Source organism: Prorops nasuta, unplaced genomic scaffold, assembly GCF_024137725.1.
Source record: "Prorops nasuta isolate Cenicafe-Biocafe unplaced genomic scaffold, Cenicafe_Pnas_1.2 PNAS00013, whole genome shotgun sequence".
NCBI classification, from domain to species: domain Eukaryota; kingdom Metazoa; phylum Arthropoda; class Insecta; order Hymenoptera; family Bethylidae; genus Prorops; species Prorops nasuta.
Genome location: NW_027116810.1, coordinates 6,368,138 through 6,619,315, shown reverse-complemented (window position 1 = coordinate 6,619,315; position 251,178 = coordinate 6,368,138). Strand labels below are relative to the sequence as shown.

The following is a 251,178-nucleotide window of genomic DNA, read 5'->3' as shown; positions in this document are numbered from 1 at the left end:
CCTTCTTTTATCCTCTCGACCCTCGACCTTTCTACCGTACGACGAGCCAACTGTATATATATATATATATATAGTTTTTCCAACGAGTCCTCGCGTTTCTCGAGAAAAATTTTCTCCTTTTTCGACTGACAAATGAATTTGACGTGGCACGGTGAAGCTGGATGGGCTCGTAGCGTGGTTTATGTGTAACGCTTACTCTCGTGCGCACGACAGGTGTAGCGTGGGAGATTGGTAAGAAGGAGAGAAGGTGGAGGAGGAGGAGGGAGAGGGGGGAGGGGGGGGGGGAGAGAAAAAGAGACAAAGAGAAAATGGTAGCTGGGGAGAAGAAGGCGGAGGATGAAGAAAGAAGAAAATCAAAAGACAGAACGAGAAGGCGGTCTCCGGTTAGCTGTGGTTCGCCCATCGATTCCCCCTGCTAGTCCCAGTATTCTCGCTAGTCCACCTTATACCCCCACCCCCCAACCCCTTCCATCTCGTGGTCAGCTTCCTTCCAAGCCGCGATCGTGACAGTGAAACATGCTGCAGAATTCTCGCTACCTCCATGCTACCAACCAAAACCTAATGAAACATTCTCCATTATTTTTGCAATTTGCAATTATCACAATAAACTTTTTCCAAATAGTAATTCTGAAACCAATTCAATTGTCTTCATTGATTCAAAATTTTTTATTTTTAAATACCACGCGGAATCACTATAGAAAAAATGACTCTTAGTGAAATGTCTGATAACTTTTGCCAAAAGGTATTTTTGAGTATATATATACGCAGGTATAGATTAAAAGTATCACTTCTGGCACAAAGCTATAAAAGTTTGAGATTTTGGTTCACATATTTTTAAAGTTGCTCATTTTTTAAGTAGAGCTGCATATACTAGCTGGAGTCCAGTACTAAAATTTTATTTTGTTGGGTAAAGTTTTACGCACAAAGAAAATAGTGAGTGTAAACATTTTGTGCAGCTCAATAGACGAAAAGCTATGCGTTTAAAAATAATTAACCTTTACTTTTAATACTTTTAAAAATCTTTTCTATTGTATTGTGATTTTACTTAACGATTCGCGATGACGGTAATATTAAAGTTCCCTTGAGTTTTCCTTTATTGTAAATTCTTGTAGCTTATCTCAAGAGCTTTCCAAAGAATTATATTGATTTATCGTTGCTACGTGACAGTTGTTAAATATTTAAATGTATTAACTCGTGAAAAATCTACAGCCCCATACGTATGATATAATAATCTCAAATGTTTAGAGTTTCAAGTCAATTGACATTTCAATCTGCGTGATGCATGAATACTATGGTGATGGAACTAGTTTCTAATTAGTTAAGGACTTTCAAATTGCAGTCAATAGTAAGTCGAAATGTAAAACGAAGATACAAACCGGTTTTATTTTTATTTTCAGTGAAGGATCAACACACACACACACACACATGCAAACTGTTATATAACAATTGAAATAATAACTAAGATTAAATTTATAATTAAACAAAATCTTAATCAATTATAAGTTGTACTTTCCATAAAGTCTCTATACAGGGCTCTTTAAAAGTTAATCTCAAACAGTGTCAAACATACTATTGCATGACTAAAAATATTATCCTTGGATTTAAAAATTTTATTAGAGAATAGAAGACAGAAGACTCATTAAGTACCACGAAGAAGGTTCACACATGTACATGGATATAGCAGTACGTATTGCTGAACGAAGAGGCTCGATCAGACATCGTCGATGCGTCAGGCTCCCTAATCGAAGAATGATACGGGCTAATCGACGTGGCACGGGCAGACACCGGGCTCTAAACATACGCTATATAGAAACGTGGGCACTTGGCCGCTCAATCAGACAGAGCCAGAGGCGAGTTTCCATGTGGAACCATGAATATCGGGCTGCGATCTGATCGAGTTAGTAGATCGGGATCGGCCACGGTAATTTCGTGTCGTCGTGCACATGTCGTGTCCCATCCGGTCCGACCGAATTGGTTGGCGTCAAAACAACTCGATCTATATACTATATATACGGACGAACAGAAACCGGCTCTACGCGATTACTAAACACATGCACTACTACGCTACGTACTCCCCACCCCCCCCCCCTTTTTCTTCCTCATCATTCTATACGTAACTACGTATTACCAACACTATCTCACCGAGCAATCTTTCGATCGACCATCGCGTAAGTCGATCCCGCAACGCTACTACCAATTATCCCGTGACCGCCGTGCACTTAACACTTTCACCCGAATTCTCGATTCTACGCGAATCGGCATAGACGATAGCTACACTCGAAGCAGAAAATATCTATACAGACGCAAAACTGAGACATCTGCATAAATAGCGATAGATTTAACCGATCGATTTAATCGACAGCTTCCGACTTGTAATTTGGAAATAGCCGCGGCGAGGGGTCATTGAACTTTAGCAGTGATTGCAAGGAAATCTGTTGGGAGCGATCGATGGGTTCGACCGCAAAGCGGAAAAGGTGCAATCCCACGTCAGCTGGGAGGACTGAGTAATACACGCGATTCGTGCGACCATCTGGACGCGTCCCTCGACCAAATTGTCCTTTTCACCGAAAGACGCGCGACAATCGTGCGACGCGATTTCTTCACCGAACCGCGACACGCAACCGATTCACGTATACGTATATATATATATCTATATACTGCACTCGATCCTCTTTGTCCTCTCAGCTCGACTTCTTGCGGAGCCTCGATGTTCCGTTCGAAAATGACACGCAGATCCTGCGACTTTTTTCTTGTGTGTGTGCGTGTATTTTTTTTTTCCAGATGACAGTGAAACCGGGAAATGAAAAGTTTGTCGCTAATGCACGATGAGCGATTAAAATCGGTATGTCGGTCGATTTGCGAAACAGGTTTGGCGACCGAGTGTTTCCTCGCTCGCGAGTCGACTCAATTACGTTGTGTAATTATACGCGTTCGTGGGTTGACAGGATTTGTTGGTGAAGAGGGATAAATGGGGAAGTGGGGTGGGGGGGGAAGGTTTGAGTTTCGTGCGAGACAAGAAAATTTGGTCGATCGGCAGGAGCGATAGGGGACCGTTATCCGCGTGCGCGGCAGCAACAAATTGGGGTTCTTTAATCGCGCCGATGCATCAAGCGCGGTTCACTGCTGTGACGGTAAAATTGCAGCGAGTCCTTGCGCCAAACGCTACTACCGATCCTTATCTCGATGTACTTGAGTAGAGTCCACCGAACGAGACCGTCCTTTAAAGAGCCGAGGAGCCCACCCGTCACGCTTCTCGCGTGATTCCCCATTACACCGACCGCAGTCCCACCCCACCTCCACCCCGAACAAAAATAAATATTAACTTTAATCTTACAAAGTATACACGATTCTGCGCAGATAATTGGAAAAAACTGAGAGAATCGTCGCAATAATGCGTCGCAGATGGCCAACGTGCGGATGCATGTATATATAGGAAGTATCGGGACACGCGATATCAAGATTAAGGCTGACTGTGCAGGGCTTCCCGAGTCCTGCGTGTCGATCACCAATGGCCTGCAGGACTGTGAAAATCTTGCTTTCCTGGAGAATGATGGGTCTCGGCGGAATTTTCACGAAAAAGCTGCAAATGAAACGCGTATAACTGGGAGTACGTGGTCCTTTGTTGGTGTATATGGGATGAAGGGGGAGCGTCGAGTGGAAAGTAGAAAATGGAGAAGAAGGAGCGGAAGAGCGAAGAGAGTGCAAGGTGTATACCTAGAAGGTATACATATAGAGGGAAAATGGTAGGTAGCCAATGGCGTTGGGTCGGCGTCGTTGCTGCAGTATTGAACGTCTCCTACGCGGGGTCCAGATCTCAACGCGTCCCTCTTTCCCTCTTCCTCGTTTCCCCCTCCCATCGGCGTTACAAGCCCTCCAGCAGCCTCTCTACCACCCTCCGCCCTCCGCGTCGGTGTCTCTCGGTCTCGCTGTCCCTCCTTTCTCGCCCCCTTTCCTCCTGGTCGCCGACCTACTCGCCTATCCCTTCCTCCACCACCTGTACCATACCCTCTGTGCACTCTCCTCTTCCTCCCGCTATCACTACTACCACTATACTTGCACAGGACTCCTACTCGGTTCTCTCCTCTTTAATCCTCCACATCCAGAGTGGAGACTCCCTTTCATCTTTCTTTCTTTCTTTGCTTCCCTGCTCCTAACGCAAACTCTCCTCCTTCCCTCTTTGCAACCGCCCACCCCCACCGTCTCCCGCATCCACCTCCTCCATCCTTCTTTCCCTCTCGATTCAACTCTCCATCCAACCCCCTTTCCGCTTTAACCTCTCCCGTTCCTTTTGCTCCCTTTTCCTCTTTTTCTTCCTTCCTTCACTCTGCTTTTTCCCTCTTCTCCTTTCTTTGCCCACACCCTTCTCCACCCTCGTCTCCCATAGACTCGAGAGAGAGAGAGAGAGAGAGAGAGAGAGAGAGAGAGAGATAGATCGGGGGGAGGAGGGGAGCGAGGTTGTGGTATAACCTTTCTCCAAAGGACGACCCTGCCTCGAGTCTACCCGACATCCTCCTCCCATTAATATCGAAAGACACTGCCACTATCTCTCCCTCGCACAACCCTCGCATTAAACTGTGATGCAGCCCGCATTGGGCCATTCAACGGAACAACCCGTTCGTGGACTCTGTGCCAAAGTAGCGAGCAACTTTTCCTATAAATGCATAAGCTGCACCGTGCACGGGATCAATAATTGATGGAGCAGCGTAAAACATGAATATATAGGGAAGTAACGGATCTATCATTAATCGGATCTATATATATGATTTCAGCGTAAATATTACGACTATAGGGAGAGATTGAAATGAAGCAACTATATATACATATAGTACATATAGGAAGCTGTAAGCGATGATGCTTCAGACACAGGAATTATTATTTTAAACCAGATTAATAATTATAAATAATGCAGGCTATATCGTGACCTATGGATAGCATCCGAGTCTTTTGATTCGATGATGAATCGGGAAGAGACGAGTTAAACTGGTGGTGGTGGGGGGGATAAAAATGAAGAAGGACGTGAAGGGAGTCATAATTGAATACTCCTGGTAGGATTGATGCGCTGCGTCAGTAGCAGCGCAATCGGGCTCGTTCGAGCCTTATGGTTAATTATGCCGAGACTAAAACGTACGTGATGTATCTACTTGCTGCTGGATAACCATTGGCAGACTATACTTTACCACTACAACGCGATTAAGTAGTAATTCTTGCTCGTTCATGCCGCTGTTCTTGTTGCTGCTGCCGTTGTTGTTGTTGTTGTTGCGTAAGTCTAGGTTCGATACACGATACAATCGGCACGAACGTCTACAGCCATTTCCGAGATTGCAAACCTTTGCCGGATTCTCGTCTCTGTATACGCTATAACCACTTTCAACTTCCCTCCTTCATGCTCGCTACCTGTAAACGAGAGAAGCTCCGGTGTTTTTCCTATATATATATATACTTTAGGAAATATTCATTGAGGGACTCTGGAAATTCTTCCGAGCATTTATCGACGATTGATGCATGTTAAATTTCTTTGGATTGGCGAACAGGATGATGGTGTCGCAATATCGTGAGATAACGAAAGGGGATGGGGAGTGTTCTCTCTCTCTCTCTCTCTCTCTCTCTCTCTCTCTCTCTCTCCCTCTCTGATATTATGAAACGGAGGTAGGTGGGAGGATGGCACAGGAGTCTCCGCAGAGTCTGCAGCTGCTGAATCTTATGCTAATCCCACCCCCCCGAGGCTAACCCCGGTGTGCGAGCATCGCATGAAAAAGTTGCTCGTTACACGCTCGGCCATAAATCTCCTTCCTAAGCTTAATCTGTTCGCCGACGTTCCTCTTCTTGCCGCGGAAAATTCCAACGGGCGGCAGGTGTATCCTCCCTGTGCCGCGGATTTTCATAATTTTTTATCCTTCGGCAAAATTTAAATTCCTCCTTCCATTCCATCCGGCTCGCGTCTCATCCCACAAAACAAGTAGCTACCGACAGGAAACTTGTACTGCGAACTCATTAGGCGCTTTTCGATTCTCTAGCAATGTCGTGGGGCCACCAGGTGACTCTCTCTCCCTCCCTCTCCCCTCCCTCTCCCTCTCTTCTCGCTTTCCCCATCGAAAATTTACGCCAACTTCCGGCCAACTCCAGTCTGCTCCATAATGAGCGGCATGTATAATACCGCTTAACTAGTTTAAATTATACGGAATTTCTCGGAAACCTATCACCCTCACCCCCTCTTTCTCCTCAAATATTTCTCTTCCATAATATTATACGTATAGGTAATATTTTAGCTTTTAATTCGTTCTTTGAAAATGGACGAGAAGGCGCGCGGCCCCAGCAAAGAAGAAGCGCTCAGGTGGAAGAAGAAACGGGGAATTTGGAAATTGCGCGGGCCTCGCAGGTGCGAAACTGACGCTGGTAACGAGCGAACCGCAAAATATTTTCCTACGAGAATCTTCGTGCGGTCCCGAATCCAGGCCGAGTAGGAGTCGAAAAAGGAACAAGGCTGCTTGGCATTGTAGCGTGAGAACTCCCGGGAGCTCGGGACTCTCGCGTGAAATCCCAAATGTAGATATTACCGCGGCCTTCGCAAGGCGCACGATGGCCCAATGCCATTGGACGACCAACCGCGGGGTTGTTTTTGGTTCGCACGCCTCCAGCAGACGCACAACATTCTCCATCTTCTCTCACAGAAATGAGAAAGACACTTTCGAGAACCATGCAGCCAAAACCTGACACGACTCGTGTCTGTCGATTCCACTTCTTCTTCATCTTCTTCTTCTTCCTTCGGTTTTTCGGCTATATTCCCAGAAAGCCTCGCCTATCATTAAAAATTTCCAAAGCCTGGCAAAAACCGCATAAACACCCTCTTGGAAATAACTGATTATAATTACCGAGAGAAACAGAAATTCACCCGCATCAAACTTATACACTATACATATACATATATGTGTGTTCGACAGAAGCAATTTTCTTAATTGAACGTATTACAGCATATTATATATTATACATTAATATCGGTTGGAACGCTTTGTTATTAATGCGTATAAGTAAGTTTTTTTGTGCAAACGTCACGTTTAGGAGATGGTAGGGCGCGGTTTTTCGTCGCAGGAGGGGAGCAGGAGTAGATTTTCAGAGGTTAGGAGCTTCTAGAAGGACGCATACAAAACGTATAGAGCGTGCGAGAAGTCTGAGGGGCGTGGGGGCCATTATGGAGATGGATCTTCCTTCGAATAAAGCTCGGTGGTGTGGCGGGGGTGGTTTGAAGTGCCAGAGCACGGTGGATGCCGGATAGGCCAGGGATGGCTGATGGAGGAGGTGGAGGAGGGAGCGAAGGGTGGTGAGAGGAGGATACTAGAGAGAGAGAGAGAGTCGAGCGGTGGAGGAGGAGGATGGTTGGGGGTGGTTCGTGGTAATATATCACCCTCTTGTCGTCCGTGAGACGCGAGTAAGCCTGTCGGCCAGTACATCCCTCTCCTCCCTTCCCCCCACTGCCACCTCCTTCTTTTACCTTCCACCACACCTCCCTTGGCAGAGGTGCTCTCGGAGAATCGATACCATAGCACAGACACTGCCATCGACCTATCTATGTCCCCAACCTATCCTTTCCTATTCTCTCTCCGTGTGTACACTCTATACTCCTGCACAATAAGCACAGAGCCCACTCTACTCTCTCAGAAATCTCGAACTCGGGCAAAATATCAAGAATTCGAACGGCTCTCCGGAAAAGTCCTAGCGCCAAAGTTATTCCATTAAAATTCGAGAGAAATGAAACTTTCGCTGCATTGACCGAGGGACGAATATTGTATATTGGACAGGGCGTGCAGAGAGGAGAGGAGGGGAGAGAGGGAAGGACGTGCGGCGGCGGCGGCGGCGGCGGCGCGTTTGGTTAACGAATTTATTTGAGGGATCGTTGGAGTTTCGGAGAAAAAGATATTGGATTGGCGTCTCAGGTGCAGTCGTTTGTTCCGCACGGCCTCCCCCGCAAAGCCCCGAAGCGTCAGAGTGGCTGATACTTTTGCAGGCTGCAACGCCGCAGCAAACGCGGTTTAATCAAGGAAAGGAGACGCAAGGGTGGAGTATGTGTGGGTGGAAGGGAGGGAGGGGTCTCTGGGAGAGCAGAAGGAAGAGCGAGCGAGCAGGTGCTACTGTATTTGTATTTCACCTACGAGAATTCTTGCTCCTTCGTGTTTTCGGGTTTGTCTGTGTGCGTGTAGAAGAGAGCCCGGGGACGAAGCGTAGGTGGAGGAGAGGAGAGGAGAGGAGAGGAGAGGAGAGGAGTGGAGTGGAGTGGAGTAGAGAGTGGAGTGGAGTGGAGAAGAGTGGAAAGGGGGTAGAGGGGGGGGGGGGGGAGGTTGTAGAAGCGTGGATCGATGTGTCGTCGCGTGTCCAGCGGTCGCGAGCGCTTGCGCCCTATACCCATTCGACTAGTCCAACCTGAAGATGCCTCTGATTCGCCGGGTGCGGTGACAAACTCGGAGGACTGTCACTACGCGCACCACCCCCACCACGACTCCTCTGTCACTCGATCTGCCTCCTTCAACTGTCACAACTACGGGCCGCCCTTCGTGGGTGGGGCTCTGCTACGGCTCCTTTCAACTTTTATATGTATATACCGTATGCTACATCCCACCATCGGAAAAAATCACCTTTGAATATTCCCAGGTCGTAGCTAATCCAATCACAAATCTATTTTACACGAATTTCTCAATCCCAACATTCGCCTTTTTCCGCTATATGCATACCCGATTTTTCCAACTTTCAACCTGTATTGAATTTTCCCAGCGTAGGTGTGCTTTATCCTTTCACGGTGTGTTACATCGAGCAGTGACTGACAGCTAAATCTCACCTGGGAGTAGGAAATCTATAGCTAGATGCTAGCTTACTCTAGGCAGCTTAATTACGCCGGTACAGGCTTCACTCGCATTCGCAACCCCACAGCACGTATCGCGATATGCGAACCAGCCACGATTTGCACATATAGTATATGTTGCGTTAGAATCTTTGATTCAACGGATATTTCAAGAATATTATGACCACGCTACTCTTATTCCTGCGGAAAATTATCAGGGGGAGGGAATAGAGTGGTAAGCGGTTAGGGAAAGTTTTGGAATTTTCATTAGTTTTCCTGATACGTGGGATTTGAGCGGGTGGAGCCGGGCTTTTCGATTCTGGTAGGGAAAGAGGGACGGCATGAGTGTGTGTGTGTGTGTGTGTGTAGAGTGCCAGGAGTGTCTCCGCGCTGGATCCCCGCAGGACGACAACGACGACAGGCGCTATTGGTCGCTCAAGGGGACAGGGGCGTGGTTAACCTCCATCGCGTCTTTCCATAATTACACGCTCGTCTCTCCACTTTTCTCTTTTCTCTCTTTTAAAGCACCGTATACGATTCGAACCATCTCCTACCTTATCATTAAACCTCGCAACCAAAACACTTATCATCCACGAATCTACTTTGATAGGCATTCCAGACGAGCCTCTCCTTCCATACCTCCCTCGATAATTAATTTATACGATAGCTGTGAATATTGCAGTGCGCGCGATCTCGTGTCCAAACAGTTGAACGTGGATGAGAGCAAAAGGATTTTGCAGGATAATAGTGGGTCGGGGAGGGGGGGGGGGTTACTCGTTGTTGGGTATATTCGCGAGTCACGAGAGTTCTTGGACACGAAAAGTGGATAGGTGGAGTAAAGAGAGAAGAGTGGAAGGTAGAGAAATGAAATGTGGAAGGTGAGAGGGGGGGGGGGGCGTGTTGAAAATGCTCTCACGGCGAGGTCCTGCCGTGTCGCGGGATAATTGGGACACCCTGTATTATCGCGTGCGTGCTATACGCGTTGCTCGGTGTGTGATTGGATAGGCGGAGATGGGACGCTCAAGATAGCTGACCCTAACTAAGGTAGAAGCCGAGCTGGCTATATCTTAGAGGACCATCTTCTCCATCTGCGGCAGCATTGCCTATCCACGTCACGCTTGATGCATGGCGTGGGCGTTCCTTCGTCCGCGTGTACAGGGGTTCTCATTTAATTACCGTCGAACCCACGCCACGCGGTTTTTCGCTTCCCAGCTTAGAACAGCGAGGTGTCAGGTGGTCTTCAACCCTCTCGAAAAACTCTTCGTCCACCCTGCTACCATCTTATTCTTCCTATAGCCTATGAAATAAACGTCACTCTCTCTCTCTCTCTCTCTCTCTCTCTCTCTCTCTCTCTTCGTCTTATTAATAAAGCAAGCTTCAAGAACGGCGGCGATTGAGAAATTGCCTAAGCGAGATAATCGAAACCGCTGGAACAAAAGCGAAGGGGAGGACACGCTTGATTATAAATCACGATGTTTGGCGGAGCCTTTTGACGATTCTCCAGTCGTATATATGTATACATATATATATATAAATGTATAGATGTGTATTTTTGTATATGTATATAGTACGGCGCAGATACTGCGGAGCCCTTCGAGTACTACACAATCTGTCTCGCGCGCACATGCGACAGAGAGAGAGAGAGAGAGAGAGGGGAGGGACTCGAGAGTCCTCGTTAACTCATTATTAATAGCTCCAGCAGTTCATATTAATGACAGACGCATCTCCTTCTTATATATCTACCTGACTGCCATATCCCAGACACGCACCGAACACTTTGAATTCCTTGACTCTCCAAATATCGCCATTATGATTTTCTGTGCTTTTAAGAATACTAGACAAGGACCAGCTATTTAGAAAAATTTAAAAAAAAATCCGTGCACGACTTTAATGATTAATCGAGCCGCATCAGAGGCACATTCAGTAGCAGCTCTGATGGTCGCTCATGCTCCTCCAATTTGAACGTTATTCAGGGCGACACAAAGACGTCGCGTTTCAATCATATGTCATACACGTTTCTCTCTCTCTCTTCGATTACGTTTGCCAACACACTCTGTACCTTCGATAGAGAATCTCCTCAAACGAATACTAATTGATGTTGCTGCGAACCGTCACAGAGAACACAACGGTTCGTCCTGTGTGGTCCAGGAATTAACGTGGTTTCATGCATGTCGCTCATTGTCCATTCGTTAAGCAATTTTATCTATATTTTTTTTATACTATTATATATATATATATAGGTGCATGCATGCGTATACATACATATAAGTGCGTCGCGGCGTCAGGACGACTGGGCATCAGCGAGGAAGAATAACAGGGGCGCAGCTGTCTCGGGGGACGATCTCGTACCGGGAGCTATCCGAATCTATGCGCAGCGTGTTATTATTTTTTATGGCCGCCGAGGGAACCGCGTAATTTGACGTTTAGCGATTTAAACGTTTGTCTGTGATCGCCGCGACGCATCTATAATCTTCGAACAGTCTGAAAGTCCGAACATGCAACCACCAGAATGCAGCTGCTCTATACCAGCTTCTTCCATGTTTCTTCTTCTTATTCTTCTTGGCTTCTGATTCTTATTTTTCCTTCGCAAGGCAGAGTGACCTTTTTCTAAAAAATTTTACGCGTATCCCGACCACTCGACGACTCCCTCTAGAATCCCTTTATTTCGCCTTGAAAATCTCGCGAATTAGCATACTGGATGATCTATCGTCTCTCGCATATGATAATTATATGAAAATTGTATTGGCTCGTGTGCACCGCATTCGCGTCGATGATATAACGGAATTGGAAAGGTTCGTGATTAGTCCGCGCAGAAATATGGAAATTTAACGGAGAGTTAATGGCTGGTGGATCTGCAAAAAGCGTAATAATCGAGCCGGTAATCGCGATTCGAGTGATTCTCCATGATTTCCACTGGTGGGACGTTCTCACGGGGATGCGAAGGCCCTCTCTCGCGTTTCCACAAGAGTCATTAACCGGTTTCGGGCCGGTCGCCGATTTCGTGCGGTATGGCCAACAGTCTCCAGCCGGAGCGATACTCTCTTTCACGACCACCATGCACCTATAGCTCCCATGCTCCCTCCGTTGACGGTTCATCTGGTCTTTTCGCCTTTATCATAAATGGATTCTCTCACGCATACCAAATAATCCATACACCAAAGAAATTTCTGGCCGAACATTCGCCCATTGGATGAGTGCCGCGTGTCCTTTTCATCATGACAATTCGATAGATTTTCTTACGCGTGCCAAACAATCCATACATCCACCATGAAGAAATTTCCATAGCTTATCACGATAACATTCGTCGATTTGAAGTATATGCTATCCTCTTCACGAGGACCGGCCACTCCCTCCCTTCCTGCAACGCCAAATAATCGTTTCTCACGCGAAGCTTTTCTTATTTGCCCCGGCAAATCCACTTCGCTTTCGGTTCGAACAAGGTAAAATTATTCTGCTTTAAAAATTCGCGAACGTCGTATCGCAGAAAGACACACACGGGACGAGGATATGTGCAGGGGAAGCGAAGGGGGGGCTGATTGGCGCGCATTACGAGCGTGCACGAAACTACGAGGTCGTAGCTCGTCGTAAGTGCGCGAGTACTTTTTGCTCGAAAGGGATCCGTGATTGCTGGGAGCTGGCTGGCTCATGGCTGGCGATCGGCTGCGGCTGCGGCTGCGGCTGCGGCGCGGCGACGGCGGCAGTGTGGAGGAGCGGAGGTGGTGCCGCGAGATAGTTCACCGAAGGCTCGCACACACAGCCAGGCGAATAAACGTTGCGAGTGTATATGTGGTGGTGGTGGTGAATGAAGAGGAGGGGGAGTAATCTCGCGGGGGCCAAGGGGAGTCAGCGAAACGCATTGATACGGCAGGTCTCTCTCGAATGTTGTTGCAGGCAGAGAGAAAAGAGTGGGGAGGTTGAGCAGGAGCGATCCTCCGGTTTCCAGAAGGCCGAGGGAGGGGGAGCGTTGCGCGAGGGGCACAGGGGCCCACGAGAGAGCAGAGGTTACTTTTAATGTCTCGCGTCACGCAGCCCAAGGCACCATGAGCCTCGACTCGTCGTCCTTACTAATTTGGCGCCAATTTCCAGCCGGCCTCCGGAGCAAAAAGCTGGAGCATCGACGGAGGCCGGCCACTCCATGGTCCATTGGTCCGTACACAGGCCACAAGCCAGGGCGCGGGCCCTGATTAAATGCTAGCCGCCGTCGCTTTCCCACACTCTCTTCTCCTCATCTCCTCCTTCACTCCCATATATACACTCTGGAATCCTCCACCACGCGCACCATGGATCTTAACTACCCAACCGTCCCACGTGCGTGCCACGAGGAGACTCCCAGCTTTCAATCTCTTCCACAAAGATGCTTCTTCCTTTTCTACGTTATACCCCCCCTCCCCCTCCCCCCCCCCAACCCATATACAAGAATTGTCTCTCTTAAATCTATATAACAGGAGCATATACGACGTTGCTATATAGAGAACAAAGATTTTCATATTGCGATTTTGAGTCTAGTGTATATGTAGAAGGAATATGCTCTACGTGTATATATACATGTAGTATATACATATATGTATATTGATTCCATTGGATCGAAATAGGGAAGGAAAATGGTTATAGGGTTTCGTTGAGCGAGCCAGTCGATAAGATCGGTGCTTATGCAAATAGAAATCTCAGCGTGGCGTCAGTTTAATGACGCTGTGTGTCGGTCGGTGCGCGTACAAATGTAATACGTATAGAGAGGTTTTGCTTTTGCAGCGAGAGTCAGTCAGTCAGCTGGTCGTGCACGGTAGGCATCCGCGCGCAGTATATCAAGCAAGGAGGATAACTTTTTGATCGAACCTCGCTCGAATGACTCCCCGCTGTTTGACCTCATCACGCCACGCTATGGGGGTCTTTATAAAGCACTGGCCAACGCCGCACCGTCGGTATCCTAATCACCTTTTGTCTTAAGTCTTCTGCCTCGTGTGTGTGTTCTCCTACCCCCATTCCCTCTCTCTCCCTCTAGCCTCCATACTCACTTTAGTTCGCACAGCCAAATCGATATCCTCCTCCCTCTGCATCGAAATTTCCAAGATTCTCTCTCAGTCGCGCTTGACGAGGATGCGTATATATATATATATAGCAAAACTTTGTAACGATTGATCGACTTGATTTAATATGAGACATATATATGGGGTGTATCACTTAAATCGTATCAGCTATCGAAGGCAATAGAAATCCGGGATATGAAGGAATAAACATATTATATATAGATATAAGCATGCGTATACATTTTGTTAAGGATAAACCAAAAGGGAGGATGATGCACAAGTGAATCGCTCCATCTCTATGTGACACTCCTGTTGCATGACATTTAAAATCAACGAATGAAATCAGTTTATTATTTGTATTTTTAGCAATGTAGCAGCGACGGAGAACACCTCCCCATCTATTATATAATCATCCACCAATGTCGTGCTTATCGATGTGCTTCGCTCCTTTGGCTCGTCAAGTTTTTATTTTTAATCATTTCTGTATTTCTCCTACGTGCGCTGATATATCTAACACAGCTGTGTACTTGAAAAAAATGCCTCAGACCAGACGCTGCAATAATTTAATAGAGTCTTCGTGTTTGTACCTGTATAGTTATTTCCAAGGAGGCGTTACTATATATATATATATATATATACGTTCGAGAGCTCGTTCTCGCAGGGACAAAAAATGGTCGAGCTATCGACCGAAGATGTGCGTTGTATATCATTAATGCATGAGAACGTTCATACTATTTAGCGATTTTCAGTTGTTCGAGCGGGAGGATCGCGTGCCAATATTTTTTGTCTAGGTTAGACGAATTTCCGAAATCCGATTGAGTAACGGAAAGAGCGGGAAAGAGAGGGAGATATGATTAAAAGTAACTGGAAGCCATCCTGGATACGCGGAAGCAGGATCGACGAGATAATCTGGATCGGTAAGGACGTTCTTGCCTGGTGTTCCGGCTTGTGTATAATTTTTTACAAGATCGGTGAGAAGAGACAGGGATTGCTTTGGTGCCCAGACCAATCAACGGGCGAGGGAGCCTGTTGCCTGTCGGGTCATGCGACGGTACCGATCTTCGCGTTCTCCGAAAAGCGGACCAAACCGAGAATCCTCGTGCTGGCTTACCCATCGATGAAGAAAATCTCAGAGTGCTCGCGAGACAGTCCGAGCGGTTATTTGGCAACAGCCTTCACGGCGAACGATCATATCGTGGCTCTGGAGGCCCATCCTAGCTTCCGAATGATCATCTGGTCCTGGCGAACGGGCGAAAGGATCATAGAGGTGGAGACCGCAGTTCGCGATAGAGAGGGCCAAATCCTAAGGATCACGCAGTCGGGACCGACGTTCCTCGCGCAGCTGGGCAAAACCTCTGGCGAATTATTCACATGGGAGGTCGATATCCTAGAGAAACTGGCAATTTTGAGGGACCATCGAATCACTCTGCCAGAGAAGGCCGAGCCCTTCTCCATAGACTGGCGCCCAGGGCCCGAAGCCCTCATGGCGATCTCAGACAGAAACGGCCATATTTACCTCAGTAATTACAACGGTAGCAAAATCTTCCGGATTGTTTTCTCTCAGAGATGCGACCTCTGTCCGGAATACGAATTACCAGCTGTCCATTGGTTCAAAACTGGAATAGTATTGAGAACGACCTTCTGCCAAATTAGATACTACAAGCGAGATCCCAAGAGCGATCGGTGGTACAGGGCGTGGTACGTAAAATCCTCTATGAAGCCTTGTCTGCTCGTGGTTCATCCTCACAAGACTGATCGATTCTTTTATCACACGTTAGAAGGATTTCTAATGCAGATTGATTTCCCAGAAGAGCAGGATACACCGGTTCTCCAAAAACAGCTGTACTACGGTGGCTTTTACAAACAAGTCGATTTTGTTTATCCCTGGTGCCACCACGTCGTGGCCATTGATGATTTTAAGCAATTGACCATCATCGAACGCTACAGTGGCCTCGAGGTTTCCAGCTTTGTCGAGCCATATCTCAGGGGCCACCTGAATACTTTTCTTTCGCATCCAGAGCAACCGATATTTGCACTGATCACTTCGGCAGGTGAACTTCTTCTGGTATCACTCGCCGATCCTGAAGAACCGCGTGTGGCTGCTCGCGTTCAATTGCACAGGGCTCCCTTGGACTTCCTCAAGTTCTCTTATCGCGGAAAGTAATGAATTTATTCTTTAATCCCAGCAAATTGGCTTATTTTGCTAAATATATTTTTAACTGAACACGTTCCATTAACAGATATCTCTTGGTGGGAGAGAAGAGTACCGGTATATGCTTTTGCTTAAGCGTACTCGATGAAGATGCACTCAACGTTCTATGTAGGATAGAAACGAGAAGAAGGATCACGGATGCCACGTTACTGGAAAGTAGCTCGTCCGTTAAAGTCGTTATCTCGATCGATTCATCCAAGCAAGCTGGACATTATTTTCTGCTTTATGACATCACTGGAGAACAGAGTTTTATCAAAAATCCAACGAGCACTTTGAAGTCTAAATGGTTTTGCAAGAATATTTACCAGTTGCCTGACAGCTCGCAGGTTTTAATCGGTTCTCCGAGTATCAGCGGTAAATTCACCACGTTCAAATTGCAAGATTGGAAGAGTTTGGTGAATTTGGACACTTTTGCCAGTGGCCACAGCGTGCGTCGTGCATCCGTGTTTACAGATCAGAATTGGACGAGCACTGCTGCAATGGATGGGCTCGTTACTATCAGAGACAAAAACTTGAAAGAAGCGAAGAACGTCTTGATGACTCATCATCGTAAAGATTTGGGTGTCAGAAAGGCCATCGTTACACCTAGAAGAGATTGCGTTATTGCACTTGGATACAATGGATCCTTGGTAGCTATGATGAAGAATCATGGCAAGGTAGAAAATGCCACAATTAATATTATGTAGTTGTAAAATCTATTTTACATTACGAGTGCTAACATATATATGCATGTTTATTACAGGAAGATTCTGACGATATTCCTAAAATCCACCCAGTCGATCCCAATGTCTATAACATAGCAAAGGATGGCATATTAGCGGTTTACGAAAGTATGGAGGAGATTGTGAAAAATTTATTAATGACAGAGAATCCGGATCTGATCAGAGACAACGAGGAGGATGAGAAAACTTGGGTCGAGTGGAGGAATGACAAGACGCTGGCAGATTTGGATAGAGAATATTTTCAAAAGAAGAAGCTCATAAGGGACGATTTGTTCGCACTGAAATCGGAGCTGAAGAACCTCTTGGACATGAACGATGCTAGCCCAAAAATAGAGAAGCTGCCAATTTCAAATTTCGACTTGGATTTGGTTGCACGTGAGAATAAAATGATAAAAACGAGGGAAGAAGCTGAAGAGTTGAGACAGCAACTAGAAGAGCAATGCGTAAAAATGGGCCAAGTCTTCAATTGGATAAAATTGAAATTTTGGGACGAACAGATAATTTTAGGCCAGTCGATTTTCGAGCTGTTCGATAGAATGGAAGTGGATAATTATCCTATGGTAGCGGAGGATCGTAGATTGGACGATGAACTAAAGTGGGCACAATTTAGTCGAGAAGCGATGCGTAAAATTCTAGAAAATGGCACGTTAGAAGCGTGGGTACCTTGCTCCGAAAATGATCTTCGAGATCATCTTTGTCAACCCATCAGGATACATCAGGAAGATGAGAGGCAAAGAATGGACGAATTGCTGGAAGAAGAAGAGGAGGAAGAAATTTCAATGGAGGAGGTGGAAGAGGAACGAGCTTGCAGTGGTAAGCAATAACATTCCCACAAGTTATACATATAGCGTATATAAGAGAGAAAAGTTTGGCTGCAGGAAAAAGTGAATAAAAGGAGTGAATTATTACAGGAATGACTACTCATCGGTACGTCGAGCCCTGCCCGAACTACTATTCTCAATTGGAATCCAACGGATTTATCCACGTGTTGCACAATAATCATTTTCTCCTGAAGGATGGAAGGAAGCTTCGCAATCACTTTAACAGTCTCTTCGACGATATGGCGATACAGAAAAGGCGAGAAGTGGAAACGTTACACGGGATGAATAAAAAATTGACTCACATAAGTTCAGAGTTGAAGAAAATGTTTGGTAAGAAGATGCAGGGCCCTGTAGCGATCGATTACGAGTGGCGTCAGAAGGTAAGTGGGGGAGGCAATCGTGATAGAGGGAGAGAGAGAGAGAGAGAGAGAGAGAGAGATGATAAATACCTAATTCAGTGGTGGTGGTGGTGTAGGAGAGGCCGGAAAGTATCGTTCAAGTTTTGGACAATGAAGTGAAGGTAAAACCGTATATCACAGCCTCGCAACAAGAGATGTTAGACAAAGAAGCGTTGGAGGCCGAAAGGATCAGGCTATTATTATTGGCTGACGATTTTCGAGAGCGTGCTTTGATGGCGATGATGGATGGCGTGCTGGAGGTCCGATGGGAGGACATCATTAAACGAGACGTGCCCAAGCCGGAATGTATGTTGCGCAAAAAACCCGAGCAATACAACGCTGATGATATTGCGACGATGAAAAAGTATCGTAAGGACGTTGATTCGCTTAACGAAGAGCGCCTCAGATACAAAAGGATACTCGAAAACGATTACGCGAAAACTTGGGCGGCTCGCCAAGAGGTTATCGACAGATTCAATCTGAGGCTGCAGGAATTCCTCGTGGTAAGCAATCAAAGCACACTCTGTGGCTATAACGGCTAAGATTCCTCGCGCTTCAAAATTACAGGATTTTCGTTTGACAGGAAAAGCTGAAAATCGAGGCTTCGTTGCATCAGCTGAACCTTCGATACTCGCGAGGATGTTTGCGAAATGTTAGACGAGTCGCTGCCATAGAGAAGGATATGGAGATGAAGAGGACCATTGCTTTCAAGAAGAATTACGTCACGGTGATGGAGGCCCACCTCGAGGAACTCGATAATTTTTCTAAAACCGTCAATTCGAGATACGAAGGTCTTTGCAGTTTCGAGAGAGCTATGGGCAAAAGGCTGAAGCAGGAGTTTCAATCGTTTGGCAAACTTATCGTTGGTCATTTGGAAAATCTGTACAACCGGAGACCAAGAATGACCTTGAGACTGTCAGCCAGCGACTTGATCGATTTGGGCGAGCACGCTTGTTCCGGAAGTAAACCGATTCACTTACCGGCGTCCTGTGCAGAGTACTTGAGGCTCTTGGACAACTTGGACGTTCGTCCGACGAATCTTCCGGAAGCCATTGGCGCCAACCACTGGCAGAGCTTCTGTCAGCTTCGTAGACAAAAAATTGAGGTGGAATTGAGGATTCGGGCGCACTCGATGGAGCTGACGGAAGTCGAGCGAAAGATCAACATTTTTAATGGGAAAATAACAAAGTTGAAAGCAAGGCTAGGCGATCTTCGCGAGCAATTAATCATGAGCAAAAAGAAGCAGGACACCTTCGATCAGAATATCGAGATACAATTGGTCCTGAAGATGGGACAGATCGAGGTCTCGCTGAGAGGATGCTCGAACGATTGCGAAAGCTGCGCGTTCATCCCGTGCAGCGCCATCGACGGTGTGAACCAGTTGATCTCTGCAGCAGGTAATAGAAAGATTAACGCCATGAATCGCATCGTGCAATTTGGCCGAGGGATTCTTTTTAAAGAATGGAAGCACGAGATGCTGAAGCTCGAACTGGAGTTCCTGAAGGAAGAGCTGGAAGAGGTGAAGAGAATTAGGGTTACCATAGAAATTCGAAAACTCCTGAAGAGCAAGATCGCCAAGGATGGTAAAACGAAAAAGTCCGATGCCGAGAGGATGCTTCAGGAACACGAGAGAGCCATCCAGAAAGAGGAGAGGTCGCTCAAACGTTTCCACGAGGAGTTTCGCAAATCCCTGAACATTGAAGTTGCTAAGCTAGTCGGTATCGGTACGAAAATTGCGTCGATGAAGAAAAAGAACGCCCTGCTGGATAAACTTATTACCGAGTCGAACCTGAAGAGATGCGAGATGGAGGAGCAGCGTGATACAGCTGGAGAGGAGAGACAGCGAAGATTCAACGAAAGAAAAATGCAAATATTGCTGCAGCGATCCAGTCTAGTCAGAAAGCTTCAGGCTAATTACATCGAGCTTCTCTCTCTTCAGACCCAGCATAATCTTCTTCGATCTGGCAAATCTCCCGGATGCTTTCGACTACCTCGCTTCGCTGATAAATAGTCCGGATAATTTTTTCAGTATCATTTACCACTATTTCACAAAAGTATCAATATAAACCATCGTCGCAACTCTGCATGTATCATCCAGTTCTCGAATAAACGATATATATTTTACTTTTGCAACATCATTGTCCACTGTTTCAGAAATATTTATACAAAACTGTACACGTATATAGTCTTGACTCTATATATGTATAGCGCTCGTCGCTTCTCGAAGAAACGATATTTCATCGGTGTTCATTGTTCAGCAGTCCTAATCCGACGAAAAGTTTGAGGCTTGAAAAAAGGCACGGATTACCCTTTGCACTCGGTTAAATTACGAGCGAGGAAGAGCTTAATCGGATAAGTATTTGCTCCGTCTTATATTTAAAGGACAAGCGGCAATTTGCGCCGACGTATAAATCACTCAGAGGGACGTAGTAGTCCCGATACATAATAGTCACCGTGCGATCTATACACTTTTTAACCATAAATAACCGCTAATAGTAGAGCAACGCGAGAGATGAATGATTGCACGTTGCTCACGGTGGACAGTCGGAGCGACTAGAAACACTCGTGTACGATTCAATTTTATCTGAGAAACATCCAGGTGGCCTTTTCTTCGCTTTTCCGCCACGCAGAATCGCGCGCGTCTCTCAGCGGTGAAAATAAAAATGAGAAATCATCGCTCGACTATTAAACTTCCATCGTTTGGCTTGCGAGGCTGCACTCCACCACCCCTTCCCGTTACAAGTGTTTTCTGGCGAACGCGGTCATTGACCCCTGCTCACGCTCTACCTAAATATTACCCCGAAAAACTCTCATTCTTATTGATGGATCGTGTGGTTCGATAATTTTTTTCTTTCAAATTTCTCGCTCATGGGGAAGGTGGGGGGGGGGGAGGGGGGGAGGGGGAGAGGAGTGACGAAATCCGAGAGATATTCGCGACCGATTAATCATCGTTGGTGCGTGTGATCGCGACGTTGGAACATCTTTCCGAATGAACGGAGCAAAATTCGCTGCACCAAAGTGGAAAATCGAAATTGCTGCTTGGGAAAATAACGGGCTTGCTTTGGTGGGTGCGCAGGGGGGGGGGAGGTGTATGGCATGGCACACCGACCGGGGAAGCTTCGAGGGGACGGAGGAATTCCAGTAACACGGGAGGATATCCCCGTTATCGGAAAAGCCTGCACTCCAATCAATGCAAATCAAATCGAGAGCCGTGAATACGAAGCGTATATAGTCAAATCAACTGAATAAAAGCTTCATGAATGTAAAAGACTGGTGAATGCGGCGCGAGCCAATCTGGTAATGCTCCCTCCCCCGCCCCTCCACTGCCCCTGTCCCACCGCTCCCCCCCCCCCCCCCCGTTATCCCATGGAAAAACGCGAAAATATCCCATTCCACCAAACTTTCCGCGCTCGCGCGTGTAACGGACATTCGCGCCATATGTAAACACGTCCAACGCTCTTAAATCTGCCACTCGATTCCCATGAAAAAACCAACGGTTAGGGATATAATCCTCCTAGCTCTCTCTCTCTCTCTCTCTTATTCCGTTGGGTTAAACACCGAGTTTTCGGTCGTCCACGTATAATAATAATTGCAGCCTGAGAAACTTGTAAGTGAGAAGGGGGGGAGGGGGGGTGATGAAACGTTTAGAATAACGGGATAACGAGGATGGCGGTACGTGACTGTTTGGGCATACGGAATAAATGCTATATTTTTGGCGAGATTCTCCTTTGAGCAGCCAGCAGGACCATAGAAGGGGCGACTCGCTCGCTTCTGTGTGCGTGGAGCGTTGTTGTTGTTGTTGTTGTTGCAGGATTCCCTTCGTCGGCAATGGAGCAGCGTGCACTCCGCACCGGCTCTGCTTGGCGCAATAAAAATTTGACACCGTCCTCAGGATCGGCGAGGAAGAAAAACGGGCGTTGGGCATGGGAGGAGGCATGCTTTACGACTAGCGCTACGCGAAGGGCGAAGGGACGACAACGAAACTCGTTATTATCCGACCGTACTTCTTCGTGGCGTCCGAGAAGAAGAAGAGGAAGAAGAGGAGAGGGCCTGGCTCTGGCTCGCTGCACGGGCCACTTTCAGACCATAAAGAGACAAAGGAGCACCCCTCCCCCACCCCCCGTAAAAGCAGTAAACTCTCATTTTCGCGAAATAAAAACAGCAGCAGCCTGCCATGCCACGACGTTCTCCAGCTTCTCCTCCGCTCCACCGACAGATCCTGCAACTGCAACTTATTTGCGCCAAACTCCAACTCCAACAGGATATTCCTGCACCTAAGCCTGCAATGCGTTCGATCAAGGACACCTCGCTTCGAGGAACCGATTACGGCACCTTCCGATCGATTCTCCTCAACATCGAAATATCCTGCCAGAGCAGCGCTACTTTTACAACAGCCATATCCTCCATTGTGGCGAAACTGCGATGTATTTTTCCAGCAGACTAAAAACGATTATGCATTTATATACAGCGAAGATTGCCGAGGTTATGCAGAAGGACACAACGCGTGACTCTGCAGATAGTGTGTCCTCCGAAAGAATAACGCCAGTGCATTTTTCCCGAGAGTATTATCAAGAGTCGTTCTCCGTTTTGGTCTGTTTACGACGAAGATTAACGAACGGACTTGGATAATTATAGCTTTTATTTATTGGATAGGAAGGAAGGGATGCTCTCGATGGCTAGCGAAAGGTAATTTAGAGGGTTCCAGAGAAGAATGCATCTAGCGTTCTAACGCACCTTTGGATGTAGAACGCCAGGGCTCTCTCAGTTTGACACGCTCTTGAAATACGACTGGTCCTTATTACCGCCCTTATTTTACATTGAGACCAATGTTCCGCACGCACGCCCGGACTTTACGATTACGAGACTAATCTCGTTTTAATGACAGGGTCCCACGAAGTCGGCAAATAACGAAGTGTCAAATCGGCCTCGCAGTGGGCGTAGTTTTCCTCTCGCGCCGCGCCGCTCCGCGCCGCACCTCCCTAGCTAACCGTAATGTATTCCTCCAGCGTATTTTAATTAGCAGCGGGAGGATCCACTCGCTTACCACTGTATCATTAAATCCCCCCCCCCCCCCGCTATTCGCCCTGTCAATCTGGTCATTTTCAAAAGCGACCTGTCAGCTGCTCCACGGCCACACGACTTTTCGCAAAAACCTTCCGAGTTTTTCCGCGCGCGCGCGCGCACCGAGACCACCCGCAGCGAAGGAAAACACGATGCTGCACCTCTCGGTTATACTTATCCGCAGCGGATATTCTGCAATAAACTCGGCCGAGTCTCTCTCTCTCTCTCTCTCTCTCTCGTGACTGCGGGGAAAGAGTCCAATCGAGAAGAGAAATATCACTCAGTAATTTGACAAAGTATAATTGCGATACGAAGAGTCTTGCGCGAGATACAAGTTAATGGATTTACTCATTAGAAAAACATATTTGCCATTGGCTGCCAGTTTGCAGTGAAAGTTTTACGCGATATCTCGAAGCAAATTTCGCTTGCACGCGACCACCGTTTTCCGATGCACTTGCACGGTCAATAACGAATTCCACGCTGGCCCCCATTCATTGCACATTCGTAGGAGCGAGCAGCCTCTGTTCTATATCCTATATACGTATATATATTGTATGCACATACGTATACGTACACCCTCGCTCATAAACATAATTACCTGTATTTCTACGTTGGCAACCTGACTCTCCACCGATTGTTATTCGCTTCCGGCAGTTTTTCCTATTGGACGATTATCTTTCATTTGTTTTGCGCGCTGCTCGTGAAACGTTTATTTCTTATCGGCTATTTTGCATTAATGGCAAATCTAGAGTTGTTGCTGGGGAGTTGAAGATTCAAAGAGCGATCATCCATTCGCAAATGGAATGGATCGGCTCGTATCTTTCTTTTGCTCGCTAGTACAGCTGTATTTGTGTGTGTGTGTGTGTGTGTGCTTGTAGTTTCCACGCGAAATCTCAGAGGTCATTTATTCTGGACGGTGGCCGACAGGTTGGTCGAGTAGAACAGCCTATTACAGATATCGCTGAGCAACGAGCCGGGGCCCTGTCTCGCGACTCCTATCAAATAATTATTATTGTTGTTTGCTTTGCCAATCCTCTCTCGCAGCATCCCTCCCCCCTCCCGTGAACCGGCAAAGGTCGCCGGGGTGACCAGCAATTTGTAGCAAAATTTATTACCGATGATCGATACCGAAACCTTTCTCGCCGAGTTCTTGACCGCCGCTAGCTCTGCTCTCATCCGCACTCAGGCCTCTATCCACTCTGCCATTCTTCCTTCTCAGTCCTTTCTTACCCTTGACTTTATCCCACTGGATCTCCTAGTTCGTTGGACTAATAGACCAAATTTTATTAATATACCAAGTGTCCATATATACGATACTTGCAGAGCGGTTGAAAGAAAGCTGGGAGTTGGTGTGAGAAAATAAGGAGCTTTCTCGCTGTGAAAATGAAAGCAATAAGGAGCAAGTGTAAAGGGTGTGGTGCAAGGTATAGGGAGTAAGAAATAAAAAAGGGGATACTGCAGCGAGTAAAATAGGTGAAATAACACGTATCGAAGTAGGAGTAGAGAGGTGGGTTGGCAATGTTAAATACAGTGTACGGTGGGCATGTTTTTTCCGAAGCGCGTTTATTCGCTCGAAACGGACGCTAGAAGGATTTGGAGTTACAGGAGGATGATGGGGGGAGAGGAGGGGGCTGGGGCCAGTTTTCGGCGCCACGGAAGACACGGACCCCACGGAACGGTGGGAATATCGCCGTAACCATGCAAATTGCTAATCGTCGATGACGCTCGCACGCTCAACATAGTAACGGCGTGTTTACTACCGCTTCTTCTTCGTCGTCGTCGTCTTCTTCTTCTTCTTATACTATACCATGGAGGATATTAGGCTCTCACCATATTCCTTCCCCTCTGCGTAACCATCACGCGACTACCGTCCGCACCGCGTTACCGTTTCATGCCGACCAAGATGCTCTCTTCTTCTTCTTCTTCTTCTGCTTCTTCTGCTTCTTCAAGTTCTCCTCCCAGATTCTCGCTAACTATCGATCACGACTGCAAAAACACGTTCCCAATGAAATGGCTTTTAAATAATACCGCGCTATTCGACCAAGGGTTACGGATAATTGATGGAAAGATTTCCAAATGAAACCTTCTTTGAATATTCAATGAGATTACCTGAAGAGAGCTTTATTATCGACCGAAACTTGACTCTGCTGGTCCGGAATATTTCTCGGTATCGAGGATCCGTGGTAAAAGGGGATAAGATTCTGGTGGTGTAGAAGAAGAGTGATGTTTTAACATTTGAGCAATATAAGCAATCTCTCTTGTATATATATATATATATATACACGTAAGTGTACAAATTATAGGGGATGGGTCGTTGAAGTTTGGTCGCCAGTCGGGCATAAAACGTGGAAAGCACAAGTGGATACTGTTGTTATTGGAGTGGGGAGGGCCAGAGCGAGCGAGGCGAGGAGTGTCCTTGCTCGACAGACTTTTTCCCCGGGAGGCAAGGGGAAATGGTAGAGAGGCAGCCATTATATAGTAGTAAATATCGTAACGACTGAGCTCGCGCTCGCGGTCAGCCAGGGAGAAGCGCCAAGACTAACCACGAGTAATTATGTAATTGCTGGAGAATTACTTACCAGCCGCGGTCCGTCATTCAGTGACATTCCCGTCCTTTTTACGAGGCCCTGAATGCCAGGTCATTGTCTTCGCCACCACCATCCACCCCCCCCCCCCCTCTCCCTCTCTCTCTCTCTCTCTCTCTTTTACCCTTTCGCGTGATATCTCAACGTTCAACTTTTTCCTCCCCCCCCCCTATTCCTCCTACTCCTCCACTTCTTCTTCTTCTTCTTCTTCTTCTTCATCCTCCTCCTCGCTACACTTGGTCTCCTCGACCGTGGCAGCTGCTCGTTCGATCGTAACCTGTTCCTTTTACTCTTGCACCAGCACTTTTCTAATTTCGACCGGTCACTGCAAAGATGAAAATCACCAATAATCACACGGAGAGCCTCGCGCAATTAGCGTTTGTCATCCTTCTCGTATATATATATATATATATATATACGGGAATATAAGAGTACCAGCTTAAAACACGTTTCTCGTGCATGTACGAGGGTGTTACCGAAGAAAATGGCTGACTTCTCGGTCGATCGATCCTCGATAAAACCGCTGCGGGACGATTAAAGTTTTATTAAGCGGAAACAGAGGTTAATTTGTAGTTTCGTAGGTAGTCAGTCCTTTTTCGCGGCTCGGAAGAGGATCCAGAGCTTGAAAAGGGAGGAAGGAAGGAAAGAACGAGGGCAGATTAATTTTAGTGCCGAGAAAGTGGGAAAAAATGGAATCGCAACGGGTGAATCGGCATGGATGGCCGAGGAAGGAAGCTTCGAGTTTGGAATAGCGAGTCTCTCATCGACTCGTTCCATACAAGGCTGCGTCGTTGGCCAGGCTTAATTCATCCAAATTGCTGCCAGCCATCCCCAGCTGCCTGAAACATTGTCCGTATCCGCTTCTTCCACCGATCTCAGACGTTTTCAGTACGACTCGACTCCGCGTAACGATCCCTGCCTTCCCTTGGAAATTAACTGGTTTTCTGCGTAAGTGGACGAAAAAGACTCGGACCCAAAACACCGATCACCACCGAACCACCACTTGTATATATAACATAATATATACCGACACAGGGATAGCACTCTTATTCTCGATAATTATCGCTTGTTCATCACGCGCGCCTCCACCATTTTTTTTCACCTTTCTCAATCTTCTCTTCTCCTCCTTGACCGTTTCTTCAGCTTTCGTGCACAAACTCCTCTATATACTTTGTTCCAGTAGCCCGTTGCCAAAATCCAATAGCTTTGTTTCGCAAAACGACACCACTATATATGTATATACATATATACCTATATGTTCTCGTATTGGGGCTTAAAAGTAAAAAAAAAAGACATTCGTGTGTGCTCATTATTCATACTATTCTACTTGAGATGTCGATCTTGATGATGCTTCAGGTTTTAATTGGTATAAAACACTGATTGGCCGAGTCGCATCTAATCTACTTTCAAACTACTTCCCATGCGCTACTTCCGCCAGAGCTTGATCCTAATCAAAATGGTCTGAATCAGTTACGACTCGATCTACTCAGATATTTCTCCGTTTACGTTACGTTTGACTCGATAAAAAACGCTACTTAACAATAATCAACAATCTTTCAACATTTCTTCATTCATTTTTGCCTACAGTTATAAACTGCTTATTTACGAAGATGATACTAATTTTTCTCATCAGTTGTATAGTTTCCAAAATATTTTATCTTTAGCTGCCAAAATAGCTGTTATTGATTGTTTTCAGCGATCTATATTATCGACTGCATTGGTTATGTAGCCCCACTCTATATTTTGCGAAATAATATTGGATCAGAGGTATAAGAAAATATTTAGATTACAGCGATACCATTTATCTTCAGTGAGATGCACCAATTCCAGTTTTTAACGTTCGGATGCTACCAAAATGACGATGAAAGTGTAAATTTAAGAAAACAGGCCTACCTCCAGGTGGCATTTTCATGGTATCATCGTGTACTTTAACGCTCAAGGTTACAATAACTGCAAAGATCATTTGTAAGTCAGGTGTTTTGGAAAAATTAAAAAGCTCTGGAATTTTGGCTATTACATGGATGGGTTTCTGGGCTATATAAATTTTTTGAGAAAAGCCTGACTACCAGCTGATCTTTACAGCTGTGTTGACCTTGAATGTAAGGGTACACTACAAGATAAACAAAATGCAATTCGCAGGTGCAGTAGTTTTCTTAGCTAAATATTTTCACCGTCATTTTGGTAGTTCCTAAACGTAAAAAATGGAAATTGACGTATCTAGACAAAGACAAATGGTATCGCCGAAATCTAAAAATTTTCTAATACCTCTGATTTAATATTATTTCGAAAAAAAGAGTGGCGTTATATAACCAATGCTATACCGATAGCTTAGATCGTTGAAAACAGTCTAAAGCAGGTATTTTGGTATACTTAAACGTGGAAAAATCCTGGAGACTATATATAGAACTGATAGAGGAATTTTAGGATAGGATTAAAAGATTCAGCGAAAAATAATACATAACATATCAATATTGAGTCTCCAGAAAACTTCAAAAACTCTCCCTATGTGTTGACCTTTGTATAATCCCTGTGGACATTCCCTTTGAAACGCGCAACTGCATGTTACAAGTTTTTGGTTTAAACGAGACCAGTAAAAGAGTACGCTGCCGTTCTCCATGAGTGTCTTATGGCCCACTAGAAAGCGAAAGGAGCAAAGTTTTGATCTGATTTGATTGTTTGACCATCCAGCTGAAGGTTCCCGGGACGTGATTCGGTAATTGCCGCAATCTCAAAGGCGCCTCTCGTTATTTCAGCCATATGTTGCGCGCGAGCCCAAAACCCCCGAAGCTACAAAACTTCCTCTCGACTCATCTCGATTTTCATTCTGCCGACTGAAGAGCAATAACAAAACGGCTTATCTGACTTTTCAGACAACTAATTTTAATACTAAACTGTACCGAGGAAATAGGAATATTATGGGATAGGAGCTAGGCAATAAAATCTTGATAATTTAGATGTTTTTATTAAAAGAATGATATCGATTTGATTGGGTAAAAACTAGTGGAATGCTGAATAATACTGCGCTCGATCGGCGGAATCCTAGAAGAATTCCGTGAAGCGATTTATTTGCACCCGCGGCCGATAATTGCTCGACTTGAAGACCGGAAAGGATTCTTTACGATCCTGCTCCTTTACTTGAAGCCGATATGTGGCTGGCTGGCTGGATAATGAGTACTTGAAGGATGATGAGATCGTTCCCACGATAAGCGATACGTCATGGAAAAATGGAGATATCATTAACCCCGCTGGCCCATTCATAATTATGTAAAAATAGATATCCGTCGTATGTATACGACAATCTATGAGGCATTAACCATAAAGTGCCTGCACTGTGAAATGGGACAAGTTTCCATCTATACAGTTAAATACTCGATTATAGAAAACACCCCAACGCAATAAAAAACTAACGGTAAAAGCACATTATAGGTACATTGTTTCAACGCAAGTTTTGTAAATTTCCTAACAATTTCTTTTCTCTTCTTATAACATTCATTTTCTACCACGAACAACAAAATTATATGATAATCCAAAAGTCTTGGGTCTTTAACAAAAGTTAATTTCTCTTCCTTAAGTATGTTAGCGTAAATCAATATTCGAATAGTACAAGTCATTTAATCAATACTTGTTAAGGAATCTCTATAAAATATAATTTTATATTTATTAGTTACAATTATACTGTATTATAATTATCAAATATTATTAACATACACTTTTGAGAAAGCTTTCTCTTTCCAATATCTTCAATGATTATAATTTCTTTGTTCCTTGTGTCCTTTAATGTTAATTATCTAGAAAGATTATTGTTAAAAAAATAAATCGTTGGTAAAAATAGTTTAATCTGAAACCAGATTTACAAACTCCAAGAGGAGATCTGACGAATGTAATCAGTTTTCTTTCGCCTAATACATTCGACATCAATAACAATATTAAGTTTCAAATTTACAGAACTACGCATACCGACGCCATATAGGATTTAAAAAATTACAATATACAGGGTCTATCAGCGACATCGTATATCAACACTTTAAGAGGTTATTAGGTAAAGGGGGTGGAGGTGGAAGGTGGGGTTAACTTTAGGCAACTTTTGTTAATGAACAATGGGTCACACTGTGTCGTTAAAAATCTTTTATACAAATTTGTAAATTCTGCGGTTTTTTCAATGTGGCGTAGCACTTATCAGCAGTATACTCGCGTATGCACCTGCATCTCCAGAGCCAACGACATATTTAATCTTTCGTATAAATACGGTGCTAATTAAAGAGCAATCATTCCATAAAAGAAGAATTTAAAAAATTTTCTTTACAAATTTGTAATAGCCGTGCAACCAATTGTTCATCAAAAGAATCCTTAAAATTAGTCTCCTAAAACCCTTTTGTTTTGACATAAGTTGCTGATAAATCTTATTCATATTCTTACTACTTTATGATTATAATTCTAACATAGATGGTTATATTTTAATACCACTTATAAAATTATTATACGATTAACAAACCAGGTAAATTGTACGCGAGCTTTCGTTTGTATATGTATACTATGTTTTGAAGCAAAAAAAAAATATTAAATAAAACAGTAAAATATGCACATCTTGCTTTAGATAGATAATCGTTCCTTGATTATAATGCCAATGAGTGTACTGCCTGACTAAAATTAGTCCAAGGTTATTACATCTTCCTCTTCGACTGTACTTTTAATATCAGATTTAACAACCAATTTTTTTTTCAAGGTTTCGCTTTTAATCTTTTTTTTAATTGTGCCTTTTTTCTTTTGTGATTTTTTTACCAATGAAGGTCTATTAATAGGAGTTTTAATCTTTGTATTTCTATCAACGTCCATTGAAAGTTTGGAAGACTTGGGTGAGTCAATATTATCTACTACCTTTACATTATTTTTGTCATTATCCACCGAGGTACTTGAAACTCCAATGCAATCATCAATATCATCGTTTTCTGTAACAGATACTTCTTTTCTTGTCATCTCGCGATTCACAAATTTTTCCAATAAACTCTTTCTAGATGATTCATTAAACTCTTCACCCCGTGCGACCGAAATTAAAGTTGCCCTTTTAGGTACTCTTTGAATGGATGCTAATTGTGGAGTTTTTGAGACTGTGTCTTGTTTAGACGTTGTGTCCATTGCAAGTTTCGTAGCAGTTGGAGAAGATATTTTTGTAATTGCGACAGTAGGACTCGAATTCAATTGTGTTTTCATTTCCTCCTGTGTAATCTTCTTCGTAAACTGTGTAATTAAGGGAGCATATTTCTTTTCTTCCGGAGTTTTACTCTCTTCCTTATCTGATTTATCTATCTGGTCCAGGCAAACGGTAGGGCTCGAAATCAATTGTGTTTTCATTTCCTCTTGCGTAAGCTTTCTCGTGAACTGTGTAATTAAGGGAGCATATTTCTTTTCTTTTGGTTTTTCACTCTCTTCTTTATCTGATTTATCTAACTGGTCCAGGAAATCGCTTTTCCTGTTGGGTTTCAGTGTGTACGTCCAGCGATTTGGTGCACTGAGTCCTACATCGCCGAAATATTCCTTTCTATTATCTTCATAAACATACCAACATGCCCTTCCATGCATTGGACCTTCCTCCGGCCACGCCATCCATTTGGCAATATCTCGAATCTTTTGCGACAAGCTTGCTTTGTAAATTTTATTTTCCCCAAGGTTTTCCGATTTGTTATTCCAAAACGCAATAAACTCTTTCACGAGGAACACTCGTCCATGTGGATTTCCATGAACTAAACGAATTAGGTCGGGAATAGCTTCTTTTGGTACTTTGGTTTTCTTGGACCCAATAGAGGTTCGCGATACCAAAGCAGAAGACTCGGAACTTACTACGCTATCGGCATCCACTGCTGATGGAAGCACAACAGGTATTTGATGAACCCAAGCTTTCCGTTTTTGTAGAAACTCAACAGTTTTTGAAAACACTGCAAATAAAAACGTTCAAATCATATATCAATCGTGATTGCCATTTGACTTTAAAATTGTTACAAAAATTAATATACAACACCATTTTCAGGAAATGAGTTATCCAACCCTTGCCAAATACACCCTATTATCCGTGGTTTTAATTTTGAGATCTTTGAATTTCTTTCAGCATCGAACTCTTCTCCTAATAACTTCAACTTGAATTTTCGCATCTCTGGCGACTGCAATGGAAATCAATAAAACTATTATACAGCAGATCTTCGATAATACGACAAAAGTACTAAAACGCATACCATGTCTTCTTCTCCATCCTCGTCGCATTCTTTTGCTTCTTCACCGGATAAATACCTAAAACGTTTACAGTTCACAGCTTAGCATAGTTCATAATATATAACTACTGTAAGAAAAGTACATTTAAACCTACCCATGAGGAACCAAAAATTCATGATCCTCGTCGTATTCATTGTCGTCCTGATTCTCTTCTTCTCTTTCATCATCGGAGCCGCGCAAGGATTCACCGGGCTCTTCTTCCTCCCACTCTTCATCGGAATCGATTTCGTAATCAAACCATTTCTGCAAAATAAATATTGCGTTAGATTTTATTACAATACAAATATAGTCATTGTTCATTATTTCGAATACATGACAGAGATTGAAATGAAAGAATTTAGAGCTCTATTTTTAATGTAATCGTATTATCTGTGTGATGTTTTTTCCATTCTGTTTTCTCCAATTTAGATTACGACCATGAGCTTCAACTGGATCCTGCCATGAATAAGCAGGACGTCGGTATCTCTCCGACTTCCTTGAGGCACTATATCACACCCATATAAGCATCTACAAAACGTTCGTGATGGTGCATGTGTTTTCATTCTCTTAGTCACGAGGTAAATGCGGAGTAAACGAGAGTCTATCAATATGTAGAGCTTGTTCTCAGTTTTATAGTTCTCATTAAAAGAGTAAGTGCAGTAATTGTATAATGTTTTTTATAGTTGGTTGATTGCTTCAAATTACTAAGATTTAGCAGCACGCGGCTCTCATCGTCTGATCGTACTATTTGGTAGCTGTTAGAGTAGCTAATTTCATATTTAGTGATTCGAGTGATTCGCGAAAGGATAGCTGCGCATCGTAAGGCAAGTCCACTGAAAAGAAAAATGGATTTGAGGTGAGCTGACTCGAGACTAATAATTCTCAAATATTAATTAAACAAAAGGCAAACGAATCAGTGTACAGATTATGGTAACGTTTCATTGCCTAAAAGTCAATAAATTGTCTGTTTTTCTTCTTTTTCGCACGATGGAACGGGATCCTTTGTTCGATAAATCAACGTCGTTTTCAACCCTACGCGAGCATCAATTACAAGACGTTCTCGAGACATTAATTTATTATTGGAGAGAAGCGTAATCCTTCTTTGATCAATCGGTCCTAACGTCACTGAAACGTGATGAAAAAAGCAACAGTGACTTTTCAAGAAGAAAGAAAAACAATCGTCCAGCAGCTTTTGGCAGCCCTAGGAACTATCGAGGTACTTGATGGTACGGCTATTTCCTTCTTTTAGAAATCTATCCATATACTTTTCCCAAATCTGCTCGAGTTCCCGAAAAAGGAAATAAAGGGACTGCGTGGAAAAGAGCCAAGACTCCTGGATTCCTTTTTACACCATGACCTCTCCACTCTGTTTCTGCATAAGACCATTGCTGATCTCCTTAAGTATTTTTCAAGTACCGATAAATTTTATCTCTATGAATTATGCTCGTTTTGTGTCTACTATCCTCCCCGCATCCTGCACGAGGAATGAAATCCCAAAATGTTTTAAAACAGATGCACTCGATGCACAGAATTTTGTCATGATTCTGCGACATCTGATTAAAAAAACAAACGAGATAAATCATGAATTTGTTCGCTTTTACGCATATTACAATTAGAAAATATGTTGCTTTACAAACGGAGAAATAATTTAACGCCAAAATAGAGCGAAGGAAATATACAGGTTTTGAAGAATTCCAACCGAATGTCAAGTGGTCTCGATGACAGCTAATTAGTCACCAAGTCGAGGCGCGGGAAGGCGCCGATGCTGCTGCTGAAGTGTTGGGAAAAGCCACTTGTGATGTCGGCATGACAAACACACACACACACACACACACAGCGAGAGATGCTTGGTGAATACATTTTATATTTACAACGCGTTGTCACCCGGCGGGCCATCTGTAATGACTGTTTTATGCTCCATTAAGATAATGCCTTTGCTCCTTGTCCCACACGCCGGAGATTAAGGTCCAATCGAACTGATTTATTTCCAAATTTTTGGCCCGTGTCTCCTACACTTTATTCAAACTATGTGTGCCTATCTGAAACAACTGCATCCGGGAACTGTCAGGGAGATATCGTCAAATACAAAACATTCATTAGCCGTTATAAGATCTCCTCTCTTTTTTATTCCAAAAGTGCCTTCGGAACTGATAGGAGCGAGCCGTGAATACCTAGAAAACAAAATAACAATCAGCAAGGAGAAAACAAATTGCAGGTCGTCGCGATTTTCCACAAGGCAGTCGTTCAAGTAGAATTTTTCCACATGACAAAACTCACTTTACCGCTTTGGATAAGAATAGAAGAGTGTTTCTTTTCTTTCGCACGCGTTACGAGGCTAATAGCGGGCGAAACTTTCGGTTTGGCTCCACGTGAGGTACATTTGCACGGAGCAGGTGATTTTTACACAGGCACCATTAAGCTCAATGCGATAACGGCTCAATGCGGTACAACGTAATTAATATAAGTTTTTAGGGTTAGCTCTCGAGTGAACTTTCCTTGGCGCGCACATTACGGCTGTAACGAAGTTGGATACTAACAAGCCGAGGTTTTAACTTTCCAATTAAAGCACAACGCATCCGCAATAGCATTATAATGTGCATAACACGGTAAATCCTACAATGCGTCATTAGACAAATACGTGCGTTATCCTGAAGAGAAATGCAAAATATTAAAATTGAGCAGATGCAACGGTTCACTTATTTCGTAAAGGAGCTTAAAGCCGGCGGGGTGGTGGGAGGGATGAGCTTCAACGGTGTATAAATAAAAATCTGGTAATTGAAGATCGCGATGCTATCTCCACGAATTTATATTAGGAAAAAGAAGAGAAATGGCTATTTGTTGTAGCTCTCGCGCGCGTTATTAAGGGCGGAGCGGTAAAAGCGGATAATTACACGACGAGGAAAAATTCAAGAGGGATTATCCGCTAGAGTTCTCATAAGCGAGCTTTCCCGCAATTTCCACTGGGTCAAAAGAAAATAATCATTATCGGACGGATAAAATGTCGGCGAAAATTTACCACCGTGCACGCTTAATGATGCACGGGCGAGCAATTTTTTCCGAGCTTACATATTGATATGTTCGACTCTGCATGCTCTCTCTCTCTCTCTCTCTCTCTCTCTCTCTCTCTCTCTCTCTTTATTAATTGAAACGCGTCATCGCCGAGGCTTTTAAACGCGAGTATATATATACATGTATACATGTACGCGTATGCGTATACGCCGCTCGTTTCGATAAGGTTTCTTGCGCATCGACCGAGATCCTTCCCTGTCAACTTCCTATATATATATATATACACCCAAATAGAAACGCTAATCTCACGTTTTACCTCGCCAAATGTCCAAACTTGCCAAGATTACCAACACGTAAGGCATTCGTGACTTTCCGCACTTCTCAGCTAAATTCGGAATACGAAAACAAACTTTTCTAGCACTTCGAGTCTCAGCTTATTCGGTGCTTTATCGCTGTCATACGCCAACTGCCTAGCGATTAAATTCATTTCAAATTTATTCCGACAAATTTCTAGACACCTGCATACACCCACAAGCTGTTTTCATTCAACATTCTCTTACTACGCCATTCTTTCGGCTTCATTAATAAACTTGGAGGGAGCAACAATGTGCTATATATATATAGCACGATGTTAAAACGAACCTGAAGTCCTTACGAATTTCATCATAATACAATATTCTCGGGTGAACGTTTAATTGGAAAAACAACTGGGGTAGTCCATTGTGTTGTACGACGATCCTGAACGAGTTAGACACGCGTAAATGGTTAATGGGATTCATAATGAAATGCGTAAATAGAGATAATTAATACATCATAGGTGATAAAAAGAATATATCTGCAGGAAAGAAACATGTACGCAAATGCGATAATAAAATACGAGACGGAAAATTTAGCTGATATCCGTTCATGGAACGAATTGACACAGCAATTAACTGATTAAATTTAATAAAATCTATTATATACAACGTTTTTTTTTAAATCCACGTGAAATTCTTGAAGAAATGCGAGAGAAAATGAAGAAAAGTTCGAAGCATCAATATATATATAAGACTGTCCGTGGATTCGACGAGAATGGAAATAGAAATCCATGTAAATATTTAAATAAATACAGGAAGAAGATGAGAATTACGCATGTATGAGAATGCATAAAACGGGAAATCTGCTCGATATCCGCACGTGCTAGTGTCAGCGTCACAAAGGCGCAAGTGCGGTGGATAAGGGTTCTCGTGCCAGATATACCCGGTCAATTCGCCAGATAAACCATGTCGATGGATCATACTGTACAGAGTGACCCATTTTTAATGCATATGAAAAACATTGTCCTCGGTCTGCGGAACGGGATACCGCTTCAGAGTCCTTTCTTTCCTTATAAAAAACAATTTTTGCACATCTTCGTTAGTTCTCGGCTAGGCTAGATACGATCCTTTCGATTTTGCCATTAAAACTTTTAATTTCTAATCGCTGCATCGTCTCTTTAATGTCCATACATTGGAGAGAGTTTTCTACTCGAATGCATTATCTATCGATGATGTTATATGGTTCTCGATGGAGAGTGCTCGAGAGTCACCCAGTACATTATCGTGGTCTGGTTTTCATAATGCTGGCAGGGCCAGCGACAAATATCAAGCTCAGCGACTTATCTAAATATCCGGTAACACACGAACGTCACGAATCTGTGCGAAACTGACGAGAGACGTAAAGTACGCGCAAATTTGTCACGTCTTTAAGGTCGGCATTTGTGACATTGATTATTATATTCTTCAGAGTGGTCGTAATGGACCAATCGCCAAAGAAACAATTTTATTGGGCATATACCCATCAACAACGTACTAGTATCGTCCAGTATGGTAATTCTCTCTGGGATTAGATTAGGGAAAACTAATTAAAATATTTGGTCAACGATAAGGGAGCTTCGATAATGAATCAGTGTAGTCTCTCTTTCTCTCTCTCTCTCTCTCTCTCTCTCTCTCTCTTGCCCACTTGAACGAAAATATCGTTATAAAAGAGGGCATCGATATCTCGGTGAAAATTGAAAAATCCGTGCAAACTGTGGTGATCCGAGGTCAGGTATTGGTGGCCTTGATAAGCTTACTAGAAGCGTTCGAACTCTCGATGACTCCTCGAACACCTTATCGACTTGGAGGTCCCCGTGCAGCTTTGGGTCAAAACCGCCGCTAGTTACATCGAATCGCTCCTTCATTGAAAATATATGGCTCAGAGTTTCCATTGGTATATGTATATATCAATTCGGTTATAAGCCTCTTCCTACCAAATCGGCTGTATGGCGCAACATCTGAATCTCGTTCCTTCTGATATCAAGCGTGAATTTACTTATTAATACGTGCAATAATGAACACCAATTATGACTCCCCGAATAAACTCGCGATAAAGTGCATCCACTTTATCCGAGTGTACTTGCCAAATGTTAAACGCACGTCTCTTACTCTTACTCTCTCCATTTCCAACAAACGTGCGAGTTTCTGGACCAAGTTTTAACCCATCACCAGTAAGAAATTTCTCCTGAAACACACGAGGTATACATTTATCCATGCTAACAATAATTTTTCTATCATTTCTCACCGCTCTGTTTGTTTTGCATCGTTACGAACGTAGAGACGTAGGGAGAAAAAATCGTCGTTCGTAGTTATACATCTGCTTATCTATTGAAAATGAAACTCGACGAATCTGTCTATTGAAAATCACGGCGCCAGTACTATCAAATCAAGCTTGATTTCGCCAATCGAGCAACTGCCCATGTGCATCTCGATTGTTGAATAACGCGATCGAGGCTAAAAACTCGTGGGAGAGTGGACCACGAGGGCTCGAATCCTCCGGCTCATGGCGTCCTACGTGCGATACATCGCACACACGTCCCACAATCTTCTCTCAACGGTTTTCAATGATACCCCTTCCGCTGCTTGCACGGAGAAAGAAATATTTCCATTGAGAGAAGAAAGCTCTCGATATGGTCCAAGCGAATCGAGCGAATCTATGGACCACTGGTGAAACATGAAGAGACGACGAGGCCTGATAACGTATCTAAATCGACTTGTTTACTTGTGTATGCATTTAACGAAGCTTGCGTTAATCAGTAATGTTTTTTGGCGAACGGGGCTGGAGAGAACGATGGAAGACGACGCTGGAGGATCCTGAGGAGAAACAGACGAAAGGATTATTTACAGCAGTGATATAATTGCTGGAGGGAAGGGTTGAGCGTGTCACAGGGGGGCATCTGCCCACGCGAATCGGGGGGAGGGAGGCCACGTGTTGCTGGGTGATTCGACGAGAAGTGGATGCGAATAAGAGAGGAGATGCGAAGATGGTCACAGGAGGACCATTAGACGCAATCGCGAATATTAAAATGGCAATATCGGTGGATAATCGGGTCCAGTTGGCTGGGGCCGGCCGGGAGAGGATTCGCGCAGACGTTCGTCGGACTTTCGGTTCAGTGGTGGTGGTGGTGATGGTGCGCGTGTCTGGACCGGTGTTCTGGATCGGACCGAGCGCGTCTGATCCCTAGGGAGCTGCACGGCGACAGCACCGGATGGTACAGGCTTGATTATCTATCTCGAGCTGTGCGACAAGGCACACGACGACGACTCTTCGCGTCTTCGATGACGATCCATGGATCGCAGTCTCGACACAACCCTCGAGCGCGAAGGTACCCCGGTCGCTCCGATCGGCCACTTCAACCCCTCTCGCTCGCTCCATCTCTCTCCCACGCGGACCAAACGCGCGCGCGAGCACGTGCTGCTACTGTTACTTCGAGCAACTATAACGTCGCCAATGTGACCGAGGAGTAATCTCGTGCAAAACTCACACGCCTGTGACGCACTGCTGCACACCAATTTCTTTCGGAATGTGCCAACTGTGAACGTTGGGAAAGTGACGTTTCGACTGATATTAGGCGATTACGTAATCATCTCATCCTTCTCAACATTGAAGACTATCGATTCAAAGAGAGAGAGAGAGAGATTGGGTCCATCGAGTATTATGCAGCATCTTTCGTGGTTTTTATATATCTAAGATAGATTGTACACGTTGCAGTGAGAATTATTGCGATGAGCTGACACAAAAGTGCTTTATCAACGAATGATATTGATTCGGATTACACCAAGTACTCCTTAAAATAGAACAAATTTTCGTTAAACCCAACGATCAATAGTATCAATGAACTTTTCTTATGATCAAACGCTCTTCGACATGATCGACGAAGCATCGATATTCGACGTAAGTATAGCTACTCGGCTAGGATCATGCGTTTCAACGTGCGACGGCAATTTTGAAGAGGAATATAAATACGAGCATGAGAATTGTTACATCGATTGACAATTGTCTATAGAGGATTTCGCTTACAGATTTTGTTTACGTATCTTTTTGTTTGTTTTATGTTAATAGATGGCGGATGAGCTGCTGTTTTCTGCTCTTGGCCTGACGATGGAGACCAACGTGGAAAGACAGCTGCTCTCTCCGACTACGTCTACGCTACCTTGCGATTACGAGACCTCGTGTGGAACTCCGCTCAGTGACGATTCCGAGATTATGGATAATCTCGCGAATACAGCCGTGAATTCAAACGAATGTTACACGGACTTAACATATTCGCCGGAAGTGCCTTGGAGCGATTGGACTACGAGCACCTCCACAGCATCATCAGGTGATACACGAATATTTCGATTCGATGATATTTTTGATCCTCTGTCGCAACGCATTCCCCTCTTTTTAACCCAGAAAATCTTTCCTTCTTCATCGATCAGGTTGTTTAAGCGAATTGAGCGATCTTAGCTCCGATTTGGAGTGGTGCTTGGATAGAAGCTGGAATTCTGGTCTGCCGGAGAGAACGCCGCTCTGTACCTCGAGATGTGACAGCTTTCTTCATTTACCTCTGCCAAATCCGCAACAGCAAACATTGCAAAGCGAAGAACCTCTATTGGTTCTTGGTATTGATTTAAGAGCACTGGAAGAGTCCATGAGCACGAATAGAATAGGTAAGCTTCTCTTTCTCACTTAAAAGTAAAAATAACAGAATTTTAAAGTCATGGACTTATTACAGATTATAATAACAATGAATTAGATGAGAATCTCATCATATCTTCAGCAGCTAGTGCAGCACTGGCAACTCACGACTATACCAATCGCAGCTTAGTAAACGCAGTGGAAGATCGTTGCTTTCCCTGTACCTACCAGGGATGCGTCAAGGTACATTTGTTGATAATTATAAACATTTGTTTCTATTCCCTTCTCATTGGCTACAAATATTCAATTGATTCTTCAGGTTTATGCGAAAGCATCACACTTAAAAGCACATTTACGACGACACACGGGAGAAAAGCCATTTGCCTGTACGTGGACCGGCTGTGGTTGGAGATTCAGCCGTTCTGATGAACTAGCGAGGCATCGCAGATCTCATTCGGGAATAAAGCCTTATCCCTGTGAAATGTGCTCCAAAAGATTTGCTCGCAGTGACCATTTAGCCAAACATCGTAAAGTTCATCGCAAGAATGCCTACGCACTGTTTCAAGGAGGCCGTGGATTTCATGAAAGAAAGATTAACGTTTCTCCCACGGAAATTTAATAGTCCTTGCGATTCGAGTGGTCTCATGATCATAATATGCGTGCTTGTTGCATCGAATAAATTTCAAACAAGACAAATTTTTCCATATTTTTAAATGCAGAAATCTATGTAAATGTCTAGAATCAGTTGCTAGAGAGTAAAGATCAACTACGAAGTAAAAAGCCTTAATCTCAAAGAGAAATTTTGTAAAGATAGTATTAGTGCGAGCTTTGTACTGGTGAAAATTGAACTTAATTCAATAAATAATATACATATTTAGATAAGTTAAGAAAGAAAGATTAGGAGAGAGAAAATGAATAATGGATGTCAATAAAAATTATTCCAATGAAATGTCGTTCACTCACGGTATCCTTAGCAAATGGATTCCTTGGGTTAATACTCTGGCTACGTTTCCTCCATGTTCCCCAATAAGGTGGTCGCCGATTTCCACTGAATTGTAGTAATTTCGGTCGTAGCTTCTCAACGATTCGAGTCAAATCCACGAAATTTTGACTGTTATCGTCATCTTCTTCTGTTAATAATTTATGAAATTACTAATTTCATCAACAGACAGAAAGCAATGAGACTAAAATAGCAACTCTTACCGATGACAGTAATATCCTCGTCCTTCGTCTCAAGAGGCCACGTTCTCTCAGACTTTCGCGGGATTAGAATTTTACGTCTAATCTGTTCTACGTATAAATCCACTTTGCTCTTTTCAGTAGAATTAATTAATTCATCTAATGCAACTTTATCTTTTTCGTCGAGCACCCTTCGACAAAGTGGCGCTATTTTCATATCAGTCTTTACTTCAAAAGGCATAAAATTTTTCACTTCAGCATATTTTTCTTCCTCTATCGTTTTCGTCGTTTCAGGCTTCTTCGCCACGAAAAAACTTACAAATGTCGATGCTGCTTTTTGCTTCTTACGTCTCTCTTCTTCTTTTGCTTCTTCGCGTTTTCTGCGCTCTTCCTCCTTTGCTTCCTTTTCCTTTAGCTTTTGTCTAAAAACATTGTTTATTAATGTACAAGTTCAATACAACTTTTTTTTTCACTTTAATAGCAATGTACGATTCATACTCAAATTCTTGCTGTTTTTTTAATTCTTTTTCCTCCTTTTCTCTTTTCTTTTGTTCCCTTTCAGCCTTCAGTTTTTCTTCTTTTTCCTTCTGTTTGTCCTCCTTCTCTTTTTTCCGTGTTTGTCGTTCTTCTTCTTTCTGGCGCTCCCTTTCCTGAAAAAAGTTAAGGAATGATAATTCATGAAATGCCTTGAGAAAAATATTACATTCAAATGAGGAACAATAATTATTAAGCATTTACTTGTCTGATCCTTTGGACCTCTGCTTTTCTTTTTGCACTCGCAAGCTGTTTTTCCAGTTGTTTTGGAGTTAATTTCTTATTAGATGCAAGAATCAGCTTTGAAGTAGATTTCTTTTTGGGTGTTTTTAGTAAGTCTGAACAAGAGTCTACTGTATCATTATTTTGTTTCTCACTGCTGGACGAATGCTTTACTTCATTGGAATCATTGTCAGAAGACAGAGAAATCAAATCAGAATTTTCATGAAGACTAATAATACTCTGATTTAAGTCTTCAGACTTTGTAATACTTATATTACTGGTATTTTTAATATTTACATTTTTGTCAGATTCATTCTGTTCCGTAGTTTTAGGTGACTTATCTATGTTTTGTAAGAATCTTGTTAAAGCACCAGGCTTTTCTTGATTTTTGCTTTCCTCTTTAGTAGTTACCTTTCTTGGCTTTTTTCTCTTGCAGTCTTCCTTTGAATCTGGACTGCTCAGTAGAGATTGATCTTTCTCTATTTCAGTATTTTCTTCAGCAGACTGATTTTCCTTAACATCAATTAGAGTTTTCAGTATTTTATTCTTAACATCTTTTTCTTTTAATTCAATTCTTATCATCTTTCGATTTTTACAATCCACTGAGGGCGATGTCAATTTCCTTTTCTTGTTGATTGTACTATTTGGAGTAGTTAAACCACTTTTTTGAAAGGGCAATTGTGCTGAAAAAATAACACAAATAAAAATATGATTTTTTACTACTTACATTAAAATATTTTAACCATTATACAAGCCCCATGTGGCATCATGCCTAGCCGTACACATTTACATTGATGCTTCTAGGGTCTACTTGACAAACTTTGTAAATCATTTATTTCAGTAGTACTAACGCATCGTTTTTAACAACCAGATGGTCTAAGGGTTAATTAATTATAAATGTTCGTTAGCTGTATACCTTGCCTCAATTTCTTCTTTGCAGGTGGGGAAGTACCCACATCAGTATCACGATCACTGTCTTTCATGGAGACATCCATCATTTTCATTCCATTAAACTTTTAGGAAGCAAAGTAATAACTTTCAAAACAAAGGCAATCAAATCTTTTACTATTTCAGCAAAGTTTATAATTTATGCATTTATCATAAAAAGTATAAAATGAATTACTGAACGGATTACTTACTAATTTATCAGTTGCAATAATTCTAATTTTGTAACATGATAAAATATGTTAATCTGTCATTAAAAGATTACTATAACCTTAAGGGCTGACTATCAACTGCATTTAAAGCTTGAGAATATCACTCGTGATTAAATAACTTAATTAAACAAAAAAAAACACATTCAAATTATATACAGGTATTTCTTAACACTAATAATAGCACTTTGATCAATTATAATACATGCTGCAAAAATATGCAGCCGCAAAATTTGCTAAAACACAATCGTAATGAAATCCGCGGGAAAATAAATCGAAGGAAGGGTGGAAGGGATAAAGCTCGGCATGGATCACGAGTCACGACACACATGACAGCAGTAAGATGGTAAACTCTCTTCTATATTTTCTACATAATTTTGCCCCACTAAGCATAGAAAAATATATAAAGGTAGATGGCCAAATTATACCAAGAAAGCAATACCTCGCCGAACATAACGGGATCACTCATACCGATATTACAGTGCGAGAAAATCCGAAAACGTTTGCCAACAATGGATTTATTATTTTAATTGCACTAGTGCAACAAATAACAGACTTAATATGACGTTGTTTGACAACAGATTTCAAAATTATTGTACCATTTCAGTCACGTCGCGAGCTGTTCTAAGCTATCTTTATAATAAAACAATCAGATTTTCGAAAAAAACAATTTCAAACAAATATTTATTAGATTTTCAAAAATGTGGTTATTTTACTACAGTAGAAAAGCACCTCGTGACGTTACTGAAATGATGTAATAAATTTGGAATCAGTTGTCAAATAACGCGGCGCCGCACAGTGGGCCGATACTGGGATTTATGGGACATAGAAATTTGCAATTAAATAAATTCGCTAAATGTGACTAGATTATGAAATAATTATTAGCGGTAATAGGTTTAACTTTAATATCATATGTATGTTTATTATTTAGTACAGGTTAAAAAAATGACTCATATTTACATAAATATAAGTTAACGATTTAACATATGTCGAAAGTCTTGAACGATCCTGCTGTATAATGTTTCTTAAACTAGACTACAAACAATTTATGAAGAAAATATATTAGGTTCTGATGCCAATAAGTGCCCGTTTTTCTTACATTGGTGACAAATATTTAAACAAAATTGAAACAACTTATGTATGTGAAATTATTCATTATATAAAAAATAAATGTCTTAACTTATTTTTTAACAAATGTAAGAAAAACGGGTACTTATTGGCATCAGAACCTAATATATTTTCTTCATAAATTGTTTGTAGTCGTGTTTAATAAATATTATAAAGCAGGATCGTTCAAGACTTTCGAGATATGTTGAATCGTTAACTTATATTTATGTAAAAATGAGTCATTTTTTTAAACTGTATTAAATAATAAACATATACATATGATATTAAAGTTAAACCTATTACCGCTAATAATTATTTCATAATTCTAGTCACATTTAGCGAATTTATTTAATTGCAAATTTCTATGTCCCATTAATCCCTGTATCGGCCCACTGTGCGGCGTATCGTTGATACGAGTTTTCGGATTTCTCGCCCTGTAATGTCGGTATGAAGAAGCCCATTAAAAATTATAGTATACTATAATTTCTATGACGGGTAGTACATACTATACCACTTTTTATTCCGGCTAGAGAAGGCGACTTGAGCAAACTTTTCCCAAGAGAAATGAGTCCTACCAAACTCTAGCTGTTAAGTTAATTTTAATATTTTTGGAATGCAATGCATTGATAGATACCAAGAAGCAAATGCTTAAGTAATTTATTTACTATATACTCTATTAAAAAATATATATATATATATATTCATAAATCAAATAAAGAAACTTAATTTATAGATATCTTGCTGCACTATTCGCTCAATGTTTCCGTGAACGATATTTATTATAATAATAATAATAAATATTTTCAAATACGCAAATTATAGCCGCCAGTAGCATGCCATTGATTAAAAGTAGTAAAATTGGAGCGACCTCGTAGATACTGATACTTTGAACGTTTAGTATATTTTTATTACAGTAGGGTCTTCTCGATACCCATCGGTTTAGTTGTCGCCTCCGAATACCACTGGTACTCAATTTTATTGCACTACGGATCAATGTTTATTATTTTAAAAAGAAAAATATATACGTACAAGATGTATCAATGATACATGTAAACATTTTCAGGACGAGTAAAAGCAACTTCTATTAACTTAAAATGTTATATATGCGCTCACTATAAAAGCCCGTAATGCTTGCGATACGTCACATGCATGAACCATTAAATTTGGCCAATCCGCGTTCAAATTCGACTGCCGGTCGTAAACTCTCACTGCTCAATGAGCGTTTTGGGCCTCGACTAAATGGGTCCTATATTTTGTACACAATAGATTAACTCGTTGGGAAGTGCAGAAGGCTAATGAGTGTATGGTGCTGATTAGAGTTCCTCCACGCTAAATATCGTAGAATTTTCACAAATTTTGTAAATCAATTTTAATATACCATCGTTCGATAACAAAAATTACTCCAATTTTTTCTCTGCCCGCAATTTATGAATTTTTGATATACGTCAATGATACATCTTGTATAAAAGATGAAAGGAAAAGCAGCCGTGTCCTACCCAATTTTTGCTATCTCCAGAAATTGACCGTGGCGACTCGACCAAAAACCTATAAGTCGTGGATCAACCACATATATTTGCGTAAGCTGACAAATCTTAGCATTATCAAATTTTCGTTCTATGTAAGGATATGCCTGATTTGGATCTGTGTGAAAAGCAAAGCCGCCACGTGACATCTTTCTCATGCCATCCTCATAAGACATGTATTTATTTAATTCCGGTATCTTCGCCCAGATGGACCTAAAATATTCCACATCCCATCTGGGAACCTGTGTCAATTTTTTTTCTCAATAAGGCGCAACTCGAATAAGCTAGGTTACATTTTATTATGTCAACCTATTGTTGGGACCGTCCATATCAACACGATGACAGTGAAGTAAAAATGTATAACTGTATATACGTATACGAAAAAAGTTCGTAAAAGTAAGAAAATTTAATTGTCGGTATAGAGACAGCGTTGATAGTATGCATATACACAGCTGTTCAGTCCATTGAAGGTAATTGTGCCATTGTGCTGATATTCACACAGTTCCAATGCTCTTACCGTTGCTAAGAAAAATTCGAACAACACCGATTTTTCAACAGAAAATTTCATATCACTGTGGACCAATCCATACAGGGTCTCGTTGATTTTATCCAATGGCTCGTTCAATCGTGCCGATACAACCGATGCTGAATAATAATTGTAGATGAGCAAGGCGAAAATCAAAATTGCCAAGAAAGTGATGCGTCCAGCAATTTTTTGCGTATAGGAGTCTGTGCCTGTGAAGAAAATAAAAGTTCAAACGAATCGTAAACGTATAGTAATGTATTTTTCAAGTGGGGTCGCTTTGCATAATTTTTAGGCTGCATATTCGCTTGAAATACGTACCTTGCATGGACAAAGCGCTGATAATTACCAGAACTGGATCAATGTCCTTTTCTTCATTGCCATATCTACGCTCTACACTCAATATCACTCTGTAAACAACAGCAGCGACGGTGCACCAAATCAGAATAGAATTCCATGATTCGTGAGCCAGTGGCCTCAAAATTCTGTCCATTTTGATATTGGTCGATGGAATAGTGCGGAACAGGAAAGTCGACCTTAAATATTGTTAAAACTTTATTAATTATATCCTGGTTGAAGAATTCGATAAAAAAAAAAAAAAAAAAAAACTCGACGGATCAAACCGCAAAACCCAAGGCATAGCGAAAACACGAGCACAGCCGAGTCTCTTCTGGGTCAGCATAGCTCCATAGAAGGACAAATCGGCAGTATTATTTTCCAAATTACCAATGATAGGACCTATTGGAATATCTTTTCCCCATGTATCGTACGCTACGTAGTGGGGGCTAGAGATCAAAGATCGATGATTTTGACAAATTTGTCTGATCGTACTTCAATCCAACATCTCTGAAGACACTCGCATACCTAAGATTAAACATTTGCGAGATATGTGTTAATAGGTTATAGCCGAATTTGCCTTGGCTGTCGAAATGTTTGTTCTTCTCCTCGACTAAATATTCTAATAATGGTTGTTCCTTGGGTTTATACGTTATCTATGGATCATAAAATTGCAATTATAATTAATGTAAGAAATTTCTTGCTCCCAGATACTAATTTATAGAGGTCTTACAAGTCCAGCCAAGGTTACTCTCATTCCATGAAAATTGCTCCTCCTGTGTACAACATCTTGGGTGAGACTGACGTGCAAACCAGACGTCTCGTTCCAGGTGCCAAACTCAGTGACATTTAATTTTCCACCATTGTCTTTGCAAAAATTGAAAATATCGTACAATTCATAGCCATTCTCAAATGGAATGGCAAGAATAACGTCGGTGACGGATGAATAAGCAGAATCGTTCAAGTGTAATAGACTTTCGTTCAAAGTGGTGCCCAAAAAGAGCCACGAATACGTATATTCGTACAGTCTTAATATCGAGCTCTAGATTTGTGTGATTGTGTTACAAATTTGTATTCAGTTTTACGATCATGTATATATATATTATGTAATATACCAAGCAGTAAATATCTTACTTCTGTTATAATTGGTAAGACGCTTTCTTCGGGACAGCTCATATCGAGAAACACACCAAGCTTTCCACTATCAATCCGAAAAATATTACTCAGATTCATACTTGATTCGTATCGTTTCACACTCGCAAACATTTTTTGCTCGTTCAACATCTTTATAAGGCTGAAATCATCTGCAAGTAATATTTTATTTTTAATCCACATATGATATACCTTATTATAATAAGATAATTACTTGTTTGATCGTCGCAGGAAAATCCTATAACCTGTTGCGCATTTTTATATACATAATAATCACGAATAAATTCTTTTTTGAACGTTTCATATGTCGAAATTGCTTGTACTAAAATGAGTAAAACATATATTTGAACGGTCCACATGATTATGCCACTCCGCAACTGAGCGAGTAGAGTTATTTCACCTTTCTTTTCAGCATAAATCGTACTTTTTCCTTTGATTCGACTCGTGCATCTTCCAATCGATCATTTAGATGGATAATGCAAGGCAAGCGGTATTCATATTGATGATGACAATTTTCTACGTCGATCATTTTTGACAGAAATGGATTAGCTAAAATATGCAGAAAGCATTTGAATGGAAACGTCGAATCCAATTTTGCAAACATATTTCCCATCGGTTAAAAAATATTTATGAGTATCTGCGTCGTATTTATTCAGAATTAATACATTAGACCCATGCATTTATAAGAAAAAAAAAATTACTTATATATTATATTAGAATATAAAAAAATCCGATTATTTTCCTTTCAAAGAAATGTAAATATAAATGAATTTGAGCGTATAGCGCTAATTACCAAGCAAGTGCACGCTTCCCGCCAATATGTTGTGAAAAAATCAAATACAAAAAAGCGAACTGCGCGCGCGCGAAATGCCGTGCCCAATCGGTAAGTAGGGGAGTACTTACAATCGATAAGAAGTTATCTTGCGTCCTTGTACCAATTTCGTAAATTAGATGACACTACTCAACGAATCTGCTAAAGTTCCCCTCCCCTCGTCCTATAAAAGTTATTTCAATATCGGATACACTTCATCATAACAAGCCGAAAGGTTTAGTCAATAAGAAAATCATTCCAAAACCACAAAAAGACGCAAACGTGTAACATAAACTTTGTCTGAAGGTTTCTTTGTTAAAATAGGCGTGCTATAGAAAAAAATAGTAAAAAAGCAAAGTAGCGGTAATGAAAGTGACAATGTGCGGCAGTGTGAGTAACCTTCCTTGATTCTCGAAGGTTAATAAGGAATTACTCCAACAGTGATACTCAGTCACATTTTATAGAAGAAAAGAGAGCCACCCTATCTAAGAACCTGTGATGTACCGGTGCCCCACCCCCTGATATGTGTCACTGCAAACGCTGCAAACTAACCCTCACGTCTCTTCGTCTTTAAACATCATGTCCACTATTTACTACGTTCGTTGACAAAATAGTCTAAATTTTTAAAGTGAGTTTGTTTTTTTATCAGTTTTTTCCAATTCCAATGCTCCTTTATTCCTAAGAATTCAATGACTCGTTACAAATTCCTTACCCATAATTTCCTCTCAAGAAAAATATAAATTCATCGATCGATTGTCTTAAAATGGTTAAAACCTATAGCGAAATACGATTTAGTAGATGCTCGTTGTTCGAATCCGTTGACTTGTGAATTAACGTGAAATTTCTAAATGCTAATGACTTATTGTGATAGAGAGTCATCAAATGTGACAATTGTCTTTTTCTCCTGACTAGAATAGTAAAACGAATTTCAATGTGCTTAGAGTACTTTTCATAATACGTAATGTATCGCCTGATGTGCTTATACAATGAGCGATACACGCTGCACAGAATATAAACAGCTAATATGACATTTAATTCGCAAATTCTCGTATTTCGCTAAAACTCCAATTAATTCAGTGAAATTTTCAATTAATTTTCTACCCTATGGACTCTACATATATTTTAAATAATATATATTGCATTAAAAATTAAATAATTGGAAATATTTTAATATAGCATGTATACACTGCAAATGCAAACCGCTTGTCAGGGGGAGAGTACAAATGAACCGGAAGATCCTAGCAGGCACCACCAAGAAGTTGCCAAACCTGAACCACCGGATTGCAGTAACTTTGATATTGTGAAGGCCACGCAGGTAATAAAAAACTTACTCTACACTGATTCAACCTTTTTACTGGGCTTGTACTGTAAAACTTTATTAATTTTAGTATGGAGCGCTGAGTCGAGTTACAGAATTGGTGGAAGCTGGAGCAGATGTAAATCAGCCAGATTCTGAGACTGTTACTCTTCTACACTGGGCAGCAATTAATAATCGGAAAGATGTAGTCAAATATCTTATAGCCAAAGGAGCTATTGTAGATGCTCCTGGAGGTGATTTGGATGCAACGCCTCTTCATTGGGCTACTAGGTTGAATTTTTTGTCCTTCTAATTTTAATTAATGCAGAATAAGGAAAATTCACAATAATCTATTTTACAGACATGGTCACTTATCTACAGTCGTGATATTAATGAGAGCAGGAGCAGACCCAACATTAAGGGATTCAGAAGGGTTCTCTTGCATTCATTTGGCAGCGCAATTTGGTCATACAGCTATTGTAGCATATCTAGTCGCTAAAGGAATAAATCCAAATATGCCAGACAAAAGCTCTATGACACCATTAATGTGGAGTGCTTACAAAATAAAAAGGTATTTTACTAAAATTGATTGAAAATCAAGTTTTAGTAAATAATTACAAAGAGAAGTTTTGAGAGAAGATTAAACTATAATGGTTAATACAAAGTTATTTCTATTGCAGTCTAGATCCAACGCGCCTATTATTAACTTTAGGTGCCTCTCATTCCTTAGCGGATAATTTACATGGCAATACGGCTCTACATTGGGCTATTATTGCTAGAAATGATTTAGCAATATCTACTTTAGTTCATTATGGAGCATCTTTGGATACTCCAAACTTTTTAGGTGAGACCCCAATGACATTGTTAACTCCTGATCTTGGAGCTGCTTGGCTTGGTCACAAAATAACCCAAGAAATAAGGGAAAAACTAGGTAGATCAAGGGATAGATGTAGAGATAAGGTAATGGATACTTTTGTTATTTGTGTCACACACATTTTCCTCAGAAAATATAAAACTAAATTTTTCTTCTACAGAAATTACGTTGGTACTGCATGGTCAGTACTCCATTTATAGCATTTTATGTGATTGGAATAATTCTTCAAAGTGGAGTGGATTATTTAATAAAACTAGGTGCCTTCATCACCCTTTACGTAGCAGCGTATTTAGCGAACCATTATGTGTTCGATGAACGATTACATCAAGTTTTGCCAATGTCTGTCTACTTGGCAACTAAGGTAAAACTTTCTTATTTAAACTTAATGAAAAACTTAAAAGAAGTAAAAATTAAAGCCATGCAACGTGTTTTTGACTTCAATGTATCACAAATTAACTTGTCTTTTTACAATATCTAAAGTACATATCTCACATGTCTTCTTATCTCTCTGTATAAGATCTTAAGTAGATAACCTACATCAATATATTTGTCGATAAATATTGATAAACGCTTTCAGTAGAATCGGCGTAAATATTAATTATATTATTCAATAAATTTCAGCGAAAAATATGTTTTAATTGATTTCAGTTTTGGATATATGTAACTTGGGTATTCTGGCTAGGGATACACGCAGCGTGGTATCTCTGGTTGTTGTTAGTAGCTGGATCTGTACCTCTTTGGATTTGTTTTTTGCAATCCTGGCGCAGTGATCCAGGTGTAATAACGGCTACGCACGAGGAGAAACTAAATGTTTGTAATTTGATTATTTTACTTGACCCCGCAAAGAATTACAAAAATAAGTTATTATATTGATCTTTTATATTTAGATTATAATAGAGTTAGCTGAATCAGGTGGTTTCGATCCACAATGGTTTTGCAATAGCTGCTTGGTACGAAGACCTGTTCGCTCTAAACATTGTTCGACGTGTGACAGATGCGTCGCACGATTCGATCATCATTGTCCTTGGGTTAATAACTGTATTGGTAAATAGATGCTTATAGTATATTTTAAAATATTTAATTAATTAATTATCCACTAGGTACAAACGGTAATTTCAATACTACATACATCATTTTTATATATATTTCACAGGGGCCCACAACCATAAATACTTCTTAGGATTTGTCGCATCATTATTAGGCATGTGTATAGTTATTTTATCCGCAAGTGTACAGTATTGGCAATTCGAGTGTTGGACGAATCTGACTAATGGACACACTCCAGATAATTATTTTGTAGCAGCTGCTACATGCGATACTTGGGTAATGTGGGTTGCAGTAAACACTTCCCTTCATTCTTTTTGGGTTGGAATACTGCTGGCAGTCCAGTGTTATCAGGTAACTTTTATTTACGAACGATTACGATGTTGATTATTTTCTGATATGTTAAGCCAATTAAATACTCAAAGTGTTTATGTAAATCATTTCAGATAATGGTTCTTGGAATGACGACAAACGAACGAATGAACGCTGGTCGTTATGCACACTTCAAAGATGGTAATCCTTTCCATCGTGGTGCTTTACAAAACATTGCAGACTTCTGCAATTGTAGTTTTTGCGGGGTGAAAGCAAAACCCAGCTCTGACTGGTTGCATAGTTACGATCTTAAACAGAGTATTGAAAAAGTACCTCTCCTCGCAACAAAAGATAATTTTCAATATGTTTAGAATCTTGTAAATTTCTTTTGCCATCATATGAATAATTTAATTTAGCCACCAGAAGCTGACATACACCATATCACTTAAACATTAAGTAATTCTTGTTTACCAAAAGGTTACTGTAATAATCTAAATGACTTTCCTGAAAACAGGAATTATACAAGGATTGTTGGCAATCTATGCTTCAAATAACAGCAAAATTATGTTTGTCACAAGACTGTTCGTAATTATGAACCAACATATCCACTATTTAATCAACTTATTCTTTAAATAAATTCAGTAGTGGATTGGTATTAATCGTTTTAGGCTGATATTAAGTTAATAATTTTTTATCGTCGATTTCTAACTCTTAAGTAATTTGAATACTTACAAGTAAAACTGATGTTTTCTAATTTGTAGCTAAGTTATAAAGTAACAAGATCAAATACTTTTAAATAGTAAACAAATTGTAAATAGCATTATTAATATTGTTCGATTCTCTTCAACATTGAATATTGAGAAATTTAAATGATCACATTCTGAAAAGCAAAAAGATTAATTGGTCAGATTTTAAGCGGGCACCGCATCATTTGCTTCCATCAATTTATTATTATACATATAAGAAGCTAATAATCATTTTATGTAAAATATACCAGCTCTATCAAGACATACAAATCTGTTCCAGTTATGATTAATGCTACATTTACTCGATATTCTTTACGCTATATTGTACTCCTACTATGTAAGGATTATAAGTTTAAAATAATTTGTTTAATATAGCATACAATGAACAACATAAAATACGCTTTTATACATCGTCATGTATACATCTTGTCATTTTTTTTTTTTCAATACGTCAATAAATGTTATCACTATTTTACATATTATTAAATCATTTTAAACATTGCTGCTTATAAAGTGAAATTGATGCAAATGATGTAAAATATGTATATGAGGAAAAACAATTAACATGTGTGGCCTACTGAAAGTTTATAATGAACTTTATAAAAAAATATTTATATTGACAGAATTATTTATCAAAAAGTGCCCGAACTTGAATGGCCAAAACAAACATGATGTACGACGTATTCAAAATGTCCTTTTTGTCTCTCTCTCTCTCTCTCTCTTTAAATCGATTCAAAAATTCGTTAAATATTTTTGGCAAATAAGTGACATTATATTTTTGTCAAAATACCATTCCATTTACATAAAATTTATACTTTGCTTTAAGTATTATTGACAAGGAAATTCAACTTAAATAATAACTGAAAATTGTCTGCTTTTTGTAATAATGTACAATAATGAATTAAGAAGCTTTAACGTTTATATTAAAAAGCATTATATTATATTCCAGCCATGCAATACTTACATTTAAGAAGTTTATTAAATATAAACATTTCATGTTTTTATATAATAATCGTATTACTTCCATGGTAGAATGTATATATATATATATATATATTATTATTATATTTGAATGTTGTGACTGAAAAATATTACTTAGGCCTTGTATAATTCCAATTTTCTGTACAAATAATGTTTACTTTATCAGTAAAATACCTTTCTATACATATGTCAATATTAACATACTATAAACGCTGCATGCTGTGCACTTGCACGCATCTATTAACTAATTTATATTCATATACAAAGTGTTTCATTACGATAATCTCGAATTTCTTCTGAATTGTGTGAGCTACAAATTTGTCAAGGTTGTTCCGATTAAATTGCGACACTCTGTAAACGTGTAAATCTGTTTAAAATGCTTGTACAGAATGGTGAATAATACTTGTACAAAATCCTAAAGTTTAGAAGCTCTAGACTTAATATTTAATTAGCAAACGATTAAGTTATAAAAAATATTAAGATCAATATAGTATATTCCATGTCAATATTATGAATAACAAATGTGTAAATCCTATATATAAATAGAAGATAAATTATTGTAAGACGACACCAAACATTAACTAAATGTAAGTGCATTCTCTAAATCTTTATGTTATCAGCTATTTCTGCTTGAACATACTAATATGTATATTATTATACAAATTGAAATTCTAGTCCCATATGTAACAGCTAGGCATTAACGATTTTACCTTTTTCATAAACAATTATTAAATGTGATAAGATCAAATGACTATAAGTGTTAGAGTATAGTGTTCGAATAGTCGACAGACATTCGCATAGTTTTATGAATGTACCTGCTGAAAGTTGGATCATAAGAAAACTGAATTTTGTCTCAACAATTTTCTTCAAAATCTTTGTGATTTTTTGTTTACTATCTTAAGTAAAATCGTAGAAAAGTAAGAAACTTTATGCATAAAATGTAGACTATTTTAAAAATTTTAGTCCAAAGTTGGGGACAAATTTCTTGTGATTAAACAGTATTTTACTAAGGGCTTTTCCGGCTTGTCGTGTCGCAAAGCTGTGCAACAGATTAAAAGTAAAGCGACCGTTTATTAGAAATATCAAATTATAGTATATACTTGGATAATTCATTATTACGACGGTTCATTATGCAGAGTGTTATCTAAATTGTAATTTTCGTCGGACGTTGATAGCCCTTGGATGTTTTCGACATTGAGATAAATAGAGAATGCTGTAGTAAATTTTAAAAAGCAGCTTGACCTTTTATTCAAATGACACACTGTATAAATTAATACCGACGAAAACCACTGTAGCAATTAAATTGAGAGATTTGACGAAGCATATATGGAGAAGAGAAATAAAATTATATAGTGATAAGAAAGCATTTAAAGAAACAGCAGATTAAATTCATTTTGATAAAAATAATTAAAACTCTTTATCAAGAATACTTGATGTATGCGTTTTTTGAAATATAAACAATGAAATTGTTACTAAAATATTTAAAAGCGCAATGTATGTTATGAACGAAAGGAGAAATAAATTGCTTATTTAGTATTTACATACTCTATACTGGTTTAAGTGAAAAGCAAATTGCAACATGCGCAAATACATATACATAGTTGATATACGTACAATATCCGTTCATTAATGAATTATAAATTGGCCATGCAGAAACATTTGAAAATCGATTTCTCCCGAGCTATCGGTTACGTCGACAGTTTCCTTTTGATTCTGTTATCGTTAACATGTTACTTGTTTGTTCGGTTTTAATTCGTTTTCTTTTAATGTTGCTTCGCCAGTAACGATGAAAAAGCCAGCATCCGACGAAGAGTGTCTCTGTACAGAGACGACGCAGTTGACAAATATAGGATCGCTACAGTCCGAAATCGAGTCAATAATAAACCACTCGGAGTTGAAAAATGTCTGTTTAAATATTCAGGATGAAACGACCGACAAGGAGACCGCGGAAAGACCCGCATGTATGCGATAAGACGTGTTGAATTAATGCAATAAGGAGAATGCTATTCTCTCGATCGGAGAGTCTCGATCGTCATATGTGTGTTTGCTATAAATTCACTACTTGCAGCTACATCGTGCAAGTGTCATGAAATATTTTCACTGTACTTCCCTACACCGTCGGAAGCACCTGGAATACCAGTGTCGGAGGAGCAATCGTCTCCTCGCCAACTGCCAACGACAGAGCCACGAACCCCCAAAGGTCCGGTTGTTTCTGATTCGTGCATCTGTCGTGCCCACAAAATGTAAATCAGCTTCGTTAATAATGTTCAGTAATGATAATATAAACGCATCTTATGCGATAATTGACATATGCAACTATAAGCAAGAGAGAATTTTATTTTAAAAATTCCCTTGTAATTGATCCAGAGACTCGTACACCAAGTCCCTACCACTGGATAAGGGTAAGAGATATAAAAGAGAGAAAGAAAGAGCGGAAGACGAATTCCCCCAAGGAGAAATAAAAGAGCAGAGCTTCGATTATTTTAGACAGGGAAACATGCAAAAATCCGTTTTGGTGCATTTTCAATTGGAAAAAGTCGTCGCGCAGGGAGTGTTGCGAAAAAAGTGACGTATGTGGAGTCAGGTCGAAGCAAGAATGTCAGGGTTATGAAAAGGTTGGTAGAGTTTGTAAATCACCGTGACATTTTTCTTAAAATACTCGATGAACGCGTATCGATGTCTGCGTAGTCATGCGGCTGTAGCGAGATGTCCGAGGGGAAAGCTGGTAAGCAAAAACTCAATAAACCTAAAGAGAAGTATGAAAAACGTCAGTCGAGACACAGAGACAAGGACATTCCCGAAAGAATCGATATCTATTACTTTGATCATGGAAACTCTGCGTGGGTATATCTAATATATTGTTCGATTATGCAATCTCTTCTGCACTATACATATACATATATATACAGCATGCATTTTTAAACTATGTCAATGCCTCAATATTCCATCAAGCGCGTGTATTGTTTGTCGTATTAGCACTGGGGGAATTATTATTATTTTCTTGCTCCACATTAATCAAGCAACGGCAAGTACAATTATTCACGCGGAAAAAGAAGGATTTTCTTCTGCGTTAAAGAGCTTGGTATAGCGAAGCGAGCACCGATACATTGGCAAAAGAGTAATAGCTATTGAGAGAGAGAGAGAGAGAGATGTATATATATATATATATATATGTTTTTATAGGTATTACCAAACGACAGACTCACCTCCGATAGTACTGACAGAGAAATGCGCTGAAAGAACGGATAACGCGGCAACCCGCTTTTGGGCTGAAATATTTGGAACGATTCACATAGGAACAGCTTTCGTGACCGCTTTTATCCTACAGCTGCTGCGTTTCATACTTTACAGTATATGCAGACCCCTGACAGTTGGGATAGTCCAGCTATTTGGTGATTATTTCTTGAAACCCTGTCTGTCCATCCTATTCAATGCTGTGATACAGCCAGTATTAATTCTATTGTATAATATTGCTACGTCATTGAGGGATTTGTGCGAGCCCCTCGCCGAAGCGATAGGATTGTTCTTGAGGGAAATAGCAAATGTTTGTCGATCTATCAGAATCGTTGAAGTTAAACAGAACGATTCCTCCTCCCGGCCATATTCTTGAGAAAACTCGAGAATAATGCGCGAACGATCAACGACGCAGCAATGCGGAACTCGATGGAAATACTATAAACTAGTGTCTATGTAGATAAACAACACGTGTCTTAATACCAGGTATATATTTGATATTATTTTAACTTTACAATATTATTATTGTTTCATTTTTTACAGAACAAATTATCTCTTATAGCAACTAACTTTGTCAATATAATAATCAATAATCACCCTTCGTCTCTTTCATTTGTCTTACGGTTTAATAAATTATGTACAATCTCACAAACAACAAACGGAGGAACCTAATTACATTATGTAGTTTTTCACGCTCTGCTATGTACAGGTACTACATCTTCTGATTTTTACAGAAATACGCTTTCGCTTCGTCCCTCGCGTGGTACGCTACAGCGTATCATAAACTCTCTTTCGTGTATTTCTCTATTAAAAAATAAAATCAAATAAAAACAAACACCTATCACCCCTAGTATCAGGAACTGCAACCTCTGGCGCGCTCTGCGTTATCGTCGTCATCGTCTAGGTAGTTGTGGTAGTGGTGGTGGTGGTGGTGGTGGTGGTGGTGGTGCTGCTGCTGCTGCTGCTGGTGGTGCTGGTGCTGGTGGTGTTGGTGTTGGAGGTGTTGGAGGTGGTGGTAGTGGCGGCTGTTGGAGTCTCCTGGATCGCTAAGGTCTGCGAAGGCGTGGATGTCGAGTCACCTGAAACATCATTGCGAGTAAGATTCTGTTTGAAAAGTGTGCAAAATCAAAAACGTGCCTAATAACACGGACGATTAATCGTATAAAAATGTTAAGTAAGCAATTTTTTCTCTCTACAGGAACTAGCGAGAGGACGGTGTCTCTCGCGCTACAATTTCGCAACGTCTGTAAAGGTTGCAATGGAATTCGTCCAACGATAACTTTGCATCCAATATCTCAGAGATGCAGGAAGAGAGGAGGCGCTTATCCAGCACCGTGATAATTCTTACCCAAGAGAGCAGCCTCTAAATCTCCCAAGATCTCCGTTTCCTTGGGGTCGATAAGGTTGAAGCGTTGATTAAGGAGCGTGAGGTGGGCAAATACACAATTGAGGTGAGCGTGCAGCCCCAAAAGCGCCACCTCTCTGAAGTGGCAGTGGTAAATGTGTGCCACCACGTGGTACAATAGCCGCAGGATCTTACGCACTATCGACTCGAACGAGCTTGGGAACTCATTTGCTGTAAACGTACGAGAAAAGATTCATCGGTTGATCCATCCAACAGGATTATACATCTATATAAATATATAGTAGAAATACAAGAGATATAAACGCGCTACATCCCTATTCTACCAGAGGCATAAGAATAAAGAATCCTAAACAATTGAGTATCGCGAGTATATTTAGCATAAAAAAAAGAAAATGGGGAAGAAGAGAAGAGGAAAATACGTACCATATTTCGTAGGAAATATTGTTTCATCGCTAACGGTGCGCTGTGTAAAAGTCATAACGTAATCTATATATTGTGGCGCTGCCACTCTCGTCTTCTTTCCTTTCTCGTCGAACCATAAATACGTTCTGAAAGAATGAGAAAAGATCGCGATGATGATGCATCTGTGTCTATATAATTTGGAATTGGAGAATACAATGTTGGGTGGTGAAGAAAGATTACCTTAAGCCGGGACCAGTCATGTCGGGACAACCAGTCATAGTACAAAATTCGGAGATGGTGCCGTAAACGAGATTGATGTGCTCGAATAGTGCCAAAGTGTGGGAGGCCAACCATTCGTTATAATCCAAACCAGGAGGTAAATCGACCAGCATCCTCAAGTCCAGCTCTGGCAGCTGCCTCTCCAGTGCCGCTTCCTCCAGATACAATTTCGGATCCTCTGTAGTTCCCGCATCTTTCTCCTTTCGTCGGGCTTTTCTGCAATCAACGACAAATTGCTCGCTCAGCATCGTCTCGACTATCCCGCAACACCACAGCGTGCGCGAATCCTCGCTCTCTCATCGTCAAACAATAATCTATATATATATAATACTAAATCTCCTCTCCCTTCTCACTCCGAAGAGAACCAACATTTTTCATCTTCACCGGACAATCGTACGAACCAATCGCGAGCCATTACACACTATTACATATATATATATATATATGTACATACAACAGAGTTCCTGACGAACAATGAGCAAACCCTGAAAATTAATTCCAAATCAAACTGTGACGCGATTTTCGTGAAATTTCCGAGCAGGAAAAATGGCCGAGAGTAAAAAGTTGGCCGTTTGGATGGAATCGAGCGGAAAGAAAAATTCGATCGCGTAGCGAGTAAAAGTACGTATACATATATATTATATACAGTGTATATACGCAAGAAGGGTGCATCATCGGACCGGGGGAATTAAGAGGCAGAGATCCGAATGCAGAAAGCATCGGTCTTTCGAGGGATACGACGCCACGCGTTACTTTGGCGGTGTATGATAAAAAAATTCCGCTCTGATGATCTGGAAATGGAGCGCAACGAGAGAACGCAGAAAAGAAAGGCGAAGGCAGAGCCGATGATTGTTATAGGCAATCGCTTGCATGGTCCTCGAAAAGGGGGACAGAATGGAAGATTGAACAAAGACCGAAGGGTTCTTCATGCTCACGCTCCAAGTTTGAATTTATTTTTAGAGCAGCGCGAGGCCCTTATCGTCGGAACCAACCAATAAAAATCTTGCCGATTGATACGACGAAAGAAAATAGGAACGACGTGGAAGAAACGTTTCCGCGGAGGAAAAGAGCAACGCTCGAGATACGATAATAATTAGCACGTTACACTCTATATCCACATATATATATATATATATATATATATATGTAGCGAGCCAATCCGTGTCCTTGGTACTCGATCCTTTTCAAATGTTCCTCCGTATACAAAGATTGACTTTTATCGCCTGGCAGTGGCGCGATATCGCTACTCCAAGATGCGCTACGGATTCAAACATCACGTTTTGTTTTCGTTGATATACGAGCCTGTCCGTACGCTACGATACACGCCAAGTTTCTTGATAGACCGAGCAGTCACGTACCCAACTAATTACTATTAGCAGGCGAAACCGCTGGAAATTACACCATCGACGCTTTACCTCGGTCCTAGTCGATAAATCTCTCCATGTATATATATATATATAAACAGCTTGTAAACTTTGCAAGCACTAATAAGAAGAATAAGGGCTTGTTCAACGCCTACTCTTAAATATACGTTGCTATAATTAATGCTCTTTACCCCTTCTCAATTATTTTTACAAAAGCTTATAAATTGCTAAATGCCATGCGTCGTGTAATAATCTGCAAATTTGTGTCTATCAAATTTTCATTCTATATATAAATATATAAATGTGTGTGTGAGTGTGTATAATCGGATTTTCATTATGCATAATAAATTAATATCGCAAATTAGCGATTGCCAGTGTCTCGTTACGTTATATCGCGTAAAATAACAAAAGATATACTTAATTTGCAGAAACGTGACACTCGAGGCAATTATTCATATAGAAATGGCTGTACTTGAAGATTAATTAGCAGTCGAGGACGCGAGGTTTTAGGGCAAAGTTTTTATCGTGACGATGCATAATGAACGAATGATTAGAATCGCTCTCGCACTGATCGATTCAATTCCATTTTGATACATGGAAATTGTAAATGTACATTCATCGCTATACACAGAGAACAAATAATTACTGAAGCTCGATAAGAAGGGGGAAAAATGATATTTGCTGCAGCTTCAACGATAACATGCAAACAAATGAGAAAATCAAAGCTTACATAGCAATCGTGGTTGTTGCTGCACTTGGCGCTTTTGTATAACATTGTAAAAGGCCTGTGTGTATAATCAACTTAAAAAAAGCTTCGATATCAATTTAAAAACTATTCTTCCATCTTTTTAACGAGTGACTAAACGCAATTCAATTACCAACGGAAATCCTATCATACTATCAGACTGCTTAATCTCGTCATGTATATATATATATATAAACCCATTACGTATAATTGTTATTTACAAACGAGATTCTCTCCAGCTTCCGTTCCGCAGCAACAAGCAACTTTTCAATGTTGAGGCCAGTTGAGGAGTTTCCTCGAGAGACCGACACAAAAGGTTCGCTTTAAAAATTCTTACAATAGCATTTAAATAAGCTTATGGACACTGCTTTCGGGTTGGATCGAAAGAAAGAGGAGGTTTTCGGAGGGAAAAGAAGAGACTATAGGCAAAAGCGTTGGGTTAAAAAGCAAATTTTGCAATGGCCTTGGGTCCCTAAAAGCGAAGCTAAGCATGCTCCGCGTTTTCAATCGTCTACACAGCCTACTCCGGCTGATATGCTACTTATGCGAGCTGCGCGCATCGCAATTAGCGAGCTTCCAAGCAAGGTCCCTTATTCAATTAAAATATACAATAAGCACCGGGCAACATCTTAGCCAAAGCTCCCTCACACTTTTCCATAGCCCGATAAACTCTATTGCGGCACACATTCGCATGGCAGCCTTTTCATTTTCCAGCCAAGCATGAAAATCTCAGCAGCTAAAGAATTCGACGATATACCACTGAGATCCTGTTCGTTCCACAGTGGCTGCGTCAGGAAATATAAATTATGCTCTTCGATAATTTCTTCATTTACGTTACGCAACAATAATATAGAATAGCGAGTCACAACGTTGTATATATACCATTAACCCTATTTAATTAGCCAATGAGGGTAACGATAATCTGCTTAGTCGTTGGATCAACGAGTTTATCGAACCGGTATCGGGGTACAACACTCCATCGGTTGCCTCTTGGCTCCTCCAATTTACTTTCAATCTATCAAAGCTTCTAATCCGAATCCTTTTCCCTCTATTATTACAAGTCAAACGGCACTTGAAATGTTCCAACGGTTAAATCAATAAGAATCTACAATTCAAAAGGATTTTCTTAGTTGGAAAATATCTAACGGAAGCTTTACAACATTTAATATTCCGCCATTTCATTCAAGTCGTGATACGTGACTCTAAAGTCATCTAAATATTGTCGAAATTAGTACGTGGGTAAAAGAGAAATAATATCCTGAATTTTTAGAGTATATCCGATGGATCCTAATAAACTTGGCTGTCGACGCATCGTAATTGTAAGTGTATGTATATTTATATATATACAAGCAGCGAGTCGCTTACATTGACCTTAAGCAGGCGGTCACGTGGTGCAATAAAATTTAATTGCTCTCCTAATCCGATCGAGTGACGCTGCGGTGGCAACGAAAATTGCACCGATCTCAATGGGACCATATCTCCCCCCCCCCCCCCTCTCTCTCTCTCTCTCTCTCTCTCTCGAGCGTGATTGGAAATGAGAGAGAGAGAGAGAGAGGAAGGGAGGGAGGAGCGGTGGAGCTAAAATGGCTAAAAGTTGGCGTTTGAGAAGCTACAGTCGGGATGAGGAGGAGTATAGGATTGGTGATTGGAAAGTGGTTTAGGAAGGAGCGGAGGGATAAAACGCGATCATGCAGCAGCAGCGGTAGCGGCAGTAGCAGCATTATATATATATATATATATATAGATATAAATATCTGTATATGTATATAGTTGTTTGGCAGAGCTGTCTATTACAAAAGTTATGGGAGACGGACGAGAGAGACGATGCACTCACGCGACAAGCTCTCCAAAAAGCCTGATCTTCCTGTGGCAGGTGTCGAGTAGCGAATGGCGAGAGGAGATGGATCCCGAAGCGGAAGCAGTGGCGTGGTGGACCGGAGTGGTTGGCACCGACGCAGGCGCGGACCCCGGGCTACTTCCGGAGGAATCTTGGAGAACGGAAACGGCTCCTCGGGCCGGTGAACGCAACATCCTTGCGGCGAACGTGATGACGTTGCTGTTGCCACTGCTCTTCCTCCTCCAGCTACCACCACCGCAACCGCCGCTGCTACTTCCGCTTCTACTTCGGAGACCGTCGTCGTCGCCGCCGCCGCTGCCGCTCCCGCAGGACCTGCCCGAACCTGAGCCACCGCCCCCTCCGCCGTCGTCCTGCCCGAGGCTCCTATCGCGCCCTGATAAACACCAAATCTTGCTCGACCTTGATCATCGAATCATTCCAATCTTTTCCCACTCCAACGCGTCATAGCTTTTCTTCTGCTTTCGAGATCCTTTATTCGTTTCACTCGCTTGTTCGTAAAAACCTCGATTTTCAGAATCAAAGCATCCCTTCTACAGCGCTTATTGTTTTGCTTTTAAGAGCGAGTCGAGCGCTGCTCTTATTTACGACGGTTTCCGCGTAAGAGCACTGGATTCCGGGAAGTTTTGGGATATATGTGTGTGTTGTGGTGGCAGGCACAGCGCCACCGGTTAGATGTTGTTTGGAAGACTCGAACGAGCCGAGAGTGAGCGAGGACCGATCCTTCTCCTCGTGTCAGAGGTCATGCGTTCAGCTGTATCCGATCAGCCACTGTGTGTGTGTGTATATCACTGCGTTCTGGGAGTGGCTCTGTCTCTCTCTCTCTCTCTCTCTCTCTCTCTCTCTCTATATATATATATATATATATATATATATCTGTCTTTGTCTCTTCTCCCTCCTCTCGTTTCTTTGCTCGCGCCAAAGTAGGAAGCAATTCGCAGAGGCACAGGCGGAGAGGCGAGAAAAATTTTCGCAATATGCACCGGGAGCGGAGCCAAATATTTTTCCGATATTCCACTGATTTACCTTGGGTGACCGTTCAAACGGTGCTTTTCCTACTTGCCAAAAAGACCGATGCGCATTTTGTTCGAAATTCTTGCTGCGCTCGAAACGTCTCTATCACACACATACAAGCAGTCTTTCGTTACTCGATACAATGTGCTGTGAAAGAAGAAGGCATTGTGTTAAAAGGCAAATATTGCTTTGTTAGGATGACAACGTCCTATACTTTATTACGTTAAATAAAAGCTGCTGCTTATGCATGTTTATGTATTCGCGTTTCACCGCCCTCTCGTAATTAAAGAGACATCGATTTTCACGCGTATCAAAAGCAATGTTCTTCAATCGTAGTTGAACGTAAACAAGAGGAAGAAAGAAGGATCGGAATAACTACGCTGAGATCAAAGCGCAAACCTTGCAATTACCAAGCACAATATTAATCTACATTTTAATCAAGACGAATTATTTCAGATGTCACGATAAACTTTAGAAAATTTAGCTAAACACGATACAGTTTATACTGCTTTTGAATTCTTTTAACGTAACGAACGATTATTGGTTCCTAGCACCATGCAGCATTGCATCATGCGAGGACAAACGTGTACTACTTATGTCAATAAGTATCAACAAGAAAAATAAGCATATCCACGATGCTTCATCGTCGAATATTCATCGCGATCTACGATATTGATCGATTCAAAAAGTTGCTTATCGACTGCAAAATTGTTTACAAGTACAATAATCATGAGAACTGCTTCAAAGTGACCAACGATAAACATGGTGGATATAGAAAAGATTTGCTTCACTCTGGTACTCTTAATAATACAAAAGAAGCTGGAGGTTTTAGTCCATTAAACCGCGGTGATATGGAGTATAGAGCAAATTCAATAATTGCATTAATGAACGACGTATCGTATTTCATTGCTCAACGTCATTTATCTTTGAGTCGATAGTGGCCCAATAATACATTTTCCACAGACTGATCCGCTCAACTTGCAGCTGTTCCCACGACGATATCGTGACAAAAGCGTATTCGGCATATCACGAATCGCCAGATAAAATTGTTTTTTCGCTAGTCTGAGCGATTTATCGTCACTTGCAAAGATGGCATAGCGTTTCTTTCGGCTTTACCTCCTGACACGACTGAACTTGGAGACGACCCTCGCAAGTGGCAACTGCCACCGTGCAACTCGACACCGTTCATCCTCGGAAGTAAAGAAAAGAAGAAACATTTTGAAACGCGCCTTTGTTTTTCAAACAAGTTCTGGGATTTCTCTGGACAGACTGTTAAATATACCAATGAGACGTGAAAGAGTTTGGGGATTAAAGAGCAAAAGAAGAAAAGCGATCGTTCGTGTTTGCATAGTCGTCTAAACGTGCCACGAAAATCAAGTAAACAACGTGTACAGGATCGGCGATTTATAAAACATTTTGGAACAAAGAGACAAAAAGATGTTTGTGTCTCCTTGACCACAAGAGATATCAGATTTCTGCTCAGTACCTTTCTTCAGAAACCTCTTAGAATTTGCATTGGGAAAGGTTTTTGCAAAATTTCCCTATGTTTTTTTTTTAATATTTAGTTATTTTGAAATATAAACATAAATATTTTCTCAGGAGACTGCTTTGGAGCGTTTTAAGCAGCAGCGGACTCTACGCATAACTGGAGCGTCAAGCGAAATTACTGACACGACTGCCGGCTAAGGTTAAATCCCTAGACGACCTCGCGGTGAAAACTGGGGGAAGAACGGTTTGTGCACGCGTGTTGCTTCACATTGCAGAACCAACGAGAGGAATGCGACGAAGAAGAAGAACGCGCAGGAGCGATACCGAATAAAACTTGACCAAGCGTTGAATTTTCTGGCGGTAAATAAGTTGCACGTAGAAGAGAGCGTTTGCGTGAAATCGAGATTGAGGAAAAAGTGAGCTTGAAAAGCGAGCTAAGAGAACTAATGATAAAGGGGGCCTGAAAGAGTGAGTTTTTTTTTTTTTTCGAGGGAACACGAGGCAAGTGTGCGCGATGGAAAAAAAGCGTGACACTTTCGCCCGTGGATGTGCGCGCGCGCGAGCAAACAACGAGTCCGGAGTGTCGTGGGGAGGGGATAAGGATGGAAAAGGACGCAAAGACCGCATCGGTATATATAGTTTCGCCGACTTTCTCGCGAGCCTTTGGAAAACGAAAGGAGGTGGCTGCTGGCCATCAAAAACTCACTCGGCCTTTCAAATGATCTCCTATCGCTCGGCGAAATCTCATCGAATCGATAAAGCAGTCCTCCCCCGCCGCCGGCGCTGCTGTCGCCTCAACGGTTTATCGCTGCTACCGTAAACACTCCTATTCATTACGACGCCTATTCACAGATGTATTAAAAGTTGGAAGGAAATAAGGAACGCGAGGCTGGCGGCCAGGCCTTCGGTAAATTCCGTCTGAAAATTTGAGCATTCCTCCAACTTGCATGCAGACTTTTCAATAATCGCGCAGGGCTCGCGTGGAGTTTTCAGGCGGGACGGGGGCGCCCAGACGCGTCGTCTCCGAGCGCTCGAGTGCGACTGGGGGACGCGAAAGGAGAGACTCGCGCTTTTATCCTGCCTGCCCTTCCATCCCTCCTCCGCACGCGGTCGGTAATCCTCTTCGAGAAAGGACCTCTGCGCGCTAAAATCCGCCAAGCAGCGATATCCCAGAGCCACACGGACGCAGCTGGGCCGCGTGCGAGTTGCGACTGTAAATTCTCTGGCCAATCGCCAATTCTCCACCATTTAAATTACACTCTTCTCGCGCCATCGAGCCCACGCGTAAATTCTCAATTATGCACCACGACACTCTTTTACAATTTGCTCCTGCTAAACATCCTTTCGAATGCCGCTTCTTCGGCACGATTGGTGCAGCGTTCGTTCGTGCGGGGGAGAGAGCAAAGGGGGGGGGGGAGGTTTAATGGAAAATTTACGAGAACAAATACACATTAAAATGTTTATAGCCGATGGAGTTGCAGGATTCACGTCCAAAAATATCGTTTCCCGTTGCTCGAGTGGCGAAATAAAATCGAGCGTCTCTGGCCTACTGTGTTCGAAGCGGCTGAAAACTCAGGAGGAGGGATGAGGAGTTTACTTTTATACGTCGGATGGAAGAAAGGGTGTGTAACGAAGACGCGTGAAAGGTGAAAAATGAAAGGTCGGCCAGGGCTGGAAATAAATATCGACCGTGCGGGAATGGAAGTTTCGCTTGAATTTCTGTGAAATTAAGAGTTTGGAGGGGGAGGGGTGTTCTAAATCGATTGGAGGAGGAATGAGAGGATAACGAAGGGAAAGTAAGTTTGAGTAACAGAGGTTGGAGTTTGTTGGTGAGTAAAAGGGTGTGTATGGGAGAATTAGGTGGAGGGGAATGAGAAGATTGCCGGTGAAAGGGACGCGGTGGATTCGCTGGCTGACGTTGGTATTCCAAGGGCTGAGGGAGTTTTAGGGGGAAGGGGGGGGGGATGGAAGGTAGGGCAGCAATGCGACGGTGGTTGCGGCTCTCTCGACTCGGCGAGTGCGGCGACGTGTGCGAATCAGCTGTGAGTCGGCGACTCGAGTCAGCTGACTCTGCTCGACCCCTCTGCCTGCTGCCTCTCGGCTGGCTCATGGCTGGCTTTCCAACTCTGCGACAATCAATATTTTCCGCTTTTCCCCCGCTTCTTTCTCCTTCTCAGCCTGGAACGCCCGTCGCGCACCCTTCTACCTTCTTCTCCCTTTACCCCACCCCCGAACAACCATCCATACTTCTACCCATTCTACACGCATGCGAACTAACATCTCGCATCATCACCCGATCCTCTCGAAAAAGACTCCTTGAAAAATTCCCTCGTCCCTCCAATCGTCTCTCATATCCAGCTCTTAAAACTCTCCTCGATCACAATTATATTTTCCCCTCATTCAAATTCATTCGCGCAATCACCCAGAGACACCTTTAACTCCAATTAGTCGCAGATTTCGTTATAATCCCTTGCATTTTATCAGAGTATTACGTAATTGCAGCGATAAGTTTTCTCGTTATTTTTCTTCTAAATTTCTAAGGGCTTTCTCGCTCTCCTTTTATTTTTTTTTTACTATTTTTTCCCCCTTAACAGTTCTATTCTCCGAATGTTCGCGCGGCTGAAGAATAAAATGTGTTATTAACGATACGGATCTTAGCTCTGTGTGTGTGTATGTGTGTTCTATTCTTGTTCAGACGCAATTATGTACACGCCAGACAGCCGAGATTGTCTCTGAGATTTTTTTACGTTATTCCATCGTGCTAAAGTCACTGATCAAGCTGGAGAACCTGGAGCTAGCTCATAAAACTATAAAGAGCCTTTGTTTCGCCGCTTCTACCCCTGACAAACTTACGTAACTATTGATTTTTAATCGATAATTGCAAGGGACTGCTATAAATTACTTCGATTGGTAATTTTCTCTACATTAATTATTCGGCGATTTCATTAATGCCAAAGAGGCGAATCAAAAATTCTTCCTTCGTTCCTTTCGCTGAGCTGATCGGCCTTGCTCGCCACGAGGCTTTTTATACGCGAACGATAAACTTGTCGATATCCCATTTTCTATTTAGTTGTACGCCGAGCCTCGCTGCTGCTAGCCTAGCGAATATAAATAAAAATTTAAAGAGACGATTATCCTAAAGCCCTATCGTTATCTCGATAGGATTATTCTAATAATGCGCGCATCGAGAGAGTATATACATATATATATATATATATATATAGATGCAAAGGAGAATTTTTCAATATCTATTCGAGAATATTTGGCGAAGCCGCGTCGTCTCCTATGCATATAGCAGGTATAGAGAGGCAGTCTTCTTTGAAGGAGGAGGAGGAGGAGGAGGAGGATGACGGTGCTCCTCGTTGGCGCCTCTGGCTTATTAAGAGTTCGGCTCATGCGAGCCTTTAAAAGTGTGCCATCGAAATACGCCGACCTTGAGCAGGCTGACCTTGCATCCAATCTACCGCAGCTCGGAGTCTGAATCGAGGTCGCCCCAGCCAATTATTTACAAAAGAAAAACAACAAGATTTCGAGAAAATTTATTCATGCAAATCCCCCCCCCCCCCCTCCACACGCTCGACAATTTTTCACGATTATACCTAAACCCTCCGCCACGAGCTCTTGAAAAATCTCACTCATACTAATGTAAAAATTAGTGCAAATCAGCCAATAAAATTTAATTTGTTGTTTAGAGGGCAAGTATCGATTATACTTTTCGCTTTATTCCTTCCGCGCGAGCCACGATCGATTCGTTGTTGTCGGAGACACTTGGACCATTGGGGTTGTTGGTTCGCGTCTCGTTCAACTTGATCGAGCATCCCTCCTAAGCGAGAAGCAAGCAAAAATACTACCAGTTTTACTGGTTCTGTATAAATATATATATATATAAACGAAACGCGTTGAGAGTTCAGACTTGTGCGTTCTACCACGAGGACCAACCAGAGGTGTTTTTTTAATGAACCATCCTGCATAGATTGCCACGAATCACCACACTGCAGACCACAGCAGCCTTGTCGGAGCAACAAAGCTAAATTGCAAGAGAATCACTGAGGGACCAACTAATAGAGGGATCGCGTTTATAGGAAGGAACCTTATCTAGCTGATAATAACCAATGCTACTTGTCGAGAGGGAACGCGTCTAAAAACTATTATCCAGATAATCGAGCGAATGGATGAGGCTGGCGCCGCCAAACCCTATAAAACTAACGCTGTACCACGCTTTCGATCATATGTACTATATATACAGCCTTGATACATCCGTTCAAATGGTTTAATTAAGAAGATCCAGTTTACACTAGAGATCGTAAAAACTCGATAAAAAGTTTTGGTGTTTCTTTTAGACTACTTCTATTCTCAGGATCACTTTTGGATCATCCAGGGAGAATGGGGAAGGTTTATTCGAAGACGGAGTTGAGTTTTGTTGTCAAAAGTGTTAGGAAAAGCTTTTATGGATCGTCGAATGAAGGGAACAGTGGTTGGCTGGTCGAGGATTTGGCGCTTGGATCTTTAATAACACGAAACATCCAAAGGATATCCCAAGTACATCGGTAGAACGTTCTTAGAATGTTCGTGCTATTGTCGGGACTATGGTTCACAGAGAGTAATAGTTTAAGGGTGGGGGTAATATGGTCCTATTCATGCTGCTTTACATAGCACAATTGCAGTTTCCCCATTAAATCTATTTCTGTCAGATAATTTTTTTATTCTCAGCGTTATTATTTTTGGCTAATCGAGCATATGGGTTCTTACGGGGTCGAACTTGGTTATTAAAAGAAGCAGCAGCGGGGTTTAGGGATTGCTGAATGAAGGGAGCAGAGCGATTGGGAGCTGAAGGATTTGGCGCCAGGATATTACGCTTCATAGGGAGTGATATATATATATATAGGGGAGACGGGGGTAAAACGGTACCCTTAAGGATAAAGGCTTATATTTAGGTTATTATTAAAAAAAATTGAAAATAAAACGACTTTGATTTAATATAAACCTTATTTAAAGTGGTGACACAAAATTAAATAATTATTTTTATTTTTGATCAATCAAATCTTAATTTGAAAAAAACATAACAATTTACGGTTTTACCCCGACCCATGGGTAAAATAGGGTACTCCACGGATTCAAATTGGATAAAAAAAATTGATACAGACTTAGCATGTATTACATGAGAAATTACGTAAATCTTCAATTTTCTAGTCAGTTCATCCTTCATGAGCCCATTTTACATTTTTTGTGCACTGTACCCATCCTTCTGGTAATTTTGTTAATGCGCATATTTCTTTACAATAAATACATTTATTAGGGGAAACCCAGGTAAAATAGGGTACCAGGGTAAAACAAGAATTCATTAATATAACAAAAATTATATTCCTGATTCAGTAATTAATGAAGGTATGAGGTCCGATTTTACCTCGTACGGTTTTGCCCCTTAACCATACAAAGTGTATTTAAATATTATATACACACATATATATCGTATGTAAATTAAAAATACGACTAACGAAATTATAGTTAAAAATATTACAAAATTAAGTGACTTAAGTGAAAATATATATTTACTCTATTAGTCCAGATTTTGTACTGAACACTTGGAAATTATCGGAAACTTTTAAGAATTATGTGCAGAAATGAAAAATAAAGCGTTTTGAAAGTAATCAAGCGCCAATGTTTACAAATTTTTGCTCACAAATATCTTTAAGTAGCACCATTACATACCTTCATTAATGACTGAATCAGAAATGTAGTTTATGTTATATTAATGGGTCCTTGTTTTACCCCGGTACCCTGTTTTATCCGGGTTTGCCCTATATATAGATAGGGGTAGTATATATATATATATATATATATAGTCCATTCCATATACTGCTGTACATGGTACAGGATGAACATCTCGCGATAAAAATTATTTTCACCAGATAATTTCAATTCTCGGACTGAAAAATAACATTTATTTAGTTGTCGAAAAAACGTTTATCCGAATAATCGCCTAATGCACAAGAATCTGCTTTTACCAAATATAACTAATAAGCGAATTATAGGAAGTATAATCAATTCATATTTAATCCGCTTAATTAAATTCAAAGAATATGAATCAAAAATTAAAATTTCATGTTCCTGTAGAAATAAATTATATTGATTAAAATCAAGCGTTTCGTTCGTCAGCGCAGCATTATTTTTGGATAATTGAGAGAGGGTGGTTGTTCGTTGGAGGGTGTAGAGGGTCGAGTTTGGATGTTGAAAGAAGCAAGCAGAGCGAGGGGTTGAGGGATTGTTGAATGAAGGGGGAACAAGGAAGGATTGGGAGGTCGAGAGTTTGGCGCCAGGATGTTATGGTTCATAGGGGGTGTATGGGGCTAAGTGGTGGTGTGGGGGTAGTCCTTTCCATGCTGTACATAACAGCAGCATCTCGTTGCAGGATTACGCGGAAGTTTGGATCGATGGCTGATGGCGCCTTGGAGGCGGCCAAAGCTTCGGTCACGTCGTCTCCTTGCCGACGACGACGACGTTCCACCACCACCACCACCTTTTCTCTCAGTTTGTTTATCCACCAGCTCTCCTCCTATAGCATCTCCCCATTAAACACGCCAAGCCTACTCCCCTATTCTACGGAATCACCCACGGAGAGCCAACTCTCCCCCCCCCCCCCCCCACCGCTGATCCTCCACGCCAAATTGCACCCTCTCCCCTCCCCAACCCCTCAAAAGAATAAGCGAGGTTCGACGACGCATCGCACGATATCTCTTCGTTCTCTCCCGAATGGAGCCGAATCTGTGCTCGCGCGCGTCCTGATAAAACTAATTGTTTTTCTCAGCAACTATAGATCCACCCTTAGCACCCATTCCTTCTTCCATTTATGCCACCGACACACTCCAACTTATTCCTTTCTTTCTCTCTCGAGATCGAAAGGTCCATTAATCAACCACGACAAATCGTTCACCCTCCATCGCGCGTTCTTCAACCATTTTTTTCTCATTTCCTGCCTCTCTTTTTGCTTTAACCATCGAATTAACCAAGTTTCAGGGATTTATACTGGTTTCTTCTCGACCGATTCAAACATGTTCAAGGACGATCTTCCTTCGACTGCTTCGTTTATATTTACCCCCACCCTTCACTCTATCCTTCCAGAACTTACTTTTCTTGTCCGATTTGCTCGCAGCTTCATTAATCTACTTGTATTTCACGATCCTTCTACCACGAAACTCCTCTCACACAGCAGAGCCAAACTTTCGACTGGAACTCGAATGGAAGAAAAAGCATGCTTCGTTCCGTGGAAAAACTCGCCTCGACTTCGCAAAGAGACGTTGACGCAGGGATAGGAGGAGGGGGGGGGGGGAGGACGAAATTCTTTAATGTAAAATCTGAGAAAATATCTGGTCCTCGAGGAGAATACGAGCCGAGTCACGAGCTGCTTTGCCTGTTTTCTTAATCGACCTCGAGTTATCGCGCAAACACGCGAAAAGTCAGCTAGAAATTGCGCGACGACTCGACCAGAAAGCGGATCGGAGAAAACTCGAGTATTTCTGGTATATATAAAGAGGAGAAGAAAGAAAATGGAGAGAAAATTAAACGTCTCTCTTCGACGAGTACGTTAAAAATTAATTCACCCAAAATTTATTACCTTAATTGATAAATAACGAAGAAGGTTTCGCCTAAGCAGTCATTTTATTGGAACGAAACTTTAGGAATACATCGAACTTTCATTACGTTTCATTGTAAAGAAGTCCGGTCGTGCTGATTGAGTTTATTGCAAATACGACGACGCGAGTCGTTTCAGCTTATATATATATATATATATATACAGGCCTTTGCGAATCCTTGAACGAGACCTTCATCTACAGCTTGTATCGCATTACCTATATGATCATATCATTTATATAAAAATAAATGCATATACAATTAATTTTAATAAACTAATTCACAACTCAAATATTTCCCTTGATACAAAATCACATCCTCTCTTGATCAAACTGATAAATTTGCTTCCATTTGTTTTTGAATTTATATAAAAAAAAGTTCAATTGCGTGCATATCAACTATTTATATACATATAGCTATGATCGTACCATTATCAAACGCTAAGGAAGTAGCTGGTTTGAGAGGTCGTTGGGGAGAAGCTATAGGAAAGAAGAGGAGAGAGAACTCGATGAAAATGGGAGAGATTGCGCGAAATAAGAGTGAAGGACCGATCGAGTTGAAGCGGGGGGCGAGCCGGATGAGAGGGACCATGCGACGTTACGGAAATGACCTTGAGGTCAGGGGGTCCAGCAAGGTCGTCGGTGCATCGAAGCAGGTCGCTCGCTCGTCACTTTGCTGTCACCGCGCGCGCGCGCGCGCACGATAACGATAAATTATAAAGGCGTCCTGTGTGCTGCTGGTTGGTTCTCCCTCAACTATATAAACTGCGCATGGCAGCTTGTTCGTTGTTATCTCATAGCCGGAGCTGCTGACGCTTTCTGATCAGAAAAGGAAAATCTTTTCCGTGAAAAGTAGGGCCGCCCCGTTTACCGGAAGTCGTTGCTCGTCGCGCACCAAAGCATTCCGCGCTGCTTCTCCATTATACAGCTAGCGTTTTCTCCTCGCAATTTACAATGCACCAAACAGCTACTCGCGCGAACAACTCTGTTAGTTGGTTTGTATTTTGAAAATAATTCACCTCTTTTTTGCATAAAAAAGAAAAATATCGGATAACGAGATTATTGAAAATTTCTCACATGCAATTTTACACGAGTGCCTCGACGTTTAATCGGGAGCTCTCGATCCTTCGAAAAATGAAATTAAATAGCTATTATTAAAGCTGATTGCTCGTATCGTTGACAACCGATAAGCGTTCCCTGAAAATTCCTATTAAGATATTTTATCGCTCGACGCGATGACGATAATGAGTTATCGTAATGAAAACAATTACAACTCGTCAAAGTTTGATAATTATAATTTTTTTCGCAGCTCGCCAGGCTGAAAGGACTACATACCGCGAATTTTTGTCATTCAGGATTTTGTAAGAAATGGCAAATCTCTGGCAAAGATCGGTGAAACGTTATATCGAGGAAAACGAGCCCTATAATTGTGCTGCAATTTAATTTTGTCTCCTTTCGACGCGTCGGTCTATATAAATACATGCGCGACACAGTATACACTCTATATACACATATATAGGTTGAGAGTGGCATCAACTTTGCGCGACCAATAGTGTCCGCGAAAGGCAAATATTGACTTAACCTTAATCGTGGACTATGCCATGAAAAGTTTGAAAAAGCTGCGACTCCCCAACAGAGCTCGCTCGCCAATATTGGTCCTGCATTTATTCTTATGAATTCCACCCTATCAAGTCGCTGCATCTCGCTCGTATGATCCTTGCTCGTGAAATTCCATTAAAAATACTCTCATCAATTACGACTTTAATAACAATTAAAACAAAAGAGTACTACGTAATCAAGTATTCCATAAAAGTTACGTCACTAATATTGAAGTTGGATGAAAAGTATCCATTAAAGTGGAAAAAAAGATTATTTCTAAACTATATATATATATAACTGGGGTACGACTATACAGTAAAAGCTAAAGTTTTACAGTAGAAAATATAGATACGAGCAGACGAGCCTGAGTATATTTTCGTCGCGATACCGTATTCAATAATGCACAAGTTTAACTCGAAAATCACACGATAATAAGCTGGCATACGTGGTATATGTGTGTTGAGCTAACTCTTAATTTATGACACGTGCTTCTGCTGCGTTGGAGAGGGGAGGGGGGATAGGGCTTACTGGGGGGCTGATTACATAAGAAATGTGAGCCTAAGCGCATAAAAGGTAATACTACTAATCGCCTGAACTCGTTAAAACCATACACGCGCTTATCCTTCCTGAATTATATAGAAAAAAAAAAAGTGCAAACGGTCAAAAGATACGCAGAATGTTTATCAGATTACAAAAGTGGATCGTGGCGGTAAGGTCTCGTTATATTCGTGAAATTCGAGAGTTACACGAGCCGTTAAAACCATGTTGCGAGTGTATAGCAATTTTCGTCCAGTATTTATGTGTGATACCTGGCAACTATTTATATCCGATCGAAAATCGGTAACACTTGTACGCGTTGCTTAATTATACGCTTTACTGGATCAGCGATAAATTTTCTACACGCTTCCAAATGCCCACTCGAGTTACGTTATTGGTGAAAAGTTTGACGGAACTTACCATAACACACCAACTAATTTATCTCTTGCATTATTAAAAGCAATCAAGTGTTGTTACAGCTTGACGAACTTTAGCTAAACTCATACTCCTCTCTCGACAGTGTGTATATATATACACTTGAAAATATAGAATCAATTGCAGAAATTGTCCGGTTAAAATGTAAGAAAGTACAATCTTTTATAAATAGTCGTCAATGCTATAAGAGTATTAAGGAATTTTTTCTACACGTGTGTGCTTGCATTTGAAAAGAGTCATTCGACCGGCGAATGATAACTCTAGTGTCAAGTATACGTATATATATAGCGCAAATAAAAATATTCAGAGTGTCTGGAGCATTTTTTGCAAGGTTTTGAGTAAGTGGGCGAAAAATGGAAACTTTCGAATTGGCCGCGCGCGCAGGTTTACGTTGTGGAGAGATATAGAAGAGGGGTGGGGATACGCGTGGTGGCCCCGAGCTGGGAGAGAGAACACGCGCTCGGCGCCACGCGATAGGAATATGGGAAGCAAGGCGAAGAGAGACTGACCTGCAAAAACACGTGACGGTCTCCTCGACATCGATGGAGATGGACGTATCGATGCTGGAGTACTTGAGTACCTTCCTATTTCCCAGGCCAAACATCGGCTGGAGATGGTCGTCGGTCGGATGGACCGACGCGACGTGGATAAAGCGGGCAGGCAGGCAGGCAGGCACAGGCAGAGACGCGAGAGCAGGCGGGAGTGGTGAGAGTTGGGGGGGGGGGGGAGGGAGGGGGTAGACTAGTTTAGAGAGAAGAAAAAGGGTGCCTCTGGTGGTGGAGGCGAGGAACGATTTGATTCCGATGAATCGGACTCTCCACGAGGCAGCAACGGAACGGAGACTGACATTCTCGTTCCCCGAGCATTCGCCAGGTACCACCACTACCAGCCTTATCGGCGGCCACCACCACGGAAGAAAGAGAAGGAGGGAGGAACGGCGTGGCTTCGGTCCGACAGAGACAAACAAGCGGAACAAGCAGAAACGCAGCGTCGAGAACGCGCTCGGCGTTACACACTCTCCTCCTTCCTTTCCTACCGACGAGAGAAACTCCTCCGTGTAAGTGCACGCACGCAACAAGTCCTCCGACCCCCCCCCCCTCCCCCCTAAAACGCAGAAACCCAGAGCGCAGATCCACGAAAAATAAAATTGCCCGAGACGGAGGACGCGCGCTGAAAAATATCCATGCGCCATAACGTAACGCCCAAAATTCCAACGCTGACTGTGCGCGTTGATTTATGCCCCGAGCTCTCCAAGGTGTGTGTGTATGTGTGTGCGTGTGCGCGTCTGCGAAATCGCCAAGCTTCGAAATATTCGAGGAAACATAAAAGGTGTTTACAATGTAAAGAATAAGAAGTCGCGCGCGAGTGTAAACAGGTCGATAAGAATTTGTTCGATGCTTCAAGTTTCCTTCGCAATGTACCAATGTCACGCTTGAAAGCTTGATGCGTGCTTTTTTTTAATGATGCTGTCGTTTTAATATGCTGTTTCACGGGAGGACGCAGAGGCTAGGTTTGTTTAAGGTCTATTCAAACACGTGCGCGATCGCCATTGGCCGGCAAAGTCGCGTTACACATTGTACTCGTTTTATAATCTGATAGTTTTAGCAGTGAAACTTTAAGCTTGGAATATATTTAAGGGCGATTCACAATGTACGAAAAAACTTTATAACTCTATTACCGAACGTCAACGTTATTTAAAAATATGAAATAATATTTTCCAAATATTAAATTTCGCTCGAACCACGTGTGTCTATTTAAAATACACCGAATATGAAAATTAATAATACAATTTGATATTAGTATCGAGTAACTTTCCCGACGTGGTCGAAAATACGAATAAAATTGAGGATTAAACACAAGCGCGATAAAAAACTGGAAAGAGTAGAATAACCGGTTTTATTTGTAGAATTTAAAGTAGGTTTGACGGAACTGATGAAACGCAGCGCGACACATTGACGTTAAGTATAGTGTGAACGGACCTTTACCGAGCATCAGGGTAAAAGTGAAACCGAAAGACGCGCACGCAGCAGTAAGGGAGCTTTATGGTTTAAAAACGAGCATTCCTTTATCATGTCCATCTCTTCTTTTATGCAAAATCGCTTTGTTGCTAAAAAATCTTCGTTTTTCAGTCCAACAGAATTAAGTTATAGAGAGGAGGGGTAGTGAGAGGGGGTGCAGAAGCCGTCGACGAAACCCAACAAGCTGACTCTTTACGAATACACCGCGCGATGCAACGGCCTTGCTCGCACGCGCAATTTGTCCGTTCCAGAAGAGTTTGGCGTTTTTATCGCGCGAAACGTCTCGTTAGAAAACTTGCTACCCCCTTTGGCCCGGCCGGCGCTAATGGACTGTGCACCAAAACCTCATTGGTCGGCGCGAATCTCCCACAAGAAGATCAAAAGTTACTTAGAGTCGCAAGCTTTTCCGCGCTTGTTTTTCGACCAGATGTGCGAGGTCCGATAAATGAACAAAGTGACGCAAGTGCATCCGAGCTGTAAAACGCGCGCTTCTATATGGACTCGTGCAGTTAGAAATTTACGTAAACCGAGAGAGACGGGCTTCGCAATTCACGTGTCAAGGTTCTCCAGGCTCTTCGATGCCTATTACACAATTATATCGAGCGAATCTGAGAAAATAAACTGGATGAATCACAAGTTGTCTGGAGGGATGAAACTTCCCCTTGCGGATCACGTGGTACAGAGACTCCAAAAAAATCCGCTTTAGAGTCTAAATTGGCTGCTCCTCTTCATCTGCCAACTGTTGTTGCGATACGATTTATCGACCAAATGGATTTTTTATTGTCGAGATATATATATATATATTTTTTTTTAATTAAAATTATCCTGCGACTATGTACATCAGCTGTTGATCAATATTATGTTAGAAAATATCCCAAGTGTATAAGAAACGAAGATGACGAATCGATGGACGAAACTTTTTCGGATCGAGTGGTACCACTCGATCCGAAAAATTAGTTGGTAAAAATAAAGCGGTAATCGCAGCTGCGATAAGATTTATCAATGAAACGGACTTCTTTTCGTCTCGACGTTATTTATTATGAAGCAAATTTATTCTAATCGTAATCAGTTATCATTATTACGAAGGAGACATTTTGCAAGCGTAAGGGACGAAACTCGTTTCTTTTTCGGATCGCGTGCTATCGAATAATGCCAATCGTCCAAAAAATTGGTCCATAAAATTAAAGTGGTGATCGAATAAGTGCAGCTGTGATAAGATTTATCAATGAAATGGACTTTTGTCGTCTCGACACAATTTGTTTTGAAACAAGCTTATCCTAATCGTAACCAGTTATCAATATTATGAAGAAAAACATTTAACAAGAAATGAGACCAAGACAACCGATCACACAAGGGACGAAACATTTTTTTCATCTCTAGCTGTACCAACATTCCAGAAAGTTAGTTCAAACAATGAGAGTAGTGATCGAGTAACTGTGACGATCGTTATAAGATTTATCAACAAAACCAAATTTGTCACAACTTGGACAAAATTTATCCAGTTATCGGAACCTCCGCACTTGATCAATATTATGAGAACAAAAAATCCAAGTGTAAAAGGAACGAAGATAATCCAAGTATGACGCTTCTTCGTCGTCTCAAGTATTATCAATGAAGAAAAAAATTGAACAAGTGATCGAGTAAGTACTGCTGTGTGATAAGATTGATAGAATAGCAAATTTTTTATATCCTTTGTACGATCTATCAGGCTATCCAAACCACCATAGTCGATCAATATTAGCGAGGAAAAAAGTTGCCAGTGCAAAAGAGACGGAGATAATCAATGAACGGACGAACATTTTTTCCCATCTCGTATATGTTATCAATGGTCGAAAAAATGAGTGGATGAAACGAAAGCAGCGATCGAGTAACTGCGGCTGTGTGATAAGATTTATCAATAAAATGGGATTATTTGTAACGCTTGGATAGAATCTATCGGGCGATCGAAACCACTCGGAGTCGATGAATATTATGTATAAAAAAATTGCAAGTGTTTTAGGGACGCGAATCCCAGGTGGACGACGAGCGTTGGGAAAGGAGGGGAGGGGGTACTCGAACGACCAACGGAACCATCAATTACGTCATTGGCGAGTGAGCATCGGGAGGGAAATTTGCGGGAGCTCGACTCGCGCACCGAATTATCCGCGATTAGAGGCCGGATTAAAGCGGCTAATACCGCCGCGGAACATTATTGGCAGCTGTCACGCTTGGATATCTGGCCATTGCAAGTTTTGCGAGCGAATCGTGGCTACGCGAGTGACAGCGAATTTCGTCCGTTTCCAAACACGAAATACTCTCGTCGAGCCCAAAGGAATAATCATTAAAGCCACGCGAAAGCCATATCTATTCTCGTGCAGCAGCTCTACTTTCTTCGAGAATGCCTTTATTCCGAGTTGAGAAACAACAACAACAGCGTAACAACGACGAGATGGCGTAGGCGCGTTACGCTCTTGCGTCATCTCAGCAACATCCAAGATTTGGCTTATCGCAGAAATCGATTATTTTCGCATGGACGTATATCGCAGAAAAATCCTGTGACATTTATATTTATTTCTTCGCGAAGCATTTCTGCGAAAAAGCCGAACGATATTACCGTGAAAAATGGCTGAAGAATAACGAGGACGCGGTGAATGTCAAGTAAATGCGACGTTTCTGTTTTTTTTTTCTTTCATTTTTTTCCCTTTGCGTATTTACAAGGAAAGAATGTTTTATTGTATATTTACTATACGGTAGATCAGTCGTATTTTACATGGGGAAATATCTAGCCTGGAATGTGAAGAAGAAAGGTTTTAGGAAAAAAAAAAAAAAAAAAAAAAAGAGTCCGTTGAAAAAGTTTACAATTGATTTTTCTTATGAAACCAAAGCTTGACGAAGGGACAAAAAGTAAATCTTGGAATACACGTTTGTTATTTTCCAGTTGATACGTCGGACGGACGTTTCTAAAGAGAATATAATAATAAGTTAGAAAAGCTGGCGAGGAGCAAAAGAAACTGTACGAGTCTGCAATGTTGTCGGGATATGTATATATCATGATAACAAACGATAAGCATATTTATTCAGAAAGCGTACGAAATGCACTTAAAATTCATTGTCTGGTTATCAAGAAGATAGCGTAGGCTTATCGCCTCAAAGGAATAAAGATATACAAGCTTCGACGAAAATTTACTTTTTATCCATTTTACATATTAAATTATTAACTATGGAGCAAGCCGGTTTAACACTGGCTTTCAAAAATAACTTTTATAACGCATAAGCAAGGGCTTTACCGAGCAAAATATGCTAAACTTATTATTTCAAATTCATGAGATAAATAAGTATATGTGTGCGAGAGGACCAGCATTTTTACGTGCTGTTTGAGAAAACACGGTTATAGGGATGATTTTCCCAAGTGGGAATTTTTGGTCGAGCACACACACGGCAACTTTTCCAGACAGTAGAAAAAAGGCTGAAATTTTTATTGGAATAACGTAGCCAGTGTTTATTTGCGTACACGGGAGAATCGCTTTTTTTTTATTTTGGTGGAGAGATAAGAGAGAACTAATGTCGAGTTTCGTTTAAACTCGTCCAAGTAGAATTTAGGCTTGAGCTATGATTTTAGCAAAGGCGCAGAATACGAGAGAGCATGATTCACAGAGGAAACCAATCACATCGCGAAAGAGTCGCGTGAGTCATCGCGCGCGCGCTACGCGGTTTCGAGCCAACGGACGACGACCACACCGGTTGCTCACTTTACGTGTATACCTCGGCGTGTTGTACGGGCACGGGCACAGTTAGGGAAGCGGGGTGGGGAGTCTCTCTCTCTCTCTCTGTAAGTGGCCCGAGAGCGCATTATGCCCACTGGCCAGTCACCGTACCATTGTCTTACTTGTCTTTCGCTTTATAATCCAACCAGAAATCTCAGGAAACCTTGGAAATGACTTTTTCCTCTCCCAACAATCTTACGCTCTGTTATCTTTATTCCTTTGCCTCTGTCTTTCACGAGGAATCACCAGAACTTTTGTCACTCAATTCCTGAAACTAGTACACACCATAGTTAGAATTCTATCATTATCAACGATGATTAAAAGTATCAAAGCATCTCTCTCTCTCTCTCTCTCTCTCTCTCTCTCTCTCTCTCACGCATTGCTGTTTACATTGATCAGTAGGATGATAAGACGAAATGCTGTGTGACTTTTGCCGAGGTAACTAGAGAGGAGCACGTACCTGCGTGGCTATGATTATTTCCACATTTTCCACCATGTATATTATTATTTCCTTTTCCTTCCTTCCTTCCTTCTCTCATTCATCCAATGCTATATTTCCTCCACTCTTATTTCTTACCTCGTGTCTTTGCGTAGTCGTGTATCGTACAGATAAAGAAGCGGTATAAATACAATGACTAGTGCTTTCCAAGCATCGCCTTTAACGCTTTTTCGTCAGAAAATTTCAATTAAACTTGCGTGAAATTATGCGATACTGCGTATAGCTCGATGGTATTCTGAATTTAATATATGTATATATATATATGTGTGTGTGTGTGTGTGTATAGCTATATATTGAGAAGAGCGAATGACTGTAGCAGTGCAGTAATAGGAAGTTATTCGGCGAGAAATTTTGGTGAGCTGCCAAAGGCTTTAATAGAGAAATAAAAAGTTGATTTTGGACGAATATTTTGGATACTCTTTGAGTACATAAGCTTTTGCTGCGGCTACTGATGCAAACGAATATGCACGTTTATTAAGCTAAAATTTGCATGACGTAACGTCGTTAATCCTGCACTAAGCTAGATTCGCGATAAAATCGGATATGAGCGAAAATGCCCCTAATCCACTGCTTATCGTATAATCGACGTTTATGTAAGTTTTCCAGATAAACAATTGCACACACCCACGGGCAATAATCGAATTATTGTAAGACGTTCACTGACGTAGACCGTATGACTCACGATACTGCACCATCTTACGAAATCGCAAGGATTATTCGACAATTTTCTAAAGTTATAGTAAGACTATTGTTTTTGTACAGTGGTAGAAGAGTGCAAGCAACAAAGAAAAGCAGCGAAAGATGATCCCTAAATCGATAACGAGAAGAGAAGCTAAAGTGTCTAAACCATAAAACGTTAGACCAGGAATCCTAAGGAGTGCACACTGCAGTGATGGAGAGTTGGTTTTTTTTTTTAGGCCGGTAAGAGAATATAGCTAACAACGTTTTCTAGGAACAAAGGAAGGTTGGACAGAGGGGAAAATATTGTGGTTTGCGAAGGAGATTGAGGGTCTAGAGAGGAGGCATGTGGAAATTATTGTGTCAAGCTTGACGGTGAGGTTAGTTGGCATTGTAGGAAGAAGGCTAACCTCTCTGGCACGGCATGAATTATACTTTCGAAAATATTTAATTTGCCGGTCAAGGTGCGCGTACAAGACTTACCCCATAAACCAATCCACGGTATCGCGGAGATACTCGGGTAACCTATCCAGCTTGGATGATTTTTGGATGGATCACCGTCGAGGAAAGTAGCGTGAGCCGAGAAAACAAAATAAATTCTCTCTTTCTCTCTCTCTCTCTCTCTCTCTCTCTCTCTCTCTGTCTCTTTCTCTTTCTCTTTCCCCCCTCTGTCTCACTCGCTCACACGCACATACACACTCTCTCTCTCTCTCTCTCTCTCTCTCTCTCTCTCACACTCTCTCTCGCTCTATCTTTCTTTCCGACTTTCTCGTTCCCTCGCTCTTCACTGGCACCAGCAGCAATAGTGGCGCACGTTCCCCGATTTCGTGAAATCTAACATGGCGAGGTTCTATTGTCACCTGTTCCCGACATGCCTCGCTTGCCGTCGAAATTCGACCGATAAACCCGAGCGCTTTTGCTTTTCCACTTTGCTCGATATCAGTGGCGACGATAATCAATGGGCGAGGCACTCTCCCACGAATCCCTAGTCAGTTTCCAGATCCAACAATGTTTTTTCACTGCTTTTCACCCACTCTACACTCTACTCTCCGGTCGAGGAAAGTGTCCGCACGACGCACAGCTGATCATCTAACATCATTTCGTCGCTCGCTTGCTCGCGCATCCCCGTTTGACCGTTTTGCCGTTCCGCGATTCCGTTTCGCTACTCACCTGTAGAGGGTAGTACGCGACGCACGCGTCAGCTGCCATTTTCTATCCACTTTTACCCGTTGGTAACGCATATTCCTGCATTTCCAACCTCGAATGTTTACCTACCACCGCTAATCATCAATCCTTCTTGATTATAATTACTCAGATTCTTTCGTATTTATAATCAGATTTTCTCGCAAAAAAGAACTTCCAATAAGCTTATTGAAAGATTTATTAAAAAAATGATAGCAAAATTACCAAAAGTTAAAGTCGAAGCTAACTTCACACTTGTCAAAAGTCGGTATTGAAGATTATAGATGGAATAATAATTTGAATTCTCGTAATATACCTTCAGAACAAGAAAAAATTGGACCTATAAGAAGCCCTAAGGTCAAGTTTTCTTCTTCACCAGTTGTTAAAATTTACAATTGTGATAAGTTTTGAATAGCGTTCTAAATTACTCTATTGAATTTAAAGCTTTATCGAACAAAAAATTTTATCAAGTAGATGAATTTACCAATAGATGGAAAACCGGCGTTAAAGCACCATTATTATATCGTTGTTATTTTGTAAATTTACGAGTAAATTTCACGTCTCTTAATGCATATTAATCATTAGATAATATACTCGATTTACCGAAGTATGTTAAATTACTTTTATATCCATGCACTGCAGAAATGACGGGTAACATATGTTACAATTGCAAATCGGTGTGTTACAATTGAAACCTACGTGGTGTCAAATTTAACAAATTGCACATGGTGCAATATTGGTCGCTTGCCATCCGAGTAATTAAAATATCACTCGCGCGTGAATAAAAATAAATTTGTATTCTAGACGTATACAGTCGGTATGACGATTTTTTTTATAAATTTTTAGCATCAATAGGAGCTCGAAAAAAATGAAACTTTCATTTTGTTACAATTGATTCCGGTCTCACCCATATTCTTTTATGCAATTATTAATAATAACAGCAGGCATGTTACAAGTTGACACATTTATCGTAACATCCTGTATGTATGCGTTAAAAATTTGAAAATGATTGAAACACGCTTTGAAACATGGAATGTCGACACATATTAATTTAATCCCATACGTTTCAATTACATTTAATTGCAGCTTTTAGTTTTATTATATTTTCATATCTGCTTGAAATAGGATTTTCGTAATAATAATAAGCATCGGATAATGCATATTTTTCTTATTCCAGTGAGAAGTTTGCCGAGTATCGAGCAGCCTGCTAAATCCATGTTACATTTGCATTATTACGTGTTGTGGGAACTGGCAGCTACCTTCAGCCTCATCAGCGAAGCGTAGACGTAGTAATGGAGAGGCTAAAATGGATTTACAAAAATTTAAGGATCGAGGACGTTTTAGCAAAGGAAGGAATATCCACGCAAGATTTATTACCCCCTGATGTTTTATTATCGTTTTGCTCTCAAGAAGAAAAATACGGCCTTAAGAGTAAAGCTCATTTCCTACCTCTGGAGCTATTCGATGACGAAGAGTTCGATTGCAGGTACCATAATAGCTGCAGTTTCTTGTAACGCTAAAATCTCGCTGATCAAAATTCGCATCTCTTTTATTATTCGGACATTTACTGTGCAAAAACGTATCAATAATTTATCTCGCAAACTTTATTAATGTTATTTTCCGCAAAGGAAAAATCTATATCTAACCAAAGTTATTATTAAGCAATTGAGAGAGAAAAAATTGGAATTAAACGTGATAATTATTTTATATGCAATAATCTATGCGAGTCTAACACGACGAGATTTATCATTATTATTACAAGCTTAAGATTTAATAGGGATTACTAGGGTGTTGGGGGTGCGGGTGCAAATGGGCGATATGAAATTTGCTTAATGTGGTTTTTATTTGCGCAGAACGGAGAATGATTGGCTGAACTTAGCCGAGATAGACGGCGGCGCGAGGCACCCTCTGCCAGCTTCGGTTTTTGTCGAGAAGAGTCCCGAAGCGAGGCAGAAATTGGAAAGCAACCTTGATAAACTGGATCACTTATATTACTGGTGTTCGGCCGATGTAACGGCTTATGATAAACATCAAAATCTCTGGACTGTTTTTACCCTGGACAAGAGCAAAAAAACCTATTTCCTACCACGAATATATATTCGCTTTTTAGAGGAGGATCCGAGAATTTTTGCCAAGAGATTGGCCGCTGCGATCGAGAAACGAAGAGCCACCGAGGCGAATCTCAGGTTATCGCAACAATAATAATCTATATCAAATTTCGTTAAGTTGCGTGAAGAAGAAGGGAAGAAAAATAATTTCATTAACAAGCTCGCACATCCCTCACGTTTATCCTATATATATATATATATATATATATATTAGGGTGTCCGTTAAAAAGGCATTATTTTTGTTTGTTTGTTAACCATATCTAACTTGGTGTAGAATCAGATAAAAATGAGGTTTGCAAGAGTCTAGCCGATTTAGGTACTAACAACTCGTGCCACCGTAGGATTGAAGTTAAAAACGGAATTTCGCAAAGAAAAATGATATTTTGTGACTATTTTGCATTTCATTTTTTCATTCTTCAAACATTGCAAATGAAGATGTAGCTTTAGTTAGTTTAAGGGTCTCTGAATATGGATCCATAGTGAAATTTATATTTTGACTTGTTAAAACCTTTATTTTTCGTATTAATATTTCTTAAAATAACGATTTGCAATAAAAATTCATTATAACCGTATCTTGAATAATTTCTCTCTCATTGTCTCAGTATCCCCGCTCCTCTTCGTTCTGTAACATTTCTGAATATGATAAGATTATGTAAACATTTGTTTGAATTTCTAGTAACACGCGTTTCATGGGTTAATGCTGTTAAAAAACATTGATTTATCATGACAAATCCTTTTATTCCTGTATCTTCTAGAATCCCTATCTGTTTCTCTCTTTCTCTTTCCATTACTTCGAAATGATTAGTTTTTAAGTTAAAAGTAGAGGTTTTAACCTCTACCTTAAGAATATATTGAATGAATGTTTAATTTCTCAAAATTTAAATATTTTTGCTAATGAACTCTTATGTATATCTAGATAGAAGTTTTGGTAATATTAATATGTTATATAAGAAGATATATTAATATTACCAAAGCTTCTATCTAGATATACATAAGAGTTCATTAGCAAAAATATTTAAATTTTGAGAAATTAAACATTCATTCAATATATTCTTAAGGTAGAGGTTAAAACCTCTACTTTTAACTTAAAAACTAATCATTTCGAAGTAATGGAAAGAGAAAGAGAGAAACAGATAGGGATTCTAGAAGATACAGGAATAAAAGGATTTGTCATGATAAATCAATGTTTTTTAACAGCATTAACCCATGAAACGCGTGTTACTAGAAATTCAAACAAATGTTTACATAATCTTATCATATTCAGAAATGTTACAGAACGAAGAGGGGCGGGGATACCGAGACAATGAGAGAGAAATTATTCAAGATACGGCTATAATGAATTTTTATTGCAAATAGTTATTTTAAGAAATATTAATACGAAAAATAAAGGTTTTAACAAGTCAAAATATAAATTTCACTATGGATCCATATTCAGAGACCCTTAAACTAACTAAAGCTACATCTTCATTTGCAATGTTTGAAGAATGAAAAAATGAAATGCAAAATAGTCACAAAATATCATTTTTCTTTGCGAAATTCCGTTTTTAACTTCAATCCTACGGTGGCACGAGTTGTTAGTACCTAAATCGGCTAGACTCTTGCAAACCTCATTTTTATCTGATTCTACACCAAGTTAGATATAGTTAACAAACAAACAAAAATAATGCTTTTTTAACGGGCACCCTAATATATATATATATATATATATATATATATATATATATAGGTACCATTTTTACTTGGACTGCGCAAAGCTGGACGATGTACCTTCCTATACGATCGAGGTTGAGGATGCGATCGAAGCTTTGTGCTGTGGTCGAGGCTCCTCCAAATTGAATCCGAGTCACGTGAGAGAGGTAAGCGAATATTTTCTCAAATTACGTCGAGATGCCGAAGAGTGTTCGATCAACGAGACTGCTGAAATGTTTGCAGTTGATCGAAGAGGCTAGCTTGGATTATCGTAGGACGATGTGTGACCTCATGTGGCGAAAACTGATCAAACAACGACCGGGTATATTTCATTTCGTTGAACCGACACCCCAGGAGGTTTCCACGCTCGAAACACGGATGGAAAAAGTTATCCCTCGTATGCCCGATTTCCAAGTAATTCTCAATTATATTCGATTGTTTGAAAAATCTGGACATTTAGCATATATATTACGATCGATCTACGATGGGCCACAGTCGATTCACGTGAGCGATAATTTGATCGGTAAGGGGATCGAGACTTTGTTGCGCGAAAGCTCCACCAGCGATGGATTAAACTTTAACTCAACGATTCAATCTGATAAAACGAACGACGAAATTATAACGAAAATTTCCAACGAGTTGCTTACACCGCGAAACAAAAATCCTTTAATTTTTAAAATACATCTTTCTTTGATTATAGTGTCACAGTTGACTAAACGCTTACTTTGACAATTTCCTTGCAAATTGATCGAAAGGATAAGGTCTGTCACGGTTTAATCGAAGAAATTAGTATTTAATTGGACCAGTTATTTATGAAAACCTATATAGTAACGCATTTAATTTGCGCCACTCATCAAATAAAGCTTACTCGAATCAAAGAATTTTGTTCTCACTGTATATACAAATGAACTTTTCAGGATATCAAAACTCATCTGCATTGGCTGACTCTGTACGTTCTGCCAGAGGTGCACGAAGCGATGATGAAAATTGTCGACGAGTGCATCAAAGTGTCGGGATTGAATTTGTTCACGACGAATTACGGAAAATCTTCTACGCTCAAAGAATTTGACTCTCTGCAAAATCAATCTACGATGTCGACGGTGAAGTACCTGAAGCAAAGTTGGTTGGACAAAATCGCTCAATCGACCAGACTGCACTTGAGGGACTTGGGAAAAGGCTGGTTCGATCTCGAACAGAAGAATTCTGAAATTTACGACGTGATGAAGCTGAAACGTTTCATGAATCTCGTCCTCTTTCGAATGCAGGTTCTCTCGCATTCCCAAATTGATAATAATGTTCTATAGCTGCGTATGGATAAATATTTGAAGGTACAATTCGATTTAGCACGCGCTTCGATGTCTCGTTGAAAATTCCATTGCTCTATACACCAGTATGCTGGAGGAGCCATCGCTGTGCACGATGAACGTTGCCAAGGAATTTATGTGGGGTGAGAATCTGGTCGATTCGCAGTTTCTCGCAGCAACAGGTCCAGTATTCAATATAGACCTTGCAATGACCGATCAGGGAGCCTATTATGCCACCGACCTGGAGGCTTTCTTGGTAGAAATATTATTGCAATAATTAAAAATCTTCGTTAATTTTAATATATGCTTTTTAAACCCCTCCCCCCCCCTCTCTCTCTCTCTCCCTCTCTTTTTCCGTAGGACTCAATAATATTCCTGTACGACAACGCGTTGACCATGTGCCATCAGATCAAGCAGGTCCACCCATCTCTACTGACCCACTTGAAATTTCCAGCGGACCTGTGCCTGAGTTCGGTGGGTCTGATGGAGGAACACGTTTGCAGGGCGAGGGATCGCCTGAGAAATGCATACGAGAAAGCCATTATTCCATTGAAAGCTTACGCGTTCGAATACATGAGACACTTGAACCTTTTCACACTCGATATCGATGGACACGTCAAGTATGCTTCTATTTTATCATTGGCGAGCTCTTAGCGCTATCAGCAGCAGAGACACTGACCAATCGATCCATGTTGCTCGATCTACCACTCACCATCGTCACGATTCAATTCTGACGAATTACCTGCAACCCGCTTATTGTTCGATTTCAGCCAATTTCAAGACGAGGAAGAATATTCTGCTGCGGACATTAAGAAGGAAATATCGTTCCAGCTGCGAATGAAAGCGAGTCTCGAGGTGACGCTGCCCGAGAGTATCTGCATCGGTGCATTTTGCGTAAATGTTCAGCCGTTGAAGGAGTTCCTAGTGAAGAAACGGGACGATTGTGCGAAGAAATTGCTGATAATTTTCACTGAGAGGTGTCGCGCCACTTTGGACGAGATCATGGCCGAGTACGGGGGAATAATTGGACGTTTGAAGGAGGAGCCCCGGAGTATAGAGCATCTGTTCGAGCAACGCGAATGGATGGAGACTATACCACTGACCGTCAAGCAAACGGATTCTCGAATGCAGAAACTGAAGATCGAGTACGAGATCCTCGACCACTTTTGGTGGAACTTGTCGGATGAGGATTTTAAAGACAAATGGACGGCCATTGGACATCCCCGTCAAATACAATTACTAGCAAGCCAATTTCTATTAATTGCACCATATTTATCCTCACTAAGCTGAAATATTTAAGGTGTCTAATGGATATCGTATGTCAGATTACAGAGACCAACGAGAATATGGAGGAGTACCAGGAAAAGTTTCACAAGTTCCAGCTGCAAGACGAAGTGGCCTTGCTGGAAAAGATTGAAACTTTGATCGGTAATACGTCGAGTATGGCACTGCAAAGGGATATGTCGAAAGTTCACGAGATAGCGATCGATGCGAGGAGAATATGGAAGACAATGTTGGAATGTCAGGAGCAGGGTTTGCTCCTGAACGAGAGGCAGAAACTATTTGGTATGCCGGTGGTTCCGTTCGAGAATTTGACCAAGCTGAAGAAGGAGCTGGAACCGTACAAAAACTTGTGGATAACCGCTGCTGGTAGGGAGGGGCAAATTGCAAATTCGACGAAGCACGATGTAGAACCGTAGAGTGTAGAATCGTCTCTCTGGCTTTATTAGATTGGCTCAAGTGGTACGAGATTTGGACGGAGAATCCACTGGTGAGCATAGATGCTCGTCAAATCGACGAGATGATTACCGAGATGCACAAGACGATGTCTCGTTGCGCGAGGATTTTCGAGGAAGCCCCAGGTACGTAAGGGTTTCCGAAGTAAGTATAAAAGGCGTACGTCACAGTGTTGAAGCAAGCAACCAGATGAGTTCCTTTCGCATGGCTCCTATCGAAGAGGTGGCTTCCATAGCCATTGCCACGAGGGATCAAATCGAAGCCTTTAAGCCGTACGCGGCAATAATACAAGCTCTTCGAAATCCTGGAATAAAGCCTCGACACTTTGAGGAACTCAGTGCAATCACTGGAATACAAATGGCGCTCACCCCTTCCCTGACCTTCAAGAACCTTATCCTACTGGGTATCATGGACTTTGACGAAGTCGTGAACAGAACTGCCGACGGTGCTGCCAAGGAATATTCGATCGAGGAAACTCTGGATAAGATGATGTCGGAATGGGACTCTGTCAACATGGAGGTTCACTCGTACAAGGAGACCGGTACGTTATACCTCGTTCAACGCTAACTCTGAGCGACGAATGGTCGAGGAACGCGAGCATTTCTCAATTTGAAATTGTCTTTACGCCCTCCTGTTTGCGCAGGAACGTACATAATGAAGATTTCCGATGAGATCATGATCATGCTGGATGATCACGTTCTGCACACGCAGCAGATTAATCTCAGTCCATTCAAGGCCGTCTTCGAGGACAGAATCACGGATTGGGAGAGAAAATTGAATCTAACGCAGGAAGTTATCTCGCTTTGGGTGGAGGCACAAAAGTAAGACCAACGACGCTCGAACGAGGAGCTCTCCTTGCATGCTGGATAATCCGCTTGAAACTCGTCTATTCAGACAGTGGATGTACTTGGAGCCGATATTTAGCGCCGAGGACGTGAGTCGACAATTGCCCGTGGAGACGCGAAAGTTCGGTACAATGGAGAGGAATTGGAGGCGAATAATGAAAGATGCGGTGGAGAATCCGAAAGTATGCAATATTTCATTCCACGGTCGAAACGTAGCTCTCTCCCAGGAGCGAGAGTCGCCAAGGAAATGGCAATTTATTTCGCAGACCCTAAATATAATGCTGGGTGGTGGTACGGGGGACACGTGCCACCGAAACTTGAACTATCAATCAAGCCATTGTTCCCTTTTATATATGTGTATAGGTGATAACTACATGCTCCGATAGAACACTGCTGGATTCACTGAGGGAGTGCCTCAACCTCCTCGCCGTTGTTCAAAAGGGGTTGAGTGACTTTTTGGAGACAAAGCGACTGATATTCCCACGATTCTTCTTCCTCAGCGACGACGAGTTGCTGGAGATCATCGCACAGTCCAAGAAGGTTCAAGCCGTGCAGCCGTACTTGAAGAAATGTTTCGAGAACATGAAGGAGCTGAAATTCGAGGAGGATCTGCGAATCACAAAGATGTATTCCGCGGAATACGAGGAGGTGGTGTTGGAGCCCTCGGTCTATCCCGAGGGGAACGTCGAGAATTGGCTATTGCTGGTCGAGAGTGCCATGCGCACCACTCTCAGGGAACATTTGGCCAAGTCTCTGCGAGTGGTCGAGACTACGCCGAGAAAGGATTGGGTGTACATGTGGCCTGGCCAGGTGGTTCTGGCCGCGGGTCAAACCTACTGGACTGCTCACGTGGAAGATGCTATCGCCAACGATACACTCCACAAATACCATCGTCTCATGCTCTCCCACGTGCGTACCTCGTCTTATCTCGCAACTACACCACGATTATTCTCCGATAACACGCTGCCAATTAATCCCAGTCTTCGAAAAACCGCAAATATATATCTTTCAATTAGCAATATCGCCTCATGTATATCCAACCTTTGCCAACTTCTTCAGATAGAAAAACAACCAGATTTTCCAATCGAGTGTGTCGCGATAAGGCAATCTCTTCCCTACCATCAATTTCTTTACACGTCCGTAGATGGACACCCTGAGAGAACTGATGCGAGGCCGCCAAACCGAGGTTCAAAGGTTGATGCTGGAGGCCGTGATCACGATAGAGGTGCACGCGAGGGACGTTCTTCAGAAATTGATCGACGAGAAGGTCCGAAGTGTCAAGGACTTTGACTGGATCTCTCAGTTGCGTTATTACTGGATCTCCACCCCCGATCAGGATCTCAAGATTCGCGCGGTTAACGCCGAGTTTCCCTATGGGTGGGTCTCGTTACAATTGCAAACGTTCCCTCGTATTTTCCAATCATGTGCAATTTCGACAGGAATTAATTTCACTCTGACAATAATATTAAATATATATTATCCGTGCACTATTCCTAAATATAATTGGTAATTGGAGTATCGTTGATTTAATATCAGATACGAGTATCTTGGCAACAACGGGAGGCTGGTCATTACTCCCCTGACGGATCGATGTTACCTCACGCTGACGGGTGCTCTACATCTCAAGTTTGGCGGAGCACCATCGGGCCCGGCTGGTACAGGAAAAACCGAGACCACCAAAGATCTGGCCAAGGCCTTCGCCATTCAGTGCGTTGTGTTTAATTGCTCGGATCAACTGGATTACCTCTCCATGGGGAAGTTTTTCAAAGGATTGGCCAGGTATCCATATACACGTATATATATATATATATATATATAACGTTAGTCTTTCCAAAGAGAGAACTCTATAAGGAGGAAAAGCATGCACACGTGTAGAGAAATAACGAATGAGAGATTTTACAGCGCAGGTGCCTGGGCCTGTTTCGACGAGTTTAACCGAATCGACATTGAAGTCTTGTCGGTGGTGGCACAACAGATCATGGTGATCCAGAGGGCCCAACAAATGAGAGCCACTGTGTAAGAGTTCCTGCAGTATAATCATTAAAATAGAAAAGAAGATTTGCTAGGACCTTGATACTTTCAGGCTTCTCTTCGAAGGCACCGAATTGTCCTTGAAGGCTTCCTGCGCAGTATTCATTACGATGAATCCTGGATACGCCGGAAGAACCGAGCTGCCGGACAATCTCAAAGCTCTGTTTCGGCCCGTAGCCATGATGGTACCTGACTACGCACTTATTGCAGAGATCTCTCTGTTTTCCTATGGCTTCACCGAGGCTAGAAAGCTCGCTGGAAAAATAACCACCACGTTCAAATTGAGTTCCGAGCAACTAAGCAGCCAGGTCAGACACGTTCCATGATCCATGCAACGATCGAGCCAAAAGTTTTTCCCTGTACGTTGTAAATATCTTAAAAGGTTTTTAAACCCCCGTAGGACCACTACGATTTCGGTATGAGGGCGGTAAAAAGCGTTATAGCTGCCGCTGGTAACTTGAAAAGGAGCCAACAAGACCTCGAAGAGGAGCAAATTTGCATGCGAGCGCTCAGGGACGTAAACGTGCCCAAGTTCCTTAAGGACGATTTAATATTGTTTAACGGTACGTTACTCCTTTATTCCTCTGCAATATTCACTGCAAACAATGTTTTTATGCAAATAGCCTTCGCGTTTTAATAACTTACCGCATATTGAATCTAACTTTCTTCCTCGCGCCAACGTAAAACCTTCTAAATTCGGCGTTATTTGAAATTCAAATCTATATACGTATTTCCGGTGTGTGCATCGACCATCAGGAGTTTCATCTTTGTTCTACGGTAAATAATAAATAACTCGTGGCTTATTCACGGAACACGACTAGTCGAGCTTCTAATACAACTTCAATATAGCGATCCTTACGTGCTATGAATGAGGTCGACGTGATGAGTATCGTAGCATAACAAACAGACCAACTGTAATGTTTCTGCAGTCCTCTGCATGTATAATCAACTTGCGATTCATTTTTCGAAAACTTTTCCCAACAAACAGATGTTTGCCATGTTCTCAGTGCTTTTGTTTCTCTTCGACGCTACTAATGCGCAATGCGATGATTAATTATATAGTATATATACTGACGAGAATTTGCTTGTTTTATTTAATAGGTATCGTGTCTGACCTATTCCCCAATCTGATAGAGCGTCCACCAAATTATGGAATTCTGGAGCACGCGATTCGAAAGACGATCGGTGAAAAGAGTTTGGAAGAATTGGATGGTAACAGTCGCAAGAATTTTAGTCCAACTATTTAAGTAAATCTGATAAGATCTTTGGAGTGACATCGAAGGACACTTTCTTCTCGTGAGATGATTGCTCGAGGGATTATCTTGTTTGGTTTAAATAAGAATGAGACGTTTCAAAGAGTCGGTATATCTTGCGAGGAAATGGCTGAGGAATGTATTTGATATTTTCGATGATAATGGTGGTATATCAGCTTTCGGAAGAGGTGATTTTCCGGAGTAGTATAAGATTTCATGCACACGACCCCACGTGTGCCTCTGGTATGCCATATACGATCACTTAGCCGGGATCGATATGTGTACATACAAGGATAGTTTATCATTGGTTATAACGGTCAAACAGAACAAGTTCTTTTACTCCACTATAAACGATCATAATTTTGATTCCAAATCACCGTTTCATTAGCTTGTTTTTCTTATTATTTAACTTTTCCACAGATTTTTTAATGTGAATTATAAAAACGTTAAATTTTACGCTGGTTTCAGATTTCGTAAAGAAAATAATCCAGCTATACGAAACGACGGTGGTACGACATGGACTGATGCTAATTGGACCAACTGGATCGGGTAAAACGAAGGTATGTATGCAATATCGAATTTCCTTTTTCACCTCCTCTTTGAATCATATCCTTTCATCAACATCAAACGCTCAATGCCATTAGGCCTTTGGAGCTTAAAATATATAGACAAACGGGTTTACCATGGATTTAGCAGAACTGCGGATAAAATTGCCTTGGTTTTATCATTGGCCCATCGTCATTCAATTTCTCACTCATTAAACATACAGCTTTGATTTATAATCAAGTAAATAAATAACGTTCCTGGCGAATCGATTAAGCTCCAGTAGTAAATCTAGTAAAAGCTTATTAAAATTGCAATTTAATGAACATTTGCGAAAAAGATTGATGCGTTTTTCGTGAGGCCCTGCTAAACAATTCCTTCGCACCGTTAATTAATCGTAAAACTACGAGGAGGGATCGTGTTGTAATTTGCGGCGCAATTATAGAAGGGTATGTTAAGCTTACAGTTCAACCAAATGAGATTGAACCTACCAGGAACTTTCGAGGGTCGTACTATACATATATAACATTCAACTTGGCGAGCTATACAAATCTTAGTTTTTTTTTTCGAACGTTTTAAACTTCGATATGTTACATTTCTATTTTGAGCAATTTACAGGATGAACTATATATATATATATATATATATAATACTTCTAAACGTTGTTATAAATATTGTACTGCTGGCTTATGATAACTTGATACTTTTCACGACGTGAAAAAGTTGTCCAAGTCTAACGCCAATTCTACTGCCAAAGAGAATCTTTGGTACTATTCAGCAGTTAATATTTCAAAAACACAAGAAGCAGCACCTTTCCGAATAGAGTTCACAAAGCGACTCGGAAGGTTCAGATTTCGACGATAAAGACGAGTAGTACAGAACGAGACAAGCACGACGTTTTACTCGCAGGGTGCGAGAAATGGAGTGACTAAGTAATTGTAAAACTTCTTATACTCACGGATTCAGCCCACGTTGTAAGAAAACTCTGAGACAGTGGATAGGTTTTAATGATGAACAATTGATCGTTACATAAAAAACAATATTTTATTTACATGCGAGTAAACGCTACATTGCGGTTGAAACGTGATAAGATAGACATAGCCTTTTTTCAATAAAATATTTGCTTTGAACAGTATACAATTGTGTAAAAACAAATAACAATAGAATTTGGAAATATTCTTTCATGACGAATACACGCATATGTTTATTCGTACAAACAGGATATACTAAATATATGACTGGACTTACATTTATATATATAATATTCAATAGATTACTTTCACGAAAATACATACATTTATAAAATTATGTATATCCAAGCGAGATTACGAGAGATTATATTTCATATTCTATATATATATATATATATATAGAGCTTACGTTAAAAGGTATTTTTATTTACAGATTTACAGGAATGAAATACATTTATTTGTATGGTATGAATACTGTGTGTGCGAGATTATTTACATGCTATTATTCGCCGGTCTATCGTTACTAACTAATTTACATTGAGGTTACAATTATGACACAGATATTATTTATCGTTACTGTAATAATTTAACAGTGCATAAACATCGCGAATAATATTAGATCTACACCTTTGGTTGTAAGCTTTTGCGGGTAATCATTGTAACACGTTGTTTAAAAGAAAATTTAAAGAATATTTTCTTTCCTTCAGGAATCGACCTAACAAGCTTATATGTATATCGTAAAAAATGAGAAGGTAAGAAATTTTTAATAATAACATCTGAAACGAGTAATATGAAGCGAGCTTTGGTAAGACGTTTCCTCTGTATTTCCACCACGTGTGTACATAGCAAATCGCTCGAAGAGATAAGATCGACGGATTTCGTCGAAACTTTCTCATTTGGTCGTTTCAGTATAATAAGAAAATTATATGATAATGGTAGGCAACAATATTGATTTGACAAATCAACAAGTTCTCTGTGAGTTAAGGCTTAACGTAAGCTTTCCATTAAAGGTGACTGAACAAAAAGCCCGATGAAAACTTCTCTTGACGAGTTATTAGAAAGTTTGTATCTTTGCAGCCATCGAGTAAATTTAAAGAATCACTCATTTTTTGCCAACTATAGATAGAAAGATTAGAGTGAGAAGGGTCTCTTTTTTCAATGAAAACTTTCTCCTCTGACGAGGATTAACTTTAGATTTTCTCAATGTTTCAAACTAAACATTTAATATTAAATAAACACGAGCCATCAGAGTTTTACCTTCCTCGAGTAAGAGGATCGTTCAGCCCTAAAACTTGACTACTTCATAACTCGAAGCACCGCGCGTTAATTGAAAAAGTGCAAAAACTTTCTCAATGGCTAGAAAGGCAGAAAAAAACTTACGAAGAATATTTGATGGTGTGCGGCTTAATTACGAGGAAATCTTTAAGAGTACTTTTTGGTCAATCGAGCGTAATCCAATATTTTAATTGGACTTTGGCGTGTAATGTAGTTTGCATGGATATATAAGTAGATTCAATCCAAGTTTTAGAAATAATCAGATGTGATAAGATTGCAGCTTCTAAAGGTCATTAGTGGTGCCAGCATGATCCTTCGTTTAGATTTTGGTTGGCTTAGGATAATAAAGCTGTTCGGTCAGATAACATTCTTTATAAGCGTTCGTAGAAACTGATTCAGCTGTTGATTGTGGATGCATAAATATATATATATAATGACTTATGTGCACATTTCACGCGATAAAGGTGAAAGTCACAGCAAACAATTTCACTTCCACTGTCGCCCAAGTACTCCACTGAGTTTATCGAAAAGAACCTTATTGATCAGTGTGAACAGAAAGATAAAAGCCTGTTCCCGCGATAAGGTCGGTCAAATAAATAAATATTTTATTTTTCAAAACAATCTTACTTTTTTTCTCCTTAAAAAAAAAAGTAACAAATTTTAAATATCAGCGTTTCTCGAACGCAGCATTAAGAATTATTCGATTCGCGCAACATTACGCGTCAGCCAATAACTTCCTTCGATTTGAATCAAATTTAAGCGTTTTCCAGCTCCCCTGGTGAAACTTACAGTGGAATTAGGCGAAATATCGCAATTGGCAATAAATTGCATCCATTTCACTATTTTAATTTTATACGACTCGCCATAACGATTTGTATAATTAACGACTTATTCGCAGCTTGGAACAATCGTTTTATGCAAGAGAAACGTATATATATATATATATATATATGTATGAATCGCGAGTGCAATGTTCCAAGCAAAACGCCAAACTCGCAGAAGCTCTGTGCATGTCAATATATCATCGCTGAAATATTACAAGCGACAGAAATATTTCAGTCATATCATTGACAGATCTGTGGAAAGTTTGGCGCTATTAGGCAAATGCTTTTAATCCTTTTAAATGTTACATAGGATATACAGGAGGAGCATAAGTAAGTTTTTTTACGAGTTAACAGCAAACTCATTTTTTATGGTCATGAATATCTCAATATTCGCACAGTTATATAGCATCAGCTGCAATAAAAAAGACAATTTATCAAGCGTATACGTTTAGCAGACAACATATTTAAAATTTCATCTATACAAAATTTGTGAAAAATAATTTATCGTGCGTTAAAAAATGTTTTCTTAAATATCGGTTTCCTTAATCCTATATAAGCAGAGAGTTTCGTAGGAAATTCTTCATGGTATATATAGCTGCGCGGGGAGAGAGATAAAAATCTTTCGCACCGAGCTTATACATCTCAGCCTCTCGATTCTTATCATCGAAGGGTGAATTCTGCCCCTTTTTATAAACGGTAATCAAGATTATCTCTCTCCAACTTCGTAACGACTTTCCAACGTTCATATCCACTTTACACTCATCATGCCGATATGGGAAATTCCAAAACTCTTTTTCACGACGACTCGAGGAGCCTCTCGGAGATGTATCTCGAAGAGAGGGCGATATACTGGATCCAATAAAAATGATTCAGCCATAAAGCTCCCACTTGCAATTATCGTTCGGACGAAAAAATTGTCGCGGTGCGTTGGTCGCAACAGAGACGGAGGAAAGAATGGTGAGAAACATAAAGGTGGGCGTTTCGTGGGAGGAGAGTGGAGTGACAGGAGAGAGAGAGAGAGAGAGAGAGAGAGAGAGCCATAAATTTTGCAGAGTATTTTGTCCATTGGAGAATTCCTCGGCGAATAATTTCGCAGCTTTTTACGAGCCGCGAGTATAATCCCCGCATGGGCTATGGAGAACGGAGCTCGGAAATGCGATTCGCGACTTATCCTTAAGCTGGATTTCAGTCTTTCGGATCAGGAAGAATTTGAAATTCTTCATTGAGCGTTGCTCTCAATGTCCACTGCGAGTCTCGCGGTACGTTCTCTTGCACGGATATACATAATATGCATGGAAAAATTGGTGGTGGGACGCCGGCATAGAGCGAGTAGCGCGTTGGGATATTTTATGGATTGGCGAATTCTCTGGTGCTTTCCATCACCACTGTCTCCGTACGATTTTTCCACGATCGAGAGTAGCGAAACGCTAGCTATATGTACCTCTGAGGATTGCAATGATACCTCGTCATGCTCTTCAAGACCTTGCGCAACAGTTGCTCCAGACATCGCCTGAAAGTGATCCCACACATGGCGTAGAGCAGGAAATTTATGCTGAAATTCGTATAATAGAGAAGCATGAAGAATTGCTGAAGACACCAGAGGAGGGACGGCGTGTCCTTTCGTGCCAGAGTGAAGAAGAACACGCACAGACGAATGACGTAGCTGTGGAAAATACAAGAAAATCACATTAGCCAGGGAAGCTAGTGCTTCGGCGAATCTCTGCGGGATAAAAATAGTTGCTGAAAACACGCGTTCCTTCGATATATATATATGCATGTACGTACAACGCTTGTGTAATTGGAGGATTTGCTGGTGGTTAACGAGACCATTTACGTCGTCCGCTAAAATTCCTTTTAATCAACGTCTAACCAAGCGTGGTATTTATCATAACGCGAATTGGCTCGACTATTCCTGCGCGCGCGGCTCATCTGCTTTATTTCCATACAATAATAAGAATAATAGTCGTAAGAAATAGTAGGCACCCGAGCGGTGATTGTACGACAATCGCGAGCGAAAAGCTTTTATCATTTGCCCTCCCCCCCCCCCCCCCCACACCACGCGACACGTCTCGCGCGATTCATTTATCCCCAGCATATTTGTACTCGGGACCTTGGAGAAAATGTGCCGGCTTGATAGGGATGCTTACACGTGCTGGGGATAGCAGCACTCTTATCCCGCGCACTCGTAAGAAACGAGGCCAGTGCAGTAAATCAATTGTTAAAAATGGACCGTGAAAGTACATTATCTTTCTGATAACGATATATATATATATATATATATACGTATGTGCATTTTCACGCGCAGTACTCGATAAACTGTAAATTTCAATAATGACGTATCGTACATTATGTGTATATTAAGTATATACATATATATATAGCGTAATATGAAGGTATATAGTTGGGAGAACCGATACGAAGCTAATTTATCGTTCGGTTCGAGACAAAGTTGGTAAAAAGCCAACTGCAATCAAAGTAAATGGCGGCTGGATTTAGATAAGTCGTCTTATTCTACCTGACTGATCCAGATTTTTTAGCATGGTACATTTATCAAGCCTCCTTCGTTGGGGTGATCCGCCGCAGATTTTCACCGAAAGAAACTTTAATGTTGGCAAAGCACGAACGCGCGTAAAAGCGAGCGTCGAGCCACCCCCTGGCTGCGCTATACATATACGCGCCCCTTGCTGCTTTCTCAAATCCTACTCTCTTCGATTGCAAACTTTTTCGCACCTTTCTTTCTCAATAATTACATATATATATATATATAATTACGAGAGGAACGTGTTTGCTCGGCCCAAGGTTGCTTCGAATACAAAAAATTCCATTTATCTAATCCGAATGGCATTAATGCGTAAAGTTCATCCACGAGCGTCTCGTTTATTACGTTAGACGTAAATATTTATAAATGACAGAGGGGGAGTCTCCGAAAAAAATATTTTTATTTCAAGCGGCGTCAATAAACTCGTATATACATAGGGATAGCTGCGGAGCTCCGTTTTTACTCCCTGCTTTAGCAACAAACAATTTACAATGCTATATACTACAGCCGCGAGCTGATATTTCTTATTTTACAAAGCTTTCGCAGGATTAAATTATTTTCGCGTTATATATAGATTTTCGTTGAACAGCTAGCTAGCCTCCTGCACAAGGTTAACTATATAGTCAAGCTTGAAAGATTACGCGCGCAGGACAGATTGGCGAAGCTGTCTTAGAAAAATTCCAAGCATCCAGATTATTAGCATTAATTAAAAAGTTAATTTCGTGCGATATTAATTTGTTTACCTTGGCAAATTTAAGAGAATGAAGACTGTGCTGATCAATAAGAGCATCTTCGTTATGCTTTGCTGGTTCCTAGTCGAGATGAGATTGCGAGAGGACGATCTGACGTCTGTGAGAGAAAAAAACAGAGGCTTTTGTCTTAATACGGGCGTTTCGTCTCTCGGGAATAATCATGAATTTTGTATTAGGGTTATGAATGTTACGAGTGAAAGTGAAGCGATTTGGCTGATTGCGTGATTTTTTTATGATTGTGGGGGGGGGGATAAGTCGGGCCGGAGCTGGGTGATAAACTTACGTATACAGCGGGCTCCTATTTCGGGGATCTGGCAGGCGTTGCGGGGGGTCGAGGGCGGAGCTGCGGTTGACGTTGCTGGATGTCGAGAGTGGTGCGAATGGTTGGTTTTCGACGAGTGAATCGACTGTTGCGACGGTGCCCTTCTCCCACCGACCACGGGACCAAGAGTGATCACTCCTGCTCCATTGTTACTGCTGCTTGCACTCTGTTACAATTTTAAATCAAATTCCATTAACACATGTTGCAGTATATTCCTAATGGTCATTAATTCACTTTTAAGGTACGGTGAAAAGTAGGAGCTAGCGAAATGGCAATTTGATAGAAATTGTCAAATACTCTAGGTATACGTTGGATGGGGAGCCATATGTAACCAAATAGTTTGTGATATTATTTTCACAATTTTTATACACTATTGTATTTCTTGGATATATATAGAAATATTCTTAAATCGTTTTATCTGCTTTTTCTTTAAATATGAGCGGTTACCTGCAGAGGTGAATAAAATTGCAAATTTAATTGCATTAAGATATAGAAGGAAGTACCATCCTATTTATTGTTAATTAAATTTTACGATATAATGAAAAGTAGGTGCAATGGTAATTAATGCGAATGTTAAATACCTTTGATACACGCTGCGGAGATTTCCAGATAACATAAAAGCTCGTAAGATATTTTTTAAGAAAATTTATACTGCCTTGTATGTGCACTACATAGAAATATTCTTAAATTATTTCATCAAGTTTTGGTGCTTGCATATACGGGTTTTTCCTCGAGCTGGGGCAGAATTACAAATTAAATTGTATTAAAATATAGGAGGAAGTAGCATGGTAATTATTATTAATTAAATTGTACGATATAATGAAAAGTATAGGTGCGATGGCAATTATCCCTTTAAGGGCCACATTAAATCTAATGGAATCATTTCTATGAAATTTGACATAGAAGGGTTTTTTGGAGTACCAATTACGATTCTGAAGTTGTAATTACGAAATTCGAAATAGTTCATCCAATATGGCTACTAATTCATATTAAATTTAAGGATCTTTTGAATAATTTACCTATAGAGCTGAGCATAGTTTAAGAACAGAACAAAAAACTAATTTTTAAGAGAAGGTATAGGAAAACTATCCGTTTAATTAGGAATGTCTTTGATATTTTACTTATGACATAAAAGAAAATAATTCAATTTTACGAAACTTCATTTTTTTCCTTAAAAATAACATGTTTTAAAATTCTCTCTATAAAAAATATATAAATTAATACACTATAACTCTAGGACCACGAGTACATCTTCAAAAATGTACAAATAAATTTATTTGCATCTTTCAATTCGATTTTTCATAAAGAGACAAGTTGATCATACATTAATAACATTAATAAAATCATATATTTCAGAATTGTTCCGTTCAATTGAGGAAAAATGGCCTTTGAACGATGAGAAGTTCTCACTGATTAAAGTTCATCAATGTTGTATGTTGCAGAATACCAAAAATGAGTTTTGTTTTTTTAAACAGTGATAGTTTAAGGTTCCACGATGAAAAAGGGTTTATAGAGTACTTTATGTTCTACATGCACGCACACAGAAAGATATTCTCTCAAACTATTTGATCTACCTTTGATTTAAACACATAGGGGTTTCCGCCTAAGCAATCGTAAAATTGCAAATTTAATCGTATTAAAATACGAGGAAGAGTACCGTGGTAATTAAATAATTAAATTTCACGATTCGCGGTGAAAATAAAAGTGCTCGCAAATTATAATATAATAGAGACCGTGAAATGCCTTGACTATATATGGTATATAATTCCTGCTACTACGTATAAATATAACTCGCAGATAACGCGCGAAAACTCGTAAATCATTTAAGAATAAATTTACAGAATATACAGTGCTTTGAAAATATGTTAATCATATTTTCTGACTTTTGCGTTATTATTTAGCTTCTCTAACGACTCTCTCTGTCAAAATTTTAAACTCGATCGAGTTTTCAAACACGATGAATTACATTGTAATTAATTATAGAGTTGAATTCCACTGTAGGAAGAAAAGCGAAGCGCTGCAAAATATATGGTATAATATATACTATAGGAAGCATGGAACATTCGAGCTTTAATACCTATTATCGTGCAGCTATCTTGCTTACAAATTACAAGTACATCGGTTAAACTAGCCTCGCACGTACGCTTGTAATCGGACGAACTTGATTTTCGAATACCTCATATTATACAAGCCGGCGTATGCATGTATATGTGCGATAGTTAATCCAGATTAAAATATAAGTTTCACTCTCGCAGTTGTAACAAAGCGAGGAGAACGCGACGAGTTTCACCGCCGCGATTGTGCCAGGCTGAAAAATTGTAAATTGGAAGGAGATACCCTCGTAACGTTACCCCAGCGAATACAATGTAAATTTGAAATTCCAACGAAAAGTGCAAACTTCGCTAATTCCACTTTTCCTGCGATATTTATAGTTATTTCCCCGTAAAATAGCAGCAATGAAATTAAACGCGAATGTACCTAAAGCAATGTGTACCAATAATCCTTGGTTAACAGGGTACTTAAACCATGCGATTCTTCCTGCGGAACGACCAACGAAACGGCTTGGCTTGGCGCGACGCGACCTCCACGCAAACAAATACACCGTCATAAAAATAAACCTTTGATTCTGTAAAAAATATATTGAATCGCGTAGGTATAGGCTCGAAACCTCGAGATTCATTCTTCGCTAATTTTCCATTTCAATCATCTTCATTATCACGGCTTCCAATTCTCACGATACCGACGGAAAATTAATCTACAGCATATAAATCGAGTGTCCTTGCATATACGTATAGGTTTTTAAATCTTTCTCAGGGATTTGCAGACTCTCGTGTGTGTAGGGCTAATCGATCGATATTTTATTATTCAATCGTCTAATAAGCTGTATATATATATATATATATATATATATATATCACGCCCTTACAAACTTGTGCAGTGACGTTGGCATGCGTCAGCTAGATTGCTGTCGAGAGACCAGGCTATATAGGCTCCATCAGCCCCATCAACTCCTACGTCAAACCTGTACTATCCCAAAGTTTTACTGCAAAATTAAACTTCGTTAAGGCTAGGGTGACCTTGGACTTTGACAGAGATTGAATTTTATTTAGGACAGCACGCTTCGTCTAATACTTACGTGTATGGTGCTTAGTACATATACATATATATATATCTAGTGTTTGGTGTTTGTATTTCTATAGTATATCGAGATAACTTCACGGGGGAATGATTCTCCGATTCAAATTCAAATTCATCCGCGAAAAGATTTCTCATAGCATCGAGATGAAACTTTCTCGAATGATCTGCATATTGCAATGTAATTACTTAGCGATTTATGTAACTCCATTGCTTTTCTCTCCATTTTCCCCAGAGATTTTCCTTAGTTTATATTCTAATCGATGCACTTTTAGACGAGTCTGATTTTTCATCCACGCCTGCAGGAAATAATAATAATAACAATTATTGAGCAGTGTACCAATAATAGATCGGAGCCTTGGTGAACGATGGTCTTGCTAGATTTTCCATTGCTATATTGCGCCACGTAAATAGCAATCTGGCAATCTCTATTATCGATCAGATGGAACTTTACGAGAATGACATTTAAAATGAAGCTTAGGTCCCAAGGTTTTAAAATAATGATCGAAGCGAGTGCGAGCTATCGGAAAGTTTACAGCTGTATCGGTGATAAGGATCTTTAACTCGTGCTAATTTCCCATTGAATTGCGTCATGATTTTGCGCGAGAAACCCTAGCTACTTTTTTCGTCGAGAAACTCGTGCGAGGTTGTTGGCAAAAAGGGGAAAAATTAGCGGTACATCGGGCGTATAACGCGAGATTCGTTTAAAAGTTTATTTCTTTCGGTTATACTCCAACAGAGAAGTCACGTTTAAATTTGTCAGGTCGAATCGCTATATAATAGTTATAGTATACAGGTATAAAGACAAAACTTACAGGTACATCGTAAACATTATTTGTAAAATTACAACGTCAGACGTGGGTGATAAAGTTGCTTACAATTGCAATTGTAATTTTATAGTAGACTATGTATAGTAACAATTTGATAGTTGTTACTAGGAAATTTCGTAGTTAAATCAAGAGTATACATATAAATTTATAACGATAGTCGTGTGTTACAAAGCTGCACACGATTGTCGCGGTAATGGTTACATCAATTTGTTATATCATAGGTTATAAATTACTATAATACCTGTCCGCTATATACAGTCTCGTACACCTATATATATATATATACGTTCTCTGCTTCTCGCGCGCTTTTAAACGCTGAGCTGTTCAACAATTTTTCATCCATATCTTCCGCTCCAATAAATTCGAATTTTTCGTTCAATCACAATTATTGATTCCTTATGCTCGCGTCGAATTTTTAATTGTATATATAGGTAATGAAAAATTAAACGAGATGCAATATTCATAGGCTAAAATTCAGACGAACGCTCTGATAAAGGTATAAAAAATGCTGCAGTATATTGGAAAATGGCGTAAAGTATAGCAGTCAATTCGGTTGGACACCTACGTGAAATATAGGATTCCAATGGTTCTTGAAGCGTTTCATTCAAAGTGGCGATCAATTTCTATATAAACACGATTACCACACGAGTAAAGATAAGGCACGAAGAATGCTCGATAGAATGTTTCCGGCTGAGATGTGATAGATACAGTGAGGGGGAGGGGGAGGACTTATATATGTATATGTAGAGAGAGAGAGAGAGAAAATAATTAGTAAAATTAATTATTTCGCGAGGAAGGTTCTCAGTACCGATTGCAGATATTTCGTAATATATATATAAGTAATCATTATAAATATAGTATAGGAATTTTCTGGAATTATTTCAGACAATGTTTCCTGTGGCGTAAAGGATTTTAAGGTCTGTGGTCGCGCAAATTGCGAATCATCGTCAGCTGTATAAACCGAAGCAAATTTGCACATCAGGGACAGCTTTGTCCCATATAGACGAAAATTGCCGGTACCCAGGCGTTATTTTCTCTATGCACGGAAAATAACTCGGAGTTGCGATAATTTTAGACTGTCCGCGATCAGGAATAGACGCATTAGGGCCTCCTGCTTTCACAGGATCTTCTTTAAACACCGAACGCGACGCGAATGATCCAAGCCCAACATTGAAAATTGCTGAAAATTCCAGATCGATCGGTTATAAACGTCGATCACCCAACAGATTGTTATGAAAAAACTCCTGCTGCAAATCATCATGTATTATTTAAATTAAGAAAACATATATATGCCTCGAATATAATAAGGGAAGGGATATATAAAAATGTCCAAGTGACTATGTTCCATGCACGTGTAACATTTTATCGTACAACTCCGTGTCTTTCGAAATACAAGCGCGCAGGAGCTGAACGGTCAGAGATGGCCCAGTCTCAATGTCACGCGTGATCGAATATTATATATATACACGTGCTGTCTATTTGGAGTCGGTTACATATCACCTCGGGAAATCTCGAATCTCGGGCGTGAATGGCAAAAAAAGTTGCTAAATTTCAAAATATCGGTGTTAATAGTGTTATCGATGCTGCTCGATGGGACGGAACGGGGAGGAATTAATCAGAGAGTGACGAAAAGCTGGTAGATTTACTGGACGATAATATAAGAATGAAATATGTACGTGACTGGGGTATCCGATGAATTTATATATATATATATAGGGTCGATAATGATAATCGTAGGCTAAAGTCCTTTTGAGGAATTTTTAGGGTAGAGCTACCCTTTGCGAGTGTGGCCAGCGTGAACCAGCCCATTATATTGCAGCTGGATATATAATAGTAGAAAAAGGTATGGGATCGCGCTTGACCTATTTATATCTGTGACGAATGGAATCGTGGCTCCATTTATAAATTAGCGCGGGAATCGATCGGTTCTCCGTGCATTTGTGGGCTTCCAGAGGCTCGAAGATGCCTATAGGGGTTGCTCGTCCCCCTAGTCGACAAGAAAAGCAAAGACGAGCTTCCTATAGGGTGGATGCTTTCTCGTTTCCGTAGTTGGAGCTTTTCGCTGAATCAGTAAGTTCCTTCAAAAATAAATCTGGCTTTGTCGGAGTACTTCCCTCGCACAAAGAAAAGCAAAACGTGCCCTGTCAGATTTTTTCCTCTTTTTCTCTTAAACTCTCTCAACCTTTGAACTCTCTCCCTAACTCTAATTCTCTTGTAAAAACCTTAATTGGTCCTTCGACGTTCTGGGACTTTCAGATTTCATAGAAAAAAAAGAGACGCTTCAATTAATCCTGCGTATCATTCTTCTCCCCCCCCCCCCCCCCCCCTGCCCCATAAACGTTGATCCTTTAACGCTCGGGTTATTTCTATACCTATACATACATATATATATATATATATATCAGTGATCTGTTGTTGAAAGAAATTTATCGATAATTGAAATTTTCCATCTTTTTATCTTGCGCATCGATTTCACTTGTTTATGTTTATTCGATGAAATAAACAATCAGAAGTTACACGAGTAAGGTCGATGATTGTATTTTTCAAAATTTCACGTCCGTTTTGATAAGATTTTCAGGCTAAATCTTGGGTCACACTACCAACCGAGTTTGATTATTCCTCAGCTATACACACACACATATATATATATATATATATATGTATATAGAATCTGAATGTTAAAACGTCCGAAAGCATGCACGGAAGAAAAGATTTATCTCCGCGTACAACCATTATAGGGATAGCAATATTAAATTTTGCACAAGACCTATTCGAATTTAAGTAGCGAAATGTTTCGAAAAGGTCTCGTGCAAAAATGTAATATCTCTTAGAGTTACGGAGATAAACGTCTTCTTCCATCTATAAGCTCCGGGGCGTATAAACGTTTTTCGTTTCTATTTATAAATATAGTTAAATTGCAACGTGAACAACTGTGTGCAAAGTATGATGTATACATGTGTACGTAGATAATGCGAGAGAATTTATAAGAGACGATAAACAGTAATAATATTTTGTTGGATAATAGCTCCTTCGAGGCAACAATTTATCGTGAAAAATTCTGTTCGATGACAAACGTTCCTATCGGCACCCAACTTATCTCTGCACCCACGTGTCTCCGCTGGCAAATTCTACGCAGCGATGTTTCGTGTGGAGCTAAATAATCTTGCGTCTCTCCTCATTTATACTCCGAGATGTACACCACCAGTTATTTCAATTACTCTATATAGTACGTTTTATGGTAATAAAACGCGATTCGATAAACACGAATGGCTATATTTACGAAAATTTACAAAGACAAATAAAAATTCGGTCAAGCTGAAAAATAAACATTAAATAGTACTCACTCGTGCAGCGTTGCGATGCCAAAAGCCGAACGACGATAAATATTAGGACACGATATCGAAATTTTGGAGAATCGATGTTCAGAGAGTGCTAAAAAGTTTGTAAATGTCTCGTGGAATTAACTATATACTTCGAGTAAACGTTCATATATAAATTGGGATATAAAACTAAATCAATAGGAAATTGGTTGAAAAATTGACACTGGAGACAGACGATGTTTGTTAGTTTATTCGTAAAAATGATTTATTGCAATGGAACAGGCAAATGTATGGAAAAAAGTAAAAAAAAACATAATAATAAGTAGAATATATCGTTAATTAGCAATAGCATCAATTCACAGCGAATGCACTTACAATAGTTCTTTCTCTGTACGTATATGATAAATTTATGTATACAATACTTAATGGAATTATTGACAAAAATTCCAGGCTTGCTCAATTCTTCGGTTATAAAATGCACGAGTTTCACAATGTACAAGCAGCGGTATACCGTTGAATCGTTTCAATTACTCCGAGCTTTGCAACGAAAGCACAATGCGACAGCACCTATCGGTTCCCCAATCAGTTGTACAGAAGAAGCAGTAATTTTCACAGTTTTACACGTATAGTATATAATATATAGACATCTCACGCATTATCGATCGACTTTCCCCAATTACAGCATACAATAGGAAATAACGCTCGATCTCCCCAGACTTATTCTACACTATATACGAGAGGAAAACTCATGTATATATAGATATATCTTACCGGACGCAATGAGAATTTACAGTGAAAAGGAGAGAAAGCAGTAGGGAAAGTAATTTTTCCCAAAATCAAGGTACTAAATTGGACTGTTACAAGAGGAATTCTCAGAGGGCTGCTGAATTTTCCTGAGTTTGATCCAGAAGCCTCCGTGAGCCATCATGGCGAAACTCTTCTTGTTAAACTTGAGAGGAATCTCGGTTCTCGAGCAAGGTTCGAGGACACAGCACCTGATGAGATTAAAGAGAACGACCTTGACCTCCATGAGGGCGAATCTGTTGCCAATGCACATTCTGGGTCCCACTCCAAAGGGCATGTAAACCGAAGAGTTGACAGCACCCTCGAGGAATCTGGACGGGCGAAACTTGGTGGGTTCCGGGAAATACTTTGGATCGCGATGGAGGGAGAAGGAGGAGAACCAGACGGTCATCCCTGGAGTGATGGTGAAGGGTTTGCCACCCGGAAGCGCAGGAGGAAGTTGGAATTTCTTGACGCAGACGCGGTCCAGAAAAGGAGCCTGAGGATAAAGTCTGAGAGTCTCGTTCACCACTGCCTCCATGTACTCCATCTTCTTGAGGGCCTCGTAGCTGGGCTTTCCATCGTGGTCCTTGGCGACCATCGTGATCTCTGCTCGCAGCTTCTCCTGGATATCGGGATTTACGGCCAGTTCGTGAACGGCGAAGGACAGGAAGGTCGAGGACGTGTCGAAACCGGCGAAGAAGAAGACGAAGGCCTGTGACGTCATGTCTTCGATGCTGAGGTACTTGGAGAGGTCGTTCTTGTCCCTGGACTCCATCATCAGTTGGATCATGTCGGGTCTGGTTATACCCTTCTCCTCCCTCGTTTTAATGGCGGTGTCGATGGCATCTTGAAAGAAATCGGCCGCCCTCTTGCTCACCATCCTCAGGCCCAGCAGCTTCGTCAGCCACGGGAAGTTCTTGCCCAGGAAGAACTTTGTCGAGAGAATCCCGTCTAAATTCGTCGCTTCTCCTCCCAGTACGAAAAACTCGTTATTCGGGTATCTCATGGAGTCCACCGTCAAACCGAAGGCGCAGCTAGCTATGACGTCATTGGCGTACCTGGCGAAAGCGTCCTTCATATTGGTGGCTTCCTCGGCTTCAGCCTCGTCCGCCAGGTAATCCACGAAGTTCTCGGCGCACCTGTACACCAATTCGTACATAGTTTTCATTTTGGCAGAGGAGAAGGCTGGACTCAACAATCTTCTCATCTGCCTCCAGGCTTGTCCCCGCAGAGCGAACAGATTTTTGCCTATTAGGGGGTCAGTGACCTCGTCGATGAAGCCACGGTGATCGCAGAAACTGTCAAAGTTTCTCACGGCTATCAGAGTTATCAGCTCAGGATCGCGTACGAGTATCACCGGATTGGCGAAATCGTAGAATCCAGCGTACTTTGATTCTGGACACAGATTGTACACACTTTGCACCATCTCTACCATGGATTTTTGTCGGAATATTATGGGCGCCATGTTGCCAAAAATTGGCGCCGGTTTCACGTGCACGATTCCTGCACGTTTGAACACGTTGAGGGTTTGGTGGAAATAGTAGAGTATCGAGAAGCACAGGGACAGGAGGATTAGAAAAATCGTTAGTGGCTCCATGGTGCTGATGCTGCTGCTGCTGCTGCTGAATCTTACTTTGCTCTGTCAGAGTGATATTCGAAGAACGTGAATGAATGGCGAGATAATGCTTGTTGTTCTTGCGAGACACAGCCAGCGACTACACGACACGCTTCGTGACTACGAGCCTATAGATGTACTTATACGAGCTTATGGTTATCGTGTAGCATTATCTTGACGCCAATCGTGCCTCGAGATGACGCTGTACCAATAACGATGTTTCAACCCCCACCCTCTCACCTCCAACCCTCCTCTTATCAAGCAGCAAGAACCAACCAATTTTTCGAAAATTAGAACTACCATTTATCAGCTGCACTATGCATGTTTCTGCGTAGAAACAACAGAAAGTCGCCGATGAACTCTTCGTGTTTGTAAATATTCCTACTCTTGCAATCTGTATATATAGTCTCGAGCCAAGTTTTGTGTATTTTATTCAACAGTTGCTCCGCTGCAAAGTAATCATTAAATTATTCACTTTCACGAACTTTGCCAAATTTGTTAATGCTAATTGCTCACTGTAACTTGTTGGAGTGTTTAATTGCGTGAATTCTCTATTATACCGTATGTCCGATGACTATATCAGAAATAAACAATTATTTTCTATTAATTTTCCTAATAGAAAAAGCATTCGTATTTAATTAATAGTTATACAGTCCGATAGAAGAATATGTAAATATATTCTTTATGAAATTTATTAAATTTCCAACGTTTCGACGCTTTATATCGAGTTATTTCCAATCGCTGTTGATATAACACGTAAAACCAGAGAAGAAGGACAACGATTAAACGAGCTGAGATTAGCTGGTCCACGATTGGCTTTTTTATGAGAAAAAAAGAACATATAATTAGCTGCACTGTTTTGATTCGTGGCTATATTTTTGCTCTGCCAAACGCATTACACGGGGAGGCGAGCCTCTATCTATTCACGCCTCTAATTACGTGCTAGTAGAGCTGGAGCAAGCGATAGCCGCGCTCTATTATATTATAATAAAAACATAGACTAGATTTCGATAAGACTAATCGTAAAAATTTTGAAATCAATCGATACGCGCACAGATCTCACATCATAGATATTATGCAATTGCGTAAATCAAACGTCGCCAAATATTTGATGCGAAATAGGATTATCTAGTGTGCGTACAAAGTGTCAATTTACAGAGTAACCAGATTGACTGATTACACCCCTCCCTCTCTCATCCTTCCTACTTTCTTCACGTATATACTACGTTGCCACGCGCATTTCTATGTAACAAGATAAAATTTGCTCCATTTACCAAATCCTTCTGACTCGATACATATATACCTTTGAGTAATCTCAAAGATAAGCTCTTATATACCGATTTGATCAAAAAAAAGAAAAAAAGTATGGTTGAATTTAAAAAATTAACCAATAACGTTTTTGTTTTATATTTTATTTCAACAAGTAGAAAGCACTTTATTGAAAATTGGAGCAAACAAAAGCACACGTCGCGTTCCGCAACGTTATAAAGAAGAAATTATTTGATAGCTATAAAAGTTTACTATACATAAACTTTGCTCTTCGGAATTTGCCTAAAGCGAAAATCCTATGATAAATTTATGTTACTTCAATCGTAACAATCGTAATACGATTGAAGTATACTATACACACTACTGATAAACATTACACATTAAACAGAGTCAAGTCCAGATTAAATATCACTTTTCGGACATGATTAGTATTCGAGAGTAATTAGGTACCGCCAATTACCTGTTTCAATTACTGTTAATAATTCTGCTTTACTCACGCGGCGTACGGCAGCATCAACGCGCGAATGAAATTTTAAAGCAACCCGAAGGATAAAGCTGTGATAGAAATACCGTTGCCTGATTCTTAATTCGAAAACTATTGACAGACGTACTACCGCAGTGCGTCGTACCGTGCTGCAACAGTTGACTTTGTTGCTAAAACAATGTTCAATAATTTAACGCAATCGTCTTAACGACCAAGTAAAAGCGGAAAAGTTCCGTTACCCCAGACCTGAATTGAATAGAAAATACGCGAGACTCGCAATTTACTCCCGTGGTTGAACTAAATACCAAGTTATAAATATAGATAGGCTTTCGAGGGAAATGCAGTGCCACTGCCACTGCGTCTGCTCCTATCCTCCACAAAAGTTCTTGCCACCTTTTTATTGTTGCCTAAGAGCGCTCCCGCTTTTAACTCTAAGCTTCCAAAACTCATTTTAATCCTCTACATCCAAACACAAAGGTAGAATTAACCCAATCGCGTGAAAAGCCACGCCATTTATTGGCTCAATGTTCGTACCAATAAATTTTCTCGCAACCGTAAATCAAATCTATATAGATTCCGCAGTATACACCTATTTACACTGTCCGCTTCCTACTCCACTCCACACACATGTGTATACGTGTGTATATATATATATATAAAATAAAGGCACAAAATATTAAAGTAAATTGCGTCTTAGAAACACTGCAGTTTTTACCGAGTTTCTGCCGGATATGTGGGAAAGAAAATTGTTTTACGCGATAGGACTTTGGAAAGTAGCGTTTTTTCAACGGTATTACGTACACTTTACTCGGGAACTTTGTAGATCGGATAAAGAAGGAAATTCGTGTGAGAGCGTTTGAAAAAGTGGGCAAAAATTACGACTTGGCTATTCTTGTTTGGTTGGCAATTTGAAAGATGTTTTTCCCAACATACGCGTTACTACGTTTCGAATGCTGTTATACTTCGAGCCTGCAGCCCTTCTCCTAGCTCTCTCTCTCTCTCTCTCTCTCTCTCTCGCTCTCTCTTGGACGCGTATATTCACGCGTTGACGGTATAGTAAAAAGGAGGGGAAGAAAGAAAAAAGTGTATAGAAAATATGAAAAGTAACTGCGCGGTGAAGTAAAAGAAATAAATGTTGCTATACGCAGCATACTTTTACGTCATTACGTGATGGAGTCGGAAAAATAAACTGATTCGAAGAGAAACGATGTACACCGTGTGTAAACGCAATCTAAATCGTGATTAAAGTTTCCAAGGGTGTAATGGGAGAATCTTTCAACGTGGGCGGGAAAAATTAAATCCAGAGTAATTACTTAAGAGATGCGATTCTCCTTGAACGAAGATTGCGACGATTATAGTTTTGAAGAGAGGAGAAATTTGATCCGTTGTCCTATATGGACGATACGATAAATGTCAATATTTGACGAGCCATTTTGAAATGGAAAGGTAACGAAAAAGGAACATAGCATTGTCGAGAGTCGGCTCTTCCTCTCTATAGCTTCTCTTGGTAAACTTGTTGCGAAATTTATCTCTTTATATCCGTTGGACATCCTCCGAAGCTTCGATCGAATTTATCGTACTCTGTAATCTTTACCCAACGAATAAATTTGCCAAGAAATTGCAATAAACGTTTCTACCAATTCTTGTAATACAGTGGCGCAGTTGTTCGATCAAACTTGAATCACCCTGTGCATCGCTAATATGACCGAGCTCCATTTTAATTCCAATGATTATTCGACGGAAACGAGAAAAGCAGAGTAAGAAATGAGAAAGAGAATAGCAAGGAGTTTCTTATTGTCGGTTATTGTCAAATGAAAATCTGCTTAAAATGCTTCATTATTCCAGGACACAGACACGAGCCTCTTAACTCTCGAAAACTTACCTTGTACTGTATGTATATGTACATATATATATATATATGTGTGAGAAAAAACTTGCAAGAAAACATTTAATCTTAATTCCAGTTGGCAATTATAATTTTGATCAAGGACGAAAGTAATTTCATTATTTACTCGTTAGAAAAAGCTTTATAAAGATTGCAGTGGCTCGCTGGAGTATGGACAAATTGCAAATGCTGAAATTGCAAGGCTGTTAATCGAGATGAGAAATTGTCGAAGGATTAGAAATTAATCTGGAGGATGCTAGAATGCCGAGCTTTCCCAATGATGAATGGTGCCGCTGTTACATAAGCTAAGGGTATTTATAAGCAGTTTAAAAATAATCGGCAAACCGCACTAGAAGATCGGCACAATATATGTCGTCATAGCTATGTCCGAGGAATATGAGGAAACCCCTTTCGTCGTTTATTGTTGTCCTCTTTATACAGCGACGCAAAAACCGAAACGACAAATTAATACCCGACCATCTTTATCAACGGTGAAAATATCTGAGATGAATAATACGAGAAGAGCATAGCGCGAGTTCTAATTGGTCTCTCTCTCTCTCTCTCTCTCCCTCTCTCTCTGCTTTCCATCATTCGTCACACTATGATATATATATATATACATTTACGAAAAACAATATTAAATCCTCTAAAGCTTCTAACGTGCTATTGTTGCTCATTCGTTAATTCGATAAGCAAAAATAAAGTAAAAAAATAAAACTAAAGACACCGTGAATAGGAGTTAACGAACTCATTCTACAAAACAAACTTGGCCTGGTTCGTTAGTAGGTATTTATCTCTCTGAATCATTGTTTACTATATTTTTCTCCACGCACGCACGTGCCACCGTGACGTTGAATCCGAAAGAAAAATGCTTAACGACTGTCACGAACACGAATCTGATTTTAACTTCTTTATAGATTTGCCTCTTTCCATTTTTCGATGCTCTTTCAATTTTATTAAATCTGCTTTGTCCCTTTTGTCTCATTCCGGAGTACCGAAAATCTCCAATATTGCAACGGATGACTAAATACACGTGGATCTCTCTCTCTCTCTCTCTCTCTCTCTCTCTCTCTCTCTACCTTACGAGCTTTCACGAAAAGCGAGGACGGATGAGCTATTTCTAGATTGTGTTTATGTTTCGGCAAGTATACCTACCACTACATGCAATATTACGCAGCATTAAGCTTGTTCGCGATAAATACATTTATTTATAAAAATTACAAATCCGCTCTACATTAACCCACTCTAGTTTCTTCCGTCCAATAGAGAGACACTAGATCGACATAAAATCCAACAAGACACATTTTTCTTGTCCATTTCAATTATACAATGGAAAATATATATACATTAAAAAGCTTCTTATGAAAATAACTGAATCGCTTCTTTATTTACCCTATATAGAAAAACCTCCAATTATTACCTCCATTTGCGAAAATACACAATCTCGTGGAGAAGAAAATTCTTTATCCATATAAAAGATTCAGCTTAAAGTCTGAGTTAATTAAAGGAGAATAAAATAATGTTGAGCGCGTACGACGCGAGACTGACATCTGACAAAACGACGTCTCTCGACATTCGCTAATGAATTCAATTATAGTCTAGTCAGAGTGAGATGGTATAAAGTGGGATTTAAACGCATAGGACGAAATGTTGCAGGCCAGAGAGAGAGAGAAGGGCGTTAGCATCGATCAGAGATCCTGGTAAATCCTTCCAATTGCTGCACGAAATAGTATAGAGTCTATATAAGTGTTGTAATATGCTGGCGAGAGAGGTTGCTTACCGGTATTTGGTTGAGATTAATATCCGATCGATCTCTGCTGGGGCAATTGGTGGAGACTCCGGGAGACTGCTTGAAGCGCCTGCTGAAGCGCAAAAGGTTCCTCATGATCATGGTGTTCATGACAATGATTAATATGAGGGGAGCGATGAGGCTGGCAATGCTATCGATGATGCTGATGATCCTCATGGTCTCGAGGTACTCGATCTTCAGCTCGCACAACTCGTAGCCATCCTGATTCTTGACGACCCCAGCGGTGACGAAGGCGTAAGAGTGGCTGGCGAGGGCCAGAATGACCAGAACCAGAACTATGGCCTTGGCCCTGGCTATGGTGCACATGTGTGGCCTGTGCAGGGGATATTGAACCGCTATGAACCTCTCGACGGTGAAAGCGACGATGAGCCAAACGCTGAGGGAGCTGCAGACCGCGCTCACGTACACAAGAGTCTCGCACCAACCGTCCTTGTTGAAGACTCTCCAGCCGATGGTGCTGTTCAACCAAACCAACAAGAGGGACACCAAGAAACCAAAGTCAGCCGTCGCCAGGGCTGCCAGGTAGTAGCTCGAGCTACGCATCTTCAGGTGGGTGTTGAGGAACACCACGCAGGACAGGAGGTTACCGATCAAACCGATCAGAATGATGAACGGGATGTAATACTGGTGAAAAAAGTCCAGCAAGAAGATGACCGAGTGACACGCCTCCCGGGACTCCTCTTCGGGCTCCATCAAAACCTCGAAACTTCGATTACGATGAGCGTGCAGCGTCGAGTTGTTCCAGGCTGCCGATGGACTCGGTGACCTTCGAACTCTCGAAAATATCGCCGCGTCCAGTGGGCCGTTCGGCCGGACGCAATTCGACACCGAATTCAGCATGCTACCGACAAACATCTTGGAGCGTTCTATGGCGTGTACGAAAGACCCCAATTACATTACAGTCCACGTAACTTGACTCTGATCAACACTTGTGCCTCTCTCAGCACGCTATTCACCAACCCCACCACCAACCAATCCCTTACCGTTCAACGTATTCCTAACATTTAACAGCACTCCCACTGATCTTATCCATTTATTTGTCCAATTGCAGCAGAATTTGTCAATGATTACTCCTAGCGGTCTCTACTCCTATCTTCGTGCACCATTGTTCCAGATCACTCGCTAAATATTGCTCTTCGAGCTCTTCGCTGCAATTGCGTTTCTAATGTTTCACCTAGCGCGTTCGATCGGTTTGTTTGTTTCTTCGGATCCTCCTCGCTGTACGGGCAAGGAATGCCGCTTCCGGTATAGTTCAGTTTTAGCGTTTCTTCGATGATCCTCGGGAATTCTCGGTTGATATACGTACGTTGTACGGTATAGGAAGAAGCGTCTCTGTTGATGAATTTTTTCACGAGGGTTTCTTTGGATCTCTCCCCGTTGGTCCGGCAGCGGACATTTCTTTCGGTGCAACAGCCGACAGTAAATAAATATAAACTCGATGCCTCGTTTCCTCCTTCTCCGAAACGCAGCCGAAGCTTCGAGCCTGTTATTGCCCGGGATTTACGCTCGGTCAAGCGGATAATTCGCATATGATGCTACAACGTTAACTGGCTTCGGCGTATTCACTTGGGCTTGAAAATCTTCGTTAACCCGTCGATCGATCATTGCAACGTTTTAAATCTTAGCCAAAATATGACTGTCGATTCGTAATTAACACCTCGATCTTGCAACAAAGAGACCACTCGCAGTGTTCGATTTTAAGGTCTTGGGCGAACCTCGCGCAATTTTTACGACGGAGGATGCGACGAGTTTTCGTCGTTTATCGACTCTCCGCCTTTCTGTGTATCCCCCATGCAGTGAAATGTAAACACTGGTGGCAAAAGGTGCAGCACGCTTCCTCGCGTGGAAAGGAATGCGGAGATCCGGCCTGGCTTCTCGATTTTACGATCGATTTATAGTCAGCGATTGCCTATGATTTTTCTGTTTATACACCTTTCAAATGATATAAATTAAACCGATGTTCCTCACGCTTATTCAACTTTATTTCCTTCTCATTACACGCGCTCCCTTATCCTTCCAATTTACATAGTGCTATACGTTAGATCCAGAGATTTAGTATCGTTGTATATGGATCGTTGGCTTATCTCTTCGATCCAAGACGATCGGGGATGATTTGCGACCATCCGGAAAGCTTGCCCCGATCGTTGTTGAGTTTCTCCATTTTTTCTGACTTTCGGCTGAAATGTTTTTACAGCAGAAACAGAGTAGCACTGATAATAAGAAGATTTTCAATGACGACGCAGCGTCAATAATGGGAGAGTTTGTCGAAGAGTGCGCCAAATGAAAATTCCACCTGTCGATCCCCTTGACACTTTGGATTTCGCCAGGCACTCTCGATCGACGGAGGTTGACATTGGCCTCGATGGAAAGTCTGCACGTATGACCTAGAGAGGAGTCAGCCGGTAACGCGGAGCTTTCGCGACTCGACCGCAGCCAACCACTCGATTCCCTAGAAAATTCACAATTTTTCCAAATTTCCACTCAAAATTTTCCTCGACTTTTATAAACTTTCCCCCTCCCTTTCACTCTCAAAACAAATAAATCCTCCTGCGACTCCACGACGAGTTTACTGAATTTCTCCAAAGAGCGAGACTCGACTATTTTCTTTTCTTTTTTAGCTCGACGAGATTTTTACGATAATTTTCAAAGATTGCCGCGTAGCGGCGAGATTGGACGATTGTGGGACGCGACGGTAAACGCCGTCGAACGAACTGAACGCGCGAACGCAACTCCGCAGCGTCGGTCTGCCGAAAAGTTTTGCTCGCATGCGCCCTGAAGATTCCCTCTCGCGTTGTCGTCTCTCGCTCCGCTCATTCATAACGAAGTCGCGCGCGATCTTCGATCCTCCCTCCGACCCATAACATTCTGCCTCTCCCTCCGCGAACCCTCAAAATCCTGTTTCGCTCGAAGAAAGAGAAAAATAAGCGTGCAATGAAAAATTCAAATTTTTCTCAAATATTCATTCTCCGAAAGTTCCTCTCGCGCTTTATTCATCTTATTGCTCCTTCTGTCCCATGAAACAATATACCCCCAGCTCCCGCATCCCCGCGCCGCGTACCCATCTCTCTCCTTAAGATCCGCAGTACTGCTATATAGTAAAAAAGAAAAAAGAACAAATCTCATTTGGTCCTTTCAGCAAAAAGAAATCTGATTGTATATAGAGTTGGGAGAATCAGTTCCGGCGAATTGTGCGCTGTTATTCCCTTGCTTTTTTTCTTCTCTCCCAAAATGTCGAAGATATATTTTCGCTACGCGAGTAGCAGCGCGGTGCTAAAAAAATCTGCCTCCACATTGGCATATTCTGATGAGACAGGACTCTTTGCATTTAAACTGGCAAGGCGAAGCTTCCTTTACCAAATGTGCAGTGTACAGTCGCAAATTCATTTAGACGCTTCTCGAATTTTCCACTTTCCACCTTCGAGCTACTGATTAAATTTTTCCCCGAAAGCTTTCCAGTATGATTTGAGTGAAATGGCGCGAAAATCTTGCGGAAATGCGACGTCTGCAGGTTGGCCCTTGTAAACGGATGGAGCACGAGAAATCATATCTGCGAGTGACAGATGGCTATTCAAGTTTTATGGACGGACCTCTTGAAAATGGTCTGGCTGACTCGGACTTTTTCCACTTGTATACGACTCTCATCGAGTAGAACGAGACACCTGGCAATAAATTCACAGACAATATCCGTTTTCCAGTGAAAATATCAATTAATGGAGCACGCTTGTCATTAATAATAATTGGTTTATTTACACGCGGTTCTTGCTAAGATTTATGATTCGTGCGAGAACTGGCAAGACGTTTATCGGTCTAATTAAAAATTATAAATAGGTGCTGTCAGATGGTGCGGCCGGGCACGATCGACTGGCTTTGAGAGAGAAAACACGCAAGAATTAGGAGAGGCAGACCAAGAAGAAAGAATTGAGATACGAGCTATGTGGACCAATGTTGCTGGCTGGACCAAACATTGATCTCTCTCTACTGCGAATTGGTGCTGCTTTTTCGCCCCTGAACCATCATTAGTTGAAAAACCCTTTGGCTTTCCAGAGCTAGAATTGCCTTTTTTGCCGCACCACACCACTCGATGCTCGCGTCGGAAAACTCTTGCGATCCAAAAACCTATATGATCGACCGTAACTCCTTTCGGTTTCCCGGTTGCTTGGACAAAGAGGCGAAAAAAAAAAATGCACTTGATCCTCTGGAAAACTTGTGAAGAACATCAATTGAAAAGTCTCACTATTGATCGCAATAAAGCAACAGACCGTTTAGGATTTTTCCCTCCCGAAAATTGTACCGTGTGAAAATCAAAATTATTCTCCCTCTCTCTCTCTCTCTCTCTTTTGGGATGGAAGCCTGCTTTCAGGTATACATATATATATATTTATATATAGACTATTTCTGTGAAATACAAGGAGGTAGAAGGGACTGCCATTGAAATTGAACGCTGTGAATATCATAGAGAAAGATTACAGGGGCAAAGTGGAAGAATTACGTAACTGTCGGACGCTGTAAATCTAATCAGACGATCTAACTAGTGCCTGCTACTTTATTGCGACGCCACTCACAGTCAGCCAGTTTACTCGTTGTAACTTGTCCCTTCTTCTTATCTCTCCTCCCTGTTTTTCCCGCTGCTGCGTAAGCGCCCCTCTTTAATTTATTGACCCTTTTTCTCTCTTCGAACGCTTCTTCCACTTCCTTATCGATTCATCCCCTCCCCGAGTTACCCTTTCATGTCGAATCAATCTCACCAATATTTACACTTTTACTCTTCTTCTCTTCTCGATTAATTCGCTTCTTCAATCACATTTTTTTTTTTTTTTTTTTTTTTTTTTTCTTTTCGACAAATTCAAATCCCAACTGACGCATATTTCCATTGAAAAGAAACTCAACGTGAATTCGATTGAAAGCCATTATTCTAATAATGGACTGTTGCATTTTTCCTATTCCATGAAAAGAAGGATTTTGTTTGACGTCTTATTGTGTACAAATGCTAAACTTGCATAATCAATTAATAGCTGTCTCGTCCAGATTGAATTTTTCAAAAGCCCCCTCTAAAGCTTTCAAATAAACAATTTTACATTTCAAATGTACAGAAATTAATATTTCCATAAGCTGTTAAATGTCAATTCTGCTGAGAACAAATCACACAGTAATTAAAGGTCAAAGTTATGCCTTTTATAAGAATCCTCATCTGCGGAAGTGTCAAATTGACGAAAGTATAGAATATGAAGGAAGTATATGCTCAAAGGAAAGCTTTGTATGTGTGTGGTGTGAAGTTTAAAGTATATAGCATGATTTAATTATTATCCTTAATGCAAAGCGTATTTTCAACACTGGCGTTCGAGCTTTATTATATTAATTTCGCTGGATAAAACTTGTATGAAAAAAAGGAAATACTCTTTCGCAAGAAAAACATTTCAACAAGTCTCTCTCTTTCGTACAATTTTTTATTAAACGATTTTGCTCTAAAAAATGTTCATAAAGTTATATTTTCCTCGAGTAGCTGCTGAAAATTGTCAAACAACCATCCTGCAAGCCTTTGGGAAATGTAGGAGAGAGCTATGCGTGAATCATTCAATGGATTAGCTAAGAAGGGAGGGGGGGTAGTAGAGACTAAATTCTCGAAAGAGCCAGGAAACCGAAAGAGAAATATTCACACGTTGTGTGTGTGTGTGTGCGCATTTCACGATATAGCAGGGACGTTAACGAAAATTGTTCTACGCTTCGAAAACTCGCTCGTTCCCCTCTATTTTCTACCTGCGACCATTCAAGTCCAGCTGAATTTTAAGGAGCGATCAAACACTTCCTCCTCCGTGTAATTGAACGCAGGGAACGTATCACGCAATTCTTGCTTAATCCTATTTAATAAAAGATGTCGTGCTGGGGGATTCCACAGCACAGCTTGAATCCTGCTCCTAACTCGTCGCAAAAATCTGTGCCCTGTCCCACTGTGCTAAATCGCAAATTCATCTAATTATTCCATTTGGCATCTTTTTCCACCCGTTTCACCGCTTCTCGATCTCCATAGCCCTGAGGATTACCAGCGTTAAGGCTTTGGTGGAAACCAAATAGTCGGTTTTTGATCAGAATTGTCCTTGGAAAAAGTCGTGCAGGAGCATTGAAAGCCCCGAGGTATGAATCGCATTCGTGACACTTTTCTCCCCCGCTTCTCTATAGTTGCGTCGTTAATAACAATTTTCCATCGAGCGAGACGCGTTCCCAACAATAAGGGAAAATTGATCTTCTTCGCTAATGGAAGGGTAGTTTTTTCAGACCTTTCTTCAAAAAGTAGCGATATCTCATTTCAGCGGTAAAGGGACTCTTCTCAAAAAACTATGAAAGAGAGTTACTGTAAAATTATGCTAATTAAAAGATGTTTAATATACATACGTGTTTGTTATACGGAAAATCAGAACAAAGCGAAAACAGTGTTATTGCATGGATGGAATTATTGGGGGTAAATTTGTTGTTCGCAATGATGAAGAACATCGACAAACCATTTTGATTTGTTGATTCTCGTTGCATCGAGAAATTTCATAGCGCGCCTTCATCTCGAAGCAGCATTAATTAAAACGTGTTAGTATACGCGTATGTTATTCATAAAATTATACAATTGAGCAAGAACAGCACTATTAATGCCAAAGAAATTATTGACAAAATTCATTGTCATGCTAAACTAATGATGAAGAATATTGACAAATTATTTTGATTTTGTGATTATCGTTGCATCGAGAAGTTTCCAAGTGAATCCATCTCGAAATTCTATATACCCTCATTAAAATTCTTTTCTATTTGCACGTTATTCAGAAGATTGAAGTCGAGTGGAAACGATGATACACAACACCACCAAGGAATAAATTATTGGAAAAATTTGTCGCTGATAATAACGAAAAAAAAACCTAATAAACTATTTTAATTTTGCCACTCGCATTGTATCAAGAGTTAATAAAGGGAGATCTCCATTTCGAAATTACCACTAATTATAAAAACACTCGGTACACATAGGTGTATATTATTAAAAAAATATTAAAATCCAGGAAAAACATCGTATTCGTATAGGAAAGAAATAATTACTGGAAAAATTAATCGTCAACCGTAATGAAGAAAAGTGGCAAATTATTTCAATTTTGCGACTCTCGCTTTGTGTAAATGAAAATATCAAAGGAGATTCATCCCGAAATTAAAAATGTTCCGCGTACGCGCACGTTATTGAGAGAATTACGGTCTCGCGGAGAAAGAATTTTATTCGAGGGAATTATTGGGTGGACTTGGTCGCCACTTTACCACGAATAACAATGATAAAGAGAACATTAAACGAGCAGTGTGCAGCGCGAGAACGATAAAACGCGGCCTCAAGCCGGGCATTCACTCGTGTAACTAGCAGATTTTTCCAGGAAACAATTTTTTTTAGCACCTACGCAAAAGAGTTTGGTGGACGCTTAATGGAAGGAAATGATGAATCACGTTCCTCGCGCGCGACTCCCCCTCGCCGTGTTTCATCTTCGTTCTAGAATTCTCATATTTTTGCCTGGCGCACTCGTAACCAGCACTTTGACGCTGCTAAGCGATGAGTTTTATTCATTCTTCGGGTTACGAGGTGCTAAAAGGCATTTGCACGAGTTTCAAGGGTCAGCGACTGCCAATTCGATGCCAAGCAACCAACCCAACACGATCACTCTCGCTCTCATCACTATTAATATAAATAACAATAATACTCCACTCGACTCGCTTTCTCTCGCAGCTTCGTCATCCATCAGCTCCAATAAGGATCATCCAACATTTTTTTCAATTTTTAAATTACTCCCGAAATGATATCTCTCGATTAGTTGACTGGCTGCTGGAGTTGGTTTCCGCTCGTTTACGTTTTCTTTTGCATCGTGAAAATCAAGGGTGGCTGGTGAACGATGTTAGAGATGAATTTTATCGATTCGCAGTGTTACGAGGTGCTAAGAGATGCCTGCACGAGCTTGAAGGGTCAGCGACAACCAAACGACAAGCCATTCGTCCGGATCCACACGCACATTCTCAACCCAAAGTCCATCACAATGGGTCAGCTCTATGGAGAATACGACCTGGACACACACGAATGGTAGGTGAAACCCGTTTAAACGCAACCACCCAATTTTCACCTCGTCTCTCCTTTTATTCTTTTCTTATACACCGACCAGCTCCGAGGCAAAGAAAAAACCCACCACGTGTGCCATTCGCCACTTTTCCTTGCTTTTTTACACACACACACACACAAGTACACAGTAAATTACCTGGAAAGCGTTCCCACACCGGAGCCCTAAAACTTATTGACTAAGAGCTACTGGGGGGGGGGGGGGGGAATATCGCTAAATTATGCGAGGAAATAACGCGTGGAAGAAAAGACTGCAACACATAGGCCATTCACATTTTTGGAATACCTTGAAAACCTGCTGCTAGACGAAGATTGCCTTGAATATCATTTTATTTCGTAGTCCTCGGAAATTCCCCTTTTGCCCGTTAATGTTGTAGCGAAATTTCTAGAAGCAGCTTGTGTGTGTTTGCTCGAGCACGTTGCTCCCATAAGAAAATATTCCGTCCTTTATTTCCATTTTTATCCGCAAATCAACGTCTATGCATTTGCACACTACCGCGCACCAATGCTATATATATATATATATATGCGCGATATTAACGAGATATTGGAAAATACGTCATTGCACGTACGCGATAAAGCGCCTTAATGCATATTATCGCATCGTCGCATTTTCCGATTTCAGCTTGTTTAGTTTGTAATAAGCTATATGCAGGAGACTATCTCTCGTTTATATAAAGAAAACCCCATGATTATTTATTTACACTCGCCCGCATGCACGTGTGATAAATTGAATTTTTTTTTTCTTTTATTATCTATATGTATATAGAGCTTTATTCTCACCGTATAGCTTTATATTTTCCAAAGATAAAACAATACTGTCGTTGCTCCTTTTAGTATTCTCGTCGGTTTCTCATTCCCCCTTGAGCAGCCGAGTGAAACTTTTGTGGATGAAAGTTATTCGGCAGAATAATGTTCCGTATACCTTTTTTCCATTTTTTTCTCAAGGACCGATGGAATTTTGCCGGCTTTGATAAGGAAGGGAACCACGGCGTTGGATGATCACAATCGTTGGTACATTTTCGACGGACCGGTCGATGCAGTTTGGATCGAGAATCTGAACACGGTGTTGGACGATAATAAGAAGCTCTGCTTGACTTCCGGTGAGATCATGAAGCTACTTCCGAGTCAGACAATGATGTTCGAAGTGGCCGATCTCGAATCAGCCTCGCCAGCCACCGTCTCGAGGTAATGGAAAGGTTTCTTGTCATGAGAAAAATTATTCAACGTATATCTAAGCGTATCACGTACCCACTCGCATCCACGTCGGACCTCCCCCGCATTTGCATATTATGCGATCCATCGCGCCAAATGCACGCCTCGACCGAATTCCTTTTTCCATCCATTCATTGTTCCCATCGGCAAATACGGATTCCTATATGGACGTACCTCAAGAGCCCGGCCATTTCGTCGAGTGATATCATTTCAAATATTTCCTCCTTGTTTTCCCTCGGCTTACAACTTGCACGAAACTCTGTAAAATTTAGCCATGGCACGGTTTACATATACGGATCCACAGCAGCTGTCGTTAAATAAATGTTTCGATCGAATCCTTCTTCTCCGTCCAAATCCAATTCCCATTAGTAAATAATATTTGATAACGGTAAAACTCGAATTCTTGCAAATATAATTTGAATTATTTCTTCGTTTTATTCTCGATTACAATAATTTAGGTACATGAAGCTCCGTAAATAAATTGAGAAAAATCGCCATTTCGCGCGTTTAATGATATATAATTTCAAATCTTTTTCTTCTTTTTATCCCCTTGGCTTGCAAGTTGCACGAATCTCTGTAAAATTCAGATATGCCACGGTTCCCTTGGGTCCAAAGCGCGTTAACGTTATTGCCCCAAATGCAAATAACATCAATCGAATTCTTTTTTCTCCATCCGTGTAATTATTATTATTTCCACTAGCGAATACCGATCGATGTAGCAGAAAAACTCGATTTTATGCAATGCCAAATCCGCATATTCCTTATTTCTATTTTACGCTCCATTCGATAAGAATTTGGTAAATATGAAAACTAGATGCGGCATGGTGTACTTGGATCCAAAAATACTGAGCGCGGACGCAGTGATTCGGAGCTGGACCAAAACATTGCCACAAGTGAGTTTGCGAATTGTTATAATATACAGGGTGTCTTTTCCTAACAGCGGACCATAGGAGATTCGTGTTAGTTGACTATAGCACTTGGAATGATGGAATCTGAGAGCGCTGATTGGTCAATATTGCGTAGTACCAACATATAATAGGCCGTTACCAATAGTTGTATACGAAAAATGAGATTCATCCGCCATTTTTTGGTGTGGAGAAATGTTTACATGCTGATCGTAGCAGAAAGAGGTGTAAAATGGAAAAATGTCAAATGTTGTCGTTACTAAAGTAAAAATTGAATGCTTTGAATGAAAATGAAGATTATTCGTACTTTCCATTCATTATTTTCAATTTTTACTTTATATAGTAACCTTACCATTTGACATTTCTCCATTTTACACCTCTTTCTGCTAGGATTAGCATGTAAACATTTCTCCACACCAATATGGCGGATGAATCTCATTTTTTGTATCCAACTATTGGTAACGGCTTATTATCTGTTATTGGTACTACGTAATATTGACCAATCAGCGCTCTCAGATTCGATCATTCCGAGTGCTATAGTCAACTAACGCGAATCTCCTATGCTCTGCTGTTAGGAAAAGACCCTGTATATAAATTTACTATAGAAAGCCGAATACATTTTCTATTCAACTTTACAGGGAATAATCGAGCACTCCGCTGAGATAACGAAGCTATCCGAACAAATGGTGTTTCCTGGATTAAAAATTTTAAGGGAGAAAATGCGAGAGATTATTCCGAGCGTGGATTTGGGTATCCTGAAAGCCTACATCAATCTGATGGACTATAGATTCGGACCAATGGCTGGTCGAGATGGGAAGCCCCCGCCTAGCTTTTCCTTTCAGAGGACCATACGTAAGGAGAAAATGATCGACTCTCTAATTAATATTGTCGTGACGCTGTTGGTGTTATACAGTGATGATCCATATTTATCGAGTTTCTCGACGCTGAAATCGAAAACTTGTTTAATAAGAGAAACGGAGCCAAGGAGAGTGGATGGTGTTTGGCCTGGCATAATTTAAAAGTGGCTAGAGGAGGAGGAGGGAAGGGGGGATATAGCAGAGAAATAGACTTTTTTCTTTTTTCTCTAGCTAATTTACTGGAGCCATGGGCAGCTTTCGCCACTGTCTGGAGTCTCGGTGCCAGTTGCGATTATCAGAGTCGTGTAATATTCAACGATTGGCTGAGAAACGTTGAAAAGAAGGAAAAACACTGGATGCGATTCCCCGAAGAAGGATTAATATTTGACTACAGGTTAGAAGACCCTCCATTCGATTCTGCCTTTTCCATCGATGACGTCGCCCCCCCCCCCCCCCCCCGTCACGGCTCATCGAACCTGTTAAATTCGATAGTCTCGCGACTGAAGCGCATAATGTCAGCTAATACAGTAATTTAATCGATCGCTCGTTTCTGCTTCGAATACCTAATACCACCTCCTAGTGATTATCTTTCACCCCCCTCCCTCTTTAAAAAACCTCTCAACCACCAAAGATGTATACTTTTTTTGCATGTAATCAACTTGCATGGCAAATTATCTTATCGTAGTTTAAAACTTTTTCGCATTAACAAATTGCGCGTTGTTCGTACGATAAAGACTGCACGACGGTGGCTTCATGGATGAAATCGATGGGACCGAGCCGATTCCACCAAAGTGGTTGAAATGGGAAAACGATATACCTCGTTTGAAAATTACCCCGGAGACAAAATTTGCAGGTTCGTCTTAAGAGTATTGTTATAGTTTAATGAGATTAATAACTATATATATATATATATATATATATATATATACTGTCTCGCGCAGATATCGAGGTACCGACGGTGGACAGCGTGAGGAACGGAACGTTGATCGAGTATCTGGTCTCGAGTGGAGTAAACGTGCTGTGCGTGGGTCCCAGCGGAAGTGGAAAAACCCTGACGATCACGGCCAAACTCTCGCGAAGCATGCCAAAGAAGTACATTTGCGATTTTATCACTTTTTCCGCGCAAACGTCAGCCAATCAGATACAGGTATGAATAAAAGCCTCGGTGATTTATAACCGGGTTGCATTGATTTTGCTGGCGAGATCGCACAGAGGCCCCCCCCCCCCCGCCGTTGGTCATCAATTTTTCGACGGTTAAATCGATCGAGGCAGGTGTTCGCTGCTCGCCGCATAGCAATCATATTCCTTTTAATCACTTTAATAAAGGACACGATCGATGGCAAATTGGACAAGAGGCGCAAAGGTGCTTTTGGACCACCGTTCCTCAAACAACAAATCTTTTTTATCGATGACTTTAATATGCCTGCGCGCGAGACTTACGGTGCTCAGCCGCCTATCGAACTTCTACGACAATTTATGGATTTTCAAGGTTCGTATAACAACATTCATTCGCTATGTACTCCAGCCTATCTTTCAACTATAACTTTGCAGTTTGTCTTTCATTAACTTTTTGTATATTTTGCGTCGTCGTGATGAATAGTCTTATACTTTTTTTCATATTCTCTCATCCGCTTTAAACAGTTTGCATTATCCTAGATAGTTTCATCCTTATTTTTTCATAATTATCTTCCTTTAGTTTCATGTATCAAAAGTGTGTTACGATCGAATAACTTGAAGCAGAAAAATAATAAAGTTATTTGTAATTCTCTCTTAAATAAACGCCTCCTCTCTCGTATCCTCCAGTGGAATATCGCCTTCGTATTCTATGGCAATTTATCGGTTTGAAAGAAAAGATTCGTATAAGAGAACACATTCGCACTGTGATCATCTCGATCCTTCAACTATTGTACGAATTTTAAATCTGTACGTCTCGGTAAGTTTGTGCTGTGCTTTTGTATCGTCGTGACGAATTATCTTGAATTTTTTCATATTTTTGCCTCCGCTTTAAGCAGTTTATATTTTTAATAGGTATAGTTTAATCCTTATTTTCGACAATTTCTTTTTAATTATTTCAATGTAGAAAAAGCGTTATATGACTGACGTAAATTCTAGTAGAAAAATAATAAAGTTATTTGTAATTCTCTCTTTAAACAAACGTTTATCTCGTATTCTCAAGTGGAATATCGCCTACGTATTCGCATTCCATGGCAATTTATGGGTTTTAAAGTTTCTTTGGAAAACCCATTGGACTGTGATCAAGCCGGTCCCCTAACTGCGACTTTCCAGTCTGTTTCAGTAACTTTGTGTGTTTCTGATGTCCTCGTGACGAATAATCTCGAGTTTTTTCACATTCGTTCATTCACTTTAAAAACCAGCTTTATATAGTTATCTCCGCGCGTTAAAAATGCAACAATTCGAGCAAATTTCTTTTTAGTTGAATAATAAAAGCATTTACTGTCGATAGAAATTTTCAAATAGAGCATCAACAAAGTTGACGCTTCTCTGGTACTCTTAAAGAGAATACGAGGAGACAACGAAGGCCTGATGTGTAGGGGAATTTAGCCTTATCCTTTGGCTCACGGACCCCGATAATTCGCATTCCATTTAAGATGTCTGGCGGGCGTCCTTGATTTTTTATGCAACGTCGTTAAACTTCTCGAGTACAAAGTGAAAATTCTATCGCTATTCAGAATTACTTATTACCTCGATCAAAGATCTTACCGATCCATGAAATCTGAGTCTACGATAATAGGTTTTGTCGAGCTTCCGTGGCAAGCTGAGGATAAAGCTGATATACCGTGTGGTTCGGTGAAACGATCTATAGCCAATGAGAAACATAGTTATTTAGTCTCTTCAAGTTAACCGATAATAAGGCTTTATTCGAAACAATAGATATATCAGGGATGCTATTCAACTACGTCAAATTTGACTCTATTATAGATTCGCCAGATTAACAAGATTCCACAGCAGCTTCTAGAACACAGATTGAATACCAAAGCATTTGCAGACACGCCTAACAATTTTCCACCTAATGCCACACACGTATATAATTTAATTCTATTATGTTTCCACTCGTAGTCCAAACACAATCTAATGTTCAATTATTCGATTGACCATCTATACGGGTGTATGTACAATATAAATGGTGATTACTGAAAATCACTGGAATATAATAAATTTTAAGCGGACCTTTATCAATATTGTTTTGACTATATATATATCGAATGATCTTCCGCAGGATGGTACGACAGGAAGGAAATCGGATCGTTCAGGTTGATAGAGGACGTGAATTTTATAGGTGCCATGGCTCCACCGGGTGGTGGAAGAAACCCAGTAACTGCAAGACTTTTACGACACATGCACTTTTTGGCGTTTCTGGAGATGGAGGACAGTGTTAAGGTATACAGGGTCTTCCGGTTAAAAAGCTCCAGAGGATAGATTCAAGTAAATACACGCGTATCTCCATAAGTATACCATAATTATCACAATTTAACACAAGACCCTTCCGAATGAGAATAGTAAAACGTTTGGAAAAAGTCTTATGCAGCATTTTAACATCTCTTCTAATTACCGAGATACGCGCGTTTCTCAATCTATCCTCTAGGGTATTTTTACAGATGTACCCTGTATGTACATTCCATCGGTATAAGTTTGACTGGAGGAGATTTAGAGGTCTGGACGACAATAATAGAGAATTTGAAGGAAATGGAGGAAAAGCTAGGAGAGACGAGAAAGGATTTGGCGTTTTGGTTGGTATAACGATGAGAAATGTTAAAATGGTAAGGTCGGAGAGCGACGCTTATTCTTCCATCATCTTAAAGTTTTATTCCATGGGATCGTGATCCACGCCCATAGGTCGTAATTGAAGCTCGTGAAAAACTTGCACACGCCAGGAACATTGGCATGTGGAGGCTCACGTATAACCTTCTGTTTGTCGTACGCCCTTTCCTAGCTGCAATTAGACCTCGTAAATCGTCCTCGCACTTATCATAATTTAGCTTAACAGCACGTGGCTGGCTAACAACGTAACGTAACCACTTGTCCAACTCCGTCGTTTTCAGGCTTATACCTTATATAGTACAGCCACATTTCTTCGGACCATGCAAGGTCAACGGAGGGACGCTCTCTCCCTCTCTCTCACACACACCCCCCCCCCCTTTATTTCTCCCTGTTTCTTCCAAACCGTCGCCGGATTAGCAGAGAGCGATCTAATAATCGCCGTGCACATTTCACCAATGACATACGATTGATTTCATCGTTTGGAAATTATTACTCGACCCTGTTGTTCGGCAAAAATACGAAACAAAAAAGAAATAATAATTTTCACAGCTCTTTATATACATATATATATATATATAACAGTCCCCGGTGTGCAGAGCACGCGGATAATGAAAATGTATATGTATATATATATATATTTATTTAATTGCAGATAAACATCTTTGGCACTATACTGAACTCGTGGCTATCGCGAACAAGTTCGCTGGGAGATTTACTAGAAGCCGTGGTGCACGCTACTTTAAACGTATTTGCTACCATACGCCAAGCACTTTTACCCACTCCCGACAAGTCGCATTATACTTTTAATCTGCGCGACCTTAGCAAAGTTTTCCAAGGAATTCTTATGGCGGATCCTACAAAAATGGCGGTAAATATTAATTTTTCTCGCAAACACGTTTACTTTGCACAAACATCGCCTTCCATATAAATATGGATAGTGGCAGAGTGCTCCAGTAAAATCTAACTATTAGCTCTTCGCGATTACGACCATGTTCATGATGATGATCTCATCTCTCGTTTCGTTAATTTTCTTTTTTTCTTTGCGTCGATTTGCATGAAACAGCAGAGCTGCTGAATCTAGCTAGCCAAAGTGCAAGAGAATGTTTTGTGCAGCGCATATGCTCTCGGCACTCGAGTTTTAGCCAGAGGAAACACAAAAATAGTTTCGACCTTGTTGAACGCGAAATTTAATAAGTTGGAATACTCGAAGAAAAACATATCGGTCCCGTTATTCTTAATAATCGCTTTAGAGCGAGATACGCGTTGCTAACTTAAGAGGGATGATTTATTAATGGAGAAAAATATTCGATTTGGAATTTTTCCATTTCAGTCCAGGGAGAAGTTATTTTTACTCTGGTATCATGAAAATACCAGAGTTTATAGCGATCGTCTAGTCGACGAGGCAGACCGACATTGGTTCGATCAGCTTTTGCGAATTATCTCGAAAGAGAAGCTTGACCTTGATCTGAATAAGGTGATTAGAAGCGAAATTTTGTTCTATGGCGACTTGATGGGTGGGACTGGACAGTACGACGAAATGGACGACGTTGAAAAGGTGAGTAATCTCTCTTGCAAGAGAATTGCATGGGGGCTGCGTGCTCGAGCAACTTACAGGAGCAATTTAAAAACGTCAAATGTTGCGGCAAAGTATGCGCAATCAGAAATGTTGTTCCCATAATAAAGCAACAAAAGAAGCTCCCCACTGGAGGAGAAATTTATTTCTGAACATTTACTAAGTCTGTAAGATATACAAATTTTTAGCCTAGTTTTTCCCGCCTCTTTTGCAAAGAAACGTTCAATATTGCTAGACTAGATAGAAAACATATTACTGCAGTGTGTGATATACATATATAAATATAGGTATATATAGAAACGTGCTAGTCGTTTTCAAAGGGCTCGTTATATGTAGATATTCTCATGTCACTTGCAGTTATCAGGCGTTTTGAAGGAGTTCCTCGAAGAATATAATAGCTCGACGACATCCCCCATGAACCTAGTGCTCTTCCACGACGCTATAGATCATATTTGCCGAATTCTACGAATTCTTCGTCAGCCCAGGGGGAACGCTCTGCTCTTAGGAATGGGAGGGTCTGGTAATATTTAGCCCCCTCTATTATACAAAGTATACGGCTCATTTTCTTCAAGAAAAAAGAACTCGTAAAATCGAGAGAGAACGAGTCCTCTTTATTATGAAAAGTTGGTGAAAACGTGCGCGTGCCTTGCTCGAGGTACTCCGCGATTTTGCAGAAGAATTTCACACTTGGAGCTATAATGAGGCCTACAGTGACAGCGCTTAATTGATCGCTTCTCTATACAAGCATATTATATGCTTGATACGCCCAACTATATATATATATATATATATAGAGGAATATGTGTTACTTAGGACGAAGAAGTTTGACGAGGCTATCATCTTATATCCGGGATTATCAGTGTTTTGAAATACAACTGAGCAAAGCTTATTCCATGCACGACTGGCGCGAGGACATTAAGAGCCTAACGTTGAAGGCAGGCGTGCATAATCAATTAATAGTCTTCCTGTTCTCGGATACTCAGGTAATGCAATTCTGACACTGAAATTGCTATTTGCTCCTATATCGAGATTCAATCTCATTATAATCCACTAAACCATCCGATAGAGCTCGAACAATGTAGCGATTGCACGATCGGTTTTATCCTCCACACATATAATCGCGGAAGCTCCAAGCTTATTATAAGCCATTATCGTGCAGGCGTTAAAAGTGTAACGAAAGGAATGCCACGAATCCTGCATGAGAATTCCTATTTTTCTTATCGCCTGGTAAATAATATACCATAGAGAGTATTATGAGCTTTCGCTCGAATAGAGGGAAACCTTGTATATAAGCAACTGTGCGAAAACACCTTGTGATATTATTTTCCATCAACAGTTTTTTCGAATATTGCGCATGTTACTCTTTAATACCGTCCTTGTCAAGGAGTTGGCTAATCCTTCGCTATAGGGGACCAGCCAATATGATTGATGAAACAAACCCAAGACTGAATTTCCAACGACGTACTGCTATTTTTAAACATCCAGCGCGATTTATAGTCTGTCGAATATTTCCCAACAAAGCAATATAAACTTTTCTCTTATATAAAAATATAAGTAGCTTGTACACATAAAACTGGACGGTAAAGCTATATTAATTTACGCCCTTGTCGTTCTACGACTAATTATCGACGCGTAATTAAGCAGCTTACGAATCCTTATTAAAATAAAGAGAAACAAGTGCAATTTTCATGCAAGATTCTCACTGCCTCTCGAGCTTTATTTATGGTAAAAATAATGGTTCTATAGGTATATTGCGATTGTAGAACTTTCGGGCAAGGACAGATTTTGTTCTTTTTATGCCAATCAAGGAGACTTGCCTAACTTGGTTATAATTCAAATCTTTTAGATCAAGTTTGATTCCATGCTGGAAGATATAAATAATATACTGAACAACGGAGACGTCCCGAATCTTTACAAACACGATGAGATGGATAAGATTTATTTCGCTATGAAAGGTCCGCTGCAAGAAGCTGGCATGCAAATTAATAAGAGCAATCTGTACTCAGCCTTCCTGAAGATCGTCAGAAATAATTTGCACACGATCTTCACGATGAGGTAAATCCTTTTATTATTCGAGACAATCCTTGTGATAAATTTGTCACCGACATACGTATAAAAAGCTATATAGGTTTAACCGCAAATAAATAATCGATCGATAATTATACTTTTGAAATGGCACAATTCGAGATACGAAATATGTTGTCTGGTTCCTCGGGTGTTAGAAACACTCGACGTATCGCCTTTTATGATTGTTACAACAATATTTTGTCGAAATTGGTCTGCTACTCTTTTTTCATTAATTTGATCGAATCGTCTTTTTAACGCACAGCCCCATTGGGGAGATATTCCGTGCTCGTATCAGGCAATTCCCTGCTCTAGTAAATTGCTGTACGATCGATTGGTTCAGTCCATGGCCGGAAACTGCTCTTCAGGTTCGTATATACATTTGAAAACTCAAGTATTGTTGCATTGCGATTCCTCGTTATTTATTCTTTGAAAGAAGAGTCGGTTGATCTGGGATGAAGCTTCAACACCTTATTGTTACCACTGTAATATTATAGCTTTATTGTATTCTATATATATATATATATATATATATGTAGCGTTGTATTCAATAATAACAAGGTGTTCAACTTTTTTCCTGCAGAGCTTTCATTCCCAAGCAGCTCTATTGCTTTTCGTATGTTAATACTTTCTCCACTCAATTTTTCAGAGCGTCGGTTTACAATTTCTATCGGGTATCAAGGATGACTCTATTACGGAGGATGTCATGAAAGCGATCGTGAAAACCTGTCAATATATGCACTCGAGCACAAAAGATGCCAGTAAGATATTTTTGGAGGTGAGTTTGCACGAATTTATACATTTCCATGACGCGTATGGTAATCTTTGAATAACGCCCAACTTGAATACTATGCATATATTTTCTATAAAAATTTCATCCTAGACATATTTTGATTCTCAAAGAACCATCAAAAAAACAAACAAAAAATCCAATTTTAACTCTAAACCCTCTAAGAATATCCAAGTTTCATTCGCGTGACTAAAAACTAGCAGGACGCATATATAGATAAAGGAAAGTTTATCCAAACGACAAGTTCAAAGGAGAAAATTTCGCACAGTATCGACGAAGAAAGATTCTCGAAACTTTCAGTCACGTTTTTCATAAGGAAAAAAGGAACGCGGCTTGTGTTGTCTCAAGCGTTTATCTTGTTTTATAGTGTACTCTAAGATAGACTTTATACACCAAAGAAAAAAATGCCAAGGATCTTGGATTCTCCTCAGGCATCTTTTGCTCGAGCGTTATTCAAATGATACACCGTAAAGGAAGCTTAACCGGGGCTCCGTACTTATATACGTATTATACACAGTATGAAATAAGTGCAGAGCTATTAAAACACCAGTGAATGACGTAACTGGTAGAAATTTAAGCGTATTATCGAGGATTAAAGGATGCTCGTGCCGTCCATTAACCATGAGCAACATAAACGACTGACCTGAAAGATTTAATACCAGTGTCGTGTAAGAGTGGTGGTTAACGTTGACGAAACTACCCCGATACACGAAACGAGAGACACGTACGTTCAATAAAATTGAATAGATCATCGCGTGATTATGTTCATTTGACGACGGAATAAACTTTCATCAACAGTCGCGCGAATAACATGAATTTTTAAATATTCTCAGTTACAAATCCAATCATTTCCACGTTTAATCTCTCACCGTAAATTAATTGCAGAGCCCATGCGGGCGGCTTCGGGATATAATACTACTAATAATAATTCGATAATATTTTTTAACGAACAGGAATTGGGACGCCACAATTATGTCACACCCACCTCGTACCTGGAATTACTATCACGCTACGGTGACCTTCTATCAATTAAGAAGAACGAGCTCATTGCTGCCATAGCTCGACTATCGACTGGTTCGTACCAATTTGCCAATTTTATTGATTCCTCTCCATCGAATGGTGCAACCTCCACAAATCCCATAATTATATATATACCAGCTGGTCCAAGAAAACAGAATTAATTATAAACAATCGTCGAGTAAACACAGTTTCCTTCTTAAAATCTGATTTATCGTGCGACGAAAAGTTATGCATAAGAAAAGCAGCGAGTACAAGAGGATAGGTCAATCGGGGTCAAAGGTGAAAGACCGGTATCAGTATAGTTAAACGATCTATGAATTAAATACGACTCGTCTGATGTCAGCCTGTAATTCCTGCGCTAACTTTGGGCTATCGATCCGACCAGCTCTCGCAGCAGGATACGTATATCTATATATACGGACGAATCGAGAGTCAAAAAGGAAGCAGCAATTATCCATCGCCGCTATTTTACAGAAAAAAACGCTTCGTCTGCCTGATAACGCAGCACGCACACAGCAATATTTATTGAAAAAACAAATTCGAGCCTCGAGAGTTTCGCGTGTAACATAGAAAGACTTGATTGGTAGGGGAAAGGGAGGCAGATGGGACACTTAAAGAAATTTAGTGTTTGTAAACAAATTATTAAATTTTTTAATAAATTGAAATATATTTTCTTGCAAATAATATATGCTGAGACATTATATAAATCAACATAAAAAAAAAATAATTATCATCTGAGAAAATTTGAATTTAAAAAATAATAATTTTGGTCCATTTTGCTTTTACATAAAGGTAAAACGGTACGCCATCGAAAAACAATAAACCATTCTAAATAATTATTATTTAATGCACTTTTTACATTTAAATACACTATCAACTTTTTCGCTTACACCAGCACAAGAACAGTGCGCCCATTGACAGCACATTTGACACTATATCCAACCTTCTGTAGATTTGGAATATAATTTATTACAATAAATGCAATTTGCATCCTGTTCTGTATCAGAACCTCGATGATTCCTTTTAAAATTTCCCCTTTTCTTTTTATTGTTATCAGAAGTATTCTTTCTTTTATATTTGCTTACCATCTAAGAAAATGAAATAATATTCTTTAATAAGAAATAACATATATCCTCAACATTAAATGAATCAGAAGGCAGAACGGTCCGTAAGATCCATTTTGCCTTATCCGTTTTGCTTTTAGTAATGCTCTCCAAAATTATATTCTATCTCTCTATGCTACATAAAAATAATTATACAATAATCTATGACATATGTTTTGTAGCTAATACATAATTGTATCATACCATTCACTTAATTATTTATTTATGATTTACTAAAAAAGTATAGACCATTTAGATTGTGGAAAATTAGATTAAACTATATAAGAACTAATTTACCTTATCAAGAGACATGGCAGTGTCTCGACGGCAAGTACATAAAAGTAGAAAAAGTCATGCCTATACCGCCGTCGAGGCACTACTCTCTTATACAGCTAGTTGGGGCGTCCCAATTTTCAAACCGATTTTTCTCCGCGAATAATCCATTGCCATTATTTAAGTAAAGCTTTTTTTAAAATGGTTTTGAAAAAGCTTTCATTTGCGCCTAAGAACATCAAAATCGGTTCACGCAATCCAGAGATCTCATACTCTGTTATCTATATATATATCGAAAATTAAAATTTTCCTTCATAATCTTCTTCTCCAGTCAGGAATGTCAGGATGTATGTCTCGGGCTGAAGTTGGTCGTTAAAAAAAATGACGTCATTTTCACAACGCTTTCAACATAATATACTCAACGACCAAACTATATGTATATGGTTGCGAACTGTCAATTAAAATCGATATAATCGATAATTAATTCGGCGACTATATATTGAACTGTGTAAATTGTAATGTGAGGTTATTTTTATTTAATGCAGTGAGGTTATTCATCGTGTTGCGATATTGCATCTGTTAAATTTCTACAATCACAAATAAATTCAATTAACAGTGACTGAAGGATTCGCGAATTAGATAAGTATAACATTATATTTTACAATGCAGGATGTAGTATACTTTGTGGTACTTTGTGGTCTTTCTTTTTCAGATTTAATCAAAACAGAACATTTTCATTTTCATTGATGAGGATAGAGTTGACTGGATTAAATAAGATTAATATTTACAACTCTGTGCCTATGAGAAGTATACTTTCAACATTAATATGCATCGGTCATTATCAGGAGGATATTAATTGAAAGAAATTGTTAAGGTAATCATATGCTAAACTTTCAGGTATTGAAATCATTAATCAAATGCATGTTTTGCTTTTTGTTTTCTTTAAACTGATATTGATTGTAACCATCCGATAGGTTATATCATATATATACGAACAAATATTTCAGATTAAATTATGGCAATGCTTATTTGAAAGATATGAAACATTCCAAAGAATCTTCATTTACGTAAAATACAAGTTGACCAGTATTTGGATTTGAACAAATTATACGATAGTAGATGTTTACAAAAGATGCGAAGACAACCAAATATTACAGAAGTTAGGTCAACAAGCAATAAAGAAAATGGAGATGGGGCAAAATCAAATACTGGTAAGTAACTGAGATGCTTCATGTTGCTTCAAATATTTATTTTCTTTGAAGATTAAAATTGTTAAATGATGAATTTGATTTCAGGCTTACTCATAGTGTTATCATTTAGTATTATACAGTCACTGTGGAAGTGTCTTATAGCAAATGGTAATACTTGTGCTTTGACATAAATACATTTGGTACAATAGAGTTAAAAATCCAAGGAAGAAGGTTCGCTCACATACTGACTATTGGAGTTGAATGAACAACTGGGCTTCTCACTCCTGTATTCTGGTACTTGAAACAGGCAAAGATGAAAGCATGGAAAGATTGGCAAAGTAAGAATAAGCCAATATTCAGAAAAACGTCATCAATTGCTCAGCCATAATTTAAGGATGAGACTCATTGGATGAAATTCTGAAAAATTGAGTTAATAACTATTAATTGTTTTCCTCTGTTACCTATGCTAGTATTCTAGGCCAAAGGCAGTATACTGGTCATTGGTATGGATGAAAAAATGCAATGTTTATTCTCAATTGCAAGTCAGTCCAAAAATTAATGGTTTCTACTCCATTTTGTAGCACCAGAAGTCCGACCAGTTTCAACAGTGTATAGAAATTAGCGAAACGAACATCTGAGGACTCTGGCACAGGAAATGTTATAAGGATAGAACATACAGTGAATAAATTTGGGAAAATGAAAGCAGTATATCTAAAATAGAGGCTTCCATTGCATTAATTTGTGTATTTTCGAGTTTATATTGATGAAAAGAAAATACAAATGGCACTATTTTGCTTGAAAAAGAGCCCTGATTCATAGCTGATATTGGGAGTAACAGTTAAGAAAAAGAGATGAATTTCTAAGCAAATCCTTAAAAGTGAAGGGCTTGTAGATGATTTTGGGTATACAATTTTGGAATTAAAAATCACATACTTCATGAAAATTATAACAAAATCATGTAGATCTGTAAATATGAAAAGAATTCATGATTGCAATATTTAACATGTGATGGGGCATACGGTGAATAAATTTAGGAAGCTGAAAACTATATATCTAAAGAAGAGAGGCATCCATTGCAGGAGTTGGTGTATTTCCTAGTTTATATTAATGAAAGGAAATTATAAATGGCATTAATGTACCGGAGAAAGTGCCATAATGCAAAGTTAATATTGAGAGTGACAGCTAAGAAAAAGGTGGAAAAATGAGTCAATTCATAAGAAAATCCTTGAGAGGGAAAAACTTGCAGGTGATTTTGGGCATACAACTTTGGAATTAGAAATCACATAGTTGATGAAAATTATAATAAAATCATGTAGATGTGTAAATATAAAAGTAATTCAGGATTTCAATATTTCACATGTAATAGAGCATACGATGTGTAACTTCAGGAAACTGAAAGCAGTATACCTAAAAATCATAGGCTTCCATTACATTAACTGGTACATATTTTACAGTTTATATTAATGAAAAGAATATATAAATGTCACTAGTTTATCAGGGAAAGAGCCATAATGCAAAGGTGATAGTGAGAGCAACAACTAAGAAAAAGGTGGATTTAAAGGTAAATTTAGAAATAAATTTTTGAAAGCGAGAGGCTTTAAGGTGATTTTGGTTATAAGATGTTGAAAATATAATACAAACAGTCATTGAATCCTATGTTAAATGCATCTAAAAGTGTAATTATGATAAGAACTCATCATTGTAGTATTTTGTATTTTACTTATTAGATTAATAAATTAATATCTCGAATTGAAGCGTTACATTATGGAACGATCACAACATTGGAAAATGTTTTGTAAGATTGAATTAGTTAAAACAATTTTTTAGTTTTAATTCCTATATTCTTACAAAACGTTATAAGATCCCACAAAGAACAAGCTTCGCTTGTAAAAAATGGACGGCAAGTACATAAGTCGTATCTAGCATGATTAATATATAATAATATAAAATATTTTAATTAAAAAAAATAGTGAAATCCAAATGTTAGGCAAGTATAAATTTTTACCATGGCGAAAATTGAAATTTGGAAAAAAGTAAATAGCAATACAAAAATTACTTGCCGGGCCCGTAATATCCATGTGTAAGTCGTTATCTTGCTATATAAGCGTTACTTCTCGTAAGTTATAAATGTGGCTATTTAATACGACTGCACATAACGGGCCCGGCAAGTAATTTTTGTATTGCTATTTACTTTTTTCTCCAAATTTCAATTTTCGCCATGGTAAAAAGTTATACTTGCCTAACATTTGGATTTCACTATTTTTTTTTTAATTAAAATATTTTATATTATTATATATTAATCATGCTAGATACGACTTATGTACTTGCCGTCCATTTTTTACAAGCGAAGTTATATATTCAATGAAAATGTCCTTCGGCTTATGTTTATTCTCTGTCCGGTGCTACTTACTCACTAAACTCTTATTGTATTGAACGCTAATATATATTGAATATAAACATAGAAGTTATAACATTGGACCGTTCTGCCTGGTATGTCCGTTTTACCTCCCTTTCCCCTATACTATATATATATATATATATATATATATAGGAAACATAAGTTTAATCATCCGAAAAATATCGAGTGATCGATCGGAATGAACGATGAGGATTTAACGTTTTCATCTGGACTCTCAACAGGTCTGGCCAAACTCGCCAGTACTGCAGAGGATGTGAAAAACATGCAACAAGTTTTGAAAGACATGAAGCCACATTTAGAACTGGCGACGGAAAACACTGCGAAAGTGATCGAGCAAATTAGGCGTGGTACGGTGAGTATCGAAGACACTTTAATCATTTTTCAAGAGCAGTAAAAAAAATATCAATTTTACATAAGTAATTACAGACAATTCGTTCAAGCTCCTCTCCAATCCTTCGCGTGTATTTTTACTTTTTTCATTGGTACAAGAGAAACGCTCGAGAGAGTGGCCCCCAAAGGGCTTGAAATTGATAGTTGATTCTCCTGCACTGAGAAAATAAAACTGTAAGAATTACCATGATGGCATGACGCTAAATCCCCTCGATTGCCAAATGGCAATATTTCCAATTTTCAATGCAAATTTGGTAAAATAATAAATATTACAGTGTAAATCAGTAAATTTACACAAATTGTCTATGAAATGGATAATTATAGCAGTCATCTAGCTATTTAGAGGAAATAATTTTTGTTTTTTTCGCATACAGTGAATTTTACTCTGTTCCACATTGTAATAATTAGCATCTTAGAATCGAGAGGATTTGGTGCTACGTATAAGATTCGAAAGATTTATTCTTTGTATCAGAGTAATGTTAAATATTTCGTGCAGGAAAAATGTAATATTTCATAGGAAACATTGTAATGTTTGCGAAATCGTTGAAATAATTTTGTTCCTTGTCTTTACGTCCCAGGGAAGACAGAAAATAATTTCTATTTGCAGATCGAAGCTGAGAAGACGAGATCGGAGGCGGTGAAACAGGAGGAGGCTGCGCTGATATTGAAACGCGAGAACAAGTTGATTCGCGACGAGGCAGAATTTGATTTGAGTACGCATCACCCTTTTCATTTCGCAACGATGGAATTGCTTGGCACAGTCGAGTGAAAATCACAAATATTTTCAACATCTTGCTTTCTACACTTTTCTTGCTTGTATCCTACGTTGAATGGAAGAATCATTTTTTCCAAGGCTTTTTGAACCAATCACTATATATATATATATATATATAGTGATTGGTATATATATAAAGTGGTGCATGGAGAGGCTCCAGTAAGTCGAGTGTTTTATCAAGGAGCTTAACAGTGGTGCTCGTTGTTTTTTCAGGCGAGGCAAAGCCGCTGCTAGACGCGGCGGAAATGAGCTTAAAAGCTCTGAACAAAGGCGATATTACGGAAGTGAAGGCAATGAAGAGGCCACCGGTTGGCGTGCTTTTAGTTATCGAGGCGATGTGCATTGTGAATGATATCAAACCGAACAAGGTTTCTTTCTCTGCTCGAAAATGACGCGATGCTAATGATGGCATCCCCATCATGAGAGATCAGAGGAATAATTAGTGTGTGTATTTTCAATTGCACGCAGTTACCCGGAAATATGCCAGGTGAGAAAATATTGGACTATTGGACACCTGGCAGTCAGATGTTGGCGGACGCTGGCCACTTTCTTCACATGATGGAGAGTTATAACAAGGACAATCTTACAGCTGAGATGATTCAGAAGCTCCAACCGTACATCGAGAATCCTTCCTTCGAACCTTCGCAAGTAATACTTTTGCCTATATAGCTCTACTATCTCTATATAGGTCCGAGGAAGAAGGAATACTTTGCAAAGATAAAATTCGCCCTGCCAATTAGGTCCTCCAAGTGTCGAAGGCTTGCCATTCGCTCTGTTTGTGGGTGCACGCCATGTACAATTATTACTTCGTTAATAAAAAAGTTGCACCGAAAATGGCGGCTCTGGCCAAGGCCGAAGAGATCCTGACGAAAACCGAAGAAACATTGTCGGCGGCTATTGCTAGGCTGACGGAAGTGCAAGAGAAGATCGAGGAGCTGGAGGCTCAGCTTCGCGTGGCGGAAATGAAGAGAAACGAGTTGGAAGCTGAGAAACAACTGTGCGAGGACAGAATGATGAGAGCTGTTAAGCTTATACATGGTCTTGCCGAGGAGCAGGAACTCTGGATGGAGTCGGTGGTTCGCATGAAAAAATCTCTTAGGAATATCGTCGGTGATATTCTACTGTGTTCAGGTAACTAAATTTCCCGAAATTCTCGAGGCTTGCCCTCGCCATCTTTATTGAAGATGACGATGAGCGATTCAATTTCAACCATTTTTGTCTCGTGTACACGAACGAGAAGGTATAGAGATAGAATTGAGGATAAATTTAAAGGAGGATGATTTTGGTTGTGGAAAATTAGTGGGATTGAATTTTTCATTGACTCGTCGATCAATGACATACCCAAGTTTGTTTTCCATGAATTTTCAGGAGCTATCGCCTATCTCGCACCTTTCACCGATCATTATCGCGTTATGCTTTTCACCGGGTGGTACAAGGTCCTTGAGCAGGGAGTGCCACACACGCCCGGCAGTACGACCGTTTCGATTTTGGGCGATCAAATGGAAATCAGAAAATGGCACATGGACGGTTTACCGAGGGACACTCTATCGGTGGAAAATGCCGTTCTTGCCATAAATTCCAAACGATGGCCTCTCTTCATAGATCCTCAAGGACAAGCTAACAGCTGGATTAGAAAGATGGTACGCTCTCGGAAATTAATTTCTCCTTTCACCATGATAATTTAATAATAATGATTGTTCAAACTTTATTCGCGCGCGTCTGTCGAACAGTGCAAAGTTGGAGGACTGCAGATTGTCAAAATGACAGACTCGGATCTACTACGAAGTATAGAGACTTGTGTCAGGTTAGGCACAGCTTGCCTGATTGAAAACATTGGTACAAAAGTGGAACCTGCCTTGGATCCTGTCCTCTCGAAATCAACCTTCAGACACAGTGGCCAATTGAGCGTGAAAATTGGCGATAACATTGTGCCTTACAACACAAGCTTCCGACTTTTTTTAACAACGAGATTGACCAATCCTCACTACACACCAGAAGTTACTGTAAAAGTGTTGCTGGTGAATTTTGCACTAACTGCTAGGTCAGTTTCGTCGGAGATAGAATGTATATTTTCTTAAATATATATATATTAGGGTGTCCATAAAATTGAAAGTTCCCAAAAGCTCAGCGTAAAAATGATTCCGAATGGTTAAAAAATAAGAGGTATGGGGTTTATTTCGATTTTAAATAAGTTTGTGATGTGCCGCAAATCGAAAAACTACGCTTATTGAGACATTTTTGCTTATAACTCTTAAATCCTGCATTTTTTGGAAAACTTTCATAAGGACGAATGAAAGCTTATAAAATTCTTTACAATTTATGTTTTATTCATTTTTAGCGTAAATCTAATAGTTATTGAGTTAAAACGCTGTAAATATGGAAATTTTAAGCAAAACTATAACAAAGTTGAATTTCTTCTCGTAAATTTTTATTTTTTTATCTTTCATATACAGGATATTTTAAGTAAGACGTCGCAGTGCATGGATATATACGTGACGTATATCGCTTTAAAAATAAGAAATATTCAATGGTTTCATATGACCTTTTTGAAAGCAAATAACAAGAGGTTTCGAAAATGGCCTATGTAAAATTTGAATATTTCTTATAGTTAAAGAGATACACGTCATTTTATATCCATGCTCTAGGGCGTCTTGCGTGAAACACCCTATATACTGGAGATAAAAAAATAAAAATTTACGAAAAAAAATTCAACTTTGTTAGAGTTTTGCTTAAAATTTCCTTATTTACAGCGTTTTAACTCAATAACTATTAGATTTACGCTAAAAATACATAAAACATAAATTGTAAAGAATTTTACAAGCTTTCGTTCGTCCTTATGAAAGTTTTCCAAAAAATGCAAGATTTAAGAGTTATAAGCAAAAATGTCTCAATAAACGTAGTTTTTCGATTTGCGGCACAACACAAACCTATTTAAAATCGAAATAAACCCCATACCTCTTATTTTTTAACCATTCGGAATCATTTTTACGTTGAGCTTGGGAACTTTCAATTTTATGGACACCCTAATATATATATATATATATATATATATCAATCGCTCCAAGATTAATGATAAATCTTGCAACAGCGGTTTGCAAGATCAAATGTTATCAATCGTAGCAATTCAGGAACGTCCTGACCTCGAGGAGACCAGAAATACACTGATCGTGGCTAATGCAGAAATGAAGAGAGATTTGAAGGAGATAGAGAGTAAGATCCTGCAAAAGTTATCTCAATCCGAAGGCTCGGCTGTCGACGATGTCGATCTAATCGCAACTCTGGACGCGTCCAAGGCTAAAAGTTCAGAAATCAAAGTTAGCTGAATTTTCAACATTTCTCACTTTCTACAATATTCATCAACTTTCTCGTTGGAATTATGTATTGCACGACTGAATATTTATTTGTGCAGTCAAAAGTGGAGATTGCCGAAGTTACCCATATAGAGATAGATGCCACAAGGTCATTATATATTCCTGTAGCGAAACGAGCTCAAATTCTATTCTTCTGCGTCTCAGACCTGCAGAATATAGATCCCATGTATCAGTATTCTCTCATTTGGTTCGTCAATATATTCAAGAAAAGTATATCGGATACTCAGAACAAGAGCAAGGATAAGGAATTTGATAAGGAAGGTCTTTATTTATTTGTCGTTTCTTACAATTTATAATTGGCCTCGTGCGATAAGCGCGGCAATTATTGGATTATTCGTATTTTGTTGACAGTTTCGGTGGAAGAAATTGGCAAACGGATCGATACCATCAATGATGCTTTTACGTTCTCTCTGTTCTCCAATGTATGTCGAAGTTTATTTGAGAAGCACAAATTACATTTTGCGTTTCTCATGTCTACTCGCATCGGTCTGGTATCAAAACGAATTAATCAAAATGAATGGAGCCACTTTTTGTCTGGTCCAATACCAGCCAAGGTAAATTTTTCATTTCTAAATTAATGGTATTTTAATTAGTGTACAATGCAAGGGTGAATAAATGTCGGACATTACTTGGTAATTTTTCACATTTCACGCATGTGTATATATATTTAATGCACATGAAGATAAATTGTTATTTGCTGATGAACAATTTTTGCTACTATTATTACAAAAGTTGCTCTTCCTATATATAATATATATTGAAAAAGGGTGAAGAATTAAAAAATGTATTATGACCGAAATATCTTTCCTTCCTCCAAACTTTCCTTTCTAATATTTATTCGTTCGTTCGAAATACTTTATGTATTTATATATAGTATAAATTTTTCGTCGTAAATTCTCCCACAGGAACTATCCAATCCTGCACCCCAGTGGATATCGACGAGAAGCTGGAAAGACATTCAAGCTCTCGAAAGGCTGCCAAAATTTCAAAATTTTATTGCTGCTTTTAAAGGATCTCTTCCCGAGTTCAAAAAAATCTTTGATACGCAAGAGGCTCATTTGTGAGTTCATTGACCTTTCAAAATGGATTTTATTAAAAATTACGCTAATGAAAAAGATTATTAATATATTGGAATTCAAACTCAACGAAATTTACATTTTTTAATAAAATAAAATTGATTGCAAATAAAGTAGAAAAATGTAGAGTGTGTAAAAACGAATGTTCTATATATGTTTATGTAGAGTACCGTTTCCGGAGCCTTGGCAAAGCAGTTTGGACGATTTTCAGAAGTTGATGGTATTCAAGTGCCTTCGTCCGGACAAAGTTACCAATGCGATGCAGATGTATATAGCCAAGTACCTCGGTCAACAATTCGTGGAGCCCCAAACGGCTGAGCTATCGGTGATCTATGCGGAATCATCCTCCACAACACCGCTGGTATTCGTTCTTTCGTCCGGCACTGATCCAGCCGACGATTTGTACAAATTCGCCGAGAGATTGAGGGTGCACACGAAATTGTTCACCATATCTCTCGGTCAAGGTCAAGGTCCACGCGCGGAAGCCATGATCCGCCAGTCGATGGAAGTGGGCAACTGGGTCTTCTTCCAAGTAAAAATCGAGCTTCTTCCCCGTAAGATCGATAAACAAAGTTAGGCGAAGGAAAAATAATGGCAATACCCTCCCCCCCTCCCCCCCCCCCCCCCTAGAACTGTCACCTTGCACCAAGCTGGATGCCAAAATTGGACGAGCTGGTCGATCAATTGACTCCTGAGAATTCTCATCAAGAGTTTCGCTTATGGTTAACATCCGCGCCATCGCCCGACTTCCCTGTAGGTATCCTGCAAAACAGTTGTAAATTGACCATCGAACCTCCCAGAGGCATAAAGGTAAATCCGTTCAGCTCGAATCCAACGAGTCCCAGCTTATGAATTTAATCATGCATAAAGAATGCGAACAATTTGCTAGGCCAATATGCAGCGGGCATACCTCATCCAAGTCACGGATCTGCAAGCCCAGTTTCAAGCGGAGAGCCCGAAAACTGGACCATTCAAGTGGCTGGTATTCTCTTTGTGTTTGTTTCACGCTGCACTGCTGGAGAGACGAAAATTCGGCCCGCTGGGATTTAATATTCCGTACGAATTTACCGATGGGGACCTAACAATTTGTTTGTCCCAATTGTACATGTTTTTAATGGAATACGAGACCCTGCCATTTAAGGTTATTTCAAGAATTACTTCCTTCTAAGCATTTCAACTAGCATGATTTTTTTCTCCATCGAGATAAAACATGCGGAATGGCGTATGCAGAATTTGTTAGCCATATGCATTGAATTAAGGGGAGTAATTTCTCCAGAGAATCGCTATCTGTATATGTGTGTATTTGTGTGTGCGCACGTGGAGATATATGAAATGCAAAAAATATTTTTATCGTAATGCACGCGCGGGCGTGTGTCTCCTGTGTAATATACTTTTACCACACCGGTCGACTCTATTTTTCGTTTTGAATATTTTTCAATTTGTCACGTTAGAAATTCGTTGGTTCCGTAGGTCTTGATATACACGGCCGGGCAAATCAATTACGGCGGTCGTATTACCGACGACTGGGACCGCAGATGTTTGCTAACGATCCTCGAGGATTATTATAACCATAATGTAGTAGCGGAAGGCTATCGATTCGACAAGCAAGGATATTATTGTCAAGTAAGTTTTTAAACCTGGGCTAATAGGATTCTTCTTTGTCACGAAGGACTGCATAATGCTGCAACTTTTTATTTTTCTCCACCCGTTACAATAGTACCGCGGAGAAAAGCCCAAGAGGAAGAGGAAGCGTTGATACGCGCAATTCCATAATATTTCTTATATTTTATAGCTGAATCCGACAACGTCTCTCGCCGATTACGCAAAGTACATTAAAACTTTGCCATTGAACGACGATCCTGGAATGTTTGGCATGCACCCCAACGCTGATATCAGCTATAAACAATCTGAAACCTACTCCTGTCTCGAGACGCTACTGGCCATTCAGCCGAAAGAGACCGGAGAGGCCAAAGAGAGCGTCGAGGATGTCATCGGTCGTTTGGCCACTGAAATGTTGCAGGAGTTACCAAACAATTTGGATCTAGCAGATATTCAGAAGAAGTACGTTGTCGCACCGTCTGCTTACATTCGAGCAACAAAGTTAAAGCTTCGAATGCAATTGAAGCCCTCGGTTTAAATTTCCCAGCATTTTTCCAATGGTTTCGTCAAGTCTCTTATTACACGTTCAAGGTATCCTGTAATGTACGAAGAGTCCTTCAATACCGTTTTACTGCAAGAAGCCAAGCGTTATAACGTGTTATTGAATGAAATCAAGTCATCTTTGAACGACATTTTAAAAGCAATAAAAGGTTTAATAGTAATGTCGGATAAGCTAGAGTCCACTGTGGATAAACTGTTTAGCAACAAAATTCCCCAAATCTGGCAAGACAAAGGCTACGCCTCGCTCAAGCCACTTGGTGAGAATTCATCCTTTGAAGCAGGAATTTTCTGCACTACAGACTTGCAACATTTTTTGCCAATAAATTTATTTGGTGCACAGGCGCCTGGTATATCGATTTGAAGGCGAGAATCAACTTTATCAGAACTTGGCAAGAGAAGGGCATACCAGCTGCCTTTTGGATCTCAGGCTTCTATTTTCCACAAGCGTTTCTCACTGGAACTCTTCAGAATTTCGTTCGCAAACACGCCATCTCTATCGACACTATTGATTTTAGTTACAAAGTAAACTTTATATTTTTAGCGGTAAGCTCGAAACTAAAGTTCGTATCGATTCGCCTAAAGACCATCGTTTGGTAAACAGGTTTTGAAAGAGAGTCCTGCCCAAAGACCATTGGATGGCTGTGTCATTTATGGCTTATTCCTCGAAGGATGTCGTTGGGATGGAAGTTACCTTGCAGAATCTAAACCAAAAGAGCTGTACACTGGTATCGACATTAGTAATGATTTTAAGGAAAATTTCTCGAAATTTAATATTATTCGGCATTTCCTTTTCTTCCCCTCGCAGATATGAAACCCATACTTTTATTACCCGAGGCTCACCACAAAATATCTAAGAAAGGAATTTACATATGTCCCATTTATAAGACTATTAAACGTGCTGGAGCTTTGAGCACTACGGGCCATTCTACTAATTTTGTTTTAGCCACAGAAATTCCCAGCAGAGAGCCACAATCTCATTGGATAAAACGTGGAGTAGCTATGATATGTGCGCTTGATTATTAAATGTCGACAGTTGTTTTTAGAAATAATACTAACTTCTAACTTAAACAGACTTTCTTCTTTCTTTTAAGTAAGTACTTTTCAACAATAATATTGTATTGCAGAGAAACAATAAATTTAGTAAAATTCAACAGAAAACGTGTCTTATTGTTCTTTTACTTCAATGTTATACAAAGCGTAAATTAAAAGCTATGGGAATACTTGGAATTCTTCTTCCTTTGAGCCGGTACACAACACGCCCACAAATTGGTTTACGCTTTTAATTAAAATGTATTAGACATCTACCAACTGCGAACATGCTTAAAATAAAACACTTTCATTTAATCAATATTTGAAACAAGCGTTACAGTTTAGCCACAAGCTCTTGCCAGTAAATCCTGATAGTTTTTCAAAATGTTACTCGTCATCTTTGTAAAGTGATGGATCTTTTCTATTTGCGCGAATAAACGCTCTTTGGGACCATATTATTGTTACAAATGTCATCAGAAAACCTACAATCAGTTAATTTTAATATGGAAAGTTTAAATCTTCTCAATTACTGAAATAGATATTTATTAAAAACAAAAAATATTACCTGGTGCTAAGAATTGAGCTTGTCTAATAGATCGTCTTACCAAATTCGGAAGACTGTGTGACCGAACATTGATCCAAGATTTTTGCTCAAATGGAGAAATTCCATAATACATAATTCTTCGAATACGTATTGGCAAATCACCGAATTCAAGTCCCATTTCTAAAATATTTATCAAACAATTTCGTAATATTCCTCTTTCTTTTACTATAAATGTTTTTTATTACGAGTGATTGCGAAATTTAACAGAAAACATATATTCTTTCTTTTCTTTAAGAAAAAACAAAACAATAGCTTTTCAAAAGTTCATTTGTTTTGTTAAGATTCATTTAAAAATACAGAGATTTATGGTGTTCAAAGTAATATATTTTAAAATTTTACAAAGTTGATTTGTGTGTAAATAGTATTTACATTGAATCTTAAAGATTCTATTATATATTCTTGTAAGTACCTTTTTTATTTAGAAGAATACCAGTTTCCTATTTTAGTTGGTATATTAAATTTGCTAGGATTTTGTTCCAATAAACAGCCTATAAGTTTAGGTACAGACACCAACGAGCCAGCTATTACTGAAGGAAATTTCGTATCATTGTTCATTTTATATGTAATTAATAGCCTTTTACTAAGGTAGGTCCCAAAAGCAGAAATATATCCTACTTCTATATACTGTTGAAGAAAGGAAGACCATAATTCAAAGGAGATTCTTAAACTTTCTGAAGTTTGTAATTGTGCAGCCGGTCTCAATACTACCCTATAATGTTCACAAACATCATTGTATAAGTCACAAGTTTTTTCCAAAAGCTTATCAAATTCTTGCCTATATTCATCACTATTTTCATTTTTTGCAACAACAAAAGCTTGTACTATTGATTCTTGATTAACATTAAACAGACCATTTGATGCTCCTCCAAATGATGATGGCATATACTGTTTCCCCAATGAAAAATACTGAAGTGGAAAACAGTCGGAATTTATTATGTGCCTTGTATGCATAGCCAAGAACGATATTAAGCTTGCTCCACCGACAAGATGCATACGATTAATTAATAAGTTTTCGAATGTATCATTATGTTTAAGTATGAAAACTGATGCTGGATCTTCGTGATCAATTCCTGAAGCTTCAACAACGCTACTTCTACAAAAGTCAGTTCCTGAAACTCTTAACATTCCAGCACCTGAAAGCAATTTTCCTGCATGCTTTAACAAACCAAGCTCGAATACAGTAGCTTCATTAGATAAGTAATAGTTCATAGGATTTCTATATTCTAGTAGGTTAAGAGAAGACCCAATTTCAATATGACTTTTAGTACATTTTTCATCTAATTTCAATTTTCCAACAGTTTTAAGAATGACAGGTTCTTTTTTTGGTGTTCTATCATCCAGTTCATTTGGAAGCTTCAAAGCTCTCACTACAATGGTTTCTTCCAAATCAGAAAGTGTGTGCTTTATTTCTTTCAAGTCATTTTTTAATATCCTTCCTTGATTGCGCAGAGCTTCTATAGCATTTTCTTTATTTTCTGTTACTTGTTTGCCAGCCAATATTTCCATCATTGTTTTTGAAATTTCTTTTCTTTTTTCTACTAACAGCTGTCTTTTTTTATCAACATCTTTATAAAATTGCCAACTTTCTTTCATTGCTGCTACATCCATATTTAAACCACGTAAACAAATCTCATGTTGCAGTTTATCCAAATCAGCATATCTTTCATCAAAATCTAGATATGGTAAAAAATGAACACAAGTTTTATTTGCTTGTTCACTCGTCACATATAAAGCTGAGCTATATGACCTTTTAACTAAAAACAATACAGATTGATATTTGTTTATTTGATGACTTGTATTACGTCTTCCATATTTCAGAGTGTTTATTATTTTTGGGAACATGTTTGCCATTTTTAGATACTCTAGAATAAGATCTCTTAGTCTGCTGAGGAACAATTTAATTAATTACTCCTTTATCTTTTATTGTCTACAATCATTTCAATACTAGAATCTACATACATTAATTGTATTTTTAGTAAAAGCATCAATTTTTTACTTCCTAGGCTCAATGTAACTTCCCTATCATGCAGCACTTAATGATTCTTCTATACTGTAAGATTCAAGTTTTCAAGAGGTTTTAACCTTTCGTTTATGAATCCTTGTAGTGAAAAGTGTATCAAGATCTGTCTAACTAACGAAATACCTCCTAAAAGAATGAAACAATCGTAAACTAGTTCCAAAAAAACATGGCAATGTAAATTTACAAATACTTACGCCCATTGTAATCAATAACATTGAGCCGCGCTAGGTTTGTCCACAAGTCTACTTCCTAGTTCCTAGCAAACCCTTTAAATTTTCCTCTTTCAAATTCTCATAAATCTGAAATATGCCGTAGTCAATATTAAAAACTAGAGAACGTAAAATATAAAAGGTGACTAATTTCAAGGAGCTATCACACCATACATTCACATAACGGAAATAAGTTATAGCAACGAAACATACTTCGTCAAGAACCTTGACTTTCCTCTTCAAGGCCAACGGCCAAGTCCGCCATCACGAGTAATAGCTTTCAGAAACCTTATATTTTTGTTTTAAGCATTTAGAACGTTTAGGAGGTTTTAGAATTGTTAATCAGATTTTGGATTCAATATTTTGAATTAAACTAGCCACAGTAATGCAACCATAGCCAAAATAAACACGAAAATTACCTAGACTGAGCTCCGAGTCACATCACCGGCCACATGCATATCATGCTTAAAACGCTCAAATTCTATATTAAATGTAATGCATAAACAACATATTTTGAATGATGGGGGCTTGCATTGGTAATTACAAGGAATGTATCAAGAGTAGCTTACTGTATTCCCAAAAAATCTTCAGCAATGTAGGAATATGAATTGTTTCATATGTAACAAGCTATTTAACATTTGTCTTTGTTGCGCTTTTACAATTTCTCCAAAGGATCTTCTACAATTATATGAGTATTTGTTTCTATCTAGTCTCAACCAGTCTCAACATACTCAAAGCAGAATTAAGTTTTCTCTTTTTAAACTATTGATAGAGAATAAAATATAATTATTAATATCCAACTTGTTTTTTTTTTCTTTTGAAAATCGATAAAACAATGTTTTACTTAATTTAAGCAGACTAAAAGGAGCTAATTTAATCACAATGAAAAAATTCATGTCCTAAAAATTGTATAATATATTTTGGTAAAACGGTTTCGCCGTTCAATGCATACATTTAAGATTAATTTTAAGAGATTTATGATAATCTAAATAATATATTTTAAAATTTTACATAGTTAACTTGTAAATAGTATTTACATTGAACCTTAAAAATTGTTATATATATACTAACAATTGCATCTTTTATCTGGATAAATACCATACTGCTATTTTGCTTGGTATGTTACATTTTCTAGAATTTTGCCCCAATAGACAGCCTAAGTTTAGGTACAAGCACCAAAGAACCAGCTAGTAAAATTATTATTGAAGAAAGGAAGATTACATTTTGCAGGAAACTCCTAAACTTTCTGAGGTATGTAATTGTACGGCTGGTTTTATTACTACTATATAATGTTCGCAAACATTATTGTTTAGTTACACAAGTTTTCTCCAGAAGCGTATTAAATTCTTGCCTATATTCATCACTATTTTCATTCTTTGTAACCGTGCCAGAATGTACCATTGATCCTTGATTATCTTTAAACAGACCATTTGATGCTCCTCCAAATGAAGAAGGCTAATACTGCATATGTTTTATTCCTTTCAAGTAATTTTTTAATATTTTTCCTTTATTATCTCACAGTGCTTCTGTAGCTTTTTCTTTATTTTTTGTTGTGTGTTTATCAGTCCATATTTCCTTTATCTTGTTTGAAATCTCTTTTTTATTCTAGGAGCTATCCTTTGTTGTCTCAACATCTCTATAAAATTCCAAATTTTCAAATTTTCTTTCATTGCTGCTATATCCATATTGAAACCACGTAATAAAAACTCATGGTACAATTTGTCTAAATCAGCATATTTTTCATTCAAGTCTAAATATGGAAAAAAAGGAAACAGTTTTGTTCACTTGTTGACTCATATATAACGCGTAATGCCGGATTCTTGAACTAAAAACAATACAGAACATTTGTTTATTTGATGACTTACACTAAACATTCCATATTTCAGAATGTTAATTATGCTTGGAAACATATTTGTCATTGTTTATATACCCTAGAATAAGTTCTCTTAGCCTGCTGAGGAACAATTTAATTAATCACTCTTTCGTCTTTTACTCTCTACAGCCATTTCTATATTAGATTCTGCATTAATTGTATTTTTAGTAACAGTTTCAATTTTACGCTTCCTAGGTTCAATATAGCTTCCCTGTCCTGCAGCACGTAATGATTCTTCTATACTGTAAGGTTCAATTTCAAGAGCTTTTAACCTTCGTTTATGAACCTTCGTAGTGAAATGCGCGTCAAGAGCTGTTTCGTTAATGAAATACCTCCTAAAAAAATGAAAAAGCGATAAAAAAAACTCTATAAAAATATTGCTATGTGAATTTACATATACTTACGCGCAATGTATGCAATAATATTGAGCCGCGCCAGGTTTGTCCAAGTCTACTTCCTGATTTATCAAACCATTTAAATTCTCCTCTTTCAAATCCTCATCAATCTGAAATATGGCAAAACCAATATCAAATACGATAGAACGTGAGATATACAACGTGCATAACCTTAAGTAGTTATCACACGTTCACATGACAGAAATAGGTTATGGCAGCGAAATATACTTCGTCAAGATCCTTGACTCTCCTCTTGGTCCTCCAACCTTTTTTTAGATGCGTATCACCTCTGTGATATTTTTTACGTTTGTATGTCATTATACGTAAAGAATTGATAGAGGAATGTTGAAACTTGCAAAATAAAATTGAAGGAGAGAAAAAAAAAATTGCAAACTAGTGTGAAGCAAGTGACTGAAGCAGCGAGGGGAATGTGAAGTGAGGGAGCAGCCAGGAGCAGCATATTCCGGATGAAAACGCAAGAGATTGCATTGGTCGAAGATAGATGGCGGCAAAATGTAGCAAGAGCAAGGAGAGTAAGTCGCGCCTCTAACGGCAAGTACGATCGGTGATTCAAACGGTCCGGCGGCGCTGCTCGGAGGGCCCGACCATTTTGAAAGTAAAAATACTGCGCGACCCGGGATTTTCGTCGGGCGGTACGACGAGGGGAAAAAAGTGATCTCGAGGTGTACGGCGTATAAGCGGGGTTACGCGGTGTCGCGCGTAAAATGACGTAGAGTGCCAGGACGGTCGACGGGCGCGGTGTTCGGTGTGCCTAGGAAACTGTGCGCGGTGTGCTGTCGGCGCGTCCCAGCAGGGCAAGCGTACGGGAAATTGGCCGTGGCTTCGGCAATGGATGCCAGGCCGTACGAGACGCCATTTTGATATACGCTCGCACGTCAAGCGTTCGCTCTGTACAGGGAAACGCGAGAGAGCACGAACGACGGGGACGAGAACTGAGAGAGTCGAGTGTGAGTGAATCGTGTGCTCTCTCTCTCCTTCCCTCCCCCCTCTCTCTCTCTTTCTTTCTTTCTCGCTCTGTCTATCTATCTATTCTCCTTGGGGTGTGTGTGCGTGTGTGTGCATTGCTGTTACTCCGTGCAGAGAGGACCGCGCGCTCCCGGAATCACGAAAGGTGCACTCTCCTGCCAGAGGTCCTGGCCTGGCCTCTCAGCAGCTTCGCCAGTGCCTATCTGTCGTTCCGTCTCTCTCTCTCTCCCTTTTTCTCCCTCTGTCTTTCTTTCTCTGTCTGTCCGTCTGTCTGTCCGATTGGCGAATGCGTGGCGCTACGCTACGCTATACGACTAACGCGAATCCCGTGGTGCGTTTCGTTGACAAGTGACAGGTGAATCGATCGGCCGCCGCCAGGAAACTAGCCTCCGACTCTTGCCGATAGAACAAATTCCAAACACCAGGACAAGGGCATCTTTTCCTGGCTTGCTAAACTGCCCAAATCATCGGCGGACCGAACGACCCAGCAGCGGTTTATTGGTTAGAGTTCCTTCGTCACTACTGTGCGCGTGAGAGTGAGAGAGAAAGAGAGGTAGAGCCAGAGAGGTGTGCGTTTATTGTAAGAAGCGAGGAAAGATTTTTACCCACGCGTGTTCTGCTTACGAGTTGAAAAAGACACAAGTATTCTGTAGTGTGTGCGTGTGGTGCACGCGGCGGCTTGTGATAATTTCGGGGGGTGGCGGTACACGGCTGGAAAAGTAGCTGGAGTAACCGTCGCCGCCGCCGTCTATTCGTTTTTACTTCCTTACTTCCTTTCTCCATCACGTCCTCCTTTACCAATCGGTCCTAAACTTAAATATTTTCCTTGTGGCAGAGGCCTCGTACGATTTGGCGCGCACGAATAGGCCACCGGCCGATTTCGGGTGCAGGATAGACCAACCCGATGTCGGGAACGGGTCGCGACCCCGCCACGCCGACCCGTGGTCGTCCTCGTCAACCTGGCCCGTCGTCTGCATCCTCCTACGTATCACCAGGACGCTCCTGGCGTAAATGTTTCTCCATGCGCTCCCATCTACACCTCCTTTTGCCCATCTGGTTCTTCTTCGACTCCTTGTTCCTACAAAGTGCCCTGTAAAAGCAGAGCACACCTTCGTTAACACGCCTACGCGTTCCCGAAGCCGCGAATATGGCCAAAATCCTTAACAAGGACCCGGTTACCTATGAGAGGGAGAGGGATAACTTCCTCAAAGAGCTCCATCACTTCCACGAGACGAGAGGGTAAGTCAGTTTTATGAATCTAGCTTTTGCTACTTTTTCTCTTTCACACACATACACTTCATTCTGATTTATACTCTTCTTTATTCCCTTCTACTATCTCACAATTATAGGCGAAATTGTGATACACCTTTTTTTAAAATTTTATCTATCTTAACATTTCTTTTTCTCCTTCGTTCTGCTTGTATGTTTATTCCACTCTCTGATCGATTCCTCGTTATTCAATTGAGCAGCGGTATAAAAACCAACAGTGCGGGTACTAACAAATGGACGATATTGAGGTTATGTACGAAAATTTCACTGGCTTTCCACGGCTTCACTTTGCTTTCTAGATGTTTTTTCTCTCTTTATTTCTTTTCTCGCTTTTCTTAATAATTGCAGACAGATATTTTTTTACATTTGTGTAACTTTGGGAAAAATATTTGATAAAAAATTTCAATGAAATAACACACGCCGTTTGAAATGCAACGAATAGTTGAGAAAATCACAATTAGTAACAAATGAAGATCGTCGAAATATTTGATTGGTTAGGTATAAATTGTTCAAAATAGGAAGGATATTTCTTTTAAATTTGTATCAAGTCAGCACTATTTTTTATTATTTTAAAATTTTCTAATATTTGTAAGCTTTATTTGAAACAGACTTTATTCTTACATAGTATTAAATTTTTTATTTTTAATGTATTGTACTATTTTTCAATTTGACTTTGTACCAAAGTATGTAATAGATGTTATTTCTTAATAATAAGCTTAAGTTAAAAAATTAAATTAGGTGGGATTTAAAGTTTTCTTTTATTCGCAAATATAGTTTTAAACCTTCCTAGTAAATAAATCTACATTTATTATACCTATGTCCTATTATCGTAACTTCATATTCATCTCTATCTTAGAATTCAAGTGGAAAAGTTTTATCTAAATTAAATTCATACTTTAATCTTTAATCGACTTGAAATATAGATTATATTTTATGCAAAACATAATTACTGAGTATCCAATTTACAAGTAATGAAATTGCAATTTGAAACAAAGCATGTACTATTATATTGAAAGCAACATCGTTTTGGAAGCATAAATGCTCTACCCTAGAAAATTTATACAACATGTAGAGTGAAACAGGAAAATATAAAGGATCACTATTCGTCATAGATAATATATGCTAACTTTACTGCATTCAACATGCTTTCACTTCTTTTTATTCCATTAAGATCAAATTACAAAGTTACCTGTCTTGACGATTCTAAGCTGCACAATTTATTGTATCGTTATGCTTCACTCTACCTATGAATGCTATCCGTAACAGTATTAGCAAAATATTTTTTCTCTAAACTCCTGCTATAAGAATTTTGTATTATTATACACAAGAAAGAAGAGAACAAACACCATTGCCATTATTTAAAATAAATGTATTGATTATGCAAATTATACAAACTTTTCTTTCTCTTTCAGAACTCCGTTTAAGAAGGCCCCAAAAATTAGTGGGAAGGAAATAGATTTATATTTGCTGTACGTGGTTGTAACTGCACATGGTGGATGGATACGGGTAAGTAAAAAATTAAGCATTCTGCCCAGAACAATTTTTATAAACAAAATGCAAGTAAGTCCCATGAATTTTGTCGCAGTTGATTCTGAGAAATGCTGAAATGTCAATGACTTTGTTGGAAAGCTAACTATCGATGATATTAGATATTTAATCATTACAGAAGCTACGATATCAGATGAAATAGAATGAAATATTAAGCACGAGAGACTACTAATCTCTGGGAAATCGAGGTTAACATTAATTAATGCTTAAAGTAATGGAGAAGGACTATCTCCAGGGAAGTAATTACTTGAGCAATATTGATCGGATTGGCTATATATCTGATTAAGCCCTTGGTCAGCTTTATTTTGTACCGTACAGCCCATTTCCTTACAATGATAGGGCAAAAGGTGACTGATTATGATTCCACGAGAGGCGCAACGTTTATGTTTTGGATTATCGACTGGTTGGTCTGCTACTCACGTGGCGCACAACTATAATTCAGGAGTCAGAGTGTGAGATGTATGATGCTTCTGGTGCGTTATCAGTTTTGAAGATACAGCACGCTCGCGATGATATAACGCGTCGAGCCTCTCACCTCATCTATCGCGTCTAGCACGCTATCTACTCCCACTACCAGGCGACGAAAACTCTGACGAATTATAATGACGCTACCGAGGAAGGAGAGGAATGCACGAGTGGCAAACGCTCTGCTCTGCACCGTGCTCTCTCGGGCCCCAAGAGGGGAGGGGGGGGGGGGTCAATGAGCGGCCCAGTCGAATATTCGCGTTTGCACGCTCCCGCAAAGTTCACCAACCATCGCACGGATGTGCCTCCAAGACTCGAAACAGTTGGCAGAATTCATTAGGGCCCTGCTGAATTTTTACACTCATTAATAAGCACGCTTGGACGATCCATGGTATTAATTAAACTGGCAAACTCGAATCGAACAATTACCTGGCTCCACGGAGCGAATTCCCTTGTGCGAGAATAATCAAACAGCTTGCATCTTTTCCAGAGATATGAGATTGATCGAATATCAGACATTTAGCGCTCCATCCTGCTTTCGCGATTCGCAGACCGATGCCATTATTCCACTTGAAAGAGGAATTCTTGTGCGCTATGTGCTCTACTTTTGAGCGTAACCGTTAAGCTGTGTCCACCAACCAACTTTCGTCGTCGATCGAGCCATCAAACTGGAATATCTCTCTTGGAAACTCGTGCTCTTTCCGCGCTCGGTACGATGAGAGAGAGAGAGAGAGGGACGATCTCTCTTCTCATTCTATATTTAAAAGTTCCTCTCTATCCGACGTATGGCAAACGTAAACACATTTCATTAGAAATTGTTTTCCATCGTGGAAACGCGCCTTTAAAATCATCTCTAAAAATGAGCGACGAGATGGGGGCCTCGTGTAAACTGGACCTCTTCCAACGCCACAAGTCTGACTTCCCCATGGAGAGCAGGGATAAAAATAACGAATAAGTTTCATTTTTGGTTACGAGAAGAGGTTAGGTGGTTCTCTCGCATTAGTAATTTTTAAGCGAGATTCCGTAGACCTAAATCTAGGCATTAGGACAATGCGGAAATGACGCAAGGTCAGGGTCGTTGGGGAGGGGAGGGGGTACCGTAGGTGCAAGGGTCGAGGTGGGGGAATAGATCATGAGGTGAAGGTGGAGAAGGAAGTAGTGTAGAGTGAAGAGGAGGTGGGAGGGGGGGGGGAGAGGTAGAAGAGAAAGAGGGAGAGAGAATATCGTGAGAGGAGGAGGAGAGTTGGTGGTGGTGGCGGCGGAGAGTTGGTGTTGCGATGGCTTCCCCTCAACAAGTGTGATCGAACCGAAGCTCGCTGGACTATATAGCCTGCAAGCAGACCAAAGCTACGATCAGAGCGCTTTGCGAACTTGTCGACTATACTTACACTGGCAGCAACTCTTCCTGGCTTGCGATCCATGCTCGTCGACCCGAACGCTGACTCTCTCGCGAGATTAAAAAATAAATGGAAACGCAGGACCTGATAATAAATGCGCATGGCTCGCTTAAAATAAACCAGTTTTCAGTGCTTTTAAATTATCGGCTATCGCGAGGCTAGAAATTTATATCCATAAAATACCGGGAGGCTTTAATGGCGAAACAATGTAGCATTGAAATTTATGTATCGAGTACTGGTGATGTTTTGTAAAAATGCCTGCCAAGTGGCGAATAGTGCTAGGTGGCGGTAGGTGTGCAGTGAAAGTGCCATGGACCAGTTTGGATTCTAACGAGACCGCTAGCTAGCTAATTTCGATTGTTCCGACGATAATTTAGAAACGGGGAATCCCTTTTGTCGACGACGCCAACCATGTGAATCCAATGTAATGAGTCCCGTCCAAGAGAAACTTGCTTACGTAGACTGTAATTTGAGTTTATATAGGAAGGTGATAATCTCAAATCTCCACTCTTGCCTCGCGGTAATTTTATTCCTTCCAAGTACTTGGGAAATATTCCTCGGTATAACTTGATTTCAAACCTATCATCAATGATACACTCGTGTATAAAAATATCGACGACTATTCTTATATACCATTTCTTGCGATGAAAATGTACTATTCGAGGGAGATGATAAATCCCACGTGTTCCACAGACAATATCCACCATTAATTCCTCTTCCTCTTGTATATGAACCACTATATATATGTGTGTGTGTGTGTGTGTGTGTGTGTGCAAGGCACCAGCGAAGAAAAGCCTTCATGTTTAAGCAATTAGTCAATTGGTATGGAGTGTCCACTCGGTTGTTCATAATAGCCCTTGATACTCTCCAAGTGACTCGGTGAAATCGAAATAGCCAAGCAGATCTCTCGGTTGAATCGATTTTAGTACGCTCTACAAGGATCTTTATTATTATTAATATTACCAGCGATAGGTATACATAGAGATATCTAATCCTCAGCGAGCTAGAAACGCGAACTTACTCGAATCATTAGATCTAGAAATCCGGTATTCCGTATCAGTTGCATTTTGTTACACGGCGGGATAAGTATTGTCAGATGGTCGATCCGTTTCAGTAATCGCGTGGCCACGGGGGGGGGCGGTCAATAGTTTTACCGCATCGTAAATCCTCCACCGAAGTATACCTCTATATTCCGAGGAAGTTTCACGACATGTTCCGCAGGAGTCTCTTAAATTTATGTAAGATGCACTAATGATCTTCCTGGTACGTTGAGAAATTTCGCGTAGATTTACACACGCCTCCATTTAAATACAAAGCAACCCGAAATGTTTTCCAGTGTTTTGACGCACGGTAGCGTTTGCCCTTTAGCAATGATTATTTTCCCGTTAAAAGACGCGCGGTTCTTCTTAAAATGCTTTTCTTTTCATCCTGTGGAGACCCTCTCCAGAGTTTACAGTAAAAAAAAAAACAATCTTGAGTGACGTGTATATATATATATGTACACACACACATGTGATGCGTGATGACGTTTTGGTTGAAATTGACTGCAAAAGAGCAATTGCTGGCAACTCTATCTTCCCCCAGAAAATCCAGCTTTACTCTTTTATATTTGTTAAAAGACCAATCCACTGGAAATGTATCGGTAGGCGTCATTTATTTCACGAGGCACCGTCTCTCGTCTTTCGCATTTGAGACTGAGCTACCGAAGGCAGAGATAAAACGCTTGTTCCTTCACTCGAGTGACCTTGACGTTATTAGAAACTGCGGTTTGAAGACTGCCACTTAGCAGCCGTAGCTTTATAAAGTCTGCATAATAGCGTATCACGCGAAATATATAATCCAAAGATTTTCCACATTTTGCAGGGAATTTATTAATACGTTGAAACTAATTCGCGTGTTTTTATGCATACCGGCGAAACGCGAATATTTGCAAGAAAAGCCTATATCGTTAAAGTTTTTCAACGGTCGGCGGGAGCATTCGCAAATATCTGTATCAATATTCCAGCTTGATCGAATATTCAGTGCTTTGGATGAAATATTTATAACGTTACTCGTGTTGTTACACCTCCGCGATATGCTTTTACATCGTAATGCAGACTGCTGAGTTCATCACTCTCTCGCACGGTTTGCCATTAATCCAAACACATTTTATCTCGAGCTCCGATTTCGAAACCGGCCGCTAGAAAGCTAATCCGCCCGAGCCACGAGCAGCGCTCGGTCGACCTGGAAACCGGAGAATCGGAATATGCAGTTAACGATAAATTGCTTTGCTTTAATATATCTTTGAGAAATAGCCCGAGCTTGGAGGAGAAGCGCGTCTAGGGGGTCTGTAAGAGGATTTTATTCGAGGCCCATGCTCGAATTCTGAGAGAAGAGACCTCCTGCAAAAGATGTATCTCTCTTCGTAAAAGGCTAGGCGTCGCCGCGTTGCTGGAAATTATTACAAGAAGACACGGGAGCCGAGGAACTGTACCGAGAAGAATTCTTCTTGAGGAGGAGAGGATTATTAGGGAGAGAGAGAGAGAGAGAGAGAGAGTGGCGCTCGCCGCTGTTGGTTCGCAGAAATTTTTGGTCAGTGTTGAAGTATATTAGGTGGGATATTTCCATAATAGTTGGTCAATGTCGGTGGAAGATGGGTTTCGTTGTTGCGCGTCCATGACAAAGGGAAGCCGCCGAAAGAGAGAGAGAGAGAAGTGTTCAAGGGCGCGACTGCGACACGAAATGACTGGTCGAGCGCGAGTCAAATCAGCGCAATGGCAGCCCGACGTAGTCTGGCATAGGTCTGGCGGACGCACGCACTCTGCGCGCTAGTACACCAGCAACAGTGTTGAGAAGGAATCCACTGTGCGAACTCTCTGTACATAAATGCTGAGTCAGTCAGGTGGCCCGCTCGGCTGCCGGCCACCGTCCGCTCCGTTCGCTCTCCAATAAGGAACTCTCTCCTCCAAAGAGCCGGTAACTCCCCTCCACCCTCCTGCTACTAAAGGGACTAACGTTCAGGAATGAGAGATACGCCAAAGAGCGGAAGAATAATCGCAAAAACAACGAAGACGAGCCAAAGACGACAGAAACGGAAGAAGAGAGAAATAAATCACACTACGCGACACGGTAGTGTCCCGACGGACAGTACACGTTCACCCATAAGAAAAATATCCTTGTCGAGACACGCCACGCTATTATTGTTCGAATAGCGTGATTTGAGAATCGATCCGTCGATTCGTCTCAGAATGGAAAAAATGGCGCGAGAATTAGTCTTTTCCGCATATTTTGACTGTCGAAGCTTGGATCGGTAGAGGAACGCCGTTGTTGATTTGCGATGAGAGGGGCACGTGAACAAGGGGAGAAGCTGTGTGTGGAGATTCACCATGTGTGCAGGATGCTGCGACTGATGTGACGGGTTGAAATCGACTTCCGTCTCGACGGAAGTGCATCGATGGGATTGGCCAATGCAGTGTAACTGCTTCGTTATAGATTCGTATCCGAAAATCACCTACGTCACCTGCTGATAAGCAACTTATCGACCGGTGTCTCATGCAAAAATGCCTATATCTTTCTCTATACCAAAGTTTCTTCGATAACTATATTCTCGTGTTCGCTTAAACGCGAAGGTTTCTTTCAGAGGAAGCATTATTGAAATAGTGCACGTATAAAAATTCGGATCGATGAGATTTTTTTCAATTACTCGCAAGGATACTGCACAGTGGAGAAAAGCTTTCAGAGCTTGAAAGTTAAAGTAGCCAAAGAGCTGTTGGCTATCGAAGGAATGATTTTCGAGGTAGGGAAAGTACGACTCGAATGCTTGAATTTTCCATGTCTCGAACGAGTTTGTTGGCAATGATACACCCTGTATACGAAGCAGGCAGGAGAAAAGGCAGAGAGAGAGAGAGAGAGAGAGAGAGAGACGAAGAAGAATCGAAAGAAGGCAAGTAGTGGCGAAAGAGAGAGAAAGAGAAACTGGATCCGTACGTCGCTGGTCTCTCGGTGACGAGCGAGCGCGGTCGATATGGCAACGCCGCGCCCCACACACGCATACCGCCGGCATGGCAGCACTGCCTGCGTTGGATCTGGCAACGCTGCACAGCTCCCCCCTCCCTCTCGCGCTACCGCTCGCTCGGTTTTGCGTGATGTTGGTGATGGGGAGGGGGGGGGGGGGAGAGAGGACGGAGAGCTCGAGCTGGCGCACACACACAGACGGACGCACCGTTCAGCGAGGAGAGCGACCTCACGCTCCACACACTTACACCTGCGTTTGTGTGTGTGTGCACACGCGACACCGAAGCTGCGTTTGCCTGCGCAACCTCGGAATACGCACGCGCGAAATACCATCCCCTGCTAAAGACTATATACCATACTACCACCACCAACCAAACAACCAATTGCCTTTTCTTGCCTTTTGCCACACGTACACTGCATATATACTGTACTATAGCACGAGAGGTACCTTCCTTTCTAACTTCCCTGCTTCCGTCCTTTTTCCCACTTCCTTCCTAGCTCGGCCATGGCCCCCCTCGCAATATCCCCAAAATTACCCAAACACCACCGATTCCTCCACACTCTCCTTGCGTAAAACTACTTCACACACGCCTCTTCTCCATTTTTGCACCCCCCCCCCCTCCCTCCCCCCTTCCACCCCTCGATTTTCAGCTTTATTTCTTTGTCAATACTCGAGATTCCGCTGCATGCATATGCGCTTCCTGGAATACGAGGAATTCCTATTATTATTATTGTTATAGCTTGTGTGATCTCTCCAACGTCTTTCTTCATTATTCGATATAACTGGTAAATCTCTGTTATTTTTCGATTCTTATAAACGCTGCGAATATATACATGTAGCGACTGTTCTACGAGGTATTTTCAGTAAACACGAAGCTCTATTGCTGTCTCGACTTACAAGAATGAACAATAGATGAAATTGACCCGCTGTAAAGTAAACAGTCGGAAATGTATTAATTTCTACATGGATAATGTTGTATTCTCGTGCCAAAGGGATAAACTTTGACTGTATCGAGTGTCTCTGCTTTGTCGATTGGCAACAACTTATACGGGTTTTATCGGCGGAATATTGGTTACGTCACGAAAATTTCAGCTTGTATAAATTCATTACGAACGAATTTATGTGTATACGTGTATGTGGTAGGCTGTGCGGAGATTTGGATGAGTCGTACACACAAGTGCCTCGATGATTCCCAGGCGATTTTGTGATATTCACCTGTGATCCCGAGCTCTGCTAACTCGTCACGATTCTGCGGGTCCTCCTCCTTTTCAATCTCCTTTTCTTTCATCTTCCTTCACCGTGTACCAACTGGTTCCTATCAAAGCTCTTTTAGTTTCACACACAAAACCATATTTCATCCTTCCACATTGTGGACACCATGGGAATTTCAGCAAGCGAATTGTATCATCGCAGTACGTTCTGTCATCAAAATTTTATAAAGACCTCTTCCTCTCTCTCTCTCTCTCTCTCTCTCTCTCTCTCTCTCTCTCTCTCTCTCTCTCTCTCTCTCTCTCTCTCTCTTCAAGAGTGATGCTACGGAGAGCCCCCTTTTAGTACACAAAAAACGAACGTTTCAATGCCTTTTTATAAACACACATTACAAGGGGAGCTTAGGAAAATTTAAGCAAGTTTTATAAAAATATTTGTATCTTTTGTAAAGAATAAAATTGATAGAGAGATTAATATTATTTCTACGAAAGTTATTAAAGGACAACATTTTAAAATGTTAAATTGAATTTTGTTTCCAAGTCTAATAATTCTTTCTCAATTAATGTTTTGATTTTTTATATAATATTTGTTTTTAATTTATTTAGCCGTATCATTTTCCTCCACCTCATCCTGGAAGTCACCTTTCGGTCCAAATAAGTATAGAGAAAATGGCGGGGTAAAAGTAGCGTTAATAAGGCAAGTGAAGAAAACATGATTCTAGTTGATAATTACCATAAAAAATGGATAGTTTTCTAGATCAACGAACATGAGTGGTGCTTTCATTTTCAACTATGTCGCAAGCGATTCCAACTTCCCTTATTAATGAGAGATTTGAACCAGTGAGCTGGAAAATTGTTTAATTACAAAGAAAACAATTTAATCATTTATTTTAGCAAGCGAAATGTAGCATTCCAAGTCCAACATAAAATTCGAACAAGGAACTCTCCTCTTTGAGAGATCCGCTGCGCAGAGTCCCCCTTTAGTACGCAAAACACTAGTATTCCGATTGGATTCGTCCATGTAGACGCGTACAGGATACATAGTGTGATATCAAGACCTGTGTGCAACGATTACAAACGCTTGAAACATGCGTTTTGTCATTGGAATTGCGAAAAACAAATAAGTAGTTTTATCTGAAAGATCCCTTTCGATATATATATATATATATAAGCTAATAATCGAAGGACTGATGTTTCGGATGCGTCTAACAGGTTCTGCAGATTTCTCTCGATGAACCGAGCGAGTTTCTCGGTGTGCTTCCCAGGCGATTTCGTGATTTTCACCTGTGATCCCAGCTCCGCTAACTCGTCACGACTCTACGGGTCCTCCCCTCTCTCCTCAATCCCGTTTTCTTCCATCGTCTTCCTCCACCATTTACCAACTGGTTCCTATATATATATCAGAGCTCTTTTAATTTCATCGCACGTAAAATCAGATTTCATCCTTCCAGTCCGAAGACGAGAAAATTCTATCGAGTCCCAAACGTATAAAATCTCACAGACCAGTGCTCCAGATTTTAATTATTCCGAGTGGAAAGGAAGAAAATTGTAATCAAAAGTGGAATAATTGAATGACGATTTTGGAAAAATAACGCGTAGCTTTGCACTACTGCCATAATGTGGTGCTATATATATATATATATAGTAGCTTAATTACTGGTCGATCAATTGCGGCGACGTAGTGGGGCAACCTCTATAATTAATTCCTTCGACATTCTAGCGCGCGAGCCTTGGATAAATCCTGCATTTTCCTCTATAATTTACATTTTCCATACGAATTCCTCGCTCTGATCTCTTTTTGAGCAATCAGTGAAGAGATTAGCGCGTCGCTGTCACTCGTGCGTGGCTCTTTCCAATTTGAAGAAAAAAACAGGGGGGTGGGGGGGACGCAGCTGGATCACGAGCAATTTTCACAGGTACATCCTGCACGATTGCCAACGTTCTCGGTAGATCCTCGGGATGTCCCGGTCGATGTAATCTAGTAGCAGTTATAAGCAACACCACACTGGCTGACCATCTCCACTCTGCTGGTCCCCCCCCCCCCCCCAACTTATTCTCATCGAATATATCCATCTTCTCGCTGGATTTTTAACAAGAAATACCAATGCTCCCTCCCATGCAACGAGAAACTATCATCAATCGTCTTCACGATCGGTCGTCGAATAAAATTCCAAGCAACTGCGAAACACATCACCTTTCGCCAAGCTCTACCGGCAAAACGTAATTGGACCATTAGTGCTTAACGCGCAGAATTCCTTAATTAGACATCCTTCGCGCGTAAAAGAAGTTGGCGTAAAAACTAACAACATTAGCTTCCTGCTGTCAAGAAAATTCAACGAATCTCTCGTAAGAAGCCGAGGATTGTGCAATATGCAAATCAACTTTATCTCGTTATCTAATTATTTTCCGCGGTACAAAAAATATTACCACTATATGGCATTAAAAATAAGAACCAACATAGTCCGAGAACGAGAGGTGGAGAAGAACCCGTTACGAGAGAGAAAGAGCGAAGCATTCGTTTAAAAATAAACACTATTGAAAATGTGTGGCGTTGTTTGGTTTTGTCGCGCGTATATACATATATAGAGAGATATTATGGGTTCCCCCGCGGTGTGTTTCGGACGATTATCGCAACTAGTGCGCGAGTCGAAATTGGAATATCCGGGTTGAGAATCGGGCTCGAGCCGATTGATCGCGTGTAGAGTGCGAGGCGATCGCGAGAAGGAGACGGGCGGATCAAAGGGAAGGAACGAATGCGAAGAGAGACTTTCAGCGCGCGGCGCTGCCAGGTTTGCAGGTTCGAGCTGGCAACCGGGTGAGTTTGCACGAGCGCTTACCCGACGCTTTGGCAACGTCGCGCAGCCGAGATAAATAGCCGAGTGAGACGCGGCTCGTGCGTGTGTACGTTTATTTGTGTTTGAGAGCGGGTTGGATGTGTGTGTGGCCCGAGGAGGCACACTAACCGTTAGTTGTTGCCAGAAGGAATAAGGAGAGAGAGAGAGAGAGAGAGAGGGCCCTCCCCACGGCGAACGTAAAGTGTGTGGAGGAAAACCACAGAGGCGACGCCTTTGGCCAGCGTCGATCAGTCACCGGACACGTCGTATCCGTCGCTCCTCTCCTCCGCGAAAAGCCAAGAGAAGCACCTTGCGATTCCCCCCCCCCCCCCCCTGTCCGATCCTCGCCACCCTCCTGCCAGCAAATTTCCAACCATTGCATCCAGTGCTACTCTACCAGCAAATATGCGCCAACTCTGCACACCGACGCAACTCGAGCCGAGTGAGAGTGTGCGATTCTATATGATACAAGTGTATGAAAAAAGTGCCGTCTAAAAATTGTAAATATTAACGATAGATAAGGCTGTTATATACGTATATATGTACGGTGTGCGTGTACACTCATTCACATTCTTATTTCGCTGTTGTTTCGCGTTGGTGTGCTCGCTTCTCCCACTACTGCCTCTATTCCTATGGCCATTCCAGTTAACCCAGGTGGATGTATATACGCATATATAGATTTATACTGCACGATGAAACATCGAGCAATATTTTCTACCCTCCCGTTTCAAGGAATTTCACGACGCTGTCATTCTACGACGTATAGCACCGAATAAACACTGAATTGTACGAAAAGCAACCAATTGGAACTGCTCGAGGGCATGGCTCCTCCAATATTTTTCACTCGCTCGCGAAAATTCTCGAGAAAAATTATTTATGCTCTCGAAATATTCTTCCTTTTCCATGTGTGTGTGTGTGTGATAACCTCCGCTGTTTCGTAAGAACAGAGAGCAAAGAGATTATTCCATTTTTCAACTCAACATTCGAGTTGATTCTCGAGAGATATAAAAAACAAAGTACCGCTGACGTTTACACTCTTCGGCAAAACTGCCTCGTTCCGCTCCTATTAATCTATATTTTTGCCTAATTCTATATAGGCTCGAGTGCGCCTGTGTTAAACTCCTCGTAACTTTACACGATTTCTATACACACGGGAAAGTTGGCTTTGAAATACGCGTCTGGCTTTTCTTTAAAGAGATTCGAAAATTGGCTACCTCGCACACACGCGTTACTACTTGGAGTCTTTATGCGAATCTTTCCTTTCTTTTTTCTCAATATTCAATTACGAACTTCGTTTTTAATTATATACATATTTAAGGATTTAAAGATCAAATCGGATGTGTTTATTGAGATTTTTGAAAGCTTTCCTGGCACGAATATACCAGTAGCACGGGAACATGCACACGCTTGTAAAAGTACCGCAAGTAAATATAGATTAGCTTGTGTCCATCACTGAATCGAAATGAGTTTGTACAAAAATCTTGCAAAAATCATGTACGGTACAGAGATCTGGGTTAGATGGAATATTTACATTGGTTGGCAGAGCGTAGAGATGAGTCACGTTGCGAGTATTGAAAATTGCCAAAAAAAAAAAAAAAAAAAAAAAAAAAAAAAAAATAGGTAAGTGAGGGTAGAGCAATTGGTGGTTGATGCAATATTTGTATTGGTTGGCAGAGTGGCTGTCGAACGTTCTCTGCGCGGTCTTTAATAAGGAGAGAAAAGAAAAGGTAAAAAGAGTGGCGGGGCGGCGGCTTCCAGGTTGCAGTGCGCGAAGGATGTAGGTATTAGTGGCCTTGGCCGCTGGTACCAGTCGGTAAGCCATCACACTCGAGCACGAGCCCTGCCACTTGGAGGTCACTGCACCTTCCCTTCTTCCCCCCTCCCCTCTTCCTCCTCCTCGAGCCCCTCACCCTGCCGCGCGCGTTTCTAACACACACATTTCATCCATCTCTGCACGATTGGCAAGCCTACTTCTTTTTTCCGCTTATACACGTACGTTTAGACACCCCGCTTACCATTAGAAATCAATATCAAGCTCGTTTACTCGCAAAATTATCACCAATTGGGGAACAAGATCCTCTCGATTTCTTTCTTACACGAAGATGCAAAAAAACATCGTGCGATTCCCCCCCTTTGAGCCTTTCGACTTGAGACACTTTATGAAAGAAAGAAAATTAAAAAATTGTAATTTTTCTACTTGTGCATAAAAGGACAGTGATAAAAATGTCTTTGATTTGCACGAATCAAGAGAGATTTTTGGAGAGAGAAACGAAGGAAAATGGTGAAAATGGCAAATTCGAGAGAGATGCGCGTTATATATGGGAATAAATAAATAGTTGTATATCTTTGAGGATATCTCCCTTGTCGTACAGTTACCGTATAGATTGGTTTATCTTATGTAACGGTAGAACAAAGGGGGGAGGGGGAGAGAGAAAAGAGAGGCATTGTTTGTGTCTCTGGCAGCAACAACTGACTGGACGACGCATGTATACGACGCGGCACCCGCATGTGTCTCAGCAGATGTCTCGTTTATGGCACAGCGGAATTCCTATAGCGCCTGTATACACACACACACACACATATATATATCCTATACGAGCGCTTGGCTGAAACGGTCGCCAAGCTAATTCACCGGCTGTCCTTTCTATAAACGAGCGAGTATCGCGCGTCGACGCTCGTCACGCCTCTATTGACATGCACGCACACGCTTCGCATAACGAGATCATCCGATCGATGACTTTACAAGAGCCGCAGCTTATAACGGCAGAAATGTACGCCGTATACCCATATCGCTCCTATATATACACACAACGGCCAGGCCGCTCTCTCTCTCTCTCTCTCTTCTATACCAATGCACGCCTACACGTGGCCTCTCGACGAATCTCAAATTCAAATCATTTTTATCGCAGACAATTTTTAAGCTCAACATTGTGCCACCAACTGATCATCGATTGCTTCCGACGGAAAAATCAGCTTTCTTTTTCTTCATCATCGCAGTTTCACTTTTTAACATTGAGAAACATTTGCAATTTTTCATTGCAAGCACGAATCTCTATACGCCTATATACATTCGGCCTCGTGACATCGAGGAATCTCAAATTCGATCGGTTTATGCGCTGATAAACTGAGATACGATCGTAAACAGTGTTTGTCAATCGATTCCGATGGCAAAACGACCCTCTCGAACGTTCATCGGGAATTCCACTCTTGAACTACCGGAATTTTTAGCAAATTTTAGCCGAAGGATTATCCATTGATTATCGCAGATATAACAGTCTCCCTCTTTCAGATTGACAAATATATTCCAAATGTTACGTTGAAAGTCCCAGCATTTTTGCTAGAATATATTGCACTTTCCTCTAGCGAGTTTTACACTCGGAGAGTTTACAATGAAATACCTTTGTCACAAGCTTCTCTCCGCTGCACCTTGAAATATCTGCCATTTTCGATTAACGGCAAAAGTTTCTAAAGAATTTTTCAAAGCGAGCAATTTCAATAGCGATCGATCGTAAGTTGCGTGGAAAGGCAACTAACCAGCCAACTTTCCTTCCGCCAGCTTCCATAACGTTTGCTCACTTTCGATCCCTAACATAATCTAGCAAATTATCGGACAAAAACTCGCGTGAATTTTAAATTCCATCTAAATTTCTTTTTTAAATACACCCAAAAGCACTTTTTCAACGTAAAAAAGTCACTGCAAAGTTTTACAAACTTTTCCTATATGATATGCACACCGAGTATATCCTCAGCTACGATAAACTCGAGAGAATAGAGTATTAACTTGTGCAAAGAGTGTTTGCTAAAATAATGAGATTGTTCAGTGCATTAGTCTTCCCTCTCGCTCGTGTCCCATGCATATAAGTAGCAATAACGATATACGCAATTGGCAATATATTTCTATTCACACGTGGAATTTTTTCTGCTAATTCGATGCGAGATAGTGTCGTGAGAGTATTGCTGGTAGCAATATTGGAAGCAAGAGGAGGAGGAGGAGTGAGAGTGTCTCACGAGAAGGCGTGTAGCTCGGTCTGAAAGGTCGCGTGATTCAGCAAATGGACTACGCCTTCTGAAGTTGACGAGAGTAGATAAGACGGTGTACCCACGACCCAGTTAATCGGGACCATGCGCGGCAATAAGGCTTTCCAATTAAAAGTTTCCAGCTTTGAGTGCTATACTTGCTTTGGCAAATATACACATTTCCACTCTGACAGTTTTAACCTTTATATGTGTACACGTATATATATAAGCTTTCTTCTAAGATTCACAACAAATGCGTGGGATAAAATATTTTACCTGCCTCAATTGGTACTCTCTGTAGGTACCTGTTGATTATGTATACAAAGACTGACGAATGGCGAACTGAATAATGCTTCACAGTCCAATGGATGTTACGCGAGTTTTTTTTTTTTTTAGTTTCTGTATTTTATTATTCAGTGTCACGTGTTTACGTTGTATCATCTAAAAAGAGCTTAACCTACTATATTATTATTCCATTTATACATACTTTCTAAATATTGCATCAAGCATTGAATTGTTAATTATGAAATATGCTCGTGGTTCGTTTGCTTTCTCGAGATCGTACGTATCGATGAATGAAAAAACGTGTTATACAAATCATTTTTCTACGAATTATAATGGAAACTGACTTTGTACCTTGAGTGACGTAGTTTTAATACCCGGGTTGCTAATGATTTCATCATTATTCTTCTTGCATAATGCAAAGCAAACGAAAATATTTGCCGTGCTACGTTTTATCTCGGATAGGCGCGCATATATTTTCTACTTTGGAAAATTGTGGGATTCTACCTTTACGTTGCAACTCTGAGTTTCCGCTTTTATAGATTATCCTGTTGATGAGAAAATTTTAGGATTTGTTCGATTTACCTATACACTATCACACATATATATATATATATATATATACGTCAGACACTGCAATGACTTGAAAAAAACAATTATTTTTTAGTAGATGATTTCTATATTTTATTGCAAGCACCAATTGCACGAGCTATTCGCGAAGATTACGATTCGCATGTTCACGTGGATATAGTAAGAATGATTACAGTGTGTTACGTAAAGAAATGCACGTGTGTGTGTGTGAGAGGATTATATCGTGAACGAAGCTTAAGCTTGGAACGAGAGCAGACAAACGAAAAGACATAAAAATGAGTTTTCTTCCAGAAAGTATTCGCAGGATTAACTAAAGTTAACCAACCTCGCGAAACTAAAGTAAAGCTACTCGTTATTGCACAAAGAAATGTAAATAAGCGGTGATTGATTGTTGCGAACGAGGCTTAATCTTGTAGTTCGCAAGCGGACAATAAACGAAAAGACATAAAATGGAGTTTTCTTCCAGAAATCATACAGAGGGTTAACCAACCTGGAAATGAGAATACAGCAACTCGTTTGTAGGACGAATTAAAAAAAATACTTGACGGGATCCTAAATTCACTAGTTTCTTTATTAAACAGCGAGCAACCATATCTCACACTACCTTTTCTCATCGACCGGAGTATAGATTATCCGTCTCTCCTGTTCTCCTTATTTCGACCGACTCCTCGTTTCTTCGAATCTTTCCTCGCTACCTTCCTAATGCCTAATCCTTTGCGCACGCGTCACACACCTACTCATCGTACACACCACACATTCATATTGGTCTGGCCAAATTAGTCCCACGCACTATTGTAGGGAAAAACGCGAGAAATTATTATACGAACGAAGCTTAACGGTGGAATGGAACCATGCTGCAAATAGGTACTCGCTCTACAATCGAATTTTCTTTCTTAACGAAAAATCTGTTGAATCTGCTTGTGCAAAAATAAATATAGCGGCACATTTGTCCTGAGAAAGAAATGCAGATAAATGATCGACTCTTCGACGTCCATGCTGATCTGTGATTCAGCTACTTTAAATAGATCGTTGGACGTGAATGTGTTAAAAAAATTACGCTATTTTTCGCCTCGCTATGCAATATATATGTAGCTCCATCTAAGACGAATCCACACCGCTACACTGACACAATAGCTATACTGCTCTACCAGCAAAGAAAATCTGGAAAGAGTTCAAATAGAATATATGCATACTCCTACCCACGGGCTTCCAAAGGGTCTCGACTATTACGAGCACAACTTGGTCGCGAAGCAACACAAACAAACACAAAACCTTATTATTTTTCAGAAACTTAACCACGGATCGAGCAACCTCTGAAGAATAACTCTCAACTACCTACACAGTATCAAATAAAATATGTATATGTATATAAAGAGAAGAAAACAAATGCAAGAGAGCTGTCTCTTAACAATGCTACAAAAAAAAACTCTGCTATGGGAGGGAGAGTCCACAACAGACCCTCCACTTTGAAAAACTATAATACACAAGAAGCAACTTGTGCAAGAACCACCGACAAGTTTGTTCACTCATGGTGAAAATGATCAACACGGTTGATTCGGTGGATCTTTGCGACAAGCGTTGAAGGCACACGATGTTGAAAGTGGAGTATCGGGCTAAGTTGATCTTGTGGGGCCACGGTCGAGTGAGAGAGAGAGAGAGAGAGAGAGAGAGAGAGAGAGAGAAGCAAGCGTGCTGCTCGCTGGTATATATTCACCCTGGTAGTTAGTCGGACACGCGCATACGCGCCCTGCTGCCCCCTCCTCGCGCCCGCGTACGCACGCGAAGACTTGTTCATTCATTCGTTCATTCGGAGAGTCAGTCAGGCAGCAGCAGTAACTGCAGCAGAGATGCGAGTACCTCCGCCTATCAGCTGATCCCTCAACGGCAACGACCACGGCGACGGCGACGACCACGGCGACGACGACGACGACGGCAGCGGTAGCGGCCAGACTGCGCGTCGCCAACCCCTTCCATCCCCTCCCCCTGCTCCCCCATCCCTACTCCTCACTGCCGAACCACCTCCCCTCCCCTCCGCTCCTCTCTCTCTCTCTCTCTCTCTCTCTCGTCCACCTCCATCTTTTGGTGTGCCGGTGCTGCTGTGCTTAGCCCTCACCCCCCCCCCCCCCCACCCCCTCCCCACCTCTCCGGAAACACGATCAGCTGACTGGGAACTGTCAGTCGGGCCTGCGAACCCACGTGCTCCTCCATCGTAGTTGGGCTCTCTCTCTCTCTCTCTCTCTCTCTCTCTCCGCGAACAGAGTCTCCAGAGCGCGCTTTCTGCTCCGTATATACCCGCGTCAAGCATGTAGTCGACGTAACGCATCCGCGAGGCAAAACCAATCTCAGCGCCTCGCGTTTCTCCTTTTTGTCTCTTAATTGCTGTATATAGATGGCTCAGCCATATAGATATAGCTTCTCTACCCCCCGCTGCGCGTGCAACCTAGATTGTACAGCTTTCGCGATTGGATAATGTTATAATTGTATTAGCGTGTATACTATACAGGAACAGGCCCATCGATGCTTGGTTTCATCCCTCGCTCTGTGGATTAAAAGCTTCGCAAACGCATAAACTATTTGCACTTTTGATAACTAAAATTGTCCGAGGGTTAACTCGATGTATATACAGCTCTGTAGCGCGGAGGCTCTTTTAAATAAATCATGAAACGCTGCCAATTACCTTGACGCGAAAATAATTTACTCGCGCGTAAAGTTTGATATTGAAAGAAAGCTGCAATTTCTTGGATCTTACCGTGTTGCGCTTCTTATCCATCCGGTTTTGGTTAAGCGCGCTGACTCGAGTTAGTTTTTCCCTCGTTTTTATTCGCCTCTGCCTGGCGTGAAATACATATAGCCGCCAACACGGACTTTGTTCGGACGAGTCGCAAAGCTGTGGAATAAAGTATGGCTTAATAATAGCTAGGTTTTTCACCATGACAATTTCTCGCTTTTTTAATGGAACTCACCGTGGAAAGGTCATGGGTTTTTATCCAGGCTGTTATTTAGGATTGGTGGGAAGAGGAAGGAGGAGAAGCAAGAATCCGATGGGAAGTCATGCGCGCAAAAACTCCGTTCAATTGTCCATTCTATATTTTTATCAATCATCTTCGAGGCTAGAAAGCTTGTATATATCGGTGCCATAAAGTACAATTTCCGCCTGCTGCACACTCTTACTCACTCGTTTACTCTGTGGAAAGTTCGAGTCTCGTAATTATCGATAATTCCCGTGATGAATGGCTCGAATCGCCAATGATAAATCTTGAAATTAAACGCTTTTCAGCGAACACTCGCAATCGAGATAGCTTTATTAGTGGCTGCGATAAGGAAGGATAATTTCTTCTCTCTCTCCCCCTCCTTCGAAGCAACAGTTATTTTTCAGCGTAGCTCATATACCTCGACACACTAGTTTAGTTTTTCATCCGTGGTGTTACTCTCGATTCGCGAGTGTCGCAATATTATTGTTTGCCATTACACGCCAAAGGTCAACCTCTGTTATTGTATTATTCAGTTTTTCTATCCATCATAACGAATGCGTGTGCGCACCGTGGATTCATATTCCACATAGGGCATATATATATATATATCTCCCGAAGATATTTACCATTTTGTACCCGCCGTCCTCCTCTCAAGTATCGCGTCATTACGAAACTCGAGAGAGAGAGAGAGAACATCTCCGTGCAAATCCTCCCCCCTATATCGCGCGAAAGAATTTTTACGATACACCTCTATAAATGACGGATAATACGAGTATATGGGGGGGGGGGGGGGGAGGGGGAAGGAGAGCAACATTTTCAAGAGCCTCGCACGAGCCAAGCCAACAAGCTCGGTTAAGGACAGTCCTGCTGGGAAAATCACACCGCTTTGTAATTATTCGTCGTTGACCGGTGCGATAACACGGTTTATCGTGCAGATCGACGACGAGGAGAGTAACACGTGCAAAGCGCTGGTCCAACTACTACTAACCAAAGCAGAGAGGATTATTTCTCATAATAACACGAGAAGAAGATATTTTCTTGAGAAGAGCGTGCCAGTGAATTTGGTGGAAAATTAAGCGAGCGAGGATGAGAAGGGGAGCAGATTTGCAGAGGGATGTATCGATAGTTGGAGAGGAAAACATAGTGGGAGACGTTTGATAAAGTGGTTGTAGAGGGGAAGGAGAGAGGGGAGGTGCATGGGTAAGAGTTTGTGCGGAGAGGACAGAGCGGAGCGCGAGCAGCATGGCGCGGCGCGTCTGTAGTATGTACGTACAACGCGCTAGCGTGTTTGTCTGTATATATATATGAGGAGAGAGCATTGGTGGGGGGGAGAGAGAGAGCGTCGAGCGCGCGGGGTGGAGAGGGGGGGGGGGGGTGGGAGAGAAACCATGTCCTACCCCAACGAGCGGAGCACGTGGCGCCAAAGACACTTTCATCGTGCAGCAGTCCCTGCGAACACGTGGATACGTTCGACGCTCTCAAAGAAGATCTCTGCGCATGCGCACCGTCGTACGTTCATGCTACCAAGGTCAAACAAAGTTGCACGATTACGGCCGAGCCACGATCCCGCTCGCATCACTGCTATACTGCCTTATCGTCTCGTGGGGGGGGGGGGGGGGGGGGTCGATATAGATCGGCTCGACCTCTGGCGGCGGCCAGCGCCTTCCCAATCCCGAAAAACCCGCCAAAATCCCGCCAGTCTATCCCCCCTCTCCCCCTTACCCAATATTCAATAACCTTCGATAACTCTTCCGCCACTCTTCTCTTCCTCTCTTCTTCTCCCAGTCTCTCTCCAATATGTGACAAACACAAGGGCAAAAATTCTTCCTCGCGGCCACAACATTCGTCACTTTGAAAAAGTTGTTGGGCTGAAAGAGCATGGGCTACCACCCCGGTATAGTAGCCCGTATAGGGACGGAGGACATGGTCCGACATCGCCTTGCTACAGGCCACAATTTCAGCCCTGTGCGTGGGCTAAAGTTGGCCCACGCACTTTTCCTCGAGAACAGAGAGAGTTTTCGCCTCATACCCGTAACGGCGTGGCTCAAGCATATCTTTCTCGCTTGCGAGGGCTTTATGAGAAAGCGCTATATAATATTGTGTAGCGCGCAGATATAGATTGCCAAGAAACAGCAGCATTGTGTTCCTCGAGTCAGCGACTGCTTACTCGCTTGGTCGGAGTCATCCGACGAGCTCGATCAAAAGGCCTCGTGAAAATTACGAAACCGGCTCGAAGAGCTTTTTATAATTGAAATTTCAAGCGGTATCTTATTGGTGCTTTGGTAAAGCTCTCTTCGTGGATCCGGATTTTTATTCGTATTCCGGACATTTCGGCGAAACCAGAGTAAATCAGAATATTATATTTATTAAAATTATAATACAAAATACTCGCTCGTATTTGGGTTTTTCTTTTAACATATAGAGTATCCCGATTTTCCACCTTTCGTAAGCTCTACAAGTGCCCTAAAACATGTACGTAAGAGAGTATTTGTATTTTTCCCCATAACCATTATAAGAATGGCAGAAATCTACGCGCAAAACTTGCGAATGTGAATAGCAGCTAGTATATCGAGAAAGTCCTAGATGCGAAAAGTTGATATCTCTCACGGGGATAGATACGCGTCTCTTTTCATCCATGCTCCGAAGGGGTGTTTCGGGAACTATATATATCCACATGTCGCTTATTAAGTCAAGAGCGCAGCGCCATAGCTGCTCCAGCGTCCCGCCGAACGAGTGACAAATTGCTCGTGAAATTTTGGTAAAATTAGAAATTTGGGAAATAGGAGGAATGAATCGCTTTTGTCGGAATGTATATAGTTTTTCGGGGATTTCTCGCTGTCGACGCGTGTCGAGGTAGAGTCGACAGAGAGGGGGGGCTTCTCGCTGTTCTCGGTTCATCAGCTCGAACGTCCGCGAGCGACAGGAATAGCCAAAGCACGGGCGCGGATCCAGAGAGCACTGACCCAGTATCCTCGTCTGCTGCTGCTTATCTCGCGGGGCCACTCCCCTCTTCGCCTTTCGGTACGCGCGTGCCTTCCAAAAACAATCTCCTCCTCCACACATTCATATCCCGCTTATCCAAATACAGAAAAATCCTCTCCATTTTCTCTACCCAATCTCCCACGCATCCACAATTCCATCAATAATTTTTCCAATATTTAAATTTCCCTACAGAATAAGTAGCACATTTTTACGGATACGTATATATATAAGTGCATTTCAATTGCAAAAAATATCAAAAATCCCATAGTTTTCATCGTAAAGTCCACATGCACGTTGATCATAAAATTTCGGACGAGTATTATACGTTGGCAATATTTGCCTCTGAAAATTAACGAGTCACGTTGGAATATATAGCACGAGGCTTGGTTTACAAGACACGGCGGGCGAGGGTGAATTTTTTCTCTCGTTATAAAGCGAAAGAGTCGAGTCGAAATTACTTTGCATCTCACTAGGGTGAACTTTAACGTGGATCATAATAAGGTACGAGTTGCCGCCGCTTAATTTTGTCAACATGAGAAATTTATACGTTTTTGTCGTTTCGTCTCTCGGCTCGCTGGCATGCAAGGATTCCTCAAAGATGTCGCTGCTGGGGAGCCCCGCTCGACTCAGCCGTGGAGCTGCTCGAGTTTCGCGAAAAAGACTCTAGCCCTCGTAACATTTTTTCCTCCTCATTCATCCTCCCTCTCTTCCTCGAGACGTACACAAAGCTATAAAACCTTTGGCCAGATGCCGAGTCGTAAACGAACGGCGAGCTCTGAATATTTCTGCCGACGAGATTGGATGCGAGGAAAAGCACGGAGTGTCTCGCAGAATTACAAGTTTTTTCCTTTCAATTTCGTCATTTCCCCGAAGACCCGATTCGCCTAAGAATATATAAACAGTCCATAGGGTATATAAAAAATTCCTCGTATTTAACGATCGATGGAAAATGAGAAGCGAGAAACCTGTAAACAACGACCTACGGATAGAAATATTTTGTCTCGGAAATAACGAAGCGGCGTTATTCATCGAGTTCGGTGCACGTAGAGAGAGAGAGAGAGAGAGAGAGAGAGAGATCCGACTGAAAATTTCAACGGACGTGCGCAAACTCCGAGCATATTCACAGCGCAGCTCCTCCGTAATTATATATATGCTCGAAGCAGGACTTGCTTGCATAATTATATACAATCGCGAATCGAATTACTTGGAGCCTCGAACGATTTTTTCACCGCTTCTTTTTGTTCGCAGGTAAATACTTTGAACGAGTGGGCAACATTGTGCGAACAATTCCATCTTCCCGACGGCTGCGTCAACAGCGGAGTTGGTCTTAAGCAAATATATCTCCGGTAAGTTTCCGAGAAGCATCCGAGTATTCGTCAAACTGCTCGTTCCACCGAATCAAAATGTAAACACAGTCCTTTGTACAAGAGCACATGGAGAGAGAGAGAGAAAACAGTTGCATGGTTCCAGCGAGGCGCAACGGTCAGAAATAAATGAAGAGAGCCATGTTGAGCAAAACTTGTATACGTCGTTAAATAGATCGATGCTCTCGTTGCAAAGTTTTTTGAATAACGATGGCACGCGTTTGTTATCGTTGCTCGCGCGTGTGTGGCGGCGGCGCGAAACAGCACAAGCGAGAGTTTCGATGTTACCTGCTCGAGAATCGACGCGTGTCTGGCTGGGGAAGAAGAAAATGTAGAGCAAGAATGCGAGGCTCGGTAGACAGGGCTGGAGAAGAGAAGCTACGGCGGAGAGAGCTCTCTCTCTTCCAGGCAGGACCCCCCACCACATTTTCCGACTCGCTCGCGCCGCCGGCCAGCCTAACCACGTGGCTTCTTCTGGAACTCGACTCGCTCGCTCCACCACAAAAAAACTTGCTCGCTCATTCCTCCTCGAGAATCCTTACAGGAGGGATTTTCGGTTGCGCGGCACGAGCTACCGCGTTTATCCAATGCTCCCCCCATCCGCTTATCATATATCGAACGCAGCTTTCTCGAGTCGAAGACACCATCGATTTCACGACTTTCACGGGGTGCGAAACCTATACGAAATTCGACCTTTGGCGAATCGCGACTCGCGTTCCTCGAAATCTCACCACAATTCCCACGACCTTGAAAACTCTAGTCGCCGCTGTATTAGACCTTGCGGGAGTAACGTGGTTCCTCGAGTGGAAAATACCAGCGGGGAATTTGCCTATCGAGTGGACGACCTTGAGAGTCGTATCGGGGCTTGAGCGCGTGCCGATATCAGCGACAGCTTTGCGACCTTGAGAGCGCGAGATCGGTCTCTCCTCCTCCGCTCCATTGACCGCCCCCGTGCGACCCGTGTTCACGGTCATCGACTGAGAAAGTATAGCTACCGCTCTCTCGTGCGGCTCTGCCGGCGGTCTCTCCGGGGCACCCTTCCCCCCCCCCCCCCCCCACTCTCCCTCGGACCACGCGCTCTTCCAACATGTCTGCCACCCCGAGCGTCTCTGCGATGCTCCCTCCGCGTCCCCCACCACCGTACCACGACCGTCGTCGTAGTAGTATAGTACCCTGCCCCCGCCCCCTCCATTCTCCCTCTCGTACGTGCACGTTCATTCAAGCCCCCGAGCATCCTCGGCCGACCACGTGCTTCCTTCTCCTCCCCCCCCCCCCCTCCCTCCCTCCCTCCCTCCCTCCCCCCCCCCCCCCTCCTCCCGCCTCTCCCGAGCCGCGCCTCCCTGCCCCACAACCATTCTTACACTCACCTCCAATCCCACCTGAAAATTCTACCGCGACTCGCGCCACGAGTCAGTCTCTCAGTGAATTTTTTAAACCGATAATCCCTGGCCGCCTTCCCACGATATCTCGATCGATCCCGCTCTTCTACGCTCGAGAATTCCTCGACACTCTCCAATCCCACACACAGCCCTATTATCCATACAAAGTGTAGTCTCCATGCACATTTTGCATCCTCTCAGCCACAGCAGCGATTCGAGAGTATCGTCTCTTATGCTCTCGACAACAATCTTCCAGCCTGAAATTTTAATAAAGCTCGTTGTGCCGATAATTCCTACTACTCGCTATATATCTCGGTTAAATAATTCATTAACTCGAGTTTCTTGCTGCTAAATTTTTCAACTTCTTTATATCATTTACAAAACAGTTTTCACGTTTCGCGTCCTTGCAGCTCGAAAAGCGGTTCAAGAATACCAGCTTTTACTACCAATCTTACAGAAAGCTGCAACGGATCGATTTCTAAATATCTATCTGCTCCTATACGGATGAAATACCTTTTCCGTGCCAGAATTATTTCTTCAAGTTGCCTTTCGGTTCGTGCATGCATGGTACAATCGCGAAGGACCGAATTAAGCGTCTCCACTGAGAAACAGATCGATATGGAGAGTAAATCTTCGTTCGAATGCTATGTACAATTACACGTGTATTCGATATACGACGTTTGAAATCTCATTCGAAAGCTTTCTCAAAAGCTTCGCTTAAATCATGATAATGCATCATTTGAGGGAAAAAATTGGTTTGAAAATTGGGGCGGTGAAAAAATTGCTGTATAATTACGCGGTATAGCGCTCGGCGGTAATGTATACTTTCCGTCTCGAGATGCTACCGTGTCTCTCGATCGAGCCAAGCAAAGGTTAAATATTGATGAAACTAATCGAAATCTCTCCACTGGACGAATTTTCATTATTATGAAGAGAGTACTCGTAGCAAGTAGCGATGTTCGAGAAGAGGGGCGTGCGGGATTTGAATGAATGGAGGTTTCGTTGGAGCATGGAGGAGAGAGAGAGAGAGAGAGAGAGAGAGAGAGAGAGAGAGAGAAAGTAGGGAAGGTGGAAGTTCGCGTCCAGCGAAGCTGCTCCGCGCATCGACCTGCACGAACGACGGTCAACCGTGCTCTGTCTGGCTGCCTACACTTGGGAGTTTGGCGCGTTCTCTCACCATCAACACTATATACATTCGTGTATGAATGAATTCTCTACACCTACCCCCACCACTTTCTTTCGCCCACTCCGCAGTATTGGCTCCCCTCTCCACCTCCCTTTGCTTCATTCAAGATATCTTCCTACCTACCCGATAACATAGATTTTGGCGGGAAAACTTTCTCATCGACCGTTCGACCCATTAATATAGCGCAACATTCCCTTTGGTGCGACACACCACTTGCTTTCTACTCAATTTTTTCGTAGCTACTCAGCCTCCCTTTGCTTCCTTCAAAACATCTTGCCACCTCTATCCGATAACATCTAATTTTGGCGGGAAAATTTCCTCAGGGACCGTTCTATTCATTGACACAGCGCAGCGCTCGATATAACATTCGCGTAATTACGATATACGCGATGCCTGATCTATACATATGTATATATTAAGGACAGTTTTGTAGTCCTTGTGGAATAATCGATGCGCGAGAGCAAATATTAAAGCGAATTGATTTTCAAATCAATCGGAACAAGCGTAATATAAAAGTGGAATTGTATATATAAAGTAAAATGAAATGATCGTAGCACTATTGCGGATTCTATCGCGAAATGGCCGAGGCGCAGTCTCGAGTTTTTCATCGTATCTCAATTTAGCCCCGTTGCATCTTCCTGGAACAGCTGTATAAAAGAGTTTTTGAATAAAATGCTGGTGCAAGGTGCGAGACCAAAGCAAAGCCATCGTTATATTCCCTTTTTTTTTTTTTTCTTCTTTCTCCTCTCCTCTCCTCTCCTCTCCTTCACAAACGGTATTACGTTTTCTCTCCAGCCTCGTAGTCAACCGTAAACCTGATCAAATCGTTCCGGCACCGGATCGATCTATCCTGGAAACACTGGAAGCATCTTGGCCTTCCACTTCCATGAGAAACTTGATTGAAAAGATTGGAAAAATAGACGATGCTTTTCTTACGACTAGAATACACTACTCTTCAAACAGGAAGTCATGGTCGTGATCGATTGGGTTTTATTATGATTAAAGTTACTTTTGCTTCGCTAAGAAAACTCGCGAACCGACTTGGGGATAGCTCTCGAGTTTTCCTTCGACGCCTATGCATGGAAAATTCTCAGCGAATCTTTTGTAAAATTATTATTTCGCTTCGTTTTTTCTCTGCTGGAACCAGCTGGTTCGTCGAAAATGCAATCTTTTATCGTATTTTAACGATATTCTCCAATGCATGTTTTGTGCAAACTGTTCGATAGATTTTCCTTTCGATTAACAATGTTTGTATTTTTTTTTTTTTTTTTTAGGTACCTGGACAGGTATGAGAAAGTCCATTTCTTGGGCGAGGATGGTCAAGGAGCGTACGACGACGACGAAGACTCGAGACATCGGAAATGGTCAGCCAGATCGTTACACTCAGTTCCTCTTACCTACAATCACCATCAGCACAATGTTGCAGGTAAATCTACCGGAGCTAACAAGGAGCGAGATTACACGCGTGGCTGCAGAGGAACCGAAAGATTGGTATCCACGATAAAGCAGGAATAAAGATGTGTAGTACTCGTAGCAAGATTATTAACCCTTAAGGTGCTTTTGAGAAAGAAAAAAGAGAGAGAGAGAGAGAGAGAGAAAAAAACAAGCAAAAACTCCTGCAGCTGCGTCGAACGTAAAATTGGAAATTCGCATTGCATTAAGATTCGAGCCAAGTCGATGTTTAGCCTTGCAACTTCCTTTGGCATCGCTTCTTACCTTGGGCCTATTACATGTATACTATAGGATGGTATCTCTCGCGGATAAAACTCGAACGATCGTCGTCAACAGTAGTACTCTTGGAACATTCTTAAGCAAATATCCGCTTCTGTGGATTCACAAATTGTAACGTTTGAAAACTATAATATCCCTGTAAAATACAGTAGTGGCTCGTTGAATTCCTTAAATTGCACGTCATCGAGAAACTAAATTGTCCCTTAAGTTTGTGTTTCTTCACTTTTTAATAAATTCTATCATAGCTATTGATCGATCGGAAGATTTCACGATTGTACTGGATAAAACGTCATTTCCATGGTGTACCATAGCAGCACCGCGAGACCGTAGTATTATTATTATTTCGTATGCACGTCCACACGACTGGACGACTTTCAACTGTTTTCCAGCTTGCGTCATTGTTCTCGTATCTCTCTCGCGAAGCACGATGCACTCTTGCCGTACGCTACTAGTGTGCGCCACGGTGTTCGCCATACTGCCAATTTCCATTCGACTGAATTTTTCGCAATCTGCACTGTCTCCCCTGCAACGAGGAAATAGCAAAGTTCCATCCAAATGGAATACTCACACAAGAACCCGTTTAAACAAGTCTTGCGTTCTTCATCGTCATCTCCGATGCTTAATAATAACCGGAGAAAAATATTTGCCTCTCGTGCATCTCCTCGACTTGTTCGAGTGTGCAAATATCTGGTGCATCGCAATAGATCTCTCTAGATTGTATACTTCTCAATACTCGAGAGAGACGCCTCTCTCTCTCTCTCTTTCTCGCCCCCTCTCAATTGTACATCGCGAGTGCCATAAATTTATCCCACGCACCAACACAACTGTTGATCAACCTTGATCGTTGCGAACGTAAACCAAATCATATCAATCCATAGCGAAACGTTGGCTGAATTTTCAAAAACTCCTGTGTGCGACGTGACATGCCAAAGATGACTCATTTTCTTCGACTCGATTAATAAGAAAATTGTATCTATTACAGTCGAGCAATATTGCGCAATTATTTTACGAAAATCTACGAGGCATCTTTTGTAAATTGGTCTGAATTTCGGAAGGATTAATCTCGGTGAAGCGGGGGAGGGGGGGGGGGGGGGAGGCCTTTTCTCGCGAGGTTTTCCCTCTGGAAGAAAAATGAAATATGATCCCAGTGGAGATTGCGAAGAAAGAAGCGTATATGTATACGTGTGATTGTGCAAAGGGAGGAGCTGGTGTATCGTGAGAGGAAAAGGCTGACGAGCGGAAAATATTGAATGGGCCGAACGCGTTATTTCTTCGTCAGGTGAAAGGACAAAACTCGTTTTGGCAAAAAAGCTTGCGCGGAATCTCGCGAGGAGGTGCAGAAGGAGAGCGCGCTCTCCTCTCTATCTCTCTCTGTCTATGTGTGTGTATAATGCAACTTGGTGATACATGTACCACGTCGAGGTGGTAACGGGTTATATTGACGTACTCCCGCTGAGCCATGCACCGAAGAGTATAAAAGCGGGACGAACACGAGACAAGAAGAAGAAGAAGAAGAGAGAGGAGCGAAAAAAGCCAAACGTTGCATCCAAAAGGACCAACACGAGAGCCACGCGTTTCGTCTGAAAATTTGCCTTCTTCAAAGGCCCCCCCCCCCCCCCTCTTTTCCCTTCCACCGCGAGCTCCAAATTTACAAAGATAATTTTTATCTATATCTATATATGTCGCGTTTTTTGTTACGTTCCCTCTGGTTAAAACGCGCGATAAGAAAAATATCCCATTTCTCGTCTCATTATTCTTCTATGGAAATTATGAGAAGAAATGATTGTTAGATCGCGAAGAAAAATGAGGAGGTGGAAGAAAGGAGTTTGTTGGTTGGTGGGGGGTGTAATCGATGTGGTCGGGTGTAAAGAGGTTGAAACGAGGGAACGGTTAGATAAAAAGGGGGGGGGGGAGAAGGGATAGCAAGGCGTGTTGCACGAGATGTGTAGAATAATTTAATGGGCAATCGTCATGACACACATGGAAACAACAGAGCGGTACACAAAGTTACGTAGGTGTATCCGAGTGGCGAAAAGCGGGTCTATACTCGGCGCGCTTGCGCGCGTCAACTGTTTCTCCCATCGAATAATCTCACAGCCGGTAAAGCCGAGTGTAAAACGTGCGACTACGATGCGAAAAATTATCCTCGCAGTCCCCTCGTTCGGTTATCCCCCCCCCCCCCCCCCCAACATTAGCCCTCGATATATACAAGAGAGCTCCACAAATCTCTTGAAATTATACAATTTTAACATTGTATTTGAAAAAAAAAAAAAAAAACAAGAAAAAAACTCTTTATCGTGGCAGTGAAACATATTGTTTTGCATTTTCTTCAGAAATATTCCGTATAGCTTTCAACACTACAACGCGTTTCTTTTATTTACTAATTAGCCTCCACTCGAGTCAGACGCCACCTCCAGTTTTCTTTATAGAGGCCTGCGTCTCTGCGGTTGCGTTTCTGTTTTTGTCTTGAGCGCGCGCGTTGCTCTTCTTTATGCCTGGCCAGAGGCTTGGCATACCAACACCAGCAAGAAAGGAGTTGGAGCACCACCCCTGCTTTTCAGCACCCAGTGAGCCACCAACGAGCCGCAAGTTCGCGCAAACTTGGCGTTCCTGCCGGAGCTCTCTCGGCCAATCTCGGATCACCTCGGCTGCTCCCGTCGTCGGAAGCCATCCTCTCTCTCTCTCTCTCTCTCTGACCCCGCGCGCGCATAATCACTGCGTGCGCGCACTAAACTCTCCTTCCTTCTCTCCACGACTCCCCTCTATTTATTTCCTTCTTTTTTTTTTTTTTTATTGTTATAAGAAAGCACCTACTCGTTTCAATCCCAGCAGAAGCGATTATCCGCAGGGATTCGACAACTCTGAAACTTTCGGTACCTAGATCGATGTCCCCGTTGGTGAATTATCCATTCAACTATGGGGAATCTTCCTGCGAATGTAAAGTGTTTTTTCGCTTGGCTGGGAGGGAAGAAGGTTAGGTTTTTATACTGGTAAGACAAGTTTTTTTTTTGTTATCTATCCAGAACTGCGAAACGCTCGAAAACTTGTTTACGTCCTGTCGAGTCTACTAATGAATTCTAAGGTGATGGCTGAACGTTTGGGAGAGATGCTCGTTTCGCAATTTGGAGGGAAGGGTCCGATGTAGGTCATTGGCGAAACATTCGCTATACGCGTTGGACGACACGTGTCTACCGAGAAAAAATCGTAAACATGCGTGTCCTCGCCTTTCGACCGTCCACGTCAATCTAGCTAATTTTCTCGCCTAATTAATTATTCCAGCGAACAACGCGTCTCGTTAAAAATCGTTCGATTCTGCGTTATCGGATTTTATCCGGATTCACCGATCCAACGCTTCGGCAGGGGGGTTGTCGCCTAGGTGTTATGTGGAGTTTGCAAATTAGCGCGCGGCTGGCAGTTGGAACGACCCCAGCCGCCTGGCTACAAGATCGTTGCACTTGCAGCCCGGCTAACTTGGAATATCTCGGTATCGAGCTCATCCAGAACCAGCAGCGTTTACCACGCTCTTCAGAAATTTCCCTTTTCTAACACCGCGCCTTTTAAAATCCTTGCCACACGCTTGCGACTCTTTTAACAAGACAACTTTTTCCTCTCTAATCCTCGGCCCGTATAACGAATATTATTCTTCGAGATTCGCGACAATCAGCCCCAGCTTGGTTTTTTTCAATGGAACGTTGCTCCGGAATACGTAAGAGAGGAGCTAGGGCAATTGAAAAAGCGTCTAAAACGCTGATCAACGTACTTGTGCGTTGATCCCATGAAAGATGAAGCAGTTGCAGCGAATAACAACGGGCAGGACAAGTGGCTTTTCAGAATTCTCTCTCTCTCTCTCTCTCTCTCTCTCTCTCTCTCGCGCGCGCGCGCGGATTCTGGCAGAAAGATTGACTTAACGAGGCCGTAACTGAATTTTCTCGGAATTCGATAAAAGCATAATTGATGCACGACGAAATAAATCTGTTTACATAAATTTCCGCGTAAAGAGCAATCTGTTTGTTGTCGCGAGTAGCAAAAACTCGTACGTGGAATTCGGATTTCTTCTTTTAAGCAAAAAAACAACGAAATGTCGTTGGTATCGAGTGTTTGTCAGGAGGAGCGGGAGTTTGGCGCGATGCTGTTAAAATATTTGTAGCGTTGTGAGATTAATGGATTGAGCAAATAATGAGGGTGGGTGGGGGAAGGATGGTGGAGAATAATGTGTAGAGGGTGACGAGATCGCACGGTGTAGATAAAAAGGGATTACGCGGTGTGGTGGGAGAGGGATGGTAAAGCAGAGATCTGCCTTAGGGAGGTGGAAGGGAAGACCGGGAGCTGAAAGAGAGACGCGACAATCAATAAGCGTTTCTCGTAGGGGCAGAGGGAGAGAGGCGCTCTCCACTCCTCTCTCCGGTTCTGGAACGACCCCGTGTATAGGCGCGCGCTTGCGTGTTGCTCCCCGACACCCCATCACGCGCGCGCACACGCATGGCGCAATTCCCCCCCCCCCCCCCCTTCTATCCCGCTCCTCCCCCAGTAGCCTATATATACATGCACATAGAGTTATGCGAATCCAGCCGCGTAGCCGGGCACGAGCAATCCCGAGGCTCGGCGCGACGTCTGGATCACCGCGTGTCGCGTCCCGTGTCATCGATGCTTTCGCGCAACCCTTCCGTCTCTCTCTCTCTCTCTCTCTCTCTAGAAAATGGAAGGGAAGGAGCTCTCTCTATCCATCCCCATCACACGTACCAAAACTTTATACCAACTTATCTCAGACCAATTAACGTTCCCCAACCGCCCCGCGCAGAAACGATCAACCAAAACCATTGGAAAATTATCCCCAATCGAATCTTCCAAATTACCTATACCACCACACTCTAATTTTTTACCTTTCCTTTAGCAATTGGTATAAACAAAAAAGCAGCATAAAATTAAAAGTTAAGTTTATATTGACGCTTTTATTCCCCTCGAAAATGATAGAATTCTCTCTTACGCCTCATACACACACAGGAATAATCCTCGAATATATATATATATATATTTATAGGAGCAACAAATAGCGCGAGGCTAATTGTTTTGGAAAGAAGAAGAGAATGAAGGAGCGATAAAATCTGCGTGTATTCTCGATAAGCAAGTGGGGGATGGGGTCGATACTTGGATAGGGGGGAGTCCCGAGTCAGTGAGTTTCCAGTAGTATATAGTGTCGATGAGCGAGCCGCAATTTTATTAACGACCCTTGTGCTGCCGCCGCTGCCTTTTCTTCTTATCTCTTTCATTTCTGCCTCTCCATCAGTCGCTCGCGCGCGTCGACCTGTTACCGGACCTCGCGCTTCCGCTGAAAGACAGCACTTTTTCAAGCGATATTGATCGAGCTTCTCCGTCTCGAGACTCTTTCACCGCCATTCCCAATGATATATATTTTTCAACGTTGTTGCTGCCGTAAAATCACCCATCGATTCTAATCTTTTCTTCGTGCTTCTCTCTCCCTCCTTTCTTCCATCTTGCAAATATTCCACTCGCTTCTTCCATCCAAGCAACCGCAAACTTTTCCCTATAATTGCGATGCCACGGAATTGCGTGGAAACTCTTGTGCAAAACTACCACTGTCAAACTGATTTACGACTTACACGCCTTATTATCGCTAGTATATATATATATATATACCTTGGTATCCCAAGCGAACATATCCCCAGAGATTATATCAATTAGTTTTCTTAGTATCACATGTCAGTTATTCCTGCGAAATCGCCGCTCTTAATTACTGATTCGTAATGACTCTTTTCTTCCAGAATACGAAGAAACTCTACATAGTTTTCCTAATTCTTCTCGACCTTTTCCCTGATATTTTCTTCTATTTAGCTGCTACGGTTCAATGAGCAACGTGAAAATTGCACGAGTATACGCTTGGCATTAACGTGGTAATTGAATTAAGATCATTTAAGGAGATGATCAAAATTTTATCCGAGAATTGCTTAGATGGTTCCGAGGGAGTATCGTATATCGAGGTGTCGAGAGAAGAGTCGTTTAATTATAGAAGCCCCCCCCCCCCCCCCCCCCGAGGTAATTCGATGGTGTTGCTGCTTGAATTTGTCCCGATGCATTCGATCCGTCTAAGCACGCAGGCTTTGTGCGTTCCAAACTTTGCCAAGTCCTTCCTAGTTCTGTATGCAAGATGCAACTATGAGACTCGACGAGATCCTATTGCTATTGCGCGCACACACACGCAAACGCACACACCGAGATGTATACTTACCTGCATGTGAAAGCAAGCAAACATCCATTCGCCTGGACTCCCCGACGTTGATTAACTATACGCAATTCGCCATATGTGTTTCACCTCCAATAAAATGCATTTCTTCTCTCGCTTGTGTAAGCAGCTAGAGATATTGCTTTTAATGGAGATGCTGCACGTGAAAAATCAAATTACATTAATGGGCAATCGACGTTTATAGCGCTAGAATCTAGTGATTTTTTTGAAGAAAAATTTCACCTTGCTATACAAACTTTTTGTTAATATTCTTATGAGTTGCAAAAGTGCATTTAGAATGGCTGCCAAATACTGTGGATTTACATTTTTTTAATCAAATCGATCGGATGAATACCTATATTGTAAATTTTATGAAAATAAAATGCCGAAAAAAGCAGCGATTTAAGCATCCTATCACGCATACACTGCAATCCACATGATCGATACATTTGTCCAACCTCCATATGTCAATGCTTTGAATGAATTTCTTCCTGAAATTCTGATAAAATTTATTCTTGAACAAATTGCACTATTGTTTGAAGCAAAAGATCTCCTTCTTTAACCCGATTAGTCACAGGTACCCTTTAAGAACCGTTCCTAATCTTCATGCACTGTTCACGCGTGTAAAAAAAATACGAGGATAACGTATAAATAAATTTCATAGGAATTGCGAGTATTTTTGGATAATTATTGAAAGAATTTGTTTCGTTACAGAATCTCTTCGCGAATACAACGGTCTTTCGGCAGATCTCTACAAGCCATCCAACTACGATAAGTTGGCACTCTCCCTTCTCTCGCCGTTGCCGAATGAACAAGACTTTGCGATTAACGTGTGCACCCTCCTGTCGAACGAGGGAAAGCACACGTTACGGCTGGACAGGTATCCTCGGCTCGTCAACATCCTCTTGGCGCACGCAGGTGTCTTCGACTCGCCAGGAACGCGGCAACTTTTCATCCAAGTCTACTCACGCGTCAGGAATTACTCGATTAATTCTTTCTGGTCCGATGTGCTGGACTCGCAAGACGTCATAGACCTTACCAACGAGAGGAGCTTCATGAAGAAGCCAGTCCCAACCCCACACACCTTTTCTAGGCGAAAAACCATCGAGAAGGAGAAACAGAATAAAGCTGTTGCTGCTGCTGCTGCTGCTGTTGCTGTTGCTCAGCATCAACAAACGTCGGTGGAAGTCGAAGAAATTGCAGCACCGATGGACGTTGATGGGGTTTGTAGACCAACTCGAAAAGTTCCACCCAATCTATTACACATCCGTTTAATGCCGATAGAAATATCTAATTGCACCTTCATCCCTCTCCAGGTACTGTCAGACTGTTCCCGTTTGGATCCATTCAACTGCCAGGATGAAAGTTTTAAGGATCAGAACCAAAATTCGATCAAGTTCGAGGAAGAGGACAGAGATCTGTTTTGCGTGGGTCGAACACTAGGAACGCAGGATCCTTACGGGCAGCGAGTATTGCAAATAGCGTCAATCCTGCGTAATCTTAGCTTCACACCGGAGAACGCAGCGATACTTGGAAGGGATCGGTGCTTTCTCAGATTCGTGTTGCTCTGCGTGCGAGCCAGATGGAGTAATCTGCATCAACTCGGATTTGACATCTTAGGAAATATAGCGAATGAGGTAGTTTTAAAGGAAGCGGGTGAGAGGATAACGGATGTCGTGTTATCTTGCGTGGCTAGGGGAATCGAGTCCCAGGACAGGTTTATCGTTATCTCCTGTCTAGAGGTGCTTAATAAAATCAGCCAGCAAGATAGCAACGAAGAAATTGTTACATTCGGGCTAGAGGATAACGTTTATGAACTTATATGCAGGTAAGGTCAACGCTTCATACTTTTTCTTGCTAAATGATAAGTCGTTGCATCGTCCACGCGATCAAAAGACCGCTTTCTAACGAAATCAATTTTTTTTGCAGGTTTCTGGCTCTGAGCGACATAGCTCTTTTAGTCTATACTCTGGAATGTTTATACGCTTTAACTTCGTTGGGTGAAAGACCGTGTACAAGCGTCGCGCGGGTACGCGGTGCTATCGACACGTTAGTCGCGCTGGTTACCGTGGAAGCCCAAAGTTACGGACCGAAAGCTTGTATCTTAATGAGGGTCGTTGAAACTGTATCTACTGTACCAGCTTCACCAGCTACCACCGCCCAAAACGCTTCGGTGAGCGCCGCCGCACCTGCTGCTCCAGTTGCCACTGTTGCGTCCGTTCCAACGACTCCAGCCACCGTTACTGCATCACCGCCTCCTGCGAGCCCGTCGCCTTCCAGGCCAACGACACCTGCATCGACTACGTCAAAGGCCGCGCAAAGTACGTATCGGTCAATATGCCCCCCCCCCCCCCCCCAAGAGAGTCTCACAAAACTAGTCAATATTCTTCTTATCCCCGATTTTCTCTTCAATGATAATATATCATACTTCCATCGTCAGAAGCCGCGGAGGCAGCCAATGCCCTTCAACAGCAGCATGCTCACCAACAAATTATTCAAGAAAACGAACAATTTGCGCTAACTTGGCTTAAAGCGACGTTTGAACTTGCACCAGGATCTCGTTTAGAACAGGAGGAAGTTTACAAAAAATACCTTGGCTGCTGTACGAAAATTTGTAGAAGAGGTGTTATAGCACCGCTGCATTTTCCTAGATGCGTGAGGTAAGTGGATACAACGATAAGTTTATTGTATACAGCCTAGGTGGGAAAGGGTAGATTCGATGATACATTTCTCTACTTTAACAGGACAGTTTTTGGTGGAAGTGTTGGACCAAGCCCTGCGAAAGGTGAAACGACGGGTACCCAGTATTATGATGGAATTCGAGTACGGAACACCCCTGCACCAGTAACTTATCCGAGCCAAAACGCAGTTGCCACTAATACAGCTCCAATTGCAGCAGTCAACGCAACTCCAGCAAAGGTGCTTCCCGTACAACAGCGTACAATCAAGAATATAAGTCCTGCTCCCGATAGCACGGCCCTAGACAATCTTGCATCCGGGGCTCAAAAAGCTCCAACCCCTGCGTCACCCATCCTAAAAGCCCAGTTGTCTGCCCCACCGAAACCCCCTACCAATATTCCAAATCAAACCCAGAATTCAGTCACCAAGGTTGATTCCAAAAGTCAGGTGGGTCCGAGTCCTAGATCTGTACGCCATTCTTTCATGACCTTGGTTCTCACTTTCGTTGTAGTTGAAAATTACTCTCTCCGTACTCTACGGGCTTCCTTTAACACTGATTACAGATTCCTTTTAACGTACCCTTGCATGGCACAAATCCTTCTCACTATCCTGTAGCCACCTTTATTATGTACATAATGATCAGTTTACTTTCTCGTTATCTATATTCAGCTAACAGTATTGCTTCTGAGTAGAATTTGTTTATTTTATTATGATCATTAATCGAACGATAATAATCAGAAAGCATTTGGCTCGCTGATCAAAATATTCTTTGGTACGAAAAATCAGTAATCCCTTTTTTTTTTGTAATGACACTCGAACGACCATGCATTACAGAATATTTGGTAAAGATCTCAAACTCTCGAATGAACTTCTGTAGATAATTGTGATATTTAACATGGTACATGGCTTTCTACTCTTAATTTTCAGTAAACTCATTCAATTTTGGGTAATGATATATACGTAATTTTTTCTTTATACTGCAATTTATTGTCATCATAAGCATGGTTTTACATAGAGTAAAAATTCTAGTTTCTTTATTTATTACAACTTGCAGTTGTTGAGAATTGTGTGTAACTTGTCAACTAGGTATCAGTATCTCATCCTCACTTAAGCCAAGCGCTGCTGGCCAGTGGGTCTCAGAGTCAACAGCAGCAACTCCAGCAATCTCAGATTGTCCAGGTAGTTTCGAAGGAGGATAATCGAGGCACTACATCCAGTTCGATAATAAAAAGCCTTCTGGCTACAAAGGTAACAGTCAGCGGCGACTGCATGCCCAGTGCCGCTGCGTCTTGTGTGTCCATCCCTACTGCCTGTGTAACAAACACTACTACTAGCATCGCATCCAGCATCAGTGCCAACCAGCTAATAACCAACAACCAGGTATCTTTGATGTGCTATTTAACAAACAGTAGTTTTTTTTTTGTTTTTTTTTTCTTCTCTCTACCATTACGAGTGTTATAAATGAATTTTGGTCTAGATCCTCAGTTACGCGAAACCGATTATCCGCAGTTTTTAATGACAAAATTTGATTGGTACGCAATGCTTGTATTTGTAAACAAAGAAATGACCGAGTAGAGAGAAAATTAATCCATGATTACAAATACAGACATCACATAAGGTTCTTTTTCCTATTTTTCTATCTTACAGTTTTGTGATTTTATGATTTGTTGTTTGAGTTTTGTGTATGACGTAGCACTGATAGTTGTTATGATATTTACTTTGAGTAATTTGTTTCCTTTGCTACTCGATACCTGTAATTCCTCCTTCCTTTTTTTATCGATTTATACAGAAAATTAACTCAAAATTTAACAATGTGATTTTGTCAGACAAGTATAGGCACTGATAATACGAATAGTACTAACCGAAGCATGAGTCATTCTACATTATTGAAATCTTGTACAATTATCCAAGACAATGGATAATTTGAAGGCTGCAAAGTAATTGATATTTTCATCTTGAAAAATTTCTTCAAACAGAATTATGATTTATATTACTAACCCACGAGAAATCCATCAATTATTGTTTTAAGCGAATCTCGGAAAATTAATGTGTTTTATGTTAATCCCATAGGTTGCACAACGCCAACAACAACAAAGGTTACTGCAGCAACAGTTGACAGGTGTAGTGCAGCCAGCTGCACCTTCGGCCACTCCAGCAACTCCAACAACAATACTCCCCAAATCGCCCATCAATTCGAAACAAAAACCAGCTATTGCACCCATTCCTGCCAAAAAGATACAAAGGCTCAATGGAGCCAAATTCATTATGACTAATAATTGCGAGAAGGTAAAATATTGCACTAGAACATTGGAATTATAAGTTCATGTATAACCCTCTCTTTCACCTTTGTCGTAATTTTATTCTTGATAATTTCAGACTGAAGTAAATGATAGCGAAAACATCAACCAGATCTTAACATCCACAAACGTGGTTACAAATTTGACTGAGAATCACATATCTTCGACTGCTAAGGTTGGACGGACGCCAATTACAACGTTAATCACGGCTACCACAGCCACTAATACTATTGCTACTACGAATAAGACGAGTCAGCGTAGCGTTTGTACGTCAATTGCCGAAGACTCGGATTCTACCAACAATTCTCTGGCTTCTAGTAGTGGCATAGGGGGTAGCAGAGATTGCTCTGGCGTTGGCGTTGAGGAAGAAAATTCACTAACTAGTTTCGAAGGAATACTCCTGAATGGAGCACCGAGCAGCCTGGATATCGATGCACAGGACGATGGATCTTCGAAAGATTCCTCCAGTGTTGGTTCTAAAGAGAAGCCTCTACAAAGCATGATGTTGGCAGACTTATTGGAGAAGAAAGTCGACAAGGAACCTATTTTGAATGGCGTACTAGGGAAAAATTCGATCAACGAGAAAGGAATGGACCTGGTCGAGAATCACATTAAAAAAGTATTAAAAGAATCTCCGACGGATATCAAAATTAAGCTTGAGCCCGACGACAGTGGAATGATTAAAACGGAAGTATCCGAGGAAACCTTGATCGAAGCACCGAGAGGGATGAAACGAACTGCGTCCGATTCTGACGAGGTTGATGCCAAGAAACCAAAATATTCGAATGGGATAACGTCGCCTGACCCAGCAGTGGATTCGACCACTGTAGAATCGACCGTCTCGAGTATCAAATCTGAGGAACAGGATGACGAGAAAGACAGTGAGAAAGTGACAGTTTCGTCTACTGCTGCAAACTTATATGCCGCTTTAGCCGCAGATTGTATCGAGGATGAAATAGACATAGAGGAACAGGTTATTACTACAAAGGTAGACCCACCCGTGATCAAGGAAGAGCCTCATATTTTTATCAATCAAATTATAACTACCACGCCGCAGCCGCAACAGCATCAATCGACGCAAGTACAGGTTCAGCAGGCGCCTCAGCCACTGCAACAGCAACAGCAGCTTATTGTAGCTGCTCCTAGACAAATTGTCGTGCAGCAAGCACTACAACCTAACAATCAAATGATTATACCGGCAGCTGCTGTAAAAGGAAGACAAACACCACAGCCGCAAGTATTGTTTCAACAAAGCCCGAGCGGTCAGTTGCAGTACGTGGTTTCGGGCGGAGTTCCTGGACAAAATTATGTTTTGGCACAACCCCAAACTGCTTTGGTACAGGGTCAAGCACAAACTGTTCTGGTCGCGCAGACAACGCAGCAACAAGGCACCGGTGCAAAGACCATCATCATCTTACAGCCACAAGCGGCCACCCAACCTGCTCCCCAGAAGATGGTGGCTGTCACCAATCAGGGTCAGCAGGTTGTCGTCACTCAAGTTCCACGACCTATTATGCAAAGTCCTGCTTTAGGCAATATTCCTCCACCATTGGTCCCAACGTCTGCCACTATTCCACAAACTTCCATAATTGTTAACAGTTCGGTAGCACAGACAAATCCGAATGCAGTAACGGTAACGATACCGGCTATAGCTCAACCAAATCCAATTTCGACCAGCGTTCCTTCTCGTGTTGTCACTCCAACGCCGGCCTCCACACCACCTCCCACGAGGCCTACCACACCACATCAAGCCGCTGCTACTCATGGAATACAGGTCAAGCCTCCCGCTAAGGTTATCAAAACTGTCAATTCGTCCACTTCCACCGAACCGGAATCCAAACCTTCTACGAGTCAACAGCAACAACCACAGCCTTCCGAAACCAAAACTATAACGATCAAAATTGACCCTAATGCATTCCTCTGCGAATGGCGAGGATGCTTAAGGTAAATAATTCAATTACTTCAGCTAAAAATGAATCTGTGATAAATTTACAACATATTTTTATTAATTTTCTTTTATAGACAATTTAAAACACCGCACGAAGTATATATGCACGTTTGCGAGTCTCATTGCCCAACCGGTGGAGAAGAAATTTTATGTTTATGGGCAAGTTGCGATGCCTTGAAGAGACGAAGGTTTTCCCTCATGACCCACATGTTGGACAGGCACTGTAATTCCGATGTAAGCACTTGAAAATTCAGTTTTTATTCCTTTTTGAAATGGTAAACGAGAAGCTCGACTTCTCATGCGGCACTAGCGTGCGGGAGGTATTTGGATGTGAAAAGCTATTGCATCTTACATTTGTACAAAAAGTGCCTTAAATCACTACTATGCTTACGATCAGCTCTGCTTGAAAAGTCGAGTTCCTCGCACATAGCACTTTAAATAATAAATGCTACACGTGCGAGATGCTTTTTAAATCGTGTGGCTGATTGTGACTACGCAACTGTGATAAATTTTATATTTAAAAAAAAAACATGCCTCCCGCACTATTTGTATAATACACTATTTATTGGTTGTTTAATGCACCAATGATTCAATGATTAAATTTTTTATTAGATAATGATGATGCGAAGGAAACAGCTTACTGTCAGCGGAAAAACAGAAATTTCTACTAGTACTACTAGCCCAGTACCTACACCACACCATCCCGGATATGCTCCCAATGCAGCATTCCATGCTATAAAAAGGCATGCCTTGGAGTTTGTGAATCCGAAAGAATTAATGGTAAGTAATTTTTGTCTGATACGTGTCTTAATAACGTTGTCTTCATCTGAATCACTTTAAAATGATTTAGTAATTAATAATTAAAACAAGAGGTACCCATAAAACAGTATGGTCTAGATTTTTGGAGAAAATACTTTAGTGGAATAGAATTTTGTAGTTTTTACGCGTGGACCTTGAAATTGCAAACTTTTTAATCGTGAATTTAACTGAATTTCTTCTTCTCTTGGCAAAGCAGCAAAGGCCAAGCAAGCCCGCTGCAGCCACTTCAAGCGTTTCTTCTCCCAGACCCGGGCAAAACCCTCCACCAGAACAGGTAAACACCTAGTGCAACATGGAAAGAATGACTTTCCACGGCCACAGATCTTGTGTGCTGCCCGTCAAATTTTTATGCTTTTTTCGTTTCTTGGGACGCATCATACCTGTTTGTTTTTTTTTCTGGCTAATTTTTTTGTCATTCCTCTTCATTCTAGCATGGTTTTCATTTCTCTTATCTGTATGGAGGTTGCAATATATTATAATTTTGTTTTTGTTGCCTTTAACTGGATAATTCATACATTGCCAAGAAAGTGCTAGTATATTATTTACATAGCGCATTGCAATATATGATAAATGCTTTTGTCGTATCAATGTATTTTTGCATTATAATAATAATTATTATTATTATTGTTATTGTTTCTTATGGCAGTTTTTATAATATGTTATGCAGTTATGAACAGTAGAAAGGCTCCAGGTTGAATCAACATAATAATAGTAATAATTGAAAACAGTTGTTTCTGAAGTTTTCAACCATTTTTATGTGGCTGTTGCTTCAGTAATACTGTGATATTATCATACTATCCATTAAACGTGTCATGGTTAAGGTGGAAACATTGGTATTTTAAAATGTGTATACATTAGACCATACTAGTGCTATAGCTTGTCATTGTTAATAATGTGGACTTTCTACTCTTTATTTAAACAAACAAACAGTAATAATTAAAAAGAGTTATTTGTTATTTAAAAGAAGTAAATAGCTTATGTATAATTCATTTTTTAATGTATCTAATTATGTGCAATGATCTTTTAACATTATTCAAATCATATTCAATGTATACGAAATTATGGAGAAAACAATTTTTTAATTTGTAGGATGACAACGAAGGTCCGGTGACCAAAAGTATTCGCCTTACGGCAGCTCTTATTCTCAGAAACCTAGTCATATACTCAACACATGGAAGAAGGTTTGAGAAATTATATTTAGATTTTTTTATTTATAATATTCTGGTATAAAAATATGCAGTTTCTACAGTAAAATTTTCTCCCTTTTTTTTCAGACACCTTAGGGCTTACGAGCCTCACCTGGCCGGCGTAGCATTGAGTAACGTTGAATCTTCGAGAACAATCGCACAGGTCCTATACGATATGAACGATCAGAGCAATAGTAATCATAGGTGACCTCTTGAAACAGGCCTCTAAAGCTCTTACAAAACTTGAGCTGCGATCAACTTGATTATTACGAGCTGTAAGTGGAAGAGATCGAGGGATATTGGAGGATCGTAATATGCCGACAGTAGCTGCACGGATGGTGTATTTGTGTATGAAATACTAAACAAAATAATGAAGAATCGCCAGAAGAATTAGCTATGTTCCATATACAAGAAGAGGCCTATAAACTTACTAGGCAAGCCGATTTGCCAATTTAGATGATAAAATAGTAAGGACCGTAATTAGTGACGGAAAGAGACAAAGGCAGTAATTGAAGTGATGCAGAACAGTGATAACGAACGAGATAATATTTCGGATTTAATATTAATATTTATTTTCTCTACAAGAAGCGGAAAAAATGTTTTTAGTAAACGTGTACAAAAACGGCGAAGAAAATACTTTATGGACGTTATAATTAATTATAATCAATATTATTATTAATATTATATTATTATTATCATTATTAATTATTATTATGTTTTTTTTGCTTAAGTCATCATGAGCCTAGGATGTAAAGGATCTTTTTATCAAACATATTTGTTAGGAATTTATCATTTGCTTATAATTGCATATTGCAATTACGTGACTATATTATTGTCTCTCTTTGTTTTAATACTGATTAATATTGCCAGAGAAGTTTGTAAGGTAATGCGGTAGAAACACTGGTACATTAGGAACTTTATTGTAACAGCAAACTATTTCATATCACTGCGAAAAGTCAAAAGCATCTAGTTTAGGATAGCTATGGCTTGGTGGCTTTTATAGGATTGATTTCTGAAATACTGAATCGTTTTTGTTTCCTTTTTTTTTTTTTTTTTTTTTTCGAAGAGAATTTTACGTTAAGGAGAGTCAGGTTGAGATTTATTTTAATTTTTACAAGACCGACGAAATTATTCATGAAGCTTTATGAAATTAATTATAGAGGAATGTAGTAAAGACTCTTGTACAAAAGAAAGCTTAATTATTTTTCATTACTTTTTCGAGTTTTATCAACGCCTTCCGGTCTTGTAAAGGTTAATAAGGCTTTGTCATATGCAAAACTCGAATATATCGAAGCTCTAAGAGTATTGGTCGTGCGTATTGATACCAAATGATTTATTAGCTATTGCGAATCAAGCGTTCCTGCCTTTAGAAATTTACACAAATGTCTTCTATAAGAGGCCTAAGACACTTTAGACTTTTACTTTACTTATTGCTATTGGTTCATCGCGTATCATAAACTCACCCTCATTGAACCACTTTCATCAATTCCTACACTCAGTGACATCACGAACAATAATTTTTATTTCACGTGGTATGTTAATTATACCAACGAAGCATTTGAAACGCTAAGTTCATTTTTGTTCTTTCTTTTTATAACTTATCAAAACTCTAAAGAAAGAAAACTCTACTATGACGCGCATAATGACAAAGTTCATTTCCATCCTTTGTTGAGAGTGGTGATTTTTTATTTTTCATACAAAAAAATGCAGCGAGCCAATACTAAGATTTTTCTATCGATTATGTACAAAACGAGACGCCATTCAATGGTGATCTTAGAAAAAATTCAAAATGCTTGCTATCGGCCAGGCTGATCCCATAGCTTGGCGTATCTTAATATACGTCTTGCGAGAAATGTCCTTTTCTGATGTTACTAATACATTTTTATATCATTGGACGACTCACTACTTCGCAAAGGGCTTGAATTGCATTTACGTATTGTTTCATGGAGTTCTCCAAAACACCAGTAACGTTATTATATAAAGAATAAGCTGATCATATTCAATTATATATATATATAATATACATACTTGTAAATAATACTTTTATTTCATTCATGATGTTACAACCTCTGTGTAAATTTCGTACTGTTGTAAGATTAAGCGTATAAGGGAGCGATGAGAAGAAACTCTGTATTATAATAGTTTATGACAAAACGTAGATGTTGCAAGGAATGGATTTTTGTAATTATTTAACAGGATTTAAAAAACACTAAAAAAAAAATGGCTGGGTCAGTGTTACGCAATAGCCGAAATACTGGTAACTGAGAATGCGAGAAAGCATAGTAATGGACCCTGTGCGAGCCTCTATTATGTATTTTATATATAAATATATATATAAACAAAAACAAGTTTAATAGCTAAACGTTTAGAAGAACAAAAATCTTGCGAGAGGCTTTTTATTTTTATTATTTGTAATTATCTAGTTTAGATGTTCACTATTTGGTACGATCATTGAGACCACGAATATGAGAAATTTGTGTAAAGGCACGAGAGAGGATGGTATAATAAATAAGAGATATGAAAGATGGGAATAAAACTTTGAGTGAGTGTCCATTTTGCCATCATACTGTGTGAATGTAACAGAAACGTGCTAGGTCTGATGGATGAAAGTTTATCAATTGGGTCATTGTCAAGCACCCCGTTTAACATCTTTTGCCACATTGTCAGCCAGGCGTACATATACTGCAAAGGAACTTAAATATAACAATTATATCGTATATTTTTCATGTGCTCTGTGTTAATTTTTCAAAATCCACGATGCAAAATGAATGAACCAATTGCGTTTTAAAATAAATGCGCGCAAGGTGTACACAATGTTAGCAGTAAATATTTTAGATGAAGGAATAAACAATAAGTACATAATTCTTAGAAGAATTCTTCGTCTTTCGAGCATAGAAATAAATAAATTATGCTTTCTCGTAAAGTAGCTTTAAAAGTACTGAGATTTATGAATTATTACAATAGTACTTTTTGCTGCTTGAAAGATTCTAGTTTCTATGCTGTAAGCTGAAAATCAAAAAGACTACCATTTTTAAGATGCAAAGAAATTATTTTTATTCAAAATTCAACTCAATCATTGTAAATGTACATTTAAACGACTCATAAAATGTTTCATGTCTATGAAAAAGATTTAAGCTTTTATTCGTTTCGCATTCAGTCGAGTTTCATTCTGTTCGTTTTGCGCTGCTCCGTCTTGCTTTTACGTACTAAGTGATGATTAATGTTCTTACACAAGAAAAATAGTATCATAATAATAACTCGGTTAATATAAAATAGAAGAATATTTATTTCAATAACATATATGTATAGTTACATTTATTTTGTGCACAAACACTCGTGTTTTTTTGAAATTATTTAATTCGATAAAATTTCATGCATATAATATAGTGCGCGTATAAAAATATTTTCTCTTAAGTCAAACGATAATTTTCGCTTTAATTCTCATTTACAATTATTGCTGGTCGTTACTGAATTTCTTGCCTATCGTCTAATTTTTGATCGAGCTTCAAGCGTTTGGTATCCAACAGAATGGAATCAGTCTGACTGCTTGCATCTACATCACGAATCGATCGGTTGGCTCCTCGTTTCCTAGACGAAGTAGCTCCTTTTGCTTTAGGCTTCAAATGTATTTTCTTGAATTTAAAAGGCTCAGATTTGCTCAAGGTACTCTCAATCCTCACTACTTCCGGAAATTCCGTAAGATCCGTCAATCTTGCGCTTTCGGGACGTATTTCGTACAAAACGCTGGGATTTCCCGATAAACTTTTATCGGCAGCTCTACCATTCGACTCTTGCTTAGCTTTTATTTTAGAATCGGAATACTTGTACTTGCTATTACCGTCAGTCTTAGATTTATTATCATTTAGGTCCGATCCATCGCAAGTTAACGATTTCGACGTTTGCGATGAATAAATTTCCGATTTCAACATTAGCTCCTCGTTCTGGTCCCAATCTGTTAGAGTGCTCGAGAAATCTTCCGTCAAGGTGTACCTATGTCCTTTGTCTTTTGGAGTGGAATGTGACGGTAATTTTCTCCCGTGATCCCTCATAAAAGAATCCGTTTGAAATGAAACCGATTTCTCGCTCATAATCCCAGAAGCTTGATCTCTCTTTTGTCCACAAGTTGACCTCGCCTCATTCTGCAAATTACCTTCGAAAGAATCATCCAGCACCTTCCGTCTTGGTAATTTTTGATTAAAAACGTTCAGACATCGAATATTATCCCTTGACTTCGATCTCGACAATGTAGTCTTATGAGCTTTCATTTTCAACGTCATTCTTGCAGTTAAATTCTCATCTTTCGGTACTAAAAACTTTGGTACAGTTTTAAATCCCTCTTCACCAGAGTTTCGCCTATTGGAAAGATATTTATTTGAACTCGAAGTCTCTTTCTGTTTCGTAGATTTTTGTATTTTTGATGAGTTGTAATCGTCACGTTCCAATGGAAAATCAGCGTGTCTTCTGAAAAAGGACTGGCTGGTCTGTAATTCTTTTTCTACAGAATTTCTTGGTGTGGAAGCAGCTACCGGTTGTTTTTCCAGAAAAGAATCATTCCCTTTGAATGTAGATGGTTTCGTTCTTGACAATCCATCTATAAATTCATCAATTTCCTTTTTCTTCGAAATAAGCAAGTCTTTGCTAGCTTGTAAAACTTTCATCATTTGCTCGCTTTCCGTATTACCTACCGATACAGGAGTTTTCTTATTATGATTGATTTTACTCTCGTTTGTTGCATTCACTGTTTCTTTACCGCGGAGTTCCTCATTAGACTTTGTTTTTTTATGTCTTCCCATGATTTTCTCTTTCAATTCTAACGACTTCTGTATTATTCCTTTTTCAATTTTCTTCTTTTCCCTTGCTTTAATTTGCTCGTTTCTAGGAAAGCCCTCACAATTTTCATCGCAAAATTCCTTTTCATTTTTCCCCGAAATCGTATCCATTCTCTTTGTTTTATCTCTATCTTTCCCTTCTATCGTTCGATTTATCGCGTCCAATTGCTGCTTCAACCTTAGTGTATGCTCTCTTAACTCGGATAGCATAAAAATTAGCGCTATATTCATGAAATCAATCGCTACCAGATCTGGATCGTTCACCTGTATACTAGCAGTCTTTCTTTCCTTTTCCAACTGTTCTTCATTTGTTTTCTCAATCTCCAGCATCTCACTACAGAGATTATCATTTCTTTCAATACTCTGCTTCGAGCTTACTTTTATTAATTTACTCGCGCTTTTTACAACTTTGCTCACGATACTCCCCTGCTTTACATACTCTTCGTTTTTGGAAAAGTTAGAGGTAAACGTTATTTCATCAGTAGCAGCAGCAGCTTCTTTCGTACTAATGCAACAGTCGACATCTGTTGTACCGCAGCATTTGCTTAAATTTTCAGTATATAATTTATTCATCCTATCGTCTAATTGCGTACATACTTTAACATTACATTTATTAGAAAAATTTACAGATTTGTATGGTGTTTCTTTCTCCATCGAAACTCCTTTGTAACTTTTAGGGACAATGCGAAAATTGTTTAACTCAAAATCACTACATTTACAGATATTGTTTGTTCTTATGCTCAATGGCACAGATTTAATTTCTTCGTCGGATAAAATTCGATCTACACCACAAGGGGAAATATTTGGTCCCGTACAAAAGCAATAATCGAAATACATACTATTCAGGCTTTTTGGCTCAATTCCAGATTGCATAGGTGCAGACTCGCTGTTAAAATCACTGACGGTCTTATCACACTTTATCGACAAGCAGTGTTTTAATATTCCTCGACGAGCGCTGCTAGAAGGAAACGAGCTTTCAGTTTTATCCCCCTTACCAATCGTAAAATCATTCTTATATTTATTTGTAACACTACAACTGGGTGTAATAATTCCATTAAGCCTGTCTTCCATATTTCTTATTCGCATATTTTTCAATGTACTGGTTATTTTACCGGTCAAAGGAGCAGACTTGAAAGAGATTTCACTCAACAAATTGGTAAGACTTTTTTTCAGATCCCGCTGATCGCATTTGCTATTAAGTGGTTTTAAATTGGTCGTCCTTAATCTAATATCGCAACACTTGGGGAATTTCATGGACGGTGCTCGCGCGCATATACAATTATTTTTGTTATAACTATTATTTAGATTATTCCGCATATGTGGGACTATCCTTGTTTTTCGTCCATTCGTAATTGAAGCATCTTTAATCCACTGGCTTGGGCAAGTGTTGGCCTTTGCAGAATTCACGTTATTTTCGTGCTCCGTATGGTCTCTTGTAAAATTGTTGAAACTTCTTTCCAATTTACACTTGCATTTGGGTGACAACTGACGTTCCTGTTTATCAGCGATATAATTTATACCTTCGTGAGTTCCTTTGCCATCTCTCATCAATTCCATTTTTCTATTCTGCAAAGATCTATTGATCAATATATATTAGATATAACTAAATCACCACATTTAAGTCTACGTTAAAACTGTCTGGCGTAGAATTGAGTGACCTGCAAAACAAATAAACATAAATAATTGATAACTTGCATTTATGAAGCCCGTACAAAAATACTACTCTTTATAAATCTCAATATATTTACTATCAAAGAAAAAGGACATTGCAGGCAACGCTATTAAACGTAAACAGTGGATAAAAAATAAAATGGAATTTTTATCAAAATTGAAAGATAATTAATGGCCGCACGGAGAATAAAATTTTTTTCTACATGGAGAACAGCATTTCGATAATATTCTATTTGGTGGACAGGTACACACAACTGTTCTAGTAGACAAGCAGCGGCATTGAGAGACACGCGAAGCTCTTCTTTCATAGTCCACCGTCGTTTTACATGAAGGCACGCAGACGATAGTTGGCACTGCTGTGTATGGTTTCTTCAACCAGTCGGCTCCTCTATCATTTTTTGTTTGATCAATCATTACAGTATCATCCAATATTTCGCACAAAATATTATTTGTTCTACCTTTGCCACTTTATAGTACAATCCTCCGATGGACAAGACTCTGAACAATTTGGTGCTTCGTTACCAAACACATCATCCTCTTTTACAAGACTAGATTCTTCGACCAAATCAGTATGCGTGGATGTTGATCTATCAATTTTTGTATCAGTCATTATAATTTTTTTTCAGATATTGCACAAATTTACTATCGAATGTACCTATTATTTTCTTCCTTCCCACAATAGCCCGAACACAGTTTTCTCTTATCGTCAGCGTTTTCTGTCGATCCAGCAAACGAGCCTGTTCGCCTATCAGTTTTATTCTTTTCTTAATAAGATATATTAATTACAAATTCTTTAAAAACTTCTGATTAATCTACCTTTAAAATATTATTTCCTGGCTTTCTCTAAATAAACTAGATTCAGGTCAACTTTTCGTTTCGCTCAAAATTACATTATCATCTTTATTCAGATCACCTAACTGTGTTCATTCAATCTAGTATTCGAATCTCTTCGAATAACATTTTACTTGTAAATGTATGTCTTTTTATAATTTGAGGTGATTTAATCTCTGTTTGATATATTTTAAGATAAATCAGATTTTAGAAGTTTTTTTAATGCTAGAATTTTTCTCAATTGACATGGTTATACAAATGAAGACATCGATGAAAGATGTCAGCTAACGCTTTTTCGAGAAAATGATTTAATGCATACTTTAAGAATCTCATATACAGATTTAAGCCTTAGTTAAAGGAAATGTTCTTTATTCGTTATCTCGTAGGAAGTTTTTAATGTCGAACGGGTCATATCGCATATGCGCAGATTATGCTACGTGGAAACGCTTGTGTCAAATTATGGAAAATATTTAAAATATGAATTAACACTTTCTTCCATTCTTTCATCGATATCTTCAATTTATTATTTTCTTTTAACTGCATAATTTTCTAACTAAAAGATGTTTTTCTGCAGAAAAATTTTATCTGCCGAAAAATAGAATGAAAATCTAATCGGGTAACGACAAGTTTAGATAATTATGAAATAAATGGGATTTACTCTTCTTTGTAGCGCTCAGTAATAACGTAAAAGAAATTCCTACTTTCAACAAGGCCTGCTTTTGCTACCCGACTTGGTAACTATAAGCAGTACGCTTCAGAAGAATAGTTACTGACAGGACCATACAAAGGGTGAGTGAGAGAGAGAGAGAGAGAGAGATTTACCGTTGACGTAAATTAAAAAAAAAACTTGTCAAAGACATATACCTTCTACTTTTGATTTCACTTCCTTTGTTTTCGTCCGTAGTCCAACTTACTTTTCTAAACAAATGTTTTTCGTTTTGTTTTTTTTTTAAGTTTTACATCGCTTAAGAAATTCTTAAATTTTCTAACAAATCTACCTGGTAGAGGTTTCGCTCGTCCGATTAACAGGACTCATTTTACGCACTCTCATGGTATCCTGGGATGCACTGAAATTTTGTACAAAGTACGATGTTTTTCATTAATCACTGTCTAAATTAGAATACAGGAATTTACCTGGGTCTTTCTTGACAGGTTTGCATCAAACTTGGCCGTTCCGCTTGCCTAATAGAATATATTCAATTTGTGAATGATTAATTAGAAGCTGGTGTACCGTCCACAATAGAATGTTTACCTGAGCTGAATTAAATCATTCTCACCATCGGAGTAATAATATTCAAAATCTTTGCCCTTTTTCCGTGTACGATCTTGACTAGATCTAACAGGACGGATTCCGCACATTTCTTAATATGCTTTCTCAAATATCTATCGTTTAATACTTTTCAGAAAACATTCAAGCACAATACATTACCTCCGACTTTCTTCATCCTTCATGGCACGATCGAATCTTTCATTGGTAACTTGTCTTCGAAGTTCAATAATCTGCTTGTTATACTCTGCTGCTTGATTTTGATACTGTCTCAGCTCAGCCGATTCAGAACATCTGTACGATAAAATAGGATGATAATTTTATTAACGTATTTAATAAATATAGTCTAAAAAAAAAAGAAAAAAAAAACAAGTACACCTACAGTTTACCCTGCAGATCAGATATCTTATGTTTCAGTCTTAATATCTCATTCTGGAGTTGTTGATTAGTAGCCTGTGCCTTTATAGATTCTTGACGAGCTTCATCCAGAAGACTCTCCAATCGATCTTTCGCTGCTCGATCCCTGCTCAGTTGATCCTGTTGTACGTTTTGTTCAGTTTTTAATCTCGCCAGCTGATTCTCGTACTAAAACGAATGGAGAAATGAAATTTTTTCTTGTACACACATATCCATGAAGAATCATTAATCCATACCTGTGATTTCATCGTATCTTTATCTTCCAACTGCAGCATCAAACTATCCTTTTGATGGTCCAGTTTCATGCATAAATCACGAACGGCAATCAAGTCAGCCTCAGCCATCTCGCGTTGCTCCGTTTGTTGACGTAATTGTGCCTCGAGGCTCGCAACACTCTGCGTTAACTGAGTTATCTGGAAAAGAAGGGAGAAGCGTTAGAGTGAAAATTTAATATAAACTTTGAAAGGAATGAATGAACGAATTATCGAGAGGATCACGATTCATCCAATCGGATCTGTCAATTAACTGCAAAGCTTGTAGCGGACGATTGAATTAACGCTATGGAAGCAATAGATTTTCAATAGAGGCGCCATTAGTTCCATCGAACGATATTCGATGCAAGGTGCTGCATAAATTGTCGGAGAGGCGCGTGCGCACAGGCCAAACTGTCTAAAATTTGAAAGCGTTGGTTCAACGAGGTACCTGAGTTTCATATTCCCTCGTCAAAGATTCTTTATCTGCCAGCTGACGTTCCAGATCGAGTAGCTTGTCTCTTGCCGATTCAAGCGCCCCTCTCGCTTCGGCGGCTTCAGACTCCAGGCTGTGATTGTTGTTTTCCAGCACCGAAGCCTCCAGACTCAGACTTCTGAAGTGATTTAGCATCTCCGTTCTCTCATTTTCCTACAACAAATATATAACCACTTGGTTTGAACCGATTCAACTTACAGATTATTCGAAAAGGAAAACTTGGAGATTATTGATTAGAAAATGAAGTGGCGAAACGCACGCGCAGCTTTATCGCATAGGAAGAAAGAATGGCTCGATCATTGATCTTAATTGGGAAATTTAGCGTTTCGAGAAGTACAAGGTAGACCAACTTTTCTATTCAGTAGCTCCTCGGCGCGACGAACTTCGCTGACGTAAGTCTGCAGTTGTCTCTTCAGGTCAGAGGCCTCCGCGCGAGAAGTTTCCAGTTCACGGTGAAGAGTTCGAACCTCGCAGCTGACGGATGCCAGGTCATCTTGGAGCCTCCTATTTTCCTGGATTGCATTTTCACGATCGGACGAGCTAGTCTCCAGTTGTCGTTGGACATTCTCTATCTCCATCTGAAGATTCCGTATTTGTCGCTCCTGCTCGGCACTCTGATCCACGCATATCCTGCAAAACGAACAGGAGAAACAGAGTCATCACCAATCATTTCGCAATTGGGCTTCCCTCCCAAGCAAACTATGAACACTAGCAGGATTTTCCTATGGTTTTCACGCATGGTGCAACTGAGCGTTGCATACAGCAGTTTTACAGCTAAATTCCAACAGTTCTGCAGCTTTCTTATAGGAATTATTATTTGGAATATTGTAGATCGAGTAGCCTACGTGTTCAAGGACAGACCCGTTGACTAATGGAATTCTCCCAACAATCACGAGTCCTTCAGGTTTGTTTTTTACCTATGCCTCGGCTCGATCACCGGCTTAAAATTCTGCTATTGCGGTAGGCGGTATCATCGAATCGACGGTTCGGCCACTCTCATTCGGATCACGCGTTAACCCAGCGGAGAGTGACGCAAACTGCTTTCTCGAAAGAGGACAAGGGCAAATGGCAGCTTGCACCATTCTGTGTTTTCCTCTCGATGATTACGACGTCAGCCATTGGTACCATCGGCGAATTAGAAAATACACATGACGAGTTTCAGCGTAGCAATTCAATGAAAGAATCTGGTTTTTTAATTGATGCATTTCTAATGTTCCGCTCGATCATCCGTGGAAGAATGAAACGATAGCGCGGAAACGGAAGTGGAGGAGCGGGACGAAAGTTTTCCGGATAGCACAGCTGCAGTTTCTTCGAGAGTTCCGCGTGGACCGCGGACACGAGTTTACTCCGAGCCACACGGACAAATCGAGCTCAACCATCCATGATCGATCCAACATGCACGCGTATCGAGTGCATCCTCGATGCTCCAGAGGAGGAAAACCCGAATGCTTCCGAAGAACGTCGTAAGTGCGGAAAACGGAAGTTATTCGCGCTCCGGAGAGAGAGAGAGAGAGAGAGAGAGAACCTCCTTCCTCCACTCCTCAAAACTACCTCATCATTCCTATCATTATTCGCACTTTTTCACAATTTAAGAGAAATCTTACGTTCACTCGCTCTTCTTGCTCTACGACTTTGCGCGTTTCTCGATTATTATGTTTATCTTGGGCAGTTTGGTCAATTTGCAAGGTTTTACGGAAGATGCGCGTAATGAAGAAATTTCTACAAATTTGTAGCATTTTGCCTGCCCGTATATATATATATATATATATATAAAGGGTTGAGAGTTTTCGGGCAAGTTTGATCAATGATCCATCCATCTTTCACGATTACGAGGGGCTTGCGTAATTGGTCGTTGCAACGTTAGCGTCGTATCTTCGGGCTTACAAAGCAGAGATCAAAGACTTTCTCTCGTCCGAGGCGAGACTACAGCTCGGTCGGCGCGGCGTACGAAGAACAGCATGCAGACTCCGCGCACAGGCATCTTCTCTTCTTCCTTGTACCGTGCCCCTCCGCGAAAGTGAAAACTCGCTCGCGGAATGTCCCTGCCACACGTCCCAGCCTAGCTATTCTTTCCCATCTCGACTCGCACTCTTTTCTATTCTCCTCCCCCATTTTCATCTCCTCTCATCCAGTCGACCCGCCAATTTACGCTATAATTACACCTGTCCCTCAAACTTCCCTTTTATATATACAAATTCATACCTGTCATTCCCATCTCAATTACAAGAGTATATACCACGCACCTATAATATAAAATTCAAATAAATCTCTATACCTGTATATATATATATATATATATATATACTTGAAGAATAAAAGCTCTCCCCGCGTGTAACAACAATCTTTAGAATTGGAAAGAAAGAGCCTATATGATACGATACGTATACATGTGGGAGGAGACTGAAACTGGGAAAGTGGATAATTGTCCTTTTGACAATGACAAATGATTTTCTTAAATAGAGAGAAAGAGAACGCGACTTGGCGAACGAGAGGCAAATTGCAAGCAAAGTGTGAACGCCTGTGAAAGAAACGGAAAGTGTCATTGGGACGCTTTCTTCGATGGGAAATGATAATTGAATATTCGTCAACGAGGATGTTAATGGCGAACGAACGATCGGCTTGACCGATTAGAAATTGATCCTAAATAGAAAGGAAGAGTGAGACATTGACATTTAGCTGCTTAGCATCGATCAGCGCTAACCATTGGCTCCTTTTTCCTGGCTAATTTCACCGATTCATCTTGATTATAACAAAACTTGGATTCTCTCGCTACTATACTGAAATGCAATTGGAAAGCACGAAAATTATTAGAGAAGCTTCTCTTGGCCCTCGGTGATGTTCGGAGATTATTAAATGCTGACTGGAGGTGCATCGTTATTCAAACGTCGTCTTTGCCTCTCATTACCAATGTAAAGGAAGCGTATGAATCTACGAGGGGAGTATGAGGCTGAAGTTAGCCCACACTTCCAGCCCAGAACCCACGGGCTAACTTCAGCCCAAGTGGTCAGAGGTCATCGGCTAAATTTAGCCCAACTGGTCTGAAAGTACGGGCTGCAGTTAGCCCTTTGTCTCTGGGCTGAAAGTGTGGTCTTACTTTAGCCGCGCGTTAGCCCATGGTCTCTGACCACTTGGGCTAAAGCTAGTCCACACACACTGTCGAGGGTCGAGTCCAACTATCATCATCGAGCGTCGATACACAGAGTATCTTCCTCGAGGCTTCCTCTTCTTTGTCAAGTTAACGTCATGCTTCGATTATTTCTCATGTCCGACAAGATCCAGCGTCACTCTAAATGAACCTTTCGATAGGAAACACCGTGAAATTATCCTTCCAACTGCTAGAAATCCATGAATTTATTCTATAAATGTAATCTAACAGAGTATCTGTACCGTTCGTGAAGAATATCGAGGGAAATGTGGAACAATCGTGCTGCAAAGAAGCGTGGCGCGCTGGAGAACAGGCAAAATCGTTTCGAACATGTAAGAATAATTTTCCCATCTCTCTCTCTCTCTCTCTTGAGCCCATTATTCGGAGAATCACTCGCGCACCCAGGAAAGTTTACGATTGGCGATTATTAAAGTGAGTGAAAACCACCATAGAAAGTACATATGGATCCAACTGAGAAAATTTATAACCAAATGTCCGCTTTCCTAATTGGGACTCTTCAGGATCATCAAAAATTATCACGCGACGTCACGAAACGCGTTATTATCGGGGAAATTGAAATCTTCTCATTTATCCCCATCGGCTCTACTCTCCTTTACATTTCTTACGCATTTTTCTATACGCATCTCGTTTGCCACGAGTATTCAAGACATTTTCAGTCATTGCATCTACTACCTATGTATAAACGCACGCGCAATCGTATAATGTATACTTAACACCGGTATACACAATCTTTGTAATAACAATTTAGAGCTCGAAATTTGTTATTAGCAGAAAGAGGCGAATATTCGCCTCTCGAGGGTGCGACGCTGATCGAAGGATTCTTGGGAAGAAAAATAAGGCAAAAAAAGACATAGAGCCGAAGTAAGCCATGACCGGGATTGGAAGAGAGTCGCGCGGGAGACGCTGAAGCTGCGCGGTAAAACGCAATCGAAAGTCTGCTTCTTTCTTCCTGCTCGTCGCTGGAGCACGGACAAGTTCAATGCAACGTAGCATTCTCCGGTCTCACTGCGCGTCTACGTGTGTGTGCGCGCGCGCGCGCGGGCAAACATGGAAAAATGAGCGTTCAAGTGACTGCGGAAGTCGAAGCGCGATCATTTCCTTTATGAGCATTTAATCGCCTCCCAGAATCGAGCTGCGCAGGAAATTCTTTGTGACTTTACGACCGATCCAACAGAAATTTGTCAACTGGTCCCTTCGAGGTCGATGACCCCCAAGTGGAAGAGAGAAGTCGATTTAACAAGTTTAAAGACGCCGAGCGGTGTTCCTGCGAGTCGCTTATTTGTGTATTCCAGTTTCGTATATAAAATCCGAGGGAATTCTCGAGAGTGACAAAGGATCCTCGAATGAAATTTTCGGTCACGTGGACTCGACGCGGTTAGTCCTGCGTGACTGTTGCATTCACGCTCGGTGCAGGTCTGTGCTGCCTGCTCGTGGGACGCATAGAAGCTTTCTTAAAAAATTCTTCCGGTTCGCATCGCTCGAGTGCGACCATTTTCCTGGCCCTTTACCATTCTTCAGGGTCAACCCGAACTCCACGAGCATTGCTATGTCCCGGAGAAAAGATCCTTCTCCCCCACTATTGTTCAATGTCGACGCGACTTTCCGGTGTGGCTGGAAAAATCTTCCGTTTCAAGCTGGAAAATCCAGGCAGAGTGACAAAAGTTTCCTCGGGAGGAGGCGTCTCTCGTATCTACACATGTTAAGTATTTCGTGGATGATTCAGAAAAATTTTAACGTTTCTTCAAGATCCTCGAGGAAAACTGTTGGGATCATCTCGTACCGCTAGGCAGTGGCCTTGAGCCGAGACACTTTCATTCTCGGCCGCCGTCGGAGAGATCCCTGAAATCGAGACCGAGGAGAGGAATCTTACGCCAGAGTTACAGATTCGTCCTTGGTCGATGCGATCGAGAGTTATCAAGCGGACCAATTGGAGGCGTAATGAAAAAACAGAGGGACTCTTTCCAAATAGTCTATTGGATGGACAGTTGCACTTTACGCGTACATGTGAAGCGTGGATAATTTTCGTGTACAAGTTTCAGCGGTCCGCGAGACGTCGAATTTTCTAACGATAATAGTTAAACGGCGAAGCACTCTTCGAATAAAATTGTCCTTCCTTCGGTCGCCGTCCTTGAAGACGGGACACTTTCGATCTGAGTTGCTGACGTGGTGGCCTGCGTGCAAAGAAAATTCCATTTAGCCAACTTTTCAACGTTAGTTTGCGCGATGTTTGGTGGAAATTAACATGGAAACTGTGTATTAAAGAATCAGAGAGAGAGAGAGAGAGAGAGAGAGAGAGAGAGAGAGAGAGAGAGAGAGAGAGAACGCGCGGCACGGCACACTGTATACATAAGTTGTAAAATGTGTGGACCGTGCGGGGGGTGCGAGTGCCGTGAGTCAGAGTGCATCGGCCCGAGAGGTTTCTTTGTTATTCCCATGAAAGAATTGCCTCACCTCCAGGCAGCGCACTCTCAGGGAGCCCTTTGAGAAGCTCCGGTCCGCCAGCACGTATATACCGTTACGACGTTACATCGAGAGGGCATTGCACGCCATCCATCCGCCCAATATCCTAACAACCGTTTCTTTCTTTCTTTCACACCCCTAGCCTAACCTCAAAACCTCCCGGAAACTTCCAAATAAACTCCCGAGATTGCTCGTAGAAAAATTTCTCTCCCTCCATATCTATCATTGAATTTTCACACAATACTCGTCACACACCCATCCTTCCAATGCATAATGTATTAATATCTTTCGCTTTCCTCGATCGATACTCATCTAGCAGGAATCTCCCCATTGTGGCTGAAATCGTATGATAATCCCATGGTAAACTGGTCGAAACTCCAGCAGCGATCGTGGCCGAGTTAAATATGTAAACAAACGAGACAAAAGCGATCGCTGGAACGAAGCCTGAGATGGTTACTCGGAATTGGGTAACCGTTGGATTATGTGCTGCTTCTTGGAACGGTAAGCGTAAGCAGCTAGCTAGCTACGTCTCTATATAGATATAGAAATCAATGAGCGTTTTTCTTTTCTGGACTTTCGTGTAACAGTTCATCCGAGGCATTACGGCACAAGACGAAGGCCCGAAAGTATATTGGACGATTACGGTGTTCCCGTTACCGGATACACGCCTTAGGGCTCCACTCGGATTATGCAACCGACTGGATATGTATCTGGCGTGTACGCGAGAATTTCGAAGCAGCTTAATGAGCCAATTGTGCACGCCGCTGCTGCACGATCACCGGTAAAATCGGCTAACCGATGGATGGTCCTTGGAAGGTCACTCGTCAAGGAGAGTCTTTGATGTAATCGCTCGCCAAAGTCTTGCGATGAGAATTTCGGCTAAACATATTATATGTGCGCCACGAGTGGATAATATTTTATCCCTCCCCTGTTCCTCCTGTGTACAGTGAAAGGCGATAGCTATACTATAAACAATACCTCGCGCTCTTGTCACCTTTTTCCTCTCATTCTTCTTTTTCCAAATTCTTCTTACGTCACGCATCGCTTTATATTCACCGTAATTTTATATATACCGCTTGTTCGGCTTCTTTCCGAGCCTCGAGCCACAATGATTTTTATTCAATTCACTTTTCTCTCGCGTTCTCTGTACTTTCTACACGATTGAATAAACATTTTCATTAATCCACCGACGAAGGTGATTTTCTTTCGCAACTCTTAGGGATTTCCTGAAAGGAGTCGCGTGTTTCAGTGGCGGCAAACCTGCCGCGTATAATATAATTGCACGACAATTCTTGCAAGGGCCCGCCCACGCGCAGGTAGGTTATAGTCTCGAATTCAATAATTCGTGCAGCGTCGATGCACTTAATTATTACCACGCAAATTCCGCGTGATTCTATGATTTTCTCCCGTTCATTCAAATTCGTCACCTTTCACTTCTGTCTTTTATCCGTGCGTTCAAATTGCACGAGTCTCTTTCAGATTTAACGACTTTTCATATACGGAGTATTGGGAGCTCAATTTTTTCTCGACTCTTTAACTCTCTTTTGAAATCTAGTGATAATGGTGTGATGGAATAATTTATATACTCTTTCTTTCTTCAGGGACGAGTCTTGCTCGAATCGTTAGGATTCTTTAAAGGAAGATTAAAGATTGGAAAAGTTGTTCTGGAGAAGGTGACGACGAAAAGCGAGATTTTCCTCAGAGTGGATGGTGCAGGTAAATCGTATATAGTTAGGACGTTCGGAGTGTTTGAGAGGTGAGTTAGGTAACGAGTATGAAGTCGCGGAACGGATCCGAGCACGAGTCAGTCAGCGCGCGGAAGTCGAAGCGATAAGAAGCCAGCGTGTGCTCCCTTCTTGGAACATTGACACGGACCAACAAACATGTGCAATGTTCCTGCGTTCAAGGACAAAGTGAATCCTCCCTCAGTGATGTGAACTTCCGATTCGACCGAAATCTACATTTTTTTCAACTCAACGGCCACCTTCGACCTCCATCACAGTCATGAATCAACGAATGTAAGCTTATTTTCAACTTTCCTAAAGTCTCTTTATTATTATTCATTAACGAGTGACCAATCATCACTTTGTCAAATTTAGATAAGTCAATCTACTTGAAACAATCGATTTCGAAAGCAAGCGTGGAAATTTATAGATATTAAAAATCACACACGCACATACAGGATGATAAAGAGTAATGGTTGAAGAAAGATATATAGAAGATTGTATAACATTGCTCGGAGCTGGCAAATGTGCGTCGATGAAAAAGGGCAAGGAACGACACTTATGACGGAATATTAACCGGCAGCCTGCACTTTCTTCAGACTCGTCGTCGAAAAACTGCCAATAAATCATGTCAGCATTCAAGGCTCTTTATTTATTTCTCCGGAAAGTAGAAACACGTTGCGTCAGTCTCAATCTCCACGGTGCCCTTCCAGCACGAGATAAAGCTTCTCTATAATGATGCATCATCAGAATTCTTATGATAGCCATGCTCCAATAATAACAGAGCTTAAATTTTACATGGGGATCATCGCTTGGCACAGTTACTTTTATATAGTTACGTAATCCAGTGTGACACTTTAACTCGAAGACTCTACTGTTCCACTTTAATTCCTTTCAGTAAACAAAGTACACGAGAGAGAGAGAGAGAGAGAGAGAGAGAGAGAGACTGCTGCAACCACTTTTTTATATTCCAAAGGTTCGCCGAGAATCGTAAAAATTGATATTTCGTAGCATTTTTACGAGTAAATATAATAGGGACGTTAATGTTTACATTACATCAGGAGAAAGTAATTCTTAACAAGAAAATTAAGGAAACGTGTAAAATATGCCACGAGACAAAAAACAAGCAATTTTATAAGCGATGGAAATGTAAATGCGGTGATTTGAAGGCGTTACAAGTTCGATGCTGCATTTTATCATTATTATTAATCTAGATAGAGCAATGCTCATTAAATCTATTCGATACCATGTGACGTAACGCTTTCGTTTTCCTACGATCCGTTTTAATGGATCAACTTTCCATCGTTTCCTGCTCCTCGCGCGCTGGGAAGACACGGAAAAATATAAGTGGACTAAAGCGCGCAGCGATTCCTCGCATCGTCCACAATCGGGAGAAGCTCCGGCAGACCGGCGACGCACGGAGCTGGCGAGAATTCACTTGGAAAAATAATTTCTCGACTCCACTTTACTTAACAGGCTTTTAAAAAACCATGGTAAAATTTCAGAACACCATTTGTTCCGCGCAATTAACCGGGCTGCGAAAAAATAATCGCGCAACGCTACTCGATCGATTCCTTAACGAATAGCTCAAATAAAACTTTTATGCAATTGAAATTCCACGTATTTACATTACAGTCAATCAACACAATTTCAACTCTCACCTAAACCGATAATCGTCCCCGGACGGTAGACAACAGTAACGGCACGCACTACAGGATCCCAATTTTGATACAGGACGACTCGTCATGATTCGACGTCCAGTTCACCAAAACATAATCATACATTCAATTTACAAAAGACCAAAAAGTAATTTATACTGTCACCGATAATTTTCACCCAATTTAGACATTTTTTTTTTTTGGTTATTTTAATCTCGAATCGTTAATCGATTAATGCTTTCTCCATTTCAGTCTACGTTCATTCTTCATGGACGTGGAAGACCGTTGAGCAAGAGAAAGAATTTTGGTGGTAGATTTGTCGTTTGACAAATTAATTGCGGAAGGTGTGGATTGCAAAAGGAGAATGGACCCACGCAGTAGGAATCCCAGAGAACGTTAGAAGCCTTAAAAGGGTTCTCGGTGCGTGGACCGAGGAAATTTCGACTGGCAAGATTCGAGTTGGATTCGATTGGCAAATCTCTATTTCCATTTCTATAAGCCAGCGAATGCGGAATGGCAGTTGTGGCCAATTCTGGAAACGCTCTCCGGCGCACAAAGTAGTTTATCAAGGCGCATCTTGCGAGGCGAGATGCCACGGTTGGAACGTGAAAGTAATCACGTAATACTCTGCCGTTGTCCCGCGCTTAAACCGGTAATTAAGTAATTGTGCAATGGGAGAGAGAGAGAGAGAGAGAGAGAGAGAGAGAGAGAGAGAGAGAGAGAGAGAGAGAGACGGTGGTTCCTTAAGTTTTTAATTAATGCAGCCGAGCTGCTAGCGAGCTCGAAAGGCCGATGGGTCAGAAAGAAATTCAGAAGAAGCTCCCTAGTCTCGACTCCTCCGATGCTCCCTCCCTGTCTGCCTGGGGATCCAGAATATCGTTTCTTCTTCGCGGAATCTTGGACCTCCGGCTTTTCCATGAAATCTCATTCGTCCAATGTTCTTCTTCAGCCTCGAATCACGCTCGGCCAAGCGTGCAATCTCTGTAAACCTGCGAAACTCTCGTTAAACGTTCATCTCCGCGGCACCGCTGAAAACATGATAATTTCAATTTTCCTTAATCATTTTTTCATTGAATTCTCTTACCACGAGAGTGGAACAAAATTTGCCTTGCATATATATCCTTCTGCGACATCTCCTTCGCGTGAGGATAGTTTTGCGTGCAAACGTGGCGCTGACTCGACAAACCTTTTGCAAAATGATCACGATTGATTTAAAGTTGAAAATAAACGCGTATTGGGAAAGTTCGATTGAGAGAAATTCTTTCTCTTTGGTACGCTTGATAAATCAACGGTATTTTTCATGCTGGCATATCGCACCGTGCGATAGTGGAAACCAGTTATTGCGATGCGTTTTTAAGAATGAACAGAAAACTTGTTCCTACAGTGGAAAATCCTGAAAGAAAGCTCCGCCTCGCATTGTCAAGTGTCAGCAGTGTCTAAATTATGTCCAAGAGGAGTTTTGGCGGGAAAAACTTTCCTTGCCGGCTCGTAGCGTGCTCGAAATTACTTGCGGAAATAATTAGATTCCTCCGAGGTAACGTGCTGCTCGTGGTGTGTTCCTTCTTTCTTTTTTACAAAACTACACGAATTCCAGTTTCGTCGAACGAAACAGAACGACGCAAAGACGATAGGCTGCTGCTAATGCCGCGCGAAAGTGACAAGAAAAATATATGCGGGTCACGTGACTCCACAAATCTTTCCAAAAATTTCATAACGATTCTCCTTACGGCTCTTATAAGAATTTCATTGATATAAATTAGATCGCCAGAGAATAATCAGTGATTAATAAAATTATATCTATGCGATGAAATCTTTGTAGTTGCGAAGTTGCAAATCTGCTTCACCTTGCGGATTCGTGGAACAAATTGCTAATTTAATATTTGAAGCGAGAATTTTTCGACGAAACGATTTACAAAGAATGTACTTATTGGTCAAGTGAGTTAAAGTCAACAAAAATATTGTGGTCGTTTAAAAGTCCTCCAAGATAAATCAGAGTAATCAATAAGATAAATAAAGGCGCAAAATTAACAACAAAAAAATGGACGCAACGAAATCCTTGTAGAAATAAATTCAAAAAAATCGCCTCTGCTTCTGTATTCACAGAATAAACAGCTAGCTTAAAAATTCCATAAGACAATTTTCTGATGAAAAACAAAATCAAAAGAACATGTGCGTGAATTAACTGATATAAGTAATCGTCGCTTAAAATCTATGAAAGAACAAAGAAAATCAAGAGATTCGTAAGTAATTAAAAAACTGCTTATACGACGAAATCTTCGCAGAAATAAATTCGCGTAACCTTGAGGATTCGCAGAAGGAATTTCCAGAGTATAGCGCTCGATATGATGACTCTTCGAAGAAACAATTTTCGTGAGATAGAATTTTGGTCTCATAAAACTACGTGAAAAACTGGGATGAACATTATCTCGAAACAAAGAGGCTTGGCGTGTGATGGCAGCACGCCTGTTTTGCTTGTCAATGATGGTACGCAGGAGAGAATGCGAATAGACATCTTAAATCATCTCTGAATTAATCGCGAGACGGATCCGAAGAAGCTGACTTGAAAATTAGAAAAAGCGAGAAAAAATAGGGTCGAATGGTGCAATAATTGCTTTCGAGAATGAAGAGTAGGAGAAAAGAAATGGACTTTCGGTTTTGGCGACATACGCAGCATTTCTAGACCAGCTGCCGTTCTTATTTCACATGCGTGTCGTCATCCCAACCCTGCCAGTCGGGGACAATGCCATTGCCATAGCGAAACAGTGAAAGTATGGTCATTTTATTTCTTTCATTCCGCTGCCCTCGCAGAAACGTGTGCGCGCTCCGCTCCTTCAACATTCTCGGCGAGCTCTGATGTTTGCCCAAACAACGCGCGAAAATCACAAGGAGGCACGAGACGAACCGGTTAAACGCCCTCTTCCAATCTCCTATCTCGTGCCACGAAACCATATTTGCATCTCTTTACAACCCGCCACTCGATAAAACTCGCATACAATACTGTATCCGTCGCGCTGATAATCACAGCTATAATACTCGACATGCGTGACGTCACGGATCATCAAATCTTCAGATTACTAGGCAATGAAGGTGAGGGAGGACACGCACGACCGAGCCTATTTTCGATGCCTGAACTTACAGCGCTTTTCGCTCAAATAATGTTTTGGCGGAGCAGTACAGGTAACGAAACAAGGCTTACAATTGTATCGTATCAAAATCTATAATTAAAGTGGCGTGGCTAATATAAATTTCATCGTGCGATAGTTGTGATTAAAATTCGATGATAAAAGTTACGGGCCTCGTGATGTGTTGATCCATAATGACAAAATTAAAATTGCATTTAGAGTTATCCTGTGCCACATTTGTTGTGTGTGAATAAGAATATAACAGTTATTGTTGCTACTTCGTTGCCTCTCCATTGGAATTAACTATAAATTGTATTCTTTGAGTGCAAAATATTTCACTCGAACCAATTCGGTTTTCTGCTGACCAGACATTTTTATCTTGTATTCAGTATCCTGATATAGATGTAATAGTTTGCAACGTATAGCTTTGTTATAAATCGGTGAAGTTGATTAACGTTGATGTCTTGATTTCAGAATGATGCAGCTGTTTTTGGGAAGCGTCCTGTGGTTTTTATCAGTGGTGACTGTGAGGACAGCAATAATGCCTCCACCATGGGCTGATCCGTCGAGCAATCCGTGTGCTGAACAACCGAGAGGGTGGCAATTGCTCTATTGGCCACCCGACGGAAAATGCTACAAAATCTTTCAGGCAAGTTGCACTTCTTCCTTCCACTGCTCTTAATCCAGGAAGTTTAATTTACACTTGATTGCTCCACATTACAGATTGGAGCCCCGTGTCCAGATACAATGGAGTTGGGACCTGCTGCTGGCGGAGGAGGAATAAAAGCCGAATGCAGATGTCCTCCTGGTACTGCACAGTCACCCAGAGATGCTCTGTGTCATCCAATTTTCACCAGAGCCTCTTGTTCCAAAGGACAGTACTTTGCTCCTGTACCAGAAAATTCTGGCAAATTGAGGTAAGAAAATTAAAACTAACATAGCTCGTGAGTAACGCGAGTTTAACTGTACTTGTCTGAAAAAAAAAACAAAATTTATAATTGGTGCATTTTTAATTGAAAAAAAAAAACAGTTCAAAAAGACGATGGGGTATCTGTCGGGAACCTGAACCGTGCCTGGAGAAGGGAGAAATTTATTGGCCCAGGGACGGAAAATGTTATGCAAAACTTAGCAGGGGACCTTGCCCAAAAGGCGAGCTACTCGTAATGGGCGAGGATGGTCTTGCAACGTGTTCTTGTTCAACGGAAGGAGAACTTGGAAGGTACTATTGGGGAGGAAGTGGAGGAGGTTGCCACGAACATTATACCAAAGGTCCTTGCACCGAACCTGGAGAATTATTTCTACCAGGTGGAACATGCGGATGCCATAATTCTCTACCTCATTATTATGCACCCACTGGATTATGCTATCAGCTAGGTAAGTAGTCAAACGGAGTTTTACCATTGATTTGTAAAAAAAAGTAATTATACGCTTTTTGTGCTACAGGCGGTATCGGACCCTGCAGAAAGGGACACCATTTCGTTTTTACGGAAAACACTAACGATCCGGATGATTTTATAAGAGCTAAATGCATGTGCAAGCCTAATCATGTTCCGTACAACGATGGACTCTGCTACAGAGTTCATACGAGAGGACCTTGCGAGAATGGATACATGTTAGTGAACTCAACGAGTTGTATTCCCGTACCGTGCAAACGTGGAAGATTATATTTCCCAGAAGAAAGAACTTGTTACAAAATTGGTACTAGGGGACCATGTCCAAATGGACAAATAGTCCTGTATGATTATAACGTGAGACCATCCGTAGATGGAATCAGCTACAACGGAGTATGCGGTTGCACGAATATTTTAAAGAATATTGGCAACTGCACGGAAAATGAAAGTAACCGCTGCGAGGATACACCGGGTATGGTAGTGATAAATAGGACTTGCTATAAATTGTACACACAGGGCCCTTGCACTGAAGGCGAGTGGTTGGTTGCACAAAGAATGCCGAAGACTCTGTGGCAGGACAGCGAAACAAAGCCTAAAGCCAGATGCGAGTGTAGACCTGGGTACAAGCGAATCAATGAAAATTTCGACCCGTCTGATTTAGAAAATAACAGTAATAGCGTGATGAGTAGCGGAGGTTGTCAACCCCCAACGGTCACGTTGGCAAAGTTCTTGAACGACAGAATCAAGTCATTGAACTTTCTGACCATATAATGACTGTTCTCTGTAGTGTGAAGGACGACTCGTATTGACGTTTTCCATTATCGTGATAGAACCGTGAGCTCAATGTTTGCTTAGTACGTGTTGTGCCACCAAGTTCAAAGTCGCGGCTGCTTTGTCAGGTCGCTCCAACGTAGAATATCTTTATTTATTTACCACTATTAACGTAATTGTACATACGACCATACAACATCTAGCTGATAAAATGTTAAAAAGTGCCACGAATCTACTTATAAAATTTAGCTTTTATAAATGTACATAAAATAAACTTACTCGTTCTTGTGCTGTAGTTCTCGAATTTGCTGTTCAGTTCCCACTGTTTGCTGCTCCTTCACCATTATATCCCTTTCCAGAGCTTCGATTTTCTCTGTTTTCTCATCCAGTAGCATCTGCGAGAAATAAAAATTGATGAAAATAAAACTCTTTTTAAAAATCCCTCCATTCCAATAACAATTGTTGTACCAGTAACTGATCTTTCTCGTGATCCAGTTGTGCCATGTTGGAGCGAAGAGTATTAATTTCCTGCTTTAACCCCTTCACTTGCTGGTCCATTTGCATTTGCTGCTGTTCCATGCAACGATTGCGATCTACAGCCTTCGTCAATTCGGATTCTGATTGAGTCAATTGACACTGCACGTCTCCCAATGCTTGATCAGTTTGATCTTGCAAAGCTCTGTAAAAGAGCATTTAATTATTATCAACGTAAGCCATCTCACTATCATATATTTTTATATAAATGCAAACGATTAAGGGCACATTTAATTTATTTTTCATTAGAAAATTAATGCATTTTATGCTACAATTTACTTGAGTTGGAAATATTGTGTACGCTGCGATGCTAGTTCTTCTTTCGTTCGCCTTAATTCCCTACGCAAGTCATCCAATTGATCTTCAAGCCCACTTATCGTTGCACGCTGAGTGACCTGTGCTAACGAAACATCGTGTCTTTCTCTTTCTATATTCTTCAAACGATTTTGTACATCGACTAAATTTTCTCTAAGGCACTTTTGCTCACATTTGTGTGTTTCTGATGCTACCTATTTCGACCGCAACGACAAATTAATAGCTGTACTATTATTTTTAACACTCTCCATCCTTACCTGATATTTTTCCCTCAAGGCATCGCGTTCTTGTACTAACCGGTCAACATCAGCTTTTGCTGTATCTCTCTCTCGCTCCAATCGATCGATCAATAACTAAAATACATATAAGCATTATATTTTTCAATTCAAAGCAATTTGAATGTATTATTAGAAATTCAGTAAATTTTATACTTTTGCACTATTGTTATCCTGGAGACAAGATGATAAAACTTGGTAATTGCATGTGTGAGATTGTCGGCACGGGCTGCAAGAATTTCTGTGGTAGTCCTTGCAATAACTCTGAAGACGCGACTCTAAATTATATTTTTCACGACAAAGCTCATGCTTTTCTTTTTGTAGTTCCGCCAAAACGTGATCCTTTTCGGCTAGTTGACGATGTAATTCATTCGTTCGTGCCAATGCCTCCATCTATTATAATTTGTAATTTAATCATGCAAAATACTAAATGTAAACGACACAAAAATTTAAGAATCACAAGAAATTTTAATTCATCTCGATCAGTTTTTGGATTCTTCCTTAAAAAAAATATTTTGCCCTAATGTAATAAGTATTCTTACGTTATCCGATCCATTTATTTTGTTATATTGATCTTTTAGTTTATTGTATTCATCTTTATAAAAATCTCGCTCGGTTTCCAATTTTCCTATCGTCTTTTGTAACTGAAAGGCATGTGATTTTTTTGTCAACAAAATGAGCATAAACATAATAGTTATGTCAATTTTATGTTACGATTAAAATTGGTGCAGGAGAGTATTAATACAAAAGAAAAATAATATCAACTTACAGAAGCTACTTGCGCATCCTTCTCATTAATCATTTTTTGCATGTGATTTTGAAGAATATTGTTTGTATCTTTTGTAACTTCATTCTCCCTATTCATACTTTTACGCCCATGATCGTTACTTCTGTCAAGCACTGGCGGTGAATGTGAATGTCTCCGATTTTTGGATGCTGGAAAAGAAATCAGTAGCTCGTTGGTTAAATGGACATTTTTTTTTTATAAATATTAGATTATCAACCAAATCTTGTACATAAGGAGTTGATTCACAGCTTTTCCTTAAAAAAAAAAAACGAGCAAAATAAAATAAATTTTATAATGCATTTACTCAAACTTTAATATAAGCTATTGGATTATTCTAAGGTAATACCAGAATGTTTCTTCAAATTTTTATTTCCTCTACTTTGATCATTTTTATCTCCTTTCTCACTACGTATAGAATCTTTTCTAGCTTCAGCTTGATTTTCTTTCAAATGTAATTGCTCTATTAACTTCTTATTATTAGACTGTAAACGTAGTATATCTTGATTTTGGTTTTCATTTAATTTAGTTAATCTACTTATTTCTTCATTTAATTTTTTTTCTAGAATAACATGATGATAAATCGTGAAAAGCGATTGTTATCAGTGTAATTGTTTTTCAATTTTACTTATATGAAAAACTGGGGACAATCTAAATAAATAATAACAAAAGCAAAAATGAAAATATTTCAACATATGTGACTTACCATTGATCATTAATTGGTTAATTTTATCAGTCATCTGCTTTTTTTCATCTAAAGCAGACTCAAATAAGCATTGAATGTTACGTTTCTCCAATTTACATGCTGTTAAATCTGCTCTAAGTTCTTGTACTTCTCTACGTTCTACCATTAATTCATTTTCTAATACGTGAACTTGTGTCACAACATCATCTAATTTTTGCTACAAAATCATAAAATTAAAATAAATGATGCTAATTTTAATTTATTCTATTAAATTATTGATTTACCTGAAGTTTACAAACTCTCATATGGTTTACTTTAACAGCAGTGTTACAATCAGCCTCTACTGCTAATGCTATATTATCAATATCTCTTAATTCTTTCTCTAATTCTTCATTTCGTTCTGCTAATTTCATTGCATGAGACATAGCTTCATGCTGTTTCTGCAATGCATCTACAGAAATAAGAGTTTTAAAATAAAATTATTAAATCAAATATTTTAATTTACAATAAGCCTACCTTTCAGCTCCTTCTCTAACTCTAATTTGGTTTGCTGCAATATTCTAAGTTCACTAACTTCTCTGTTATCTTGTGATTCATTGAAATGTTCCTCCATGTTTTTACAATAGCAATCGCTAACCACAGCAGTATGAGGCCTTCCACCTTCTAACAGTTTTCTTAGACGTTGTATTTCTTTCTCCTTTGTAGCAGCCTATGTAAAATAAAAAAGTATTGTTATAGATCACTAATTAAAATATTTATAAAATGTTAAAATACAAAAGAAAAATTATAAATTATATTTAAACGAAACAACAAATAGATTAAGCTCCTTACCATTCTGTAATAAAAGTAATGATTAATATTAATTACAAACAAATTACAAAAGCATGCCACACAAAGGAAGAATCCAAAAATACATGTTTCATCATTGATATTATTGTACCTGAGCTCTCATTATTTGCATGTTGTCAATTTGTATTGAAAGTTCTCCTTTCAGTTTTTTTACCTCATAGCTTAAGCAATTCATTTTATGGTCAGCCATATTTAGAAGATCAAAAGTCTTTGGCTCCACAGCTTTCAAACTTGGTAAAGATGGTGAACTATTACTTGGTTTAGGTAAAGGCTCGCATTCTAAAGCAGGCCTTCTCAGTGGATGACAATTACGCTTCTTATTCGCTGAAATAATAGGAAGTTAATAATTAAATTTATTCACAAAGCTAATCAAAGCTGGTCCAAATTTTCTGTAATACCGAGTCCAGGGTTAGTCAAATGTGGTTTGGAGCATTTTCCTTGTAGCTCTAGTATTTTTTTGGACTTTTTAGATGTCTCTATTTCCAATTCCTTAATTTTCTTTAAATTCCTAGAAGATGCTAATTGAAAGCCACTGCATTCATTCTCTAATTTTTTGATTTGCTTTTTAAGATCTCTCACTTGTTGATCATGAGTTTCCTTAATGGCAATTAAGTGTTCATGAAGATCATTACATTCACGTACTAACCGTATATTATCACATTTATATGGATCAATTGTAGATTGTAGTTTACAGCAGGTCTGTAAATATTGTATGTTAAAAAAAATTAAGACACTTATTAGAAGATAATAATTTTATTATTTTATTCGTAAGAAAAAAATGTTAACCCTACTTCATATTGTATAAAATAATGATTTTAATAATGTAGTTATTTTGTTAATATAAAAGTGACAATATCATAACCAACAGTTGAAGAACACTGATGCATAAGTATTTGATAATTTGATTTTAATAAATTGACCAATATGAATGTATCAGTTTATAAGCCAATTTTTAAAGAAAAATATTTATTAACTAGCCTACCTCAATATTTTCTTGTGCAATTGCTTTAAAATGTTTAAGGCTTTCAGTGGTTTGAATTAAATCAGCTAATAATTTTTCAATTAAAGGAAGACAGTCAAGTGAAAAACCCAGGTCATAGCCTAAGCTGTCTAAATGCTTACGAACAGCCTTATATTTTGTTGCAATGTTATAATCTTCTTGACAACTCATAATGATAATGGGTAATACTGATTAAATTAATCAAAAGTTATGGCATAAAAGATAACCCAATATAAAAACTACAGGCTAAATGTGAGAAATGTACAACAATATAAGCATATTGAGCTTTCAGCCACTGTGTAGCCTAACCTTCTGTTAGCCAATACCTTATCAAGAAGTGGAAATATTTGTAAAAAATAGCATTATATCACATGTATTGTATTTAAATATTGCCTATGTTAAATTCGAAACAATTACTTCAGAAAGAACTAACATGACTAACAAAAACTATAATATCCACAATATTTATGACAACTCTACCTATACTTGACGGACTTGACTAAAAATATTTAAAATCCTTACCAACTGTTTTACTGTAAATGGTGTAATACCAACTGCACCAATAGAAGAGAAACCCGTTTGTTTAAATGACCCTAGACTGCCCTAGGCCCGATTCCACAAGACTTGTTTAAACTGGATTAAGTTAATTATGCTATATTCTATGTGACATAAAATATAGCAAAATTAACTTAATCCAGTCTAAACAAGGCTTGTGGAACCGGGCCCTAGACCAGAAACGTAAAAATTCATTCATCTCTGTAACTTACATATATTAAGATATATTAATTTTTTATATAATAAGTTTCTGGAAATAAATAGAAAAAAGATTCCAAAATGTGTTATACTAAAATTGATATCTATTTATTGCGGAGATAAATGAATTTTGTTTTGTCCATGCTTTGTACATATGTAGTGAATTCAAGACATTCAAGTATACATTATATACGCCCCACATGCGCCCCACATAGAGTACGCCACTATGCATTTCCCGTTCTCAGATAATAATAGCTGTGTTTTATTTAGCATAAAGTTGCTACACTTTTTACACTTTGTGCACTTTTTAAGGTGTCAACTTATACAATGGACAAAGACAGAAATACGGAAAGTGTTAAAAGTGTAGCTAAATAAAACACAGCTAATACATATGTATGTACATACATATGTACTATATATATATGAACATATAGAAAAACAATTTCCTCCGTTACTTATAAAAAAAACCTTTTTCAACTAAACAATAGCATTTGTAAATATTAATATATGTACATTTTTAAAAAAATAATAATTTAGAGTATATTTTAAGCAATTCGCCAACAGAGTTTATCAGAAATTTTTAATTTTAAGTTCCCCCCTTTCTAAAATTTGAACAATTTGACACTTTACAATATTAAAATACAAACAGAGAAAAGGGAGCCTGAAAGTTTTATTAAATGAAATTCAAGATTTATATTGCATCATCTGTATCTAATAAATTAAATAAATTACGTAAATACATAAATTAAAAAAGGAAATGAGAATGTCAGTCAGTTATTGGAATGATCGATCTTTTTTAAACGCATAAAATGTTTTGGAAAAAATTAAGCAACGTTTGGGATGGTACCCAATATACGGGTGGTTAACTTAAATTCATACATAGAAAGGGTTTGTGGAGTCGAGGTAGAATTCATATAATTAATATGTATACCGTGTATTAAGTCCCGGACATAATTAAAAGGAATAAGATATTAGATATTAAATTAAGTAATTTATAACATCTGAATGGGCAAAAGTTTGTTTCTGTTTTTATTTGCAAACTTTTGACCAGTCAGAAGTTCGAAATAGCTCGGTTTAATATTTAATATATTACTCCTTTCAGTTATGTCCAGGTCCCTTATAGGCATAGGTACCTTAAGTGTAATACAACGACAGAAAGGTGAGAATGTGTTACTTTATACGTATACAAAATGCAAAGTGAGAAATTGCTAAAAATGAATGATAGACAATGTTGTTAGCAAGTGTTTCGCTGTGCATTTTTTATACGTATAAAGCAACACATTCTCGCTTCTCTAGCATTGTATTTCAGGCAGGGTGTGCTTATAGCTTATTTATCTTATTTACCAGCAAAAAGGCAAAAAGGTAAAAAGAGGAGTTTTCTCGATGGGACAAGCCGGACTGGAAGCAACATCGTTCCTGCGTCCCTGCGGTAGGAAAGGAGGAGAGTAGTTGGACTGGTAGGAGAGAGAAAGAGTGGACCGAGATAAGAGTACGATAGAAAGTGGTCAGCCAATGAGCTAAGAACGATTCTTGTTATTGCTGTAGTTTGCAAAGTGGTGTTGTTCTCGTTGCCGTCGTTTTACGAAAAAGATCAACGTAGACATACGTACACACTTAGGATTCCTCGACGCTACCTATTACCTTCCCTTTCTTCCTCGTTATACCTCCCATATTCGTTTCTCTCCCTCTCCCTCCATTTGTATCTTTCTCCATTTCCCTCTCCCTTCTGAATGATTTGTTTTACCCGCTTTAACCTGTTGAGATCGGGGAGAAGGCCACGTAGATGATCGGCAACATTGCTAAGGAGTTGTAGGAGTCAACGGAGTCAACTCTACTGTACTCTCGACAAGTATCGCTGGTCGCTGGTATCAAGGCTAGTGTCAAGTCAGCATAAGAGGGATAAACGAGTACCGTCCAAGCAAAAATACTAAAAGTGCCACACCATCCGAGAGTTGAGGAACTACTTTCAGGTTGGATTAAAATAGTGGCACAGGCCCTCGCGCACGGGGAAAAAAACCTGGGAGAAGAGAGCAAAATAAACAGGAAGCAAACTTTGTTAGTCGTGTGTCTGTGCAGTGCATGAGTGTACTTGAAAGTGAAAGAACGCGAAAGATTATCGCGCACGGGGCCACCTGACACGGAAGAAATGACGGCCCCAGCCAGGACTATTCCGTTCCTCTACGTTTTTCTCTTAGTCATTCTCGCAGGTACTCTTCATTCTTCAATTTCTTTTAATCTACTTCTTAGATATCCCATACTGTGTAAACAATTGCAGCCCTCTTTGTGCTAAATAGATATATATTTGTCGCTGAAAATTAACTATAATAGCAAGAGACGAGCAAAATATTAACGAAACAAATAGAAATAAGAGAGAGGATGAGAGAACGAGAAGGACGAAGGAAATAATGAAAAAACAAAAGGTACAGGAAAGGTAGAGGAGAGAGGAAAGGGAAGGCGTGTGAAATTCTCATTGATTCCGAACGGGGTTTCTCTTGGATTTACATAACAATCTTTTCACATATCGTTGCACTTTCTTTTAAACTTTGATTTTACCCGCAGTATTCGTGCTGATGAAATAAGTTTTCAGAGGACTCAAAATTATTGTAATGCTCTATTTTTGGAAGTGCACCAAGTCATACATTGCATGAAATATTTTGAGACTTTTACTGATGGGGGAAGGGGGGGAGGAGGGAGAAACGACACAACGAGTCTCGTCACTGCTGCAATACGAGTTTGTGTCGCTACACGATCCGCACCTTCACTTTTCCCTTTTTGCTCTAAAATGTTTTATTTCGTCGACTGAGGCCGTTTAGTCAGATAAAATACTCTAGTTACTCGACACCCTATAGAGTACGAATAAGAATTAGCAACCAATTTTTATAATTTGACTCTCTATATATACATGTAAATTCACCATCTACTCGCTCAAACATGTGTAATATTTATTTTATGCAATAAGAAAACGATGGATAAAATTATAAATGTTTATATTTTGCGTACTTGAAATTGTTTCGTAAAATCCACACGTTTTCACATAATTCATTCACCTTTGATTTCTTTATGTGCCAGTGCCTATATGTATACAGCTCTGCTCATGTGTACCGACGAGTAGTCACACTCAACAGGTGGTCACTTGTCCTTAAACTGTCTGGAATACTTATAACTAGATTCTTCGCTTTCTCAAACTTTTCTGATCCACTTGAAATTTCTCCCGATAAATTCCTCAACATATCATTCGTATCTTTCGTCATTCTTAAATTCATATACACAGTATTGTTTAGCGTTATCAATGGTTTGAACTACAGATTTTTAACGCGTCTAACCTCTCCACTTTCCACCCTTTTCTACGTAGTATCAGAGAGGGGGCCTTGAATAGACGATGGTGCGTGCGGCCAACGATATTTTTTACCGATTTTCAATTATTCCACTTCTCAACTTGTGAAATTTTTCAATGAAAATATAATAGCCAGCATTGAAAAAAGCAGAATACATAAAAATATTATCATAAGGAAAAGTTACTAGCTCTTTTAGGAGATGTCCACACTAATGTAAATGTTTCTCCCTCAAATTTAGTGTTCTCTTACCAGTCACGTGACTTTCAAATTCTACACAAGTGTATGTTTTCTGAAGTAGAATGCATACATACGGGGCATTCGCTCACATACAACATATATTAGCATGTCGAAACAAAGTGCCTCGTAAATTCGTGGATTTAATCGTACATTAGTACGCAGTTTTGAAAAGTTTTCGAAAGCAGATACGAGAACTTGCATAAAAATATAGTATGCTTTAATTTAAGAAAACATCAATGACTTTGAAACGTAGAAAAAATGCAAATCCGTCTTACGGTATTTTATAAAACTGTCAAAGATATTCGGGTGACCCGCTTGAAAAGCCCAGCATCTGTATATTCATGAGGTTAGGTGAAAAGTATATAAAAACACGTGAGATAAGAGAAAATTGGAAATTTTGGTTTTTATCGTGAAAGGCGATTAGCATTGGAACTTTATAGTACAGCTGTTTAAAAATCATCTACCTGTCCTGACTATGATTTTCGAAATTCTTGGAAGTATTCGATTTCTATTGATGCGAGAAATCACGTATACTAAAGAAGTAGCGGTTCTTCGAAAGTCTTCTGTAGCCCGTAGTCGTTACAAAAAAGACGATGACCTTTTAATTGGATTTTTCTTTTATTTTATTTCTCATTCAATGATACCGATCGAACTTAATAAACAATTCTCATCGTCTGTATGCGTAGCTAATTGCCAAAAAAAGAAGGAGGACGAGAAGAAGGATGAGGAATTTAGATGCCCGGAAGGTCAAGGAAACGGAAACTTTGCGGATCCCGCAACGTGCAGAAGATTTTATCAGGTAAATGTTACAATAATGCAGCAGAAATAAATAAATTCTCTCAGGACGATTGACCTTATTTTTTTAATATATTATATTATGTTGGGTTTGTGTTAGTGCGTCGATGGATATCCATACCTGAACAGATGTCCATCGGGACTTCACTTCGACGACATCAGCAAGTTCTGTACGTTCAGGAACGAGGCTCGATGTGGCCCAATCCCCACCAGTAAGTATCTATCATGACTATACTGGTCATACATGCCACACGTTTTTAGATAGGTCGTTTAGTTGTGCCCCCAAACTCAAATTCAGGATCGGCAAATTTTCTATCAAGAAAAATTTGCAAGAGTATAAGTAACAAAGCATATAGAAAAACTTATTGTAGTCGCATGGTAAAGCAGTCTGGAAGCAAACACAAAAGAGTTGATGTAACGTCCCGCTTTAAGGAATACAAAATACAAATAAATGATCGCTTAAATCGTGACTCTCTTTAATCTTAGAACGAGTGTACGATGAGTCCCTTTGCAGGATATTGTTTCGTTTTAAAATTTCAGCCCCAGCACCAGTGACCGAACCACCAACAGATCTGGCAGATAGATGCGATTATTCCGAATGTCAATTGCCTTATTGTTTCTGCTCTCGCGATGGAACAATTATACCTGGTGGCTTGAATCCTGAAGACGTACGAACCTTAATTTCATGGTAATTGCTAGTAAAATATCTTTCAATTATTTCATCTTTCAATTACAGACACCTCAAATGATAATCATGACCTTTGACGGAGCTATAAACCACAATAATTTTGATCACTATCAAAAAATTTTCGCCAAGGATCGGCTAAATCCTAACAATTGTCCCTTGAAAGGAACTTTCTTCATTTCGCACGAATATTGCAATTACAATATGGTGCAGAGTCTGGCTCACGATGGCCATGAAATAGCGACTGAAACTATCTCGTAAGTATTGAGGAATTAATGTCTATTAAATAATAGAGGCTTTCTTTTTCCGTGGAACAGAAAAAGAGAAAGAAAAAATAAACCCGTGAATTTGTTTGGTTTCAGGCTGCAGAAGGGTTTGGAAGATAAGGGATTTGAAGAATGGGTTGGCGAGATGATAGGTATGCGAGAGATTTTAAAGCATTTTAGCAACATCAGCACTAGCGAAGTGGTGGGTATGCGTGCCCCCTATTTAAAGCCTGGACGAAATACTCAATACAAGGTGCTCGAAGATTTTGGTTACATATACGATAGCAGCATTGGAATCTCACCGTTGAAAACACCCATTTGGCCCTATACTTTGGATTACAAAATTCCGCACGAATGTAAAGCTGGCACTTGTCCTACCAAATCTTTCCCAGGTAAGGGGGTCTTACTTGCAAAAGCGCACGTTGATAATATTATCCTTGTCATTATTCTTTCTACAAATCATTTTCATCCTCAGGAATCTGGGAATTACCTCTAAATGCGCATTACGTGGAGAGTTACGAAGGAGGCCACTGCCCATATTTGGACCAATGCGTGCTACACAATCATGATCCGGAAGAAGTTTTTGAGTGGCTGCAGGAAGATTTTCGTCGTTACTACGATCAAAACCGCGCACCATATATGATGCCCTTCCATACCAATTGGTTCCAGATCAAAGAGCTTGAACGAGGCTTAGCTAAATTCCTTGACTGGGCCGTGACTTTGTTAGTAGAATTCGATCTATTTTAAGAAACTGAGTTTTTATTCAATTTCGCAAATTATTTATTTTTCTCCATTTCACAGACCAGATGTTTACTTTGTAACAGCTACGCAAGCGCTCACTTGGATGACTGATCCAAAACCGCTCAAAACTTTAAATAGTTACGAAGGATGGTCTTGCAAAAGGAAAGAAAATATTCCAGGCCCTCCCTGTAATAACCCCAATAAATGTGCTTTAGATTTTAAGCCAGCAGAATCAAATTTTACTACAACAAGGTACGGAAATAAATCATGTGTGTCTATGATGATATTAATGCATTCTCTTTATCCTTTGCAGGTATTTAGAAACGTGTCGGGAATGTCCAAATAAGTATCCATGGCTAGGAGATGCTAAAGGTACTGGCTTATTCAATGATATTTACAATCCTGAAAAACTTTAAGAATTAAATTTTATCGAATGTATTTGCTTTTTATTTTCTTTTTATTTAAGAAAAATATACACTTACAAAATAAAAAAAATTCTGAAAAATATTAATATTGCTCATTTTATTTTTATCAATATAAGTTTTTCAAGACTGTTGTCAGAATGTTGCTAAAATATATATTAGGGGCATATAAGACTCCTGATATATTAATAAATTTGACTCAAGATCTACAAAATATTATACAAAATTCAAGCTTTTTTATCGATTTTAAACAATAAATTTGTATTCCACGTATATTACTTTTATATGCTGTTAAGTTTATATAAATAAAACTTTTTTATTTTGTGTAACAACTATTATTAAATAAAGAATTATCATAGTAAACTCAATTTAAAATATCAGATAATTTAATAATACAGTAGAATTAAGATGCAATACTTTAGCATAGCTTTATCATGATCTTTTATTTTCATATAGTACTTGCACATAAATTTTCACACTATTAATATCTATATAAAGTTTTTAGGCATCTTTGCTAAGCCACTTTGGTAATAGGTTACCACCACTTGTGATACCATTCCTCGGTCTATGCAATGGGAAGTATGGACGCAAAACTTCTCCCATTTTTTTCGAATACAAAGCTATAAAAAACAATACAATCATTTTCTGCAACTTTTTGTACATTTTAAATGAAATTAATATAAGACATTATAATAAATCTATGACCAATTGGAATATAAAACGATTTTTTCTAATGTTTATACATACCATCAATGGGAAACAAATGTGGATGTGTTTTAGATACCTCATAGATCATAATCATTTCAGATCTTATTGTTTGTAATCGAAAATAATCATAAGCCATTATACCTAAACAAGCAACACCAATGGCTGCTGTTCTTATCATCCAAGGATGAGCATAAAGCCCTAAAAATGAAGAAACAAAAGTTTGTAAATATTAGCATATGAAACGGTATATACAAGGCGTACTTATTATGTAATAGTAAATTTGAGAGTAATACATTAATAGGTTATATTGCATACATGTTTTTTTGAAGGCCCTTCCACGCGTTATGAAAAATTCAGACCCAAGCAGTGCCGATATAAATACGAGGCTTGTACCAGTATTATCTTTAGGTAATAACGCAGGACACTTAGGTTCAATATAAGAGTTTTCAATTAAGTTTTTCCAATACCCGGGTCCAACTATTAATTTTTCATCAGACATTTTTGTCGATCTGTATTCTGCTCCCGTCAATTAAAGATTTCTATTTCCACTGACGTGAAGCCTTCAGGATAACTCCAACACTGTTACTTTTATTGCTAAAAGTTTTATAAGCTACTTATCAATTACTTATCAATTGCCATTGAACAACAATCTTAATTTCGACCGACTTTCCGAACTAAACTTGGTGAACCGATATAAGATGCAAACTGCACTCTGCAGAGTGCAGACACTTTTCAGTCTCAGCACTCTGCACTTCGTACTTCGGCAGGTTAGTTTAGTAAGTGTGATTTAGAGCAGTATAGAGTGGAGTGCGAAAAACTGAAATATAATATCAAGTATCAACGAGAGAGTGGATTGAGCCGAATAACAAACACAGACAACATAACCCAAAAACTGTGTAAAATCTCAACATAGCAGCATTAAAATCACTAGACGAATAGATAAAAGTTGCTCACCCTACTAAAAAACTATATTTAAAACGTGTAATGGTAATGAAAATGAAAGCTGTTTTTGGTAAAAAATTTTATTAGAAAATTTAAGAGCATAACTATTTTAAAAAACTCTATACTAGATTTTCTTCTTCTTCAATGTCTTTTTCTGGCTTAATATTGATGACTGGATTTTGCGAATATAAGACCACAGCATAACTCACCATTGCAATAGAAATTATTGTGTTGGAATAAATAGGAATATGAAAAATTATCCAGCATAAAATTGCTGTAAACACTAGTTCTAGTGCACTAGCAAAGGTTTTTAAGATAGAATTTAAATTTTTTAAAAAGAAACTAGTTATTATACCTACTGCTGCATTATTTATCATAATTAAAATTATTTTTGGCTGTGTAAAAATACTGTGATGATTATTATTATTAAATTGGATGGCAAAACTATTTGGCACATTAATTAATATTACAAATGCTATAATATTGCAAATAATACTATCAAAATACATAAATATATTTTGTAAAAATATATTTATATTCGCTCCCTTTCCTTTAAGCAAATATTCATTATACACACCAGCCAGGCAAGAACAAATTACCTGAAAATGATAAGTTTTGTAAATTATACATAGTTACAGCAATTAATACTAAAGATTTTCTACAGTTCTAAGATCTTTACCTGTATAACAATAAAAATAATATTTATATTAATATGAAAGTTTGTTTCAAAATTTTCACTGTTTTGACTTATATGAATATGTTTTACCATACAGCCTATAGTTAAAATGAATAATGAAATCCATTGTTTCATAGATAAATATTTTTTAAAAACCAACTGTAAAATAAATAGGTCATTAGAATAGATGATTGAAATAGACTTTTGCATCCTGCTATATATTCTAAATCTCTACCTGAAATATAATACCAGTGACAACAACTCGAAACTGAAGTAGAATATAATATGTTGTTGGATCAAATTCTGCCAAATTCACAAATGCCAAATTGTTGTAGAGGCAGTACAAAATGGAAGGTATCATATAAAGTAGCAGTACTAATCGAAGAAAATGTAATTTTATTTCAATTTGGCAATAACAAGTTCTTTTTTTAAATAAGAATTTTCTTTGTAATAGTCTATATTGAAAGCTTCTATTTAGATAATATTCAAAAGTAAATTAAAATAAAAATTAACTTTTTATATAATTTGGGCAAAATATATCGGTAATCATGAAATATTTTTGTATAACTTACCATTTTTATGATGAATGATTTCATGGGCTAATTCCACTGGTTTATTCCTAAACGAAAGATTGTATATGTCAATAATCTCTACTGTACGTCAATTAATTTATACAGGGTTGTTCGGATAAAAAGAATCGGACCATGTATATAAAATGCTGTTTACCTTTGTAACTAGAACAGATAGCAATTTTTGCTATAAGACCTTTTTGAAGCGTCTTTTGATTTGCATTCAGAAAGGTTTTATAGCAAAAATTGCTATCTCTTTTAGTTACGAAGTTAAACAACATTTCATATTCATGGTCTGATTCGTTTTATCTGAATAACCCTGTATAACCAAATTCTTACTTATAACAATATAATATTGCAGAAACAATCAATTTTAGGATTTCTGTTGCTAGAACAACAATCACTGTATTGTACTCATAATGTCCTTTTGTTTGTGACCAAGTGACAATAATACCTATGAAAACAAATATTAATGTTCATTTATAGAAAGTCATTTGTATCAGAAATATCATGAATAATGAAATCTTAAATGAAAGATACTATGTTACAACATATTTTTCACAAATGGGATAAATGATATATTTTAAATTATATGAACTGTATAATAACCTTGATTAACAAAGAGAGCCATATAGGTAATAAAAATAACAAAACTCCATCTGCCTGGGAATAGTTCACCCCAATTAGTAGAACCCATTATAAGTTAGACACCTTGAGCTTTATTAATATATTTTTATTATTATTAGTTAACAAATATTTGCAACAACAACTATAAACAACACAAAAAGCTCATATGGACTTCCATAGTTTCATGCTTATCGGCTGAAATTGCCTGAGATTTTATTTTGCTTTTATCCCGTTTTGATAATAAATGATAAAGAAATTCAAGTTATGCGAGTTGTTGTAGGGGAGGGGAACCGGATGAGTAGCCTACGGCACACTATGCTGAATTTCGTGCTAGAATGCTTGCTAGAATTGTGAAGACCAATGATGATTCAGTTATGAATTAAATATAATAATCTCATTGGTCCTCACTCCTCACAAATCTAGCAAGCATTCTACATAGCACGAAATCCAGCATAGTCTGCCGTAGGCTTTAGTTGGTAGCATTCAGCAGAGGTAGCAGCTCAGTAACGTTACCAGATTTCTTTTTAAACTTCTACTTCTATTGGATAAAATTATAGGATCTAAGAGTAATAGCCAATAACATACACCGCTCCCTCAACATTTGTCTCTGCTGAATGCTACCATTGAGTACTGTTCAAAACTGAATCATGTACAATGACCGCCACCGCCACTAATGGCCTGCAAGATTTTTTTGATGCGTTTAGGAACCATACTTCCCCATGGATTTTTCCCCGCCTGGACTGAGTGACAAGGTTGCCAAGTGTAGTACTTTCGGTACTACATACCGTAGTACCCAAAAGCGACATATCCTATAGCGTAGTACTATTTTGGGTACTACGCTATAGTCGCTGCTGATACTACTGGTCGGCGGAAATACGTCAGAGGGTAGAGACTGTAGAGGGACCGCAATATAGATATTTCTAATTACTAATTTCAAAATACATAATGCATGGTCCGTGAGCCAAGACAAATGTTAGTATATACATACCACAAGTTATAAAGTAATATAAAGAAATAAAGTGACAGTTTTAATCTTACTGACAGCTGATGTACTGATGGTATAAGTGAATAAATAAAGTGACGAAATTTGTAAAATGTACATAAAAATAATTTTTAAAAGTATATAAAGGACTGAACATTTTAGATAAGTATAACAATAAATTTTATAATATAAAATGTAAGATATAAATATTTTGTGGTACTTTGTGGGATTTTATTTCAGATTAAATTATAGTAATGTGTTTACTATGTCACTGTGCTGAGGATGGAGCTATGCAGATTTTCAAAATTAAAATAAAGGAATAGACTAAACATAATGTGGTTATTGTGTCATCGTTGAGATTCAAACTATGTTAATTGAGACGGATAATAAAATAAACGAGTGAAAAAACTGGGTAAATACAATAATAAATAAAGAAGCTGACAAATTAGATATATAATATAAAATGTAAGATATTTTATAGTACTTTCTGGGATTTTATTTCAGATTAAATTATAGTAATGTGTTTACTATGTCACTACTGAGGATGGAGCTATGTGGATTGAACATTAAAATGAAAGGAATAGATTCACCATATTATGGTTACTGTGTCATCGCTGAGGATCAAACTGTGTTAATTGAGATGAATATTAAAATAAACAAGTCAACACATTGGGTAAATACGATACAAATAAAGAAGCTGACAGATTACATTTGTAATTTCAAATGTAAGATTTTATATAGTACGTTTTGGGATTTTGTTTCAGATTAAATTATTGTAAAGTGTTTACTATGTCAATGCTGAGAATGGAGCTATGTGGATTGAACATTAAAACAAAAGGAATAGATTCACCATAATGTTGTTTCTGTGTCATCGCTGATGAGGATCAAACTGTGTTAATTGAGACAGACATTAAAATAAATGAGTCAGCATTTTGGGTAAATACAATAATAAATAAAGAAAATGACAGAATAAATATATAATATAAAATGTAAGATGTTTTATAGTACTTTGTGGGATTTTGTTTCAGATTAAATTATAGTAATGTACGTGTGTTTACTGTATCACTGCTGAGGATGAAGCTATGTGGATCGAACATTAAAAGAAAAGAATAGATTCACCATAATGTGGTTACTGTGTCATCGCTGAGGATCAAACTGTGATAATTGAGATGAATATTAAAATAAAGAAGCTGACAGATTAGATATATAATATAACATGTTAGATATTTTACAGTACTTTGTGGGATTTTATTTAAAGTTAATATATGTAAAATAAAATTTTTGTTTTCTTTTTACAATTGTATCTATATTAATTACTATATGTTGCAATCTCTTAAAATTAAGCCTCTGCTTTTATTAGCAAACTAATAGTTCCACACGGCAGTGATGCCAGAATCAAGCTTTTAGCAACAAAAATGAAGATAAGCGCTAGCCAGCAGGAGTATAGAAAATTTAAAGGGAAGCGGTACAAACACAACTATGCCTGGAGAGCATAGGTGTGATTTGGACTTCAGGCAACATTGGCTTTAGAAGAAGAGCGACTACCGCTAACCGTGACATTTTTACGTGTTATCCGTGTGAAGTGGTGCTGCGTTTACCTAAAAACTCAAAGCAAATAAAAATGCTTTTCCTAAATTGATTTGTAATATTGATAAAATGGTCAAATGTAGCCATTAATTAATTAGATTTGGTAATAAATACAGAAAATGCGTTTTATTATAACAAATGAGTTGAGGTAAAATAAACTCAATGTTTTTATATTAATCTGTTAACAAATGCATTTTTTTATTTATTATTGAGTCCAATAAATTAATGGTTATTAAAAAAAAAATTCCTTGTAATGAAAAAAAAAATGAAAAAATTCTAAACTTCACCAAGACTCGAACACGAGCCCACCGCATGACAAACGACAACCTTACCACCTGCGCTACAGCGCTCACTTGATGTACCAAGAGCAAAACAGCCTTTTAAAGACTGACTACAATTCTTTCACTAACTCGTCATAAACGATCAAGAATTAGCTGCAATAATAAATACATTTATCTCCATAGCATTATTGCACTAAATTTATTATGTTTTTAATTTGAAGCATACATTTTACATGAAGATACGATACTTTAAGGATGTTCATGCAATACTTTAAATACAAAACTATTCATATGCTGGTTTATCATAGTTATTCGACTACATATAACAAATATTATAATATTACTTAATTAATTTATGATAGTTGAGCATATGAGTAGTTTTGTATATAGAGTACTGAATGGTTTTAAATTATCATATCTTCATGCAAAATGTATGCTTCAAATTAAAAACAATAAATTTAGTACAATAATGCTATGTAGATAAATGTATTTATTATTACAGCTAATTCTTGATCGTTTATGACGAGTTAGTGAAAGAATTGTAGTCAGTCTTTAAAAGGCTGTTTTGCTCTTGGTACATCAAGTGAGCGCTGTAGCGCAGGCGGTAAGGTTGCCGTTTGTCATGCGGTGGGCTCGTGTTCGAGTCTTGGTGAAGTTTAAAATTTTTTCATTTTTTTTTCATTACAAGGAATTTTTTTTTTAATAACCATTAATTTATTGGACTCTATAATAAATAAAAAAATGCATTTATTAACAGATTAATATAAAAACATTGAGTTTATTTTACCTCAACTCATTTGTTATAATAAAACGCATTTGTTGTATTTATTACCAAATCTAATTAATTAATGGCTACATTTGACCATTTTATCAAAATTAAAAATCAATTTAGGAAAAGCATTTTTATTTTATTTATTCACTTATACCATAAGTACATCAGCTGTCAGATAGATCAAAGCTGTCACTACTCCTTATTTCTTTATTACACTTTATTTTTCCGTATAAAAAACATTTGTCTTCGTTCACGCCGTTCACGGTGACAGGCTGTGAATATAATATATATAATTTTTGATATATTACGTTCTGTATTTAAGATGGCTACTGACGTATTTCCGCTGGCAGTATACTTTGTGCAGTCTGCATTCCTTATATCAAAATTCACTTACTATAGAGCGTAGTACTATTCAAGATGGCGGACTTGGCAACCTTGATCCTGCGAGTGCGCGCCTATCAAAAACCAACTTGTTTTTTGGAAATAAACCAAGAGAAAACCAGCGGCAGAAAATATATGTTAATTGTCTCTTTTAAACCTCATCCTTGCAATTTGGGAGTATTAAGGAGCTACACCATCCAAGGTTGCCAAGTGTAGTACTTTCGGTACTACCGTAGTACCCAAAAGCGACATATCCTATAGCGTAGTACTATTTTGGGTACTACGCTATAGTCGCTGCTGATACTACTGGTCGGCGGAAATACGTCAGAGGGTAGAGACTGTAGAGGGACCGCAATATAGATATTTCTAATTACTAATTTCAAAATACATAATGCATGGTCCGTGAGCCAAGACAAATGTTAGTATATACATACCACAAGTTATAAAGTAATATAAAGAAATAAAGTGACAGTTTTAATCTTACTGACAGCTGATGTACTGATGGTATAAGTGAATAAATAAAGTGACGAAATTTGTAAAATGTACATAAAAATGATTTTTAAAAGTATATAAAGGACTGAACATTTTAGATAAGTATAACAATAAATTTTATAATATAAAATGTAAGATATAAATATTTTGTGGTACTTTGTGGGATTTTATTTCAGATTAAATTATAGTAATGTGTTTACTATGTCACTGTGCTGAGGATGGAGCTATGCAGATTTTCAAAATTAAAATAAAGGAATAGACTAAACATAATGTGGTTATTGTGTCATCGTTGAGATTCAAACTATGTTAATTGAGACGGATAATAAAATAAACGAGTGAAAAAACTGGGTAAATACAATAATAAATAAAGAAGCTGACAAATTAGATATATAATATAAAATGTAAGATATTTTATAGTACTTTCTGGGATTTTATTTCAGATTAAATTATAGTAATGTGTTTACTATGTCACTACTGAGGATGGAGCTATGTGGATTGAACATTAAAATGAAAGGAATAGATTCACCATATTATGGTTACTGTGTCATCGCTGAGGATCAAACTGTGTTAATTGAGATGAATATTAAAATAAACAAGTCAACACATTGGGTAAATACGATACAAATAAAGAAGCTGACAGATTACATTTGTAATTTCAAATGTAAGATTTTATATAGTACGTTTTGGGATTTTGTTTCAGATTAAATTATTGTAAAGTGTTTACTATGTCAATGCTGAGAATGGAGCTATGTGGATTGAACATTAAAACAAAAGGAATAGATTCACCATAATGTTGTTTCTGTGTCATCGCTGATGAGGATCAAACTGTGTTAATTGAGACAGACATTAAAATAAATGAGTCAGCATTTTGGGTAAATACAATAATAAATAAAGAAAATGACAGAATAAATATATAATATAAAATGTAAGATGTTTTATAGTACTTTGTGGGATTTTGTTTCAGATTAAATTATAGTAATGTACGTGTGTTTACTGTATCACTGCTGAGGATGAAGCTATGTGGATCGAACATTAAAAGAAAAGAATAGATTCACCATAATGTGGTTACTGTGTCATCGCTGAGGATCAAACTGTGATAATTGAGATGAATATTAAAATAAAGAAGCTGACAGATTAGATATATAATATAACATGTTAGATATTTTACAGTACTTTGTGGGATTTTATTTAAAGTTAATATATGTAAAATAAAATTTTTGTTTTCTTTTTACAATTGTATCTATATTAATTACTATATGTTGCAATCTCTTAAAATTAAGCCTCTGCTTTTATTATCAAACTAATAGTTCCACACGGCAGTGATGCCAGAATCAAGCTTTTAGCAACAAAAATGAAGATAAGCGCTAGCCAGCAGCAGTATAGAAAGTTTAAAGGGAAGCGGTACAAACACAACTATGCCTGGAGAGCATAGGTGTGATTTGGACTTCAGGCAACATTGGCGTCAGAAGAAGAGCGACTACCGCTAACCGTGACATTTTTACGTGTCATCCGAGTGAAGTGGTGCTGCGTTTACCTAAAAACTCAAAGCAAATAAAAATGCTTTTCCTAAATTGATTTTTAATATCGATAAAATGGTCAAATGTAGCCATTAATTAATTAGATTTGGTAATAAATACAGAAAATGCGTTTTATTATAACAAATGAGTTGAGGTAAAATAAACTCAATGTTTTTATATTAATCTGTTAACAAATGCATTTTTTTATTTATTATTGAGTCCAATAAATTAATGGTTATTAAAAAAAAAATTACTTGTATTGAAAAAAAAATGAAAAAATTTTAAACTTCACCAAGACTCGAACACGAGCCCACCGAATGACAAACGGCAACCTTACCGCCTGCGCTACAGCGCTCACCTGATGTACCAAGAGCAAAACAGCCTTTTAAAGACTGACTACAATTCTTTCACTAACTCGTCATAAACGATCAAAAATTAGCTGCAATAATAAATACATTTATCTCCACAGCATTATTGCACTAAATTTATTATGTTTTTAATTTGAATCATACATTTTACATGAAGATACGATACTTTAAGGGTGTTCATGCAATACTCTAAATACAAAACTATTCATATGCTGGTTTATCATAGTTATTCGACTACATATAACAAATATTATAATATTAATTAATTTATGATAGTTGAGCATATGAATAGTTTTGTATATAGAGTACTGAATGGTTACCCTTAAATTATCATATCTTCATGCAAAATGTATGCTTCAAATTAAAAACAATAAATTTAGTACAATAATGCTATGTAGATAAATGTATTTATTATTACAGCTAATTCTTGATCGTTTATGACGAGTTAGTGAAAGAATTGTAGTCAGTCTTTAAAAGGCTGTTTTGCTCTTGGTACATCAGGTGAGGTACATACTAGATTGTCCGAAAACTTTTGTAGAAGTGAGTCGACTACCTATATGACTAGTGAATATGGCCGAAATCTAGTAATATATTGCTATAATGTCGTAAGGCATTTATTGTAGTATTCATTTAGATATCAAGATGAGAAAAAGATAATTGAATAATCTTCAAGATAACGTCAATTTAAAGAAGCAGAAGAAAAAACTGCAAAATAAATGTAATTAAGAAAAACTATGGATCTTAGATAAGTAAAAACGTTTGAATAATTTAAAGTATTTATATATTGAATTTACTAGTGTTACTTTGTGGAAATATATTTTGTACAAATATGATTTAGGTGTTTGTGGCTTTCGCAAAGGATTAAAGAAATGCAGCATAAATGTTTATCAGAATAATAATGAGAGACGAGACAAAAATGACTGATAAGTGTAATTAAAATATTCATGCGTACTTTATTGACATATATGTCATCTGGTATAACTTTTACTGCTACAATGTTCATATTAATTATGATTTTATGATGAGAAACGCATGGGTCAAAGAAGGCAATACTTCTTACAAGGTAAATGTAAACAATTTGCAAATGTATTATACTTTCAATTTCAAATATAAAACTGTGTCTTAACTGTTTAGTTGATTAATTATTTAGATATTACTTTTATCGCTGGAATGATATCTTGCTCATATCTACGATGAGCAGAAATAAGAAGATATGAAGGACTTTCGACTAATCCCATCCATGTATATTGCTTCCTTTGGCACAGAGTTTATGGTTAGTAATCGCAAGGTATATGTAATTTTTATTACAGTGTTTATTAATTCAAAGTTACTTTTAATTTGCTTAGCTTAATGAGTTTATATATTAAATATGGTCTGCTTTGGTTTTTCAGATATTACTGAGCGACTGAAGTGGAACTTTTATCAAATAACCTATTCAAGGATTATAATAAATATATAGAGTATGGATATATATATAATTATTAATAATCATACGCTGCAAGATTTGTACAGATGACAAGTGTCTTTATAACAGTGATTTTGCAATACTTAATTAGAACAAGTTCAAGCAAAGTTAAATTATACAAGTTAATATTGAAATTTTATCATTTTCACTATTATTAAATATATTTAATAGATATACAATATGCAGGGCGTACCACTTAAAATGCTCCAGAACATAGATACAAAAAGACGCGTACCTCTTCAACTATAAGAGATATTCAATGTTTGCACAGGACTTTTTCGAAACCTTTTGTTATTTGCTTCCAAAAGGGTCATATGAAAAAATTGAATATCTCTTATAATTAACGCCGCAATACACGCTTTTTGTATCCATGCTCTGGGGCATTTAAGTGGTACGCCCTGCATATTGTATATCTATTAAATATATTTAATAATAGTGAAAATGATAAAATTTCAATATTAACTTGTATAATTTAACTCTGCTTGAACTTGTTCTAATTAAGTATTGCAAAATCACTGTTATAAAGACACTTGTCATCTGTACAAATCTTGCAGCGTATGATTATTAATAATTATATATATATCCATACTCTATATATTTATTATAATCCTTGAATAGGTTATTTGATAAAAGTTCCACTTCAGTCGCTCAGTAATATCTGAAAAACCAAAGCAGACCATATTTAATATATAAACTCATTAAGCTAAGCAAATTAAAAGTAACTTTGAATTAATAAACACTGTAATAAAAATTACATATACCTTGCGATTACTAACCATAAACTCTGTGCCAAAGGAAGCAATTTACATGGATGGGATTAGTCGAAAGTCCTTCATATCTTCTTATTTCTGCTCATCGTAGATATGAGCAAGATATCATTCCAGCGATAAAAGTAATATCTAAATAATTAATCAACTAAACAGTTAAGACACAGTTTTATATTTGAAATTGAAAGTATAATACATTTGCAAATTGTTTACATTTACCTTGTAAGAAGTATTGCCTTCTTTGACCCATGCGTTTCTCATCATAAAATCATAATTAATATGAACATTGTAGCAGTAAAAGTTATACCAGATGACATATATGTCAATAAAGTACGCATGAATATTTTAATTACACTTATCAGTCATTTTTGTCTCGTCTCTCATTATTATTCTGATAAACATTTATGCTGCATTTCTTTAATCCTTTGCGAAAGCCACAAACACCTAAATCATATTTGTACAAAATATATTTCCACAAAGTAACACTAGTAAATTCAATATATAAATACTTTAAATTATTCAAACGTTTTTACTTATCTAAGATCCATAGTTTTTCTTAATTACATTTATTTTGCAGTTTTTTCTTCTGCTTCTTTAAATTGACGTTATCTTGAAGATTATTCAATTATCTTTTTCTCATCTTGATATCTAAATGAATACTACAATAAATGCCTTACGACATTATAGCAATATATTACTAGATTTCGGCCATATTCACTAGTCATATAGGTAGTCGACTCACTTCTACAAAAGTTTTCGGACAATCTAGTATGTACCATCAGGTGAGCGCTGTAGCGCAGGCGGTAAGGTTGCCGTTTGTCATGCGGTGGGCTCGTGTTCGAGTCTTGGTGAAGTTTAAAATTTTTTCATTTTTTTTTTCATTACAAGGAATTTTTTTTTTAATAACCATTAATTTATTGGACTCAATAATAAATAAAAAAATGCATTTGTTAACAGATTAATATAAAAACATTGAGTTTATTTTACCTCAACTCATTTGTTATAATAAAACGCATTTTTTGTATTTATTACCAAATCTAATTAATTAATGGCTACATTTGACCATTTTATCAAAATTAAAAATCAATTTAGGAAAAGCATTTTTATTTTATTTATTCACTTATACCATAAGTACATCAGCTGTCAGATAGATCAAAGCTGTCACTACTCCTTATTTCTTTATTACACTTTATTTTTCCGTATACTAACATTTGTCTTCGTTCACGCCGTTCACGGTGACAGGCTGTGAATATACTATATATAATTTTTGATATATTACGTTCTGCATTTAAGATGGCTACTGATGTATTTCCGCTGGCAGTATACTTTGTGCAGTCTGCATTCCTTATATCAAAATTCACTTACTATAGAGCGTAGTACTATTCAAGATGGCGGACTTGGCAACCTTGACACCATCTAACCCCTAACGCCATCTATCGGAAGAGACCACGAAGCACGAGCGTTAAGCTTAGAATAGGGTAAAACATATATGCATTGTTGCCAGAAAGCGGAATAAAGAGAGAGCGGAGATATTTTTTCGGACCTCTCTGTCTTTCTCACTGTTAGCTTCTAGCAGAAGAGTCGAGGCAAAATCTTTCCGTTTCGCTTTGCCGAAAATCTACCAATATTCGATGTCATTTACATTTGCAGGCCAATGCCTTTATACATGATTTTTTCAGCATATTTA

The 251,178-nt window shown here is 39.8% G+C and overlaps 18 protein-coding genes across 41 annotated transcripts; 8 read left to right on the top strand and 10 right to left on the bottom strand.

Moving 5' to 3' along the window:
* The first annotated feature begins 14,701 nt into the window (after window positions 1-14,701).
* LOC136778158 (cilia- and flagella-associated protein 43-like) lies at window positions 14,702-20,015 on the top strand. The gene is made up of 6 exons (XM_066734771.1): window positions 14,702-16,011; window positions 16,092-16,719; window positions 16,806-17,598; window positions 17,697-17,986; window positions 18,082-18,507; window positions 18,588-20,015. The coding sequence occupies exons 1-6, from the start codon at window positions 14,702-14,704 to the stop codon at window positions 20,013-20,015; spliced, it is 4,875 nt and encodes a 1,624-aa protein (XP_066590868.1).
* Window positions 20,016-28,658: 8,643 nt separating this feature from the next.
* Window positions 28,659-43,186, bottom strand: LOC136778043 (chromatin assembly factor 1 subunit A-B-like). 4 transcript variants are annotated; one of them, XM_066734650.1, is made up of 10 exons: window positions 42,930-43,186; window positions 42,707-42,855; window positions 41,773-42,473; window positions 41,533-41,684; window positions 41,059-41,456; window positions 40,819-40,985; window positions 32,006-32,154; window positions 31,875-31,929; window positions 31,664-31,802; window positions 28,659-31,580 (listed from the first exon to the last, which is right to left on the bottom strand). In XM_066734650.1, exons 2-10 carry the CDS (start codon window positions 42,792-42,794, stop codon window positions 30,298-30,300), a joined length of 3,132 nt encoding a protein of 1,043 aa, XP_066590747.1. In that variant the 5' UTR covers window positions 42,795-42,855; window positions 42,930-43,186; the 3' UTR covers window positions 28,659-30,297. The 4 variants fall into 4 exon arrangements, with proteins under 4 accessions (XP_066590747.1, XP_066590748.1, XP_066590746.1 ...); XM_066734651.1 differs by having other exon boundaries at window positions 42,707-42,825; XM_066734649.1 differs by having other exon boundaries at window positions 42,707-43,186.
* Window positions 32,524-40,798, top strand: LOC136778044 (uncharacterized). 4 transcript variants are annotated; one of them, XM_066734657.1, is made up of 5 exons: window positions 32,524-32,746; window positions 39,298-39,556; window positions 39,657-39,887; window positions 39,953-40,098; window positions 40,175-40,798. In XM_066734657.1, exons 2-5 carry the CDS (start codon window positions 39,298-39,300, stop codon window positions 40,472-40,474), a joined length of 936 nt encoding a protein of 311 aa, XP_066590754.1. In that variant the 5' UTR covers window positions 32,524-32,746; the 3' UTR covers window positions 40,475-40,798. The 4 variants fall into 4 exon arrangements, with proteins under 4 accessions (XP_066590754.1, XP_066590751.1, XP_066590753.1 ...); XM_066734654.1 differs by lacking the exon at window positions 32,524-32,746 and adding an exon at window positions 32,772-33,106; XM_066734656.1 differs by lacking the exon at window positions 32,524-32,746 and adding an exon at window positions 32,981-33,116.
* Window positions 43,187-44,727: 1,541 nt separating the features above from the next.
* LOC136778157 (ionotropic receptor 75a-like) lies at window positions 44,728-48,189 on the bottom strand. The gene is made up of 10 exons (XM_066734770.1): window positions 48,010-48,189; window positions 47,800-47,962; window positions 47,568-47,737; window positions 47,167-47,475; window positions 46,962-47,089; window positions 46,721-46,882; window positions 46,419-46,633; window positions 46,023-46,309; window positions 45,548-45,816; window positions 44,728-45,034 (listed from the first exon to the last, which is right to left on the bottom strand). The coding sequence occupies exons 1-10, from the start codon at window positions 48,187-48,189 to the stop codon at window positions 44,806-44,808; spliced, it is 2,112 nt and encodes a 703-aa protein (XP_066590867.1). The 3' UTR covers window positions 44,728-44,805.
* A 426-nt stretch (window positions 48,190-48,615) lies between these two features.
* Hip14 (palmitoyltransferase Hip14) lies at window positions 48,616-55,186 on the top strand. 2 transcript variants are annotated; one of them, XM_066734566.1, is made up of 10 exons: window positions 48,616-49,024; window positions 49,573-49,711; window positions 49,785-49,984; window positions 50,055-50,264; window positions 50,374-50,653; window positions 50,728-50,928; window positions 51,216-51,377; window positions 51,455-51,611; window positions 51,721-51,965; window positions 52,058-55,186. In XM_066734566.1, the coding sequence occupies exons 2-10, from the start codon at window positions 49,574-49,576 to the stop codon at window positions 52,292-52,294; spliced, it is 1,830 nt and encodes a 609-aa protein (XP_066590663.1). In that variant the 5' UTR covers window positions 48,616-49,024; window position 49,573; the 3' UTR covers window positions 52,295-55,186. The 2 variants fall into 2 exon arrangements, with proteins under 2 accessions (XP_066590663.1, XP_066590661.1); XM_066734564.1 differs by having other exon boundaries at window positions 50,359-50,653.
* Window positions 55,187-55,436: 250 nt separating this feature from the next.
* LOC136778156 (uncharacterized) lies at window positions 55,437-64,054 on the top strand. Its single transcript, XM_066734769.1, has 7 exons — window positions 55,437-55,611; window positions 55,719-55,893; window positions 56,018-56,052; window positions 56,138-56,265; window positions 56,339-56,490; window positions 56,834-57,229; window positions 63,550-64,054. The coding sequence occupies exons 1-7, from the start codon at window positions 55,437-55,439 to the stop codon at window positions 63,914-63,916; spliced, it is 1,428 nt and encodes a 475-aa protein (XP_066590866.1). The 3' UTR covers window positions 63,917-64,054.
* LOC136778175 (MOB kinase activator-like 2) lies at window positions 57,366-63,678 on the bottom strand. The gene is made up of 5 exons (XM_066734797.1): window positions 62,875-63,678; window positions 58,893-59,147; window positions 58,674-58,798; window positions 58,233-58,460; window positions 57,366-57,963 (listed from the first exon to the last, which is right to left on the bottom strand). The coding sequence occupies exons 1-5, from the start codon at window positions 63,069-63,071 to the stop codon at window positions 57,785-57,787; spliced, it is 984 nt and encodes a 327-aa protein (XP_066590894.1). The 5' UTR covers window positions 63,072-63,678; the 3' UTR covers window positions 57,366-57,784.
* A 17,771-nt stretch (window positions 64,055-81,825) lies between the features above and the next one.
* LOC136778166 (dynein axonemal heavy chain 1-like) lies at window positions 81,826-151,528 on the top strand. Its single transcript, XM_066734776.1, has 60 exons — window positions 81,826-82,449; window positions 82,619-82,914; window positions 82,999-85,202; window positions 85,570-85,902; window positions 87,551-87,680; window positions 87,757-87,927; window positions 88,431-88,778; window positions 88,858-89,073; window positions 89,178-89,437; window positions 89,588-90,059; window positions 90,143-90,467; window positions 90,548-90,679; window positions 90,775-91,095; window positions 91,198-91,375; window positions 91,449-91,581; window positions 91,763-92,308; window positions 92,544-92,776; window positions 92,936-93,178; window positions 93,302-93,415; window positions 93,483-93,738; window positions 93,831-93,993; window positions 94,532-94,642; window positions 95,152-95,243; window positions 124,975-125,129; window positions 126,111-126,350; window positions 127,192-127,270; window positions 127,921-128,110; window positions 128,371-128,533; window positions 128,874-128,992; window positions 129,081-129,286; window positions 129,466-129,628; window positions 131,378-131,538; window positions 132,572-132,787; window positions 133,250-133,474; window positions 133,850-134,012; window positions 134,306-134,475; window positions 135,339-135,547; window positions 135,822-135,924; window positions 136,206-136,334; window positions 137,300-137,420; window positions 142,573-142,703; window positions 143,349-143,454; window positions 143,730-143,884; window positions 143,985-144,164; window positions 144,257-144,647; window positions 144,885-145,156; window positions 145,247-145,557; window positions 146,605-146,830; window positions 146,926-147,116; window positions 147,243-147,441; window positions 147,793-147,947; window positions 148,129-148,495; window positions 148,594-148,773; window positions 148,853-149,104; window positions 149,434-149,586; window positions 149,756-150,024; window positions 150,154-150,380; window positions 150,464-150,645; window positions 150,725-150,848; window positions 150,929-151,528. The coding sequence occupies exons 3-60, from the start codon at window positions 85,009-85,011 to the stop codon at window positions 151,144-151,146; spliced, it is 12,072 nt and encodes a 4,023-aa protein (XP_066590873.1). The 5' UTR covers window positions 81,826-82,449; window positions 82,619-82,914; window positions 82,999-85,008; the 3' UTR covers window positions 151,147-151,528.
* Window positions 96,269-119,728, bottom strand: LOC136778173 (trissin receptor-like). The gene is made up of 4 exons (XM_066734795.1): window positions 117,014-119,728; window positions 101,871-102,075; window positions 101,579-101,684; window positions 96,269-99,959 (listed from the first exon to the last, which is right to left on the bottom strand). Exons 1-4 carry the CDS (start codon window positions 117,896-117,898, stop codon window positions 99,728-99,730), a joined length of 1,428 nt encoding a protein of 475 aa, XP_066590892.1. The 5' UTR covers window positions 117,899-119,728; the 3' UTR covers window positions 96,269-99,727.
* Window positions 109,423-111,733, bottom strand: LOC136778171 (cytochrome P450 9e2-like). The gene has a single exon (XM_066734789.1). The coding sequence runs from the start codon at window positions 111,575-111,577 to the stop codon at window positions 110,039-110,041; it is 1,539 nt and encodes a 512-aa protein (XP_066590886.1). The 5' UTR covers window positions 111,578-111,733; the 3' UTR covers window positions 109,423-110,038.
* Window positions 151,529-151,742: 214 nt separating the features above from the next.
* Slimp (Seryl-tRNA synthetase-like insect mitochondrial protein) lies at window positions 151,743-154,747 on the bottom strand. 4 transcript variants are annotated; one of them, XM_066734792.1, is made up of 5 exons: window positions 154,199-154,747; window positions 153,971-154,075; window positions 153,716-153,902; window positions 152,166-153,641; window positions 151,743-151,876 (listed from the first exon to the last, which is right to left on the bottom strand). In XM_066734792.1, the coding sequence occupies exons 3-4, from the start codon at window positions 153,739-153,741 to the stop codon at window positions 152,171-152,173; spliced, it is 1,497 nt and encodes a 498-aa protein (XP_066590889.1). In that variant the 5' UTR covers window positions 153,742-153,902; window positions 153,971-154,075; window positions 154,199-154,747; the 3' UTR covers window positions 151,743-151,876; window positions 152,166-152,170. The 4 variants fall into 4 exon arrangements, with proteins under 4 accessions (XP_066590889.1, XP_066590890.1, XP_066590888.1 ...); XM_066734793.1 differs by lacking the exon at window positions 151,743-151,876 and having other exon boundaries at window positions 151,879-153,641; window positions 154,160-154,747; XM_066734791.1 differs by lacking the exon at window positions 151,743-151,876 and having other exon boundaries at window positions 151,879-153,641.
* A 135-nt stretch (window positions 154,748-154,882) lies between these two features.
* Window positions 154,883-156,701, bottom strand: LOC136778176 (zinc finger protein 593 homolog). 2 transcript variants are annotated; one of them, XR_010823375.1, is made up of 4 exons: window positions 156,482-156,701; window positions 156,263-156,363; window positions 155,851-156,193; window positions 154,883-155,735 (listed from the first exon to the last, which is right to left on the bottom strand). XR_010823375.1 is itself a non-coding variant. In XM_066734799.1 (4 exons), exons 1-3 carry the CDS (start codon window positions 156,569-156,571, stop codon window positions 155,956-155,958), a joined length of 429 nt encoding a protein of 142 aa, XP_066590896.1. In that variant the 5' UTR covers window positions 156,572-156,701; the 3' UTR covers window positions 154,883-155,810; window positions 155,916-155,955. The 2 variants fall into 2 exon arrangements, 1 of the variants encoding a protein (XP_066590896.1); XM_066734799.1 differs by having other exon boundaries at window positions 154,883-155,810; window positions 155,916-156,193.
* A 190-nt stretch (window positions 156,702-156,891) lies between these two features.
* On the top strand, window positions 156,892-205,088 carry Bap170 (Brahma associated protein 170kD). Of its 9 annotated transcripts, none has more exons than XM_066734778.1 (17): window positions 156,892-157,221; window positions 158,076-158,479; window positions 159,922-160,015; window positions 182,048-182,145; window positions 186,003-186,154; window positions 193,412-194,525; window positions 194,627-195,018; window positions 195,138-195,357; window positions 195,442-195,823; window positions 196,463-196,756; window positions 197,447-197,662; window positions 197,753-199,617; window positions 199,696-199,855; window positions 200,234-200,401; window positions 200,634-200,714; window positions 201,530-201,621; window positions 201,715-205,088. In XM_066734778.1, exons 2-17 carry the CDS (start codon window positions 158,388-158,390, stop codon window positions 201,833-201,835), a joined length of 5,541 nt encoding a protein of 1,846 aa, XP_066590875.1. In that variant the 5' UTR covers window positions 156,892-157,221; window positions 158,076-158,387; the 3' UTR covers window positions 201,836-205,088. The 9 variants fall into 9 exon arrangements, with proteins under 9 accessions (XP_066590875.1, XP_066590880.1, XP_066590874.1 ...); XM_066734783.1 differs by having other exon boundaries at window positions 156,892-158,479; window positions 193,412-193,920; window positions 194,014-194,525; window positions 196,463-196,624; XM_066734781.1 differs by having other exon boundaries at window positions 156,893-158,479; window positions 193,412-193,920; window positions 194,014-194,525.
* Window positions 205,089-207,921: 2,833 nt separating this feature from the next.
* Cep135 (Centrosomal protein 135kDa) lies at window positions 207,922-230,599 on the bottom strand. Of its 3 annotated transcripts, none has more exons than XM_066734786.1 (22): window positions 230,106-230,599; window positions 229,522-229,822; window positions 229,215-229,447; window positions 228,791-228,983; window positions 228,559-228,725; window positions 228,296-228,491; window positions 227,575-227,741; window positions 227,348-227,449; window positions 226,962-227,198; window positions 226,788-226,883; window positions 226,495-226,724; window positions 226,150-226,360; window positions 225,961-226,076; window positions 211,740-212,019; window positions 211,345-211,542; window positions 210,879-211,055; window positions 210,608-210,810; window positions 210,388-210,519; window positions 210,211-210,294; window positions 210,093-210,140; window positions 209,957-210,025; window positions 207,922-208,114 (listed from the first exon to the last, which is right to left on the bottom strand). In XM_066734786.1, the coding sequence occupies exons 1-22, from the start codon at window positions 230,292-230,294 to the stop codon at window positions 208,060-208,062; spliced, it is 3,684 nt and encodes a 1,227-aa protein (XP_066590883.1). In that variant the 5' UTR covers window positions 230,295-230,599; the 3' UTR covers window positions 207,922-208,059. The 3 variants fall into 3 exon arrangements, with proteins under 3 accessions (XP_066590883.1, XP_066590884.1, XP_066590885.1); XM_066734787.1 differs by having other exon boundaries at window positions 229,278-229,447; XM_066734788.1 differs by lacking the exon at window positions 230,106-230,599 and having other exon boundaries at window positions 229,522-229,631; window positions 229,703-229,819.
* Window positions 218,838-225,929, top strand: LOC136778174 (uncharacterized). The gene is made up of 5 exons (XM_066734796.1): window positions 218,838-219,033; window positions 223,994-224,168; window positions 224,243-224,436; window positions 224,550-224,893; window positions 224,963-225,929. The coding sequence occupies exons 1-5, from the start codon at window positions 219,020-219,022 to the stop codon at window positions 225,679-225,681; spliced, it is 1,446 nt and encodes a 481-aa protein (XP_066590893.1). The 5' UTR covers window positions 218,838-219,019; the 3' UTR covers window positions 225,682-225,929.
* A 2,060-nt stretch (window positions 230,600-232,659) lies between the features above and the next one.
* Cda4 (chitin deacetylase Cda4) lies at window positions 232,660-237,642 on the top strand. Its single transcript, XM_066734828.1, has 9 exons — window positions 232,660-233,083; window positions 235,135-235,247; window positions 235,344-235,455; window positions 235,784-235,911; window positions 235,980-236,185; window positions 236,291-236,586; window positions 236,670-236,916; window positions 236,996-237,187; window positions 237,249-237,642. Exons 1-9 carry the CDS (start codon window positions 233,023-233,025, stop codon window positions 237,349-237,351), a joined length of 1,458 nt encoding a protein of 485 aa, XP_066590925.1. The 5' UTR covers window positions 232,660-233,022; the 3' UTR covers window positions 237,352-237,642.
* Window positions 237,643-237,781: 139 nt separating this feature from the next.
* On the bottom strand, window positions 237,782-238,917 carry LOC136778200 (uncharacterized). The gene is made up of 3 exons (XM_066734832.1): window positions 238,381-238,917; window positions 238,105-238,263; window positions 237,782-237,977 (listed from the first exon to the last, which is right to left on the bottom strand). The coding sequence occupies exons 1-3, from the start codon at window positions 238,562-238,564 to the stop codon at window positions 237,859-237,861; spliced, it is 462 nt and encodes a 153-aa protein (XP_066590929.1). The 5' UTR covers window positions 238,565-238,917; the 3' UTR covers window positions 237,782-237,858.
* Window positions 238,918-239,115: 198 nt separating this feature from the next.
* Window positions 239,116-241,231, bottom strand: senju (UDP-galactose transporter senju). 3 transcript variants are annotated; one of them, XM_066734831.1, is made up of 6 exons: window positions 240,862-241,231; window positions 240,592-240,706; window positions 240,256-240,302; window positions 239,919-240,058; window positions 239,774-239,842; window positions 239,116-239,606 (listed from the first exon to the last, which is right to left on the bottom strand). In XM_066734831.1, exons 1-6 carry the CDS (start codon window positions 240,947-240,949, stop codon window positions 239,127-239,129), a joined length of 939 nt encoding a protein of 312 aa, XP_066590928.1. In that variant the 5' UTR covers window positions 240,950-241,231; the 3' UTR covers window positions 239,116-239,126. The 3 variants fall into 3 exon arrangements, with proteins under 3 accessions (XP_066590928.1, XP_066590927.1, XP_066590926.1); XM_066734830.1 differs by having other exon boundaries at window positions 239,687-239,842; window positions 239,919-239,986; XM_066734829.1 differs by having other exon boundaries at window positions 239,687-239,842; window positions 240,862-241,226.
* Window positions 241,232-251,178: the final 9,947 nt, after the last annotated feature.

Excerpts from the sequence above, each read along its gene's own strand:
- LOC136778176 (XM_066734799.1), bottom strand. The coding sequence starts at position 156,571 with ATGACATACAAACGTAAAAAATATCACAGAGGTGATACGCATCTAAAA. Across the intron at positions 156,364-156,481 it reads GAGTCAAGGATCTTGACGAA|ATTGATGAGGATTTGAAAGA; the intron begins GTATATTTCGCT and ends GCCATATTTCAG. Across the intron at positions 156,194-156,262 it reads TATTATTGCATACATTGCGC|GAGGTATTTCATTAACGAAA; the intron begins GTAAGTATATGT and ends TCATTTTTTTAG.
- Cep135 (XM_066734786.1), bottom strand. The coding sequence starts at position 230,294 with ATGAGTTGTCAAGAAGATTATAACATTGCAACAAAATATAAGGCTGTT. Across the intron at positions 229,823-230,105 it reads TTGCACAAGAAAATATTGAG|ACCTGCTGTAAACTACAATC; the intron begins GTAGGCTAGTTA and ends CAATATTTACAG. Across the intron at positions 226,361-226,494 it reads ACACAATATTTCCAACTCAA|AGCTTTGCAAGATCAAACTG; the intron begins GTAAATTGTAGC and ends GCTCTTTTACAG.
- senju (XM_066734829.1), bottom strand. The coding sequence starts at position 240,949 with ATGGGTTCTACTAATTGGGGTGAACTATTCCCAGGCAGATGGAGTTTT. Across the intron at positions 240,059-240,255 it reads AATCATTCATCATAAAAATG|TACTGCTACTTTATATGATA; the intron begins GTAAGTTATACA and ends TTCTTCGATTAG. Across the intron at positions 239,843-239,918 it reads TCACTGGTATTATATTTCAG|TTGGTTTTTAAAAAATATTT; the intron begins GTAGAGATTTAG and ends TTTATTTTACAG.
- LOC136778171 (XM_066734789.1), bottom strand. The coding sequence starts at position 111,577 with ATGGAGCCACTAACGATTTTTCTAATCCTCCTGTCCCTGTGCTTCTCG.
- LOC136778156 (XM_066734769.1), top strand. The coding sequence starts at position 55,437 with ATGAAAAAGCCAGCATCCGACGAAGAGTGTCTCTGTACAGAGACGACG. Across the intron at positions 56,266-56,338 it reads AATGTCAGGGTTATGAAAAG|TCATGCGGCTGTAGCGAGAT; the intron begins GTTGGTAGAGTT and ends ATGTCTGCGTAG. Across the intron at positions 57,230-63,549 it reads AGAATCGTTGAAGTTAAACA|AGGCACAGCGCCACCGGTTA; the intron begins GAACGATTCCTC and ends TGTTGTGGTGGC.
- LOC136778044 (XM_066734654.1), top strand. The coding sequence starts at position 33,026 with ATGAAAAAAGCAACAGTGACTTTTCAAGAAGAAAGAAAAACAATCGTC. Across the intron at positions 39,557-39,656 it reads CACCTCCACAGCATCATCAG|GTTGTTTAAGCGAATTGAGC; the intron begins GTGATACACGAA and ends TTCATCGATCAG. Across the intron at positions 39,888-39,952 it reads CATGAGCACGAATAGAATAG|ATTATAATAACAATGAATTA; the intron begins GTAAGCTTCTCT and ends GACTTATTACAG.
- LOC136778200 (XM_066734832.1), bottom strand. The coding sequence starts at position 238,564 with ATGTCTGATGAAAAATTAATAGTTGGACCCGGGTATTGGAAAAACTTA. Across the intron at positions 238,264-238,380 it reads AAGGGCCTTCAAAAAAACAT|GGCTTTATGCTCATCCTTGG; the intron begins GTATGCAATATA and ends CTTCATTTTTAG. Across the intron at positions 237,978-238,104 it reads ACATTTGTTTCCCATTGATG|CTTTGTATTCGAAAAAAATG; the intron begins GTATGTATAAAC and ends TGTTTTTTATAG.
- Cda4 (XM_066734828.1), top strand. The coding sequence starts at position 233,023 with ATGACGGCCCCAGCCAGGACTATTCCGTTCCTCTACGTTTTTCTCTTA. Across the intron at positions 233,084-235,134 it reads TCTCTTAGTCATTCTCGCAG|CTAATTGCCAAAAAAAGAAG; the intron begins GTACTCTTCATT and ends CTGTATGCGTAG. Across the intron at positions 235,912-235,979 it reads GTGGCTTGAATCCTGAAGAC|ACACCTCAAATGATAATCAT; the intron begins GTACGAACCTTA and ends TTTCAATTACAG.
- Bap170 (XM_066734778.1), top strand. The coding sequence starts at position 158,388 with ATGGCCAAAATCCTTAACAAGGACCCGGTTACCTATGAGAGGGAGAGG. Across the intron at positions 182,146-186,002 it reads CTTAAGCAAATATATCTCCG|GTACCTGGACAGGTATGAGA; the intron begins GTAAGTTTCCGA and ends TTTTTTTTTTAG. Across the intron at positions 196,757-197,446 it reads AGCTAATAACCAACAACCAG|GTTGCACAACGCCAACAACA; the intron begins GTATCTTTGATG and ends TTAATCCCATAG.
- Slimp (XM_066734792.1), bottom strand. The coding sequence starts at position 153,741 with ATGCTTTTACTAAAAATACAATTAAT. Across the intron at positions 153,642-153,715 it reads TTACTAAAAATACAATTAAT|CAGACTAAGAGATCTTATTC; the intron begins GTATGTAGATTC and ends ATTGTTCCTCAG.
- LOC136778173 (XM_066734795.1), bottom strand. The coding sequence starts at position 117,898 with ATGTTTGTCGGTAGCATGCTGAATTCGGTGTCGAATTGCGTCCGGCCG. Across the intron at positions 102,076-117,013 it reads TTAATCTCAACCAAATACCG|AGTGCAAGCAGCAGTAACAA; the intron begins GTAAGCAACCTC and ends AAATTGTAACAG. Across the intron at positions 101,685-101,870 it reads AATAGGAGCCCGCTGTATAC|ACGTCAGATCGTCCTCTCGC; the intron begins GTAAGTTTATCA and ends TTTCTCTCACAG.
- LOC136778158 (XM_066734771.1), top strand. The coding sequence starts at position 14,702 with ATGATTAAAAGTAACTGGAAGCCATCCTGGATACGCGGAAGCAGGATC. Across the intron at positions 17,599-17,696 it reads AGAGGAACGAGCTTGCAGTG|GAATGACTACTCATCGGTAC; the intron begins GTAAGCAATAAC and ends GAATTATTACAG. Across the intron at positions 17,987-18,081 it reads ATTACGAGTGGCGTCAGAAG|GAGAGGCCGGAAAGTATCGT; the intron begins GTAAGTGGGGGA and ends GTGGTGGTGTAG.
- LOC136778174 (XM_066734796.1), top strand. Across the intron at positions 224,437-224,549 it reads GAAAATTCTGGCAAATTGAG|TTCAAAAAGACGATGGGGTA; the intron begins GTAAGAAAATTA and ends AAAAAAAAACAG. Across the intron at positions 224,894-224,962 it reads TGGATTATGCTATCAGCTAG|GCGGTATCGGACCCTGCAGA; the intron begins GTAAGTAGTCAA and ends TTTGTGCTACAG.
- LOC136778175 (XM_066734797.1), bottom strand. The coding sequence starts at position 63,071 with ATGTTGCGTTCACCGGCCCGAGGAGCCGTTTCCGTTCTCCAAGATTCC. Across the intron at positions 59,148-62,874 it reads CTTTTTGGAGAGCTTGTCGC|AAAAGCCCGACGAAAGGAGA; the intron begins GTGAGTGCATCG and ends CGTTGATTGCAG. Across the intron at positions 58,461-58,673 it reads AATATTTCCTACGAAATATG|CAAATGAGTTCCCAAGCTCG; the intron begins GTACGTATTTTC and ends GTACGTTTACAG.
- LOC136778166 (XM_066734776.1), top strand. The coding sequence starts at position 85,009 with ATGGAGAGGCTAAAATGGATTTACAAAAATTTAAGGATCGAGGACGTT. Across the intron at positions 94,643-95,151 it reads GAGTTTGGAAGAATTGGATG|ATTTCGTAAAGAAAATAATC; the intron begins GTAACAGTCGCA and ends CGCTGGTTTCAG. Across the intron at positions 135,548-135,821 it reads CACACGATCTTCACGATGAG|CCCCATTGGGGAGATATTCC; the intron begins GTAAATCCTTTT and ends TTTAACGCACAG.
- LOC136778043 (XM_066734649.1), bottom strand. The coding sequence starts at position 42,794 with ATGAAAATGATGGATGTCTCCATGAAAGACAGTGATCGTGATACTGAT. Across the intron at positions 31,930-32,005 it reads GAATTTTTGGTTCCTCATGG|GTATTTATCCGGTGAAGAAG; the intron begins GTAGGTTTAAAT and ends TAAACGTTTTAG. Across the intron at positions 31,581-31,663 it reads TAACTCATTTCCTGAAAATG|TGTTTTCAAAAACTGTTGAG; the intron begins GTGTTGTATATT and ends TTTTATTTGCAG.
- Hip14 (XM_066734564.1), top strand. The coding sequence starts at position 49,574 with ATGTATACACTGCAAATGCAAACCGCTTGTCAGGGGGAGAGTACAAAT. Across the intron at positions 49,712-49,784 it reads ATATTGTGAAGGCCACGCAG|TATGGAGCGCTGAGTCGAGT; the intron begins GTAATAAAAAAC and ends TATTAATTTTAG. Across the intron at positions 50,265-50,358 it reads AGTGCTTACAAAATAAAAAG|TTATTTCTATTGCAGTCTAG; the intron begins GTATTTTACTAA and ends GTTAATACAAAG.
- LOC136778157 (XM_066734770.1), bottom strand. The coding sequence starts at position 48,189 with ATGTTTGCAAAATTGGATTCGACGTTTCCATTCAAATGCTTTCTGCAT. Across the intron at positions 47,090-47,166 it reads GAGTAACCTTGGCTGGACTT|ATAACGTATAAACCCAAGGA; the intron begins GTAAGACCTCTA and ends TATGATCCATAG. Across the intron at positions 46,883-46,961 it reads TCGCAAATGTTTAATCTTAG|CCCCCACTACGTAGCGTACG; the intron begins GTATGCGAGTGT and ends TTTGATCTCTAG.